Source organism: Paramormyrops kingsleyae, chromosome 3 (assembly GCF_048594095.1).
Source record: "Paramormyrops kingsleyae isolate MSU_618 chromosome 3, PKINGS_0.4, whole genome shotgun sequence".
NCBI classification, from domain to species: Eukaryota; Metazoa; Chordata; class Actinopteri; order Osteoglossiformes; family Mormyridae; genus Paramormyrops; species Paramormyrops kingsleyae.
Window position 1 is genome coordinate 102128 of NC_132799.1, and position 241263 is coordinate 343390.

A 241263-nucleotide genomic window follows, 5' to 3' on the forward strand; every position below is an offset into this window, starting at 1 on the left:
CTTCATCAATGAGAAGCAGGGAAGAGCCACGTTGGAGCTTGCAAAAAAATGTACATTTTACACAGGCACATACCATAAATTGAGAAATGAGTGAAGCTGAAAATTTTGCTGTGGCTTCTTAAATTCCAAAGTTGTGCATGTATAATAGTAATATAAAAAAAACAAATGTTAAACATTTCTTATTCAAAAAAAAAATAATGAACTGGGTAGGAAGCAAGAAAATGATAAACAATGCATTAGACCTATCACACACTACCGCCCTGAGGAAAGAGAAGAGGCAGTGCCAGCCACTTCTGATTGGGAACACCGAGGTGCAGAGAGTGGACAGCCACAAGGTCCTGGATATGTCCATCAGTGAGGATCGACACTGGTCACAGGACCCGACAGGACAAGACTGCACTAAAGATAAAGAAGTTTGGTGTGTTGCTGATAATCCTCAACAGCTTCTACAGGTGCACTGTGGAGAGCACATTAACCTGCTGCATAGCTGTGTCAGGACTCCAAACAAAAAAAAAACAACAAAACGAAATATTTAGGAGCCAAATGCTTTTTTAGGAGCCATAATCTCCATCACATGCCAAATGTGAAATGTTAAAAATACTTACATGGCACATTTTGTCTCCTGTCCACCTCAAACTGCCTTTTCTTTCTCCTATCTGAGCTAGCTGATCTGCCGACTGTTGTCTTCTGCAATCTTATACATAATAACATAATAAATTACACAGAAATATGCAGTATGTAATATGTAAGACAGTGAAGTGCACACACAAACACTGAAATATTAACTCAAATTCACAAAGAAATCTGGAAAACCAAGGTGTATTGCTTGCTTTTGTTGAATGATATTACAGCCGAAAAACTGAATATAAAGCTAATATTACTGCTGTGTTATAGTTAGGGTTTAAACCCGAACCCACTTTCGGGATACCTCTCTGGTATTCTCGCTTGATGATGTATGTGGGGACATGCGGATCTATACTGAAATATTCCAGAAAGTGGGTTCGAGTTTAAACCTTAACCTCAACACTACAGGAAAGTTAGCTTTATATGCGTTTTCCAGCAGTAATATCTTTCACTGTTTGTAATGTTTTTCTATGTTTGTCTGTGCACTTCACATTCAGTAGTCTGGCTGGCGGTGAATGGAAAAGGTGCAGTTATCAATAGTAACGGAAAAGTCCTTCCCACCTCTGCGAAAGTCCATTTCTTCCCAACCATTGATTACTTTCCCTCCGTGCCTCCACACATTCTGCAACAGGCTGCCACATAGCATGAAGGGCCTCCAATGCAACTATTTGACAAAACCCAACAAGGCTCTGGATCGATTCACACTTTAATAGCGTGATAATGTAAGAGGATAGGCAGACGTGGAATAAGAATGCACATAACTAAAAGCTGCCACTTTTCTTGCAGCTTAAGTTTTTATTTTCTCTTCCATTGTGAGAGGCAGTCGCCACTGGCAACTGAAATGAAAAAAAGTCACAAAATAAGAAAACTAATTCCATTGGCGACCAGTTTAGTCGCCATCTGGAGCCCCGTGTGTTCTTCCAGCTGTACTGGACAGGACAGTGTCCGCAGCGGGTTAGCCCAGAAAATCACATCTCCATTCCCTGCAGGACATCTGTTACAGGAGAATCCGCAGATGGGCCCAGCAGTGTCATCAGTGATCGCACCCACCCCACCCACCAAATCTTCTCTCTCATGAGGTCTGTCAGGAGGTACAGGAGTGTTAATACCAGAACATCCAGGCTCCGGAACAATCTGTGCCCCCAGGCAAACAGAAGGATCAACAACTGCCACCCTCTGCCAGCTGTGCCCCACCCCAGGCACTCCGACAATGGTCACCCAGTTCACTGCACTCTACACCTTTCATGCAGTTGCACATGCTTTTCACACTGGACTGATAATCACCAGCCACTTTACACTGCACATTCCCTACAGCATTCATATACAAATAAAAATATACATATTTGTACATAATTTGCATTGTTGGATACTTTTTGTTCTTATTTATGGTAGATATGTATATTATACATATATTATATGCTTGTCTACTGTGCTGCGGTCTTGTTTCTTTGTAGAATCTGGAAGAGTGAACAAACTAAGAACTAAATCGCATGAATCTTGAAAGTTCCTGCACTCTGGCAGTGCCGCTGTTGACAGATTGGACACAGCACTTTCACTGGCATGGTTACTGCATTTATTTCTGTAAGGATACACAGTCGGATACAGGTGTTAATTCAGGGCATTAAGGAGAGACGACAAATGGGAAATGAACAAGGAGCCACGCTTCATGCACACATAACAGAGGGTTACAGCTTAATGCTTGTAGATCAGGACCATTCAGCGGTCAAAGATCAGTAAATAATCACCAGACAGAATAATTAAAGAAAGAAATTATAATCAGCTTTTTGGTCAAGAAGGACAGGCAAGCAGGGGAGCTGGAGGGGGCGAATGCGGGCCGCCCCATCAGGTGGAGGACACCATCTTGGCTCGTAGGCGGGAGATCTTTAGAGGCAGGAGACCAGCCATCTCCTCGCTGAGCTCCAATTCCGTCTCCACGGCCTTACGGGCCTCGGGATTCTCCTCACAGTAGCGGACCACGAAGCTGTAGCACTCCAGCGAGCGGTTGAGGTTCTGGAGCTGCGTGGGGGCATCCGGCGAGATCAGACGGCTGTGCAGCCGGGCCAAACGGAACTTGGCCACCAGCCCAGGGCGGAGTACCTCCTCATCCAGCTTCTCCGGGAACTTGCCCTCGGGCGAGCGCACTGAGTCCAGGAACTTCTGGTAGTACTTGATGGACGCATTGCAGAGGTGGTTGAACTTCTTGATAGTGTGGGCATCCAGCTCATCTTGCTTGTTGGCAAGAGCCAGCTTGAGGTCCATCATCTCGTAGTAAGTGTCAGCCAGCTCGAACTGCAGCTGCCGGCAGATCAGCAGATAGTACTGGGCGTTCAGGTCCTTGCAGACAGGCTCCAGCATGTCCACCCGCCGCTTGTGCATCTTGCACTTGCGCTCCAGATCCTCCTCAAAGAAGGACAGAGCCTTGAAGAGCGCGCTGTGGTCCTGCAGCACCTCGATGTGGTCCGTCACGTGACCGTCCATCTGGAAGTAATCCTTGGCCTCGGCCACGTAAGCCTGGCCCACGAGGAAGATGGCGCGGGCCTCCTCAAAGTCAAGTGGGAAGGAGCAGCTCACCTTCTCCTCCAGGGCACAGATGGAGTCAAAGGTGTCGCTGGAGCTGAAGAGCACGGCGCTCTTCCTCCCGCGCTCCTCCTGCTCTTCCTCGCGCCGCCGCCCCCTCTTCAGCTCCTCCTGCCGCTCCACGTCCAGCTCGCCGATGTTGTCCTGACGGGCAGTTTGAAATGATGCTTTATTTACAGCTTTACACATATGAGCGTCATGGTTCTCACATATACCACCATGCTCTCCTCTGAGACATAAACACACTCATACAGGTGGGAGCTAAGCTTGGGAGTTTGAAGGCTCAGCCACTCATTCTGTGCCCCTTGAGCATTTCGGGGGGTTAAGAGGCTTGCATAGGGACCCAGCACAAATGCTGCTACTCTGCTGAGCAAGGGATCTGAACTGATGACTTTCTGATCACAGGCACAGTGGGCTAACTGATTTTTTTGCAATTAAAGAGCCCAAGCTTTGCAGCTCAGGCAGGACAAACGAACTGTGTACACGAGTACAACATTGTAGGAATTCGGGAAAAACTGGAATGAGATGTCCCAGTGGGAAAGGTCAAGGCACTCCGATTCACGCCTCTTGAAACAGCAGCTTACGGGCGTCAGTTTCGACTCCAGACGCGCCAAAGAATAAACAGTGTGAGTGCGCAGAGACCAACCAGCTGGCCGGCATCACACTGCTCGCGGAGCAATGGCCCGCTGCTGCCACCGCTCACCTCCAACAGCTTCTTCGCATCTTGCAGGAGGTTCAGGCAGTACTTGATCCAGCACCTGGCAATCTCTGCCCTCTTCTGCTGGAGTTGCTCCCTCTTCTCCCCCTCAACTTCACCTGGAACGCAAACCCTGGGATCATTTCCTCCTTAGCTGAGTGCTCACACGGAACACTAACACTGCTACGCTTCAGAAACAGTAAGCATCATGTCCTTTGAGTCCTTTCATCCCCAGGGGGAGACACTTACTTTCCTGAGCGGCTGCCTCCGATGGTAGCTCTCCAGCCTGGTTGGCAATGATGCTGGCCGCGGCAAGGCAGTGCCGGCCCTCCATGTAACAACACTGTCGAGGAAAGGAGGTGAGAGGCAGCGTTTTGTGGGGCCTTGGTGCATGGATCAAGGTGAGGTGTCTCACAAAAGGACAAAAAGCTCATGGGTCGCCTTAACCAAAGTGGTTTGAATAGAGCTGGCACTGGTCTTTAGCCACTGTGGCACCTGGTGTCTGGAATGTGATGCAGCACCAGACAGAGGCCAGCCACGTGACAGAGACATTACCTTGGTGATGTAGTATTGGGACAGGGTAGCGGCATTGATGGCCCACTCTAGGGGAACAAACTGGTCAAACTGGAGCTGCCGCTGCAGGGTGATGTGGCAGTACCGGGCTGCCTTCTCATACTCATCCAGATTCTTGTACACTTGTGCCAGGTAATAAAGAGTGTGAGTGTATGCCATTTCGAATCTGTTGGGAGAAAGGCCACTTAAAGGAGAAAATGGCAATGTCAACAGCGAGGGCATGAACAAGCAGCTGTGGGCGAGGTCACAGAGAACAGAGGCTCTGTCTGAAAGGGAGCAACCAGCAAGGCAGAGCCAAAGTGACGCCTTTCAGATGTTTGCAATCACACAAAGACCTACAAACACATGTTGGAATCTGCAGCAATAACGGCCAATTCCCCCCTTCAAAGGCGCAAAACAAACAAAATGATATTTCTGTTTATGTATTCAAACAGTCTGGTTGATATTATGAATATATTTATTTATTGCCTAAATATTCTGCACACTTATCAAAACTTTGCATCCCACACATATCTAATGAAAACCTGCTTGCTGAATTTTGGATGATGCAGTCACCTCAACAATTTAAACAATTTACTTTTATGATGCCAAAATGTAATTAATTTATATGACTGGTGTTTACCCTCTACTATTATGAATTTTACAGCTGGTGAGACTTCACTGAGATCTGTTGTAATATTATACATCTCTTTATGTCATATATCCATCATCCTGGTCAGGCACCTGGTGTTGGGGTATACATAGGGGTGCAGACCACAGACATGCATTAAACATGCACATAGACAGCCACACAATTCAGAGACTCCAATCATCCTAACTGCCTCTCTTTGGACTGAAGGAGAAAATCCATGTGGCCAAGTGCACATACACGCACACACGCACTGTTTGAATCCCAAAGCCTACATACATACACACACAACAGACTAAATACAAGTGTAGCCAATTATTTTCATACAACTGCCTACCTTTTGATCCTTTCTTGCGGAGTTATTTCATATTCTCCTTCCATAAAAAAATCTGTGAGGTCCGCTGGTGGCTGGCCGTCCTATAACAAAAAAAAAAGCAGGCGCTCTGCATTTGATTTAAAATTTCTTAAAAACAGAGAGCACCTTTATGAGCAGCCGCCCATTTACAGCAAACGGGTGAGTCGGTTATGATCGCCTCTTACCTCTTTCACATATCGGACGTAAATGGCCTCGGCGGTCTCCAGAAAGCCCTGCGCCTTATCGATCTCATCTCGGCCGGCCCACAATATCCCCAACTGATTCTTAAAAGGCAAACATTTCACATATGAATATGCATTATGATCACCGCTAAATAAATGCTATAGTTTTAAAATAATCAGTATTATGTCACGAAAACACTCGGCAATCATTTTTGACAAAGTGATTAAACAGCTGTAATCCGGAGTTACTTTTGTTGCAGATCTGTTTTAAGGACATATAAAGACACTTGCATTACCCTGACATGTATAAACACTGAGACATTCTCCCTGGATATGGCGCACTTGTCCAGCAGGTTCATACAGTTCATCAGATGCTCTTCTCCTGCTGACAGCTCCTCGGTCTCCACGTGGTTCACCCCCAGGTAGTACTCAACCACCCCGAGCCTGGCGAGTCTCATCCCGGCCGCTGAATCGCCCGGGTGGCCGCCCCCTCCCCGGTGCTCATCCCCTGGAGTCTCTCTCTGGAGATGCTCAGCCTCGCCGTCCTCGTCGTTTTCTCCACCGCCGAGGCTCTTCAGCGTGCAGTGTATCTCCCTCAGCAGCTCTCGGGCGTTATACTTGGACCTAAAGGGGTCGTTCTCCGGGTCTTTGCGGGACTCGACCTCAGACTGGTGTTGCGCACTACGAAATTTCTCGCAGACAGACCTCCATGCCGGGCCGCAGGAGGACGCCATTTTTGCTACGCATGCGCAGAGCGTACCCAGCAGCCTGCGCTGCTATTAACGGAGCTGCGCCTGACCGGAGATTGGCTCGTCACCGTACTGCATCAGTGATCCGGTCCGGTTGGTTCAGTGTTGTGTTGTAGAGCCATGAGATCTGCAAAGTGCATTCTTCCCTCCTCCTCCCTCTTTGTGTGCATGAAGAAGGGGGAAGAAAATAGTTTACAAGGGCTACTAGACGCAAATATCCAGCAGATGCATTAAGATTACTTTGTCCCAAAAAAAATGATTATTTGAAAGGGATCGCAAAGGGTCAGTTTAGGGTCACGGCTTTTCTAGAATTCCCAGTTAAATTATACAAGGAAATGTTTTGGAGAAGCAAGACCAGAATCTGGACTCTGGAGAATGTTAATCATATTTAATACTTTTCATGCAAAATTATCAGATGACAACAATAATAATATTAACAACAATAATAATATAGTTTATGAAGTTTTTCGTTTAGTTTATGTAATATTATAGAATAAAGGGGGCGAAATTACTAAACTTGTTTCAGAAACACAAAGGCTTCAGTCGCGGAGGCGGCGGAGGAGCACCCCCTACAATGGTATCGTTTTTTATATAATCTTATTAAACACGGTTAGCTGAGGCCCCCTCCTGATGGAGGCCCCTAGACAGGCCCGAGTAAAGCCCGTGCATTCAAGCGCCCCTGTCCACAACACAGATTCCGTCTGGAATGGCTTTACGGAGGACCTTAGCGTCTGCAGCAATTCAACGCAAATAGCGTATGACACCAGTCAGCGCATAGAGAGACTGATCCGCCGTAATCATAGATCAGACTAGAAAAATAACACGCTAACAAACGTTAAAAGAAATCGAATGTCTACAATAACACACTTCCTCCTACCCATTTATTTTCTGCCAGCTATTTTGCCCACTCCCAGGTAATTGCCCTATAGCAGTTTGCGCTGACTGCGCAGGTTACCATAACAACGCTCGGTCTCCCGTAATTCACCAAAACGAGCGCACTGAGCGAGCGCAGACACGCAAACCCGCACGCTGCGTTTAAAGGTAGGCGCATTGCATTGCTCAGTTCATTTAATTGTTATACAGGTCTCTCAGCTGTATTCGTTGTAGGATCGCAGGTTTATGTAATCTTTTTTTTTTTGTTAAACATTGCTGGGCTCCCTGTACTTTAGGGGACGTGCAGAGTAGGTGACTGTTGCTGCTTTTCCACCATTTTGGAGTCATGGCTGCGGCAAAAAGCGTCTCTTAAAATTGCACGAAGGACAACAAATTGCGATCAGACCCGTAGCCTCATCGATACAGTTTGTAGAATACAAACAAAAGAGTATAATATACACTATCGCAGACACCCACGAAATACACCTGATTAAGACACGTTACTAAAAGATAACAGGAATTAGGAACTGTTAAAAACTCGATACTTTTGGCCTTTAAATTATAGGGTGTCGATATATTCAACGACCCATTCAGTTACAGATTTTGACTAATATGCATAATTAAGTTAATTACACAACAAGAATTATTTTGGATATTCTAATCCGTTATGCTGTGAGGTTCTTTTATAATTTCCATTGATAGAAAATGATTTGCTGTTCGTACGAATGTTGTATTTTACTGGTCATCTACTTGGCTGACTCAGACCTAATTTGCACTATTTGATGTTTTCAAGAAAATAAGTTTTGTTGGAAGATGGAAAAGAGTGGACAGAATTGCAAGCCCCATGACCTGCCATGGCTGCTCATTGACTCGCTGTCCTGCCTGCTTTCTCACAGTTTCTCAATAAGTTGCATAAATATCTGGTCCAGCTGTCGAGGGATTCTGCCTCAAAATACAGATTAGCTGCTGTTTCACAATATAAACACCAGGAGAGGGAAGATCTCCTGTGTGTCTGTGTGGATGTGTGTGTATATATAGACTGCGGCTTGGTTTTTGTGCTACTTTATTTTATATACGATGAAATTACAGTAATAAAAAAATTAGAAATATGCAAACTGCTATTTCAAGCCACTCAATAATTAGGGGCTTCTCTCTTTTATAGATAATTAGTACGGGTCAAAACATGGCCCCGCCTAGAGAGAGGTTACGCAAACACAAGTTCACGGATGCTGAGCTGGACATCCTCGTGAAGGAGGTGACTCGGCACGAGGACACGTTGTTTGGCCTGCAGGGGAACCGACTGACCGCACGCGAGAAGTATAAGATCTGGTTTGGGATCACGGAGCAGGTGTGTGCTGCGTCCGGGCTCCAGCGGTCCATCGAGGACGTCAAGCGGCGCTGGCAGGACCTGCGGAGACGCACCAAGACCAGAGTGCTGGAGGCCCGGCGGCAGATGTGCCGGGATCGTCCGGCTTCCTCCCTTTGCCTGTCCTCTGTGGATAGGAGGGTATTCGATTCACGCAATGTCCATAGTGCGGTGAAACATGAGGAGCAGAACGCAGCTGTATGTCACCTCCCGGAAGGTAGGGGGCTCCACCAGTCTGCTCCACATATGGCTTTGGACGCTCAGATCAAACAGTACTTATGCTATCCTTTGTTGATTATTTAATGTCCTTTGTTATCCTGCCTTAAGTTACAGAAGTCTGTTTTAGAGGTTAACAGTCCCTCTATGCGCTTTCAGACTTTTTTCTTGACACAGGGGCAGAGTCTCTGGAGACGTGCCCACAGGTTGTAGAAAAGCCACTGGCCTCCGTGAAGGACCTCCCCGCTGAGGACCCCAGCTTTGCGGCTGTCCTGGAGGCGCCTGACACCCAACAGAATCAGCCATCTATCTCATGCCCCGAAGTAATGGTCAAAAATGAGGTTTACTGCCAGTATCCGTCTGAGGAAAGGGCGGAGGTCATGGAGGGAGGGGGATCGGCTACCCTCTGCAGTGAGCTGACGCCCTACCCTGGACTGAAAGTGCCCCAGAAGGGTGTGGGTGTGGCCTGTCACAGGAGGGCACCGCTGAGCCCCTTTGAGCAACAGCTGCTGCAGGCGCATCGCGAGCACACAGCAGCACTGCGCGAGGGCTTCCGCTTGCTGGCGAGGCAGAACCGGCTGCTATACCGTGAACTGTGCGAGACCAACAGGAACGTGGCATGTGTGGCGTCGCGAATCGCCGAACGGAGCGAGAGCGTCTGCGACGTGGCCGATGAACTCATGGGCGTCCACCATAAGATTAGCGAGAGCATCGACGCCACCAACTGCCTGCATGACCGTGTCGTCGAGCTCCTGGCTGCTCAGCAAGAGCGCCCCCTCGTCATTCTTCCCCGTCCCCAGACAGACAGCCGGCCGGGCCCCTCGGCTGTGGAAGAGGCCAGTCTTTAACATGCCCCGCTGTCTGGGCCGAATCCAGTTATGGAGAACCGTCAGTGACGTGATCCCGTAGAGACTGGTAACAAGGGAAAGGGATAGTCCAGCTGAGATTGGGAAAAGGCAATCGGTATTCTGTAATTTCTCATAAGTTGTTGTGTAGCTCAGTGGGTTACTATGCTGAGTGACTGTGATTGGAAGACCCTTGAGCAAGACCCTTAACCTCCAGTTGTTCCCAGGACTGTCTGATACAGACTTCTCAAAAACAAAGTATGTTGTTTTGGATACAAGTGTCTGCTGAATAATTAAACTATATAATGTGAATTTGTCATGTTAATCAGAGATGGATTTCTCATGTGATGTTGAATTTTTTTTTTAAAAGCATAAATATTTTTATATAGCTGGATGAAATTAATTTAGTACCTTAGGAATTACAGCCCCTTATAATTAGATTTTTTAAGAGGTGTAGCTTGCTGATGGCTGTTTACAAATCATATGTTGTTCTTTTTCTGAATGTGGTTAAATTATTTTTTGCACAGAAATGAGGTTTATCAATTTTACTGTAGTGGCCTGATCTGTGAACATTTTTCATTTTGTATACTAAAAATTGAATGTAAAATTGTAATAATATATCCAAGACAAAGTGATGCTATTTTGAACAAGGCTTTCAGCTGGCATCTGGCATCAAACCGCTAAGGTCGCTTCAGACTTGGCATAACGTCGCATTACCTTTTTTTACAAATTGTTGACAAACTATCAAAACTAATATTTTCATGATACAAGCAACACTGCCCATTTTATTGTCTCAGGGCCAACTGTACCTGGTCGACATCATCCAAGATTCCCGAGTCCTTGGGTATAAAGCTACCTGTGCATGCTGAGAGAAACACAATGCACTTTACACTGAAATGTTTAAGTAGAAAACTTCCATTGCTAAGATGACAGCATGAATGACAGAAGCCACGCTGCAAAGCCTCAGGACCCAAGTATGAGCTCTTGTTTTCTTGCCCACCGTACCTGAGCCAGGTATGACATGATTAGCCAGTTAAGCAGATGATCGGAGCTTATAATGTACATGCGACAGGTTGGATTGGAAGATACCACGAGTTTTATGCATGTTTAAAACTGCAAGAGGGATGCAGAGATATCAGCCCCACATTGCCAGATGGGATATTCTGTCCTATGCTGGATCTCCAATCGTTACTGGGGAGTTTGCCGCTGTATTGTGCTACTGTCAGTCTGGTCCAGTTGGTGTCTGTCTGTCAGCCAATCTCCCTGTATCAGCTCTGAATGGCCGTCCATTGCGCTTTGAAAACACCACCACATTTGTTAAAAAAACACAAAGCAGAGGACTAGCTCAGGGGTGGGCAAACTTTCTGGCCCAAGGGCTGCATTAAATTTTTTTGTGAAGGTGGGCCTCTTTCATTACAGATGGCCTAATATAAATTTAATCTCCAACATATGAGTACTTTTAATGTAACAAAAATGAAGAGGAAAATGGAGACAACAGTTATTAATTTATATGTATAAAGAATCTGAAAATGACACAGTGTGCAAGGCTCCCCGAATCATATTGCTTAAAGCACACTTTAGCGGATTTGTCTATGTCACTTAGTTTTAGAGTCATTTGTCCATTTATTCTACTGTTTGTGCTTTGAACAGCTGTTATAAATAAATATGTATTGCAAGATGATGCAAAACTCCATAAAGGCAGAGGGTTGAAAAATCCTACTGGTAACACTTTACTTGAGGGGGCACAAATACTTGGTAGTACCTCAGTTACTATTAAAGTACAAATCATTAACAAATATAGTAACTACTTAAGATAAAAAATGATTATTTAATGATGAACAAACATGAGATCAGTATTTCACTTGTGTTATTCATGACTTGTTACTTCAGTGGCTCCTTAGTGGTTCACAAAGATTTACAGAATTAACAGATTTAGCAAGAAATATAGTAACTGCTTGGAATAAATAATTCACAATTCATTAATCATAAATATAGATGAGATCTGTAATTGTAATGTGTTAATCACAGTATCTTACTAAGACTTCATTTGTGGTTAATTAACACATAAGTAATAGCATAATACTACATAATTTGTGCTTCGTCAAGTACAGTGTTACCATTATTTTTAAGCAGCTTAGGAGCCCTGTCCCCTTATAAGCTCCGACCAAAAGTACTGCTGGATCTCACAAAAGTTGATGAGGCAAAGCTCACCTAAAACTAGGTCTCTGCTAATGGCAGTGAAGTGGATCGCGTGGTGTACCCTGCGCCATCTAGTGGCCGAGATGCACATACACATATAAATATTATATTCATATTATTATGTGTCGCTTAAACGTCCTTCCGCACAGCGTCCAACTGGATTTATGTCCGAGGTCCCAAAAAGATGAGGAAAAACCCTGATTGGCTGACGGAACACAGAAGATGTAAGCGGCTACAGTGTACCATGTGTAGCTGGTGTATAATGGTACAGTACATGTCTAACTTATAATACCCATATTACTTGGTAGTGATTATAAATGTCTGTGTTACACATTTATATATTTACTTTGCAGTACTTTTAATCATTATTATTACTTTTGGGGTGCAAATGCAGTGTACTTAGTTTTATCACAGTGCATTATACAGTAGTATAGTGCCATATTAGTGTAAAGTGTCTTGGCTATTTAGGAAATACAGGTACAGTAATAGGTCCACTATACAGTATAGGATTGTAAACAGTATACGTGATGTTTGCATAGCATCGAAGTCTCTTAATGTCCTTTTGGCTGGAACGTAACCCAGATGTTAAGAGATGCATACCTGTACACACTGATCAGCCATAACATTAAAACTGCTGACAGGTGAAGTGAATAACACTGATTATTGCATTACAATGGCACCTGTCATGGGTAGCATCATATATTAGGCAGCAAGTGAACAGTCAGTTCTTGAAGTTTATGCGTCAGAAGCAGGAAAAATGGGCAAGTGTAAGGATTGGGTCAGAGCATCTCCAAAGCAGCAGGTCTTGTGGGGCGTTCCTGGTATGCAGTGGTCAGAACCTACCAAAAATGGTCCAAGGAAGGACAAACAGTGAACCGGCGAAGTGGTCTTGGGCGCATAATGCTGAATGATACACGTGTGGAGCTAGCCCGTCTGATCCGATCCCACAGGAGAGCTACTGTAGCACAAAATGCTGACAAAGTCCATGCTGCTTATGACAGAAAGGTGTCATCACACAGTGCATCACAGCTTGCTGAGTATGGGGCTGCGTAGCCACAGACTGGTCAGAGTGCCCATGCTGACCCCTGTCCACCTACAATGGGCATGTGAGCATCAGAACTGGGCCAATGAGCAACAGAAGAAGGTGGCCTGGTCTGATAAGTAACATTTTCTGTTATGTGAACAGTTAGGTGTGTGTACGTCATTTACCTGGGGAAAAGATCGCACCAGGATGCACTAATATTTTTTGGTTAATTTCTTGCTTAAAGGGCCAGTTAAAGCTGATGGGTTGGCCAAAGTGTGCTCTACCCTGGCCTAGCTGCAAATCGTCCTTGCGAATTCCAGGACAGACTTGCCCCCAGTTAAATGCAGGCATGTTGTCTGCATGCATGGTGCAGAGGCCTTCCCTCACGGTGCTTGTCCATGCCGGGGGGGGGCTGCATTTTGTCAGTTTTCTTTTCTGTTTCCTCAGAATGAACTCTGGCAGGGCGTCTGCTGACAAATGCTGTCAGATGAAAGCGTGGGCGTTATATTCTTGTTTTGAGAGGCGGAGGGGGCGGAGCCTTCTCCAAGTGTATGATATATCAGCTTATCTGGAAATTCTACTTCTCTCATAAGGAAGCAGATCAAAAGTGGATAACACCTCGGATGAGAAGACGGCTGTCCGTTAGTAGGTAAGTGAAGCTGTTGGACTGCCTTAGCGCTGGGGGGTATGGCTGTTTGGTAGATTGTTGCAGTGAGTTAGGATTTTAAAGCTGATGAAGGCAATGCCGGATTTACGGGGCGCTGTTCGGTCTCTTTAAGAGGTACCAGGTACCAGCTTAGGGGAGCATGTCAGTCTCCCTAACACCACAAAGGCAGTATTTCAGGATAAGAGGGGGGCAGACAAACGAAGGGAAGAGAGGAGGAGTGACATGTTCGCCTTTGTGAAGACAGGCGCTGGACATCGTGGCCAAGAGAGCAGGGACCTCCGGCAGTTTACGCTTATGCCTTGCTGGATGCTTCACATCTGCCCTGGCGTAAACAGACACGCTGAATAACCTGAGGCAGTCCCCTAGGGGGCGGCGACAGCACGGCGGCTTGTGGACACCTGTTCCCTACTGGGCCATCGGGCTCGGAGCCTCGGGACCAGATGCATCAGGGCCGGCTGAGACTGCGGCCATGGCTGGAAGAGCAGATCCGGTCGGGGAAGTACCCAGGCGTAACCTGGATCGATGAGGTATGAGGGTCGCATGCTGGTCGCTCAACTAACAAGAATGCAATGCCTGTCCTTAACATTTCCTTGAAAGAAATCTACGCTCATTGTGAGCTGGAAGGGCCCCATGTAGCCCAGCCCTCTGTGAGGAACCGATTAAGCAGCACATATCTGTATAGGCATCACCGTGCCCTCCGGATGGGAAACGTTGTTTTGCATGAAACAGAGAAGAGTAAAGTCACATTTCTGCTGCTGTCAGTGTTGAAAGGAGGTCATGCTTTATGAAGACGTGCCTCATAGCTTCAGCTTCACGGTAAATGCGGGTTTAAGGGGCAGAACGAGTTCAAAAGTTTTTCTCTGGTAAACATTCCTGCTTGTGTTGATAAGCAACATGCAGAGGTTACTTCAGATGACAGGTAAAACAGGGGAACACGCCGGCACAAGCAATGGGACAAAATACATCTTTTAAATTAGATCTTCTGCATTGAGTCCATCTGCAAAGATGCCAACCGTGTAAAATAGTCTGAGGGAGATGGCTTAGCAGATAACTGAAGCATGTGGCAGATCACGGATTTTCTGATTTTAAATATGTTTAAAACTTAAAATAGGGGCAGAACTTTGTTTGATTCTGTTCATTTAAGTGCACTCTCAAAAACATAGAATGTGATGTTAGTGTGTTCACATAAGATACAGAAGAATATATACAGAAAAATCATCCCTAGTAAAACATTGTGACACTCAGTTCATTACAACAGTCACACAAGATATATAGAAGTGCAACAGTATAAGTAGCAATATACTGTAAGGGAAGAAGAAATACTCATCCAACAAATGTTTTTGCAGTTATACAACATAGGCCTAAAAACTACATTTTAATTCTTTTGAAAATGAAGAATCTGTATATCTTCAACATACATATATTCATATGATTTTTTTTCAGATTGTCAAATGTCGTATGCAATTTCAAATAAATTACGCTAATACTATTATATGCTATATATTTTTTACTGCAACTTAAAATACTTTAATTCTGCTGTGTATAGCGCATTATTCAATTAAAATTTTAAAAATTAAATTCTGCATCTTATCAGTAGTTGAAGTAAATGTGTGCCAGTAGTAAAAGTGTTTACAAACATACTGTTTTCACCAAGCAAATAAAATGTATTTTTACCCTAAAAGATAGACAGAGCTCCCTGTCTCACAGCTGTAGTATAAAAGGCTGTTTCATTTTTAAAACCCTGCACCCCCATGACATCCACGGCGCGGCCCTGAGCCCTGCACCCCTCTCTTTCACCACAGACGGCCGGCGTCTTCCAGATCCCATGGAAACACGCCGCCCGACACGGCTGGAATATCGACAAGGACGCCACCTTATTCCGAAACTGGGCCATGCACACCGGTAAGGGGGGCAAGCCCGGACAGCGGCGGACAGAGAGCCGCATGCATGCACGCCTATCGCATAGCCGGCTGCCGTTGAAAGCCATCCGTCACACAGCAGGACATCTACCAGAATCAGCAGTTACGGACACTTGATCTTCTCGCCCTGTTTCAGTTATTAATATGAAAAAAAAAACACACTATACAGCATGTAGAAAATGGACTAGATTTTAGCAAGCTGGTAATGACACCACCCACTCTGCTTCCATGAGAACAGAAGTTACCAGAAAAGGAAATAATTATTAAACTAACTTTATAATACATGCAAATGTTTATATACAGTACTGTGCAAGTCTTCAGCAGTCACAGAAAATGAAGGTTAAATGATCTTCATGTTGGTGTAAAATTATGCTTTTAGGCCTGTCAAAGTGTGTTAGCTTGGGCATTTCAAAACTTCTGCTAAGTACACCTCAGATTCTGCAGCAACCACCTAAAGCAGCCGTGTATTTTTTGACTCGACCACTACCACACCTCGTATAGCTAATCAATATCTCACTGACTTTAAAACTGGTGGTCAAATTTAATTAATACATGTACTGATATGAATGCCGCTTTTTCTTCTAACCATCCAACTAGATATCAGTAACTTTTTGGAGAACAGATGAAATTCTTACTACTTATTGTGTTATTCTTAATTTGCATATGTTCTAATGCCGAATTGTGTTTTTTGTTTTGAGCAAAAGTGCACTTACTATCCAGACAAATAGTTTTAAACACACACACACACATTACCTATATCTTGTTGGGGGCTCTCCAGTCATTTTTATGGCAAAAATCCTAATTGTAATTATGACAACTTAACCCCTACGTACCCCAAACCTTAACCATAAGTAACCAAACAAAATTCAAGACTTTTGGCATTTCTATTTTTTGGATTGCAGTCACAGATTTTTATAAAATTGAGTTCTCCTTGTGGGGACTGAAAAAATGTCCCCATAATGTAATGTATACATGACACACAGACACACATACATATAAATTTTTCTGGGACAGTGTCAGCAGTATGAAATTGTACAACATATTTAGTAACTGTGCTCTTGCCAATGTTTAGGAACCAGCAGCAGGTGATTAATCTCAGCAAATACTTCAGGGTGACAGATACTTTGCAGTGACTCATTTTACAGTGGCAGAAATCACCAACCTTTCATCTGCTCCTTCCATCCGAGCGGGATTTCTCAAGAAAGCTGGATAACACCTTGTTGATCGTAATCTCCCCCTGCAGCAGCTCGCACTGTTTCCTCCGACGTCTTTGGTCCCTGCAAGTCCCTGGCTTCCCGTCACTCTCACACAGCCCATTACCCTCATGTCACCTTTTCTATTTACTTCTCTGAGGAATGTGACACCCGACACGGCCGCGATCTCCGCAGATCTCTGTGCTCGGGAATGGCTCTTGGGCTTTCCCACGGACAAGGAACCAGAAATAATTTTTTTGGGGTGCTTGGCAACCCTACTGATAGGTCCCCTTTGGTAAATTTATGTTCAAACCTGTAATTTTAGTAGCTTAGGCCTAAAAGTCCACACGCTTGCCACAGCGCCCTGGACGGTGTGCCTCCTTTACTCACCAGCTGCTTCCATTCGCCGTCCACAGGGAGGTACAAGCCCGGCATCGACAAACCCGATCCCAAGACCTGGAAAGCAAATTTCCGATGCGCCCTCAACTCCCTGCCAGATGTGAAAGAACTGCATGACAGGAGTATTAAGAAGGGCAATAACGCGTTCAGGGTCTACATGATGCTGCCCTCCGTTAAACCGGCTAAAAGGAGAAGAGGCAAGTGTTGCTCACCCACCCGTGTTCCATCCCCTGTACCCTGTCTCCTATGCCTCATTCTCTGTGCCCCGGTGTCCTGTCCCTGGTGCCCCATCCCCTGTGCCTTGTTTCCCATGCTCTGTCTCCTATGTCTCATTCTCTGTGCTCTGTGCCCCATCCCCTGTGCCCTGTCCCTGGTGCCCCATCCCCTGTGCCCTGTCTCCGGTGCCCCATCCCCTGTGCCCTGTCTCCGGTGCCCCATCCCCTGTGCCCTGTCTCCTATGCCTCATTCTCTGTGCCCCGGTGTCCTGTCCCTGGTGCCCCATCCCCTGAGCCTTGTTTCCCATGCTCTGTCTCCTATGTCTCATTCTCTGTGCTCTGTGCCCCATCCCCTGTGCCCTGTCCCTGGTGCCCCATCCCCTGTGCCCTGTCTCCTATGCCCTGCGCCCTGTCCCTGGTGCCCCATCCCCTGTGCCCTGTCTCCTATGCCCTGCGCCCTGTCCCTCGTGCCCCATCCCCTGTGCCTTGTTTCCTGTGTCCTGTCTCTTCTCCTATGCCCCATCCCCTGTACCCCCTCTCCTGTGCCCAATCCCCTGTGCCTCGCTCCCATTGCCCCATCCCCCATGCCCTGTGCCTGCTGGTCCAGTAGCTACAGACACTGGTTCACACGCATGCAGGAGGAAACCTGCACAGACAGCAAGAATAGAACAAGACAGAATCGCTATTGGGAAATTACATGGGACACTGCACCCCGTAAAATGACTAAAGCCAGGGAAAAATTATCCAAATATTTTTACTTAAAAACGATGCAAGACCAACACCAAAAGATGGGCACAAACAAGCCTCAGTCTCCGAGGATGAGGTTCAGGCTTCCACTTTGTGTGACCATACATGCAACTAAGTTAATAAAACATGCAGTCAATGTTAATTAATAATTGTGATGTGATTTCATTTCCTGATTGAACCTGGAGCCTTTTCCAGTTAATCGCAGCGCAGCACCTCATGCTCACTCAAACACACGTATCTGCGCAGAGAATTTGTATGTAACATAGAGCATTACAAAGGCCGCATTATTATTCCTGAAGACCTCAATGCAATTTCACTGTTTCATTACCAATTGGCTTGGCAAGCTATTAGTTTATATTACAATTACTAATTCACTTAATCACAGAAAATAAACTGGGCAATAATGTTTAGTTAACTAAAGTGACAATGACCTAGCAGTATTCAGTATCAGTCTTGATGCATAATTAGTGATACTTATTGGAATCTGATAGGCTGTCAATCATTGCCTGGCTTTTAATAGAAATCAGTGAAGTAACCAATGGGGAGTGTGTCTATGCTCTGGTAATCCCACCCACCATGACTCTCGCTTTCTGCTTCACAGAGATTAGGACGGGTGAGGAGATCCGTCTCAGTGTAAAGCTTAAGGAATCCATGTGTGCATGGGTGGCAAAAATCCATATGTGAACTAATTTCTGTCCTCTACTAGGACCAAGGGAGTCAGACACAGACTTCAGATATACGGCAGGAAGGTATTTCTCGTACCCCGACAGCATCCCGGCTGGTGCATGCACCCCACTGGAACACTATCCTGGTGAGTGGCCGAGTCTGGTATTATCCTGCAAGTCACGGCACTGTCTGAGGAGAGCGCCACGCTAGAAACATAACAAAGCCACAGACCATCAATGAAAGAACAAGTTTGGTTTTCTGAGCCAAGATAAACAAGATTATTATTAACCGTCAATCTTTCCCTTACCCTCTTTCAACTGGTTTCAGAAATGGAAAGTGGGTGGTGCTTCCAGCAGCATCTTTAAAAACCTGGTTTTCCCATCATAGACATGAAATAATTAGTGGAAGAGGGATCTGAGGGATAAGCTCAGAGGATATTACTGGTTTTCGGCATTTAAAGATTTATGCGAAACAGTTACTGTGGCACAAACATGAAATGAAAGAGCTGAGGGGTGGAATGGAAATCAGTTTTTAAAGCCAATTGTTTCTGTATTGCCTCATCAAATGCATGCTGAGGATCCACTAACAAAACGTGTTCTTTGTAGACACCTGCTGCAGGTACATGGATGATGAGGCGTACGTGCAGGAAGTACCGCAACCTAGAGATGGCCATGTTACCTCTGCTACACCAGAGAAAGCTCAGGACTACTATTTCACGCAGCCCCCATACTCCTCTGATCCAAATGGCAAGCGAGATCAAAAGACAAATGCTGTTTTTGGGGAGGGCGATGCTGCCTGTTGAGTAGGTTAATAAATGATGTATTTTAATTATTCCACAGGGAATGTGCATAGCCCTCCAGGAAATAACGAACATACACAAGCTGTAATGAAGGTGAGCTGATACTTCACCACTTTTAAAATACTTTTAACCTTTCATTGTTTCGAGACCAAACATTAATCACATCGTTCAGTCAACAGGGAATAACACCTCTGATATCTAAGAAGAGTAGTGAAATGCAGCAGCTGAAAGTCGTGATAGCCAAATGAAGTTTCATGAATCATTTGCTGTATTTTCAGACCCCACTAGAAAATGCTCTGTTCAGAAAAAGGACTTAAAGCTCCAAAGCAAACCAAGAGCACCATCTAGTGGGGTCAAAAAATACAGCAAATGGTTCATGGAGTTTCACTTGGCCATCACTAGCTGGAACTGAAGCTGTTTCTTTGTGATTTTCTAGATAGTGGAGCATCTGAAGAACACAGAGCAGTGGACTCAGTCTCACGAGAGCGGCTGGAGCTGGGGTGGCTTTTACTGTAAGTTCTCTGCGAGCTAACACCAAACTTCCTGACCTTTTTTAAAAAAATTCCTGTTGCCTGAATAACTTTTGCATTTCTACACCAGCAGGTGAAGGAATGGATCACTCTACATCTCTACAAACAAGCTACCACACCTACAGTGGGCAACAAAGACCCTTTTTCTCTTAACTTCAGGTGAGCCGATATCATGGGATTCAGAGAATCCGCGGGGACCTTGTAGGTGAACATGGACATGTCCTGCTATATTCGTCAGCCCAGATATCCTGCACCTTCCTCAACCCATTCTTCCTCCAGCTTCCTGCCTGCTTCCACCAGCAAGGCTTTCTGTCTCTCTGGGATGACAACTGCAGATTTCCTTAAGAGAGGGAAGAGATAATAGGCACTTTCATACCTTAGGAACTTTTTTTGGAAACCAGAACCTCTTTTCAGTACCTACGCCAGACCAGGTACTCCACAAACTACTGGGGAGGCGCTTACAGTGATAACTTGCTGATTAGTTGACCACAGGCACTGGCGCTAATTTGGAAATTATGCGGAACAATTATTTTTTACTTCAGTTACATTTAATGAACATTTTTTGCTTGAGTCTCCATATTCAACTAATAACCAGTACACTTGTCTAATATCGCCGGTGCTGGCGGTGAAACTTGCCGGCACTTATTAGCAAAATGTTACACTGTATTTTATCCTGTGCAACGGAAAGATCAATCTGCTGGCCAGATTTAATGAGTCATAAAGATGTTGCATGAATAAAATATAAATAAAAGGCTGTGCCCCATTTGATCACGATTGCTCCCCCCAATAACTGAACATGAACAAAAGAGCTCTCCGTTCTGGAGTGGCGGCTTAGTTTTGAATTGTTAAGTTTAACCTATGGGCTTTTCTTGTCTCCCATGCTTATTTAGCATTAAGGTCCCAGTTCCTGTTGTGTGCTGTGAAAGTGACACAGGAGCTGCAAAAGTTCCAGGTTGAAACAGCCCAGGAACTAGTAACCAGGGACCAGGTCCCAGAACTTCGGTGTGAAAGTGCCTATTGAATAAAGCTGAAATGTTCCATCCGAAAGCACAGTGGCTTGCCTGGCAAGCGTCTACAGATATTGCAAAGAAGTATTTTAACTGTCTTTTATATAGCTGAAATATTTAGCAATGAATTTGTACGGTAATTTTTTTTGGCTACTACAAAATATTTGCAATCTAACCTTTATTCAAATATAGCAGCTGTTTTTAATTCATGACTGTTTTTAATAAAAGTTATTTGTACTTTGGTTTTACAATATGACAAAAAAAGTGTCAAGTGTTTACATTAATGTGTAAGTGGCTTCAACATCACATCTAAACAAGCTGAAACTGCAGCTGAATTTCCCCTACAGCATACCTGAAGCAAAATACTCAGGAACCACATCACTATTAATACTTTTCAATCTACTGGGCAGCATGACAATTCAGAGGAATCACTGTAGTTTCTAGGAACAAAGGACACCCAGCAGAACAAGTTCTCAATGGGAGGACACAACTAGGGCTGCTAGATCCTTCGACCTCGGCTGGAGCCGCAAGACGCATCGCGTATCCAACGGGGGTCAGTAAGACAGGAGCCGCAAGACACATCGCGTATCCAACGGGGGTCAGTAAGACAGGAGCCGCAAGACGCATCGCGTATCCAAGGGGGGTCAGTAAGACAGGAGCCGCAAGACGCATCGCGTATCCAAGGGGGGTCAGTAAGACAGGAGCTGCAAGACGCATCGCGTATCCAAGGGGGGTCAGTAAGACAGGAGCCGCAAGACGCATCGCGTATCCAAGGGGGGGTCAGTAAGACAGGAGCCGCAAGACGCATCGCGTATCCAAGGGGGGGTCAGTAAGACAGGAGCCGCAAGACGCATCGCGTATCCAACGGGGGTCAGTAAGACAGGAGCCGCAAGACATCCGGCCACATTGCGGGTCCCACTGCTGCTTCGATGGCAAACAGGTTTTTCCAGAAGCAACGCGCAACAGCCCAGCATTTCATCAGCTCCCTTCCTGGCTGCCACGCTTCGCTGCATGTGTCGCTGGCAGCCGGTGCACTCTCATCTTCCTTCCAGTCATGGCATGCCCTGCAGGAGGCGTCCCCAGTCCAGTTCCCGCGTCCTCAATACACCGCAAGACCGCCCAGCCAACTGCCGCCACCACAATACAGTTGAGCATTGGGCATTGCCATGCCTGAGCAACCTCATAACCTATATGGTCCCACGACCTTCATCAGCTAACGGGTAAGGGCCAGAGATGCACTAACGCGGCAAGAGACAGACGTCGAAAGAACCACAACCAGAAGGTCTTAAGAAGCAGTTTTACTGAGACTCATCCACAGCATCGGACAAATAAAAGCTTTGAAATGCAGACTGACATGTATTTATGTTTCAGATGGAAGATCCCTCCTAAGGGAGTCAGAATTACTGAGGTGAGGGGGACAGGAATGTGACAGTCTGGGGGTGGAGTCCACAGTCTGGTCAAGGTCCAGGGCCCAGAGTCCAGGGGGTGGGGGGGAGAGTGAAGCTCAGAGGTTCAGCAGCAGGGAGTGATGGTCCATCAGTAATCAAAGGCCCTGTTGAAGCTTCTCTTCTCACCTCTTCCTCTTCCACTGTCGTCGTTACCCCTGGAGCGGTCACCATAGCCCCCACAGCCACCCCGGCCCCGGCCTCTGCGGCCGCCCCCTCCTCGGCCACTGCCACCGCGGCCGCCCCCTCCTCGGCCACTGCCACCGCGGCCGCCCCCCCCTCGGCCACTGCCACCGCGAGAGAAGTGTCTGCCACCTCCTGCAGAATTCCGGTCGGCTCCACCGATCCTCCGGCTCTCTTCCAGCTCCGGGAGCTCTGTGGCGACAGACAACTGCCACCGACGGCTATTCTGCCACACTTCCTGCAGATGGGTAAGGAATATGGGTATGGGTACCTGGAATGGAGGTCATCCATTTACAGCAAACAAACCGTGTTTAGCCATCAGCTACTGATATCATATTACCCAGAGAGAGAGAGACCCCTGGGGAAGAGAAGGCTACTAGGAGCGTCTACTGGTAAGAGGACCGCCCCCCACCCCCGGGCCTTCTAGGCTTCAGGGGGCCCCCGCCCCAAGGGCTGGCTGACAGAGCAGAAGCAGTCCAGGACCTGTGACCAGGTAACAGATATGGATGCGCAGGGCAGCGAAATTTAACTCCAAAACATGAGGCAGAGAAACGCACCTCGATGCTCTTGACTCGGTCAACCGGGACATCAAAGCAGACTCCCTAACAGAAAAAGGAAGGCAGAAGTTAGGATGGAGAAACATGCTTCTCACACTGCCCAACAAGACACTGAGACTTAGGGCAGGAAATAAACAGCAGTCACTCCACCTATAACCCTTCAAATGCAAGTAACCCAGAGCGGGCCCTGCCCAAGCCCAAATTGGCCCCACCCCCTGACCCACCATTTTGCCTTTGAGGAAGGTCATCCTCTGGATGTGGCTGTCGATCTCCTCTCCCAGTTGCTCCTTCAGGGTCTTCCAGGCATAGCTGATGCTGTGCATCTCCTGGGAGCACTTCAGCAGGATGGTGGTATAGCCCTGGGGAAGAAAGTGGGGGGGCACTCAGCGGAGGGCAGAGAAGGCAAGCTACAAGATTACTCTGCGTTTCTGCAGAAGTGTCCATGCAGCTGGCTCATACCGCATCGGAGTTCAGCAACGAGCGCTGCTCCAATGCGGTCGCCCCGGAGATGTGGGCCAGTGCGGCTGCCAGTGCCGGCACTGCCCCCCGCTCTGCAATCAGCTGCTCTGCCGCTGAGCGGAAGTACTCGATGGCCATGGAGGGCACGGCATCCAGGTACCTGCAGGGGGCACCATCACACATGAGAAGAACATGAGCCGTATTCAGCCTTGTTAGCGTGGCAAGGCACCAATGAAAGGACTGCGGTAGTGATCCCACCTTACTGCGTCCTTACTGGACGACTTGATGATGTCGTTGGCAGTGGGCACCCCAACGCGCTTGAACGTGATGCCCTGCGGGGAGGAGAGGGGGCAGAGGAAGGCCCAGATCAGAATGGAGCCACAGGAGCAGAACCCTGAATAGACCCCTAGGGGGCGTAAAGAGGAGGTCGTCGACATGCTCACTGCTTTGTGCTCCACGAAGCGTAGCTGCTCTTCCTCCTTGCGCTGGTATAGGCAGATGCAGACACCTGTCCGGCCTGCCCGGCCAGTCCGCCCCGAGCGGTGGATGTAGGACTCCACGTCCTTAAAGGGGGTCAACAGCTTTGGCTTAGTCTACAGAGAAGCCCCCAGAAGCAAACGCAGCCCAGAGGTCTTAGAGTGCCTTGCTTACCTTGGGGGGTGAGCACTGGATTACCAGGTCCACTTCGGGAATGTCGAGGCCCCGGGCTGCCACGTTAGTGGCCACCAGCACCTCAAAGGAGCCATTCCTGAAGCCTTTGAGCGTGATCTCTCTCTGCTTCTGGGGAATGTCTCCATGCAGGGACTGGGCACTCTGGAGATGGGGGGCATTTAGGGGGACACCTGGGTACAACTGGCTTATATCCCCGGTTCAACTAAGGAAGTCGGGGGGCAGGTTACCTGCTTCATGGATGTGTTCAGAGAGAGCTCTGTGGCCTCCTTCTTGGTCTCACAGAAGATGATGGTTCGGCCATGGCTGCCGCTGTAGACCTGGATGACGTCGCCGATCACCGCTGCCCGCTGAGACCAATGGCACGCTATTGCCAGGTGCTGATGGGGAGGGAGGGGGCAGGGCACCAATAATGAGCACTGCTTTATAAGGGTCACAGAATGCAAAAGAAAATGCTCGACGACAGAGGCACTAAAGGAGCTAACACGTTGATACGAGCAAAACTGGTTTGGTGTGAAATGCTCAGGGGACGGCGTGTGGATCAGAGGGCATCAGTCAAGTACGAGCTGCCTTGGGGCACTGTGTCTCATGCCTGCGAGAAGACACCAGCAAGCCATCAGCAGCTTGGGCAAGACACCGCCCACCCCCCCCGCAATGAGTTATATCTCTGCATCGTTATCAGCTGCCGCAGCCGGTTTGGCGGCACGTGCCTTGTGCGTTACAGCGGAGCACGACGGCATCCAAACTTCCATGGAAAGCTGCTGCGTTCCTCTGCCATGCGTCACGGCCTCCCTGGAAGCGACCCACCCCAACCCTGCCCCTCTCCCTCGATGGGGGGGAAGTTAAGATGATTTCAAGGGTCTATGGCTGACAGAGGCCCTTAAAATTTGGAACAGAGTTTGATTTGTCTGTGATGGGGGCTTGATATGACATGTTTTCATGGTGCTCCCCCCCCACCCACCTCCACAGTGGTGGCAGTCTTTGCAGTCCTCTTGCCGATCAGGTCCACATGCTCATACTCGGGACGCATGTACTTCTTGGCCACGTCGTAGACCCAGTGGGGGCAGGTGGCTGAAAACAGCAGCGTCTGCGGATTGGCCTGCGAGCCTGGGAGTGCAGGGGGAGACGGGGATGATGTAGTTAACGCTCACCACCAAAATTTCATACAACACCCAGGTTCAGCACATCAGCTCTGGAACGAGGTCGCACCTTTTTTGTAGGAGGCCGCCAGGATTTCCTCCACCTGCTCAGCAAAACCCATGTCCAGCATCTGATCCACCTCATCCAGAACCACGTGCTTCAGCTGGGTCAGGTCTAGCTTGCTGTTCTGGTATAGGTCTTTGATGCGGCCCGGAGTGCCCACCAGGATGTCAATGCCGTTGCGAATGCTCTCCACTGCCGGGGGGGCATGGTGAGGTCAAACCCAGAACATCTACCATATGCTACCATAAGTGAGGATAATGGAGGTCATGTGTATTCCACTCAACCAGTACAGGGTCAGAGTGAGCCTGAGCTCCATCCCAGGAAGGCAATGGCCACACAGTTTGGGCATCAACTATGCTGAGCACAAATGGTAACCCCCCCCAGGAATCAACAGTAACCCGACTCCTGGTCCCAGTGAGCATGTGGCAAACAGTCCACCCCCAAACACAGCTAAGGTGGGAATCAGATTCCTGGTCCCGGTGAACATGTCCCAGGGAGCATGGCGCACTCACTCTGAGGGTTATAGGAGCTGCCACCATAGAAACAGGAGACGGCAAGCTTCTTGGTCACATCCTTGAAATCCTTGGCGACCTGGATGGCGAGCTCTCTGGTGGGAGTGAGAACTAGGACCTGGCAGAGGGGGGGGGGGGGGGTGGGATGGACAAGGAAGTGAATGCCATGCCTCCGCCCAAGGCTGCGCTGACTTTGTGGGATGCTGGTGTACCTTGGGAGCTCTGCCGCGCTTTCGCTCCTCGGTGGCCGATGTCAGCCTCTCGATGAGTGGGATGGCGAAGGAGAAGGTCTTGCCAGTGCCAGTGCGTGCCTGGGCCACCACGTCCTTCCCGTCATACACGGAGTCGAAGGTCTTCACTTGAATGTCAAACAGGTAGGTCACACCACGGGCTGCAAGCAGAAGTCAAACCTATGGTGAAGCAGACAGCATGGTGGGCCCTTGTCTAGAAGCTAGTATGGCCAGTCGGACAGGAAAGCTACCTTGGAGCAGTCTAATGGTGTCTTTGGAAATCCTGAAGTTAGAGAAGGCCCCCTCTCTTTGTTCTGGACTTTCCTCCTTTAAGAAAATGACAATTAGGCCTTCTGCTTTGGGATTTTATCCTACCACACACACACAAAAAAAAAAAAAAACGGGCTCATATTACCATAGCCCCACCCGAATAAAATCTTCAAATCATTCCATCACAACCAACTTGGCACAATGGGCACCAGAGACATAAAAGAACCTTCTAGAGGCAGTTCAGTAGATATAGAACCACAAATGAAACCTCTGCAGAAAAGGATGTCCCCTTCAGACATGACTTGGTGTCTTGCTGCACTTTATATGCAAGTTATTGTCCTACTGAAGAACCTTAGCTCAAATTTACAATCCATGTAGCACTTGTGTTTACTGCAGGCTGGAAGGACGTTACAGTTAGATATTCATTGGGTAAAACCGTTCACTATGAATATGACTACCTCTAGAATCTGGTGTCAGATGTGGAACTGCGGCTCTGGGACTAACCGTCTCGGTATCACTGGTGCTCTGGTCACTCACGTGGATGGGAGAGGAGTCAGTCGGCGAACCTCCTGTTTCCTGGCTGCTAACTGGCGCGCCACCATTGGTCAGCGCATCCCGCTTCTTCTGAAAGACGGCAAAGGAGAACGATGTCAGGCCCAATGCTTGCCGAAACACCAGATTTCATCATGCTGCCATGGAACTGCACAGTGTACCCACCCCATGTAAAAAACAGAACATCAGTCAATGGAAGGAGAGCCAGCACAGCATAGCAGAGAGTAACAACTGGGTCACATAAGGTGAATGGGGAGTTTTGTTTGAAGAATGTGACAGGAGCTAGTCCACCAGGTTCAAGGACGCAAAGGAAAATTCCAGAGACAACAACACTCAGGTTCACCGATATGGACCAAAAATTATAGCTATACCTTTAGGCAGAACAATGATACACAATATATATCTTGTTTTTTTCCATGAAGTCGGCGAAGTGTTTTAAGTTAAAGCCAAATGTGAGACGTCAAACATTATTAAAATGCAGAGTGGTCAAAGTTACATGCAAATACAGTTTGCAAATACTCAGCCAAATAAAGCCAAAAACTGCATGGGTCAAATAAAATGCTATGATATTTTTACCCTTTGAGTAATCTAACATTTTTTTTTAATGAAATGAACCAAGTAACAATGTTCCCTCACCTGTTCCCTCCATCAGCATCCCCATAAGACAGAATGTTTTAATTTTACCTATAAATTCTGGAAATCTATGCAACAGAATTCGAAGCTCTCACGTTCTTTACAGGCAGAAAGGAATACTATAGGTCTCTATTAATCTTCACTTATACTATTTTAACTTACAATAACAGTATGGCTATATAAAGAGCACTGTCTCAACATTCTGTCTAAAATGGACATCAGGCACCCCTAAGTAGCGCTGACCTGTGGGGTCACCGTGGTCTCGACAGGTAGCTTCCCATTGGCGCCGTTCATGTCTGCCACCACGGCTGGCTCAGCCCCCTCTTTCCTCCTCTTCTTCTTCGGGACCAGCGGGTCTTGTTCAGCCGCTTCATCCGTTGGAAGACACTTCTTTTTCTTCATCTTTCCATTCTTAACCTTCATTTTCACAGAAAAAAAACTCAACTCCATGTCCTACAACTATGACAGCAGAAAATGCAGTGGGGGGGGGGGTGATATGAAGTTTTACTGTCGCTGTTCATTTTTAAAGTAACAATTCCCTAAATTTCGATGTTATGGAAGTCCACAGAGCACATGCATACAGGGCTTGAAACTCATTTCTCACAAAGGGGGAGAATAACCCTTGTGTGAAGCACGTTGGGGGGACATTAAAGATTTTAGGTGGAGATGGCAATTAAACTGTATAGATTCAATAGAATTACTGATGGCATTTTCAGTTGAATAATGACCATTGAAAGAGTAATTAAACCAAATACATTTCAGCAACACCATTTGCTCCATTCTAATTGCCCTAAAGACCATGACAAAACTTTGAATTCCATAATTTTCATTAGACTTCATTTAACTTTAAGGTTTCAAATGCCAGCACAAAGAGAATTTAGAAAAATGCCTACTAATGCAAACTAATGCAGATATATTCATTTCTTTGATCACTGGAATCCAGTTTAACAAATGTAAAGCTTAAGCACTGTTAAGAAACAGGTCTCAATGTACTAGAAGAGACATCACTCGATGCGATACTACTGCACTCCAAAAGGCCCTGCTAAAACACAGTAGGCAAGCGAGACGCCGCCATCTAACGGACAAGTCCGGTAAGGTCGAGCCGAACCATTGTCCTGCGAGGTCCGTCCCGAAGTCCACCAGTAAATCCCGGAGCCGTATCGGAATTACAAAGGGGTCTATATTAAGCCCCGAACCGGACAGCTGCTAGGATGCAGCCCACATACACCCCTTATCACAGTCTGTGCCCTTTAAACAAATGGTGCTGCAAAACACGTGCCACTAAAATGACCCCTTTTGCCTTCATTAACCGCCGCCGCTTGGCATGCTCGTCAAGTTTGATTGCATAAATGTAAAGTGAAAGAGACAGAACAGGAGGACACCTCAAATTTAAATTTAAATTACAATTTTCGACTCTAACAGAATGGTAAACTACACATCCAGCACGTGTAAGAACGTATTTGGGTCAATGCGATATCGCCATGATGAATTCTAATAGACATTTTGATCAAAATGCAATTTTTTATCACATACATGGTATTTAGAACACAAATTGCTTTTTTCCTCAACACAATATTTTGCCACGGACACGTATATCTGTGTACGAACAGGCTGACGATCCCAAGTCCCAGAACTGCGCAGCAGTCAGCTGTTTAGTGCCAAAACACAGACAGACGACAAGCGATAGGGGAAATACCTGAGCCAACCAGACCGCCGAAAATGGGGCTATTTGATCAGGATATATAAGACATCTGTACGGCCCGATGGCTAACCCTCAAAATAAGCCAACTAAGAAGTACTTTACAAAACATTTACAAAACTTTCTAGGTGGCCACATGGTGCGTGAACACGTGTACAGGGAAGTCCATCCGACTCCCGCTGGCTGTTTATTACGAGAGGCTGTAAAACAGCGCGACTCCCGGAGCGAAACACACGCCTTCCTACCTTCGGGGGTTTAATGTTCTCCATGACAGTCTCCGGTTCATCCTCCGTTTCCAGTATGATCTTAACTGGCATCGTGGTTCAAAGCAGCGTTCCGTCAGATGGTCCACGGACGCAAAAAGGACCGGAAACAGGCGCAGCATCGAATCATAATGGATTCTACGGAAAGCCAAGGGAGGCAAAAAGGGCCCATAGGCGTCAACAATTCACGCGAACTTTAAAAAGCCGTGACGATCATGTTTATTTCCAGTGTTTAGGCTAATCTCGTATTTAACTGTTCAGCTTTATTCGCCTCCTGTTAGCAAAGAGAAGGAAAAATATACAAATTCGCATATAATGTTCGCACGACTCTCCCTTGGATATCTCCAGTTAACTGTTTTGTTTAATCAGTGCTTTATGATATGCTACGACGCTACACATAGGGGTACACTTCAGCTTTATAGAAATACATATCTGCACAATGACACTAAAGGCATAAACTAAGTACATATACTTCGTTACTGTACTTAGGGTTGCCACATGTCCCGCTTTCCCACGATTGTTTTCTTTTTTGAGCAACTGTCTCGGAAAATTAATATTCTTTTCCGTTTTTTTGTGAAAATATACATCTAATTTAGAATTTCGTAGTTTAAGATTGGTTTATTGACAATACAACAATATACACAGTATACAGTGTATTGAAATGTCGTTCCACACAGGTCCCCCATGGTGCATTATAAAGATAAAAAATATACCAAAAAAATATAAAACAGAAATTTCACATAAATAAATCTAACTAATTTTTTAAGAATAGAAACTAGTTTTAACTAACTATCTATGTACAGTAAACAGGACAGAGACAGTACAAAGTGGTCATGTGCAATGCTTAGTTAAGCGTGCAGGTAGTATTTAAAATACCAGGTTCAATACAAGACGTAGAAAAACATGCCAATTATTTAAAATATAACCTCACTTTATTTCCTTCCGCCGCAGTTCTTTTTTCTTCCTGATCACGTTTATATGTCCAATCCTGTGTCCGTAAATGGTTTGAAACGGGTTAAACTCAGCGACAATTGGCCATGTCTATACTTTTATTCGATTGGTAGCAGAAATATGAAGCTTAATTGTTACCTAGCAACTGCGCGGATTGTCGGTCAGCCGCGTATGCACATCTGAGTCAAAGAAAAAGCGATTTACGTCGTGCAACTCAGAGGGGCGAAAAGAGAAAACTTTTCTGAATAGATGAGGCACAACCAAAGAGACTTGGGGGATATTGTACAAAGCAGAATTTCCCAGTTAGCTGGATAACTTAAGCCAAACGTGAAAACTCTCTGCGTCAGGACAAATATAGGTAAGAGGCAATAGGGAGTCCTACAAATATGATATTTTGTAAGTAGTGGTATTGTGTTTCTATTTATGATGGATAATAATAATAATAATAATAATAATAACAATAATAATAATAATAATTAATAATAATACTGAGGCATGTTACGGGAATGTACACGAACATTACAGAATTAAAGAAATGCTAGTGTATGTAGGGCTGTGCCATTCTGGGTAAAATATAAATCATGGGAATTTCTCTCACGATTCTAGAGCAATATTCTTTTATTACTTTATTATTATTATTATTATTTATTATTATGTATTTGGCCTACATATTGTCTTTATGAAGATGGAACAAAGAAAACGTGAAATTTCACGATAAATTAGTTAACCTACTGAAGTTGCCATCCAATTTTCAAACTTTATTAAGTTAGCAGCACCAGGAGCTACTGTTGAAAAAAATGATGATGTTTGCATTGGATGATCAGCCTTTGTCTGTAATGGAGGACGAGGGTTTGAATCGGCTCATTCATCATTCGTTATATAATATGGCACTTTGATCGATCTTTTATTTCCCTCTGAATAAAAAAGTAAAATCCATTCATTTGTGTCAGTTAACTCAAGAAGTTTCACCGCTTTTTCAGAATACAAAGAAAATATATGCTTATCCTCTTGCAACTGTTTATGCTCTACTGCAACTTAATGCTTCAAACCTGTTTTGAGTTCATTTAAAAGTATAGGTTGCTTTTTATAAGATTATTAAGAAAATTACATAATGACATAGGGACTCTGGGGGCTCTAGGCAAAAAGCTCCATGGCCCCCCCAATGCACACCATCCAACATGGTAAAATGTATCATTTATGACCATTATTATTATAGCATAAAGTCTAAATGAATATTATCAACAAAGAGAACTTAATAAACACAACTCTTTTATATTCACTTCATTGTGAAAATAGAATACACAAATAAAGCAGATTTGTCGATGCGATGTACTACGTAAACGGATCAACTCGGGGCCCCCAGGCAATTACCAGACTTTCCTGTCATGTCCCTAAGCCTCTAAACATACACATGTATTTCCGTTCTAGTACCAATATCATGCCCACTTTCTATTTATATATGCTAAACTGGCTGGTATGTTAGTTCTCTAATATTAGATGAGGGGCTTGTCAGCATGGAAGCGGCATGCGTCCCATGTCCAGAGGTAGTGTAAAAACAGAACGGAACAGCATCTGCTTAGCAGTGGGGAGCCGGGTCACATGACGCGCGGACGCCACCTCAGCTGACCGCCGCTGTCCCGGTAGAAGCGCACGTAGCCGCGGGGGCGTGCCGCCAGAACTTACTATAACGGGAACAGCGTGGCTGTCACGGGCAGGGGGTGTGACACGGTCCATAGTGATGTTGGTGTCATTTATACTGAAAACATTTTCACGTGATGCGTCAAGCTCCCATATGTCATCTCACTATCTTTCTGTGGTGTATCATGCAATATTCAATTACTACTAATCTTAGTGGCAAGGGCGTAAACTATACTATAACCATAATATACTATATAATTAACATTCGAATAATTATGAAATCGTGTTCATTAATTGATCAATGTATTTTATGGAAGTAAACATTTACTAAATATTAAAACTTAATAGTAATACATTTGAAAAGAGTTGCTGCGTATTAAGGATTAGCCTACACCTCTCACATCTACCAAAATCGAACAACATATATATTTTTTTTAATAATTACGTGCAAACCATCAACATCTGTAACTGCAAAAAGACCGAAGTAACTGAAATCCAAAAACTCTAACAATAAGCCTTAAATATTTTAATATGCACAATGTCAGTACCGGTCTACACAGCAAAATCACCAGTGTTATATCAACTCGCACAGTGTTAAATTCAACACTATTCCAGAGTTTATATAATTCTCACTGGTTTTGAGTTAAATCAACACTTTGCAAAGTGTTAACATTTTAACTACATTGTAGTGTTAAGATATAACACCCAGCAGTGTCAATTTCCACACTGTACAATGTTAACCATTTTCACTGGGAGTGTTATTTTATAACATTTATGGTGTTGTTTAGGAAACTTTTAAGTGTTCTCTTTAACACTGATTACAGTTAACTTTTTCACTATGGGTGTTATAAATAACACTATGGATGTTATGAACTAACATTTTCAAAAATTCATTTTCACACTGGATTGTGTATTATATTTCATTTTTGAGTGTTACTCTAACATTTACAGTTTAACATTTTTTTTTTTTATGACACAGCAGTGCTCTAATCTGGAATGTAGGGTCTTATACTACAACACATTGATCTGTAATTATGACTAATGTGTTATATTGAGTGCATGTTTTAGATCATCCTACCCGATGAAGGAAAGAAACAAAGATATACATCTTGCCATTTTAATATAGGTTATTTTCCAAGCACCATGGAACATTTGTACATTTACAAAGAAAATAATGGCACAATGTACAGTCCATCGCCACCACCATAAGCATTTTGTAGGTCAAAAGGCTTGTATATCTCAATAGAGTCAGGTTTAACAATATTTTTTTCATCAGTTTCAAACACTCTATAAGCATGGTAATGTTCACTGAAGTTTTCAACCACAAGTTTGTTAACTATGAAGAAGGTGACACTATTAACCAAAACTATTGTTTTTATCCGAGAAAATAAAGGCATCTCATGTTTAGACCCACAGCAAATGACCAATCCTGCTCTGTATTCAGTCCCATTAATATTGACCCAATTAGCAGTGAAGGTGTCTTCTGGAACAAAAGATGAACATTGGGTTATCATTGTACTATTTTCTTCATTGTCAACATTAAATAATTTCAAGGGTCCATATTCAACATGGTTTAAAAGACATGTCTCCCACTTGTATGCGATTGACGTTTGGTGTTTTTTGGCAAGTGACACAGTGATGTTCTTAAAGTTTTTAAGGGTGTCTTTAAATACTCTATGTTTAGCCTCACCTCTCATACTCCATACATGTAGTAATGGCCCAATTTTTCTGATGCAGGCTGGGTAGTGCAACATAAAGTGATGTTTAGGAATCATGTTCCTACCTGGATACAACTGTTTGAACAAGTCATGGTGTTCCATTATTAAATGCTTTAGATGCACAGTCATGCCAAATGTAACAGACGGAGAGAATATGATGTTAATGATTTGCAGTAAAAGCAAAAGTAAGGTCCAGTTCTGATTTCCTTCTGGCACAATGTCACCAAAAATTAAAGGAATGTTTCTTATAAGACAGAGAGTCTGAATGGAGTTGAGGCCTATACTATTGCCACTACTGTCCAAGTTCACCCTTGTTGGGCGATTTTTGCGCTCTATGTAGCCATAGTCAAAAGCATAAATCCGTGACAAAAGAGCAGGTTTTGGCAAAAAAAATTCTGACAGATATTCCAACAGCAAATTTAACTCATACTGTGCCACCCCTTCGAGAATGTCATGCATGATGTCCAACGAAAAATTTTGGCTAACATGAAAGAATTGTAGACTGTTCAGTGTTGAATTCTTTTTTAAACCATAAACATGCAGCTTTTGAGGATCAGATTGCAACTCACTGCAGTGCATTTCAAAAAGCTCTTTCCCTCGTAAGATTATCTTTGGATCATCCTCAGTATACACACTCTGAGAATCATCTTTTGCAATTAAACATAAGCGACAAAAGTAACGTCCACTGAAAGACTCTATAAAACCCAAAATTGCATGCATCCCCAAATTGTCCCCAGTTATCTGACATATTGTGCCATGGACCTTTTCAGATGAGAAAGGTAAATCAATGCCATGACATTCCAATAGTTTTATGTCATCAATCAGAGGCTGTAAAATAGGATCAAAGCCATATTTTTTCACATCTTCTGCATGAAACAATGCAACCAAATGGATGTTCATCAATGCAGTATTTAACTTTGGAGGCAGATTTCTGAGGACAAAGTAGATTGCACCAATTTTGTGAACACCACGTTTGGAACCTAGTGGATTTGCAGTCTCAAAGTCGTCGTAATAAAGTTGAATTTGCAAAGAGGTTTGATGTTTTGAAAACAATGGATGAGACTTGAAATAACTTCCATCACAGAAGTCTTCATATCTATCTGCTTTTGGTACACATGGTTTAGCAAGCAGCTCGCAAATATAAGAATTGCGACATATAAATTTGATTGTTTCCAAAATTGGAATGTACACAAAAGTATCTTTCACTGGTACCTGGTCATAAGTGCCTGTCTTTTTATTTAACCTTGTATCATAACGCATTCCTAAAGTCTTTTCTACTGGCTCCACAATTCCCCATTTTTCACTAAAATATGTCTTTCTTTTAGCTTCAGTATCAAAGCTCTCAACTGGGTTGTCAAAAGTCTCAAGACATTTTTCCAAAGTAGATCTAATAGGATTATCTACTGGCACAACGGACAGCACTTTATGCTTAAACTGACAGTGCAGTCCATCAGCAAATTCTTCCAAATCATAAACAAGTGATGACACAAAACTATTCGCCAAATCACTACCACTGAGTTTACCAACAATTGTAGTACAAATGGCTTTAGTTTTTTCTTCTATTCTTTGACCTGATCCATTGTTTTCAGAACACCCAGCCTGTATGACATTTGTTTCATCAACCTCTATATCTTTATCCTGTAAACTGTTAAAATCATCCTGAACTGACTCTGAGGTTTCTGCATCACCACTTTGACAACAATCTTCAGCATGAACACTATTTAAATGTTTTTTTAAACCAGCATATGTAGTGAACTGACGCCCACAACTTTCTTGAGAACAACCTAACTTAAATTTGGTGCTTGGATAAAAACTGTGGCCTAGTCGCAAATGACTGATCAAAGCCTGACTGTTGACATGCAGAGCTTGACAGATAAAACATTTATACATTGTTCTCATTCAAAATTTTTGCACGTAACTCACGAACACGTGGTGACTCATCTGTTGAGGTAGCATCAATGTTGAATATGGTAGTCTGCACAAAACTGTAGAGATGTACCAGTGATTCATCGTAAGATAAGTTGAGCACGTAGTGGGTTTTGAAAAGTTCGTCAAAAGCACTCAAGGAGCTGGTGGCTTGGCAGGGGATGAGTTGTTTGTCCACTGCGATGTAGAAGGTGTCGATCCTGCTCTGGGTTCGGCCAACAGCGAGAATATATGGTTGTTTACCATCTCCTTCTTTCAGGTGGTCATCAATGCTGCAGCATGACTAAAAACCAATGAAATAAAAATATATACTTTTCAGTAATGCTGGGTATAAACCACACATTTAGTTTGACATCATGGGCCTTAGTACATAGTTGTAAGTTAGTAGTAAGTCAAAAAGATTTCACATGGAGAGAAAAAACAAGTGCTAAAAGAGTGTCTTTAAGGATTTAAAAAACAAGGCAACGTTTACCTTGTGAAAGTGCACCATTTTATCTGTTGCATCACTTGGACTTATTTTGGCTCTCCTCTTTCGTCCAGCTGTGGGTGGCAAAAGATGAAGAAGCAGCAGCAGGGAAGCCATGTCACTGTCCCAGTCTGTTTAGGGTGGAATTTATAAGATGAATTACATTATGAAAAATTATAAATCAATATTAGTTACATCAAACAAGCATGCTCTTACCATTTTCATCATTCCCCGTGAGTTTCTCTGCAGCCTTTAGCAGACGGCAGAGGTCAGCTGACTGAGTCAGATGTTTTGCCTCTTTGATAACCTTTGGCTTGATTGATGTGTCCCACTTCTCAAGCAACTTGGAGGCTGTTTCAGCACCAAACAGCAGGATGAAGTCTTGATTGACCTGTTGATCATACACAAGCAAAGCCAGGGTTCAGCATTGATTTTGACCAATATAGAATATACCAGGAGACCGGAATGTCCAATGATCTCATATTTTACTGCTACCTTCTAAGTGAGAACAACATTTAAGTCACAAATATATAACTTACGAGTCCTTTGACATCCAAAAAGCGTGGAAATGTTTTGAAAACATCTGCAGTTCTTTGTGGGTCATGCAACAGGTCCTGGCGGTGTTGGAACGTCATTTTCATCTTCTGAAATACACTTGCTTCATCAGGAGAGTGAACCAGAAATGAAATGGCTTCCTTGCAGGCATCTCCGTCAAGTTGTTGAGGCAGTGTGGTTGGTGATCTCCGGCGCTTTGGCCCTTGTTCTTGAGGCACTGAGATTTCCTTGACTGGACGTTTGGTTGTAGACCTGGACATGGTCTTGAGGCGCCAGGCTAAATAACCAGTGCCCCTCACCCCATCGTAGAAATGCTCCTGTTATATTTAGGCAAAGAAAATAAACACCAAATTAGGGCTGAAATGATTAATCGAGTAATTCAATTAGTAAAAAGCTTCGATTTATTTTTTTTGCATCGAGGCTTCGTTTAATTTACTAGCCCGCAGTGCAGCGGAACTGTGCGCTGGACCGGCTGCCCGATTGGTTCCGCGCATGCGTGTAGTAGGTTAAGGTTGGGTTACAGGTCTGTGCATGCGCAGAATCGAGCAGCAACATGGCGGCTTTCGTAGCGCGCATGCGCGGAACCGATCAGGCAGCCGGACAATAAATTTTTTTTTTCAAAGCTCAAAACATTTGATTATTTAAGGCAGTGGTCCCCAACCTTTTTTGGGCCATGGACCGGTTTAATGCCAGAAAATATTTTCACGGACCGGTCTTTACTCATTTTTTACTCATTTTGATAGCTTTACGTATCACGTGACCGAGCAACGTATCACGTGACCGAGACAAGTGTGATGGATGTAACAGAGGGAATCCGGTCATTTTTTAAAAATAAAACATCATTCAGACTCAGATAATAAATAAAACAGAAAATATGTTCTTACAGCACATGCAGATGTTAGATGCAGATGCATTATCGATTGCTATTTCTCATCTTGAACAACATTGACTTAAAATACATCACAACTTAAAATGCAGTTTAATTACAATATATTAGTAGTCCCCATCAAATAGAAAATCTTACTTATGAACTTGAACCTTACAATTAGCTGAAACACTTACATAGCCCTTTGGAGAAAAGGGATCCTTCAATGCAGGAAAGAGAGTAATAATTCCAAGGGCGTACTTCTCCCTTTGCTGACGGGAGGGAATCCTGCTATAGAGAAGACAGCCGTCAATGTTGAATCAGTTTTACATTACACTATACGTTACAAGAATACAGAAATTGGCCCTTCATTACATTTCTTATACTATTATTCTTACCCATGTCTCTCAGTCATATCACTAGCCAATATGTTAACTAGCTGTCTCCGGGTGCGGTGTCTCAGTGATTTTTCTGCCTTGTATTCTTCCAGAATATCCTCTCCGCCAGGCTTCCTTTTCAGGGCATTTTCAACCTGCTCATATGAAAGGGGAAAAAAAGTTTTCAAGTTTTCGATTCTCTCTATTATGTAAAGAGAAAACACATACCAATACACCAATACATACCAATACATACCACACATACACATACCACATACCATGCCTTGCACATAAAAATTGCAGGGAAAAATGACAATTTTATATGGTGTCAACTCAAAACTACACAAAATATTTTCTACTCCCAACTCTACCTCTTTTGCAGCCTCAGACGCAGAACTGCCTTCTTTGCTGGATCTACTGCAGCCTGCAGGAATGTCCTGTTCCCTTAGGTCATTGTCATTTGATGAAAGTGATATAGTATCCGTGAGGGATGATACTGTATCCGAGGAAGATGGTGTTGAATGAGCTAAGGGAGAAAAATCTTTACAAAAGATCATTTTGTTAACTTTCATTACTGTTTTGGCCACATTCATGTTCAAACATTTTACACAAATATGACCCAACTCTGTCCATTGCATAAATAAAGGTCAATATCATTGGTATCAAGTAGCAAAAACTTGGATCTGCATTAACTGGGCTATACACTGACAATGTACATTTTTGTAACAAATGTATCTTCCTTACCTAGAATCCTTTCACATACTGTGAGACATAGGTCTGGATGGGCCTCCACTAACTCAAGAAAAATGTCTTCATCAACTGCTGTGTCAGTTTCATCAAAAATGTCCAATTGAGCATCATCAGGAAGTCCGAACTTGCTTTTGGCTGTAGAGAGATAGAATATAACCATAAAGTCACCTCAAACAGAGTAACTGAACAACAATCTTTTTTTTATTTATATATTTCAGGCAGGTATTTATTAAGAGCAGTATAATAATAATGCATAGTGGCTCAGTAACTCTGCACTTCCCCATCTTTAAAGAAAGTAGAATATATTAAATGACTCTGCAGCAACAATTACTGGAGCTGATACATGGACAACATATTATGCTCAACCTCTAAGGATATCTTACCTTCACTGATAAATTCTAAATAAGTGAAGCCTTCATGCAATTTGATATATTTCTTTACACTGAGGTACTTCACTTTTAGCAACATGTCCTGGTGAAGAAAATAGAAGGGGATGGTTAAGTGCTATATGTTCAAGAACAACATTTGAACTGCTGAACTTTGTGAACACAATGGTCTTTCTCCCCTTATTTGAGATCTTCATCCACAAAAAAACGACAATGGTGATTCCTCGTCACAAATATTTAATAAATATAGCATACAATGCGTTTAACCTAGTCTAATAGTGTACTGTTAACATGGTATCACGGTTACACGGTACTTCGTGGAAAATGATCCACCTTAAGTTGGCTATCATGTCAGCATGATAATCTATTTACAACCTTCTGTTGTACGCTTTGTAGATAAGTGCATTCTGACACATGAACATATCTGTCTATGTAGGCTGTATACTGTTAGCTTATTTTTCATTTGACATGCTAGTCTGTGTCAAGCTAAAGAATTTCACATTTCCCTTGCTACTTACGATTATTAACGTAAACGTTTAGCGTTTTGTGTGAATTCAGTGCTCCTTAAAGTATTCACATGCAATTCTTACCATTTTAACAGAATATGATCGTGACAAGAATGTCCCTTTAGGCTACGTGAATGGGCTAGCATTTTACCTCAAGAGCACCTTACAACTAGCTGCCAACAACTACCAGTAATTCAAACTCTAACGTCTATTTTTTTTTTCTACGAGAACACCCCTCCCTCTTTTCATGTAATAGGCAAACAATACAAGCTAGAATTTTTTCATATGGTATTCATGGTTAATCAGTTAAATATTTTCGCTGTAGGTTAAAATATTAACTATTGAAAGACGGTCAGTTTTACTATAGGCTAACGAATCCTGGCATTTACCAAACAGTACGCATTCCACATGGCAAAATGTTACACGCTTTCGGTAAATAACATTCTTATTAATAATTTAACATATTTCATAATTTGAAAAATTAATTAATTAATTAATTAATTAAATAGTCCTTTGTGTTTCTTACCTCAACTTAATAGATCTCGACACCAAACTTCTGGCGGGCTCTTCTTTCCCAAGAGCGCGAAAAAACCGGATGTAGAAATGAACTCCAAATGAGTGTTGGGAATTGACCCACTGAATTAACCCCAGCTACAGAGCTTTCTTATCACTGAAATTGTTAAAATAACTCACAAATCAACACTTGTTAATTCTAAATAGGTAACACCAGGAAAATTAACTCAAATCAACACTACCAATTTTGCTGTGTATATACCTACTTTCGATTATTAAAAAAATCTAGCCAGTTTTCATTCACATTCACAATCACGAAATGATTTTGCCCGTGATTTACATTGGAATGGAAAAGGAAAGGGAGGATGACTGGGATGAGTGTAACTTGACACGCCGGACACTGCCATGCTGTGACATCTATGGGATATCAACAAAGCATCACAGGACCCGTATTGGGGCCGGCCCCGGCCGTACATGGACCTGCACACTGCGACGTAGAAGCCGGGACTCCCTACAAAGCAGGGGGGTCGGAGTCACGTCCGACTCGTAGTGGCACCAGCGTGTGATTCACACTGCGCCCGTGAGCGCACGTACCGTTAGTTGGCCAGCGCTGCTCACAAGACCGGACTGTTACGCCCCCATGACACGTTATATTCTCTGTTATTTAAGACGCTACTTTCATCAGCAGGTACAGTTTGCTGGGACCTCTCACCAGTCGAGTCTCTACAAGATCAGCGTTTTTGCAAGTTCCTTCACAGTAACAGGTACACCTACAAGTGCTGCAGATGATACCGCGCTACTTATTGTAATGATACTTGATGGTATTTATGACTATTTACTCAAGGCAACTGGTCATAAGAATGTTATATTATTGCTTTAGTACAATCAGAAAATGTGTTTGATATGTGCACTGAGTCTATAGTGACTGTGGATAACAATCTTCTACATCATGTTATTTGCAGAAGATGGCTCACTCGTTTCAGTCCTTCACGCATGCCATGGCCCTACTGAAGAAACTGAATTCCCAGCGGGAGCTGGGTTGTTTCTGTGACTGTGTGATCCGACTACACCTCTATACGGGGAAACTTTATTTGGCTCATAGAAATATCCTAGCTGCTTCAAGTCCTGTCCTCGCATCCCTCCTGTCTGATCAGGGCACCCTGCTGGATTTACACTATCCAAGCCTCACACCTGAAACACTGACACTGCTGCTGGAATTCATCTACACAGGAAGCCTGCCCCCACCTGGTCTGGAGGACTCAGTCCACTCTGCTGCCACCTGTCTAGAAATGGAAGAATTACAGCAGGCTCTTACCTGTAGGCGAGCTGAGTCACCCAAGAATATGGAAACCGGTAAGAATCAGATTGAAATACCAGCATTTAATTGTACTATTTTGAATTTAGGTACCATCCATCCGCCCATCCAGTAATTACATATAATGCAACTTGTCTTTGTACTGCTGTCACAATAGAATAAAAGAGGATAAGCATACACAGCAGGTTTTTAGATTCTCTGAAACATACAGCTTCAGAGGGATTTCTTGTCCTTTAGGTGACATACAGGCTGCATTGGCTGATTCCCCATCAGCAGAGAGGAATGTGATGGATTTATGTACCTGTAAAGGGTCCAAGTGGCCTTTCACGTCAGCCCCACTGCGGGAGGGCGTTCCCGTCATACGTCATGTGGGCGTTGCGGAGAACAAAGAGGAGCGGCCTTTACGTCTCCAAGAGCAACGCTGCTGCACCAAGCCATACCTCATGTACGATAGTGCCAGAGGGTTTGGAGCAGACTGCATGCTGGAACTACATCCCGGTCGATCTTCAGTGCAGCGTGGTGAGCTGTCAGGTGCGTATGTGTGCAGTTCCAGTGCAAAAGTCAAGGAAAAATCGCAGCTCCTGCACTGGGCTGTGAAAGAGTGTGAAAAACCACCATTGCAGTGTACAGGGCAAACCGTCATCACCACCGTTCTGTGTTCGGAAATTGACTATGAGCATGGATTCCAAGCTGGTGGGTCTCCTGTTAGACATATTAAAAAAATTGAAGATTCTGCAGAGGTCAGTTCAGGGCAGGGCTGTATTCACCATGAAATGGGCGGCGATACAGATGGTTTGCAGTCTGATAAAATTTTCACAACTCATCAGAGTTTTGAGGACAGGAAATATAACCTCATTGGCTACAAGGAAGCTCTAGACTCTTGTCTGGAAACTTGCAGTGACAGGAACCAGATCTGTGTTGTACAATGTTCAAAGAAAAGCACCAGCAGTGATCCTGACGTGGCCAGCTCCTGCAGAGAAAACCAGGAAGGCTATCCAGAAATTCCACAGCTGAACTCATCTGGAGAGGGCACACTGGCCAGTAATTCCATGACATTAGGAATCGGTGAGAAAGGGAAGGAGAGGCTGCTTCAGCCACAGAAGCAGGAGCTGGCAGGTTATCGGGGCTGTGTGACCTACCACTGTCTGGAGAGAGGACAGGAGACCGATTCGGAAGATGAAGCGACTCGTGTGCATGGCGAAGCTTCCGCCACGAACAGCCCGGTGCCTGGCAGGCCGCCCACCATGGGAGCCGGCAGCTCTGATGAGGTTTTGGGGAACGCAGTGGGACCCGCCCAGCCGTACTGGTGTGGCATGTGTGAGCGTGCATTCAGCCAGCGTGGCTCTCTGAACCGGCACCTGCGCTCTCACCAGGGGGTACGGCCCTATCCCTGCCCCCGCTGCCCCATGACGTTCTCGCGGCAGTACCGTGTCCAGGAGCATCTGCGCGTGCACCAGAGGAGCTGCGAGCACCCCCACGGAGCGGATCCTTCCTGATCCGGTGATCCCAGTATCGGGGAATTCCCATGGCTCCGTGCTCACGGTGGCAAATCCTTTGCTGAGGCAGAAGCCTACCCCCACAGGGTCTACTGGCCTATGCGAGGCCTCAGTGCCAAGCTGCCATTTTTCTCTGTCTTCCAGGATACATTTTTATTTGTGAGAAATACAAAACAATATTCTATGATGCAGCTTGAGCACATTTCAGCTGGTCCAGCTGCCATGATGTTATCGCTGGGAGCGCAGCTGAAACAATCTCCATCTCCTGCTCCCATTTGAGCCACAGGGCCCCTAGCTCTCAGCGGTCAGCAGTTTTGTCTTATCAGGTGTCTCCTTTACTCTTAACAACACCAGTTTCTACACCTGATTAAGTATTTGGTATATGTTACTGAACAGTGATTACCTTAAAAAAAAAATTAAAAGAAATCCTCTTTTTTAATAGCATACACTACATTTAACACAAGGATAACAAAAATGCATGGTTATGGTTTGCTAGCAAATTTAGTATAACATAATACATTTCTTACAGATACATGTTTGCAGAAAGTCTCAAACAAGAAGAATCTTTTTATTCAACAGGAACAAGATTGAGATTTAATCCAAAGTACCTGTTGTTTTTATATATTTTGTATATCTGGTGATTGGTAAACTAAGATACGTTACAGGTTATGACTCCCACTACTAATTCAAAGATACAATATGACAGGGTCACATAAAATGGCAAAAATTAATTCTAGTTCCACATTTGACACTGAAAAATTAGTGCTAAATACCTGACAGCCAGTAATTGCACTTACAATAAGGTATACCTTTATATCTTAGGAGGAACCTGTGCTTCTGTTTTGAATGTTGCTTTTCAGTATATTTTTATTTAGTGCTATAACATTGCTATAACTGCACTTTACAGAGCGCTAGCTGTAGAATGTGAATCATTATAGTGCTGTTTTTTAATTAATTCACGTATACTAGGTTTTTTGCTTGCTGCCCAGACTTACGCTGATGGTCGATTGTACATTATGACAGTCGCCTAAAAGCAAAAGGAGACAGAGGGACAATTCAGTTTAAGCTCAAAAGACGTCACACATTGACGTGGCTTCGATCAGCCGTGCATTCTCTGCCAGCGTGAGCTGGGACAGCTGTAGGTAGAGATGGCACTGTGATGACAGTGACGGTTATGATGTCACCACACTGTACCTGTGTTTTGGTGGACCTCAGAGCGGCTCTGGAAAACGCCGTCATCACGATCAGGATCACGCCGCCCACAAAGCAGTGAAGGAGCCAGATACCCTCCATGCAGGACACCTGGTTCTGTGAGGGGGAGGGCAAACACTCTCAGCTCTGCAAGGCCACCTGGCCCCCAGGGCAAAAAGTCACTTTGGGCCCCCTGGTGCTTCAAGAACTTAATAAATAGCAAGTTGAGTGGGTAGATTGTATCTAGCTGGTTGGTTATCAGAACATGCTGCTTCAGCATCTCCTAAATAAGGACCATGTTTATTTAATATTTAGTGTAGTGGCTATCTGTGACCAACAGGGGGCGGCCAAACCTCAAGCAACCTATGCTGCAAAAATGAGCAGATGCACCAAACCCTCAGCTGAAAAATGTCACAGGATAGGAAGATGACGCACCCTGTGATACTGCAGCCACAATGTCTCGCTGTTCCTGGTGGGAGTTGGGCTCTCTGTGACATGCTCTGTCATGTGCTCTGTCGCATTGTATGACTCGTAGCTGTCCTCGTCGTAGTGGTCATAAAGGGAAAAGTACAGCAGACGGATCATGTAGTGTACGTAGTCCATAAAGGCCTTGATGGCACCAAGGGTGGAGATGATGCTGATGGCCATGCTTGCTGTTACCTGCAAGGCAGAGATTAGAATGGCTAACATGGTTTAATCCAAGCTCCTGGTTCAGACGAAACTTTTGGAAGATGGAGGTTTGGGACTGAGCTTATGATCACATCTTTTTTTATCTCATTTTAGTGTGACCTTGACAGTGCTGAGCTTCGGAAGTCATTCAGCTTCTACCAGAGCTCAGATCTTTAAAATTAGACATAATGATAATGATGCTGGTTTAAGGATGATGTGGTTTCTTTTAAAGGTTCAGTTATCCAGGAAAAAACCTTGATGGACATTGAACAACCCTACCTGAACACAAACAGTTTTCCAAAGACCACTTAATTTGAAATAAATACATGTTTAATATTCTATAGATTATATTTTTTAGGGATGGGAATTTCAGGCAGAATTATTATTCAAATTTTGTCAGTCAGTATTTGAATAATATTCGAATAACCCTTCCCCACCACACACAGAGAAACATGTATGGATCTAAGTATTTATTTCTATATAAAAAGAGATATTACATGTTGCTGCAAAAGGATAACAAAAAGTAGCTTGAATAAATTAAATTGACAGTGAAAGCAAAGTGCAGTAGAATATGATAACATTTAATAGCCTGAGCCTTGAGCTGATGTAGCAAATGGCAATTTCTTTATTTTTAACAACACAATCCTGACAATCCTTCTCTGGCTTATAGGCTCCTCCAGTCATTTATTTCCATACAAAATGGAACATCACTGCATTGCTGCAAAAGGACAAGCTAAAATATTAACAGTAGCCATGATATTTGAAATGTTCCAATAAAAATTATGATAATCATAAAACAAAAAAGGAGCTGAAAAATGTCCCCCCCCCAAAAAAAAATAATCCCAATAGAATGTGTTATTATCTACCAGTACAGTCTGTCTTTACTGGGAATGGCAAATCAGTAGTTCACATTCTGCTTCACCTGCTAAAAAGTCTCTACTAGTTCACTGACAATTCACTCATTAAAAAAAATTATAAATAACGAATTTCATAAAAACATTTTTAACAACAACCATGACAACCTAAATGTACATATAAAATTAAAAGCAGCAGCATAATCAGATTCTCTTACTCTTGTTGCTGCAGGTTGTACCAACAAACACAAAGCAGTGCTGACAAATCACTTGCTTAATGTCGTCTCTGTGGAACCCAAAACATTTCCATGCAGCGCAAAAGGAATGTCTTCTGGTGGTTAGTTATTGTTCGCTAGTTCCTCTCACTCATTTCTGTTAAATTTCTTAAAAATGCATCACACTATGAGTGATCAAGGATGAAATGATTATGATTGGTTCAGTTCTGTTTCAGTACCAAGGAAGGGTGACATTGTGGATTCAACCTATGACCACATCTTACTTTTAGCAGCAAGACCAATCTTTCTTTTTCTATAATTTTAGCTTGCTGGGGGGGGGGGGGGGGGGAGAGAGATGGGGGGGATGGTGAGTAGTCAGTTGCCCTTGTACGCCAAGAGATTTTTTTTTCTTCCTACATGTGAGTTTTTGGTTCCTATCCTCTGTTGTCATCTGGCTTTCTTTCTTTATTTCTCTTCCCTTTTCCCTGTTTTTGAATTTTCTGTATAAATGATGCAGAATGTATCACAACACACCCATGAAAATTGCCTCCATGCAGGACACCTGGTCCTGTGAGGGGGAGGGCAAACACTCTCAGCTCTGCAAGGCCACCGGGGCCCCAGGTCAGGGGAGCAGGGACTGCTTTGTTGTTTCTGGGGCCCAACTCTATAAGTCACTTCAGCCCCCCCCCCCGGTGTTTCAAGAACTAAATATATAGCTAGCAGGTTTAGTGAGAAGATTGTATCTAGCTAGCTGGTTAGCAATACATGTTGCTTCACCATCTCCTAAATAAGCACCAGGTTTTTTTTTATATTATTGTAGTGGCTATCTGTGACCAACAGGGGGCGGCCAATCCTCGAGCAGCCTATGCCGCAGCAATGAGTAAATGTGGCAAACTGTCAGCTGAGAAATATCACGTTACAACAGGAAGACGATGCACCGTGTCATACAGCAGCTACAATGTCTCACTGACTAGACTAGAGGCAGCTCTATTGTGAAAGGCGCTATATCACCACTGATCACCAAATTCTAAATATAAAAATAAATTGAACTGAATGAGTGTGCATGCAGCCAGTTAGCGCTGCATTGTTGTTTGTGCCACTGTCTTGTCTTGTTGCACTGTCCTGCACTGTTTACACACACATATGCTTTATGATGTCATTCTGTGTAGCTCTGTAGTCCTGTGTTGTCTTATGTAACACTATGGTCCTGGAGGAATGTTGTTTCATCTCACTGCGTACTATACCAAACATAGCCGAAATGACAATAAAAAGCCACTTGGCTTCAGCTTACACAAAAACAATGATTCATTCTCAAGTTTACCTCCAACCTTAAACTTAAGACAATGGATAAATCAAAACTAATTATACTGTGTTATGGCAGGGCATGACAAAGGAGGTACAATCCACGTAGTGGCTTTCATCAGAAGGGGTTTATTTATCAAAATAGAACAAAAAGGGAGAACCAGAAAATAAAATGATTCACAAGGTAAAAACAAAGTTGGTAAAATGGATACTAAGGCAGGGTGCAACACTAAGAACAACAAGGCAGGGAGGAACACAGGATAACCATCATGGCTACAACTAATAATCACAGAGTTAACACAGAGAAACAGCCACAATGAACCACTAAGAATCAGAGCAAGAGCAGGCACTTAAATACACTATTAACAGGACAGGTGACAACCATAACCAATCAACCAATCACTAAGGACTCGGGACAACATGGAACAGGTGGGCTATATTATGATTAACAGGCACTAGGAGACTAGGAGATCTTAACAAATACTGAGGGCTATCAACACTAGGAGAGAGAGGGAACACAAGTAAAACAGAACATAACTAAACAAGGCACGGGCAGGGTAACCATTAACAAGGATACTAAAGCAAAGACATACATTAACAACACCAGACAACAGGGGATAATATAAAACCAATATATTAAACAAAGTTAGACTGGCCTCAGGACAACCTCAACCTCATGACACAAGGAGCATCTGTCTCAGCCCACTGAGCCATACAATGGTTCAGGGACTGGGGAAACACACCAAGACAACAGCAAATGGCCCTGCTGGCCACACAGAGAGAAGGCGCATGGGACAGGTTCAGACGGGCGCTGATCCTGGCATACTGCCACTAAGTAGGATTTAAAATAGCTTACTTATTATCCCAATATATGTTTTTTTTCCATACTTGAATATTCAACAATGCTGTCTCATCCCTAATATTTTCATAATTTACTTGTGTTAGAATCTTGCTGTCAGACACGATCTGCAGAATTTAGTGTCCAGGTTAAAACTAAACTTACTCACAGACATGAGTGAGCAGTACAGTAATAAATCAGCACCAAGCTAGGCTAATTGATATGCTTCAGCATAAGAGTAATAAACCAACACCAAGCTAGGCTAATTGATATGCTTCAGCAGAAGAGTAATAAACCAACACCAAGCTAGCCTAATTGACATGCTTCAGCAGAAGAGTAATAAACCAACACCAAGCTAGGCTAATTGACATGCTTCAGCAGTACAGTAATAAACCAACACCAAGCTAGGTTAATTGACATGCTTCAGCAGAAGAGTAATAAACCAACACCAAGCTAGGCTAATTGACATGCTTCAGCAGTACAGTAATAAACCAACACCAAGCTAGGCTAATTGACATGCTTCAGCATAAGAGTAATAAACCAACACCAAGCTAGGCTAATTGATATGCTTCAGCAGAAGAGTAATAAACCAACACCAAGCTAGCCTAATTGACATGCTTCAGCAGAAGAGTAATAAACCAACACCAAGCTAGGCTAATTGACATGCTTCAGCAGTACAGTAATAAACCAACACCAAGCTAGGTTAATTGACATGCTTCAGCAGAAGAGTAATAAACCAACACCAACTAGGCTAATTGACATGCTTCAGCAGTACAGTAATAAACCAGCACCAAGCTAGCCTAATTGACATGCTTCAGCAGAAGAGTAATAAACCAACACCAAGCTAGCCTAATTGACATGCTTCAGCAGAAGAGTAATAAACCAACACCAACTAGGCTAATTGACATGCTTCAGCAGTACAGTAATAAACCAACACCAAGCTAGGCTAATTGACATGCTTCAGCAGAAGAGTAATAAACCAACACCAACTAGGCTAATTGACATGCTTCAGCAGTACAGTAATAAACCAACACCAAGCTAGCCTAATTGACATGCTTCAGCAGAAGAGTAATAAACCAGCACCAAGCTAGGCTAATTGACATGCTTCAGCAGTACAGTAATAAACCAACACCAAGCTAGGTTAATTGACATGCTTCAGCAGAAGAGTAATAAACCAACACCAACTAGGCTAATTGACATGCTTCAGCAGTACAGTAATAAACCAACACCAAGCTAGCCTAATTGACATGCTTCAGCAGAAGAGTAATAAACCAGCACCAAGCTAGGCTAATTGACATGCTTCAGCAGTACAGTAATAAACCAGCACCAAGCTAGGCTAATTGACATGCTTCAGCAGTACAGTAATAAACCAACACCAAGCTAGGTTAATTGACATGTTTCAGCAGTACAGTAATAAACCAGCACCAAGCTAGGTTACCGGTAGAAAAAGTGGCCTGGCTGTAGGATTTCTGATTCTCTCAGTGTCTTTATTAGGAAACGGGTGGAATATGAATGTATATCTTGTTGTTTTTATGACAAATACAATATTGAAAAATCCATGAAAAAACAAATACTTACCATTTTTTTGGACACTCTCTTTTCAGAAATGATGTAAATAATACCACAAATGCTGAACTGTGTGAAAATTTGGAGAGAGAATAACTTTCAGAGACAATTTGGATGATATCATGAATAATAATAGTCATTGTAATTATTGGAATTGTGATATCTCTCAAGCACAGATTTAAAAAAGTTACACACATAAAGTGAACCTTTCTGCCTTGACATCTAAAAAATCTGAGTGCTGGATCAGATATTCTTGAATAACCTTGATGCAAGTGAAGCATTAAACCTGCAGACATTTGCTAATTGAGAGAATGGACTGCTTAGCTAGCCTGACGTAGCTATCAGGCTGGATACGACACACCACACCAACCGACCAGGATCCCCAGCCAGAATGAGCTGTAGATGTTTGTGGAGTTCCTTGTGATATCACGCTTCATTGGAATCCCTGTTATGAACTGCGTGCCTCCCAGGAAGAGCATCACGACCTGTACAAAAGGAGGACAAGGGGCTGAATCACAGAGGTCATATGTAAGCAGGATCAGCATATCATGTCAAGATGGTGATGGAGTCATTCCCCACCAGTGTGGACTGGGGATCTTTTTGGGCGTTGGTCTTACCCCGATGCTCTTGGGATCCACCCTCATGAAGCGATGCAGGGGTTTGCTGAAGCCCACCACTTCTGTAGTGTCTCCTGCGGCTTCCCTTCTTGTGGCAGAGACTTGCAGCATATCCATCCTGTCCATCACTGGACACCAACACTTTTCTTGTAACCTTACTTTAGTGGGTAAAAGTTTAATGACCTTAATTGAGGTTAATTCTTTTTTTAACAGAAAAGATTCAATAGATCTCCTCAACAAATCAGGAAAGTGACTTTTACTGTCATAATTATAAAATTGCTAAATGATTCCAATGACTTTATGGAGAATGTTCCTGCTGCACTATTGTTTTTATGAACAGTACCACTCAAAAGATTGAACACACCTGCTTTTAATGCATTTGTCTCTATTTTAGCTGTTATTCATCTGATATTAGAAAGCCTCAAGGCAGTGAAGTAATACATATTAAGTATTGCAATGACCCAGAGAAGTGTTCAACATTTCCTTTTTTTCTTAATGACAGTTTTGCAGACTCTTGGCATTCTTTCAACAAGCTGTCATGAGCTGCTGGGACAAAGGACTCAAGGAGCAGGTGTGGTGGAGAAACAAAAGGGAGATTTACTGAATGCAGCAGACAATGAGACAGGTACGGAGGGGTCGACCACAGGAGACAACAAGGCGGGCGCAGGCAAGTTACAGGAGACAAGGTGGACACCGGCGGGATGTCAAGGGACAACAAGGCAAGCACTGGCTGGATGTCAGGGAACATGGAGGTGGGTGCTAAACAGTGCTGGACCAAGCAGGGCAAGGCTGGGACACCTGGAGGTGAGCAGGGCGAAGCCAGGACACCACGAGGCAAGTGGGTTGAAACTGGGACAAAAGGAGGTGAGCGGGATGAAGCCGGGACACCTGGATGCAGGTAGAATGAATCCAGGACACTTGGAGACAGGCAAGACAAAGCAATTCTCTCTGGGCTGGGAGCTGGGAGCATAGGCAAAGCGGCCTTCTCTTGGCTGGGAGCCTGAACTCAGGGAGCAAGCATGGTGGAGAAACAAAAGGGGGATTTATTGAACCGAACAAAACTGGAAACAAATGGGATCACAGCGGAAGGCACAGGCAACCAGATGATACCATGTTAATGACAGATCTGGGGAACACAGGACTGGGAGACATTTAAATACGTGACTAATGAGGGAGCAGACAGGCAACTGGGAGTGGTTAATATGAAGGCAGGAACAAGAGGTAAGACAAATGAGCACCTGGCTTGGCTCTAAGAAGCCATGCCAAGGAGGAGACAGAAGAGTCAGGAAGACATGGCAGGCAGGACGTGACAGTACCCTCCCAAGCATGCCCTTCAGGCACATAGGACCAAACAACAGGGTATAGGGCCAAGACACTGGACAAGGCAGGGAATAAAAGGACACACACCATCAAAACCTTGGACAGGAGGGTCAGGCAGACATGGCGAGCAGGACGTGACACCAGCTTGCAGGCATAGACACCTGAAATGCTTCTCCCACAATCCTGAAGGAGTTTCCTCAAGTTCAGCACACAAGTTGGCTACCATGGTCATTATCTTGTTGAAAAATTAATTATTTTCAGTAGGTGTGTCCAGACTTTTGACTGCTATTGTAATTGTAAATTTAGTTATAAAATACCTATGCAATTCTTAACTACCAGCAATTTGAAATGCACAAATGGTGAGAGAATAGCATGCACAGTGCCAGGAATTAGAAATATGTACAGTAACCCCTTCACATTTGCGAGGGTTAGGGGCGGAACATTGTGAAAATTCGCACTTCAACCTCAACCCAGGCTGTTAAACTGACCGATAACACAACAATAGGGCAACGCACTAAAGGATTAACCCCTTAGTGCACAGGTGTCAGACTCCAGTCCTGCAGGGCCAGAGCCCTGCACATTTTTTGGTTTCCCCTTGTTTAACACACCTGATTCAACGTCTTGTGCTAATTACCACACAGCTGTTGAACTGAATCATTTGTGGTGGAACAGGGAAAGAACTTAGCTACACAGGGCTGCGGCCCCGCACGACTGCAGTTTGACACCCCTGCCTTAGTGCGTTGCCTCAATGGCATGTAATATGGATAGAGTGTATTAATTAATAACTGTTAGAGAGAAAGTTATTCTGAAAAGCCAAGGGGTGTGCATTGTCCCCCAGAGTCCACTGATGAAAACACACTTCATGGGACATGGCTGTCTCAATTGGTTTCAGAGGACAATGCACACCCCTTGGCTATTTATAGCTCCATATTACATGCCATTGCTCCATTTCATACATATTGACAGTTAATTGATAACACATATTAATCCATAAATAAGTTGTAAAGTGTGATTTAGGCAGTGCACCGTGGGACAAAGCAAATGTACCGCAGCTGAATTAACCACTTAGTGCGTCGCCCCAGTGGCATACGTCACTCCCACATGGGCGGGACCAAGCACCTGCAGCTAATTCACGGCTATACGCCCCACTTCTTAAACCGTATCCACCGGTAACCCCGTGCAAAGTATTGTTGCCATTTTCTAATGTGCCATATCGAGCGTTTTCTCTTGTCTTCCCTACTCGCCCTATCTGCTGTGTCCTGCCTTGCTGTTTCGCCTGCTCTGCCTAACTGCCCCGTCCTGCCCTGCTTCCTCGTCGATCCTGTTCCTCCCTTCCCGTCGTCACCCCGTCTCGTCCTTCTGTGTAGGACTGATCTCCCCGGTGACCGACTCCTGCTTGCCTATCGACTATTATTCTGGATCGCCCGTTTGGACTTGTTTGCTCTCGGTTTATTGAATAAACCAGTTGGCTACTGCATTTCGGGGTCTGTCTCCTCCTTTCTCGCCTGGCATCACAGCATATAATATGCATACAACGTATTAATTAATAACTGTTAGGGAGAAAGTTATTCTGAAAAGCTGATGAAAACACACTTCATGGGACATGGCTGTCTCAATTGGTTTCAGACCTCTTAACCCTTTAGTGCGTTGCCTCAATGGCATGTAATATGGATATAGTGTATTAATTAATAACTGTTAGAGAGAAAGTTATTCTGAAAATGTAAGGGGTGTGCATTGTCCCCCAGGTTTCCCTGATCAATGCACACTTCGTAGGACATGGCTGTCCCATTTTGTTTTAGAGCTATTAACCCCTTAGTGTGTTGCCCCATTGCACTTTAAGTGGATGCAATATAATAATTAATAATTATTACAGACAAAAATAATCTGAAAATCCAAGGGGTGTGCATTGTTCCCTGTCGTCCACTGATAAAAGCACATTCCACTAGATGTGCCTGTCTTGTCTAGTTTTAAAGTTATTAACCCATTCATGCATTGTCCCATTGCACATTATACGGATACATTCGAACATTTAAAAATTAATAAAAAATTCGTAAGTAAAGCAATATGGGAAACAAAGTGGTTTGCAGCAGTCGCCATGAGCCCAAAATGCTAAACCACCATGTCATTACAGCTGACAGGACCTATTATATTAGCTATTAACACGATTTGGCACAAATCACGAAATGGTTTGAAGCGCAAAAAAAATCATGTGTACGCAAATAAATGCATCGTTGTCTGTGTACTGGGCATCACAATTCTGCCATTAAAACAAAGCCAGAAAACGGAATATCGAATATGAGGCTAACAACCGCGGTTTTCCACCTAGACCTTTCATATATTAAACAAACCATCTAAATTATACCCTTGTATGTACAAAATTACTGCTGTACGCATTAGGAGCTTTACGTTTTGGGTACATTATTAAGAATGCAAAATTACCGACAAAAAAGTTTAAAAGTTACTGCGACAGCTAACTGAGTGAGACAGATAGGCTATACGGCATACACAAGTCAAGACTTTTAAGTATTAAAGATATAGTATGTACTTACACACACTTGCACTAACAAATATTGAGTCAGTAATATTTATATATGATTTTATGTGTTCCGAATAATTTTCAGTATTATTTTGCTTACGCGTTGTCTTTGAGTTCCTGCGATCTTTCGGTAAGCTCCAAAAATATTCCCCTTTTAATTGTTCTCCTAGCCAGCTCGCGAATAACCGAAACCGCGAATGTCAAACTGAAGGGGTGAAGGGGGTACTGTACTTTTCCTTTGGAGAAACCTCGGATATAAATCAAATATAATTAATCAACAAAAATGTTCCCGTGGTGATTATATGACTATAGCATTATGTACCACGGAGGGTTGGAAAGCGCTGTAAGATCCCTAATCCCACCGAGTCACAACTGAAACATGCGCGTGCCCACTACAGCCATTCTGTCAATGCTCACGGGCGCAGCAGCAAAGTACATTAGCTGCCCAGAGTCGTTCGAGTTTCGTAATGAAAAGACAGAGTTAAACAGACGTCACTAATAAATCTGATAAATGAAAGCAGAGCCAAGGGTGAGGAGAAGAACTGGAGCCTTACATAAACATGACAGAACGTGACAGAAAGCAATGACTTTTGCGCACAAAAAATACTACTGTCACTGTAGCTCACGACTCCTTCCATTTTATAAATGCAGAAAGCCGTGAAAAACAGCGAGATATAACAAAACGGAACAGATACAGAGTCATCAAGGAGGTGTGAAAAAAGTGAATGACTACACTAAATGTACCAGGAGTCGGTGAAGTACACAGATAAACAAGCAATCACATACACAGTTGTTAAAGGGTGGAGGCTCACTGACCTGATTTAAGCCGAAAAAAGAGCAGAGTGTATTACACAACCGGGAGAGAAGAGATGGGGGGTGGGGAGGGGAGGGGGAGGGTCCACATCTGCAGCTAAAGTTCATAATGAATCCCATGTGGGACCTTGGTGGGGGTGGTGGGGGGGGGGGGGGTTGAGTCCACATCTGCAGCTAGAGTTTATGATGAATCCTATGCGGAACCAGGGGGAGTGAATGTCACCCATCTGGCCATCTCTATGAGGGCATCTTTGTTATGTCTCAGCACTGGCAGCACTGCCGAGGTCCCACAGCGTGTCCGAGACACAAGAGAGACGCAGCTCAGGGGACTGTGGGGAGAGCAGCTGAGCTGTGGAGTTTCTCTCCATGGACTGCAGCTCACCTTCATCCTAATCTCCTCTTCAACTGCAATGTTAAAATAATATGAGAGGATCTGAAGATCTTGGGGTCTGCCCTGCTGAAGTGAAGTGCCCCCAGTAGCCTCAACACGCCACACACCCGCCAGGATGCCGCCCTGCCTGGGTTTAACATGGCCAGTGATTGAGGTGCTGCTCACTGGAATGTGCATCTAATGCACAGTATATGCTCAATTCATGACTGGCTATTTGAACAAGCATGAGTAGAGTGATACTAGGCTGTGTTACTTTTCCCATGTCCCATCTACCTGTTCTTTTTAAGACCTTCACACACATATGTACAGCCTGAGAGCAAAGCATGGGGTCTGAGCAGAGGCTCAGCCATCGGTCTGGTGCCCTTGGACCATTTTGGGTGATTAAGGGCCTTGTTTAAGTCCAGCAATCATGGACACAAAAAATTCTTAATGCTATATATTATGGGATGTAAATGATCACTAATATACCTCTGCCACTTTGGAATTCTTTCAGTTTTTTGTTTCAATAAGCACTAAGAAACAAAGCCAATTAAGTGGGGGGTATCTGCAAGAATTCACCAAACCAGCAATTGTAACTATATACGATTTGTATTTCAAGACATATACTTTACAAATATAGCACGTTTAGGTTGCTGCAATGAGGCGAAGTTGGCTGCCCAGCAGGCTACAAATATGGTACAACAGCAAAGATATGCCTACATGCTAAAGTACGGTGTAGGTGTATAAATAGCAGGGACGAGTAAACATACACGGATAAATGCTAAGGGCTAAACAAAAAATAACAAGATGAGACATTGCACAACTGGATGACGACAGGGAAGCCGGAAGAGAGGGGGAGGGAAATGAAAAGAGGCAGCTGTATTTGGAGTAGGGGGCGGGGGGGAGCCCTGGGCCGGTCTGACCAGTAAGATGCCGTATTTCCTCATTATCCTGGCATTCCTTATGGTTGCTGGATGCTGGGAAGCCGCAGACTCCCACGAAGCAGAGTTGTGTTGAGGAACAGCACAGCTATTGTGGCACTTTCTGTTTTTTTCCCCCAGTTAAACTACATGAAAAAGCCAAATACACACAATCCTTAAAAAGTTAAGGAGAATCTTGGTCACTGCATGTAAATAAAAAAGATGGTGCTGTGCAATAATGATGCTGACTGGTAAATGAAAACTACCTAACAACGACTACCAGCAGGATTTTATATAAGAAGGGAATGGGGAAGTAGGACAAGGGTCTCTGCAGGTGAACGTGTAACCCTAAGAGCCCCTACGGCTGGAGACCAACCAACCAACCAACCAATCAATCAATCAATTCACCAACCAACCAACCAACCAACCAACCAACCAAAGTTTTAATTGACACCAACGCAGTTATACTAAATACAATGTATGTATCTGTGTTTATTATGTTTATTATAGACAAACACATACATAAAAAAAGTAACATGTCTTCCTTACATGTGGTCTGTTAGGTATTTTGTTAGTTTGCATGCATTAAATTTGATCCATAAATGCAAAGTAAATTCCAGGGGGGGGGGGGGGGGGGGGGGCAACATATTATACGGTGCTTTAAAAACCAGAAGTTACTTTTTAAAAGGTTATTAATACTATTTTAATATGCTGAGTTAACACTATACAGCTATGCTTTGTACAGGTAAACTTCAATCCAACCTTGATTTCTAGAAGTATTTTGTGTATATTTCAGTACAGCACATCTTATGGCATAATACTGTGTTTTTAAAGTATAACCTCAAGCTGATGCTGGACCGGACCAAGTTCCCTAGAACACCAGGAATCCATGGATCCCACATTACCGTACTGGAGCAGAAGTTCAGTTTCTCTGACCATTTTCTGGGACAAGGAGGTTTAACACCTAACTTCAGTATCAAAATATAACTTCTAAAGCTTAAATCAGGGAATCCATCCATCTGCACTGATTCTGTTTTTCACAGTTTTTCCAGCCGTCCAGACTTACGCTGATGGTCGATTGTACATTATGACAGTCGCCTAAAAGCAAAAGCAGACAGAGGGACAATTCAGTTTAAGCTCAAAAGACGTCACACATTGACGTGGCTTCGATCAGCCGTGCATTCTCTGCCAGCATGAGCTGGGACAGCTGTAGGTAGAGATGGCACTGTGATGACAGTGACGGTTATGATGTCACCACACTGTACCTGTGTTTTGGTGGACCTCAGAGCGGCTCTGGAAAACGCCGTCATCACGATCAGGATCACGCCGCCCACAAAGCAGTGAAGGAGCCAGATACCCTCCATGCCCGACACCTGGTTCTGTGAGGGGGAGGGCAAACACTCTCAGCTCTGCAAGGCCTAACTCTAACACTTACCTAACACCATCATGAATGTTATCCTGTTCAAAGATGTGTATCTTTGAGCCTGAAAATGGGCACCTTATGGAATGTACTCCAGATTTCATCAATGTTTGTCAGGTTGCTGTAATTGATGTCGTAATCATAGTAATAGATGTCTTCTCTATGTTGATTGATGAAAGTGGAGAGATTAATCATGAAAGCCAGTGCTCCAGTGATTAAAGAGGCGATGCTCAGGGCCAGGTTGGCAGTGACCTGATGGAAGAGGAAAGGGAGGCATGTGGTGTTGTTATAACTGAGAAATACCCATGTGTAAAAAAGGACAGTAGCAAGGTAGGCGAGTTATTAGGACTAATAAGGACAGAACTTCAAAGTCAGGATAGTAACCCAGAATATGTCCTCTCCAAAATGTGGATGTTACCCATAAATGTAACTATTTGTGCACCTGCTTTGTGCCATCTGATATTTATGTGCTTGAAAATGAAAGCTGTATGAAGTGACATTTTTGTGGATCCTTTTTGTCAGAAAAACCAACTACTGTAATACACTGTAATAATGTACAGTGGTACCTTAGTTCTCGAACTCATTAGAACTCGAATTTCTTAAAAGTCGAACCAACTAGTTAGAAAAAAAATTACCTAGAACTCGATCTGAATCTCAGATGTCAAACAGTGAATGGCGACCTAAGATAACTTGTACGCACGGGGAAATGAGTCACGCCACACGTCTCTTTTTAATTTTTCCATTATTTCTTATAAGTTCTGAACGGATTAATTTAGAGTTCTGAGGTACCACTGTATTCTGTACTAAACTCAGTGTTACAAATTTTCATCACTAATATGGTGTTATTACATAATGCATTGTTACAGTGCATTATGTAAAAACAGCACATTATGTAATAACTTTATAAAAAAATTTAATGTAATACATTTATAGCCTACATTATAATTTGATTTTGTAACATTAACCTATTATAATGATCATAATTATCATCATTGTAAGGAATCCACTCGTTTCAGCAAAACGGTGGTTTATTGAACAGTAAAAATAATATAATGCAATACAGTGTATAAATACACCGGATATTGAAATGCAGTTCAAATACAAATTAAGGGCAGTTCTTCACCCCCCTTTATACCCCAAAAGACCCTCCCCAACAAGGTGCCGTGTGTAGGTGTTGTGAGTGAATTTGCATATAAAGAGTGACCCCCTGGAGTGTGAGGATCCTGAGGCAGGGACGGGACAGGACAGGACGGTGACTTTCCCAACACCCTATCACCCTAGTGGTGCCGACTGGAGTCCCCGTTTGCTCCCTGACTTCCCTCATGATCATAACTTGCTAACACTGTCTGTATTCAAATGATCAACCAAGAACATTGGGGCATCTTTACTACTTTTCCTTATAATCATCATTGTCCAAAAAAGAGTATCAGCATGTTCTTGTGATCAATTTCAGGAAACGTCTGTGTCTCTGTGACAAAATAGCAGGCAAAAGTTTAAATAAAGAAAAAAATTAGTTGGTTGGATCACTTGTTAGTTTATGAATGAGGTTACAAACTACTTTAGTTACAAAGGGTTTTGAGAAACACTCATTAATCAACGATTTTAAGTACGAGATAACGGCAGAAAGCTTTTGGCAAATGCACCCCTAAAATTGTACCTAAATTATACATTAATAAAAAATTGTTACATTTCGTCGAGTTATTATATTATACAGTATATTGTTACACGGTGTTTGACAATGCATTCTGTGATAACATCGCATTTTATGATTAAAAGTTGTCGCATTTTGTGAAGTTATACACAATGTGTTGTTATTGTATAATGTGATGTTAATTTTGGAAAAATTAATGACCTGCCTGGACAGCGGCATCTACCAACCTGTCTGCCACCCGCTACAGACTAGAGACTAATCGCACCACTTTTTTTTACAGACTCTTGAAAAAGCACCTTAACAGCATCACATAGGCTAACAGAGTGAAAAACACCAAACCTTGGCTCATGACCAGAGATCATTGTTTTTTAGGAAATCAGTCCATGTTGCTGACGATTTACAGTCAGCTTACATGCACAGTTAAGTCGCGCTACAGTTAAAGCTCGACTAGGCCATTTATTCGGACTACAGTCCTTGTCCCAGTTTACATGCACAGTTCACATGCTCTGTTACTTTTCATGATCTGACACTTTGTGGCTGAGTTTCTGTTATTCCAAAATGCTTCAACTTTGCAATAATACCCTTTCCAGTTGACTGTGCAATATCAGGGAGGAAAGAAATTTGACTTGAATCCACTGAGCTCTTCAGAATTAATACATTAAAAAAACCAAAAAAACAACCAAAACTTCACCGACACCCCCCCCCCCCACATCTAGAGCAGGATAAAAAGGAAACTAAACAAACACTAAAAAAATGCAGCAGAAATTAACCAGACGCAATAAGCAATATGCTCCCCTTGATGTGAAGAAATCACCTGTTGCTGAAAATTGGGAAAAGAAAGGGGAGAGAAATCCAAGAGTAACAGTGACTGAGAAGAACAGGGGACAGTCACAACTTACACACCGGTAAAAAAGAAAGAGACCACAGAGGAGAACGTGTGGAAATACGTACCAAGAGCTTTGAGTGGGCACAATTTACAAAGGGGCCAAGGCGAAACACAGTCTTGGGGTATGCTATGTCCTGTGCACAAATCTAAATGGAATGTGTTGGTGATTAGGGTTTTTAGAAGCATGCTTGATGTTTTTAAAGATAGTGTGCCAGCACAGTGGAGTGGATAGAGAGAAATCCTCATGCCAGCATCACACAAAAACACATAGAATGCTGAAAGGGGTTTACTGGACTGGACAAGGAATCTGTACATTTATAAAGGGAATGAGCAGGCAAAGGAGTAGAGAAAAAATCTATCCTTCAATAGGAAAAAAGTACATCAGAAAAATAAGAAAACTGTGTGTTGCAGAAAGAAGAATCTCCATGGATCCAAACAATCTAACCGTGTCATGTTGGTAGAAAAATCCCAGGTCATTTTACTTGGGTGTGATGTTTTACTGTTTGGATGATCAAAAGCTGGATCTACAGCACAATTTAAATCTCCACTGGAAATGATTTGTTCACGTCTGGAATCTTAGAAATGAGCTTATGAACAATAGTAGTATCATTTTAGTTGGGTGCGTAGAAACAGATTAACACAACAGGAGTATGAAAAAGGCAACCCGAGACAATGACGTATTTTCTTTACATGTCCGAAACAATGCTTTTTTTAATGAATTAAAATAGCTGTTCCTCTCGCCTTTGTGTTAAATTGAGAATGGAAAACTTATCCATCCCACGACTTCCTGAATCTCACTTGATTTGCCATTTGTAGATACGTTTCCTGCAGAAACACTATATCTGTATTAATTTTCTTTAGGTGAGCGAATATACCCATTCAGTCCCTTTACGTTCCAAATGACGAAGTGCATAGCTGACCCCTCCCTTGTACTTTGTTAGACTGTTGTAATTCAGTATGATCCCCATATAGTTCCGACAGATGCTGCATACCCATATGTGGATCTAATCCCAAGAGTATCCAATACTCGTCCAAATGTCTAAAAAGGAAAGCATAAACAATCAAGAAAACAAATAAAACAACTGGCATCCCAAATCGCACAATAAACCGAACATATCCTTCTTAAATTTCTGTCAATGTGCAAAATGACAGAACATTTACAATGCAAGTTGCAAGTAGCAAACAAATGTTATCCAGTGGTCATGGCAAAGGACATGAGCAAAACATGTAAATTATGTACACATGCTAACCCACACTCTCTAACTGCTAAAATATACATATAAAATGTGTAAACTAAACTAAACAACTTCAATAAACAGTGATGCTAGGTCAGGCTGGGGGGCATGCATTGATGCAGCACGGTGCTGCACCCAGCACATGATGAAACACCTCAGGATCCTGGCTGGCGACCCCCCAGGCAGACACACGGTCCAGTCCCACCCTACAGAAATGGCCATCCACCTGTCACAGCCTGGTATTACGTGGGTGTCACCTTGGCCTGATCCAGGCACTTGAGTCCTCAGCAATGAGGACCCTGCAGGCCGGATCACCCTCAGGGAAACGCGCCACATGGCTGTAGTGCCGTAACTCACGATGCAGGAAACGTGCCTCATTTGGGACTCCTCTAGCAACCACTCGTTCAAGACAAAACCAGCAGTACCCAAGGATTCTCCAAAGAGACACGGTACCAAAGGAGTCCAGTCTTCACCTCAGCTCACTGTATAGTATCTATGTCTCACAGCCATACAGGACAAGGAGCACCAGGACACTAAAGATCTGGACCTTCATTCTCTTGCAAAGATATCGGGAGCGCCACACACCCCTTAATAGCAACCTCATGACCCCCATGCTCTCCCAGTCCGTCTGCTGACTTCAAAGCCAGAGTCACCAGAGACATGAATGTCACTGCCGAAGTAAGTGAACCTCACAACAAGGTCGACATTCTCCCTGCAGACAGACACACTATTGATGGCTGTGCCTAAGAAGTGATTAACACACTCAGGGCACTGCTAACTGAAAAGTTAGCTTCAATAACTGTTAATCTACTAACTCAAACATTTAATTTGATAATGCTAAACCGATAAACCACTAAAAAATTTAGCTCAAGCTAATGATAACTGCTAATTTTCATTATATGAATTTAGCTTTGGTTTGGTTTTTGGCTTTGAGACCCTTGAAAACATACCTAGAGAGCTGAAATTCTTACCTGTTTAGCAATTTATTTCCACAAGGAGTGACTACCTAGGAATAATTAGGACTTACTCAACTTGGGAACGTTGGATTCAACAGGGTAAATTTTCTTTCAATGACATATAATCACTTTTGTTGGAGGAGTCCTGGCTCAGGTTGACATTTTGCCCTCAATGAAGGCAAGTTGGGGACTACAAACATGGCGCCAGTTACCCAGAACTTAGGAAGGAGGGTCTTAACTTTGTATTAGTCTATAGCTCTGTCAATCAGAACCCAGAAAGTAAAGATAAATAACCAGGGGCCGAAGCAGGATTTCTTGTTTAGCTGGATAATGTGTCGTTTTTAAGGTAGTCTGGGCTAAATGTAAGTGAACTAAGATAAAGTCCATTTAAAGTAGAGTTCCTGAAATCCAACAAATTATGCGACTATGCAAGAAATCCAGCTTTGTGATATAAGCCTGTTTTCCAGTTAGTTCAAGGTATCCCAATTTAAATGAACTTCGTTCCCTTATATTTAGCCCAGAATACCTTAAGTACAACAAGTTATCGACCAATCACAACTTGCGTTTACACGTGGTCAGCCAACAGCGTGCCAGATAGACTGTTGCAGACGCCCACAACAGACAGGAAAAAATGTGTATGATTTTTACCACTATGCATTGTTACATTACCTGCAAAAATGTTAGCAGGACTAAATTTAGCAGAAACTAATATTTTTCAAAGTTAGCGGAAATGCTAAGCCACTAACAAAAAAGTTAGCTGCACTAATTAGCCATTAGCAGAACCCTGCCCACCACTGATCACATTTTATGTCATTTTGTTTGTTTTTATTTTGGGTAATGTTATCTTGAGAGGAATATTCTGATATGAGCCATAAGAGTCAATTATTGTTTAGAAAACATTTTCAGTGTGACATTTGCTTCTCCCATGGGCTCTGTGTGTACTCTTGTTTACTAATGATGGGTGAAATAAATCTTTTTTTTTTGGTGACATAGTTTATTTTATTCAGCCATCCTAAAAGATTTATTCTGATTCGTTAACCAACTCAGTGGCACTTCCTGTTTGCATAAAATAAATCTGAAACCCTTGTGTTTCAATATGTCAAAAATAGCCTATTATTTAGGCTAAATTGTACTAAGGAGTAAGCCTAATACCACTAATAAGTCATGTGAGAAAAATAATTTGTTAAATAAAGTATTTGTTATTCAATAGTCTAAGTCTCTCAACATTGTACCTTAGCTACTGATGTTTATTAAAAATGCAAACCTACCAAGTCATTACATAGAACGAGGCCAAAAGCTAACAAACCTTGGTTGAAATCATTTAAATTGCGAAAATGTTGCGTTACTAAAATCTAATTTGTAGCACATGGGAAGTCACTTTACATGTAGGCTATATACTACACCAGTAGATGGTGTATTTCAGTCATGACTGAGGTACCGTTCTTGTTCAGTAGCCTATCTGAGTCTCTCATTTGCCTACTCACTCAACAACTCATTCATTTCTTCAGGTCTCTTGTTCAGAACAAGAATGATAGTCCAGAAGGAATGGAGAGACTCTCTTGTTCATCAACTCATTCACGAACCCATCCATTCCTTCTGGCCTCTCATTCTCATTCTGGGGTGTGTTTCCCAAAAGCTGCTGCTAGCAACTTATATAGTTGGACCCATTCAGTTGCGTGGTAAAAATACATCATAAATATATAAACACATTGAATGATTTAAATGATATGTGTGCACACATACCAGTCATAGGTCAAAACATTGCTAAATTTGGATGACTTATAAACATCAGAAGTAGGACTAAATGCAGAGCAGTTTGCTTAGCTGAGTCAAGTGATCTGGCTGACTAAACAAGAGACTCTTGGGCTTCATCCCATTACTTTGGTGAGGAATGTTGACGTAGCATGCGAGGTGTGCAAGTATTGGTAAAGAGCTCAAGTGCCCGGGCATTTTTTGAAAACAATGGGACACACTTGATTTCTGATGAGGTGAACAAGAAACACACTAGAACTGTTATCATTTGTGTTTGTTGCATTTGGGGTTGTCTTTAACTGTAGCCTAGACTACAAAACCATTTGTTATACAACTTTTTACACTTAAATTGAAGGCAAGTCGAAGGCACTCTGATAGGCCATGAAAGTGCATACAAAAAAGTGAAGTATTGGTTACTACTCCATTTTGCTGAGCAGAGCACAAATTTTAATTTTACAGTGTGGTGTGGGAAAACTCATTTATATTCATGACAGAGGCACTACCTGATTAGCCAGTGAACCGCCTTAGACAGAATGCATGAGAAACCATGCTAATCGCTAACTATAGAGGAAACCATGCTAATCACAAACTACCAGAACCCATAAGTCAGAATACTATTAGCCTATGATAAGGAAAGCAAATGCTTAAAATTTACAGTCAAACTTCAAATGACTTAAGGAAATTCAGTTAAGGACTTCTTTGGGGTGATAAGTTGTCAGTAGCTGTTTCTGCAAGGTTGCAGACTGATCTGGATTCTGTAAAGAGTGCTGGGTGTGGAAACAGGTAGCACATGTCGATGGGAGCATGTTCACTAGCCAATCAGGTAGCACATTTAGGTGGGAGCACGTTCACTAGCCAATCAGGTAGCACATTTAGGTGGGAGCATGTTCACTAGCCAATCAGGTAGCACATTTAGGTGGGAGCATGTTCACTAGCCAATCAGGTAGCACATTTAGGTGGGAGCATGTTCACTAGCCAATCAGGTAGCACATGTCGATGGGAGCATGTTCACTAGCCAATCAGGTAGCACATGTCGATGGGAGCACGTTCACAAGCCAATCAGGTAGCACATTTAGGTGGAAGCACAATCACTAGCCAATCAGGCTGCACATTTAAATGAAGGCACATTCACTAGCCAATCAAGTATCACTTCTGTCATGAATATAAATGAGTATCCCAAACCACCCTGTAAAATGAAAATTTGAGAGCTGCACAGAACGGAAGTGCTTTTTACAGGTTCATGAAACATTAAAATTTACGTAACTATATACACATGTTGCTTCACATTTAAATTAAATGTTAGGTCAGTTTTGTAAGGGTACTTAATATGTTTATATGGTTTTGCAAAGACAGAGAAAACATCCATCCATCCATCCATTATCTATACCACTTTATCTATCTGGATAGTGAAAACATGTTTTTCCTTTATAACACGTGTGACCTAGTGGCCAGTCATTAAGTAACGCAGGCATATTTTAGTGGCCAGTCATTAAGTAACGCAGGCATATTTTAGTGGCCAGTCATTAAGTAACGCAGGCATATTTTAGTGGCCAGTCATTAAGTAACGCAGGCATATTTTAGTGGCCAGTCATTAAGTAACGCAGGCATATTTTAGTGGCCAGTCATTAAGTAACGCAGGCATATTTTAGTGGCCAGTCATTAAGTAACGCAGGCATATTTTAGTGGCCAGTCATTAAGTAACGCAGGCATATTTTAGTGGCCAGTCATTAAGTAACGCAGGCATATTTTAGTGGCCAGTCATTAAGTAACGCAGGCATATTTTAGTGGCCAGTCATTAAGTAACGCAGGCATATTTTAGTGGCCAGTCATTAAGTAACGCAGGCATATTTTAGTGGCCAGTCATTAAGTAACGCAGGCATATTTTAGTGGTCAGTCATTAAGTAACGCAGGCATATTTTAGTGGCCAGTCATTAAGTAACGCAGGCATATTTTAGTGGCCAGTCATTAAGTAACGCAGGCATATTTTAGTGGCCAGTCATTAAGTAACGCAGGCATATTTTCATAAGCCAGAAGGTGGAGACATGACACCTTCACACAACCTGCTGGCAGAGGCGCTGACTTGGCCGGCAGAGGATGAGAAAAAGGAGACACTTACCAGCTTTTTTGACGGGCTGCTCCCAGACAGGAAGTAAAGGATACCACAGATTACGAACTGTATTATGATTGCGAAAGAAATTGAAACACAAAATCAGAACTCTGTCTAGATTAGCTTAAAGTACAACCCCAAATCAGAAAAGCTGGGATGTATGTTAAACTTAAAAATGAAAACAACAATTTGCATGAATGAAAGTTACATTTATATAGCGCTTTTCAAGACACCACAGAACCAATGGGGAGCCAGTTCAACCGCCACCACTCCAAAGCCCCCATCTGGATGATGCGACGGCAGGTATTCTGCACCAGTACGCTCACCACACAGTAGCTACAGTGGTGAAGGGGCAGGAAAGTATTCACCATTTAGATATAGGGGCCAGATCTGATAGGGCCATAGTGGACGATTTTAGCCAGGACATCGGGGGACCACCATCTATTTCAAAAGATGCCCAGGGATCTTTTATGACCTCACAGAGTCAAGACCTCGGTTTTATGTCTTATCCAAAGGACAGCCCCATTTTTACAGCACAGTGTCCCCATCACTGGACTGGGACATTTGGATCCACACAGACCACAGGACGGCCTACCTAACCTGTTGGCCACAGCAACACCTCTTCCAGCAGCAACCCACTTTCCCAGTTGGTCTAGTGTAATTTTGGTTTAGTGTAACATGCAAACATCTTAAGCTGTGCAACAGTACAGGGTCTTTTTCATTGTATTTTGCATTTCAAAATGCACCACACATTGGGACAGGTCCGGACTACAGGCACGCCAGTCCAGCACCCGCACCCTCTTCTTCCACAGCCATGCCGTTATAATGTGTGCAGAATGTGATCTTGGTGAAATATACATGGAAGTCCCTGGATAAGATGTCATCATGAAGGCAGCATATGTTTCTCCAAAATCTCTTTGTACTTTTGAACATTAATGGTGCCATCACAGAAGTGTAAGCTGCCTTTGCCAAAGGCACTGACAGCCTCAGACCATGACAGGCCCTGACTTTTGGACTTGTTATTGATAACAGTCTGGATGGTCCTTTTCTTCTTTGATCCGGAGCACATGGCACCCATATCATCCAAAAAAAGACTTGAAACATGGATTTGTCTGACAACAATTCATGTTTCCACTGTGTGATGTTCCATCCCCGATAACTCTCAGACCAGAAAGGTCAACGGTGCTTCTGGATGCAGTTAACATACGGTCTCCTTTTGGCACAGTAAAGCTTAAACTGGTATCTGTGGATGTAATTACCTATTGTAATGCTTGATGAAGGTTTGCCGAAGTACTCCTGAGCCCACATGGATTTTTTTCATGGATTGTAGATGAATGACGTCTGAGGGATCGGAGGTCAAGGTTAATCAACTTAGGCTTGCACCTTTGTCCTTCACACACCAAAATTCCTCCAGATTCCCTAAATCTTTTAAAATATCTTTCAATTATTTTCTGATACATTTTTGCTCCTAAAGGACCAGCCCGTTCCTGGATGATGCTTTTGCTCCTAAAGGACCAGCCCGTTCCTGGATGATGCTTTTGCTTCTAAAGGACCAGCCCGTTCCTGGATGATGCTTTTGCTCCTAAAGGACCAGCCCGTTCCTGGATGATGCTTTTGCTCCTAAAGGACCAGCCCGTTCCTGGATGATGCTTTTGCTCCTAAAGGACCAGCCCGTTCCTGGATGATGCTTTTGCTCCTAAAGGACCAGCCCGTTCCTGGATGATGCTTTTGCTCCTAAAGGACCAGCCCGTTCCTGGATGATGCTTTTGCTCCTAAAGGACCAGCCCGTTCCTGGATGATGCTTTTGTACCATATGATTACAGTCTCCTGGTGACATCACCTGTTTATTATACATTTTATTATTATTTTATTATAATAATTATAATTATTTTACCTGTTTACTAGCCCTAAATTGCTGCTGTCTCAACTTTTTTGAAATGTGTTGCAGGCATGAGTGGCAGGAATGGATGGTACAGCTCCGTAAAAAAAAATTAAGAAACCACAGCAAAATTTTCAGTTTCACTCATTTCTCAATTATGTGCCTGTGTAAAATATAATTTTTTTTGGGAAACTCCACACTGGCTCTTCCCTGTTTCATTAATGAAGGGCTTCTTCTTTGCTTTATGGGAATTCAGTCCTTCGTCTACCACTATAATGTCTCCCATTCTTTTCGTAGGTCACTTCAAAAAAGTGAGGTCATCCTTATGAGGCACTGTTGGATAAGTTGAAAGTCATCTCTGCCATTAGAAAGTTCCTTCTGCCCTCCACCTGGCTGGTTTGTGGTTATTGGGAGTATCTCCTGCTTCACCTTCTTCTTGGTTATTGCTGTCTGTTAGGAGAATCAGGATTAAACCAGGAAAAAAAAAATTAAAATGCAGATTTAAAAAAATATAGTATATCCTCTTAATTTTTTTCCAGAGCTACACATGGGTTCTCCTCACTTCACAATGGTTCAACTTATAATATTTTGACTTAACGGAGGTGTGATAATGATGCACATTTAGTAGTCAACTTTGAATTTTGATCTGTTCCTGGTTTAGCCATATGTTGTACGATACTTTCTACTAATGCCAAGTGATGATTGCATCCACACAGCCATGTTTCCAGACTTTAGAGTGATCGAGAGTATATAAGCATCTAATGCAGTGTTTTACAATGTTACAATCTATTGTACTTTGCTGTTTTCTGTATTTCAGCAAATAAACTTGTATTAATGTATTTATTTATGTATTTCACTGGGCAGACGCTGGAGGCTCCTGCCAAGCTGCAGGGTCTACAGAAGTGCCCAGCTTGTGAATTCTGACCAAAGACTTGTTGTTGCTACTCTGAAGATTTAGGTTAGATCCAGTAGGCAATCACCTACTAGGAGAATAAGGCTGAACTTAGCCAGACTCCAAGATCAAGCTGTTGAGTTTGCTTGCAGTTTGGGTGAGGCACTTGGGTGTGACTGCCGACTCTAATGTGATGTGGGAAACCATCCTTGATAAGACCCTGAAGGTTGCCGAGGGTTGTGCTGGTGTTGCTGGTAATCCCAGAAGGAGGTGTTTCATCTCACAGGGCACCCTGGATATTATCGAGAAGAGGCACAGCATGCAAATTGGTGGCAACTCCAGTCTGTAGTGGGAACTCAGAAGGACAGCTGTGAGGGCTCTGAGGGCAGATAAGGAGGTGTTAGACGAATCTGTGAGCAGGTGACATATCATCTGTGGTCTAGTGACCCACGTCCTGCTGATAGAGGAATCAAAGCATTACCTACATCTGAATCTGCTCCTCGGAGACTTGCAGTCAGGGTGGATGATGGAACAGTCCTTACGGATGACACTGCAGTTGTGACCCGCTGGGCTGGCTACTTTGAGCAGTTGTTTAAAGCTGATCCTCCGGCTAGGATGTTGGACATCTGCGTCCGCGATTCTTGAGGCTGATCCTCCAATCAGTTGTGAACCACCCAATTTCACTGAGATTGCATGGGTTGTGAATCAGCTGGGGGTAGGGAAGGCTGCAAGGATCTGTGGTATTCGGGGTGAACTTCTCCAGGATGGTGGTAAGGCTGTCCTACTGGCACTGCAGGCAATCTCTGCTTCCATTTGGGAGTCAGGATCCCCCCAAAGCTTCTGAACGTCATGACTGGCCTGTACACATGTACAGTGAGTGCTGTGCAGAGTGGAGGGAGGACCACTGCGTTCTTCCCAGTTGATTTTGGGGTTCGCCAGGGGTGTGTTCTTGCTCCTACTCTGTTCAATGCTTGCATGGGCTGGGTGGTGAGCAGGGTTGTAGGGTCCAGCAGTTGTGGAGCATTTGGTGGTGAAGAAAGTTTTACTGATCCTGACTTTGCCAACGATGCTGTGATCTTCACAGAGTCAATACAGGCTCTGATCAGGGGTCTTGAGAGATGGAGCAAGGAGTCTGAGTGTCTGGGATTGCAAGTGTCCTGGATAAAAACCAAGATCCAGGTCTTTAATGACTTCTTAGGCACAGGCATCAGTAGTGTGTCTGTCTGTAGGGAGAATGTCGACCTCATCGAGAGATTCACTTACCTCGGCAGTGACATTCATGTCTCTGGTGACTCTTCTTATGAAGTCAGCAAACGGATTGGGAGAGCATGGGGGGGTCATGAGGTCACTGGAAAGGGGTGTGTGGCACTCCCGATATCATTGCAAGAGGATGAAGGTTGAGTCCTGGTGCTCTCTGTCTTGCTGTATGACTGTGAAACATGGAGACTATCCTGTTAGCTGAGATGAAGACTGTACTCCTTCGGTACTGTGTCTCTTCGGAGAATACTTGGGTACCGCTGGTTTGACTTTGTGTTGAATGAGTGGTTGCTCAGGGAGTCCTGAATGAGGCACATTACTTGCATTGTGAGGGAGCATCAGTTACGACACTACAGCCATGTGGCGCGTTTCCCTGACAGTGATCCGGCTCACAGGATCCTCGTTGCTGAGGATCTGAGGGGCTGGACCAGGCCAAAGGGACGTCCGTGTAACACCTGGTTACGGCAGATGGATGGCCATTTCCAGCGGGTGGGACTGGACCATGTGTCTGCCTGAGGGGTCGCTAGCTGGAATCCCAAGGAGTTTCGCCATGTGGTGGGTGCAGCAACGTGCTGCATCAGCGCATGCCGCCCAACCTGACCTGACATGTCGTATTCATATTTGACTTACGATATCTTCCACTTACGATGGCTTCATTAGAACGTAACCGCATCATAAGTCAAGGAGCACCTGTATTTACAGATGAAATAAAGCTGACCAGACACATATCTCATGTTCATATTGTCTACAAACCAATGCAAAAGAAATTTAGACATCTTGTGTTTTTTTGCATTCTCTACACTGTCCCAACTTTTTCTGATTAGGGGTTGTATAATCATATAAAAGGCACACAGTTGAAAGTAAGGGTGAAAAATGGCATGCATTTTCTGAAAGTTAACTTATTGAGTGTGAAAAATATAAAGGACCGGCTGGTTAAAACATTTACGTCACTGGGCTGGGTCAGGAACAAACAAGTCAACAGTAAGTGAAAGCCTGAGGGTGACATTGAGTTACAAAAGAACTGACATATACCGGTTTTAGACCAAACAATACAAGCTTATGTATGAGTGTACAACATTAACAGAAGTGTCTCTCACACTGTATAAAATAACGGACTACTACTACCATTATTATTATTATTATTATTTATAATAATAATAACAATAATAATAATAATAATAATGTAGACCAACTTAATCTGACACCAACCAATCAGATGACAGGGAGGAAGCTGTACATTTGCAGCATGCAGACAGATGTTTCTGCAGTGGGATGGGGGGGAGGGGCAGACTCGCTAGTGCATGCCAGACATGGGCATGTGGAATGGGTGAGAGCTGGCCACAGACCACAGTCCCGAGCCACAGCCCCCCGTACACCGCGTTGTTCCCCATGATGTCGAGCATCATTGGTATTCCAGTTATGAGTTGCGAGCCTCCCAGGATCATCATGGCAACCTGTAGTGAAACAGGACAGGTAGCCTCTTTAGCGCTGTGCAAATGCAGGCACCTTGTGGAGAGACATGCCATTGCGGATGCCCTCGCTGATTTACAGGTAATGTAAAAATTATTTGTAGCTGCATCTTATTTGTCAATATACAAGGCTGGTTTCTGTGTGTCTAACAGCCAGAAGGAGGGTTCCACTGAAAAGATCAGTTATAAGGCTGGTATGCAGTTTTTGAACAGCTCTCAAATGATACTTTTATGTGATTTTATGTGATTTCAGACCAGCACCAGAACACCTCTGATACTGTCATCAACTCCCAATACGGCCATAAAAATACAAAATGTATGAATCATTGATTAATAATCTTTATGAGAGTTATGTAACTGAAGAAGAAATTGCAGTGACTGGAATACTCCTGTAACAGGACTGGTATGGTACATTGAATGAACTGGATTGTCCACTTCTGTGGTGTCTCCTGTGGCTTTGCTCCCCACGGTGAAGACCGGCAGCGTGTCCATCCTGAAATATCAGGCAGCGTCGGCAGCGGATGGCTGCTGGTGAAAACAAGCACGTCCGTCTTGCTGGTGAAAACAAGCACGTCCGTCTTGCTGCCAAACATTTCTTCAAACTGAAAACCTGAACAGCTGCCTTATGTTCCACTGTCATACTTCAATGGCGAGCTTAGGATGTAAAATGCTCGCATGTCTGGATCTAACAACCCATAGAAGGTCAATCCAATTAAAAGGCAGAAGAATGAGTGATTGTACAATAGTCACATACACAGACACAGCCTCACACTGAATTCCCAGCTGCAGATCATCTGAATAACAAATACTTAAAGGAAAACAAAACTACTTACAAGGAAAACTAAACCAATAACAATTAGGAAACACCAAAACAATCATTCTAACTGGGGAGCTATGATTTACGGGCAGCTCGTAGTTGACTACAAGTCTTTACCAATGCCCTTGTTGATTTACGGACAGCTTGTAAAGTAGTTAGCAATGTAAAATGTGCATAATATTTTTAGCAGAGATAGCACAGTATAATTTTTTTCTAATCCTGATACTGAAATTTTGAGTATCTGCCGAAATCATACCTATCTGATATTTTTTTCCCTTTTATCAACCACTAAGCATTAAATGAGATAATATTTCAAATAAATATGGCAAACTATCTGCATTTAGTGTTCAAGTGGCATTTCTTGTGTACACTAAGAATAAGGAAATATAATAGTCATGTTGCTCTAACAAGAACTACGCTATAGGAAGAAATCCACGGTCAAAATGAATTACACAGATCTGATCTTTTTGTTTTATTCAGTAGCAACATCCATAGAAATATTTCTTAAAGTGCAAATTGTGCAATCTTTGGCTAAACGAAATATAACAAGGAAATCAATCATAAAAATTCATAGTATACCCGAACTAACCATTTCGACACATAATTCTCCAGTACAATCTATTTAGAGTTATAGCTATAAGGAGTTTTATTGTCATATCCACAGAAGATAAGCAGTTTCGCTGTACAATGAAATTCTGACTTTGCACATTCTCCTTTCACCACAGAAAAATGAATAAGAATATAAATTAACATAAATACGTAACAAAGTCTACAGGCAGCAGCAGTAATATAATATAAACTAGTAAGATGCTATACTAGTATATACATACTATATGATGGAGCACTGATAAACTTTTTAGTAGCAATTAACCAGGCGGTAGAAAGAATATAAATGAAGACATCTAGTCTGAATACATGTTCAGACTTAAGAAAGATCAGCACGGGCCTTACATACACTGCACATTGCAGCAGTGTAGGAAATTTAAAAAATATCTGGGGGCAACCTTTGCCCTCACTGTCTAAAAAATGGGGGCATTTAGAAAAATTTGGGGTCACTTTTTAAAAATAGTAATTAATGCATACAGTTTTTGTTTTTAATGCGAAATGATCCCAAATTAAAATGCAAAGAGTAATCACTGCCTTGTGACAACATGAGTAAATATAAAACATACTATTGCTGTTCCAAAGAGAAGCATGCGATTATCAGAATGTATACAGGATACCGTCTGTATGTGTACAGGATACCGTCTGTATGTATACAGGATACCGTCTGTATGTGTACAGGATACCGTCTGTATGTGTACAGGATACCGTCTGTATGTGAGAGGAAGCGGGACTCAGTTCTAACTATTTAGGCTTTCATTTAGCTCTTAATAGCCTGTGTGTATGTATTAGTTTATAGATGTGAAAACTTTATCACAGTCTTTCGAATGAATTAGTTTAAAAATATTTGGGAAAATAAACAGGCAGTGTTTTATAACTGTAACTGCAAACTGAACCGTTAAACAACCCTGTCAAATGCTTATTGAATGGTTTTGGTTATTCAGTACCAGGTGCCAGTATCCTCTTGTTATTCAGTACCAGGCACTGGTATTCCCCCTTCCATTCTTTACTGGGTGCTGGTACTCCCCTTGTTATTCAGTACCAGGTGCCAGTATCCTCTTGTTATTCAGTACCAGGCACTGGTATTCCCCCTTCCATTCTTTACTGGGTGCTGGTACTCCCCTTGTTATTCAGTACCAGGCACTGGTACTGCCCTTTTTATGTGGTACCAGATGCCGGTACTCCCCTTGATATTCAGTGCCGGTATTCCCCTTATTATGTGGTACCAGGTGCCTTTACTCCCTTTGCTTGTTCAGTTTAGCCTGTCTGGTGTATTTAGTCCGTGTCTAAGTCAGTATCCGCAGATCTGTCATTGCAATGTTAGTCGTCGTGCTTCCCCGGTCCTGCCTGTTCCCTAAATAAACCCCGTTTTGCTGTCATCCACAACTTCGCCTTCTTGTTTGCTGGCTCAAGCCCATCGTCGAGTAATACTAACACAGTTATGCCTTGAATGTTCATTTATATTTTTAGTAAGAACTTTTACATTTAAAAAACACTATCATTACAATTTTAATCAGGACAGTTTCACTGAAGGACAGTTTGACACTGTAGAGCTTCATAATTCCTTAATTTAATTTTGCAACACAAATATGTCTGGGTCAAAAAAAAGGTTATGAGTTGAGTGATTTAATATTATATTTATATATATTTATCTTTTTATGTTAAATTAATGGCCTAGGGGCAACACATGTGCACATTTTTTCTTTGAGCCATGTATTAACTGCAAAGTTTAACTGTCCCATTTTCACAATTTCACACTTGCGCAATGTGTTACAAGGTCTTGCGCAATGATGAAGAAGAATATTTACACAATTTGACCAGTGAATCGACAATATTGTAATGAAATACAAACACGACACCAGTTAGAAAATGGTGAAGAATAAGCAGTTTTCATAAAATTGTTCTAAAAATTAGCTGTAGCACCAGAACACCTCTGATGCTGTCATGAACTCCCATCATGGCCATAAAAATACAGAATGTATGAATCATCGATTAATAATCTTTATGAGAGTCATGTAACTGAAGAAGAAGTAACAGTGTCTGGAATACTCCTGTAACAGGACTGGTATGGTACAGAGAATGAACTGGACTGCCTTCCAGTCACTCGCCACTAGTGTGGACCGGACCAGGGGATCTTGTAGGGCGTCTGTCTTACCCCGATGCTCTTGGGATCTGCCCTCATTAAGCGGTGCAGGGGCTTGCTGAAGCCCACCACTTCTGTGGTGTCTCCTGTGGCTTCGCTCCCCGCGGTGAAGACCGGCAGCGTGTCCATCCTGAAACATCAGGCAGCGTCGGCAGCAGATGACTGCTGGTGAAAACAACTACATCCATCTTGCTTCAAACTTAAAACCTGAAAAACTGCCTTATATTTTACTGTCATACTTTAATGGCAAGCTTAGAATGTTTGTTAAATGCTTGCATGTCTGGATCTAACGACCCATAGAAAGGTCAATCCAATTAAAAGGCAGAAGAATGAGTGATTGTACAATAGTCACATACACAGACACACTGAAATGCCAGCTGCAGATCATCTGAATAACAAATACTTAAAGTAAAACAAAATTATATTCAAGAGAAATTAAACCTAAAACAACTAGGAAATACCAAAACAACTTAATTGAAAAAAACTAGATAAACACACAAAAATGCAGTGTTTAAAGGAGAAAAGCTGACAGACCTGGCTTTAGTGTAAAAGTGCTCCGTCGATTGTGATATTAGAGAGCCATGGGAGAGAGTAACATGGGGGTGGGAATGACGAGAGAGGGGTGTTTGTGGGAGGTGTGCAGAAATCCCAGAGCTCAGAATGAAAGCCACATGATGGGAGAAGGGGAGCTCAGAGTGGACGCTGCTGTGCAACCAGCGCTCACTCTAAATCACAATCTTTGTCTGTGTTCCCCTCCCCCATGAAGCGTGGGACGTGAGGGGGGAGGGGGGGGGTTGGGAAGCAGTGAAAAGAAAGCAATTTCAAGGGTAATCTGCAACCGGATGTCTGACCCTGTGTGGGGGGAGTAAAAGTGGGAAGTGAATTTTGTTTTTTTGTTTCAGTACAACTGCAGAAAGAAAATGGCTCTTTTAAATTAAACCTGAATTTCCTTTGGAGTTAAATGCAACAATGGCATGATTCAGTATGGTTGTTGTACACTATTCTCAGAATCCTCTGTATTTTCAGATACACCCACAGCCCATCAGTTACTTACAGTTTCTCATTTCCTGAAGAGTGTAAGGAGAACCACCCACCGATCCTTGTTATTCAGTACCAGGCACTGGTATTCCCCCTTCCATTCTTTACTGGGTGCTGGTACTCCCCTTGTTATTCAGTACCAGGTGCCAGTATCCTCTTGTTATTCAGTACCAGGCACTGGTATTCCCCCTTCCATTCTTTACTGGGTGCTGGTACTCCCCTTGTTATTCAGTACCAGGTGCCAGTATCCTCTTGTTATTCAGTACCAGGCACTGGTATTCCCCCTTCCATTCTTTACTGGGTGCTGGTACTCCCCTTGTTATTCAGTACCAGGTGCCAGTATCCTCTTGTTATTCAGTACCAGGCACTGGTATTCCCCCTTCCATTCTTTACTGGGTGCTGGTACTCCCCTTGTTATTCAGTACCAGGTGCCGGTATCCTCTTGTTATTCAGTACCAGGCACTGGTATTCCCCCTTCCATTCTTTACTGGGTGCCGGTACTCCCCTTGTTATTCAGTACCAGGTGTCAGTATCCTCTTGTTATTCAGTACCAGGTGCCGGTATCCTCTTGTTATTCAGTACCAGGTGCCGGTACTCCCCTTGTTATTCAGTACCAGGTGTCAGTATCCTCTTGTTATTCAGTACCAGGTGCCGGTACTCCCCTTGTTATTCAGTACCAGGTGTCAGTATCCTCTTGTTATTCAGTACCAGGTGCCGGTATCCTCTTGTTATTCAGTACCAGGTGCCGGTACTCCCCTTGTTATTCAGTACCAGGTGTCAGTATCCTCTTGTTATTCAGTACCAGGTGCCGGTATCCTCTTGTTATTCAGTACCAGGTGCCGGTACTCCCCTTGTTATTCAGTACCAGGTGTCAGTATCCTCTTGTTATTCAGTACCAGGTGCCGGTATCCTCTTGTTATTCAGTACCAGGTGCCGGTACTCCCCTTGTTATTCAGTACCAGGTGCCGGTATCCTCTTGTTATTCAGTACCAGGCACTGGTATTCCCCCTTCCATTCTTTACTGGGTGCTGGTACTCCCCTTGTTATTCAGTACCAGGTGCCAGTATCCTCTTGTTATTCAGTACCAGGCACTGGTATTCCCCCTTCCATTCTTTACTGGGTGCTGGTACTCCCCTTGTTATTCAGTACCAGGTGCCGGTACTCCCCTTGTTATTCAGTACCAGGTGTCAGTATCCTCTTGTTATTCAGTACCAGGTGCCGGTATCCTCTTGTTATTCAGTACCAGGCACTGGTATTCCCCCTTCCATTCTTTACTGGGTGCTGGTACTCCCCTTGTTATTCAGTACCAGGTGCCAGTATCCTCTTGTTATTCAGTACCAGGCACTGGTATTCCCCCTTCCATTCTTTACTGGGTGCTGGTACTCCCCTTGTTATTCAGTACCAGGTGCCAGTATCCTCTTGTTATTCAGTACCAGGCACTGGTATTCCCCCTTCCATTCTTTACTGGGTGCTGGTACTCCCCTTGTTATTCAGTACCAGGTGCCAGTATCCTCTTGTTATTCAGTACCAGGCACTGGTATTCCCCCTTCCATTCTTTACTGGGTGCTGGTACTCCCCTTGTTATTCAGTACCAGGTGTCAGTATCCTCTTGTTATTCAGTACCAGGCACTGGTATTCCCCCTTCCATTCTTTACTGGGTGCTGGTACTCCCCTTGTTATTCAGTACCAGGTGTCAGTATCCTCTTGTTATTCAGTACCAGGTGCCGGTATCCTCTTGTTATTCAGTACCAGGCACTGGTATTCCCCCTTCCATTCTTTACTGGGTGCTGGTACTCCCCTTGTTATTCAGTACCAGGTGCCAGTATCCTCTTGTTATTCAGTACCAGGCACTGGTATTCCCCCTTCCATTCTTTACTGGGTGCTGGTACTCCCCTTGTTATTCAGTACCAGGTGCCGGTACTCCCCTTGTTATTCAGTACCAGGTGCCAGTATCCTCTTGTTATTCAGTACCAGGCACTGGTATTCCCCCTTCCATTCTTTACTGGGTGCTGGTACTCCCCTTGTTATTCAGTACCAGGTGCCGGTACTCCCCTTGTTATTCAGTACCAGGTGCCAGTATCCTCTTGTTATTCAGTACCAGGTGCCGGTACTCCCCTTGTTATTCAGTACCAGGTGTCAGTATCCTCTTGTTATTCAGTACCAGGCACTGGTATTCCCCCTTCCATTCTTTACTGGGTGCTGGTACTCCCCTTGTTATTCAGTACCAGGTGCCGGTACTCCCCTTGTTATTCAGTACCAGGTGCCAGTATCCTCTTGTTATTCAGTACCAGGCACTGGTATTCCCCCTTCCATTCTTTACTGGGTGCTGGTACTCCCCTTGTTATTCAGTACCAGGTGCCGGTACTCCCCTTGTTATTCAGTACCAGGTGCCAGTATCCTCTTGTTATTCAGTACCAGGTGCCGGTACTCCCCTTGTTATTCAGTACCAGGTGTCAGTATCCTCTTGTTATTCAGTACCAGGCACTGGTATTCCCCCTTCCATTCTTTACTGGGTGCTGGTACTCCCCTTGTTATTCAGTACCAGGTGCCAGTATCCTCTTGTTATTCAGTACCAGGCACTGGTATTCCCCCTTCCATTCTTTACTGGGTGCTGGTACTCCCCTTGTTATTCAGTACCAGGTGTCAGTATCCTCTTGTTATTCAGTACCAGGTGCCAGTATCCTCTTGTTATTCAGTACCAGGTGCCGGTACTCCCCTTGTTATTCAGTACCAGGTGTCAGTATCCTCTTGTTATTCAGTACCAGGTGCTGGTATTCCCCCTTCCATTCTTTACTGGGTGCTGGTACTCCCCTTGTTATTCAGTACCAGGTGCCAGTATCCTCTTGTTATTCAGTACCAGGTGCCGGTACTCCCCTTGTTATTCAGTACCAGGTGTCAGTATCCTCTTGTTATTCAGTACCAGGTGCTGGTACTGCCCTTTTTATGTGGTACCAGATGCCGGTACTCCCCTTGATATTCAGTGCCGGTATTCCCCTTATTATGTGGTACCAGGTGCCTTTACTCCCTTTGTTGTTCAGAACCAGGTACCAATACTCCTTTTGTTATTCAGTACCAGCAGATATTGAGAGGTGCCATTACCCTGATGAAAATACAAAGAGGTGCTGAAACTGCATACAGGTAAGTACCAGTCCCCTTCAAACACTACCTAAGGTAGGGTTGTGAGCCGTGAAGATAAAAACTTCCTTAAGCTGAAGCTGTGCAGGACAAATGACCAGATCCATAAAAGCAGGCATGCTTGGCGAGGCGTGTCTTAACGAGCAAATATGGGGCCTGCAAACCCTCATGTGTCAAGAAGTCAAACAGTTTTTCTGCTTGGTCGCCCCTGCTAACTTTGAAGGCATCCCAGAAACAATCAATAATCCAAACAATCAGATATTTTATGGGTTCCACTGAAATAAAGGTTGAACATGAGAAATACCTTGGTGTGTATGTTGATGCTTCCGTGTCCCACTCTCGCCAGTGTCAGGAAGCAATAAAAAAGGCCAATAGAATGTTGGGTTACATCTCTAGGTGTGTGGAGTTTAAGTCAAGGGAGGTGATGTTACATTTATACAATTCCTTGGTAAGACCACACCTAGAATATTGTGTGCAGGTTTGGTCACCATAACTAAAAAAGGACATTGCTGCCTTGGAAAAGGTTCAACAAAGGAATGCAAGAGTGATTCCTGGTTTTAGAGGAATGTCTTATGATGAGAGGTTAGCTGAGCTCTATCTGTTCAGCCTTGAGCAAAGGAGATTAAGGGGGGACATGATCCAAGTATATAAGATTCTAACAGGTCTGGATGCTATTCAGCCAAATGGCTACTTCAATATTAGTTTAAATGCTAGAACTCGTGGCTATAAGTGGAAATTAACGGGAGAACATTTTAAACTGAATCTGAGAAAACAAGTCTTTACACAGCGTGTGGTTAGAGTATGGAGTAGTCTTCCTGATAACGTAGTGCAAGCTAAAACCCTGGGTTCCTCTAAAACTTAACAAGCTTGTTAAGAAAGCTGGCTCTGTCCTGGGCTGCACACTGGACACCATCGAGGAGGTGGCGGACAGAAGGATGATACTAAAACTGTCATCCATTATGGATAACCCCTCCCACCCCCTGCACCACACTGTGGAGGCTCTGAGCAGCTCCTTCAGCACAAGACTGTTACACCCTCAGTGCAAGAAGGAGCGCTTCCGTCGATCATTCCTCCCCACAGACTTTACAACACATCACTGCAGTGACCACATAATCAGTATATATATAATCCCTGTATATGTACATATGTGTGTAATATATGTATATCTGTGTGTGTGTGTGTGTGTATATATATATATATTTCAGCAGCTGTTATCCATATACCTAGCATTGTGTATATGTTTCTTTTTTTCTTACATTTTTACTTATATATTTTTACAGTTTTAGAATTTTTTTTTCTATTGTTTTTATTATCTGTATTGTTATTTTTTTGCTGATCCTATGGATCCTGTCCTTTTTTGTACTGTCTTTTTTCATTATTGCTGCTGTTTCTCAAAGAATTTCCCCATTGTGGGATTAATAAAGTCTAATCTAATCTAATCTAAATCAGAGCTAGATAAGATTTTCACAACTCTGAGCTATTAGTTAAGTTCTCCCTAAACAAGCTCAATGTGCCGAATGGCCTCCTCTCGTTTGTAAACTTCTTGTGTTCTTATGTTGAAATAATCAATCATTATAAATACACAGAATCTACTGCCTTCTTGTTTATGCCCTATGCCCTATGCCCTATCCCAGTGACACTGCTCACCTGTGAAGAATGAAGCTAGGTGCGTCACATGGAGACGTGCGATTATGTCAGGGGCAGGACACCTGGGCACCTCTTCCCATTTCTTCATGTTTTCCTTGCACAATCATCTTTTTTCTCTCAATCCTCCTGGCCATTCTTGTCAAACCTGTCTGTAATCCAACTCATCTCATTTTCTCCATCCCACCCCTATGTCACAGCCCATTGTGAGTCTTACATTCTGATTACAGGCTCACAGGCTTAGCCCACTGAGCCACACACTGCCACTGCACACACTGGTGTGTGCAGTGGTAATTATTGGTACGAGTCATACTGGTAATTATTGGTACGAGTCATGGGGCAGCACAGGGCACAGGGACAGGATGCCTGTCCATCACAGTGAACAAAGCAAGTGACACCCTGAATGGGATGCCATTCCACCACAAGGCACAATGCAAGGGAAACCTGGAAAGGGTGCCAGTCCATCTCAGGGCACAAGGCGGGTGACATCCTGGACAGGATGCCAGTCCATCTCAGGGCGCAGGACAGGGGGACACCCTGGACAGGATGCCAGTCCATCTCAGGGCACAAGGCGGGTGACATCCTGGACAGGATGCCAGTCCATCTCAGGGCACAAGGCGGGTGACATCCGGGACAGGATGCCAGTCCATCTCAGGGCACAAGGCGGGTGACATCCTGGACAGGATGCCAGTCCATCACAGGGCACAGGACAGGGGGACATCCTGGACAGGATGCCAGTCCATCTCAGGGCACAAGGCGGGTGACATCCTGGACAGGATGCCAGTCCATCTCAGGGCACAAGGCGGGTGACATCCGAGACAGGATGCCAGTCCATCTCAGGGCACAAGGCGGGTGATATCCAGGACAGGATGCCAGTCCATCTCAGGGCACAAGGCGGGTGACATCCGGGACAGGATGCCAGCCCGCCTTATACAAACCCACCCGCACCTTATGCTCTACTGATGCACACCTTCTATCCACCCCCTCTGCTCATCTCCGTTCCATGGGTGACAAGGCTTTCAGTGTGGCTGGCCCTAAACTCTGGAACACCCTCCCACTTGCACTACGTACATACACTTCACTTTCCATCTTCAAATCCATGCTCAAAACTCACCTCTTCACTCTGGCCTACTCAGACTACTCGACTTTTTGCGATTTTCTTTTATATTTATTTTATGTTCTTTTGGTTGATGTCAATCTGGCGCTGGTGTGTCTCAGTCAATGTGTCTTTTATATTTTATGTTTTGCTTTTACTGTAGTGTCCTTGGGTACTTTGAAAGGCGCTTCAAAAAATGTATTATTATTATTATTATCATCACAGGACACAGGGCTGAGGGACACCCTGGACAGGACACCAGTCCATCACAGGACACACACATACACACACTATGGGCAATTTAGAGATGTTTACCTTTATATGGGTGGGAACTGGTATAATATTGGGAGAACCTTCAAACTCCACATGATACACAAACAGTGCAGGGATGGGACTGAAATTAGACTTGTGATCCAAGGTTAACGAAAGTTAACCAAAGGTGAAAGTCAAATAAAGGTTTCTTATTTTCTGTTGTTTAAACTGTGCTAATAATAAAATGTCTTTGCAGGTTTTGTATTAACTTGCTAAGCACATACCTGCATGTTAGCCCTGGCTATGTTGCACAACAGAAAAACGGGTCGGGGGAGATAGTTACGATGAAAAAACATAACGAGGCAGCTTCTTTTATTTATTGTAATTCTTTTTATAACAGATGCCAGCTAGCTAGTTTACAACCAGATACCTTATGCTATTGAGATATTTAAATATAAATGAACTGACAAAATTTGACTGGCATCCTTTTGTTATTCAGTACCAGCAGATATTGAGAGGTGCCATTACCCTGATGAAAATACAAAGAGGTGCTGAAACTGCATACAGGTAAGTACCAGTCCCCTTCAAACACTACCTAAGGTAGGGTTGTGAGCCGTGAAGATAAAAACTTCCTTAAGCTGAAGCTGTGCAGGACAAATGACCAGATCCATAAAAGCAGGCATGCTTGGCGAGGCGTGTCTTAACGAGCAAATATGGGGCCTGCAAACCCTCATGTGTCAAGAAGTCAAACAGTTTTTCTGCTTGGTCGCCCCTGCTAACTTTGAAGGCATCCCAGAAACAATCAATAATCCAAACAATCAGATATTTTATGGGTTCCACTGAAATAAAGGTTGAACATGAGAAATACCTTGGTGTGTATGTTGATGCTTCCGTGTCCCACTCTCGCCAGTGTCAGGAAGCAATAAAAAAGGCCAATAGAATGTTGGGTTACATCTCTAGGTGTGTGGAGTTTAAGTCAAGGGAGGTGATGTTACATTTATACAATTCCTTGGTAAGACCACACCTAGAATATTGTGTGCAGGTTTGGTCACCATAACTAAAAAAGGACATTGCTGCCTTGGAAAAGGTTCAACAAAGGAATGCAAGAGTGATTCCTGGTTTTAGAGGAATGTCTTATGATGAGAGGTTAGCTGAGCTCTATCTGTTCAGCCTTGCGCAAAGGAGATTAAGGGGGGACATGATCCAAGTATATAAGATTCTAACAGGTCTGGATGCTATTCAGCCAAATGGCTACTTCAATATTAGTTTAAATGCTAGAACTCGTGGCTATAAGTGGAAATTAACGGGAGAACATTTTAAACTGAATCTGAGAAAACAAGTCTTTACACAGCGTGTGGTTAGAGTATGGAGTAGTCTTCCTGATAACGTAGTGCAAGCTAAAACCCTGGGTTCCTCTAAAACTTAACAAGCTTGTTAAGAAAGCTGGCTCTGTCCTGGGCTGCACACTGGACACCATCGAGGAGGTGGCGGACAGAAGGATGATACTAAAACTGTCATCCATTATGGATAACCCCTCCCACCCCCTGCACCACACTGTGGAGGCTCTGAGCAGCTCCTTCAGCACAAGACTGTTACACCCTCAGTGCAAGAAGGAGCGCTTCCGTCGATCATTCCTCCCCACAGACTTTACAACACATCACTGCAGTGACCACATAATCAGTATATATATAATCCCTGTATATGTACATATGTGTGTAATATATGTATATCTGTGTGTGTGTGTGTGTGTATATATATATATATTTCAGCAGCTGTTATCCATATACCTAGCATTGTGTATATGTTTCTTTTTTTCTTACATTTTTACTTATATATTTTTACAGTTTTAGAATTTTTTTTTCTATTGTTTTTATTATCTGTATTGTTATTTTTTTGCTGATCCTATGGATCCTGTCCTTTTTTGTACTGTCTTTTTTCATTATTGCTGCTGTTTCTCAAAGAATTTCCCCATTGTGGGATTAATAAAGTCTAATCTAATCTAATCTAAATCAGAGCTAGATAAGATTTTCACAACTCTGAGCTATTAGTTAAGTTCTCCCTAAACAAGCTCAATGTGCCGAATGGCCTCCTCTCGTTTGTAAACTTCTTGTGTTCTTATGTTGAAATAATCAATTATTATAAATACACAGAATCTACTGCCTTCTTGTTTATGCCCTATGCCCTATGCCCTATCCCAGTGACACTGCTCACCTGTGAAGAATGAAGCTAGGTGCGTCACATGGAGACGTGCGATTATGTCAGGGGCAGGACACCTGGGCACCTCTTCCCATTTCTTCATGTTTTCCTTGCACAATCATCTTTTTTCTCTCAATCCTCCTGGCCATTCTTGTCAAACCTGTCTGTAATCCAACTCATCTCATTTTCTCCCTCCCACCCCTATGTCACAGCCCATTGTGAGTCTTACATTCTGATTACAGGCTCACAGGCTTAGCCCACTGAGCCACACACTGCCACTGCACACACTGGTGTGTGCAGTGGTAATTATTGGTACGAGTCATACTGGTAATTATTGGTACGAGTCATGGGGCAGCACAGGGCACAGGGACAGGATGCCTGTCCATCACAGTGAACAAAGCAAGTGACACCCTGAATGGGATGCCATTCCACCACAAGGCACAATGCAAGGGAAACCTGGAAAGGGTGCCAGTCCATCTCAGGGCACAAGGCGGGTGACATCCTGGACAGGATGCCAGTCCATCTCAGGGCGCAGGACAGGGGGACACCCTGGACAGGATGCCAGTCCATCTCAGGGCACAAGGCGGGTGACATCCTGGACAGGATGCCAGTCCATCTCAGGGCACAAGGCGGGTGACATCCGGGACAGGATGCCAGTCCATCTCAGGGCACAAGGCGGGTGACATCCTGGACAGGATGCCAGTCCATCTCATGGCACAAGGCGGGTGACATCCTGGACAGGATGCCAGTCCATCACAGGGCACAGGACAGGGGGACATCCTGGACAGGATGCCAGTCCATCTCAGGGCACAAGGCGGGTGACATCCTGGACAGGATGCCAGTCCATCTCAGGGCACAAGGCGGGTGACATCCGGGACAGGATGCCAGTCCATCTCAGGGCACAAGGCGGGTGATATCCAGGACAGGATGCCAGTCCATCTCAGGGCACAAGGCGGGTGACATCCGGGACAGGATGCCAGCCCGCCTTATACAAACCCACCCGCACCTTATGCTCTACTGATGCACACCTTCTATCCACCCCCTCTGCTCATCTCCGTTCCATGGGTGACAAGGCTTTCAGTGTGGCTGGCCCTAAACTCTGGAACACCCTCCCACTTGCACTACGTACATACACTTCACTTTCCATCTTCAAATCCATGCTCAAAACTCACCTCTTCACTCTGGCCTACTCAGACTACTCGACTTTTTGCGATTTTCTTTTATATTTATTTTATGTTCTTTTGGTTGATGTCAATCTGGCGCTGGTGTGTCTCAGTCAATGTGTCTTTTATATTTTATGTTTTGCTTTTACTGTAGTGTCCTTGGGTACTTTGAAAGGCGCTTCAAAAAATGTATTATTATTATTATTATCATCACAGGACACAGGGCTGAGGGACACCCTGGACAGGACACCAGTCCATCACAGGACACACACATACACACACTATGGGCAATTTAGAGATGTTTACCTTTATATGGGTGGGAACTGGTATAATATTGGGAGAACCTTCAAACTCCACATGATACACAAACAGTGCAGGGATGGGACTGAAATTAGACTTGTGATCCAAGGTTAACGAAAGTTAACCAAAGGTGAAAGTCAAATAAAGGTTTCTTATTTTCTGTTGTTTAAACTGTGCTAATAATAAAATGTCTTTGCAGGTTTTGTATTAACTTGCTAAGCACATACCTGCATGTTAGCCCTGGCTATGTTGCACAACAGAAAAACGGGTCGGGGGAGATAGTTACGATGAAAAAACATAACGAGGCAGCTTCTTTTATTTATTGTAATTCTTTTTATAACAGATGCCAGCTAGCTAGTTTACAACCAGATACCTTATGCTATTGAGATATTTAAATATAAATGAACTGACAAAATTTGACTGGCATCCTTTTGTTATTCAGTACCAGCAGATATTGAGAGGTGCCATTACCCTGATGAAAATACAAAGAGGTGCTGAAACTGCATACAGGTAAGTACCAGTCCCCTTCAAACACTACCTAAGGTAGGGTTGTGAGCCGTGAAGATAAAAACTTCCTTAAGCTGAAGCTGTGCAGGACAAATGACCAGATCCATAAAAGCAGGCATGCTTGGCGAGGCGTGTCTTAACGAACAAATATGGGGCCTGCAAACCCTCATGTGTCAAGAAGTCAAACAGTTTTTCTGCTTGGTCGCCCCTGCTAACTTTGAAGGCATCCCAGAAACAATCAATAATCCAAACAATCAGATATTTTATGGGTTCCACTGAAATAAAGGTTGAACATGAGAAATACCTTGGTGTGTATGTTGATGCTTCCGTGTCCCACTCTCGCCAGTGTCAGGAAGCAATAAAAAAGGCCAATAGAATGTTGGGTTACATCTCTAGGTGTGTGGAGTTTAAGTCAAGGGAGGTGATGTTACATTTATACAATTCCTTGGTAAGACCACACCTAGAATATTGTGTGCAGGTTTGGTCACCATAACTAAAAAAGGACATTGCTGCCTTGGAAAAGGTTCAACAAAGGAATGCAAGAGTGATTCCTGGTTTTAGAGGAATGTCTTATGATGAGAGGTTAGCTGAGCTCAATCTGTTCAGCCTTGCGCAAAGGAGATTAAGGGGGGACATGATCCAAGTATATAAGATTCTAACAGGTCTGGATGCTATTCAGCCAAATGGCTACTTCAATATTAGTTTAAATGCTAGAACTCGTGGCTATAAGTGGAAATTAACGGGAGAACATTTTAAACTGAATCTGAGAAAACAAGTCTTTACACAGCGTGTGGTTAGAGTATGGAGTAGTCTTCCTGATAACGTAGTGCAAGCTAAAACCCTGGGTTCCTCTAAAACTTAACAAGCTTGTTAAGAAAGCTGGCTCTGTCCTGGGCTGCACACTGGACACCATCGAGGAGGTGGCGGACAGAAGGATGATACTAAAACTGTCATCCATTATGGATAACCCCTCCCACCCCCTGCACCACACTGTGGAGGCTCTGAGCAGCTCCTTCAGCACAAGACTGATTGTTGATGTCAATCTGGCGCTGGTGTGTCTCAGTCAATGTGTCTTTTATATTTTATGTTTTGCTTTTACTGTAGTGTCCTTGGGTACTTTGAAAGGCGCTTCAAAAAATGTATTATTATTATTATTATCATCACAGGACACAGGGCTGAGGGACACCCTGGACAGGACACCAGTCCATCACAGGACACACACATACACACACTATGGGCAATTTAGAGATGTTTACCTTTATATGGGTGGGAACTGGTATAATATTGGGAGAACCTTCAAACTCCACATGATACACAAACAGTGCAGGGATGGGACTGAAATTAGACTTGTGATCCAAGGTTAACGAAAGTTAACCAAAGGTGAAAGTAAAATAAAGGTTTCTTATTTTCTGTTGTTTAAACTGTGCTAATAATAAAATGTCTTTGCAGGTTTTGTATTAACTTGCTAAGCACATACCTGCATGTTAGCCCTGGCTATGTTGCACAACAGAAAAACGGGTCGGGGGAGATAGTTACGATGAAAAAACATAACGAGGCAGCTTCTTTTATTTATTGTAATTCTTTTTATAACAGATGCCAGCTAGCTAGTTTACAACCAGATACCTTATGCTATTGAGATATTTAAATATAAATGAACTGACAAAATTTGTTTTCTGCTGCTCTGGGGGAGGGACACTCAACAAAGTCTGGCCTAGAATTGTAAGAATACCAACGACCGGCCCTGCTTTTTTTACTTCAGCAGTTCCGTCAGTACTTCATAAATGGTTACAGAATTAACAGATATAGTAATACAAATAGTATTTGCGTGGGATAAAAGTTGTGCTACGTTATATTGAAGGTGTTTCCCAATGGTGCGGCCACGCCTGTATATAACAAGCATCAGTCTAATTCCAGCAGCTCAGACAAGCTGAAGCCATGAGGGACGGCAAGAGTGAGAAGGACAGAAGGCGCGAGCACAGGTAATGAGCATCAACTAAAGAAAACAATGCTGTTTAAAAATACGGATTTTACATAAATATAAATATGAAGAAATAAGAAGATAAAAATATAAGCATTATCTTTCAGGCTTAAAAGTTCACAAATACAACAATGTATTATATTTTCTAAATGATCACCATAGCCTACTTCAATCTGTCCTATTATATAAAATAAAAATATCAAAAATATATATATATATTTATATGTATTCTTTACTTTAGCCTCTGCTGCATTTTGACTGCATTTTGCACACCAGTTTCTCTTGTGGTCTCATTAAAATATCTGTAATTTGCTGGTCAATACCTATGATTCTTGGCTAACAGATTTATTTTTAAAGTATAAAAAAAGACGTATTACACAAAGAGACACGCTCATTGCAAACATTCAGAGCATTTATGCACCACTGCCTAACTAGTTCACCTGACAGGTAATATTTTGGTGAAAATATGTCATTTGAGATTTATGATCAAAAGTGAGATCTATGAGTCAGCATGAGTGTGTGACCGACAGGCAGGCTTGGGATAGCTGTCGGGTCGTTCCCACCGTTCAGGATGAGCAGAAACCCAGGAAACTTCTCAGCTTCATCCGCATCGTCATCTGCACCATCAACAGCTTCATGGTTTTTGCGCTGGGATTTCTAAGCAAGGTATAACATAGGTATAGTTTTTGTAACTAGTTATATAAATTGCCTGTTAGACACTGACGTTTTAACCAAACTGTCAGAAAATAGGGTACAGCCTTGGTACAGCATTGTACTCCAAGGTACAAATAACATTAATGTACTCCCAGCGATACAAAAATGTTCCTCAGAGTCTATTTCTGTAGCTTAAAAAGTACATTTAACCTACAGCCAGGGTACAATTGGCAGACCCTTGAGGGTATAGCCCCAGTGATAAGTAATTCTACCTACCCTAAAAGGTACAAACCAGTCATTTTTTTCTGACAGTACAGAGTGTTTCTGGTCCAGTTATGTAAATTTTGTATCCTGTCAAAATACAAATAAAATCTGCAATTTATTAGTAGGCACTGCATGGTGGAGGTTAAGGGAAATGTAAAAATCATATTTCACTGTGACTGCTAATATGCTTCTTGTCCTGTATTTACAGTCATCCCTTCTGCTGCTAATAACAGCCTCGAACAGAAACTCAAGAGCCGTCCCCAGCAAGCCCTATGCCCTGCTCTTTCTTGGCTGTTCGCTCATTGCTCCAAGTGTTTTTACCCTCATTAAAGCACTGTGGAAAATCACATTTAAAGACTCAAAGACACCCAAGAGGCTAACCCTTTTGTGGGTGAGTATAAACTCAAATTAAATAGCTAGGATATTTTTGCATGCTTACAGATTATTTTGGTAGGTTTGGGATTTCAGGATAATTAGGCCTAAATGTTTTTGGAGACATCTGCAGAAGAAACTCACAGATGATGCTCTTTTTGATTGGGTGCATTTTCCAGGTGATCTTCACAGAGTTCTTGGTGGCCTTCGGAACAGCATTACTCATCTTAATTGCCATGCCTGACTTTGATGTCCTCACCAACGTGGCCATACTGAACACCGTGGGCATCTTGTCCGCAGTGCTTCAAATGGTTGGCAACATCATCACCAAGGAGAGGACGAGATTCACTGTAACATCTCTCCTGGCTGTCGTCTTTATGATATGTGGCTATGTGCTGTTTATCATTGGATACCAGTTACAAACTAACCAAATGGGACTCTCGATCGGACTGGCTATAGTTGGAACTTTGTGCATTTCCTTGAACTGGTGGGAGAACTACAGCATGCTGTTTAAGATTGGTGTCTTGGAAAGGATCGCAGAGGACATCAGGAGATCCCGGAATATGATCTGCATCATTTCCAGTGTTGTTCGAATTGCCATCACAGCTGCTGTCCTTGGAGCTTATGTGAAGCTGTCGGCACAGGATTGGTCAAGTGTCCTGTCTCCTTTGGAGCAAAGCAAGCCCATCATACTGAGCTTGTTTGCCATCCAGGTTATTTCCACAGCCCTCTGCCACGGTCTTGCGGTAGCAGCCTGTAAAATGCATGAGGTTCGGCGCAGCTTTGTTGTACCCATGTGGTTCATTTCACCCATTGTCCTGATTACGTTCCCAATAATCTTTGTAGTTCACTGCGGTGCAAACTCAAGTAACAGCTACTGTTACCAGCTGGCAAACAGTCAAAACGTCACATTTTTCCAGCTGCTTGAGGATGTGGATTGGACAATCTGTGCCCGCGATCTCTCTCAGACACAGAACAGAATGAGTTTGGTCATAGTAGGGGGCTCCCTCTTCTGCTGGTGGATTGGACTTGTACTGTGCACTATTTACACTTATTTCATCAAGGTCTACCGGATTGAAAGATCCCGGGACCTGTTTGTGCGGCAAGGGTACGAGGCAGCCTTCATCGACCAGGGAATGCTGCTCAACACACGTTTTAAGATCCATTTTTCCAAAAAGGCTTCCAGGTAACTTTCATCAAGTAGCTTTAGTCTTTTCTACTGTCAATTGGACCAGCAGCCAATCAATCTGTTCTCCTGCAGTGACAGAAAGGAAACAGTGATGATCAACTTGTGTGCAACGATGTGGCATGAGACCTATGACGAAATGATGAAGATTATCATCTCCATGTTCAGGTAAGCAAACCTGTAGACCTGTTGTGTAAATGACCGGTGTGAGCATGCTTTCTCCTGCTTGATTTTACAAATAGAGTGCTCACAGAAAGTCTTGGGACGCTTGTTTAATTAAGTAAAAATTCTGCAAATATATTGGATTACATTCTTTGTTTACAAAAATATATATCACATTAGAAACAACCAGTAGTTTTAAGTAAAATATTCATTTCAAGTAGTAACAAATTGAAACCCAAATTATAGTTCTAAACAAGCTGTTCTGAATTTAAAAGTTCATTGACAAGCCATCTCAATGGATGCTTTTTAATTAGTAACACCTTTGCAATAACACAAAACACAAAGCATTTCTGTTTAATATCCCTTTGGGAGCCATTGACCACAATTAACAGCAAAATTGCAAGAACAGAACTTAATAAGTCACCAAAAAAAATTATAACACCTGATAAAAAGAAAATGTCTGTGCGGAAGATTTGTGCAGATAAACATTGCTTGTTGATGGAATTTTGTTATGAAACCAAAAAATCTGCAACAATTTTACAGAATTAAGCAAGCGTCCAAGGCTTTCTGTGGGCATTGTAAATTTATATAAATAAATTAGATTTTTATCATAGGAAACCAAAGCTTTCATGCTGTTATTGATAATCTTAAATATTCTTTTAAGATGCAGTTGGTAGAATGAACGTGCCATGTTCTTTTGAAGGATGGATAAATTTCGGCCAAGGAGAAACCATTTTAACGACGTCAGTTTCGACTTCCACATTTTCTTCGATGACTCCTTTTACACCATGGAAGGCAGTGGGGAGCGCCATGTGAACGAATACGTGGAGACCCTGGCGGAGGTCATCAACGAGGTCTACGTGTAAGCGCTCGCTTTTCGCCCTGAAGGCGGCAGACGCACCATCAGATACCCGAATCATCAGGAGCTGTAGATGACACTTGCCAGTTTAGCCCTGCCTGTGTGAAAGAAGTCACAGGATGTTCACTTCTCATATATTTATATGCACCAGGATATTCAGTGATGACAATCAATCCATCTTCAAGGAAATGGCTCAGCTTCCAGAACAGAAGGTCATACCAACGCCCTACGGAGGCCGTCTCCGCTACACACTTCCACATGGCAACATTTTAACCGCTCACCTGAAGGACAAGCAGCTCATCCGTCACCGGAAACGGTGGTCTCAGGTAAGCCTACAGAAGAAGTGCAGCCTTGTCGTGGATGGCCCGCAGCATCCTTGATGGGACATTCTTCGTGATGACAGATAGTTCTGTGGGACCAACGGGATGCAGTGCTTCTGCTTTCTGTAAGTCTTCTGTCAAGTTCATTCAGAGGTGTTTCCAAGATGAGACAAGCATAAAGAGTATTATGGTGTGAACCTGGGTGGCTTATGTTCTTCAATATTAGTGACCCACCATGGGTGTAACACAGACGTTTTGGCACTAGGCCTTCCACCAGTGTGAACAGCTGTTTATTTAGACAAACCGACGCAATTAACAAATAGGCTGTTAGGTAGCGCCCAATCAGTGCTTGTATAACAGCCACCCCACTGGTGCTAAAATATGGTATGTAACATAACTCAAAACCTAGGAAATAAGTAAAGTAATATAAAAAATATAATGTTCCATCTCAAAACATCAAACTAAATGTAAATTAGACAAAACCTTGAGTGACGTTAAGCTAACAAGTGCTCTTTGGCCTGTGGGAGCGCTGCTTATAACAGGTAATGAGGTCTGTCCACTAAAGCCAGTCACAGTCCGTCTCAGGGCATTGCTGAAGGTGGGCCTTTTTTCCAGGTCATGTATCTGTACTATTTGCTTGGCTGGAAACTCAACAGGAAGTATTGCCAAAGGCATCAGAATGGAGAAAACAAGAGCACCCTGGAGAAGAACTGGGCGGTAAGAAACATGAAAGAATGTCTGCAGTCATTTCCTTCACAGTTACAAATGGAATAATATTATGTACCTCTGTCATATTCCCAGAAAGAAAAGCAGAACACATGCATTTTGGCACTAGATGGCGATACTGACTTCCAGCCATCAGCAGTCATGCTGTTGGTCGACCGGATGAGATTGTATCCTGAAGTTGGTGCGGTCTGTGGAAGGATCCATCCAACAGGTGTAGGTAGGGTACACTAGAATTCAAGTCCTGGCCCTGAACCTAAGTCTATCTGCATGCCCTGTCCCAACTGAATATTATTGCTTCCCAATGGGCAGTATGTCTTTATATGCACTGTGATGTCCACTGAGCTGGTGCTGAGGGTGTTCCCCATTATTAGAAAACAATCCTGAACTATCAGGCAACTAAAAATGCATCTTTCTGCTGAAGAAACCATGCATGCGGTGGGCTTGCAGGGCTGTGATGTCAGCAAGGTTTATTGATGGCTGAAGACTCCCGAGCAGGTTAACACATACCTGTGCCAGGGAGGGAGCTTCAGGCGTAAGTGTTCATCATACCAAGCATGGTGACGGGCTATGTCTGCATCACACAGGCCCCATGGTCTGGTACCAGAAGTTCGAATACGCGGTGGGCCACTGGCTGCAGAAGTCAGCAGAGCACGTGTTTGGCTGCGTGCTGTGCAGTCCCGGCTGCTTCAGCCTGTTCCGTGCCGAGGCGCTCATGGACGACAACGTCATGAAGATGTACACCACCAAGCCCACAGACGCCATCCACTACGTGCAGTACGACCAGGGTACGGTCCATGGCATGCTGCCAGGTTGCTCTAATTGTAAATATAAAAGTGCAGGGTTAGCACTCTATGTGGGTTAGCATACTGTGAAGATTAGCATTCTATATGGGTTCGTATTCTGTGTGGCTTAGCGTTCTGTTTGGGTTAGCATTCTGTATCTTATGGAGAGCAAGGTGGGACAGGGGAAAAGATCATTTTCCCACAGGGATGAATAAAGTATCTTTATTCTCGATCAGCTTTGAACATGAAAACCAGCGAGCCCCTGGTAACCTGTATCTACCCACCTGTACAGGTGAGGACCGCTGGCTGTGCACACTGCTGCTCCAGCAGGGCTGGAGGGTGGAGTACAATGCCGCCTCAGATGCCTACACTAATGCTCCACAGGAGTTTAAGGAGTTCTACAACCAAAGGCGGCGCTGGGGGCCCTCCACCCTGGCTAATACGCTAGACCTCTTGAACACAGCGTCTGTAACAGTGCAGAAAAACAAATCGATATCCAAACCGTACATCCTCTATCAGATCATCAACACGGCAGCTTCTATTCTTGGCCCAGCTACCGTCTGCCTGATGATGGCAGGTGAGAGTTTTCCACACTTCAAGGGAAGAAATCAAAGTTGCTTTACTGCATGGTAGATGTTAACAGGTTTGCATGTCCATTATTATGCTTTCATTCACATATCTGACTTTTGCAGGTTGTTTCACATTTGTCTTCAAAATTAATGCGAACGTTGGCCTCTTGCTGGCGATTTTGCCACCAACCATTTACCTGATCCTGTGCTACAAGCTGAAAGCTGACACCCAGATCACCATCGCAGCCCTTATGAGCATCGGATATGCGCTCCTCATGATGGCGGCCATTTTGTCCATCATAGGTAATCGAAGGCCTGCAGTTTCAGGGATCAGCACAGGGGCGTGTATGATCTTTATAAAGAGAGAGACAACTATGGTATTGATATTTAAAGTAGATTAACCTTTTGCAAATCAGAGGTGTGATTCATTTTATCTGTAATTTACAATATCCAGAAAGAGCGGTGATTGATTTCTTCCTTAATATAGATTAGATTCGACAAACTTTATTGATTGCAGGGGGGATTCCTGGATATAGCCTCTACTTTCATAACAGTAGCATGAGGAGATTTTGGCCACCTGCTGACATCTTTTTGGACCCATCTAGGGAATCTGGTCATAAACTCGACCTTCATGACCCCCAGTGGCCTCTTCCTCATTGGGATCACGGTCATTTACTTCACCACCGCAGTGCTGCACCCCCAGGAGTTCCCCTTGATCATTTACGGGCTCCTCTACTTCATCTGCATCCCAAGTGGCTATGTCCTGCTCGCCATCTACTCCATGGTCAACTTGAACAATGTGTCCTGGGGCACACGGGAGACAGCCAGTGCCACCAAGCCTATGTCCGCCAGCACCCCAGTGGTGAAGTACAAGAGGAGCTGCAGGTGCTGCTGCTGGAATATCCGCTTCCAGGTGGACGAGGATGTGAAGGTGGTCGTAACTCCTGGAGATGTTCCGACCCCGATGATGACCCAGTTGGATGATAAGGATCAGCGGTCTTTTGACAACAGGTATAGATGGTCAGAGCACTCCTGGTTCTTCATGTCTCTTGTCATTTTGGGGGTGGTCCTTGAATTCATATTTAAGACACATTCAGATTGATGCCTGACTGCCGTCTTTGTATACATCAGTTGTGCTGGCAAAGCGTTTGGGGTTGGGACATAGTACAGGACATGCTGAGAGGTCCTGGAGAAGCTGGAGTGTGACTCACTCACCCTCTTTTTCCTTCATTTATCCCTTCTAGGGAGAAAGAGTCCTTGGAAATGTGTAAGTAACACTATACAGCCTATTTTATCACACGCTGTCTATATACCACAGGACACACCATATGGAGTAATGGTTTATCAATCTGTCATCTTTGCTCCCAGACACATAAAAAGTCCACAAAAATACAGCATTGAAGCCACAGTAGCAGGTGCCTTTCTATATACTTTCAGTGGCCACTTCCTGCAGTTTACCTGCTTTGACCCGGGTTGGAGCCCCTTTTCCCCCACAGAACAGGCTAAATTCTTCCAGATGCTGGTGTTTTCCTCCATGCCTGGCCACTGCGTTTGAGAACGTGATATTTAATCCCTCAGAAATGCCCCTGACTCAGTCTTTTTAGTTCATCAGCCCAACCTCTGTAAACCCTCGGCATTGTAAACTTACTGCATATAGGAGCGAGCTGTTGATGTAAGCGACACTCATACGGTGTACCTAATGAAGTGGCCACTGAGTGTGCATGTCAGTAAAGGTAACACTTTAAATGTTGTTTGCAGGTTGGATTTCACAACTGAAAGAGAAGTCATATGACATTAGCCTGAAAGAGGACACACTTGACGAGGTGTTTTGAAGCACTACCCTGGCCTCGTTATTGGCTCTTCAGAGAGTAAACCTGCTTAAGAAATGGGAATAAACACTCCTTTAAGTATGTTTGCCTTTTTACGTCATATACAGGAAGAAGCAGAGTTTTGGAGAGACCTCCAGGAGCGATACCTGAAGCCTCTTGATGAGGATAAAGCGAAGCAGAAGAAAATCAGCACAGACCTGAAGGATCTGCGGAATAAGGTCTTGCTCCAGAAGCTTCTGCTTCTTTATGTTGTGCTGAAATTTTCTTGGTAAAATTTAAAAATTTGTTTAATCAAAATGACCAAAGACAATTGCAACATTAAGAAAGGACCTTCTGGATTTAAATATCGTACTCAGAAGGAAAGGCATAGGAGAGTTTGATATTGGGGGAGACACAACTTAAAAATTATATATAAAGATCTGTTTATTGGGGGGGGGCAATGAAGCCAAATTAAATATTGGGGGGTACATGTTCCCCTAGCTTCCGGGATAGGCTCCGGACCCCCCGCGACCCAGTAGGATAAGCGGGTTGGAAAATGGATGGATGGATGGATGTTCCCCTATCCCCACTGGTTCCTGCGTCCTTATTTGGTGTGATTGATCTTTCTGGAACACGAGTTACTCACTGGCTCCCCATTAAGGAGATGAGTGGATCTCTTTCCTTCCTTCCTTCACAGGCGACCTTTGTTTACTTCATCTGCAACGCTCTCTGGTTGGCTGCCACCTTCTTCCTGCAGGAAATCGGCTCGGTCGTCAGCATAAAGCTCCCAAAAATCAACTCCACTGGGTTCCTTGTCCCTGACCAGTATATCTACATCGACCCAATTGGATTTATGTTTCTCCTCAGCTTCGCCTCATTGATTGTGATACAGTTCTTGGCGATGCTCTGGCACAGGTAATTCAACCAGAACTAGTTCAGTGTAGTGTAGTGTATTTTAGTATTATACAGTATAGAATAGTATAGTGTAGTGTAGTGTAACTTGCTGCAGTATAGCATAGCAGTATGGAATTATAAAGAACTATATTTCTATACAAATGTAAGTGTGGTCAGGGATGTCATGCAAAGTGTTAATAAATAATAGTGTTGCTGTATTTGCGCTCTCTGCTCTCGTGACGGTGAGTTTCTCCCTCAGAGTTGGCACACTGATCCATTACGTGGCTTACAATGAAACAGCATCCAAAGAGAGGAGAGCCTTCAAGAAGAGCATGCAGGATGCCAGCTTTGAGAAGGTACAGGACTCCAGCACATTTTCACTGGTCAGGGTCTGTGCTTCATCTGGGCCCATGATTAGGTAACCCATCTCAATACCTCCTTCAGAAGCCACTTCAAAGGGTTGTCAAGTTGTGCATCAAAGATGCCTTTCTGCACGGCACTGTCATAATGAGCTGTTATTCTTACACTGTTCCTGTTGGCTGTAATGAGTCTGGTCATTCTCCTCTGACCTCTCTCAGTAACAAGATGGTTTCAGACACCAATATGCCCCTGACTGCATCTTTTTAGTCTATCACACCTTCCTCTGTAAACTCTAAGCACTGTAGTGTGTGAAAATCCCAGGAGGGTGGCTGTTTCTGACATGTTCACAGAACCACCTTCACAGAACTCCACATCTGGCATCAACAATCACATTTCGTCCAAATTCACCCAGATTTGTTGTCTTAGCTGTTCAGTGACTGAACCTCCTAACCCTCTCTGAGTGATTCTGTATATAGGCAGTAGCTGCAGGAGCACATTCTTAGCCTGGCCACTGTATTTAAAGAAAAAGTATGAAAGAAATAAACCAAACAAGCCACCCATCTCCCAACTGCATATCCTTGGAAGGCTCTCACGGTCAATGAGCTGTAACTTGGATACATTAATTTTGACTTCACATGGATGTTTGCTGTTCCATGAAACATGCTGTACAGTAAACTTCCCATTCTCCTTTGCAGAACTTCCTGTAGCCCCTCGTCACTCTGGACAAGGTTCTGGTGAAGTCCAACCCATCACTGGAAAGCCTGCTTCGAATGATAATTAAGATTGTTGTTTTAAAATGTTTTTAAATAGCTGCTTTTCTTGGGTTGTGGATCCCATGTTTCTATATTTCCTTACAACTAGTCAGGCTGTTTTATAAGTTTCTGAACATTTTACAATTTTCTCAGCTTCCCTTATGAACCTGGTAAATTTGACTGATGTAAATGGGAATGGTGATGATCTAGTATACCTGTCTTTTGTGTTTTTCTTTCAAATAAAAATAAATGCATGAGCAAGCTCTGTGTTTATAGACGTTTAAGTGTCCATTCAACCACCTCCCTAGGCAAGTTTATTTATGCAGCACATCTCCAAACACAGAGGTCATTCACTGTGTAAAATTAGATCAAATAAAAGCAACCATTAAATGGAAATTTTTAAAAATGTGATGTATTTGCTCTTTGTTGTCCCAGTTAACAATGTAGCGGCAGCATTTTAGATGAGCTGGGGCTGTCGTGTTTTTTTGGAAGGTCATGCAGGACAGAGTTACAATAATCCAAGCAACTGGAGATAAAGGCATGAAAACTTATACAGAGAGTATACAGGCAGTTCCAGGAGGATGAAGGAATTGATACCATTGACTGGCCCCCATGCTCGCCTGACCTAAATCCAATAGAACACTTCTGGGACATTATGTTTCGGTCCATCCGACGCTGCCAGGTTGCACCTCAGACTGTCCAGGAGCACAGAGATGCCCTGGTCCAGATCTGGGAGGAGATCCCCCCCAGGACGCCATCCGTCGTCTCATTAGGAGGATGCCTTGATATTGTCAGGCATGCATACAAACAAATGGGGGCCGTACAAACGTACAGTATGAGTTTGAGTTGCTGCAATGAAATTTTGGCAAAATGGCCTAGCCTGCCACATCATTTTTTCACATTACTTTCCTTTCGTTCCTAACACATTACCCAGTCCATGCGAGTAAGCAGTTTGGTTGTCGAGGTGCGAATAGTCCCCCGCTTTTGTTTCATCCATTTGCACCGCTCAGCCACATCTACAATCCACTTCCACTTCCTAGAAAAAAAACCTTTTCCTTCGCTAAAGTCTTGGCTTACTTGGTTTCGGCACCAAAACTGTGGGAAAAAAGTGGATAACTTCTAATAATAACGACCAGAATGGATGTCGTTATAGATGCATTTATGGGGTATTTTTTGGAAGGGCAAGTAAATAGAGAAAAACATGAGGAATGCAGCAGGCCTTTCTTCCAATTACATACATGCAAAAAAGAACATGGAAGCAGCTGAGAGACAGAAAAAAATCCTTTTCATGGGTTGTTCCTTGCGTCAAAATAAAGGCATTTTCTGTCAATACTGTAAACGATGTATAATTTCTCTTTATAAAACAAATCTTGTTGCTTAATTAAACTATTGGCAGTACTCCCCATATTATTCAGTACCTGGTGCCGATACTCCCTTTGTAATTCAGAACCACATGCCAGTATTCCCTTTCTTATTCAGTACAAGATGCCAGAACTCTCCTTGTTATTGAGTACCAGGTGCTGCTACTCCCCTTATTATTCAATACCAGGTGCGGTACTCCCCTTATTATTCAATACCAGGTGCGGTACTCCATTTGTTATTCAGTACCAAGTGCTGGTACTCCCCTTGTTATTCAGTACCAAGTGCTGGTACTCCCCTTGTTATTCAGTACCAGGTGCCGGTACTCCCCTTGTTATTCAGTACCAGGTGTCAGCATCCTCTTGTTATTCAATACCAGGTGCTGGTATTCCCTTTGTTATTCAGTAAAAGATGCTGGAACTATTCTTGTTATTCAGAGCCAGGTGCCGGTACTCCCCTTGTTATTCAGTACCAGGTGTCAGCATCCTCTTGTTATTCAATACCAGGTGCTGGTATTCCCTTTGTTATTCAGTAAAAGATGCTGGAACTATTCTTGTTATTCAGTACCAGGTTCCAGTACTCCCCTTGTTATTTAATACCAGGTGCCGGTACTCCCCTTGATATTCAGTGCCAGTCATTCAGTGTCATAACGAGCAAATAAGGGGGCTGCAAACCCTCATGTGTCAAGAAGTCAAACAGTTTTTCTGCTTGGTTGCCCCTGCTACCTTTGAAGGCATCCCAGAAACAATCAATCAATAATCCAAACAATCAGATATTTTATCGGTTCCACTGAAATTAAGGTTGATCACGAGAAAGATCTCGGTGTGTTTGTTGATGCTTCCGTGTCCCACTCTCGCCAGTGTGAGGAAGCAATAAAAAAGGCCAATAGAATGTTGGGTTACATCTCTAGGTGTGTGGAGTTTAAGTCAAGGGAGGTGATGTTACATTTATACAATTCCTTGGTAAGACCACACCTAGAATATTGTGTGCAGGTTTGGTCACCATACCTTAAGAAGGACATTGCTGTCTTGGAAAAGGTTCAACATAGGACTACAAGAATGATTCCTGGTCTTAGAGGAATATCTTATGATGAGAGGTTAGCTGAGCTGAATCTGTTCAGCCTTGAGCAAAGGAGATTAAGGGGGGACATGATCCAAGTATATAAGATTCTAACGGGTCTGGATGCGATTCAGCCAAATGGCTACTTCAATATTAGTTTAAATGCTAGAACTCGTGGCTATAAGTGGAAATTAACGGGAGAACATTTTAAACTGAATCTGAGAAAACAAGTCTTTACACAGCGTGTGGTTAGAGTATGGAATAGTCTTCCTGATAATGTAGTGCAAGCTAAAACCCTGGGTTCCTCTAAATCAGAGCTAGATAAGATTTTCACAACTCTGAGCTATTAGTTAAGTTCTCCCTAAACAAGCTCAATGTGCCGAATGGCCTCCTCTCGTTTGTAAACTTCTTGTGTTCTTATGTTGAAATAATCAATTATTATAAATACACAGAATCTACTGCCTTCTTGTTTATGCCCTATGCCCTATGCCCTATCCCAGTGACACTGCTCACCTGTGAAGAATGAAGCTAGGTGCGTCACATGGAGACGTGCGATTATGTCAGGGGCAGGACACCTGGGCACCTCTTCCCATTTCTTCATGTTTTCCTTGCACAATCATCTTTTTTCTCTCAATCCTCCTGGCCATTCTTGTCAAACCTGTCTGTAATCCAACTCATCTCATTTTCTCCCTCCCATCCCTATGTCACAGCCCATTGTGAGTCTTACATTCATGTTTGTGGTTAATTAAAGTATAACATTATCAAACAAATAAGCACTTAGCTATTCTCTCATACATCGCCTGTGGTGCCATAATTTCGCTAACATAGCAATCTAACCAGGCAAGTTCAGAAGTGCAGGCTGTGAAATTGAAGCCCTCATCAAATTGTCAGCATTCCTTGATATCAAGTCAACCCGTTTTCCCAGTTATTGCCCATCTTTTGATAATATAAGCCACATATGTAACCAAAATTGAAATTAACTTCCATCATTGTCTAATGACTCCAAAGAATAATGTAAATCAGGGTCCCCGACTATTATCCCCCGAGGGCCCAATTCCATCAGCAACTTAAAGTGAAGGTCCACTGTGTTTGAAAAAAATACAAAGTCAATCTCAGTTGGTGGGGGATTCTCATGTGTTACATTTACATAATAAAGACAAGATCACAGCTGGAATGAGACTGATTACCTACAGTATAGATAATGTGACATTATTTTATTCATGGTTCACTCCATCTGTCTTCCATAATCATTGGTACAATACAAAGTCATGGGGCAGCACAGGGCATGGGACCCACTGGACAGGATACCAGTCCATCACAGGGCACAATGCAGAGGGCACCCTGAATAGGATGCCAGTCCATCACAGAGCACGAGGTTGGGGACACCGTGGATGCAATGCCAATCTATCACAGGGCAGAAGGCAAGGAACACCCTTAATGGTATGCCAGTCCATCACAGGGCATGAGGCTGGGTAACACCCAGGGTGGGATGCCATTCCATCACAGGACACACACATACACACACTATGGGCAATTTAGAGATGTTTACCTTTATATGGGTGGGAACTGGTATAATATTGGGAGAACCTTCAAACTCCACATGATACACAAACAGTGCAGGGGTGGGACTGAAATTAGTCTTATGATCCAAGGTTAACGAAAGTTAACCAAAGGTGAAAGTTAATAAAGGTTTCTTATTTTCTGTTGTTTAAACTGTGCTAATAATAAAATGTCTTTGCAGGTTTTGTATTAACTTGCTAAGCACATACCTGCATGTTAGCCCTGGCTATGGTGCACAAAAAAACGGGTCGGGGGAGATAGTTACGATGAAAAAACATAACGAGGCAGCTTCTTTATTTTGTTTATTTCAATTCTTGTAATACCAGAACCATCGACTTCAAAGCGACGGTATCCTGTGTAAAACGCCTGTCAAAAAGTCCTGCTTATGAAGGATTTAGTGTTTAATCACAATGTCCAGGGGCGCCGCTGCAAGTGCAGGCTTGTTAACATACAACAACACATCATACCTAGCAACATACCTGCCGACATATTGGGAGATATTGCCAAGCGGGAGGGGGATCGATTCTGACGATCATAAATGTCAATAGGGGAAGTCTGGGGAGGTTGTTGGGAGAAAAGGGTAATCGAGAATACAGTGGTAGGAGGAGTGGAAAATAGGGAGAAGTCCGGAGAAATGAGGATTGTTGACAGTTATGCAGCAGGACATAACAGCAGAAGATATTTCAGTATTGCAGAGACTTTTCGAGGAGCAGGTGTTTGAACGGGGTTCGCTTGGTGAATCTTGTGTAATCGTCGGTGATCGAAATGGGGCCCTCAGGACTTAAAGGTGGCCACTTTCAAATAGTTCTGGCAAAGGGGGCGGGTACTCAGGCACCCCCAATACCCCCTCCGCACGTTCCTGCATTTAACTACCCACCCATGCCCATAACAGTTCAAAGAAATCCACGAATGACAACTGTAATTATGTTTTAGTTTAATTATTTTAATTACCGTTACATATTCGATGTTTTTTTCTTTTTTTTTGGGGGGTGGGGGGTGGTGGTGTCCCTTTCTTCACCATTCATGCAAAGTTTTAAGACTCACAGATGCATTGTCTAATACTGACGAAAATTAACGGCAGTAACTTTAGCGTAACGTTGAGGGGTTCTCTTTCACAAGGAAACTTAAAGCAGCAACACCGCAATATATGGGGACTATCGATTCCCTACACACATGGGTCTTTCTTTTTCTATTGTACAAATAATTACGTTGAAACATGTCACACTAAAAAAAAAAAGAAAAACTGCCCTTCTTGAAGCATCTGTGGTGTTAATTTCGTGAAGGTGTTTCCCAACAGTGCGGCCATGCCTGTATATAACAAGCATCAGTCAAATTCCAGCAGCTCAGACAAGCTGAAGCCATGAGGGACGGCAAGAGTGAGAAGGACAGAAGGCGCGAGCACAGGTAATGATCATCAACTAAAGAAAACAATGCTGTTTAAAAATACGGATTTTACATAAATATAAATATGAAGAAATAAGAAGATAAAAATATAAGCATTATCTTTCAGGCTTAAAAGTTCACAAATACAACAATAAATTACATTTTCTAAATGATCACCATAGCCTACTTCAATCTGTCCTATTATATAAAATAAAAATATCAAAATATTTTTATTTATATGTATTCTTCACTTTAGCCTCTGCTGCATTTTGACTGCATTTTGCACACCAGTTTCTCTTGTGGTCTCATTAAAATATCTGTAATTTTCTGGTCAATACCTATGATTTTTGGCTAACAGATTTATTTTTAAAGTGTAATAAAAGATGTATTACACAAAGAGACACGTTCATTGCAAACATTCAGAGCATTTATGCACCACTGCCTAACTAGTTCACCTGACAGGTAATATTTTGGTGAAAATATGTCATTTGAGATTTATGATCAAAAGTGAGATCTATGAGTCAGCATGAGTGTGTGACCGACAGGCAGGCTTGGGATAGCTGTCGGGTCGTTCCCACCGTTCAGGATGAGCAGAAACCCAGGAAACTTCTCAGCTTCATCCGCATCGTCATCTGCACCATCAACAGCTTCATGATTTTTGCTCTGGGATTTCTAAGCAAGGTATAACATAGGTATAGTTCTTGTAACTCGTTATATAAATTGCCTGCTAGACACTGATGTTTTAACCAAACTGTCAGAAAATAGGGTACAGCCTTGGTACAGCATTGTACTCCAAGGTACAAATAACATTAATGTACTCCCAACGATACAAAAATGTTCCTCAGAGTCTATTTCTGTAGCTTAAAAAGTACATTTAACCTACAGCCAGGGTATAATTGGCAGACCCTTGAGGGTATAGTCCCAGTGACAAGTAATTCTACCTACCCTCAAAGGTACAAACCAGTCATTTTTTTCTGACAGTACAGAGTGTTTCTGGTCCAGTTATGTAAATTTTGTATCCTGTCAAAATACAAATAAAATCTGCAATTTATTAGTAGGCACTGCATGGTGGAGGTTAAGGGAAATGTAAAAATCATATTTCACTGTGACTGCTAATATGCTTCTTGTCCTGTATTTACAGTCATCCCTTCTGCTGCTAATAACAGCCTCAAACAGAAACTCAAGAGCTGTCCCCAGCAAGCCCTATGCCCTGCTCTTTCTTGGCTGTTCGCTCATTGCTCCAAGTGTTTTTACCCTCATTAAAGCACTGTGGAAAATCACATTTAAAGACTCAAAGACACCCAAGAGGCTAACCCTTTTGTGGGTGAGTATAAACTCAAATTAAATGGCTAGGATATTTTTGCATGCTTACAGATTATTTTGGTAGGTTTGGGATTTCAGGATAATTAGGCCTAAATGTTTTTGGAGACACCTGCAGAAGAAACTCACAGATGATGCTCTTTTTGATTGGGTGCATTTTCCAGGTGATCTTCACAGAGTTCTTGGTGGCCTTCGGAACAGCATTACTCATCTTAATTGCCATGCCTGACTTTGATGTCCTCACCAATGTGGCCATACTGAACACCGTGGGCATCTTGTCCGCAGTGCTTCAAATGGTTGGCAACATCATCACCAAGGAGAGGACGAGATTCACTGTAACATCTCTCCTGGCTGTCGTCTTTATGATATGTGGCTATGTGCTGTTTATCATTGGATACCAGTTACAAACTAACCAAATGGGACTCTCGATCGGACTGGCTATAGTTGGAACTTTCTGCATTTCCTTTAACTGGTGGGAGAACTACAGCATGCTGTTTAAGGGTGGCTTCTTGGAAAGGATCGCAGAGGACATCAGGAGATCCCGGAATATGATCTGCATCATTTCCAGTGTTGTTCGAATTGCCATCACAGCTGCTGTCCTTGGAGCTTATGTGAAGCTGTCGGCACAGGATTGGTCAAGTGTCCTGTCTCCCTTGGAGCAAAGCAAGCCCATCATACTGAGCTTGTTTGCCATCCAAGTTATTTCCACAGCCCTCTGCCACGGTCTTGCGGTAGCAGCCTGTAAAATGCATGAGGTTCGGCGCAGCTTTGTTGCACCCATGTGGTTCATTTCACCCATTGTCCTGATTACGTTCCCAATAATCTTTGTAGTTCACTGCGGTGCAAACTCAAGTAACAGCTTCTGTTACCAGCTGGAAAACGATCAAAACGTCACATTTTTCCAGCTGCTTGAGGATGCGGATTGGACAATCTGTGCCCGCAATATCTTTCAGAAGCAGAACCAAATGAGTTTGGTCATAGTAGGGGGCTCCCTCTTCTGCTGGTGGATTGGACTTGTACTGTGCACCATGTACACTTGTTTCATCAAGGTCTATCGAATTGAAAGATCCCGGGACCTGTTTGTGCGGCAAGGGTACGAGGCAGCCTTCATCGACCAGGGAATGCTGCTCAACACACGTTTTAAGATCCAGCTTTCCAAAAAGGCTTCCAGGTAACTTTCATCAAGTAGCTTTAGTCTTTTCTACTGTCAATTGGACCAGCAGCCAATCAATCTATTCTCCTCCAGCGACAGAAAGGAAACAGTGATGATCAACTTGTGTGCAACGATGTGGCATGAGACCTATGACGAAATGATGAAGATTATCATCTCCATGTTCAGGTAAGCAAACCTGTAGACCTGTTGTGTAAATGACCGGTGTGAGCATGCTTTCTCCTGCTTGATTTTACAAATAGAGTGCTCACAGAAAGTCTTGGGATGCTTGTTTAATTAAGTAAAAATACTGCAAATATACTGGATTACATTCTTTGTTTACAAAAATATATATCACATTAGAAACAACCAGTAGTTTTAAGTAAAATATTAATTTCAAGTAGTAACAAATTGAAACCCAAATTATAGTTCTAAACAAGCTGTTCTGGATTTAAAAGTTCATTGACAAGCCATCTCAATGGATGCTTTTTAATTAGTGACACCTTTGCAATAACACAAAACACCAAGCATTTCTGTTTAATATCCCTTTGGGAGCCATTGACCACAATTAACAGCAAAATTGCAAGAACAGAACTTAATAAGTCACCAAAAAAAATTATAACACTTGATAAAAAGAAAATGTCTGTGCGGAAGATTTGTGCAGATAAACATTGCTTGTTGGTGGAATTTTGTTATGAAACCAAAAAATCTGCAACAATTTTACAGATTTACAGAATTAAGCAAGCGTCCAAGGCTTTCTGTGGGCATTGTATATTTATATAAATAAATTAGATTTTTATCATAGGAAACCAAAGCTTTCATGCTGTTATTGATAATCTTAAATATTCTTTTAAGATGCAGTTGGTAGAATGAACGTGCCATGTTCTTTTGAAGGATGGATAAATTTCGGCCAAGGAGAAACCATTTTAACGACGTCAGTTTCGACTTCCACATTTTCTTCGATGACTCCTTTTACACCATGGAAGGCAGTGGGGAGCGCCATGTGAACGAATACGTGGAGACCCTGGCGGAGGTCATCAACGAGGTCTACGTGTAAGCGCTCGCTTTTCGCCCTGAAGGCGGCAGACGCACCATCAGATACCCGAATCATCAGGAGCTGTAGATGACACTTGCCAGTTTAGCCCTGCCTGTGTTAAAGAAGTCACAGGATGTTCACTTCTCATATATTTATATGCACCAGGATATTCAGTGATGACAATCAATCCATCTTCAAGGAAATGGCTCAGCTTCCAGAACAGAAGGTCATACTGACGCCCTACGGAGGCCGTCTCCGCTACACACTTCCACATGGCAACATCCTGACTGCTCACCTGAAGGACAAGCAGCTCATCCGTCACCGGAAACGGTGGTCTCAGGTAAGCCTACAGAAGAAGTGCAGCCTTGTCGTGGATGGCCCGCAGCATCCTTGATGGGACATTCTTTGTGATGACAGATAGTTCTGTGGGACCAACGGGATGCAGTGCTTCTGCTTTCTGTAAGTCTTCTGTCAAGTTCATTCAGAGGTGTTTCCAAGATGAGACAAGCATAAAGAGTAATATGGTGTGAACCTGGGTGGCTTATGTTCTTCAATATTAGTGACCCACCATGGGTGTAACACAGACGTTTTGGCACTAGGCCTTCCACCAGTGTGAACAGCTGTTTATTTAGACAAACCGACGCAATTAACAAATAGGCTGTTAGGCAGCACCCAATCAGTACTTGTATAACAGCCACCCCACTGGTGCTAAAATATGGTGTGTAACATAATTCAAAACCTAGGAAATAAGTAAACTAATATAAAAAATATAATGTTCCATCTCAAAACATCAAACTAAATATAAATTAGACAAAACCTTGAGTGACGTTAAGCTAACAAGTGCTCTTTGGCCTGTGGGAGCTCTGCTTATAACAGGTAATGAGGTCTGTCCACTAAAGCCACAGTCACAGTCCGTCTCAGGGCATTGCTGAAGGTGGGCCTTTTTTCCAGGTCATGTATCTGTACTATTTGCTTGGCTGGAAACTCAACAGGAAGTATTGCCAAAGGCATCAGAATGGAGAAAACAAGAGCACCCTGGAGAAGAACTGGGCGGTAAGAAACATGAAAGAACGTCTGCAGTCATTTCAACAACAACAACAACAACAACAAATTTATTTTTGTATAGCGCATTATCACAACATTACATCGTCTCAAAGCGCTTTACAGCATCCCCACCCAAAGCCCCCAGTGAGTAAGCCATAGGCGACAGTGGCAAGGAAAAACTCCCTAGAAGGAAGAAACCTTGGGAGGGACCAGACTCAAAGGGGGAGCCCATCCTCCAGGGGCCGGCAGGGAGAGTTAAATACAGTTAAATCTGAAACACAGATGGGGAGCAGGGGGGAGATGACAAGCCGGTGCCACCGCTCCCTCCAATCGCCAGGCAGCCAGAAGGCTGTAATTCAATTCAATTACAAATGGAATAATATTATGTACCTCTGTCATATTCCCAGAAAGAAAAGCAGAACACATGCATTTTGGCACTAGATGGCGATACTGACTTCCAGCCATCAGCAGTCATGCTGTTGGTCGACCGGATGAGATTGTATCCTGAAGTTGGTGCTGTCTGTGGAAGGATCCATCCAACAGGTGTAGGTAGGGTACACTAGAATTCAAGTCCTGGCCCTGAACCTAAGTCTATCTGCATGCCCTGTCCCAACTGAATATTATTGCTTCCCAATGGGCAGTATGTCTTTATATGCACTGTGATGTCCACTGAGCTGGTGCTGAGGGTGTTCCCCATTATTAGAAAACAATCCTGAACTATCAGGCAACTAAAAATGCATCTTTCTGCTGAAGAAACCATGCATGCGGTGGGCTTGCAGGGCTGTGATGTCAGTGAGGTTTATTGATGGCTGAAGACTCCCGAGCAGGTTAACACATACCTGTGCCAGGGAGGGAGCTTCAGGCGTAAGTGTTCATCATACCAAGCATGGTGACGGGCTATGTCTGCATCACACAGGCCCCATGGTCTGGTACCAGAAGTTCGAATACGCGGTGGGCCACTGGCTGCAGAAGTCAGCAGAGCACGTGTTTGGCTGCGTGCTGTGCAGTCCCGGCTGCTTCAGCCTGTTCCGTGCCGAGGCGCTCATGGACGACAACGTCATGAAGATGTACACCACCAAGCCCACAGAGGCCATCCACTACGTGCAATATGACCAGGGTACGGTCCATGGCATGCTGCTAGGTTGCTCTAATTGTAAATATAAAAATACTCACGGGAGCATGCATCCTCAGACAAAGTCCCCCCCCCACCTCACATTCATCTGCTTGATGGGGCACCACGGCTGGGTTAGCATTCTGTTCAGGTTAGCACTCTGTGTGGATTAGCATCCTATGCAGGTTAGCATTTTGTGAGGGTTAGCACTATGTGTGGGTTAGCACTATGTTTGGGTTAGCACTCTGTGTGGATTAGCATCATATGCAGGTTAGCATTTTGTGAGGGTTAGCACTATGTTTGGGTTAGCACTCTGTGTGGATTAGCATCCTATGCAGGTTAGCATTTTGTGAGGGTTAGCACTATGTGTGGGTTAGCACTATGTTTGGGTTAGCACTCTGTGTGGATTAGCATCCTATGCAGGTTAGCATTTTGTGAGGGTTAGCACTATGTTTGGGTTAGCACTCTGTGTGGATTAGCATCCTACGCAGGTTAGCATTTTGCGAGGGTTAGCACCATGTGTGGGTTAGCACTTTTTGGGTTAGCACTCTGTATGGGTTAGCATTTTGTGATTGTTAGCATTTTGTGATTAGCATCCTATGGAGGTTAGTATTCTCTGCGGGTTAACATTCTATGCAGGTTAGCACTCTGTGTGAATGAGCATTATATGCAGGTTAGCATTCTGTGGCTACCGCCCTCCCAAGGTTTCACCTGTATTTATTTCTGTGTGTCTCATGGAGAGCAAGCTGGGACAGGGGAAAAGATCATTTTCCCACAGGGATGAATAAAGTATCTTTATTCTCGATCAGCTTTGAACATGAAAACCAGCGAGCCCCTGGTAACCTGTATCTACCCACCTGTACAGGTGAGGACCGCTGGCTGTGCACACTGCTGCTCCAGCAGGGCTGGAGGGTGGAGTACAACGCCGCCTCAGATGCCTACACCAATGCTCCACAGGAGTTTAAGGAGTTCTACAACCAAAGGCGGCGCTGGGCGCCCTCCACCCTGGCTAATACGCTAGACCTCTTGAACACAGCGTCTGTAACAGTGCAGAAAAACAAATCGATATCCAAACCGTACATCCTCTATCAGATCATCAACACGGCAGCTTCTATTCTTGGCCCAGCTACCGTCTGCCTGATGATGGCAGGTGAGAGTTTTCCACACTTCAAGGGAAGAAATCAAAGTTGCTTTACTGCATGGTAGTTGGTAACAGGTTTGCATGTCCATTGTTATGCTTTCATTCACATATCTGACTTTTGCAGGTTGTTTCACATTTGTCTTCAAAATTAATGCGAACGTTGGCCTCTTGCTGGCGATTTTGCCAGCGGCCATTTACCTGATCCTGTGCTACAAGCTGAAAGCTGACACCCAGATCACCATCGCAGCCCTTATGAGCATCGTATACGCGTTCCTCATGACTGCGGCCATTTTGTCCATCATAGGTAATGAATAGGTTGATATTTCAAGTAGATTTACTTGTTGCCAATCAGAGGTGTGATTCATTTTATCTGTAATTTACAATATCCAGAAAGAGCGGTGATTGATTTCTTCCTTAATATAGATTAGATTCGACAAACTTTATTGATTGCAGGGGGGATTCCTGGATATAGCCTCTACTTTCATAACAGTAGCATGAGGAGATTTTGGCCACCTGCTGACATCTTTTTGGACCCATCTAGGGAATCTGGTCATAAACTCGACCTTCATGACCCCCAGTGGCCTCTTCCTCATTGGGATCACGGTCGTTTACTTCACCACCGCAGTGCTGCACCCCCAGGAGTTCCCCTTGATCATTTACGGGCTCCTCTACTTCATCTGCATCCCAAGTGGCTATGTCCTGCTCGCCATCTACTCCATGGTCAACTTGAACAATGTATCCTGGGGCACACGGGAGACAGCCAGTGCCACCAAGCCTATGTCCGCCAGCACCCCAGTGGTGAAGTACAAGAGGAGCTGCAGGTGCTGCTGCTGGAATATCCGCTTCCAGGTGGACGAGGATGTGAAGGTGGTTGTAACTCCTGGAGATGTTCCGACCCCGATGATGACCCAGTTGGATGATAAGGATCAGCGGTCTTTTGACAACAGGTATAGATGGTCAGAGCACTCCTGGTTCTTCATGTCTCTTGTCATTTTGGGGGTGGTCCTTGAATTCATATTTAAGACACATTCAGATTGATGCCTGACTGCCGTCTTTGTATACATCAGTTGTGCTGGCAAAGCGTTTGGGGTTGGGACATAGTACAGGAGATGCTGAGAGGTCCTGGAGAAGCTGGAAGGTGACTCACTCACCCTCTTTTTCCTTCATTTATCCCTTCTAGGGAGAAAGAGTCCTTGGAAATGTGTAAGTAACACTATACAGCCTATTTTATCACACGCTGTCTATATACCACAGGACACACCATATGGAGTAATGGTTTATCAATCTGTCATCTTTGCTCCCAGACACATAAAAAGTCCACAAAAATACAGCATTGAAGCCACAGTAGCAGGTGCCTTTCTATATACTTTCAGTGGCCACTTCCTGCAGTTTACCTGCTTTGACCCGGGTTGGAGCCCCTTTTCCCCCACAGAACAGGCTAAATTCTTCCAGATGCTGGTGTTTTCCTCCATGCCTGGCCATTGCGTTTGAGAACGTGATATTTAATCCCTCAGAAATGCCCCTGACTCAGTCTTTTTAGTTCATCAGCCCAACCTCTGTAAACCCTCGGCATTGTAAACTTACTGCATATAGGAGCGAGCTGTTGATGTAAGCGACACTCATACGGTGTACCTAATGAAGTGGCCACTGAGTGTGCATGTCAGTAAAGGTAACACTTTAAATGTTGTTTGCAGGTTGGATTTCACAACTGAAAGAGAAGTCATATGACATTAGCCTGAAAGAGGACACACTTGACGAGGTGTTTTGAAGCACTACCCTGGCCTCGTTATTGGCTCTTCAGAGAGTAAACCTGCTTAAGAAATGGGAATAAACACTCCTTTAAGTATGTTTGCCTTTTTACGTCATATACAGGAAGAAGCAGAGTTTTGGAGAGACCTCCAGGAGCGATACCTGAAGCCTCTTGATGAGGATAAAGCGAAGCAGAAGAAAATCAGCACAGACCTGAAGGATCTGCGGAATAAGGTCTTGCTCCAGAAGCTTCTGCTTCTTTATGTTGTGCTGAAATTTTCTTGGTTAAATTTTAAAAATTTGTTTAATCAAAATGACCAAAGACAATTACAACATTAAGAAAGGACCTCATGGATTTAAATATCGTACTCAGAAGGAAAGGCATAGGAGAGTTTGATATTGGGGGAGACACAACTTAAAAATTATATATAAAGATCTGTTTATTGGGGGGGGGGGCAATGAAGCCAAATTAAATATTGGGGGGGTACATGTTCCCCTAGCTTCCGGGATAGGCTCCGGACCCCCCGTGACCCAGTAGGATAAGCGGGTTGGAAAATGGATGGATGGATGGATGTTCCCCTATCCCCACTGGTTCCTGCGTCCTTATTTGGTGTGATTGATCTTTCTGGAACACGAGTTACTCACTGGCTCCCCATTAAGGAGATGAGTGGATCTCTTTCCTTCCTTCCTTCACAGGCGACCTTTGTTTACTTCATCTGCAACGCTCTCTGGTTGGCTGCCACCTTCTTCCTGCAGGAAATCGGCTCGGTCGTCAGCATAAAGCTCCCAAAAATCAACTCCACTGGATTCCTTGTCCCTGACCAGTATATCTACATCGACCCAATTGGATTTATGTTTCTCCTCAGCTTCGCCTCATTGATTGTGATACAGTTCTTGGCGATGCTCTGGCACAGGTAATTCAACCAGAACTAGTTCAGTGTAGTGTAGTATATTTTAGTATTATACAGTATAGAATAGTATAGTGTAGTGTAGTGTAACTTGCTGCAGTATAGCATAGCAGTATGGAATTATAAAGAACTATATTTCTATACAAATGTAAGTGTGGTCAGGGATGTCATGCAAAGTGTTAATAAATAATAGTGTTGCTGTATTTGCACTCTCTGCTCTCGTGACGGTGAGTTTCTCCCTCAGAGTTGGCACACTGATCCATTACGTGGCTTACAATGAAACAGCATCCAAAGAGAGGAGAGCCTTCAAGAAGAGCATGCAGGATGCCAGCTTTGAGAAGGTACAGGACTCCAGCACATTTTCACTGGTCAGGGTCTGTGCTTCATCTGGGCCCATGATTAGGTAACCCATCTCAATACCTCCTTCAGAAGCCACTTCAAAGGGTTGTCAAGTTGTGCATCAAAGATGCCTTTCTGCACGGCACTGTCATAATGAGCTGTTATTCTTACACTGTTCCTGTTGGCTGTAATGAGTCTGGTCATTCTCCTCTGACCTCTCTCAGTAACAAGATGGTTTCAGACACCAATATGCCCCTGACTGCATCTTTTTAGTCTATCACACCTTCCTCTGTAAACTCTAAGCACTGTAGTGTGTGAAAATCCCAGGAGGGTGGCTGTTTCTGACATGTTCACAGAACCACCTTCACAGAACTCCACATCTGGCATCAACAATCACATTTCGTCCAAATTCACCCAGATTTGTTGTCTTAGCTGTTCAGTGACTGAACCTCCCAACCCTCTCTGAGTGATTCTGTATATAGGCAGTAGCTGCAGGAGCACATTCTTAGCCTGGCCACTGTATTTAAAGAAAAAGTATGAAAGAAATAAACCAAACAAGCCACCCATCTCCCAACTGCATATCCTTGGAAGGCTCTCACGGTCAATGAGCTGTAACTTGGATACATTAATTTTGACTTCACATGGATGTTTGCTGTTCCATGAAACATGCTGTACAGTAAATTTCCCATTCTCCTTTGCAGAACTTCCTGTAGCCCCTCGTCACTCTGGACAAGGTTCTGGTGAAGTCCAACCCATCACTGGAAAGCCTGCTTCGAATGATAATTAAGATTGTTGTTTTAAAATGTTTTTAAATAGCTGCTTTTCTTGGGTTGTGGATCCCATGTTTCTATATTTCCTTACAACTAGTCAGGCTGTTTTATAAGTTTCTGAACATTTTACAATTTTCTCAGCTTCCCTCATGAACCTGGTAAATTTGACTGATGTAAATGGGAATGGTGATGAAACCTATTTATTTATTTACATTGAAAAGGTAAAAAATAAGTTAAACTATGTCAATAAAATTGTAACAATAAATGAACAACACAAACAATAAAATGTGCTTGCTTTACGCATGACTGTCTTTTGTCACATCCTGCATGTCTGACCCTCCTCTATCCTCCCTCATGTGGCCCTGATGCCTGATGTCTGTTGTTTGTCTTTGTGTCTAAGTCCATGTTTCTCTCGTCAGTCCCAACCTGGTCAGTGACTTTGAACCCTTGTGTTGCCTGTGCCCTTCCTTGCTCCACTCCTCCCGTTTTAATTCCTTGCGATCTTGTTTAATTCCGCTATATGTTCTGCATATTCAACGAGTTACTCATTTTTCAAGTCATGACAGAATGACTGGACTCATAGTGGCTCTGCATTTCCACTTGCACGCTTCCTCTGCAACCAGCCTCCTACCTCAGCCTGAGCCCTGGGCCACACACCTCACTGGGTCAACCTGCTGATAGATCTGCTCAGTGACAGTGAATTGGAGGAGCCCGATGAACTCGATGAACCACCACACCTGTGAGCTGAGGAATTTTTCTCCCTCCTGAACACCTAAAATACAAATTGATGTCACTAAAATAAAAGTAGGATAATAAAAAACATCCTTACAGTGTTAATCAAAGGCACTATGGAACAAAAATGCTTTGAGTCTTTTGGTTTTGGTGTGTTTCTAACCTCCTTAGTGAGTCCTTAGGGAATCGCTCAGTAGCAGAAAGTCATTTAGCCTTGCTGACTTTTCATTCTTGGCACTATTAGCTGACCAGCTCCTAATGATACTAGCGTCCTGTTAGGTTTATATCTAGTTAGATGGTCTGTGATGTAAACTGGGCTGAGATCACAGAGTGACTTAGAAACAAGCGACAGCACCTTGAAGTGGATTCTAAAGGCGACTGAAATGCAGTGTAAGGAGTGAAGGATTGGAGTACTGTGTTCACTCTGCTTTGTCCTAAGTAACAATCCAGCGGCAACATTTTGGAGGAGCTGGAGCTGTCTTGTGGATTATTTGGAAGGTCATACAGGACAGAGTTACAATAATCCAAGCAACTGGAGATAAAGGCATGAAAACTTTTTCATGGTCATGCTTGGACATTAGGCCTCTGATAAAACAATCACCTCAGTTTTCTCTTTGTTTAGTTGGAGGAAATTGTGCTGCATCCAGGAATGAACTTGCTCAAGGCACTGACACAGGGAATTAATGGTGCCAAAATCACTGGGTGACAGAGCCACGTATATCTGTGTGTCATCGGCATATCTATGGTAACCCATATTATTATTTTGCAGAATGTATCATACCCTAGGGTACATCTTTCTGGAACTCCATGGTTAATAGGTGTCCACTTCCATGTATGACTGCCAGTTTCAACATAATAACCTCTGCCCTCTAAGCCCGTCCTACACCAGCTGAAGACATTTCCAGTGAGACCCACCCAAGTCTCCAGGTTATCCAGAAGTATTTTGTGATCAATTGTGTCAAATGCTGCATTTAGATCTAACAAAACCAGGACTGACACTTTGCCTGAATCAGTGTTTAGCTGGATGCTTTGGTCCCCACAATGTAATATAAATCTAATCCACACACTCACACACACATGGGTAATTAATAGACAGCAGTTCATCCAACTACATGTCATCGGAGACTGGGAGGAAAGGCGTGTGAACACGAGGAGAATCCAAAAACTCCATGCGGGGCTGTAGTCACTAAGGAGTTACCTGACATTCCAATTGTTGTTGTAAGGCTGCATCATTAGACACGGTAAATGTGACTCTGCCTTACTGACAGTGAAAACCACTCCCTGCCATTGTGTCCATAATAATATGCTTGATGTAAGCAAGGGGTTTGCTTTATCAGGGTGTGTGCCGGGAACTTGCTGGCTTGATTGTGCCAGATAACATCCCCCCCCGCCGCTGTGCAGGGGAGGTGTGCCCCCACCCCTCAGCGAGGTCTATGTGACATGGCAGTATGAGCCATCGCACTGATTAAAACTGCATTGTGTCACACGGGTCTTCAGCGCACCTTGGCCATCTGACTAGTAAATCATGTGTAGGGGGGTCATATTATGGCACATACAGCTCTGAGCCCTGCCCAATCCCCAAAGAACCCTGCCCACTCCCCAAAAAAACCCTTTCCCGGTAAAATCTTTCATGTTGGGGACACACACACAGTTTCCTTTTCCCATCCTAGAATCAGCATCACCTCACTTACCATACGAGTAACAACCATTTCAAAGACAGGGTTCTGAAGACCATATGTAACATACTTGAATTCACCATAATGTCCCTCTTTTATAAGAATCATGAATCATGATATCAGTTTTTAGCAGATATTAAAATAGACATGCAGTCTCTGCTTTAGCTCCCTTTGTCACCATTTCGAAACACATACATTCCTGACCCCATTTAATAGTTTGAATGAATAAATTACTCATTAATTAGGGGGGCACCAGATGTGACAGGGATGGGGGGAGGGATGGTACTTGGGCCCTGTAGTAGATGATAACTACAAAAGCATCCCCACCCTTGCTTTTTATTTTAAAAAGGCTTGTTTTAGGATTTATTTCATCTCTGAAGAGTGATCCATTTTGCTTCTTCTGTTACAGTTAGTTTACCAGTTATGCCTGAGTCCTAGGGAACAGGCATCAATCAAAGGATTGCGTTCAAAGTTCGTTGCTTTATTGTTCATATTGTTGCAATAATCTGTCCTGTCAGCATAACTGCATATTTTATAAATGCCTACAAATAAGGTCATAAAACTGAGAGAATGTGATTTCCCAGAACGAGCCAAACCACGGTAATATACCAGCTAACTAAACACCACCACTTTCCCCATTATCTCCTTTGCTTTCCTTGGCACAGTGACAAAACATAAAAGTGTCCACACAGTAAACAAACAAAAAAATTGCAGGAAGAACAATGAAAAATGGCACCCTAACTTTCCAAAGAATTACCTAAGATGATTTCACCACCTTGGACACTAGGCTGTTTTCCACTGTTTTTTTATCCTGTACATATTGAAACAGTGCTTTTTCCTAAGCTACAAACTAATTGAAGTTCTGTGTTATAAATTCACTGGAGTAGGTTCAAAATCCATCTAATAATAATGCTATGTTGATTCAAGGTGAGTAGGGGGTCCTGTTCTAAACCAGGAAGTTACTTTGTTCATAACTCTGCCAGAATAAGCATGTAAATAGCAGCTCCACGCCAGCTTTGAAATGCTGAATATAGAGCTGGGCTCCAGAGTTCAAATGAGCAGGGAGCCGAAAGCGGTTGTTAAAGAATAACGTTTCACAGGTGATCCTTGTACAGCCAGGGCCAGTAAAAAGGGGCTGGACTCAAGTTCCACTGATAGAGACAAGAGGCTGAAATAAAGCTACTCGCTTCATCATCTTATCTGACTGCATCGGCCCTACGGACAGCAGGATCACCGTATGGAGGAAGAGCTGTGAGGTCCAGACATGGAGGAACTGAAGCACAGGGGCAAGAAACGAGAGCAGAGGCACAGGTGAGGCAGGGGCTGCTCCTCTTTGGGGGTGTCAGGGAGTCTGAGGCATTACTGACAATATGGGGCAGAGAGGCACACTGAGCACACGTCAAACTGGACCAAAATGCTGGATTTTGTCATTGGCCTGGTTTTATCCTGCCTGGCTTGGTTGGTTGTTCAGGCATTGGAGATGTTTATGCTGCATTCCATTTACCTTGGAGGTCAGAAGCCGGAGCTGGTAATGACATCACACATGATTTAACTGCATTCCAGTACAACAAGTGGGAAAGCCATATAGCAATACCAGGGATTTGTTTCAAAAAGCAGGAATTCTTGCTTAGCAGGCCCCTGTTCTACACAGGATCATTGTTAGCCATTGTCAGCAAAACCAGCTGATAACAACACATACAAACACCGTAGCAACATGTCCACAGATAGATAACTGTCAGAGGCATAATTCCGACATCAGGGGGTGTGCCAGGTGAAATTTCTGGCTAGGAACTCCCAGTTCAAAGGCAGGAACCCCGGCTGAGGTTCTGAGCACTGCATGGCAGGGTACTCATGGATGAAGCATTGTGAAGGAGACAGGCAGCATCAGCTATGACCTTTGCAATCTCACAGTCACAGGAAGAGATTTAAGAATGATTTTGCCAGTAAATCTTACCATCACATTAGATGAAACTACTAATACATGATAAAATTTCACTTTCTTGTTGTGTATTGTCAGCTTGTTTCATTGGTTTATGTTTACTGTAGGCATATGTGGGATTTCGTCCTTGCTGTGAACTCTATGCACACTAGGAAAGTGGAGATATTCTAAAAATCTGTGTATGTTCTATATACAGTGGTACCTCAGTTCTTGAACTCATTAGAACTCGAATTTCTTAAAAGTCGAACTAACCAGTTCGATAAAAAATTACCTAGGACTCGATCTGAATCTCAGAAGTGAAACCGTGAACGCCGACCTAAGATAACTTGTATGCGCAGGGAAATGAGTCACGCGGCAAGTCTCTCAGCGGAAACAAAGGGTAAAGCTTCAGTCTCAGCCTCTAATTCGCTGTGATAGCATCATGCATGTTTACACTAGCTGAATACATATATTTAGACAGTAAAAATACATTCAGACAATGGTAGACAGTAACTAATTATTATTATATAATAAAATACATTTAAAAATTAAGATTTCTTATAAATAATTTTGATATTAATAATAAACCATTAATACATTTAATTATAATGATATTGTCGTGCCGAGCGGGGACCGAAAGGCGCAGACGTCAGGGTATCGGGGAATACGGGGTTTAATTACAGGTAAGGCAGGCAAAACGCAGATGGACAATACAATGACCGGACTGGGGAAACAAACTGAAACGTGGACTAAATACAGAGGACTAATGACAACAACCAGAAACAGCTGATGACATGGGGATTCCACGCGGGGTTAACGAGGGGGCGTGACACACGGAAGGAGCGGACGATTGGGGCAGAACACATTGGTTTTTTTTTTTTCACTTACACATTTATTTTCTTATTTTACAAATTACTGTTTTGATAAATGTGCTTAGATGTGTTTAGTACAGTATATGCTCTTCTTGTTTTCTCCGGTTCATTTTGTGTTTAAATGCTAAAAAAAAACATATTTAGGTGTAATTTTTTGGGGCTGGGAACCAATTAATTAGTTTTCCATTATTCTTATATATTCTTATATCTTATTCTTATATATTCTTATGGGGAAAATTCGATCACAACTCAAACTTTTTAGGATTCGATCCGAAGTTCTGAACGGATTAAGTTCGAATTCTGAGGTACCACTGTATCCATTTATGATCTGAAGGCACGCTCGCCTGCTGCTGGTCTGTGAGTTACAGGAATCTTTCCTCGGCAGGGACACATGGGATCCCTTCCAGCTGAACCCTATCGGCTCAGAGAAGGAGAAGGAGAAGCGATGCTTCTCCCTGATCCAGTACCTGGTGGCCATCATCGTGGGCTTGCTGGTGCTGGTCAGCGCCATCTTGAGCAAGGTGGAGCTGCCGTGGGTTGCACCCACCTTTGCGTTTTCAGGATTCTCACATTAAGTGTCATCAGGCTACCGAGGAAGTGAAAGAGGAAATTTGCGGACAACCTCGAGGAGAAATTAATCTTAATTTGGCCAGATCACTTGGGTTTAGCCAAGCAATATAAATCTTCCTGTACAGACTGACGTGTATCATACTCAAACTCAGCCAGGGTCATTCTGTAAGGACAAGGCGTCAGACAGTACAGGGACTGCTAGAAGGAAACTGGCGTCTGTTTTTGTGCCAGAAGGTTACACATTATTATAGTGTCCAAAGTTCAGAGCGGGACAGGGACGTTGTCTAATTCCCCGCTCGCACGAGATAGAAATCATCCACGTTCTTTCGAGTTATGATGCATGTTTTCCTTCTACTTGGATATGGTTGAGCTGGGGGGGGGGGAGGGGGGGTATAGTCTGGGTATTCATGACACAATGAAAACCTGCAGAACTGGATGACTGGGAAACAAAGGGCTTTAAAGTAGTCCCCCTCATTATCAAACAAAACCACTTCTTGACTGGCAAAAGCAAAACCTTTTCATTAAACATCAAAGTAACTCTCAGTAGCTATGAGAAATATTTTCAGTCATGTAGCGTGAGTCTCAGCAATAACTGCAAAATATCTAAGTGTATACTCTAAGATGCAATATGTGAGTGACTCAGCTAAATTCTATACAAAGCAGTATATTACAAATTGACATATAAACTGGTCATATCACCTGGGGTTCTTCATCTGTACTTGTTCCCCAACTCCAGGGTTCCCTGCTGGTCCTTTGCATGCTGGCAAGTCCTAAATCCTTGGTAAAGAACAATGACCAGCAGTTCTACCTGCTCATGCTGGTGTTCTCCTTGGTAGTGCCAAATGTGCTGATGTTTCTCAAGTCGTTGTGGAAGTGCACATTCAAGAGCTTTGTAAACCCAAACAAGAAGACCATGGGAATCGTGAGTTAATTCCTGGTTCCTAATTCCTAACAGGTGAAATCTTTGGCCGTTATTAACCAAACTGTAAAACCTGAGGGAGAGATCCAGAATGCAGAGTGTCCTTTACTTATTGCTGATGTTATTACAAAGCAATGCCTGAGGTTCTGAATGGTTGAGACATTGTAAACAACTTAATACTGTTGTATATCTGATCCTCACTGCTCTATGTGTAATCCTTTGTAAATGTCGGTCTTTAGACCTGTGTTTGTATAATTACACAGACGAATGACAGACAAACCTAAGTGGTGACAGCACGTTCAATCTGTTTCACAGATCTGCCTGGTTGAGTGTCTGGTTTCCCTGGGAACATCGGTCCTCGTGATTATCGTGATGCCACAGTTTGATGCGCTCACCAACCTTTTCATCACCGGGGGTGTGTGCATCTTTTCTAGTGCTTTGCAGATCATTTTCCGCTTGCAAAAAGAAAGCTGGAAGATCCTCTTCCCCATCTGCTCTCTCATCCTCGTGCTGACCGGCTACGGACTTCTGGTGACCGATTTCCACGTGCGTGTGACCTCCTTCATTGAGCCGACAGATAACTATGCATATGTCGCCATTGCGATTGTTGCCTCGCTATTAGTCTCCCTCAACTGGTGGGAGAACCCCTTCCAGGCCAGCAGTAACATCCAGGAGATGCTCACTGAGTTGGAGGGCTTCCGTGACTTTGTCTTTGTGATCACCAGCATCTTGAGGGTGTTGGTGATCGGCATTGTCTACTCCATTTATTTTCAATTTTTTCAGAAGCCCCATATTGACTGGTCATACTTCTCTAACATCACCCAAGAGACGCTCAACCTGGGAATTGGGATTTTTTGCCTACAGGCATTCATGTCAGCAGCATGTCACTGGTTTGGGGTGGTGGCCTGTAAGATCCATGCCGTCCGCATGAGCTTCGCTCTTCCCGCATGCTTCACGGGACCCACAGTCCTCATTGTCGGCTTAGCCCTCTTCATCGCAGAGGCTCAAAACTTGGATGCAATGGCTATGGGCAACTTCACCACATTCTGCTTGACTCTGAGCAGAACCCAAATGAGGAATGCCACAGGTATTGTGCTGGCCGAGATCTCCAATAGTATCTGTAGAACCACCCTGAACAGCCACTACCGCTCATGGCCGTTCGCCATGCTGGTCACCGAGGGCATCTGCATGTGGTTGGGCCTCCTCACTGCCACGCACTACGTATGGAAGACCAAGGTGCAGAGGATAGAGAGGACCTCCCAGCTGTTTGTGCGGCGACTTTATGAATCTGCCTTTATAGACCAGTCGATGCTGCTCAACACCAGGATGAAGGTCGTCAGGGCGAGGAACCAAGAGAGGCCAGTAAAAGCCATATCCAGAACAGCATGTTGTCAGATGTTACTCAGTCACGTAGCTTTCTTCAGAGTCATAGATCTACAGCACACACTGATGTTCTGCATTAATTCACAGATTTGCAAGTGAAACTAAATTATTTTGATAAGCCATGAAAAAATTGTTTGACATTCTACAGACATAACCTCAAATATAACTATAAAAGGGAGAATAGAGGCCAAGTCCAACTTGTGTTTTCCTGTATCCTTTAACTTAATTGTTAATTTTGTTAGTAACCTCTTTGGAATGTAAGTTGACATCTAGTGCTTTGAAAAACAAAATGGTTTATTTGACTTGTTTTTATTCTACTGCAGCCGTGATGAACTCGAGAGCTGTGTCATCTACCTTTGTGCCACCATGTGGCATGAAACATACGACGAGATGCTGAAAATCCTCACGTCCATGTTTAGGTAAACTGTGAGCCACAACTACAACCCAAATGTGCTTTAGCCTAAGTACAGAAACAGATGTCTGACCATCAATCTTTTTAAACTTTAGGCTGGACCGCTACAGGGGCGACCCGAAGGAGCAGCACAAAGACGAGTTTGACTTCGAATGCCACATATTTGTAGATGATGCATTTCGACAAGATAAAGACACTGGAAAGAAATTTGTCAATGATTATGTGAATGACCTCGTTCAGGTGGTCATAGAGGTGTACAGGTAGATATATGACAAATCTGTGCTCATAATATATACCTAGGCCATCCTCTTCCGTGTGGACAAGCAGCAGCATTTATGTACACTGTCTATATTGCAGTCTAAAGCTTCCGGTTTTGTTTGTTTCCCAGGGTTTTCACAAACAAAGAGCCGGATGACGTGTCTATAATTGAGACACCCTATGGAGGGCGGCTGATGTTTGTCATGCCCGATGGAAACATGCTATACATACATCTGAAGGACAAGCTGCTAATTCGTAACAAAAAGAGATGGTCGCAGGTGAGTGACCCCCATCACTGCTGAACTGCTACAATGTCCCAATACTGCTCTTTTTGACATAAATAGACAAGTATACAGTAAAGAAGCATGTCAATGGAACTTTGTACTCTTTACACAGACATACATTAATTTTGATGTTTCAGATCATGTACATGTACTATTTACTGGGATGGAAGGGCTACATGGCCAAAAACCCTCAGAAAATAACGGTAGGTTTTCTCGTAAAATACAGCCATGGACTTCTCATTAAAATATGACAGTAAATATACATGGAAACTCAGCAAACCACCATCTTTTTTGGCTTATAGAGGCAGAATAATCCATGCCGAGCGTCTCTCGTTTCACTTGATGGTGAAAGTTTATTCTTGCCGACCTACGACAACGACAGTAAGAGAAAGTACATCTCTGATGACAACACGTACATCCTGGCCTTGGATGGGGACACCGACTTCCACCCCTCCGCTGTTATCCTGTTGGTTGATCGGCTCAGGATGTATGAGAATGTTGGTGCGGCCTGTGGAAGGATCCATCCCACAGGAATGGGTGAGAGAGCTCAGCGTCTGTGGGGCACTGATCCTACTCACACCTGCACCTGGCTGTTCATTGGAAGCTCAGCCTAGCTGCACTAACGCCGGGTTGACATACCTGTGGAGAATGAATGTCCAGGTTCAAGTATAAGCACTATAGGACCTGGAGCTAGACAAAAACTACACAACTATATAGCAACTACACCATAAATTCTAGCAAAGCAAGGAACATAAGTGCAACATAAGAACATCAGGGAACACAAAGAAGCATCAGACTGACATAAACTGATCCTCTCCTATGTAGATTTAGAAAGTACAGTTCTGATACTTTTTATTTTTAGTATATTACTTTGTTTTATCTATTTTATTTACATTGTTCATTTTATAATTTTTATCAAATTATTAAAATGTATCCTTTATATTACTTTTCTTTGTATTACATATTTCCTGGAGCACACTCCAGGAAGCATGTGGAAAAGGGTTTTACTGCTTGCGTTCAGTGTATGTTTATTTACATGTTATTTATTTGTATATATGACAAATAAAACCTGACAGCTGAACTAGAGGCTCCATTAGAGGCCTGTGAAATTGCAGCGTGCTGTGCAGCCTGACACTGTCTGTCACCGCAGGGCCCATGGTCTGGTACCAGAAGTTTGAATATGCTGTGGGCCACTGGCTTCAAAAAACTGCAGAACATGTATTTGGGTCAGTCCTGTGCAGCCCTGGATGTTTCAGCCTGTTCAGGGGCTCGGCCTTAATGGACGATAACATCCTAAAGAGATACACCACAAAGTCCAACAAGGCAGCTGAGTACGTCCAATATGATCAAGGTGACCACCTTCACTGTTGCCTATTTCCATGACTTTCCCCTTCCTGACTAATAAATGCAATTTTGTTGTGCAGTGGCTATATTTAGCCTAGGAAGCTGTTAAGGTTTACAAGCTGTTCATTTCTACAGCAGGAGAGTGTTTCAGAATCAGTACACTGGCAGAGGTGGAGAAATGAGGCTTTGCAAGGCATTTACCATGTACTGCGCCTGCCTTGGTTGACACAAAGAGAAGCATTACCATCTGTAGATGGAGTTTAGCTATCAGTATTTCATCCATCTGCTGTTGGCTGTTTTTAACAACGAGAAATATTTTAACAACAATAAATGATGGATGAATGATGGAGGAATGAGTATGTACTGTCCCTGATCATCGCCATTTCTCTACTGGGGAAGGTGACCGAGTAAGAATGGCTGACTATGATTATGAACATCAAAAGATCATTTTCCCACAGGGATGAATAAAGTATCTTTATTCTCGATCAGCTTTGAACATGAAAACCAGTGAGCCCCTGGTAACCAATGTCTACCCACCTGTCCAGGTGAGGACCGCTGGCTGTGCACACTGCTGCTCCAGCAGGGCTGGAGGGTGGAGTACAACGCCGCCTCAGATGCCTACACCAATGCTCCACAGGAGTTTAAGGAGTTCTACAACCAAAGGAGGCGCTGGGGGCCCTCCACCCTGGCCAACACACTGGATCTCCTGCACAGTGGCAAGGAGACAGCCAAACGGAACTCATCCATCTCCATGGTGTACATCATCTACCAGATCTTCACTGTGGGATCCTCCATCCTGGGGCCTGCCTCCGTCACCTTGATGATCGCTGGTATGTGCCTTTCATGATGTTTATAATGAATCCCTAGAAGATCGTATTGATCAGCATGTCTATAAGTCTTGTCCAAGACCTTTGAGGAATCAAGAAAGCTTCACATCTTCATCAAAGCATTCTTCATTCTCCCATACATAATAAAATATAATGGAAACACATACATAAAAGGCTCATAGTACAGTGTGATGATTGAATTAATCATTTAGCTTTATTACTTTATCTCTTATGTTCCTGGACAGCATTAAGCCTTGACAGGAGTCTATGGATAACTCACTATTACAGCATATATACAGTACCAGTCAAAAATCTGAGCACACCTACTGAAATTCATTTATTTTTCAACAAGATAACAACCCTAAGCATACCTTGAGGTTATGTAAAGTGCTGTGTCACATGATTTGGTCCTCACAATCCCTCAACCTAAACCCTGTAGAGCTGGTTTGGAATGAGTTGGATTGAAAAGTAAAAGCAAGGTAGACAGCTTGTGCCCAGAAGTTGTGAAAACTCCTTCAGGACTTAGGAGAAGCATTCTGGGTTGCTGCAATGCTGTTATCAAAGCAAAAGGGGGCTATTTTGAAGAGTCTCAAATTTGAGAAAATTTTGAGGTATTAAACACTTCTCTTGGTCATTGCAATATTTGATATATATTATTTCATTGCCGTGAGGCCTTCTAATATAAGGTAAAAAGCAGCTAAAATATAGACTAATACATTACATATAGGTGTGTCCAGACTTTTGACTGGTACAGTAACCAGATTAAGATGTCATACAATTGTCTACGCTCGATGTGTCCGACAATGCTTGCTGTGAGACCCCATGACGCTTGGCCTTTCCCATTTCAGGGGCCTTTCAGTTTGTCTTTAGGATGGATGGCAGCCTGGCCATCATTGTGGCTGTCATCCCTCCCGTCATCTACATGCTCATCTGCTTTGTATGCAACCCAAACCTCCAGATCTCCATTGCAGCCATCCTGAGTGTGCTCTATGCCTTCCTGATGACTGCCTCTTTCTTCTCCATCATAGGTATGGACTCTGAGTGCTAATATGACCCAGGTTCACACATGAGTCATTTATGTCAAGCAAGACGTTCATAAAAAATATTGTCAGTACAAGAATGCGATTGTAAATCTTGAGTATTTACAAGATAGTATCATATTTCCCCATCAAAAGGGAGATATTTGCACGAATATGTGTGTACAGATGGCTCACCATGAAGAGCTGGGTAATAAACAAATTTATAGCAGTATAAAAAACTATAAAGCAGTTTAATGATAGATCTAATTATGGCCCACAAGTTCTCCCCAGGGTGGCATGGTGGCGCAGTGGTTAGTACTGTTGCCTAACCCCTTGGGGATCTGGGTTTGAGTCCTTGCCTGGGTTCATGTGTGTGGAGTTTGCATGTTCTCCCTGTGTTGTCGTGGGGTTTCCCCCCCACAGTCCAAAAACATTCTGAGGCTGATTGGAGTTTCCAAATTGTCCATTGGTGTGAATAGTGTGTGAGAGTGTCCTGTGATGGGTTGGTGCCCCATTCTGGGTTGTTCCCTGCCTTGTGTCCTGTGATGGGCTGGTGCCCCATTCTGGGTTGTTCCCTGCCTTGTGTCCTGTGATGGGTTGGTGCCCCATTCTGGGTTGTTCCCTGCCTTGTGTCCTGTGATGGGTTGGTGCCCCATTCTGGGTTGTTCCCTGCCTTGTGTCCTGTGATGGGTTGGTGCCCCATTCTGGGTTGTTCCCTGCCTTGTGCCTGTAGCCTTTGAGATAGGCTCTGAACCCCACGTGATCCTGAATAGGTCAAGTGGTTACAGAAAATGGATGGAAGTTCTATCTACAGCTAAGAACACAATAATAAAATTTAGACACTATATAAATAGAGTTAAATTCAAGTCATGTTTGTTTCTGGTTGTGTTGTGCTTTTCTGAGATAGGAGTGATGTCTGACCATCATCATCCTCTCTGCATTAGGTGACATGATCATACAGGAGACCTTCATCACACCCACTGGAATCTTCTTGGTGTCCATGAGCATCCTGTACCTGGTGACTGCCATACTGCACCCTCAAGAGTTCAGCATGATCATCTACGGCTTAATGTACTTCATCTGCATCCCTAGTGGGTACCTCCTTCTCACCATCTACTCCCTGGTCAACATGCACATCGTGTCCTGGGGGACACGTGAGTCGACCCGGGAGAAGGAAGAGGGAAAAGCTGTGGGCGTCCTGTGCGACCGCAACTGCAAGCTCTGCTGCTGGGACCTCAAGATCCAGGTCACGCAGGAGACAGAGAACCTGATCCTGCAGCAAATCCAGAATGCCGTCGGCCCTAACGCACAAGGGCAGTCCACGAATGCCCAGGAACACAAGGAGAAAGTGCATGGACTGCTGCTACAAGCTATGGAAAGTCACCAGCAAATCACACCGGCTGAACACAGCCTCAGACGGAAGGCTACAGTCCTGCAGAAGAAACAACAGGACGAAGATGATGCCTCAGAGATAAGGTGGGGATTCAGACATCAAAGCAAAAAAAAAGCTGAAAATCTAAATATCAGTGTGTGTGATATTTGAACTAACAATACCAATATGTCAAAATTAATGTTATATAGTATGAAGGGATAGTGGAAACATATTACAGTATAGATATTAAAATTGCCCAAAGCAGTCAGTATGACCTTCACAAGACATCTTACTAAACATTATTCCCTGTGGAACTGTATTGGCATTAAAATAAATCACCCTTTAAATGTAATATTCTGCAATCACTTAGTAATGTCTACCTTATTTACAACAGTGAGAGTGATGACAGCATCAATGAAAAAATGGACAGAACTGAGTATGAAACATCTTTTGATAATGATGATGATGATGAAGAGGAACTGAAGGTTGTTCCTGAGAGTGGTGAGTGTAACAAACGCTAAATTTCCAATGTAGATTCTACAACTATTTCTTAACAAAAATGCCTGTGTTCATTGACCGTTTCCTCTTCCTCAAGAATGGGTCAATCCTGTCAAGACGGAATTCCTGAAGAAGCTGACATATGCCAACATGAAGAGAAACCTACAGGAGCAGATCCGCTACACCCTGCGGAACAAGGACCAGGATGACGTGTGTGAGGAGCTTGTGCTGATGCTGACAGACGTGGTAAATGGGGAACTGAGAGACAAGGTCGGTCCCGAGGACGTGCTGTGTGACAGCCAGCTGGAGGAGCTGCAGTATGCCCTCAACGAGGCGGCCAGGAGGATCCTGAAAACCAACCGGGCCGAGAGGCTGGAGAGAAGGGTCAAACGGGCCATCGAGAAGACCCTGATTGCCCCCCAGGTGGACAAGCTCAATGAGGTGAGGCCCTGAATCCCTCATGGCTCCCCAGATCTCCTCCGACGGCCGAGCTAACAGTTTATCTCCTTCTGTGTTTTGGCAGGATGAAACTGACTTTTGGGACAAACTTATAGACCGATACCTGAAACCTATAGCTGACACCAAAGCACATACAGAAGAAGTGACCCGGGAACTGAAATCCCTACGAAACAAGGTAGGGGGCGCTGTGGTCAGTCCACGCAGGGAGCTTTGCACAATGCCTGAATAGATCTGAAGGAGAAGGTGCACGTTGTTCACCCTGAATGGTACTGTACTTGCAGGCCGTGTTCCTTTACTTCATCCTGAATGTCCTTTGGGTCGTCGCCACCTTCTTCCTCCAAACCATTGGCGACACCATCAGCATCCATATCCCCAAGTACTACCCAAACGGCACCATGTCTGGTGAGAACATGAAGGTGGAGCCACTCAGCCTCATGTTCCTGCTCAGTTTTGCCGTCCTGCTGCTGGTGCAGTTCCTGGCCATGCTCTATCACAGGTACATTTACATTTACATTTACATCATTTGGCAGACGCCCTTAGCCAGAGCGACTTACATAAGTGCTTTAAGACTCCACAATGAATTTTTCCCGATACTAGCTCAATAAAAAACCAAGGCTATGAATACCATCGATCTAATACTCTGTTGGAAAAGTGCTTTTTTTTTTTTTTTTTTTTTTTTTTAAAGTAATGCAAGTATAATGCCAGAAGTGCTAATTCAGTACCACCTCCGGACCTGGGCTCAAAAGGGCAAATGACATCTCTGCTCCCAAAATGTCCACCCACCATTTTGGAGACAAAATACACAAGGTCAAGCTGAAGGCTAAACAGCTATATTATTTATTTCATATTTGTTGCCTGTACCTTATCTTTCCTGCAGGATCTACACTCTCATCCATGTGTTGTCCTACATCAGCACAGAAAAAGACTACAAACCAGCCAATGATGTGAGTGACCTGGAATATACATACCTGTAAATCACGTTAGGCCACCACCGCTGAATCCAGGCAGCGATACATCAAATCACCCCGTTTGTTTTTCCTTTATTCACACAGGATGATGAAGATTGTGTTACCTATGAAAACCCCACCACCAACGGCCTGGTCATCACCAGCGACGACTTATGAGACTCCTGACGACATGTTACTAAAAATATTTATCGTAGTTTCTTTTTTCTGCTATTTTGACGAAGAACAAAAAAAAAAATAAAAAATATTCCAGTAACCAGTAATGCTGAAACATGGTTTTAAACTGTCGAATACTTGTTAGCATGTATTAGTCAACCAGGTAGGGACTTACTTTAAAAATGTATGTAATGTATGATGATAAGCACTTTGTATAAATTATTTAAACACTGTATCAGATAAGCGCATGGAAGATGGATGCATGAAAATGTGCTGTTTACTTTCAATAAATTCAGTAAATATTTGCATTTCATATAAATGCTTTCTTAAGTACAAAGAAGTAATTTTTATAAAGATATGTGTTCCAATAGGTGGAGGATTGACAGTTGCTTCAATGCATTTAGGGGTGTGGTCCTGGTCAAGCCAATCTCCTGAACTCCAAACTGAATGTCAGAATGGGAAAGAAAGGTGATTTAAGCAATTTTGAGCGTGGCATGGTTGTTGGTGCCAGACGGGCCGGTCTGAGTATTTCACAATCTGCTCAGTTACTGGGATTGAAATGAACCCCCTTAGTGCCAATTGGGCATCGTTTAAATGCCACGGACTACCTGAGCATTTTTTCTGACCATGTCCATCCCTTTATGACCACCATGTACCCATCCTCTGATGGCTACTTCCAGCAGGATAATGCACCATGTCACAAAGCTCAAATCATTTCAAATTGGTTTCTTGAACATGACAATGAGTTCACTGTACTAAAATGGCCTCCACAGTCACCAGATCTCAACCCAATAGAGCATCTTTGGGATGTGGTGCTTCGTGCCCTGGATGTGCATCCCACAAATCTCCATCAACTGCAAGATGCTATCCTATCAATATGGGCCAATATTTCTAAAGAATGCTTTCAGCACCTTGTTGAATCAATGCCACGTAGAATTAAGGCAGTTCTGAAGGCGAAAGGGGGTCAAACACCGTATTAGTATGGTGTTCCTAATAATCCTTTAGGTGAGTGTATATATATATATCAAATATTGAAACATCCTCTTGGGCACTGAATTGAATGAGCACTTGGGCACTGTATTGAAGAGAATCTAGGTAAAGTGCTCACTCTCCACACGCATGTAAAATGCACAGTGGTCACTTCCTTAGGTTTACCTGCCTTGTACTGGGTAGCAGTTCCTTTTGCATATAGAACAGCCTGGATTCTTCAAAGCACAGATTCATGGAACTAGGAAGTGGTCTTATGCAGTTTGGGCCATATGCTGTGTTTATACTTGCGACCTTTAAGCTGGCTGTAACGAGTCTGGCCATTTGCTCTCCGGCCCTCCACCCTCTCTGGTGCTTTCAGACAACGAAATGCCCCTGACCAGATGTTTTTTGTCCATCACACCATCCTCTGTAAGCTCTAGGCACTGTAGTATGTGAAAATCCCAGAAGCGTGGCTGTTTCTGACATGTTGGAACCTCCACATCTTGCACCAACAATAACAGCAGATCAGTAGTTCTGCCCATTTTTTGTTGAACAGTAACTTAGCCTCGTGACCCTGTCTGTGTACTGCATGAGCGTTCATTTCAAAATAAGAATACAGGGTTTCTGCAGGTTTTCTAAGAGTAAATTTAAGACTTTTTTAAGACCTTTTTAAGACCAAATAAAGAAAATTTAAGGAAAAAAAAAAATATCGTAGGGAAATTCATACGAATATATTATAATCATAAGAATTATGATATTATATTATAATCATAAGAATCATAAGAATATACGTATTCTTCGGCCTTCCAATCGCACTACATGTCTAAATAGCGCGCTTTAGAAGAAAGGGTTCATCTGCGCATGCTTGTCAAGTTCTTCTTCGGGTTACTGACAGATGAAGCAGCACATAACGCCATCTACCGTTCAATGAATATTGAGCGATCTAAGCCATGTAGCACAGAAATTACGCTTTCGCTTCTCTTTAAAATCAAAACACACGAGGAAACAATCCCTCACAAAAATTAATGCCATGATCATATGAATTTAAGACTTGCTGGTCTGATTTAAGACCTTTTCAAGGCCTTAATTCACGGAAAAGTGATTTAAGACTTTTTAAGACTTTAAGACCCGCGGAAACCCTGGAATAATACATTTTATAATCCACAGATGAATACTCAAACATACCCAAATATAAACACAGATCACAGATTCAGTAACAACCTTTAATGGATGCCCATAATTAGACACACTCAGAGTCCTCACCCATTTGGTACCTTTGTAACAGAAACACTTTCCAAGTTTGTACAGATTTCATCCACGAGGCCATGTTCAAAGGTGCTATCAAACACACATAAATGCCTCATCTTCATTCTGCAGCCATTCATCCATCTGAAGAAAGCATGCCTAAATACACTAGGCACTCTTCTTCTCCATTCTGAAAAGGAAGAGCAAAACCATTCATAAAGAACATAAACCTATAAAAGACACCTGAGACACCAAGGTAGGACAACACTGGGAAAAAAGCTGGTTTTTCCAATGCTAGTCAAATAAAACGGATCCTAGTATCACACCAACAGAGCCAGCAGCAATGTCACTCCTACAGAGCAAAGATTAGAACATTTGCTGCCAAATCCGTATCAGAAACATTGACTATTTTACCTAGCAGACAGCTATAAAACCAATCCTGCAGGTATCTATAAACAAAGCAAGACTTTCCAGTAACGGAGACTGACAAGGAAGTTGGCAGAGAATATGTGCATGGGTGCACGTAACTGGTACAGAAGTACACATTCACCTTTAAGAACAAAACATGCGACAACAGATTGTTTGTAAAAGCACAAATGCGTAATTATTTTATGTGCATTTGCGCTGCTATGAAAACAAAATATATTTTAATCTTTATATGCTAACTACAGGGATTAAAATGCAAGGTATTTTCTTGTCATAGCAGCACAAACGCAAATAAAATAAGTACGAATTGCGCTTTTACAAACAATTGATTGTCGCACGTATTGTTCTTAAAGGTTAATGCATACTTGCGTACCAATTATGTGCACCCCTGAATATGTGGACCTTCTTCAACCGGCAGGTACAGTGGACTAATGATGCCTGCAATATCAATCAACAGGTATACAGCTCTGGAAGAAATTAAGAGACCACTCCAGAGTTTTATGGAGTTAAATCATGGTTTAATCCTGGTTGTGCTGGCAGAAGGCTACACTGAGAGGCAAGTTGCTTCCAGGCTCACAATTTGTAAGACAACAGTACACAAGAAAAATGTGAAGCAGGACACACTGGGAGCAAACAAAAACCAGCCAGATAGAGAGGAGAAGCGCCTTTCTAATGCCAGAGATGGCCATCAATGTAGTGGACAGTGCCTCATGAAATTGGAAGACAGTGGTGGAGCTTATAACGAACAAACAATTTGGTCCCCAGGGCCGCTTTTAGCTGTAGTTTTGTTTGGCTATAACAGACATGCAGGCTCTGCCTACAAGGTGCGTGGCGTGCCGGTGATATCCAGCACAGATATGGAGTCGGGATTATTAATAGTCACGCATCTGGTCAGGTAAAGCTGGATTACCTGAAGTCCTGTAGTTGTGTTCTAGGCATACAGCAACTCCGGATAATAACGGACTGTTTTGCCAGGTCCCTTGAAGTCTGTTATAAGTGGATTTTACTGTATGTGAATTTAGCATTTCACACCCACTGAGTGGCAAAGAAATTGAGTGGCAGTATTAGCGTTCAGCTTGAATGCCACTAAAAACACATTGAAATGGGAAAGAGCTGTCATGCAACTGATTGTACAAATCGATTTAACAAGAAATAGGAGCTATCTTTTTATAGACTGCCGAAAACTAAATAAGTAAGTATTGCATGTGGATCAGTTACATACAGTGCCGATACCAATCCCATAAAAAGCACAGAAAGCATGATAATCAAATCAGCTTCAGTTATCAGAAACATTAATAGGCCCACATTTTTTTTTCTTAGCCATGGAATTGTGACATTTATCCTGTGCTAACTACAACAGACCGACCTGAAACTCCCATAATGCATCATCTGAGGAAGCTGCCCCATCTGGATAACCCTATCAGTGCCAGGACGAGCTGGTTGACTGCATACTGGCTCCCCCTAAAGACCAAACAGGCTTCCGAAAATCATTCAGAACTGCTGAATAACTTCTACTGGGCATGAACTGTGGACTCAACTCTTCACTGTATAATAGCCAAACAAAATGGGTCACTGGTCTACCCAGCTCAGCAGGAGGAAGTCAAAGCATTGTGGGCTTGACATACAGTCCTGAACATCTTTCTGGGTGAGTGCAGAGGTTAAAAACCCAACAGAAAGCTGCAGGTGAAGCTGCAGAGCTCACGAAACATAAAACGCAACGCCAGTTTAGGTGAGCTCTTTCACTGTGACAAACTGGCCCAGCCAGTATCCAGTGCAGTGGGAGTGCAGCGGGGCTATCCTGAGGGGGCCCCCACATGAACAGTGAGCCGATTACAGGCCCCAGGGTCAACCTACTTGTATTTGATGAGCCGGCTGCCCTGGATCAGCTGCGCCGCCTCGTTGGTTAGGTGACAGGCGAACAGGAGCCAGTTCCTTGGCTGAACCTTGTAAGCAAATCGCATGAAGAGGAGGGAGTAGCAGGTAAGGGCTGGGGAGACAGAAATCAGGCTGGGGTCAGGCTGAAGGGGTGTCAGAAGCTGGAGAGAAGCAGGGAGGCGTCACTGCTACAGCTCACAGCAACAGCCTTAAAACGTTCTCAAGGGTCCCGTGCGACCCCAGGGACACACTCACACACAGGAGGGGACCCTCTGCCTCTTACCGAAGGTCATCCGGCCACTGATGATCTCAGGGCTCTTCTTCATATCACTAATCGCTGCTATAGGAAGACCCCAGTTTGCCACCGGACCCCAGAAGTGCTGAAATGAAACACAAACTCAGAGTTGATCTAACATGCAGTCAAGGAACCATTTAAAATAATCCCAGAGGATTCTTACAGAAAGGATCGGGGCAGCGTATTAATCTGAGATTACAGCTCCAGTGGGAAAATGTGTACACAGTAGTGATAAAATAATATTTACAATAAAAAACAATATGTGACTCTTACCGTGCTTTTGTTGGAAGTTTTTCCCAACAGGTACATTTAGATCACAGAAAGAGCAGCATCCAACAGGCAAAAAAACAAAGGTTATAAGCATATTTTTGCAATCACCAGCAGTGCTATAATTTTGTAATCACAAGCAACTCTTTTGCAATGATGGGAGCAAAATGTAAGCAGTGAATTTATGGTTACTTATAGCGAACAGTTTAAGCTCCTTATGCATTAAAGGTAACCACGGAGGGGAGTTTGCGTGTTGGATTTTTAAATGTATAAATTACGAATACGGTGTTAATTTTGTCACTTAACAGCCGGAAGCGCCGGGCCTCTGGTCCGTCAGCATTACGGCTCTGATTCGGTTCACAAAATAAACGCTGCAAAATTCACATACATTACATAAAACGCGCACGCATTTCATTTTATATACTGGATATTTAATAGCCATTTCGCACCTCGTTATAATGTGTAGAGAGGAACCAAACATCCCTGGTAATTCATTAAACACTTTAAATACAAAGTAGCATCATATTCTTTATTATTGTTATTACTATTGATATTATTCAATGAGGATGCCGGCAAAGAGGATCATGCAGCGGAGCTTGGGACCGACAAACCGCCGAAGGTCGGCACTGTCATCTTGAGTTTCACGCGAGTCGCGGATGACACTTTATTATTAACATCATTATGCACAACAAAGCTAAGGATTTACCAACCATAAGCGCCCAAGATGCACGTACCTCATCAAGTACTCCCTGAACTCCTTGCTTTTTAGCTGGTCTACAGCTTTACGAACCAAAGTGCCCGCCATCGAGTCTACCGTGAAGGTTAAACAGCAGCAATCGCGTACCAAATAGGGAAAACGCCACTTGTGTCCGCTAGCCTAGCCAAGCCAAGCTAGGTCGTTTAGGTAAGGCGACTGACGACAGCATCCTACGTCAGGGTTTTACGACACTGTCACAAAGTCACAGGCCACGTTACGTCGGCGGCTGACAGCTGGAGATATTTGTAAAATTTAATGAAAACGTTTTCTTTTACGTTAATACGTGGATACAGTCGATTATTTAAGATGACTGAATGATTATAGTACATTACACAATTCACTTTTGTTTTAATGTAATGCGATGTATAATGCGGTGTATTTTGAAATAGCTTATAACTGGGTCATGACACACCAGCAATCCGACTAAATGCAGACTGCTTTGTAACATGTGGAACCTGTCAATTATGCTCGGTCTGATGTTTTTTCTTAATAGCCAGTCAAGCTGGAGCCATTTTTAATTGCTTTTGAAATGCCTTTGACCAGTATTAGACAGAAATATGGCACATTTATTTCGGGGCCTGTAACTTCCCCTTATATTAGCGATTAATGTGGGAATCACACATCTTTCAACAGCTATCTTATTATATAATAATTAGAGATGGCAATTTCGGCACCCAGGATCGATCCGTTCCGAAGACGTCCGAAACTTCCGGTCTCGATACGGCGCTTACGAAATGTTTCGAAACATCAGTCACATGACCGCCGTGTCATTTTTCACGGCGAGAGAAAAAACCTATAAAAAGCCCTGGAAAAAAATTGGTGCGTGTTGCGTGTTTGTGGCCTTGGTTTGAGCGAGTACTTTGGCGATTATTATTATTTGAAATCCAATTGTATTAGTGAAACAGGTTAGCAGTTAGTGTGATTTAGGCATAAGTATAGTGAGGGACATATAGTTGTAGGTGCAATATCAAGGTTTTGCTTAGATTCAGTTAGAAACATAAATCAAAAAGCTAGAGTACGCATAAACACATAGATTATATATACATATATTAACACTGCTAACATAGACAAAGACTGTCTGAAACTGAGCTTTGGCTCTGTTCTATTCTATACAAATTAATTAAAACTAAACCATTCCTATAACCTGCTCAACATACACAAATACCTAGATGTATTCTAACCTCAGTAGATAATTACTGTACTATGCACACTCAATACTCGGATGGTATGTAAATACAGAAATTATGTTTTAACAATACACAACCATGGGAACAAATAATCTGTAAATGATATAAGACCCAATTTAGGTTTTGATTGACTGTATTGACTGGGGGAAATTCTGGTGCATACAAACATGCAGATAATGCCAGACAAGGTACAAAGACTGTATACACATGGTGCGAGCAAAGTAAACATACTGCAGCAGATTTAAAAGTACATATATAGTACACAAATGGATGTAAAATCTTGAGGGGCAGAATGTGAGACTAAACGTGAATATTTAAAGTTAATTATGTGCTGTTAGAACACAAAGCACCGGATTGTATTATAACAAGAGAGGATGCTTCCTGACGTACTGTATTATGGCTATGGATGGGGAGTGTAACGTCTGGAGAAAGTGTGATGTCGGTCACCAGTTGTCTGACGGCTTCGGGCAGCGATAATCCCCCGTAGCATTTTTAGCACAGCATGGTGGAATGAGCCGGTGGCTAAATTTTATGCTCCATTATCAAAGCCACGGAAGTGGACGTGCAGACTTAATTGTTCATAATATTGCTAACATCCTCTTCTCTGTTTCTGGTATTAGTGCAAGAGAGGTTTCGTGACCATACACAAGAGACATTAATAATCTAGCGTTTTTATGATTCGTACTATAGTTGAATTACGGTTGGCAAAAAGTTATCACACGCTAATTGCAGATATAGGATACCTATGACAGAATATAAAAATAATCAAAAAGAAATTACATTGTATTATGCACATTTTTGACAGTTCGAGCTTCGTGGCATTCGAAACTTGCAGCAATATGTTTTTATTCTGCCGTATTTGCTATATAGCTGCAGTTCCGATTTTTGGCAAGAGGCTGTGCAGAACTAGTTTCGAAACTTTTCGAACCGTTTCGAAACATTGTTTCGAAATTGTTTTGATGATTCGAAATTGCCATCTCTAATAATAATTATACGATGGGCTCAGATGCATTATATTGCTACATGGATATATGATATATTCTCTGACTTGTATACGGGTAACAGTTTAAAACGTCATATACCAGCAAAGTGTTTAAAAATTAATCTACCAATCTTTATCCCTCGTGGTGAACCACCGTCACAAATGACCTTCTATCTACTTTTCTTAATGGATTGAAGGCGGTCTCCTTCAACAGTACATACAATCTCTGTTTGCCTTGGCATATTATTAACATGAAAATCACAGGCAATGTTTTGATATATCAAAACATTAATTCCGGTTAAATTCGCTGATCCTGTAGCGAACTCCTTATCCAGTCTCTGAATAATAAAGTAATTTTTCCCTAATAACATTTGCTGAAAATTATGCGTTACATTATATTTCCATTCATTGCTTTCATACTAAAACTGACATCTAACATTTGTTGTTTCTCTCAGAAGGTCTCAGCCTCAAATTGTCTTTTCTGGAATTTTGGGAAGTAGCTTTTTCCCCCCTAAAATATCTAGTTTACTTTTACAAATCCAACGGGGAAATCTCCTATACCTCATGTCTAAAACCCCAACCACAATCCCCGTATTCCAGTTAATATGGCCTTTTTAATTATTTCAAAAACCTGCAGCCGCTGGCATGCCTTGTTTGCCAATTGAATAATTAATTATAATAACCATGCATGGATTGTCATTAGGTTCTGATGCCTGCTTCAGATAACGATCGAACAATTGGTCGTTTCTGATCTGTGAATTTACTAGCAAATATGTCTGTTATTTTCAAAATTTAAATGAATATATATATATATAACCTCCATATGGTAACTACATATACAAATTATATTAATCTGTTGCTTTTCACACTAGGTGGTCACGTTGATGTTTATTTTCTATGTATTTTATGTTGTGCACTCAGAAGGTTGCAAACATTTTAATTAAAGCAGGGGCTCCCCTAATCAGATAACCATATAATTACACTCTCCATTACGCCTGTTAGAGCTGTCAGGTCCACGCAATCCACCATATGTTATTGTTTCCAAACAATCGCTAACAAATGGCGCCACAGTCCTTATTGCAGGCGATCCACACCGCTACTGAAATGTGATAAGTACAAAGTGTCTCGTGGCGTAGCGTAACACGTGTGTGGACACAAGTTCTGCAGTTTTATTCACTTATTTATTTATAAACGCATTTGGCATGCCAAACCAGTACAAAGCAGATTCAACATTTACAGGCCGACAACCACGTAAAGTTTCTTTTTACGAATGGCAGTGCGTAACGCCGGGATGATGGGGGAGCGTTGCCATAGCTTCGCATCGACATGGGAACTGCGAGTGTTCAGTGGAAGGGCGCTGTCTTGTCAGGATATGTTGCTCTGCAGTGGTTTGCAGACTCCCAGATGCAGGTCGCGGCCAGCGTGCGGAGAGGTACATGACACCTACGGTGGCACCCACGAAAATGCCAGTGCTGCTCCGAGGAGCCCCCTGCTGGAGGTGGTCTGTTGTGACAGCTCGAGGACAGACTAGGTCTTCTGCATTCGAAAAATAGAAAAATCTCTGCTCTGATTTTCACAGTGCTGTGTTGTATCTGAGCTCCTATTAATGTCAGACTTATTAATTTTTTATATAAAATTGTGGAGTTTGTGAGACTCGGTGAAAAGGAACCATGTTTCTTACACCACTACATAGATGCAGATCCATTAAAACTACAGGATGACAAACGTAACTAAATAATACAGCAAAAGATTGACTCATATGAGCTGTGTGCAGCAGACATTGCTTCATCCTTTTTAGGAGGAACAGACATTGTTTTCAAGCTCCTTATTGGGAGGAATAGACATCATTTTGGACATCCTTATTGCAAGTGCATTATATAAAGCTTGACAGACTTCAAGTGGAAACTTTTAAGGCTTTAGCACACCTCAACCCATGTGACTCCATTGACTTCTGTCAACAATTAACCAGTAATGTTTTATCATTTAGAATGCATCACAGTATCTGGGACCAACGTGGCGATCCTTAAACTGGCAAATTGACGGGACAGTACTGCAGAGGTGAAAAAGTCTGGCGCTGCTTAGTGTCCCAGATAACCTAATCTCATGCACAAATCCTTGGACAAACACAATAATAAGAGTAGGACTGCACAGTCGTCAAACATGAGCCGTCTCTAAGGACTGAGATGTACGAAAGAAATTCCCGTCAGAGAAGAGAAACAGTGAAAGATCACAGCAGATGCGCAGCTTGTCACAGGCATTTGGGTTGCTGGTTTTCAGTTGGTTTTCACCACGGTCCTGTTGCCTCATTTAAAAAATACAATTTATTTTAATAAATAAGATCAATACAAAAGTGTTTCCTGAAACTACTCCTGGATAGACAGCTTTGGAAGTAAATGCTTTTTGAACTGAAACTCAATATCCTCTGTAATAATCACAATTTTTTTCTGAAATATTTCTCTGAAACATTACAAATCTATGTGCATTAGTTCATATACTTACATGCACAAAATGGTGTATTTATCTATATTGCCACATCTTTTAGCATTTTCTCATTTAATTCCTTTATTTGTTTTCTGTTCCCCCCCCCCCCCCAACCTGTTGGGTTTGAAGGGTTGGTTTAGATCAGTCAATGGAGGTGGAAGGTCACTTTCTTTAAAAAAAAAATCACACACACAGCACCCCTTGACATTCCACAGGCTTACTGAATCATTCGTGTCATACTGAAAACAGTTTCAGGTCTCTGTGTGTAAATTATGGGGCAATTAGATTTACAATTAAATGGACCCATGGTGAATTCCTTTTTCAAAAGGACACATTCTCCTTTGTAAAAAGAAAAACAGTTTTTTTAAATGTCAATATCTTTACTGACAGGGGAGAGAACAAACTTGATGCATTGACATCTCCGCCCCTGTGGCCAAGGTGACAGGATATGCTGTCAGGGCATGTGCAGTGAAACTGAAAAACAGGCGACATCACCCTTAAAGTGCACTTCATCAAAACCAAAGAACGCGTATATACACTGTACATCCATAAAGACTATCTGCTTACAAACATGCAAGGGCCTGCCTTCCTAATCAGACAAACTAGACCGTGCCACTTACCACCCTAGATATTTCTGCCTTAAAGTAACTGCAAGAGAAGAATTTGGAAACTCTTCCATTCCTAATGCAGACTTTTCCAGATCGCTCCCTGACACTGACTTCCTGTGCTTAACACGTTTTGCAAAATGTCTGCGTTTATTTCAGTAGTTAATGCAGTAACTGTACACTATACTCTATACGTCACTGCTTCTCAAGCTGATGCTCAGGGACCCCAGACGGTTCATGTTTTTGTGAAAGATGGGATGTAGGAACAATGTAGAACAACAGGGAGTCCCACAGGGCCAGGATGAGAAGCACTGCTATATAATATTACTTTGATTAGCTTTAATGAAAAAGGACTTTGATTTGTTGTCATAAGCAGCATATACCGCAGGTTATATCAGAAGGGACTGTAGAATCCTAAGGCTCCTTAGAACCATATAAATGAGACGTGCTGTGGCTTTACCTGCAACACACACAGCACACGCGTGTTCCTCAGACAGTCTCCTCTGCACCCGGTTTAACGACAATAACTACGCATTCCAGTGTTGCTGGTCAAACCCTCATTACTCCACTAGGGGGCCACACAGATATATTACTTTTAGTAAATGCTACAAATTCTTCAGTGTGACTGGGAATGGGGGCTGTTCTTACAGTTTTTGGTGAGAAATGTCCCTCAGAAGCTTGGGTAGGATGCTGTGCTCTGCACCCCGACCCACAAAGGATCCTTCACTTTATTATGTGTTTTTTGTGAGTTTCTTGTCTATCTTGAACGCAGCAGAAGACACTGAATGGGCCCCAGACTCACGAGCCCTGACGTCCAGAGTGATGGCGAGTTGAGGGCAGGGCTACAAGCGTGTTGACGTGAGCCTCTTCATGCCTCTCCTCTGGGCCAGACTGGAGGACAGCACGGGTTCCAGCTTGGGGGCCTGTGGCGTACGGTTCAAGGCCAGGTAGGTGGCAGCCATCGCTCCCTGGGAAACAGCAGGCATTAGCAGCAAAAGCATTTACACAGAATGACCAGTGGGGACACTCACCTCTTACAGGTATATTTGCAGTAACTGTCACTAGGTGGCGACAGTAAGTAATGGACAAGAGGAAGTGCTTGTGCAGCGAAAACTCGATCAGCGCAGTGACACAGCACATCAGGTGATTTATCTGCATTAACTAGAGCATTAAGCATTTATATGTCCCTGAAGGATTAGCATTTTAGCCAAAGCTGATCTGTCTGCTGATTGTTGCATTTATTTTTAGATTATAATAAGTTACTTGCCCAATACTTTTTATCCAGAATAATTTCCACTATTATACAGATGGATGTTTTCCTTAAACACTACAGGCTAAGCACTCTGAGTTACAGCAAGCCCACATTCCTAACCACTAAGCTGTGGGACACAGATTGTGCTGACGGCCTGTGGCAGCCACCTCACCTTAACAAGCTGCGCGTCCTGTCTGGTGAGCTGACTCTGGGACAGCTGCTCTCGGTTCACCACCCAGGGGTGTCTCAGCACCTGGGGGGCCGTCAGCCGCTGGTGGGGGTCCACGTGGAGCATCCGGGACACGATGTCCTGGGGAGAGAGGCGGCTGCTGTGTGCACTTTGCATGTTCATGTTCTCGACATGGGTGCGGGGGGTTCCAGCATGTGTCCCAGTTTCCTCCCACCACCCAAAGATTTGCCGTTTTGTGGGCAGAGTGTGCGGTTGTGTCTGCGTGTTCTGTGATGTGTCCACAGCGCCCCCTGCTGCCTGGGATGGGCTCTGGGGCATTCGACAGCTGCACAAATGAACCACTCTATCATAGTTTTTATTTAGCTGCCCTTCTCAAAGAAGAGGAACAAGTGCATGACATCTATGCTCTTTTCTATTTCTATTTAGTGTAGATAACAGATCATAACAGTGGACCAGGGGTTCTTAGCCGTTTTGAGAGTCCAGCGCTTTTCGGGGCATTAAATTATTTTAGGCTGATATGTGCATCAAGCTATGTTTCTTGTCAACAGTATACTGAAGTTTCTCATTTTCTTTTCATTTAAATTTTATAGGACGATAAGTCAGCATATTGTTTACAGCCCTAGACTCCTACCTTATTATGGCAAAGAAAAAGCGTGCCAACTTTTATGTGAACGCATAGTCTGTCCAGTAGGTGGTACTATAGTGCCAAAGTGCTAGCTTGCTAATGACTTCCTCAGTGTTTCGTGACTCTTTCTTAAGATTCTCGTGACCACCCTGGAATGACATCATGACCCCCAAAGAGCTCCCAACACCCAGGTTAATACCTCCTGCAGTAGATAACATGCATTTTTGAACCAATGCTGGTCTTGATTCATCTTCAAGTTAAATCTCCTCATCTGTTACTTACATTTATATACAATTTCTCAAATTGATGTATTGATTTCAGAACTGTAGTTCATATTGTGGTTCACCAATGTCTTGTACGTAAGGTCTCATATACATATTTTAAACTACTTAGGGCTCTAGCAGTAAAAAATTATCATTCAGAGAATGAAGATAAAATACACAGTCAATTTATGCGTATAAACATCTGGTGCCAATTTGCAGTGTGATTAGGACAGTACGCTGTTTCTGCCCAATGACATTTCACTGTGAGTGGGCTCACAAAGAGTTACCTTAGCTGCGTCTGACACCGTGTCCCAGTTGCCACCCGAAAGGGCGTACTTCCCGCTGCCAATGCGTGCCAGGATCTCCTCAGGGGTGTCGTCTGGCCCGTTGGCGAATGGGGTGAAGCTGTCAGAAGGGGTTAGTTAGAACTGTCAGATCGTGTCCGAACCTCTGCATGCATGAGATGTCGCTGATTTAAAGCGATGTCGCTGATTTAACTTGACATTCCCTGACCTCCAGAAAGCGCACATATAGCTCACTGATATTAACTTCTTTGTAGTTGCAACCCCTGTTAATCTAACCCAAACCAAATCAGTTCATTACCAGGTTCCAGGTGACCTCAGCAGTCGCCGGAAGACTTTGGTGAGTGAGGATTGGGTAGTGTGTCCAGTTTCTTGTTACATGACCTATAATTCTGAGCCATTGCACCCCTGCCATCATGGCCATATTAATGACATATGATTGACATTGTAATCTACACTGTTGTTTCATTGGGCTCCTGTAATAATGTCATACGCAAACATCACTCCCAGGTCAGTGTGCTGATTCAAAATCAAAGTATACATGTTTTTTTCGAAAAGGTTCCACCAACGGTTCCTGCTAGCCTCTTTTAGCCACAAAAGATTTGTTTTGCTTCAAACCTTGATTACAGAGGGATTGAAACCACAAGCAGCCCCCCTGCATGACTGCTGCATGGGTTGCAGTTAGACTGTATTGACCCCAACCTGGGTCTGGCTTACCCTGTAATTTCTCCTCCACGGGCCTCAATATTATGCCCTTTTTTTAGCCCGTTTTCTGATACCTGTCCCAAGCCAAGACCACCTCTAGTTTAGGAATGGTGTTCCAGGGCAAATGAGAATGAAGCTAACTAAACAGTGAACTCTGTATGAGTAAACAGGTCATCGTCTAGGACAAAGGCTATGAACGTAAGCAAGCGATTCGCAAAGAAGGCTGCTGCAGTGCATCGTGGCAGAAATAAATCACAATTAAGACTCACCACAGACTCAGTCTGGTCTGTCTGGGCGTTCAGGGTTAGCCATGTCCGGAGAGTAACACCAGCATCACAGCACAGCACTTAGATGATGGACAGTGTTTGTCCACCAGCTGTCTAGACTCTACTTCTGAGTATCATCTCGCAGAAAACAAATGTGGTACAGACTGACGTAGCTCCTGTAACCACTACCAAATATGACTTATCTGCAGACAGGTCATAGAATAATAGACCCGTAAACATCACAGAGAACAACATAATCACTTAGCAGAGGGCTGTAGTGTGTGAGCCTGTTTTGTGGTGCAGTAAGCTGTAGTCAGATGGTAATAATAATAATAATAATAGTTTACATTTATGTAGCACCTTTCACAATCTCAAGGTCGCCTTACAGGAGGGAGAAAAAAAAAGCAGTGCTCAGGAAGAGACAGTAGAGAAATGTACATGGAAGAGAAATGTCTTTAGTTCAGGTTTGGAGGAAGAAAAGGAAGAGCAAAATACAGTTACAGGTGTTTCCAGCGAAGGCCTATGTGATGACTCACCCGGCCAGCATGGTGTACAGCAGTATGCCCAGGCTCCATATGTCACAGGCCGCATCATATCCCTGCCTCTTCAGAACCTGCGGCAGAGGAGATGTACTGTGGGAAAGGCGGCATGGCTCTGGCCGTGCAGGGATGGAGCTGTGTGGGATTTGACCCAACCAACAAGAACCGTGAACCGATAAGCAGAAAGATGATAATCCTACAGGGTACAGGTTTTTGGGCGTGTACTGACACAGTCCCATATCAAGAAGAAGGGGAAACAGCCATAATGGGGGGGAAAGTTACATAAACCAGCATAACGCCCCCCCCCCCGGATGGAGAGACGGCTACCCTGCTCTCATTCTTATATAATCTTTCATCTAGAAACCTTGATGTATCTTAAGAGTTCACTAAAGTACCCCAAACTGTCAAAGTGTGAAGGAACGAGGGAACAATACAGCCAAAGCCAGTGAAAACGTAAACGAACGGCTTTTGTGAATAGGTTACGCTTCCGTTTGGCTTCTTTCCACTTTCAGAATGATTATTTGCGAGGCTGTCGTTACAAGCATCTTCGTTTGTATGTATCCTCTGACTTCAAAAGGTGCCTTGTGTTTGCTTAACTCATCTACAAAACCACATAATTCAGACAGAGCACAGAGCAGGCGGGCAAACCCAAACCATGACATTAAGCTACAGAATGAGCCGTGGAAGGAGCGTTAAAAAGTATACATGGCATTTCTAGCATTTATAGCTATTTGCTGACTTGTCCACAGCAGAAATTCTGAGATGCCTTCGCACCTCTGGGGCTACGAAGTTGGCGGTGTAGCAAGGTGTCATCAGAAGCCCGTTCTCGGCCCGCAGCTGCTTAGCGAAGCCGAAGTCGCTGATTCGGATGGACTCAGGGTCTCCAATCTCATCCACGTAGAGGATGTTGCTGGGCTTTAAATCTCGATGGACGACCTTCAGGGTCACAAACAACGTATAAAAGATGAGGCCTGGCTTCCAGAAGGTGCCCCTGTGCTTCCCAGCTCCTTGTGCACGCGCGTACCCCCTGCGAGTGGAGGTACTCCACCGTCTTCGTGATGGTGCAGAGGACGGCACTGGCTTCTCGCTCTGAGAAGCACTTCTGGCGGAGGATCCGGTCCAGTAGCTCGCCACCCCTCATCAGCTCCATCACCAGGTACACATACTTGCCGTCGTCATACACCTGAGCCACCAAAGAGGTGCAGAGGTGCACAGTTATGAATGTGCTTTCATTCAAAGACCCCCAAACCCTGCTCGCCTCGCAGTTGGCTATCCGTCCAGCATCTTACGCACATCTTTCAGCGTGATGATGTTAGGATGCTGCCCGTATCTCAGCAGGATCTCGATCTCCTCTGATGGATCTTTCTTGGCACGGTCAATAATCTGCAAGAAGGTCAAGCCCATCAATGGTCCGGGGTTTCCCAGCAGACCCTGGGTTCTCATGAATTAGCACGAACTTCTCCAGACAATTAGCCATAGGAATGATTTCAGGCCAATTAAAAATGTAGTTTTTGCATTTTTTTCAGTGGCTTTGTGAGCTTAACAGTGGAACAGAAACTTCTACTTTATAATTACAAGCTGATAGTCACTTCTCAGAAAAGACATACTTTCACGGCATACTCGACACTGGTGATTTTATGGATGCAGCGTTTGCAGACGGAGTACGCCCCAACACCAACGTCCTCCTTTATCTCATAACCGTCTGTGAAATGGATGTTGTTTCCATGTAATTGCTGCAAAGAAAAAAAATGGAAAGAAGTTAAAATAAACTATTCGACAAAGAGAAAGCAAGGGCCATTAGAAACAACAGCTGTTTGAATAGCTAATTCAGTTTCAGTTTAATGTGGTGATTTTCTTGTTTGGACAACAGAGACTTAGAAATCCTCAGATCCGAGGATGACGATTCGCCTCAGAGCAGCCTGACTATAAACATTCGGTTTTGCTGTATCCTCTGATATTCTGCACATTATGTAAAATGCTGTTGCATATAACTGTACGATATTGTACAATATAGAGGAAAAGGACAAGTAAGTTGCATAGTGACAGCCTGGCTCCCGCTTCGGCCTCAGGGGGATGGCGTTGGGTGACAGCACTGCTGCTTAATCGATGCCCATTACCATTTACGGTTGGCGTCACCCCGATTTGCATGAAGCCGTGCTCTGGGTCAGGCATGCTGGGGCCAATCAGCTTAGGAGGTGGTGCCTACCTGCACTATTGGGTTGACAGTGTTGACACCCTGCTCAGTCTGCGAGGGCTCCTGGCTCACGTTGGAAGCAACAAAGCTGAATCCACGGAAGAGCTGGTGCGCGTTGGCGCTGGGGGGCACGCCCGGTGAGTCTGCGACATGAGAGCGGAAACTTAGCATGCTGCCATCTGGTGGCTGCTGTGAGGAACAGCAGCACTCTTCCACTCCATGACTGTGAGGCTCTTATCAGAGAGTTGTCTGTGCAGCATTAATCCTGACCCGTTTGCTCAGGCATGCCTCTCATGCTGGGCAAATGTTCTGGGAACGTCACTCAGGTCACTGCTGTCTGTTTGATCACACTCAGGCACATGTCCCAGCCATACATTGGTGCTTAGTAAACATGCGGAATTAAACGCTGAGCACACAGAGGAGAGTGGGTCCTACAGAAATAGCTACTACTTGACATTAGCTTTATGGTTAAAATCACCATTAATAAAAAATGACAAGCAGGGATTGACAGGAGAGCAGAATCCCAGCTCCCTGGACATCACTCCCTTACATGCCTGTGAGGCTCCCAACCTCGCTGCTTCCTCTCGCACCCAGACCGCCGGGAACCTGACTCGCATTAAAATGCACCAAATGGAGGATTGGTATGAATAAGCCATTTCTGTACACGGAGCAGGGTGATTTGTGCATGTGGTTTGACGTTAGCGGCGCCCAGCTGCAGACGGGGGGGTGAAGGACCTGAGGGACAGACGGCAGCATCAGCTGCATTGACAGCATCACATTACTGCCAATGAGCTGCCAACTTCATGTTGTTTTAAATAGACAAGCCATTAATAACCAGGTGCTGTAATCGCGCACAAATGCTACACTAACCATGTGTGTGATGCCCGCACAAAGGACACCCACCTTTTCATAAAACACTCCCCGTACCAGCTTTCTGTATAAATATATTCATGACTCCACAATTAAATCATTTTACAACTCCCAGAAGCAGCAGATTTAAATACATGGAAAAAAAGAGTCGAGAACAAAAAAAAGACTGAAATGAAAAAAGGCAAACGGACATATTAATACATGGATCCAGAACCTGTGGTGCAGTTTTGAGATTAACTGTTAATCCTGAATGAAATTATGTCTAAGGACAAATATGGCATTAAATGACATAAAACTGCAGCTTATATAATATGATTGCACTTTGAAAACCCCTTAGTGTTTCTCAGATCTTTACTACTTAGTTTTTATAAATGAAATCTTGTACACACTACCATTTAATTCCTGAGCACAGCCATTCCTTTTGAATCTGTCCCTAAAGGCCATGTCCCAGTTTAGAAATGTAAGCAAGCGAACCGCTGTTCTTTGTGAACTAGGGATGAGAACGCACCTCAGTCTCTGAACCAGCGTGAGTGGGAGGTGCCACAGTGGCGGGGCGGGTCTTACCCGTAGGCGTGCGGGAAGTGAACTCGGGGTCGAAGTGGAAGGTGTCCTCTGGCCGTCCCACCGCTGGCTTGAAAGGAGGCTTCACTTCCTTCCTGTACAGTTTCTGCCCCGATAAATACAACCTCACATTCCTGCCCAATGTGCATAAAGAACACTTACTGGACATCTGTGTATCTAACAGAATCTAAATTAAATGCTTAATATTAAAACATTTTTTCTTACATTTCTATACTTGTATATCTAAAATGCATGTGAAATCCCTGCCTGTCGGGTGGCTGGCAGTTAGGCCACGCCCTCTGTGCCGCATCGAAGGGGGGCTCCACTCCATACTCACATTCCAGTCAATTGAGGTGAAGAATGGGTGCCTCTTAATCTCCTCCACACCGTCAGATCCCGCTCCTTTCGGGAAATCACACGCACATGGTGGGCGGAGCTGACCTGCCGAGGGTTATTATAACCCCGCCCACACACAGAAACAGGCACACAGACACAAACACACGAATGCAGACACATGCAGACACACACACACACGCAGACACACACACAGACACATACAGTATGCAAACACACACGCGGACACACAGACACACACACACACGCAGACACACACACAGACACATATGCAAACACACACAGACACAGACAGACACGGACACACACACATACATGCAGACACACAGACACACAAACACACATGCAAACAGACACACACACACACACACATACAGACACACACAGACACACACAGACACATACACACGCAGGCACACACACAGACACATGCAGACAGACACATACAGACACACACACACACACACACACACTGCATCTACTGAAAACACTGCTTAACCACTGTCTCCCTGTCATTTCCAACATATCCACTTTCATCCCTGTACTACCTTAATCACTTCATTTAATTTAGAAATACAGTAACATTTACAACAGATGTTAACACCCATTTTCACAGAGCAGGAATAGCATGTGTGAAATTATCCGGCCTGAGTGATGTCACGTGGGCTACTCACCGAGCCTGTTGCTGGGATTTCTTTTGAAAAGGGCCCGTAGCAAACTTTGTACTTCTGGGCTTAAAAATTGAGGCATTCCAAGTTTAGCTCTGAAACAAAAATGACAAATAATATGTATTAATGCACAACCCTGGCGAGGGTGAGTGTATTACAGTTATTACGGTATGCCCCCTGCCGCTTCTTTGCTTTCCCACCCACTCACTTCAGGATGAGCGCCATCGTCTCCTTGCGGTCTTTCCCTTGGAAAGGCAGCGACCCCGTCAGCATTTCGAACTGAAACAGAGAGATGCCATTTGTCAGACGTGGAATAGGGATGCCACCCCCACCCCCCGGCTTTATCACGCAGGACACCCAAAGAAAGTCAGCAGGAAAACCAACCAACCAGCATAAATCATTTCCCACAGGGCCCCTTACGTAAGGCATTTAATTGATGTGTGAACAGTACCAGGCATATCAGACTCAAAACAGAGCCCGGGACTCCCATAGTGTCCACGTACTGCTTCCACCCTCTGCTCTCAGCGCATCATGCTCATCTTGGCTGGACTGAAAAGCCCCCCCGCGCCCCCCCCGGCAGTGCTGGGGTGTGACAGGACAGCACGCCTCGCTGACTCTCGATGGAAGCTCTGCTTCCCATCCCAGTGACATTAGGTGACTTTCTGAATCTGCAAGCTCATGTCTCCCGAGCCTGGCTTAATTGCCCAGAAAACACCCGTATCCATGGTGACCAATACAAACCATTGAGACCCTTAAAACCTCATCCGGATGGATATTAGCCATAACCACTCAGCTAATTATCTTAGCAGGGTGAGCAGCCGCTAAGCTATCTATCTCTAGCGGGGTGAGCAGCCGCTAAGTTATCTATCTGAGCAGCGTAAGCAGCCGCTAAGCTATCTATCTGAGCAGGGTGAGCAGCCGCTAAGCTATCTATCTGAGTGGAATGAGCAGCCACTACCCCTATCTATCTGAGCGGAATGAGCAGCCGCTAACCCTATCTATCTGAGCAGGGTGAGCAGCCGCTAAACTATCTATCAGAGCGGAGTGAGCAGCCGCTCAGCTATCTATCTTTAGCGAGGTGAGCAGTCGCTAAGCTATCTATCTGAGCAGGGTGAGCAGCCGCTAAACTATCTATCAGAGCGGAGTGAGCAGTCGCTAAGCTATCTATCTTTAGCAGGGTGAGCAGCCGCTAAGCTATCTATCTCTAGCGGGGTGAGCAGCCGCTAAGCTATCTATCTTTAGCGGGGTGAGCAGCCGTTAAGCTATCTATCTCTAGTGGGGTGAGCAGCCGCTAAGCTATCTATCTTTAGCAGGGTGAGCAGCCGCTAAGCTATCTATCTCTAGCGGGGTGAGCAGCCGCTAAGCTATCTATCTGAGCAGCGTGAGCAGCCGCTAAGCTATCTATCTCTAGCGGGGTGAGCAGCCGTTAAGCTATCTATCTCTAGCGGGGTGAGCAGCCGTTAAGCTATGTGAGCAGGGTGAGCAGCCGGCCTGTACCATGAGAACCCCGAAGGACCACCAGTCTGCGCTTTGCGTGTGGCCCCTCCTGTTCACCACTTCAGGGGCCATGTACTCGATGGTTCCACAGAAGGAGTAGGCCCGCTTGTCGTGGTCGATTGCCTCTTTGCTCAGGCCAAAATCTGAAAGGGAGGAGGCACACGGTGAGAGGGGACCCCCACCCCCATGGCAGATGGGGGCAGATCTTCTTAGACTCACCGGTTATTTTGATGTGGCCTTCCTCGTCCAGGAGGATGCTGTGAAGGACACAATGGAATCAGATGGCATGTGTGTAATTAGGACAGTCAGGCCATAACCCTGTACTGGCTGACTGACTGCTAGGTGGATGGATGAGAATAAACTATGGTGTTCTTTTTTCACTCCTCAACTGGCTCATGGGAATTTTCATCTGAAAATCTGGGGGGTGGGACATCTCACCAAAATCTTTCACCTGGGGGGCATTTCATGAACATCCTTCATCTGAGGGGGGGGACTATCTCACCCCCATCCTTCATTGGGGGGGGGGGGCTATCTTGCCCACACCCTTCATCTGTAGGGGCTCTCTTGCCTATATCCTTCATCGGGGGAGGGTTGATCTCGCCCACATCCTTTATATGGGGGGGGCTACCTCACCCACATCCATCTCATCCAGATCACAGCAATGGCCTTTACCTCAATTTAATTTACAAATGGTAATACTCTTCCATGAACACTCATAGGGGCATCAAACCAAAAGGGCAGTCCTGGGCCAGGGTAGCAGAAAGTGTGTGGTGGTTGGGGCTCACTTCTCCGGCTTGAGGTCCCGGTAGATGATGCCCAAGCTGTGGAGGTGGTCCAGCGCTAGGGCCAGCTCAGCCAGGTAGAACTTCACGTCCTCCTCCGTGAACATTACCTAGCAAGGGACAGAACAGCTGATGTATCATTATGATGTGACAAGGAAGAGCTTTAAATTCAGGTCAGCTCATGTTGGGCAAGATCTAGGGAGCTCCTCCAAAGAGGATGTAGACTGAATCCACCTCAGCAGATCAGTGAAGAATGGCTGTGGGCTGTTCCAGTGGCTTTCCGGAGAGGTGCTGTACAGAAACACCTGGAACACTGTGCTTTCGGGAATCACAGCTGCTCTGCGTGTCACGTGGGTTTAACACGCGGTGCATTAAGATGAGTGGATTTATGGCGTGAGTAACGATTCATTATCCTGGGAGAAGCAGCATGCAATCTCAGCAGCAGTGCAGGTCTCTCCAGCATGGCACCCCGGCAAACGGTAATGGCCATCGCACACAGGTTCTCCGAGGCCTCAGACATTCCTTAACATCCTCACGATAGTCTAACAAGTTGTTCTAAATATTCATATTATTCACGGCCTAGCATGTGCAACGTGGCCTCCTAGGATGGAGAGAAGGTATTATCGAGCACAGAGATGGGAAATAATGGTCAAGTAAGATAAATAAGAATACAATGCTAAATGCTAATGGACTAATCCATTCTTAGGGCATAGCGTAAATCCCTGAAGTCATCCATTTTACTGTCTTGCATAATTAATTCATAAACATAGTATAAATTCATTACATATAACAGTACAATGGATGGCTAGTTTCAGTAACTTTGTAAATGACTCGCTGTATTATGGGGGTAACCTAGAGCAGGCTGAACTATGAGGTGACAAGTGCATCATGGCGTAGGTGACTAGATTAGTACAAGGAGATGCAAGCATTGTCATCTGTGACGCGGGATTCACTATTGAAGATGCAGGCATCGGCAGCAGAGACACAGGCATCGCAAAGTGGAGACACGGACATTCCAGCGGAGACAAGGACATCGCCATCGGAAACACGGGCACTGCTATTGGAGATGAGGACATCGCCATCAGAGATGATCACCATTGGAGACATGGCCATTGCCATAGGAGATGAGGACATCGCCATCAGAGATGATCGCCATTGGAGACACTGGCATTGCCATCAGAGATGGGGATATCGCCATTGGAGACATGGGTATTGCCATAGGAGATGAGGACATCGTCATCGGAGATGGGGATATCGCCATTGGAGACATGGGTATTGCCATAGGAGATGAGGACATCGCCATCAGAGATGATCACCATTGGAGACATGGGCATTGCCATAGGAGATGAGGACATCGCCATCAGAGATGATCACCATTGGAGACATGGGCATTGCCATAGGAGATGAGGACATCGCCATCAGAGATGATCACCATTGGAGACATGGGCATTGCCATAGGAGATGAGGACATCGCCATCAGAGATGATCACCATTGGAGACACTGGCATTGCCATCAGAGATGAGGACATTGCCATCAAGGACACGGCATTGCCATCGGAGACACGGGCATTGCCATAGGAGATGATGACATTGCCATCGGAGACACGGGCATTGCCATCGGAGATGATGACATCGCCATCGGAGACACGGGCATTGCCATCGGAGATGAGGACTTTGGCAACGGAGACACGGACATTGCCATTGGAGATGATGACATTGCCATCGGAGACACGGGCATTGCCATCGGAGATGATGACATTGCCATCGGAGACACGGGCATTGCCATCAGAGATGAGGACTTTGGCAACGGAGACACGGACATTGCCATTGGAGATGATGACATTGCCATCGGAGACACGGGCATTGCCATCGGAGATGATGACATTGCCATTGGAGACACGGGCATTGCCATCGGAGACACGGGCATTGCCATCGGAGACACGGGCATTGCCATCGGAGATGATGACATTGCCATCGGAGACACGGGCATTGCCATCGGAGACACGGGCATTGCCATCGGAGATGATGACATTGCCATCGGAGACACGGGCATTGCCATCGGAGACACGGGCATTGCCATTGGAGATGATGACATTGCCATCGGAGACACGGGCATTGCCATCGGAGATGATGACATTGCCATCGGAGACACGGGCATTGCCATCGGAGATGATGACATTGCCATCGGAGACACGGGCATTGCCATCGGAGACACGGGCATTGCCATTGGAGATGATGACATTGCCATCGGAGATGATGACATTGCCATCGGAGACACGGGCATTGCCATCGGAGATGATGACATTGCCATCGGAGACACGGGCATTGCCATCGGAGACACGGGCATTGCCATTGGAGATGATGACATTGCCATCGGAGACACGGGCATTGCCATCGGAGATGATGACATTGCCATCGGAGACACGGGCATTGCCATCGGAGATGATGACATTGCCATCGGAGACACGGGCATTGCCATCGGAGACACGGGCATTGCCATTGGAGATGATGACATTGCCATCGGAGATGATGACATTGCCATCGGAGACACGGGCATTGCCATCGGAGATGATGACATTGCCATCGGAGACACGGGCATTGCCATCGGAGACACGGGCATTGCCATTGGAGATGATGACATTGCCATCAGAGACACGGGCATTGACATAGGAGATGATGACATTGCCATCGGAGACACGGGCATTGCCATCGGAGATGATGACATTGCCATCGGAGACACGGGCATTGCCATCGGAGACACGGGCATTGCCATCGGAGATGATGACATTGCCATCAGAGACACGGGCATTGCCATCAAAGATGATGACATCGCCATTGGATATGATCATCGTTGGAGACACTGGCATTGCCATCAAAGATGATGACATCGCCATTGGATATGATCATCATTGGAGACACTGGCATTGTCATCGGAGACACGGGCATTGCCATCAGAGATGACGACATCACCATCAGAGATGATCGCCACAGGCATTGCCATCTGAGACATGGCTATAGTCAGCAAAGACGTTGGCATCTCCATCAGAGAAAAGAATATTGCCATCAGAGATGAGGACGTCACCATGAGAGACACAGCATTTTTTAAAATCTCTGAATGTAATGGTCATAACTAATATCAGCCCCTTTTAGCCACCAATATAGAACAAGCCTTGCCCCCACACCCCAGATGCAGCCCACAGACCAGCAGGGGGCACTAATCTGAGAAGTGGGTATTGAGTGCTGCTTACAGAGCAGCTGGGGCCTCAGTCTTTGCCTGTAGCTGAAACGGGGTGGTTCCTGACCCCGAAGTCCCGTCACACTCAGCTGGGGCTCAATGATTTTTATGACAGCAAAACACTACCCAGCAACACAGACACAAGACTGAGAGATACTGTTCTGCTGTCTGGTGCTACTGTTAGAAGATTTAGCAAACACGAATATTCAGAGCAGAGTTATTAAATTAGTCCACTTCCATCTTTATTAGAAATTCAAATCTGATCAAGGGTTGAGGGCTCCTGGGTTCTGCTGTTTTCTGTTGACAGATACGCTAATGAAGGCTGATGAATTTAATTATGGCCTTGCTTTAATGGCTAGCGTAATCATGCTGAAGGTGGAATCGTGGTTGAGAGCTTTGCAAACGCAAGTGGACCTGTTTGTTACCCACCCGCAGCAGGAACAGATCGCAAACACGGAGACACTAACCTCCTTGGAGAGCCGTGTGAAGAGATCTCCCCCCCGCAAGAAGTCCAGGATGAGATAGAGCTTCCCTTCTGTCTGAAAGGCTGGGAGACAGGGAAGCAATAGGACCTCTCGTTATGACAATGGATCTGTGAGCGCATGGTGGGAATGGCAGGATTTATCATCTAAGCAGTGCTGCGACTCGTCTCAGACTGGCACAGAAGTGTGACGGATTCACTGAGGCCCCCCAAAAACTCCCCACCAGCTGACCTCTTCATATGTCCCTGTCTACTCGCTACTGCCCACAGTGGTGGTGCCTCCCAGACCTCCCAGAACCTCCAGATCACCCAATCCTCCCCCCCAGTACTTACAACAGACCAAGTATGCAGAGCCCTGAGGAGAATCAACCCCCGCAAAGCAACAGGACCAGACAACATTCCTGGACGGGCCCTTAAAGCATGTGTTAATGAGCTGGCTGATGTTCTCACCTCCATTTTTAATCTTTCCCTCAGCCAGAGCACCGTTCCCACATGCTTCAAGACAACAACCATTGTCCCCCTCCCCAAGAAAAGCCCAGCCACTTGCCTAAATGACTATAGACCAGTTGCACTCACTCCTATCATTGCAAAATGTTTTGAGAGAGTGGTGCTGGCCTACATCCAGAGCAACATCCCAGACACTCTGGACCCTCTGCAGTATGCCTACCAGCCTAATAGGTCCATATCAGACGCTATCGCTGCTGTCCTTCATTACTTCCTCTCCCACCTGGAAAACAAAGACTCCTACATTAGGGTACTTTTTGTTGATTACAGCTCTGCCTTTAACACAGTCATACCCCACAAACTCACCCACAAACTGACCACGCTCGGCCTGCACCCCACCCTCTGTGACTGGCTACAGGACTTTTTGACTGGCAGACCTCAATCTGTCAGGATTGGCAACAGGACTTCAGCCAGCATTATTACAAACACTGGCGTCCCGCAGGGCTGTGTCCTCAGCCCCATCCTCTACACCCTGTTCACCCACGACTGTGTCGCCACCAGTAAGGACAACATCATCCTGAAGTTCGCGGATGACACTGCAGTGATCGGTCGCATCACTGGAGGGGACAAAACGGCTTACAGGAGAGAGGTGGCTGGCCTGGTATCATGGTGTGAGGACAATAACCTCACCCTCAACACTGACAAAACAAAGGAAATGATAGTGGACATGGGGAAGACGAGGAGCCCCCGCCTGCCACTGTTTATCCGGGAGCTTGAAGTGGAGAGGGTGAGCAGCTTTAAATACCTGGGCATCTACATCTGTGAGGACCTCACCTGGACACTGAACACCACACAGCTGGTCAAGAAAGCTCAACAGCGGCTGTATTTCCTGAGGAGGCTGAGGAAGTTTGGCATGTCACGCAAGATCCTCAGCAATTTCTACAGCTGCATTGTGGAGAGCACGCTGACCAGCTGTATCACCGCATGGTATGGCAGCACAACTGCTATGGACCGCAAACGCCTGCAGAGAGTGATAACAACTGCGGAGAAGATCATTAGGACTCCACTGCCCTCTTTGCAGAGCATTTACCATCGCAGAGCACTGAGGAGAGCTGCCTCCATCCTCAAAGACCCGACACACCCCCAACACGGACTGTTCACACTCCTGCCCTCGGGACGAAGGTGTGTGAAATCTAGAACATCCCGGCTAAACAACTCTTTCTTCCCCACTACAATCAGACTCCTAAATAGACGACCTACCTCATTTACATAACAGATCACTTTGCATATCATGACCTACCTCATTTGCACAACAGGTCACTTTGCACTTTAAGCTCTTTCTGTACATATGATAATAAACGCTTTGAATCTTGAATCTTGAATCTACCTCCCCTCAAACCAGGCGCCCCCTGCTGGCCACATGAAACGAAAGCAGCTTCCAGCTCCTAAGCTCTTCAGAATTGCTGCAATACTCCAGTGCAGTCACTGGAGACAAAAAGAGGTGCTGGCAAACTGGCTGAGGTTACGGCAGAGATGAGGGGGGGTGGGATTGGGATGCACTATGAGACCCACAATGGGCGGGATCATCATATGCTGCCAGTCACGGCCTCAGCGGCTTCCCGTTTGCTTACATGGAGACATGAGTAAGCAGGAGGAGGCTGATCGGTGGGTCTCACCGTAGTGGAGTTTTACTATGAATGGATGGTTCACTTCAGCCAGAATGTCTCTCTCCATCTTTGATCGCACTCTGTCTCGCACTGAAAAGGCAAAGGGAAGTCAGAAGAAGATCACAACTGGAAGTAATGAAATAGGGTTACATGGAGACATGACACTCCAGAAAAACATGAACACCAAAGAGAAGTTATTGGACAGAAAATCATGTAACCAAGTGGAGCTGCATACAAACAAAGAGTGAAATAAGATTTGTGAAGTCCCACAGAAAATTAGCCCCCCCATCTCTGTACAGGCAGAGCAGTTATGACAGATGGAAAGGTAAACAAAATTTCCATTCAGGGGCAATGAACTTTCTCCCAGGATACTTTTAAAGGAGCTGGACAAGCCCATAACCAAATTGTGCCTGTTTACCAAATTGTGGGTGTAAATAAATGTCCGAATTGTACCGAAAAGCTGGTGTCCTGACAAATATTTTGCCTGTAATCTAAAGTGCACAACTTGAATTGTGTTCTAGTTTGTTCTTGGGAAGCAAGCTAGCAAGACCAGTCTTGCCAAGACCACAACTACGATCTTTGCGTTCTTGGTATTGAGAAACACCTATGGTCCTGACATCACCAAGCTCTTCTGGGGCCTGTTTCATGAAGCAGGATTTCTTGCTTAGCCGAATAACTTGTCAGATTTAAGGTAGTCAACAACAAATTACCTGGTGCCAGCAAGTTATCTAGCTGAGCAAGAAATCTGGCTTTGTGAAACAGGCCCCTGAGTTTTGCTTGGTGCTCCATCCTTCTATGTGACAAAGAAGGAAAATACCCTCTTTGCAGGACTCAGCTTTAAAGCCACCCCCCACACTTCCAAATGAGAAGTGGGGACACGTGAGCAGCCTCCATTGGTCCCCCTGTGGTTGGGTCCTGGCACAGACACACCCCTGTTACCTAACAGGCATGTTTGAGCAGCAACCAGCCTCAGTAACCTGTGCCGTGCTGATGTCGGCTACTAGAAACCCTGCATCATCCCCAGGTGACTTCAGCACATGGTAACCATGGTTACATCTCATGTGTGGGAGGTTGGAATCAAAGGTTGTATAGCTAGTGTTCGTGAAGAAATATAGCCATTATTAATATTATCTGTACAGCACAACACAGCCTAGACAGTTATTACGGGTCAAAAAAATGCATCTCGCATTTGTTTCACAGGTCCTGGAGTATCTGGGAAAATGTAAGGATGTTGTGAAATCCACACTCTTAATTACAGTGCTGGACTCTTCACTAAAATGAGACAATGCCTCTGGTTTGGTGCAGCACACGTGATGCAGGCTAGATATCACATTAGAGAGTGCTGATGGGCACTGAGATGACAGAACAGCCCATGGCAGAACTCACTGGACTGTTATGGAACTACTGACTTCCCACTGGGTGATGCACAGATAGTCTCTGCCCACTCTGAAGCATGTGATTCCCTGTCGAACGTTATTGCCCAAATATGCCATGTAAGAGAGGAGTCGTGTCACAGTGAAGAAGCAGCCCCACAGCAGCCATGTTTGGGAGCCTCCACAGGAAGGTGGGAGGAATAGGGAACCAATCACTGGTTTTGCTGGTTCTAACCTTTCAGGGTGGCCTTCTTTAATACCTTCATGGCGTAGAGCTGACCCTTGTCTGAGCCTTTCACTTTTCTCACCAGGAACACCTAGTGTGAGATGCAGAGAGATAAAAATATCAAGGTATGCCGATGCTCTTCACAGCTGCTGAGAGTGGGAACGCAGCCCTGCGTATGTTTACACAGTGATATAATGTTTTTAATAGTGCTTGCAAACATTATAAAAAAGAATGCTGCTACACGTAGCTGCATCTATCAGCAAGAAGGGCAGATCATTCTGATACTTAACCTTTTTGTAAAGAAACGTGCAAAACACGAAACCTATTAATTCATATTAAGTGCAGCGAAAATGCATTTGTGTTCCCATTACAAACATAGTAGTACTATGGAAAATTAAAATACGATAGAATGAAAGATTATAGAGGATTCTGGCGGAGCACACTGGTTCGCCCGCTTTCGCTAATCTGATTAGTTTAATCTTCAAGATGAACGCTTCATCCCCTCGGGCTCCAGTGACTGGGTCACTGAAGGCTCCAGAAAGATGGGGAGGCTGACCTACCTTCCCGTACGAGCCCTGGCCCAGCACCTTGAGCAGCTCAAACTGGGACGGGTCCGCTTTCTCAAAGCCCTCTTTGACGTGATGACTGATGTCGATTTCCTTGACGATGCTTTCATCCTGCAGGGAGCAGGAAGGACAGCAGGTGGCGTCACTTAAACTTCGATGAGACCCAACAGATGACATACCAGAGCAGACACCGAACGCCACACACATGTGGGGGCAGCCAACTGACCAGCTGACATGGTGGTCTGTGGTGGCGTGTGGTCTGTATGGACTGTGGGAACCGGCTTGGGCGAAGGTCATGTGACCTCCTCCCCATGCTTAAACAGCACACTGCTTTCAGGGATGCGGGTATCTCAAAGTCACCCTGTGTCATCGTGATGCCACCAGCGGTCTTAAGCTAGTGAGATGTGGGCCTGGGTGGCCCGATGCGTCCTGCGCGTGTGAGGGCAGAGTGCTGATATCCAGTGAGTGGTTTCCCTGTGAATCAGCATGATTCACTTTATAAAACAACATAATGCAGTCATGTGACGCCTGGAGCGACCTTAATCAGGACAAAGTGAAAAGCGGAGCTGTGCTGACAGCTTGTTCATAATAGAGACTAAATCAGCATCTCACTGCACGGCTGCGTAACAGGTGCCAGTATATACTGCACTGATTTCAAGCTGTGCCGGACGATTCTTCAAATATGTTTCATTTAATAAGTCCTTCGGTGACATAAACAGTCTTAGCTTGCCATCTGCGAGGTCCAGGCTGCGGGTCCCCGTCAGTGGTGAGTCATACTCACACCTGCTTAGTGCTGTAAAAAGTTACTTCTGCACGCAGATGGTCGCAATTAGTCACAGTTAATGAGACTGATTAAAGTTTCAAAACGTGCACATTTAAGCACGGCCACATAGCACATTATTGCAGCTCTGCCGGAGTGGGACATTTTACCTTCATTTACCTCAAAGCAACCTGTTACTTAAGCTGCTAACAAGTGTCCCTTATTACTGTACTACAATAAAATATATATGTATATTTACTGGCCCACGCGCTTTTATTCTTGTCTATCCTTCCTATGGTGTTGGGGTCGGCACCGACCCCTTTTTAAGTTTAAAATACATAAAAGCACCACATAGATTTCTGTACTGCATCAAGGCTTTTTGACTTTGTCAGGAATCTCTATTTAAACAAGATAAATTAAAACAAAATCAAGGCAAGGCATGCCCATACATGTAAGGCAAGATAAGACCAGTTCAGTTTATTTAATCTCAGTTTATTTATTTAAACTCTCGAGGTTTATTTTACCATTATTTTTTAATTGAAAACGAGAGGTATGCTGTCAAAAGAAAGGTCCAGAAAGCCACACCAAAAATATTAAAACCAATCTTTTCATGGACAAGGAAGCCTAACAAGGTAACCAAGAGGAAAGAAACAAATTGGATGATAAATAATTGTTTTGAGGGTATTTTATAGCTGATTTAAGACAGTCATGTGAGATGCGTAAGAGAAAGCTAATACAGGCCAAAGGCTATTTTCAGCACAAAGGTAATCATACTTCAGCAGACAGTGTTACCTGACTTAAGTGCTCACCTTATTTAGGATACTTTGCAAAGGTAACATAATCATTATGAAGATACCCTCCAGTTTTGTGAAATTACAGGTTGTGATGGCTACAGCAGTATGTACTGTTCCTCGGTACAAAACACTTACAGCAGCATGTTCAGAAAGCTCTGCATTTGGATTAAACTTACTGAAGGGCTCTCATAAAATGATCTTGCATTCAGAGTTGTAATTTTCCTGCTAATAATAATAAGAATATTTCTTTAGTGCCCTTTAAAGGCAGCATTTTGTAAACTGGTGAGAGATGATCTTTTGGTGGGCCTGCCGGTAAGTTCCCTGGGTGTGGGACTTGGGTGTGAGCCCCGGCATGGTGCTGGGCTGTGCACTATGAATAAGGGCCTTCCTGCACATGCGGCCCCAGCTTATATTTTTGGTGGGTATATAAAGTCTCCACTACAACCGAAAGGAACCAGAAAGCTGCGGATCCGCTGTCACCATTTCGGTAAATGAGAGGGAAGAAGCACATGTCTGACAACAGCCGCGATGCGCCTATTAAACCACATTACAGCAGCTTTTAATCTGCAGCAGGACATTCTTCATTATTCCTTAAATAAGTCATGGTGAAGTATTTCACTTTATCAGATTTCTTTGTCATGCTGACTCAAGGCGCTACGGCAAACCTGCTATTTGCAGCTGACTCAGTGCTTCTGGATCAGTATGATTCTGCCAGCACGACTTTAACTGTTAGTAGCTATTTATAAGCAAAACATTTTAAAAGACGTCTTTACAGCAATGGGTCTGACGTCTTTACAGCAATGGGCCACACGCCTTTACGGCAATGGGCCAGACGTCTTTACGGCAATGGGCCAGACGTCTTTACGGCAATGGGCCAGACGTCTTTACGGCAATGGGCCTGATGTCTTTATAGCAATGGGCCTGGTGTCTTTACAGCAATGGGCCTGGTGTCTTTACAGCAATGGGCTTGGTGTCTTTACAGCAATGGGCTTGGTGTCTTTACAGCAATGGGCCTGGTGTCTTTACAGCAATGGGACAGATGTCTTTACAGCAATGGGCCAGACGTCTTTACGGCAATGGGCCTGATGTCTTTATAGAAATGGGCCTGATGTCTTTATAGCAATGGGCCTGGTGTCTTTACGGAAATGGGCCTGGTGTCTTTACAGCAATGGGCCAGACGTCTTTACAGCAATGGGCCTGATGTCTTTACAGCAATGGGCCTGATGTCTTTACAGCAATGGGCCAGACGTCTTTACAGCAATGGGCCTGGTGTCTTTACAGCAATGGGCCAGACGTCTTTACAGCAATGGGCCTGATGTCTTTACAGCAATGGGCCTGGTGTCTTTACGGAAATGGGCCAGACATCTTTACAGCAATGGGCCAGACGTCTTTACAGCAATGGGCCTGGTGTCTTTACAGCAATGGGCCTGGTGTCTTTACGGAAATGGGCCAGACATCTTTACAGCAATGGGCCAGACGTCTTTACAGCAATGGGCCTGGTGTCTTTACAGCAATGGGCCAGACGTCTTTACAGCAATGGGCCTGATGTCTTTACAGCAATGGGCCTGGTGTCTTTACAGCAATGGGCCAGATGTCTTTACAGCAATGGGCCTGATGTCTTTACAGTAATGGGACAGATGTCTTTACAGCAATGGGCCTGATGTCTTTACAGTAATGGGACAGATGTCTTTACAGCAATGGGCCTGGTGTCTTTACAGCAATGGGCCTGGTGTCTTTACAGCAATGGGCCTGGTGTCTTTACAGCAATGGGCCTGGTGTCTTTACAGCAATGGGACAGATGTCTTTACAGCAATGGGCTTGGTGTCTTTACAGCAATGGGCTTGGTGTCTTTACAGCAATGGGCCTGATGTCTTTACAGCAATGGGCCTGGTGTCTTTACAGCAATGGGCCTGGTGTCTTTACAGCAATGGGCTTGGTGTCTTTACAGCAATGGGCCTGATGTCTTTACAGTAATGGGACAGATGTCTTTACAGCAATGGGCCTGGTGTCTTTACAGCAATGGGCCTGATGTCTTTCCAGTAATGGGACAGATGTCTTTACAGCAATGGGCTTGGTGTCTTTACAGCAATGGGCCTGGTGTCTTTACAGCAATGGGCCTGGTGTCTTTACAGCAATGGGCCAGACGTCTTTACAGCAATGGGCCTGGTGTCTTTACAGCAATGGGCCTGGTGTCTTTACAGCAATGGGCCTGGTGTCTTTACAGCAATGGGCTTGGTGTCTTTACAGCAATGGGCTTGGTGTCTTTACAGCAATGGGCCAGACGTCTTTACAGCAATGGGCTTGGTGTCTTTACAGCAATGGGCCAGATGTCTTTACAGCAATGGGCCAGACGTCTTTACAGCAATGGGCCAGATGTCTTTACAGCAATGGGCCTGGTGTCTTTACAGCAATGGGCCAGACGTCTTTACAGCAATGGGCCTGGTGTCTTTACAGCAATGGGCCTGGTGTCTTTACAGCAATGGGCTTGGTGGCTTTACAGCAATGGGCTTGGTGTCTTTACAGCAATGGGCCAGACGTCTTTACAGCAATGGGCCTGGTGTCTTTACAGCAATGGGCCTGGTGTCTTTACAGCAATGGGCCTGGTGTCTTTACAGCAATGGGCCTGGTGTCTTTACAGCAATGGGCCAGACGTCTTTACAGTAATGGGACTGATGTCTTTACAGCAATGGGCCAGACGTCTTTACAGCAATGGGCTTGGTGTCTTTACAGCAATGGGCCAGATGTCTTTACAGCAATGGGCCAGACGTCTTTACAGCAATGGGCCTGGTGTCTTTACAGCAATGGGCCAGATGTCTTTACAGCAATGGGCCTACGTGCTTTCTGTATATATTTTCTTAATTTTTTTGACCCATGAATTTTTAAACTTTAAATTTGATTTTTCTTCATACAAATGTTGTAAATATGTTTCTGTATGGGGTGCTAAAACGGGACCTTTCACTGTGCACCTGTGGGAATTAATACTGAAATGTGTTACAGCAATTTACTGCCATGTAAGGGTGTCAGTATAGTGGTACATAATATGTGATAATGGTACAAAGTCAGTGGTTTTTTCAGAGAAGAACAGGTCAGCAATGTTGATTCAAACTGTCTTTGATCATAAAGACAAATTAAAAATGATTAAGCATCTGCTGTCAGCGCTGACCGAGCCCGGCATACAGACCACAATGGATGCAGAATAAATTTTTTTAATAATGTATACCACATTCACTAATCCGCTGGTGCTACCCTGAATAATAATGCGGATTCCTGCACAAATATCTACATCTTTTCTTCATTCATTTATCCCTGCAAATATGTCCACTTTCTGGAGCCCGCAGCACCGTTACATAAGCCCGAAGGGATGTAGCCAGCATGCAGAGACCCCAAGCTGTCACTAAATGTTATTCTCACATTTTGCAAACGAATTAACATGGGGAGAGCAGGGGGCAGGGTGTGTTTGCAGACACAACGATGAGAAACCATTCGGTCCTTCTCTGTATTCTGCTTATCAGGCGTACAAAAAATACACTGTACATAAAGTTTGAGCAATGTGGTGGAGTGCAGTGTGGTGGAGTGCAGTGTGGTGGAGTGCAGTGTGGTGGAGTGGCGCCACTGCTCTCACGGACGCCCACTCCTGCCAGATGACACTCCTGTCTGCTGGGCACCACGCGTCGCATGAAGCCACGTCCGGCATTACAGCCCTGAAACATTGTGTAACTTGGAGGTTTAACCACGTCGCTGCTGGTATGTACCCAGGAAACGGAACTGTCCACTACCATTTCCTGTAATAACACGTGTTATCACTGAGTGGAGATACTGTGTAGTCCTGGCCAGTCTGCCCCCTCTTCCCCCCAACGATGCAGGTGACCGCATGGGTCCCGCCCACCAGGTGCCACATGTGGACAATGTCGCGTTTCCCCTCATTACGTTTTCGGTGATCTGGGTCACCAGCTGTCGAGGGTGGGCAGCTTCCACTGAAACAGGCAGCGTTGCATAATTTTACAATTCATCAAAATAACGGCCTTAAACAGAAACACAGTCCACTGCCAGTTGGCTAATGCATATATATATCCAAGGGTTTGACTCCATCTGCACACTGTCGCTGCCAAGCTGTCTCGTCTGTTTTATTCACCTTTCCCACGGACTGAATTCACTGCATATGTCTGATGCCTACTGCCCAGCAACACCAAACTCATGGCATAGTGACGGACAGGTGGGATTGCTGCTCACACACTGGCGGGCTCAATGCCAGGGTGTGGCACCGCGTCACCCTAAAGGTATGGAGGCCTAACTGAGACGTGAAAATGTCTGAAACTCCATCCCAGCATGTCCTGCCCAATGAAACTCTGCCCATTACATGCACCACCCAGTGATACTCCATCTTTTTCATGCTCAGCCCCATGAATATTCCACCCACAACATGACCCATCCAATACTGCTCCACCCCCAATGAGCCCACCCAATGATGTCCAACCCCACAACATGTTCCTCCCAATGAGGCTCCATCCTTATAATGCCATGCCCAATGAAGCTCCGCCCACAACGTGACCCATCCAATACTCCTCCACACCCAAATAAGCCCACCCAATGATGTCCAACCCCCCAACATGTTCCTCCCAATGAGGCTCCATCCTTATAATGCCATGCCCAATGAAGCTCCGCCCACAACGTGACCCATCCAATACTCCTCCACACCCAAATAAGCCCACCCAATGATGTCCAACCCCACAACATGTTCCTCCCAATGAGGCTCCATCCTTATAATGCCATGCCCAATGAAGCTCCGCCCACAACGTGACCCATCCAATACTGCTCCACCCCCAATGAGCCCACCCAATGATGTCCAACCCCACAACATGTTCCTCCCAATGAGGCTCCATCCTTATAATGCCATGCCCAATGAAGCTCCGCCCACAACGTGACCCATCCAATACTCCTCCACACCCAAATAAGCCCACCCAATGATGTCCAACCCGCCAACATGTTCCTCCCAATGATGCTTCATCCTTATAATGCCATGCCCAATGAAGCTCCGCCCACAACGTGACCCATCCAATACTCCTCCACACCCAAATAAGCCCACCCAATGATGACAGACCCCCAACATGTTCCTCCCAATGATGCTCCGCCCACAATATAACCCAGTATGACTATACTGCTCCACTACCAGACTGCCCTGGCAGAAGAGGCTCCACTTCCAAACGGTTCCAATATGGAGTCTTGGTGAGAAAGGGCGGTGCAGGCAGCTCCTTTCTGGCTGACTCTGGCACCTCATAGGCCACTTCTGTCCTTGTCCTTCTTCACTCCTGTAGTCTTGGGCTCCACCATCATTCTCTGTCTGCACTGCAATACTACCCATAGATTCCTGTCTCTCATGATTATATTCTGATAACCGCTTGGAGAGTGACAGACCGTCCCTCTCTGTTTATTTAAAGGTTTCTCAGCCTAAACCACTTTGCACGCAGTTATTTTCGTAACCCAGTTTTAAAATGAAACCTGCTTGACATTTTCCCTTGAAAAGCCTGACTGCTCACTGTCTGTTAATGTGTGGGGCCACTTTCTGACCTGTGGCAGCCGAACACCACTGTTTCATCTCCAGAGAATCGATCCATATTCATGCTCACAGCTTCCCAGTGTTCCTGTCACACTGCCGGCTCCCCGGCGGCTCAGCATTCCCCCTCTCTCCCTTGGGAAAATACTCGGACTGGAGGTGTGCAGCCTGAGACAGTATGTTGAGGCATTGAGGAACAGGGCAGCTTCTGAGGGCTCATCAAAGGACTGGTACCAAAAGCAGAGCGTAGTCTTCAAGGAGTGAAGCTCATACACAGACAGGCCTAGATACCAGTATACCTTAATATCTAATCTTCTGCGGAATGGGGCTCTGTCAGTCCCACTGGGGTAATCTTTTATTGTCAGCTTCTTCACACATAAACATGATGGCCAAGCCAAAAGCCAAACGGACTCAGCTTGTGTCCTGCGGCTGGGTCCATGTGCTTCCCCTTGCATGCCCCTGTACAGTACTTTCACACCAGAGTATTTACTGAGGCGCCAGTCAGCTCCACCCACTGGATGTTTCCCTCCAGTGCCGTCCTCAGCCTCTTCTGCCGTCAGTCTCATAGCAGCCATTATCGCATGACTTTAGCCCCACCCTGCTCACTGCACGCTGGTGTCTGTCAGACTGACCCTGCATCTTTCTACCCACCATCTATTACCACTCATCCAGGACAGGAAGCCTCTCCCGGGGATGTGGTGGATGTGGGGGATGCCCTGGATGGGATGCCAGCCACTATATATTTGTTAAGCAGCAAGTCCCAATGTTTAGCTACATAAATATGAGCCAGATGTTCAGAAATGAAATGCATTTAATTTTAACTTGCATTGCTACTGTTCACAGTGAAGAAGCTGACACTTTTTATAACAGAGCTAACTGCTAACCTAAGCATCAGACTGAGTTTATATCTCTATTTCTTGACCTGTTAACAATTTGCTTCAAATCTGTTAATGGCTCAAATAAATTTAATAACAACACGATTACTACCTGATTGCTGGTGCTCACAGGACATGTTTTTTTTTAAGAATTACTTTTGGTTCCTATTTTGTGTATCTTTCTTGATGCTGACACACCTTTCAGCATGCAGTGGCCAGAGGAAAGACCGGCGTGCACCGTGTGGCTATGAGCTCTAACAGGAGCACCTCGTCTTGCACCATGTGGCTATGAGCTCTAACAGGAGCACCTCGTCTTGCACCGTGTGGCTATGCGCTCTAATAGGAGCACCTCGTCTTTCACTTGGATAGTCACCTCCCTACAATAAAACCAATGAAAGAGACAGAAAAGTGCCTCATATATTGTTGTGGATCCTATAATGTGCTGGAAATTGAGCTCACATCCCTTGACTTTGTCACGTTTTCTAAGTCACTAGTGGTGATTCCGTTAGGCTAGCAAAATGCCGGATTATGAAATGTGATTTCCAGAATGGCGGCGGTTTCCATTAAACGTCAGACATTAATGTCCCCTGGAATGGGAGACAAGCATTCGACTCTCCAGAGTCAGTTTAGGGGATTCAGTAACAAGCATAGATGTGGCTCCGGCTTATTGCTATAGCTGGATATCAAAATTCGGTTAGTGCTGATGTGGCTTCTACCACTGTAATAACTATCACACAATCTACCAAGATGCTAAATGAATAACATCAGCCAAAAAGTTCCCATGTATGATTAAGTCCACTTTCCGTTTCCTGTTGGGTGTCAAAAGGCTTTGGAAAGGGGTTTTCTGACTGTTGAATACGGGATGGCTGTGGATGTTTCGGTTGAGGGGGCAGGGATAGGCGATAAACTGAGAAGTGTCTGTTCTGTTTGTGTTGGCGGGAGACTTCAGTCTGAGTGCTGGGGTTTTTGCATTTTGGTTGTTCGAGTTAGAGAGCAAAAGCTCTGCAGTGCAAAAGCAGAGATTTGGGTACGGATGACAGGAACGTGTCCATTTCGATATTGTGAGAGATTTGGGTACGGATGACAGGGACGTGTCCATTTCGATGTTGTGAGAGATTTGGGTACGGATGACAGGGACGTGTCCATTTCGATGTTGTGAGAGATTTGGGTACGGATGACAGGGACGTGTCCATTTCGATGTTGTGAGAGATTTGGGTACGGATGACAGGGACGTGTCCATTTCCATGTTGTGAGAGATTTGGGTACGGATGACAGGGACGTGTCCATTTCCATGTTGTGAGAGATTTGGGTACGGATGACAGGGACGTGTCCATTTCCATGTTGTGAGAGATTTGGGTACGGATGACAGGGACGTGTCCATTTCGATGTTGTGAGAGATTTGGGTACGGATGACAGGGACGTGTCCATTTCGATGTTGTGAGAGATTTGGGTACGGATGACAGGGACGTGTCCATTTCGATGTTGTGAGAGATTTGGGTACGGATGACAGGGACGTGTCCATTTCCATGTTGTGAGAGATTTGGGTACGGATGACAGGGACGTGTCCATTTCCATGTTGTGAGAGATTTGGGTACGGATGACAGGGACGTGTCCATTTCCATGTTGTGAGAGATTTGGGTACGGATGACAGGGACGTGTCCATTTCCATGTTGTGAGAGATTTGGGTACGGATGACAGGGACGTGTCCATTTCCATGTTGTGAGAGATTTGGGTACGGATGACAGGGACGTGTCCATTTCCATGTTGTGAGAGATTTGGGTACGGATGACAGGGACGTGTCCATTTCCATGTTGTGAGAGATTTGGGTACGGATGACAGGGACGTGTCCATTTCCATGTTGTGAGAATTTAGGGGTGCGGGGGGCTCGAGGCTGATTTGGCCCCTACCAATGCTGAAACCAAACCTACGGCCTGCTGTACTGCAAAGGAAAATCGGCCCATATCATCATCAGCTCACTGTGTCCCATCGATCTGTTCACTGTAATGAAGCCCAGGCATTTTCCTCCACTTGCTCTCTGATTGTGCTGTGGTTTGGATAATCTACATACAATCATTAACATGGTCATGGGCCTGTTTTTTTGTCGTTTAACCATCATACCATATAATAAATAAATAAAATATCTGATGCCCTCAAAAATCATTTTAAAAAATCAAGGAGGTTGCTGGGGTGGGTGATCCCGGCCTGCCCTCTTTGGCGACCCCTGCACCCCCCAACACCCATGAGAAAACAAAAGAACGACAATGATGAAGCAGGCGGACCACTATGAAGCAAACGCAGCTATGTGAGGATGCAGCACAGGAAACCGACTGTGTAGAGAAACACCCAGCCTGGGGCTCCAGTCATTACACAGTCAAGTGGGAGCAGGCAGAAAGTCAATATGGGAATACAGGGGAAAGAAATCAATAACAGCAGACGTTTCATGGGAGACGGTGCCTTAACATGCTCTTATGAGGGGGATGTCTACCGCTGGCTCGGACCCCACTGGTCAATGCTCAGCACCCGTTTATTTCATACATTTTACCACTGTAGTTCTAATGTGCTGGACAAACTATAGCTATTTGATAATGGAATCTTTATACCGTTTGGGCATTTTTAATCATTGTAAATATCACAAAACAGCGTTCTTCAAAATGGATTTTATGTTTATCGTTTCTAGTTACTCAGTTACTTCTGTGGTTACAACGTGAGTAATATTACCGTAAAATGTCAGATATAGATAATGAACATGTTACAAAAATCTACTAAAACCGTTTTGTAAACCACCGCAAAGACTACTATTTGTTCTGGAGCCACCACATCGGTTATCTGTTAACTCCTTACCTCTTTTGGTTTTAATGATTGTTTTTCTCGGTACAGCGACACCACTCCCCTACTGAGGTAACTTAAAACCGTCAATTAGGCTGTAATTTTTCTCCATCGAAAAGCTGCGTTTGATGACAGCAGATTCACTGGCTTATGAAGGAATGGTGGCTGTGCAATTGCCTTGTTTCGGTGATTAATCGCAAAGCACAGTGTCGGTATTTTAAATTAAATTTCACACAACAAGCAAATTGTGCTTAAAATCATTATGCTCTCTGCCGTCCGGTGCGGGGTTAGGGTGTGCAGGGACAGACTTGATGGAAGCCCTGCATGACTGACATGCTCGTTTGCTTACAGGCCCGTACATAAATGTCCGAGTCCGTAGGCGACGCATCACAAATCAGCGCCTGTGAAATTTCCAGTGTCGGAAATGTACCTCTGGATAATATGTACGCTACCTAATTAAAATGCTTTTTAAAATTAAGGAAACTAACTGCCAAACAAGTGCTTAATGTCATACGAAGACCCTACTTTTGAAATAGTTAAAGAACCTCAAGATGGTTTGGGTTTATTACTATTAAATATACCTGTATCTGAACATCTCCACGTGTATGCAATACGCAGCGAGGTGACCGGCAAGGGTCCGGACGGGATCCGGGATCGTAACCCTATAGGCATTCGTCTATGATGGACTGGTCCTTTATTAAGGCCTATATAATCTGTAGCCTTCTCCTTTGATTGTCACATTTTAATTCATGAAGTACACAAGTACGCTGATACATACACTATGTTAAACAAAACAATCATTTAACCCAGGCCACTTCTGCAGTAAGGGGTTTTTCTTTAACAGAAAGTCCATTGCTGAAATAAATTAGTTTTCTTTAAAAAATTAGGTTACACGTGTTTGTGCTTGTTATTTGAATTTATCTTAGCGTCGCTTGGTTCTTAGAGCTCATTAAATCTTATACAATAGATTGATCAATAAAGAGTGTTTTTACATCGTGATTTATATTCAGTTAGATAGATTGAAATGTTTGCACTAGGTTCAGGATCAATATGACGATGTTGAAGAAAATGTAAGAAATTTACCAAACTGAGCTATTCCCAAGACTGAACCTAAATTAAACAACCCTTTTTAATTACAGTAACCTAATTAACCAACGAATAACGTTACACTGTAATTACCGCTTGATTAAATAAATAATGCGTGTTGATAAACACATTGGATGGACAGATATACAGCCTATCAGTGGATCGGTGCCTTACTTTTGGTCCCCTCCCCATACGGGCTCGTTTATTTATCGGTACCGCGGTTCAGGGCGACCCCACCATGGACAGCCTCACACCTGCATGCGGCGAGCCGAGCCTCGGCAGAAACCCACCTCCAACCTGCAGAGACTGGAGCTCTTGGACCTGGACTTCTTCTGCAGATAGACGGAGAAGAAGCGGCGCACAGTGAATTTGCGCATGTTTGCGTCCATCTCGGTGCCCCGGCACGGTGCCGGACCTCTGCTCTTCTTCCCAGATAATCCACAAAACAGCAGAACAATGGGGACTGACTGTCGCTTCCTCGGTACCTTCCGCTATGCCATGACGACGCGAGATGCAGATTTTCAGGTGGTTTTAATTTAGATTTTTTAATCGCGGATCGTGATTTGAAACGAAGGGGCCATTTAAACGTCTGCCGCCGCCGGCGGGCAGTCTGTCCCCGTCTCTTATTCAGCTGCAGTGCGATTGCTTCCCCTCCGCTTCACAACGTTTATGAGTGTCCTCCCCGCCCGAGCAGACGGAGCTCTGACTCTAAGCACCGGCGGCCCGTGGGGAGGCGAGGACGATGGAAAGCTCCCACCCCCGGCTCCAGTCCACACGCGTTAATATTTCCCCCCCCCCATCTGAACGCCTCCCCGCACCTGGGAATGGTTGACGCTACACAGTGTCCTGCCAGAAGGGCCATCAAAGCAAGATATGGGCTGGGTGGGACTCTGGGCAATAGCTTTGTGTATTATGTGCTCCTGATATAGGTATATATTCCTCCTACTGGATTGCCTTTTTATACCAGCATATTAACTCATGGTGTCTCAAAGCGCAACAATTTACACACACAGGTCTCTACAGTAAAACTACCCATCCAGGTCCTGCTTATTTAAAATTCATACCAAGGACTTCCTTGATTTAATGCCGTGATATTTGCTATATTAGTATCGTATAAGTAGTGAATCCCTGAAGACAAATCCAAAAGTTTTAACTTGCAAACCGTGTAGATTGCTTAAACCTTTGATCCCATAAATATTTGCCATTTTCTCCCAGGTGAACTGTAGGTGTGGGGTGTGAATTAGCAGCTGGGAGGAGCAGCCCTGTCACATCCTTTGCAAAAAAATTGTTGGCTTGGGAACAATTTCCTGCAGTGAAAGTGTTCTTCAAAATTGGATAAGGACATAAAACCCCTTTGATTTATTAGTTGCGGTGGAAAACATTTCTAAAAGAATAACTGGTTATATCTAGTGACTAGGTTATAAATGCTTGTGTGTAACACTGGAGGCTGTACTGGAAGTACTGGTCCTGCCACTCGTGTAACACGGCACCTGTTCTGGGGCTCATGGCACGGGGGCTCACTGGCACGCTGCTGTGATTAGTCACCCTGATGGCACCACATTGATGGGCAGGCTTTCATCGGCATAACACGAGACTTTTACTTAAATTAAAGTTGATAACATGCTAAACAGAGGTCCGTCCTGTTATCAAATGGGACAGATGAGGTGAAGCGGCCTCCGATTGGGGTCTCACACACACACAGCAGACATATCCACACAAGACGTCACATGTGTTTGAGGGCTTCACTTTAACATCTCGTGCCAAAACTTTTTGTTATGGACTCGGGGCGTGGTGTATGCGGGAAAAAAAAGGTGACAATCCATTTACGGCTCCAAGAGGCAACAGGGGTTTAATAAACAAAAACAGAACACAGAGAGAAATCACAAAATAAAAGGGACCACGAGGCATCCGAACCATAGCTGTCAAGTTTTGGATTTGAAAATAAGGGAAATGTTCCGGCACCCACCGCGAGCCACCCCACCACCCCAACCAAGCTCCAGTATCCCTTACATTCTAAGACAGGTGTACAAGAAATTTAAAATAACCACTTGTCATTTACATTTTATTTTCATTAACCATTTTCTTTTAATTTCTCATGTTCACTCATGTGGCTCTGTGGCATTCACTAATGGCTTATTATACAGATTTGTTGCAGACTTTGTATCCTTGTTGAAGTCGTCACCGAAGGTGAAAGTAACGTTGTTTTTGGCACACAGTATTGCCATTTTAACCTCCGCATTTATGACCTGGTTAATGTTGTAAATGACCTGCAGACTACTGCAGGTGGCAGTTCTCGCGAGGCTACTGACAGTTCAGTTTGGAGGGGCAGAGGAATTTTTTAAAATGATATTATAATACGGGAGATTTACGGGAAAATACTAATACGGGAGGATGGCGGGAAAGAGGGGTAAAATACGGTAGTTTCCCGGCCAAAACGGGAGACTTGACAGCTATAATCCGAACCAAAGAGGGAAAAACACTACAAACAGAACTATGACAAAAACTGCAACGGAACCCAGGCAGAGCAGCACAGAGTAACATTAACAATAACTAACCAACAAAAAGAACAAAGGCAGGCACTTAAATACACTGATCACAGTGACTAACAAGGGGCAGGTGTGGCTACACAATACTAGGGGCAACAAGGAGCAGGTGAGGACAATCAAATCAAACTGATCATTAAGGGCACAGGGCAACAAGGCACTAGTGGGGTAGTACAATTAACAGGCAGCAAAGGTCAATTAACAGATAGGGAAAAAGGACCAAACACTAATGGAAACAAAACTAGGGCAACCGAATGAACAGGAAACAACGAGGAAGACAATGAACATTAATTAGCTGAGACTGGCCTCCAGTCAGCCTCGAACCCACAACCACAAAAGAGGAACCCTGGTGTGATGCACATCTCCATCCCTCTATCCAGGGGCGTTGCTAGAGATTTTGGGCCCCATGAAAGCATATCATATTAGGCCCCCCAGTCCAAACCAATCCAGCTATTTTCCTAATTTTTTAGGGCCCCTGTCACTCAGGGGCCCTTGGAATCGTCCTAGCTTTCCTCCCCCTTACGGCGCCCCTGCCTCTATCCCTGAGGCGATGCAATCGTGAATTGTGTCTGGTGCACACTTTTTCAAGTGTGAACTTTTATGCTGGTGCACCGATGTGAATGGGTGAATCCTACCATCACTAGTTTTTATAAATTAAGCAGATGACCTTTGACTCCATGTGAGTCTTTCCCCAAACTCTCAGCTCCCACAACGTAGAGCACTGTGCATCGCTAACGGCGAGCACTTTGTCCTGCCCCCGGGCCGTCACACTACCCCGCCTTTTTTTGGGATCTGAGCGTGAACAGACAGTACTGGCCATTTTGAAACATGCACCTTTGCAGAGATACATAACCCAATAACAGCGTGTATGCATCCAGTCCCCTGGCTTTATCAAGCGTATTTACGGCCTGCAGAGAGCAGAGGTACGTCTAGGGCAGTGTTTTCCTAACACGGTCCTCGGGGACACGCAGACAGTCTATGTTTATTCTCCCTGGAGCTGGGAGGGAGCAAAAATGTAGATGTTCAAGACCCATGCAAACCGCCTCATTGTCCCCATTACAGTCCAACCCGAAACCGTCTTTCTGCAATCCATAATGTGTGCTTTCCATAGTGTCTGCTTTTCTGCCTCTAACAGGCCATAGTGAGGCAAAGCAGGGGCTCGCCTAATACGAAGGGCCTGAGCTGTCTTTCGCTCAGGGCGATGGCCCCCTGCTTGATCAGAGATGGTCGAGGTTGTGCTTTAGTCAGTAATGAGGGCTGGTTCCCTGTTTGGGCTAGAAAGAGGCCTCATGCCCATTCTGTTTACTGCTTATTTATTAAAAATGCAGCTAAATTTTGGACTGATCATCTCTTTGTGACGTCTGACTCAGTTGCTATAGACATATTATTGACCATTATTCATGCTTATAAAATGCAGCACTCCAGCACTGCAGAATGGTATAGCCGATCAGCTGGACTGTTTTAATCAACCATATATGACCAGATGGGTGTTTTAATTGCATATTATCAGAGATATGATATTTTATAGATGTGGGGTTTATATCAGTATTCATGAAAGTGATTTTATTTAATTGTAAGGCTGTCAGGGATCCGGGCGGCTCGGGAACGGGGCATAGTGCAGGCACAAAAAGGGTGGACGACCCAGTAGCGGCTCCAGGAACATAAAAGAGGTTTATTAAATTAAACAGAAAACACTACAAACACAATGAAACCAAAATGACCATGAGGGGTCAAAAAACCAAAGGGAATAAACTAACACTACAAATCACAAATAAACAAACTGGGCAGGTAAACATACGACAGCTCTAACTTAGCTTAGACAAGCAACAACACACAGAAAACAATGAACCACTGGTGAACTAAACAGAAGCAGGAACTAAAATACTAAAGGGGTAACGAGACTAACACAGGACAGGTGAGACTAATTAACAAAGACCAGGGAAACAGGGCACAGGTGAAACTAATAACTCAAAGGAACTAAAAACAGGGAAACTAAGAACTAACCAAGGAAACATAAACCAACACTAGGGACTTAAACAGGTAAAGACACAAGCAGGAGCACAAGGAACAAAACCAAATACAAAATCAGACACAAGAACTAAAGAAACTCAAATGAAACACTAGGGAGCAAAATACAAAAACAGGAGGTGGGATTCAAACACAGGACAGAAGGGGTTCACAGACAACCACATGCTCAACACATTGAGCCACATGACCAGACAGGTAACAGGGAAGAACAAAGACTAACATAAAGAATGGGATGACCAGCAACACCTGCTGGTCAAACGGGGAAGGGACACGGTAGGACCACAGCAGGGGCTGACCCTGACAAAGGCTGGAGCCCAGTTTAGCCAACAGCCTTGGTTGATTAGAATGAGCAGTTTTAGTCAGGCTGGTTAGTCAGACTGGTTAGTCAGGTCGGTTAGTCATCCTCCAAGCTGACAGGCATCAGAGTGGTTTGTCCGGACTCCTTGTTTTATGAGAATATTGATCCCCATTCAGTCACATGCATAATGAGGCTCGTGAAAGTGTAACACGTTTCGGACAAAATGAGTCACCCTTTGAAAATCAATCTTTCACCCAGTTTCCTCTCAGGGTTAAAGTTCATTTCAGACACCTCTTTAATCGGCGAGTCTTCTCCAGAGGTGCTTTTGGATTTTGACGAGGAAAAGCACATTTTTCTTTATGTGCAGATTCCAGAATCTCCCTTCAAACATGTCCCTCTTCTGAGACAGCCGTTGCATGCTAATTGTAAATATCATTAATATAACAGACTATATTTTAATGGCATTCTTCTGTATTTGTTGTTTTTTTATTTCTTAGCAGATTCATTATTAGTATTTTGTTGGGTCCTGTTGTATGAACACATGTTCACTGATGTAACGTACATCATAACAGCAAAACTGAGAGACTGAATCATGGTGATAGAGGTCCTTTGACAAACTAGCAGGGAATACAGTGCCATTTTTGTTCACATAAGGAATTAATTTCTCACACAATACATCACAGCCAAGTTCTCAATGGCCGTTGATATGTGTAGAGCCTGACCAGGATGGGGAAATACTCATAAAAATTATATGCCCATTTTTAAGTGAATCCCTATTGTAAAATACCTTATAAATCTGGAACTGAACTGAAAAGTTAGATCTTTTTAGGACATCCAATAACTATATCCATGCCAACTTTTATTTACAGAAGACAGTGGGTATTAAAATATCCTCATTTGTTTAATGAAAACTTCTTTGTGAATGGTATATTAATCTTTTGTTATTCATGGACATAAACATAGATTATTTCCATCTCCTTGCTAGCCAACTGCTCAGCCTGTAATATTGTTTTTCCAAGACACAAAATAAGTTTCACATGTTAAATTAGTATCCAAAAAGGTAGGAGAGGGTCCTGTTAATCACTGACTGGATTGAGCCAATCTTAACTCATAAAGTAAAAAGATGAAAGTGGATTAATAAGTCATTCAGGTTGGTTTACATTGTCAGTGACTAACTGATATCCATTCTCCATTGGTTTCAAAGTTACATTTTACTTATTACTACATAAAACACAGAAAAAGGACTTAACATTATGAAAATGTTGCTACTTCCAAAGTACTACGCTATTCACTGAACTGAACCAACATTCTGATATGGAAAAGCCATCTTCAAACACAAAATACATAATATTCACCCTCAGGATGAACAGCATCCTGATGGTGTAACCTGTGTGGTGAACAGCATCCTGATGGTGTAACCTGTGTGGTGAACAGCATCCTGATGGTATAACCTGTGTGGTGAACACCATCCTGATAATATGACTTGTGCAGTGAACAGCATCTTAATGCCATAACCTGTACAGTGAACAGCATCCTGATGGCATAACCTGTACAGTGAACGGCACCCTGATGATGTAACCTGTGTGGTGAACAGCATCGTGATAATATGACCTGTGCAGTGAACAGCATCCTGATGGTATAACCTGTGTGGTGAACACCATCCTGATAATATGACCTGTGCAGTGAACAGCATCCTGATGGCATAATCTGTACGGTGAACGGCATCCTGATGGTGTAACCTGTGCAGTGAACGGCGTCCTGACGACGTGACCTGCAGTGTTAACACTGCCCTTGGTGGCAAATACTGAAGTAAGAGTTTGAGTCTTCTGCCAGAGACTGTGTTTACTAGTTAAATTTCTGTGAACGAGTAATGAGAGAGGAATATGACTGGGCATACAGGAGACTCATCAGTCATCGGTACAGAAGTAATCTGTGGCCTGCCTGTTTTCCTAATGAAATACTTGCTATTTGTTTTTAAGCTTAATGAGAAACCCTCACTGCTGCTCCCATCCCCCCCACATACACAAGCACGCACAGCACGCACACACCAGTGACAGATTGCTAACAAAGGTCTCAGTTTGAGGAGTGATCTGCAGGCTGTTATATTAATGCCCTGACTTGCTCTAACCCAAACTTTGGAGTAGGTCATCCAAATAACTTTCTGTTCATGGATCGGCGTATTCATGTAATAATCCTTCAGAAAGTTTCAGAGAAGATAAATATGTTTGTGTGTGAAACACTAATCCTGGTGTTGTTCTTTAGATACTGTACCAGCCATTTATTGCTTTTTGGTTTTTCAAACATTTTTTTTTTGGAAGAGACATTTTTAGCTGTAAACCCCTGCTCACAGATTTTCTTTCTTCCTGTGACTCATCAGCTTTCTGGGGCCTCAAAAGGCATCCCTAACAAGCTTTAATAAAAACATTCACAGAAAGAAGAAGATCCCCCACTGAAGGCACCACAGTGCTGAGCAGACGCTTTTTCAGGAAATCCCAAGCCAGCTCGAGGCCCTTAATCTGCTCGTATCCACTTGTATTTTTGTAGCGACAGACAGCCCGGTGACAAGGCCAGAAGGGTGGGATTATGCTGTTAAAGACGGAAGCTTGAATCCATCTCATGGAAAATCTCCAGCAAGTGCGCTTATGTTGTTGATGCCATGCTGAGTGCGTTTGTCGGAAATGAGGATGTTAATTTTCAGTGTCTTTAATTGTCCATAAATCATTATCAAGTCTGTGTGTCTGCAAATGATAAGCTTCAAAAAAGAAAATATATATATCTGACATGGAGTGACATCTTTCACATCTGATTTATTCTGAAATGGCCATAATTTTTATATTAAAAAAAAAATACTTAGGCGAAATGGCAGACCAGGACCTCGCAGACACGGTCCCCTGCACAGCCACGCTGCCACTGACGCCGTCTGCGTGACTGACGCAGAGAGAAGCGCCGACCGCAGCTTCTGACAAGCGACCAGGACCTCGCAGACAGGGTCCCCTGCACAGCCACGCTGCCACTGACGCCGTCTGCGTGACTGACGCAGAGAGAAGCGCCGACCGCAGCTTCTGACAAGCGACCAGGGCCTCGCAGACAGGGTCCCCTGCACAGCCACGCTGCCACTGATGCCGTCTGCGTGACTGACGCAGAGAGAAGCGCCGACCGCAGCTTCTGACAAGCGAGCAGGACCTCGCAGACAGGGTCCCCTGCACAGCCACGCTGCCACTGACGCCGTCTGCGTGACTGAGGCAGAGAGAAGCGCTGACCGCAGCTTCTGACAAGCGACCAGGACCTCGCAGACAGGGTCCCCTGCACAGCCACGCTGCCACTGACGCCGTCTGCGTGACTGACGCAGAGAGAAGCGCTGACCGCAGCTTCTGACAAGCGACCACAGACCTCGCAGACAGGGTCCCCTGCACAGCCACGCTGCCACTGATGCCGTCTGCGTGACTGACGCAGAGAGAAGCGCCGACCGCAGCTTCTGACAAGCGACCAGGACCTCGCAGACAGGGTCCCCTGCACAGCCACGCTGCCACTGACGCCGTCTGCGTGACTGAGGCAGAGAGAAGCGCTGACCGCAGCTTCTGACAAGCGACCAGGACCTTTCATATCAATCCACAGCCAGCTGACTCAGTTCCCAAGCCGTCATGCTATTCTGCTGTATACAAGAGCAGAAATCCATCTATGGTGACATTTAAGGCCTGAGCCTTGAATGCTGGGCCTGTTAGTGAAACCACTTCCTCATTTGCAAAGATCAGTGGTATTTTATCTGCAATGTCCAGAAACATGGTGAAAATCGGAGCGCCTTCCTCTTTGGTCGGTAAGAGAGCAGCATGGCAGGATGCCCTGCGGTTATGGCGGCCTAGATAGCAGTGGGGCCTCTGTGACGCCTCCTGACACAAGCTTGCCGCACCGGAAAAGTGCTGACTGGCGAGAATTAAGTTACCGGAAAGGGGCCAATATCATGTTGCGTTCTTGCTGCCAGCTGGGAATTTAAACGACGGTGTGAAGTCTGTGCCTTACGGAGAAGGCCGCCGTGATGACGAGGGAATGTCAGGACCAACAATGGACCATCCTACACCCAACACAGCGAGACATACTTCACAGCAAGGAATCTGCTACATTTGTTATTGTCTTTTTTAAAACCTTTATTCATGTTTTAGAATGTTCTAACACTCCCCTGAATCTCTGAGGTGAGATGAAGCCTCGCAGAGTCTTGTTCTCACGGGTCCCTTTTGTTTTCTCTGAGGAAAGCCCATTAGGTTTGCCCTCGCTCTGAGGATGATTATGGGATTGAGGGTTAAACAGGCAGACACACACACACATACACAAACACACTCACGGAGAACCAGCGGTGGGGGGGGGGGTCACCCTAACCTGGCCACGTTCCTCAGAGGGCGACTCCATGCTTCCCTCTCTGCTCGCGGTCAGGGGGGTGTTATTAGTGTCTAAATAAAGGCACAAGGTCCTTCAGGATTGCAGGAAGGCTGCCGGTACTGACCCGTTATCTGTGGTACCTGCTCACAGCCCCCCCCACCCTCAACCTCACCTTTAAAAATGGGTTAACAATTCCCAGGGCCCTGATGAACATCACACACGGCACACAGAGCATTCGGGGGGTGGGGGGCACATCCTGCCAGAAACCCCCCCCATCAGTCGCAGAAACCTCATTATGGTCAGTGCAGGCCTTCTGACTGGTGTGGGAGAACACTCTGCTTCACCATATGCACTGCCCCCCCTGCGGCACTCTTGTAATTGTGACTTGATAGTGACACTGTGAGTCCGGATGTCACCTGTTATATGACATTTGTGACCAAACACGCTCCAAAAGCACTGCAGCTATCTTTCTGGAAGGTTCCTCCATGATTAAAATGGGTCCTGAAGCTGAAGTGCTCTCTGATGTGACCTCAGGGCACCAACAGAGATCAAGGCGACAGGGTGAGAGCGTACCTACAGCACGCTGAACGTGTTTGCTAAAGCGCACTCTGCATTTGTGTGTTTTGGCTGGGGGAGCGGGGGGGTGAGGTGTTGTCTCCGTCATTTGGAAGTCAATCTGGTCTTTTCCAGCCGACAGCCTCAGAGACACGGGAAAATATGTGTCCAGCAGAGCAAAAGGAGCCGCTGTGGACACCACCCCAGCTCAGCGTGACTTCAGCTCATCAGCCAATGGGAGGCAGGACTGGCAGGGGAGAAGACCGAGGGCAGCCATCCACCCATCGCTTATCCCCTTTATGGCTGGGGAGGGGGCAACGGGGCACCAGGATATGAGCTGGTATGTTGTAACTTAACACCCAGAATGACTTTGAATAAGGTGACTTTGTTACAGACCTGGTGCCAAAAACAAATGTTACAAGCGCAGGCCGTGCAGATAAGCTTTTGTCCGTAAATACTGATTAGAGTGTGAGAGTGTTTTCCCAGACTCAAGGCGTAACACTCTCACTGCTCCAGTGCAATCTTCCTTTCAGGGGGAACAATTTCAGTCCGAGATGGTGAGCAGCTAAGGCAGTGACCTTATCTGTTCTTGCCACATCACACGATGGCGGTGTACCTCACCTAAGCGCAGACTGCAGAGACGTCTCAGGAGTCTCCGAGAGGAACTGCTCAGGGGAAGCTACTCACATCTTACAGACCTCGTCGTCGCTTGTAAACCACTCAGCGCTGTGCACAGCGAGAATAAGATTATGACAACTCAGGGCTTGTTGGTTTTGCTCCTGGCAGGAAGTGAATATTACAGGGCAACATGTTCTGTGAAGAGGAAATGATTCAGAGCCTTCATGGTGTTAAGGCATGTGTTAAGGCTATAGGAGGAAACGGCAATGGAATAGACCATTTTTGATAAACCAAGTAAAAAAAAAAGGCATATAATGTGGATATCGACAGAATGAGCAAACTTCTGTTTAAAGATGCTGCCATCTAGTGGCAAATCCAACCCAATGCAGGTTCTGGTTAAAGCCAAAGAAACAGGAAACTATGGGAGAAACAGAGAGGGGAATCCATGTTTGTCATCCTCATGTATGCATTTTATTACTGTACAGAAGCACCTGTATCTGAATCCATTGCCTAAGATAACTGGGAACAAAAGCACCGAAAGTAAGCTCATCAAGTCAAATACGGAGCCTCAGAAATCAGCAGCCACTCCACTGGGAACATGACTGCATAGGAAATAGCACCTTAAGCCCCTGCTACTGGCCATCAAAGCCGCCCACTTCTCTGCAATTCCCTGAGAGGAACGTCCCCTAATTCCATGGATCCCCAAGCCCCACCCAAGCCCACCACCCATTTCATTACACCATCACACAATCTAATTAAACTAATCAACCAATTGACCTCAGTCTAAAAGCACTTAAGTGAAATCATATGGACTGTTGGGGAAATATCACAAACATGTGGAAAGGATGATACCCCGCAGGGGGCAGGGTTTGGTCACCACAGAGACACCTATCAGTATTTTTTACCCTCCACCCTCGCCAAGCACCTGAGAGATTAAAACACGATTGAAAAGCACTTCCCTTTACTCTGTAAGAACAGCTGATTGGTCGGTGATTAGTCATTGCTTTGTGGTAGGTACCCACCCCCCATCTGCTTTGCACTTTTATAAGGGGGGTACACCACAGGCATCGAGCTGTTGCAGACGGCGAATCCCCCCCACTCGTCCAGCTCGTAGGCCAGCACGTCGTTCAGGCCACCCCACGCATCTGCCTCGTGCTCCTCACAGTCCGTCAGCTGGAACGCCCGGTTGAAGCAGATCTCAATCTGGCCCAGGGCCTGCTCAATCTGCCCCTGCAGAACGACACCATGGTGATAAACATTGTAAAGATAGCGGCATGCAGACCGCACATTGGAAGTTTCTGAAATGCCTGCATGTAGACCACACGTGGGACTTTCTGAGACCTAAGAACTTGTATGCACGGGGAAATGAGTCACGCGGTATGTCTCTTTACGGAAACAAAGGGTAACGCTTCAGTCTCAGCCACCATTTTGACCGGGCTGGGGAAACAAACTGAAACGCGGACTAAATACAGAGGACTAATGACAACAACCAGAAACAGCTGATCACACGGGGATTCCACACGGTGTTAACGAGGGGGCGTGGCACACGGAAGGAGCGGACGATTGGGGCGGGACAGGGGTAGTGTTAGGGTATATTCTTTATTGTTTTGGAAGCCATTAAGAACAAAATGCTCTTCTTATTTTATCTTGTTCATTTTGTGTTTAAATGTTTAAAAAAAAAAAAAAAACATTCAGGTGTAATTATTTTGGGGCCAGGAACCAATCATTATTTCTTATGGAGAAAATTCGATCAGAACTCTAACTTCTTAGGATTCGAACCAGAGTTCTGAACAGATTAACTTCAAGTTCTGAAGTACCACTGCATTTAAGTAGCCTATTGGTTGTATCAACATCTACTAAATAAAGGTAGGGATGCATTTAAAAATACGAGAAAATAAAATGTGAAAATTGTGCATACTTTAAATAAAGTGCTTAACTTTAGCCGTAAAACCCTAATACAGTTGTGTCTGGCATATGTTTTGGTGTTCATGGATTTAAGTATTGGTTTTCTATAATCCCACACCGGTAATAAAGTGAAAGTCTCGTTTTAATATAAATACATACAAACTTATCACTTTAATCACTGTTAGAGTAGGATATAGACGGTCTTATTATTTCGAAAAGATATAAAACGTGACGAGTTTCTCTCATATTCGTTTTATATTTGTTGGAGTAACAACGCAAACGGAATGACAGGCCGTTTCAGGTGAAAAAAAGTCCATTTTACTTTTTATTTCAAATAAAACGCAGGGTTGCCAACTTCGGTCAGCTGGCTGGAGTGAGATTTTCAGTTCGAGTTGTCTGCACGCACGTAACTGTTCTTACTGTACCTTGTAGTCTGCTTCTGTATTTAACAGTGTAAATACACTTTGGATGTAGCTAATTTTACGTTTATAATGATGCAATATAGATTTGCTGTAAGATTTCCTGCGTGAGTCTGAAAGTGTGAGTGTCATGCCAGATGCTTGAGGTTTGGCAACCCTGAAAACATACAATTTTTGTTTCACCTGAGTTGATTTATAAAACAAATAACATTACTTTATACATCTGTTAAAAAGCGGAAACTTCAACGAACATGAAATCATCAATAAACTACTAATTTTAGTATTTCTATTTTAATATGCAGGCCTGGTGGCATTATAGCCTATGAACTTTGAAGTGATTTTATTTTTGCACTAATGGCACCACTGATTTTACAGTACTATTTCTGGGTAAATAAACATAAGTTTGTGTTTCAAATAGGAGTGAAATCTGTGTCTTTGTGTACTGCACAGTCAGACCTTAATACCATCCCTTAACATTGGTTTCATTTCATCTTGATGAACATAATGACTTTCTGACATCAAAGGGACACTTTAAACATTACACTTTACACTTCTAATTTTAGTCGACTAAATCAACTGTAGTTTTAGTCGACTGTAATCTTATGATATTTAGTCAACTAAAACTAGACTAAAGTTAAAATAATTTAGATGACTAAATTATGACTGAAACTAAATTACATTTTAGCCAAAAGACTATGGCTAAAACTAAATAAAAGTTTGATGTCAAAATTAACACTGCACACACGCACGCAGGCAGGCACACACGCACGCAGGCAGACACACACGCAGGCACACACGCAGGCAGACAAAGAACTCACATTAAGATGAGTGCACTGAATCTTTGGCTTTGCACTGTAGACACTGACGATCACCCCCTCGATCTTCTCCAGCTAAAGCAGGAAGAAAACAAAAAAGTATTCAGAGCAGGGGCCGAGGCCCAACAGAACCGGGTTATGGATATGGGTCCGATGGGCATGTGGACATGCCACAACCACACCCCTAACCCTTCCTACGAAAGTCAAAGATGGAAAACTATTCCTTGAACTACCAAAAACTACCATGAAAGCAGAAGGGGGATAAAGCCATGACAGGAGGTCAGAGAGGAAGTCAGAGAGGAAGTCAGAGAGGAAGTGCAGGGCACAGTCAAGAGTGAGGTGAAGATCATGGTCAAGACCCTCTTGTCAAGCAACAACTCGAGAGACATTTTAATGCAAAGGCGTTTCCGGTGGTCCGCCATTGGTCAAGTAATGGTTCACTCACAGAGTAGGGATTCTCTCCCGGCACGATCCCGGCTCGTGTCAAAACCCTGAAAGTCAGATTAGTCCAAGTCGTTACTTAGCTTCTGCTGCGCCTCAGGATTATCAGAAACAAGCACTTGCCAAATCATTACAGAGCCTGTTTATGTTGGGGAAACAGCCGACATAACCCGACAGACATGGGCGGATTGCGGGGGATTTGCTGGGGGGGGGGGCTGGGATGCGCGGGGACACCCACCCACTGAGGTCCATCTTGTGGTAGAGCTCCAGGGCTTTGCTGAAGTACTTGTGCTCGCTGTTCATGGCCTCCTCCTTGGCAGCACAGGTCCCATGTTTCATCCACTCGTGTTTCCTGAAAGTACAGAGCACATAGCATGCAATTTACTGGGGGGGGGGGTTTAATGTCCTCTATCCGTCACGGTGCTGGGAGCCCGCGCACACAGAGTCACATGGGTCCTGTTGTCACAAGCAGGGTCACCGCTGGAAAGCAAAATACACACAGAAGGAGTGAGTCAGCCTGCACCATTCCAACTCCCCTCCTAATCTGGGGTTTTGTAAGATTAATGCTAGGGGGGGGCAGCCTAATTGGATTTCTCACTGCCCGGTTATTCCGATGTGGCATCATAACCTTTCATGAAGGTGTGGGTGCAGGCCAGCGTTGCCCTCTCTGCTGTACCGCAAAGTGAGCACCGTTAACTTCCCAAATCGGCGTCACAGAACATACCAGAAGGAGGCAGAGGGGCCGGAACTCAGAAGGTCAGGCCACCATTTCCTCATCTCTGGCAACAAATCCTGACAAAAAGCCAGGAAAATAATGCTGATTATTTAATTAATATGTGGCTGACAATAATATACAAGTTTCTTTGTGGAAATATGGTCTCAAGTTTCTGCTTTAAGGAAAGGCACCCTTGAGATGCAAAGTGGGTTACCATGGATACAACAATGAGTACTCGCCATTTTATTTAAAGGGGAGCGGTACCTGTATTTGACTTGCATTGAAGTGCCAAGATGAATTACACAGGTTTCCTTTATTTGTCCTGAAAAAAAGACACCAACATTAAATCATAAGAGCAGAAGTAGTTTCACATAACAGACTGATATTGTTGCTATCAGAACTCTAAGATTCCATATGTGAAAAACATTTGCTTGAGTACTGCAATGGAAAGAAGCAGCCTCATCACAAGGTAATCTGCAGTACAATCCCAGATACAAGCAATAATCGCGGACACAGCGGCACTCGCGGACACACCAAAGTCCGTGAATGGTCCAGTAGGTCAAGTTGGTTTCACAAGACTCCATCTGAGAAAAATGAGATGACCACATGGTCACACATCCAACCCACAGCCCACCAGGCATGAGCAAAACCTACTGGACCTAATTATGAATTCTACGGATCAGACTGCAAAGTCAGTCATTGCCAATGCATCGTTAATGTCTACTCATCTGAATATTCTGTACTCTAGTAACTACTCATGATTTAGTTTATGCAGTCCTTTGGAGTAACAAGTCATTAGACATTGGACAATTTCTGAGATGGGTTTAAGTTTTGCTCAATTTGTGTTGAACTGCTGGAAACGACAAATCACTTTACTTACAGCACAAAATGTCTGAGGCCACTGGTGAGTCAGAATCAACTTGTCCCATTCATGTCTGTATGTATACAAAAACAGTAAGGCCAACAACCGCGATTAAACACCCTGCAACAAAATGTCTGCATTTAACATAAGAGCAAATGACAGACATAACCGTTAAAACAGTTCTTAAAAAGCACTTATGTTGAGAAACATGTTGTCACTTACGCCTCGATCTTGTACGAAGAAACGAGCAGACCGAGGCTTAAGCAAAGCACGGCGGTGATACACGAGTAGCCCATCATCAAAGTGAAAGGGGAACCTGTGTGTGAGACAGGGGAAAAGGCTGACCCTAGGTAATATTTACTGCCACATGACCGGCAGAACACGCGCATTATGTTCATGATACTTAATTAGTTCAGACAGCGTCCATGAAGCTATAGAGCATGCGATCACCATCAACTGACATGATTGCGTCCGGAGATCACTCTAGTAAAGCTATATCACCGACCACCGTATATCATACGGCCAAGCTTAAAAACTGTAGTTTGCTTGGCGCAACATTAACCAGCGAGTGATCGGCATGTTGTTTTCGCTTGATCTTAGAAACTGAGTATAATGGGATCTTTTTGGGAAGTTTACGGGCGGATGAAATTGCATAACCTATACACGAAGTTGCAAGCAGAATAAGCGTACACAGTGCTACAGTAACACAATAATTAAAAACATTTAAATCATTTCAATTTCAATTTCAGGACTGTCAAGAACTGTTGTTGAAGAGCAGGTCCTTTAAAAGGTAAGGACTCTTGCTCTTCATTAAACTCGTATGGCTTCACAATTGACATTTTGTCCCAAGGAACATACACGGTGCCCTCGGAGTTACCTCGATTTATCTCACTTTTTCTTCACTCGGTGACAGCCTCCGGAGAGACGCCTTCACTGCCGGAACGCTCGCGCAAATAGAGCATTACGGCACAAACTCCCACCTACCTCCCAGTTCTCCCTAAGAGACCGCGTCAATGCGCAAGCGCACACCGAGTCACGTGTTTGCTCGCTCCCGATGCGGCTCTGTGTGCGAGCTGCGCGTGACCACCTATAGCAATGTAAAAAAAATGCTTTTTGATGTCAACGAGTGCGGCGCAGAATGAACGACCTGGAGTTAGTTAAATATGAGAACATTATGGCCGGGGATAACACGAGAATGTAGTGTATTAGAGTGCAGTGCCAGTGGCTTGTCCTTGAACTTATTTTTTTTCTTTATTCACATAAGAAATGAGTATGCATTGTATCACCACCGCAAGGCAGCGTTATCAGGTTTTGACTGTACAGATTTGTTATTGGGCATTGAGCTTTGATAAAAAGAAATTAAATAAATAAATAGAAATGCATAAACTTACTTTATTCAGTGTTTCTTATTTAGCATTAATCAAAATGCTACACACGTAGTCTGTACTGGCATTTACAATGATGCATTTCAGGACACAAAAGCACAGTCAAGAGAGATTTCTGTTGAAATTCAATTTAGTTTATTTTTACATAGCATCTTTCACAAAAGAGTTCCCCCAAAGTGCTTTACTTTGGTATGTTGTGACACATTGCAACATCATTAAGACTGAGTAATTCAAAAACAGGGAAAAGGGGAAGAGAAAGAAAGATGACAGCAGAGTATGCTTCCCCCCCCCCCCCCCCCCCCCGGCATACTAACATTATTGAAATAGAAAGAGTGGGCTTGCTTATTAAAAGCAAGGTGTAAACTGTGCTCAAGGTCAAAGCCAAAGTCCATCAATAAGTCAGTTCTCCACTTTGAAAATCTCAAGTCAAATCAGAAGTTTACTGTTTGTTATCAATCACATAGCATCTATCTTGAAGCTCTTCAGCAGTCAGTGGTACCTGTCATCCATGAATGCGCATACAGGATCAGATTCCTTTGTGCTGATTGGATAGGGGCACTCTCCAAAGCACAGGGCCACACCTGTCAGCTCTGGCCTGTGAGTCTACTGTAAGTTTTGAGAAGATCAGCTTCCAGACTCTTTCTAAAGACTTAAGATGATGTTAAAAATAGCGGCTGGCAAATATTCAGCTTTGGGGGGAAGGGGGTTGGGGTTGATGCCTTACGAAACTTAACAGCATTGGGGGATGCTGAGTTGTGAAGTACCAAGGAACCAAGAACATTCTTTTAGAAGCTTTCTAAGATGACATTCCTTCCAGTAAAGTGTGCCAGTTACATTGCCTGCACCTTTGTGGCAGTTATCATTGATCCGGTTAAAGGTCTGCTGCCCCAGTAATCTTCATGTGAGTGGTCCGAGTCATGCTCTTCTTAGCCAGTGTTCTGCTTTTCTTTCACCTTGTATCTTCCAACGCCTTCCACAACTTCCTCAAACGCTCTGTTCCAAGGCTCCACAAAGCGGGGATGGATGCTGAGATAGAGCTAGAAAACACTAATTGTTCAGTTTTATGGTTGGGGAAAGTCAGTGTCTCCTGGTCCTTTGAAGATCGTTTTGCTGAAAGGTAGAACTGAAGCAGAAACTTGAGGTAAATGCTATATATAGTCTGATGTCTTTCCATAAATGGGTGGTCAGTGAGCTGGCATTCTGTATGGGTAATATTTTTATATTCATCAGCAGATCCTCCTTGGTGTGGCTAAGCTGGTCTTTCTCTGCTTCGTGCTTGTTTATTCTCCTGGGGTAAGTCTTTATTAGCTGTTTCTTCTCTAGTAGGTTAATGATACCCCGTCTAAAAAAGCAGGACCATTTTTGAGAAATGCCATGTGGGACCGGCGGTGCGCTGGTAATAGGAATGATTGGACAGGCGATGCCATTAATGATTACAGTGGTCTTTGCCTGTTGCACTATGTTGAGCTGAGTTCTGCAAAACAGTTTGTTGCATTGCCTTTTGAAGGAAATGAAGGATTGTAGTGGGGAAAACAGATTCAATAACGTGTTTTAAAAGGCATAGTTTTATTATATTTAATTGTATATTTAAAAAATAAAAAATATTATGGCATTAAAACAAATGTGTAGGTCTCGGGTATTTAGTTAGATTCTTATTGAATTAAGATAGTGACAGGTGTAAAATGTTTACAATCTGCTGTTTCCTATGTATTCTGTATATTCAGTGTTATTTCTAATAATAATGAGTTAAAATGTTTACTTATACATTGTTGTCTTAATTTGTTTTATTTATTGCAAAACATTTAATGTAATAATTCTTTGAGGAAATTAGTTATTGCGTAAAATGACTTGCTGACCAATCTTTGCTATTTAGGCGACTTAAAAAACTTTAAAAAAAGGAAAATCAAAACATAGGATCTTTTATATTTTACTGTGTGTCTGTCTTACCTGTTAAAAATACATCAGAATTATGTTGCTCTTAGAAGATTCTGCAAACTACGCAAAAACCATGAAGCAGACTTGCTCTTTATTGCAGAAGAAATGCAAGTGAAAATGTTATCAAACCAGTTAAAAACTGGAAATGGTCTAAAACTTAAATTGTTTTAATGCAACTCACTGACCTTTAGGCATTGCAAAGTTGTTATAAACAATTGTCAATAAATTTGATTTAAATAACCATGGGCGACACCTAGTGGTTGGAGGGCTGAATGATGATTTAAAAAAAAAATGTTTTAACATTATATTCTCGGTCTCTTGGTTACGTGGGCTGCTGCTCTTTGGTGTAGGAGATAAGTCATAAAATCTCACCATCGTTGACTTTGAGAATAAGATCTCCTGTATGCTATTATTTCCTTGAAACCAAACTGCTTAAATTAATAGCCCATTTACTAATATATATATATATATATATATATTTTTTTTTTTCCCCACAGGTTCTGAAATCAGTCATGGCGTCTAAGGTCTTGCCATTTTACCAGCGGAAGCACAAGCATTTTGGACAAGATTATCGGATCTCTCAGTCTAAATATGTAGTCCAGGAATACTCCACTTCTTCAGCCAGGTAATGATTGCAACTGTGCAACATTCTGCCATCATTTGTTAGAAAATATATACTTTAGTTATATAGCACAGAACCACTATTATTTGTGACTAAACCACTAAATCAACTATTTTGTTTAGAAGAATGGGTTATTTTACCAACAGATTAACTAAAGTTGTAACCAGACATCATACAACGAGATTTTTTTCCAAACTTGCTATAACACTAGAGAAATTTCCCTATTAAAAGAAAATTAATAAAGAGATAAATGAAATAGGCCTTGTGTCTGTTCGGGATCTGCAACCCAGAGTAGGATAAGGGATTACAGAAAATGAACAGATGGATGGAAGGATGGATGGATGAAATACTACATATGTGCAGTTTATTAAAACATTAATACATGAATAAACTCAGCCAGAATTAATATGAATCATTCAGCTCTTACCGGGGATCCTTTTAGTTGTATATTTCCCAAAGCAAGAAATAATGCTCTGAAATGAACTAATAATATTCAGGGTTATTTTCAGAAGTAAATTGTAAAATCCCAGTTTAAGGACATTTTACTTGAAAAAAGTGGGGCAGGAGACAGGCAATCGATGTAGCCGTTCAATAAAAATCTGCGGCAGAAATAATTATTCAAGCCAAATTTTCAGATGTGACTGGATGTCATATTTCTTGTTGCGCATTATTGAAGCAGCATTTCCACTGTCTGTCACAGCGACCTGCTGTTTATGATGATTAATGTGGGGTGACGCACCGGTGAAGGATACACTCGGTTGGCTCATGGTTAACAACATTTATCACCAGGCTATTCATTAAATTGGGTGTAAAAAATGACAGTGGATGTGGGAAATGAGGTTTTATATAAGGGATGCAACCAGTAGCCTTACGATTAATCCTGCAGCTTCTGATAAGAAGGAGGAAGAAATTCATGGTGGGAAACCCAACAGCCATCCTCACTTTTGTAATGTGTAGTTAGATCATTAAAATCAGACAGACATATGTTACGGTTAGATAATCTCAGGCGTGAGTTCCTGTAGGGTCTAAGGAAATGCCAACAGGCTCATAATTTCAGTTTACTCCTTAATTAATTTTGCTCCTTCAAATCATCGATATATATTGAGTGGTACCAAACATGATTAAGTCCATACAACAAACTCCATATGTGAGGAATATATGCGTTCTTCTGCAAATGTGTTTGCATTAAACCTAAGCATGCCTCTCCCATAGTAGTTTATCAAGGCAGTCTGGGGCACATCCCAGAACTATCACCTTGTGTTTAAAATGTGTGGCAGGTGGGTCCTGTTCTCACATTTCCTGCATTTTCTGCAGGGCAGGACAGGTGCTAGATGAGAAGGAAGTGTCTGACTACAAGTACCAGGTGGACAGGAGGGTCCATCAAGTGGTAGGAACCCAGCTCGCATGAATGAGTATGAGAGGAAGATGACTGCCGATCGTGTGCTGCTTCACCAGTGAAGTGCGCTGCATGCTGAGCTGCGATGACGTAACGTGTATTATTAACCTGGAATGGGAAGCCATTCTACAGTACTTCTCATTATTTTGTCTCATCACCACTGTGTCCTGGAGGACTTTGCTACCCACCATTCATTGTCTGTGGTCCTGTGACTCCCAGCAATTGGCCTCACTGTTGCCCCTGCAGGTGGAGAAGAAGATGTCGTCTACAGTGAAGTACATCCGCGAGGAGTCGATGATCCGTGGTCCCAAGTTTGAGGCAAGGCTGCGGTCCCACACCGTCTGGGAGAACACGCCGGTCAGGCTGTACTGCATGGTGATTGGGTACCCCACGCCCAGTCTGAGATGGTAACGTATACACTGTGTATATACGTTTATGTATACTTAGTGCCATGATGTTTGCTGTCTCCATATGGGTGAAAGCATTTCCACCCCGTGTAGATCTGTAGGTAATGTGGTGGCTAACGATGTGGGCTCTCTTCCTGGGGCTCCCTGGCCCCGTCCATGGGTGGGGCCATCAGGCGGTGGCTTTATGAGGTTAATGAGGGTTGGTGCCCAGAAATCCGCCGTCACGTTTGTAATTCATAGACCATTTTGGAGTTGAGCATTTGAGTCATGGTCACTGTCATCACTAAAATGATAATCGCCGCTTAGCGGGTTGCCGTCTCCTATCACAAACGAGGAGGAGCACCAAGTTCCTACAGGATCATAAATGAGGCCTAGGGCCCTACTTTTCTTAAGCAGCAGAAACGGCAAATGCAGACATGCGTGACTTCTCCCTTTTATGGTTTGCAGGTTCAAGGATGGGATCCTCATGAACACTGCGGGAATGCCGGGAAAGTACAAGGTGGATGGTAGCTACGGCATGCACAGCCTGGAGATCTTCAGGTAGCCCTCTGAGTCACACAGGAGCTGCTGTTCCTGACAAAGGACATGCCAATCATGTGCTCATACATCCCTCACATGGCCCACATGTGACGAAAGCAGGGGGTGCCCCTTTCTGATAAGCATAGGTCCCATTTCATGTTAAGCTGCATGCACGGGTGCAGAGAGCAAGAACTCACTCTAGGCTGATAAAGTCCCTCTAGAATGCACTAAGGAAGGTAGCACTCTTTCGCCTCCTGCAGGCAGGTTATTTCCTGCATTAATGCTAGTGAATTTAGATGTGTCTAGCTTCGCTATGCGCACCACCATCCGTGAAAGGTAACGCCTTGGGTGGCACCTCAAGTGCCTTCCTAATTTAGTTCAGTGTCGGCCCTTGGCTCTCACCCACCTCCCCCTTCTCTCCTCAACTCAGCTGTTCATGCCTAAGTGCTGAGGTCAGTGTCATGCGACACCCCAACTCTCCCCTAAAGATGGAGAACTTCTTGTGTTGTCAGCAGTCCCAGTGAAAAAGCTGCTCTGAACGTTTACATTTTATGTATTTAGCAGATGTTTTTATCCAAAGCGACATACATTTTTTGGATAAGCAGGATCAGACCGTCCTGGGGCCGTTAAGTGATCCAACAGCCAAGTCACGCTCCAATCCTGGCATTTGAACCAGCAATCTTCCAATCATAGGCATGGTATCCTAGTCCACTGAGCCTCACAGCGTCCAGTGTCTCCTGAGACTGGTGCACTCTGAGGGAAGGGGGCGTATGCAGGCGACTAGAGACGGCCCGCTCTAAAATGTCATGCCCTGAGATCGTGCGACCCCCCCACCCCCCCGCCCCACCACTATTCTCACCCTCTGCTCTCATTACAGCTTTAGATTCCCACTGTATTTCTCCTGGACTGCTAAGTGCGTGACCCCCCTTCTCAGGCGTAATGCCGCGCCCCTCGGGAACCCTGGGAATGTGCCTTTGGGACATTCAAGTCCCCTTTGAAAGTCACAGGGCCCGTCGAAGGGCACAGGGCTCACCAAAGGTCTCAGGGCCCGTCGAAGGGCACTTCCTTCATTATGCTGCCTCATTGGCAAGTAGCTGTAGTACTTTGTTGATTTTTTCTTCGTCCTATGTTAGCTTTCTGTACGCATCTCTTATGTTAGACGGGTCGGTGCCGACTCGTGTCTTAAATCAGCCATCAAATACCCTCAAAACAATTATTTATCATCCAGTTTGTTTCTTACCTCTTGGTTACCTTGTTAGGCCTCCTTATCCATGAAAAGATTGGTTTCACTATTTTTGGTGTGGATTTCTGGACCTCTCATTCGACAGCGTACCTCTCATTTTCAATAAAAATAATCCTCAATTGAATTAAATAAATAAACTGAATTGGTCTTATCTTGCCTTACATGTCTGGGCATGCCTTGCCTAGTGAGTTTTTTTGTTAAATAAATTTTGTTTAAATAGAGGTTCCTAATGCAGTACACAAATCTATGTAGTGCTTTTATGCATTTTAAACTTAAAAAGGGGTCGGAGCCGTCCCCAACACCAGAGCTGTTATAATCTTTACCAGAGCATTTCTAATTTAGTGATTTTTTTTTTTTGCTTTTATTTTGTTTAAATAGAGGTTTCTGACAAAGTCAAAAAGCCTTGATGCAGTACACAAATTTATGTGGTGCTTTTATGTATTTTAAACTTAAAAACAGGTCGGTGCCAATCCTAACATCATAGGAAGGTTAAAGGCATCACTTGTGACGTGATGTTGCTGAGGTCTTTAAATGTTCAGTGGAAAACAAAAAATGTATTTGTCTGTGTATGGAACAACTGGAATGTGAGACATTGCAAAGTTTGTTCATTGTATCTAAACATAACTTTTGTCATTCCCTGAAAATGGCCCAGCATTGATAAAGGAAGGGGCTTTGTCCCTGCAGCTCAGGACCAGTGAAAATATCATGTAAAACGTAGTCCTTACTTGAGTAAATGGAAGATCCGTGATTGTAGCACTCCTGTAGGGCACTGATTCACATCCACAATTCCTTTAAATGTAAACGAACACTTTCTTCATCCCAGTCTAGCCCTGTTTGCTCTGTCAGCCTTGTCAGGGCTTATGATAGACCCCTGACCTTCTCCTAACAACCTTCTAAGCTTCAACATGCCACCCAAAGCTGTCCGGAGGTTTAATGCCTCTGAACTGGTCCCTGACGCGGCATCATCACTTTCACCAAAAAGGTTCTTACCCTGACCTTTCAGAAATTAAGTTCTGCATACTGGGAGGGATTCCGCTGCCTTTCTGCTGTGCCAAAAACAGCCTAAAAAGCAGCCAAGTGTGTCTGCATCATTATCAACACCATCCCAGCCTCCATAGCCCTGCTCGAACTAATATCAGCCTCACCTGTACCATCCATGCTTCAGCGAATGTTCATAACAAACCGTGTTCTTCCATCAGCTGTAACCCTGAGGACACGGCCCAGTATACTGCTGTGGCAACCAACACGCATGGCCAAGCCTCATCTCAGGCCTCGCTGATTGTCAAAAGTAAGTGGGATTGCTATGAAGTATCTCAGGTAGTTCAGTGGAACATCCGCGTACATTCTGAGGACAGACTGAAAAACAGATGCCGAAACATTTTATGATCTTTGTTGCAGCTGTTGCTTACGGTCATGCACAGGGGTCATGGTCATGGTGGGTCTTGCAGAGATGCTGATTTGACCACATTAGGCAATGCCGTTTGACCTTTCATTGATAATATCATGCCACATCTGATCTGTTAGCCAGATAAACCAAGGCATCCTACATTGGCGTGTGCCCTCAGGGTGGAGGGCACCGAATTGCTGAGTGTCTCTTTGCGTTCTGACAGGGTTCAGGGCAGAAGATGAGTCATGTGCCTACGCCTGGCTTCCCTACCAGTGTACGTGGCTGCAGTAAGACCAGAACAAGCTGCTCATGCTCCAACGTCGCTGTCACTAAACCGTAGTGACACTGCTGCATGTACAGCACCATTTGGCTATTTGGTTATTATGATCATGCAATCTTATGGGAACTCGTGGTGAATGGGATTGTTTTTCCCAGTCTCCATGCTGCCAGAGATCCAGTACACCCAGATTGACATCACTTTCTTGGAGACATTTGACGTGAAGTTCAAGACTGAGGGGGAGAGCCTGTCTCTGTCCTGCAAGATGATCATCAGCCCGAACCTGGCTAACCTGCAGCCCCAAGCTTTGTGGTTCAGAGACGGTGGGTGAAGATCATCTCCTGGGGTGGTGGCCGGGAGATGTTGTGGGGCAGGATGATGATCAGGGGGATAGAGCTGCTGCTGGAACATGACTCTGTACTAAGTTAGTAGTGTTGCCCCCGGGGGTGTGTGGTGGGAAGAGCAGGATTAAAAAAAGCAGATTTCTGCCATCAGGTCAAAAATGATAAGATGAGAAAGTCTATCAGCAGAACTTGGACATTTGATTTAATTTTATCTCATGGTGACATATTTCTGAAAGCAGCTAAGCCAAGGTGCTTCTAAATCTCTTTATTTCTTTTCTTAATATGATTATTATGTGATACAAACGTCGGACTCCTAAGAGAGTTGGACTGGTTACTTTATTCTTTTATTAAATGAGTGTTATACCCAAATCAGGTCATATTCAAAACTTAATTAATGAAATGAATTAGTGGAAAGAGCAGGTTAGGAGTTACCTACAGGAGGCTCTATGATTAGTCACACAGGCCCTGACTTACATCCAGGTCCTCAGATCCCAGCCCCCAGCAGCGTGCTGGTGGTGGTTCTGCATTGCTCTGTCTGGGAACTCATCCTGTCAGGTTCCTCGTTTTTGTGTAATGGGACCTTCTTTCATTTTAAGCAAGCATTGGATTTGCAATCGAGGGCCATATTTAAAGAGCCCTGTTCTAGGGGTTGAGGATTCGGAATGTTGTTGGGTCAATCCCCAAGGTAACAGGATACAGGAAAATAACAGGCTTTTAATGGAGTAAAAGCTATATTTGAGGATGCAAACCGGAACTGAATGAGGCCCTGGGGGTTGACACACTCGTCTTTTCTATTCCAGATCAGCTGCTGAAGGAGTCTAAGTGGGCAAAAATGGAGGCGGGGGGCGGCGTGGCCAGGCTGACCCTGCCTGAGCTGTACAAGGATGATGAGGGCCTGTACACCTTACGCATGGTGACCAAAGGGGGCACTTCTGAGCACAGTGCCTACGTCTTTGTGGAAGGTAGAGCACAGAGGGCAGGGGCAGGGGATTGTTGTACCGTTGCAAGATATATATTTGATTAGCTTGAAATTTGATCTTTACATTTATACTTGCATGTGGTGTACAAATGAGGGAGAAAGTACATTACAAGCAAGCTCAGGGAAAACAAGGCAGGACTGGATGGACAAGCTAGCTGAGGTGTTCAGGGAGAAGATGATAGGACTGTGGCTGGACGAGCTAGCTGAGGTGTTCAGGGAAAACAAGGCCGGACTGGATGGACAAGCTAGCTGAGGTGTTCAGGGAGAAGATGGCAGGACTGTGGCTGGACGAGCTAGCTGAGGTGTTCAGGGAGAAGATGACAGGACTGTGGCTTGACGAGCTAGCTGAGATGTTCAGGGAGAAGATGGCAGGACTGTGGCTGGACGAGCTAGCTCAGGTGTTCAGGGAGAACAAGGCAGGACTGGATGGACAAGCTAGCTGAGGTGTTCAGGGAGAAAATGACAGGACTGTGGCTGGACGAGTTAGCTGAGGTGTTCAGGGAGAAGATGGCAGGACTGTGGCTGGACGAGCTAGCTGAGGTGTTCAGGGAGAACAAGGCAGGACTGGATGGACAAGCTAGCTGAGGTGTTCAGGGAGAAGATGATAGGACTGTGGCTGGACAAGCTAGCTGAGGTGTTCAGGGAGAAGATGGCAGGACTGTGGCTGGACGAGCTAGCTGAGGTGTTCAGGGAGAAGATGACAGGACTGTGGCTGGACGAGTTAGCTGAGGTGTTCAGGGAGAAGATGGCAGGACTGTGGCTGAACGAGCTAGCTGAGGTGTTCAGGGAGAAGATGGCAGGACTGTGGCTGGATGAGCTAGCTGAGGTGTTCAGGGAGAAGATGACAGGACTGTGGCTGGACGAGCTAGCTGAGGTGTTCAGGGAGAAGACGACTGGACTGTGGCTGGACGAGCTAGCTGAGGTGTTCAGGGAGAAGATGGCAGGACTGTGGCTGGACGAGCTAGCTCAGGTGTTCAGGGAGAAAATGGCAAGACTGTGGCTGGACGAGTTAGCTGAGGTGCTCAGGGAGAAGATGGCAGGACTGTGGCTGGACGAGCTAGCTGAGGTGCTCAGGGAGAAGATGGCAGGACTGTGGCTGGACGAGCTAGCTGAGGTGTTCAGGGAGAAGATGGCAGGATTGGCTGGATGAGCTAGCTGAGGTGTTCAGGGAGAAAATGGCAGGACTGTGGCTGGATGAGCTAGCTGAGGTGTTCAGGGAGAACAAGGCAGGACTGGATGGACAAGCTAGCTGAGGTGTTCAGGGAGAAGATGACAGGACTGTGGCTGGACGAGCTAGCTGAGGTGTTCAGGGAGAAGATGACAGGACTGTGGCTGGACGAGCTAGCTGAGATGTTCAGGGAGAAGATGGCAGGACTGTGGCTGGACGAGCTAGCTGAGGTGTTCAGGGAGATGATGACAGGACTGTGGCTGGACGAGTTAGCTGAGGTGTTCAGGGAGAAGATGGCAGGACTGTGGCTGGACGAGCTAGCTGAGGTGTTCAGGGAGAAGATGGCAGGACTGTGGCTGGACGAGCTAGCTGAGGTGTTCAGGGAGAAGATGGCAGGACTGTGGCTGGACGAGCTAGCTGAGGTGTTCAGGGAGAAGATGACAGGACTGTGGCTGGACGAGCTAGCTGAGGTGTTCAGGGAGAAGATGACAGGACTGTGGCTGGACGAGCTAGCTGAGATGTTCAGGGAGAAGATGGCAGGACTGTGGCTGGACGAGCTAGCTGAGATGTTCAGGGAGAAGATGGCAGGACTGTGGCTGGACGAGCTAGCTCAGGTGTTCAGGGAGAACAAGGCAGGACTGAATGGACAAGCTAGCTGAGGTGTTCAGGGAGAAGATGACAGGACTGTGGCTGGACGAGTTAGCTGAGGTGATCAGGGAGAAGATGGCAGGACTGTGGCTGGACGAGCTAGCTGAGGTGTTCAGGGAGAACAAGGCAGGACTGGATGGACAAGCTAGCTGAGGTGTTCAGGGAGAAGATGATAGGACTGTGGCTGGACGAGCTAGCTGAGGTGTTCAGGGAGAAGATGGCAGGACTGTGGCTGAACGAGCTAGCTGAGATGTTCAGGGAGAAGATGGCAGGACTGTGGCTGGACGAGCTAGCTGAGGTGTTCAGGGAGATGATGACAGGACTGTGGCTGGACGAGTTAGCTGAGGTGTTCAGGGAGAAGATGGCAGGACTGTGGCTGGACGAGCTAGCTGAGGTGTTCAGGGAGAAGATGGCAGGACTGTGGCTGGACGAGCTAGCTGAGGTGTTCAGGGAGAAGATGGCAGGACTGTGGCTGGACGAGCTAGCTGAGGTGTTCAGGGAGAAGATGACAGGACTGTGGCTGGACGAGCTAGCTGAGGTGTTCAGGGAGAAGATGACAGGACTGTGGCTGGACGAGCTAGCTGAGATGTTCAGGGAGAAGATGGCAGGACTGTGGCTGGACGAGCTAGCTGAGATGTTCAGGGAGAAGATGGCAGGACTGTGGCTGGACGAGCTAGCTCAGGTGTTCAGGGAGAACAAGGCAGGACTGAATGGACAAGCTAGCTGAGGTGTTCAGGGAGAAGATGACAGGACTGTGGCTGGACGAGTTAGCTGAGGTGATCAGGGAGAAGATGGCAGGACTGTGGTTGGACGAGCTAGCTGAGGTGTTCAGGGAGAACAAGGCAGGACTGGATGGACAAGCTAGCTGAGGTGTTCAGGGAGAAGATGATAGGACTGTGGCTGGACGAGCTAGCTGAGGTGTTCAGGGAGAAGATGGCAGGACTGTGGCTGAACGAGCTAGCTGAGGTGTTCAGGGAGAAGATGGCAGGACTGTGGCTGGATGAGCTAGCTGAGGTGTTCAGGGAGAAGATGGCAGGATTGTGGCTGGACGAGCTAGCTGAGGTGTTCAGGGAGAAGGCGACAGGACTGTGGCTGGACGAGCTAGCTGAGGTGTTCAGGGAAAAGATGGCAGGACTGTGGCTGGACGAGCTAGCTCAGGTGTTCAGGGAGAAAATGGCAAGACTGTGGCTGGACGAGTTAGCTGAGGTGCTCAGGGAGAAGATGGCAGGACTGTGGCTGGACGAGCTAGCTGAGGTGCTCAGGGAGAAGATGGCAGGACTGTGGCTGGACGAGCTAGCTGAGGTGTTCAGGGAGAAGATGGCAGGATTGGCTGGATGATCTAGCTGAGGTGTTCAGGGAGAAAATGGCAGGACTGTGGCTGGATGAGCTAGCTGATGTGCTTGAGTTCCTTGTGCTCGTCTTGCAGATGCGGCTCCTCCAGTAGCCAAGGCTCCCGGTGCCCCAATGGAAATAAAGATCCACGACGCCAACAGGGACTACGTCATTGTGTCCTGGAAGCCCCCCAACACTACCACTGAGGGCCCCATTATCGGATACTTTGTGGACAGGTCATATCTGCCGCTGTTCTCCATCACAAAGGCTTTTTGAAATAACCCAAGAGTTGTCTTCCAACCCAAACAAATCATTCCATTGTAAATGCCAGCCCAACTAATTCTGGAAGAGATCACAGAGAAATGTCAAAGGTCACCTTTTCACATTGTTTAGCAGGTGGGACAGTTTTGTAAAACGATATGTAGCCCAGGCTTGTTTTCTGCTGGAAATGAAATTCTTTCCCCCACAGTTCTAGGCTTGTCTGTGCTAACTGTTTGGAAAGAAAATGTTCGCTGACCCAAAAGCGCAGTGTCTATGTGTAGAGGGAACACAACCTACTTTCTAGCAGAGCATGTCCTGTGTCTAAAGCTCGGTCTCCTGTCGCTTCTGGGTCAGCAGATGTGAAGTCGGAATGGAAAACTGGATCCAGTGCAACGACTCGCCTGTTAAGATCTGTAAATACCCAGTGCCAGGTCTCTTCGAGGGCCACTCATACCAGTTCCGGGTGCGGGCCGTCAACTCCCACGGCATCAGCCGACCCTCCAAGGTGTCTGACGCAGTTGCTGCTCTCGACCCAACCGAGTTTGAAAGACTTCAAGGTATCATTCACTTATCACACTATGTGTGACAAATACTCTAAGGGTTTTAATGAATTTATATGGACCAGCCAGGCCTATTTAGTTATATTTTCTAAATAATAATAATAATATATACTTCCCTCAAGCCTCCCAATTCCAGTAACCAGTAAACCCTGGTCCTGGAGATCTAACACCCTGCAGAGCTTGGGTGCAGCCCTAATTTAACTAGAGGCAGCTTAGCTTCAACGTAGCTGCTGAGATGGTACTTAAGGGCCTGATTATCTGTATCAGGTGTGTTAAGTGAGGGCTGCGCCTAAGATCTCCAGGGTGCTACATCTTTAGGAGCGGGGTTGGGCAGCCCTGGTCTGGAACGTATCCCAGAGGCTATGGGCACAGGGCAGGGGACAACGCAGGATGGGGTGCCAACCCATCACAGGGCACACTCACACGGCATTCACTCACACAGGCATACCTATGGGCAGTTATAGTCTGGACCATTAGTGGACCTTGTAGCTTGTATAATGAATGACTGGGAGTGAAAGTGAGAGCTATATACTGTATCTCAGTCTTGACAGAAAGTGCTGCTGAGTGTTACAGGAAGTGCTACTGAATGTTACAGGAAGTGTTACAGAGTGCTGTGTGTCTCAATCCTGACTGAAAATGTTAAAGGAAGTGTTACCAAGTACTGTATATCTCAATCCTGACTGGACGTTTTACTGAAAGTTACGGGAAGTATAACTGAAAGCTATCTCAATCCAGACAGGAAGTGTAACTGAGTGTTACAGGAAGTGTAACTGAATATTATATACCTCAGCCCTGACAGTCTGCCATACTGTTTTGTGTAACAACAGCTATGAAGCTGGGTGGGAAACTTCAAGTTGTCACCTGTCAGCCAGAAGAGGAAGGTAGGGGATGCCTGTCACTTTCCATTCTAACATATAATTACATTTGTATTAATGTTATATTTAGAATATGAGCATTTTGAAACATTAATTATAGGAATGAAATGAGTGACATGGCCTGTGTGTCACGCTTTGGGATGCACCTTCTGTATAGAGAACAGTGTTGTGTTTTTCACGAGCTCCTCCTCTCTTTGAGTGTTTCTTCACGTACGTTTATGCTAAAGTGTCATCTATACATGTGCCCATGGGACTTTCCCTTTAAATGGCGAGAAGTCGTTATACATTTGGTAATTAGGCTTTATCTGCAAGGACCCCACTGGCTTTTGATAAGACCCTCACAGATTTGGTCACACCATCTGCAGCACATTCTCTCATTCAGGGCCGTTGTCAGCGTCCACTCCCTGTCCCCCCCTTCCCTTTCCCCCCTCTCTCCCTCCCTCCTTCCTGCTCTCTCCCCATCTCTTTCTTTCTCCCTTTCTCTCTCCCTCTCAATCTTTCCCTCCGTCACTCCTCTAGGAGAGGGAAAGCCGCCTGGGAGCCCCTCCCAGGTCCATGTCTCTGAGACGGACCGCACGTATGTCGTGCTGAGTTGGCAGCCACCCAGCTACCGAGGAAAGTCTCCCATGTGGTACTACATTGAGAAGGTTTGCCACCGCTCCGCTGCAGTGGATGTTCACACCCGGGACCCTGACCCCACCATCCTGTGACTGACCCCCCCACCCCCCGCAGTGCCTGGCGGGCAGCGGCTCCTGGCAGCGCGTGAACACGCAGGTCCCTGTGCGGTCCCCGCGCTACGCTGTGTTCGACCTGGCCGAGGGGAAGGAGTACCAGTTCCGCGTGTTGTCGGCCAATGTGCACGGCGCCAGCGAGCCGTCCGAGCCCACCAGGCCCATCAAGACCCAGCAGCTGCGTGGTACAGAACCGTACTGACCCCAAACACCAGCAAACACCCATTCTCACAGGACCGTACTGACCCCAAACACCAGCAAACACCCATTCTCACAGGACCGTTCTAAGCCCAAACACCAGCAAACACCCATTCTCACAGGACCGTACTGACGCCAAACACCAGCAAACACCCATTCTCACAGGACCGTACTGACCCCAAACACCAGCAAACACCCATTCTCACAGGACCGTACTAAGCCCAAACACCAGCAAACACCCATTCTCACAGGACCGTACTGACCCCAAACACCAGCAAACACCCATTCTCACAGGACCGTACTGACCCCAAACACCAGCAAACACCCATTCTCACAGGACCGTACTAAGCCCAAACACCAGCAAACACCCATTCTCACAGGACCGTACTGACCCCAAACACCAGCAAACACCCATTCTCACAGGACCGTACTGACCCCAAACACCAGCAAACACCCATTCTCACAGGACCGTACTGACCCCAAACACCAGCAAACACCCATTCTCACAGGACCGTACTGACCCCAAACACCAGCAAACACCCATTCTCACAGGACCGTACTGACCCCAAACACCAGCAAACACCCATTCTCACAGGACCGTACTGACCTCAAACACCAGCAAACACCCATTCTCACAGGACCGTACTGACCCCAAACACCAGCAAACACCCATTCTCACAGGACCGTACTGACCCCAAACACCAGCAAACACCCATTCTCACAGGACCGTACTGACCCCAAACACCAGCAAACACCCATTCTCACAGGACCTTACTGACCCCAAACACCAGCAAACACCCATTCTCACAGGACCGTACTGACCTCAAACACCAGCAAACACCCATTCTCACAGGACCGTACTGACCCCAAACACCAGCAAACATCCATTCTCACAGGACCGTACTGACCCCAAACACCAGCAAACACCCATTCTCACAGGACCGTACTGACCCCAAACACCAGCAAACACCCATTCTCACAGGACCTTACTGACCCCAAACACCAGCAAACACCCATTCTCACAGGACCACACCACTTCACTTTGTGAAATTCTTTACTTGTTTTTTTGCCTATTTTAAAAGCATATGGAGTTCCTCTGAGTGGCCGGGCATTAGACGTGGTGAATTCCTCATATGGTGCCACCTCAGGCCCCGATGGGTGGCCTGCTGTCTTAGATAAGACCCCTCCCCATGCCAGCAAGGTCCAGGCCACGCCAGGTGTAAACATTCCTACCCCATGTACCATGATGGCACATCTGTTCTGGACATACAGCAGCAGAGCAGCTTGCATGGACACTTCAGTGCTTACTAGCAAAAGCATATCCCTCCTAACAGATCTGATCCAAAATATCTGCCGTCCTCTTAGTGGGAGTTTAATGTCCCTAGAGGGAGGACAGTGCTTTCCCTGTGTACATTCGCACAGTTTTGTGTAAAGGTGTCATAGAGATGGATGAAGAGATTCATTGCATTCAGCTGCACTGTCTTGCTGTCACACCTGTATAATTACAAATTGTTTCTCTCTCCCTGAGAGACCCGAGTAACGTGTCTGAGTGGTACATTGGTGAGCCGTGCGTATGTGTCATAGCCTGAGGCTTTTCCTACTGAGCGTCAACCAAGAACATCACCAAGTCCACGCACTTCATTAGCAGGCTTTGCAGTTGTATCTCCTTGTTAACCCTCTGGAGTTGGCGACCCCGCCGGCGGGATCTGACAGGAATTTTGCCAAACCGTTTAAATAACTTTTTGTCATATACACATTTAACAAACACCCTCATAAACATTGGATGGTCTACTTTTCAAATATATCTATATAGGAAGAACCTAAATGTATTCCTCCTCTGAACGTCAGTGCTCCACTTTGCGCTTCGCCTCCTCCAGGTGTTCCATCGGCTCCCGGACAGGTGGTGGCCACTCGTGATACCAAGACGTCAGTTCTGGTGCAGTGGGCCCCACCCAAAGAGCCCAACAACCTCATTGGCTACTATATCGACTCCTGCGTGAAAGGCTCCAAGGACTGGATCTCCAGTAACCACAAGCCAAACAAGGACACCCGGTAGGGCGTCAGAGTGGGCAGGACTATACTCCACTGATAGCATGCAGCAAACCCCACCCACTGTGTGCTTGTTCAGGCTCATCCCTAAAGTAAACAGGAAACACTCCCAGGCTATCTGCAGGTGTCCAGCTTGGGTTTCTGTTCACTATGGCTTTTTCGCCCTGTGTCAGGTTTGTGGTCTACGGCCTGAAGACCGGAGAGACGTATGTCTTCCGAGTGCAAGCCATCAACGAGCTGGGACTCAGTGAGGAGTCCCAGGAGTCGTCGCCGCTCTCTGTCCAAGCCGCTCTCTGTAAGTGCTATTGGCCAGAACCCTCCGGAATCACGTACCTGCATTCTCTGTGAGCTCAGAACGTGTGGCTCTGACTTCGGACAGCTTGCAAACACAGACCAAGTTAAGGTTAAACATTTACTATGAATGCTTCACTGAAAATCAACATCGACTAGTGACTATACAACATGTCATGCAGCAGGTCTGCCTATGTCACACGGTCATGCATAATAAAGACATTATTATGTGATATAACACCGGCCGACATTTAAAAATGTTTTGTTAAGTGATTTAAGTGCATGTTTCAGAATATGGTTTCCAATTTGCCGCCACACGTCTGGTTTTGTCACAATTTACAATTAAAGTTCAACATAAATTATGGCAAATGTTACATTAAAAAAACAGTTCATCATGTCTTTGCTGGTCACTTAGCAGCATGAGACTGTTTCCGGTATGATTGTCTTTTGTATGAAGCATCAGGATTTTGTCTGTACATACTCCAAGAATAATCAGCCATCATATTTACATTCCAACGTCCTTGGTATCTTTGCTCCATTTCACTAATATCTTGGTGAAATCTTTCACCTTGTTCCTCACTATACTCACCCAAATTTTCAGGAAAGTAATCAAAGTGCGAGTCTAGGAAATGCAACTCATTCTACATCCAAGATCTTGAAAAATTATATCATATCCTTGATGTGAACCTCATAGTCAGATGACCTCTTGTTTCTGAGAAATCCATCAACGACTTCACGGAATTCTTCCCAGACTTGCCTCTCCACTGTCACCATTTTGGCTGCAAATACACTGTCCTTCAGCAATCTTCTTATCTGTGGTCCGTCTTCCAGTACTGAGTGACAGTACTGGAAAGCGGACCACAGTTCTGCATACAAAGGTCGGCGTCAGTGGACCCGCAGCAGCATACCTGTAAGTTTACATAACTGCAAGCTGCCTGTAAATCCCGCTGACTAGTTTGTACAAAAAATTAGTCTATGACAGGTTACTGGTGATTTAATATGACTGGTATCAAAATGACATTATTAGGTGTACAATGCATTGTAAATGAAAAAAAGTTAAGTCGAAACCACAGAAAAACCAGACGTGCTGGAGCAAAACTAAATATGCTAAAAATGTTTGTGTATGAAGTATGAAGGGTTTTTCATGTTTGAAAAATGTCATTCACCAAATTTGATGTCGTTAATGTTGGTACATGTAATGTTGTGAGTTTTTTCCCACAATGGCCGATAGCCGTGACAGTGGGGCATGTATGTATGTGTAAGGCGATGCTGTCAGATGGTGCTGAAACCTCCCCCCCCCACAGCCAAGCCTTCCGCCCCCTATGACATCGCGCTGCTCTACTGCGATGGTGCCGCCATGACGCTGAGCTGGAGGCGTCCCCGACAGTCCGGGGGCGCTGTCGTCACCGACTACTACTTGGACAAGCGTGAGGTGCCTCAGGAGCGCTGGAGAGAGGTGAACACCAGCCCTGTCCACAAGAGGCTGCTGCAGGTAGACCACTCCACCAAGCGGCTGGCTGCAATGCCCGTCATTCCATCCCCATGTAATACACACTCGGTTCTCCCGACGGCGGCAGGTCACGGGACTGAACAGCGGCTCCCGCTATGAGTTCAGAGTCTACGGTGCCAGCTTGGTAGGGCTGGGGGTACCGTCTGAGACCAGCAAGGCATTCCTGTGCCAAGCTTGGACCTTCCCGGAGCCAGGTGGGAAGGGAGGGGAACATATGAAATTTACTGTAAAGTGGCAATAGTTACAGACAAGAAACAGGGATGTACGTCAGACCATTTCACTCGCATACAAACAGACACAGACTGACAGACAGACACAGGATGCCACAGTAGCTCATACCCAGATTTCAACAGTAAATTTGAACTTGCTATTGCGTAATCCAGTGTAGTGTGTGATTGTGTGTATGTGGCTGACATCCCTGCCTGGGAACGCCCCACCCCCATGACCCTGGCCAGGATGTAAGGTTTGATGATAGATAGATAGATAGATAGATATGTGTATCACAGTCCTCAGTTATGGGGGCAGTGCCAGTTTGTGTGTCACAGTCCCATTTACAAATGGCAGGCCCCCCATATGACGTGACCAGCTGCGAGGTGAGGAATGACTCGCTGGTGGTCGAGTGGAAGCCGCCGGTTTACATCGGCAAGAGTGAGGTCACTGGTTACATCGTAGAGAAGTCTCTGAAGGGCTCGGAGGAGTGGAGCTCGGTGATGGGTGACATGGCCGTAAAGCACTGCTTCCTGAAGGTGAGCGGCGGGGAGGGCCCCTCATGTAACCCTGTGTGTGAGTGGAGGGGAGGGCGCCGTGTTTGACTGTGTGTGAGCGGAGGGGAGGGCGCCGTGTTTGACTGTGTGTGAGCGGAGGGGAGGGCGCCGTGTTTGACTGTGTGTGAGCGGAGGGGAGGGCGCCGTGTTTGACTGTGTGTGAGCGGAGGGGAGGGCGCCGTGTTTGACTGTGTGTGAGCGGAGGGGAGGGCGCCGTGTTTGACTGTGTGTGAGCGGAGGGGAGGGCGCCGTGTTTGACTGTGTGTGAGCGGAGGGGAGGGCGCCGTGTTTGACTGTGTGTGAGCGGAGGGGAGGGCGCCGTGTTTGACTGTGTGTGAGCGGAGGGGAGGGCGCCGTGTTTGACTGTGTGTGAGCGGAGGGGAGGGCGCCGTGTTTGACTGTGTGTGAGCGGAGGGGAGGGCGCCGTGTTTCACTGTGTGTGAGCGGAGGGGCGGGCGCCGTGTTTGACTGTGTGTGAGCGGTGGGGAGGGCGCCGTGTTTGACTGTGTGTGAGCGGAGGGGAGGGCGCCGTGTTTGACTGTGTGTGAGCGGAGGGGAGGGCGCCGTGTTTCACTGTGTGTGAGCGGAGGGGAGGGCGCCGTGTTTCACTGTGTGTGAGCGGAGGGGAGGGCCCCTCATGTAGCCCTGTGTGTGAGTGGAGGGGAGGGCGCCGTGTTTCACTGTGTTTGAGCGGAGGGGAGGGCGCCGTGTTTCACTGTGTTTGAGCGGAGGGGAGGGCGCCGTGTTTGACTGTGTGTGAGCAGTGGGGAGGGCGCCGTGTTTGACTGTGTGTGAGCGGAGGGGAGGGAGCCGTGTTTGACTGTGTGTGAGCGGAGGGGAGGGCGCCGTGTTTGACTGTGTGTGAGCGGAGGGGAGGGCGCCGTGTTTGACTGTGTGTGAGCGGAGGGGAGGGCGCCGTGTTTGACTGTGTGTGAGCGGAGGGGAGGGCGCCGTGTTTGACTGTGTGTGAGCGGAGGGGAGGGCGCCGTGTTTGACTGTGTGTGAGCGGAGGGGAGGGCGCCGTGTTTGACTGTGTGTGAGCGGAGGGGAGGGCGCCGTGTTTCACTGTGTGTGAGCGGAGGGGAGGGCGCCGTGTTTGACTGTGTGTGAGCGGAGGGGAGGGCGCCGTGATTGACTGTGTGTGAGCGGTGGGGAGGGCGCCGTGTTTGACTGTGTGTGAGCGGAGGGGAGGGCGCCGTGATTGACTGTGTGTGAGCGGAGGGGAGGGCGCCGTGTTTCACTGTGTGTGAACGGAGGGGAGGGCGCCGTGTTTCACTGTGTGTGAGCGGAGGGGAGGGCGCCGTGTTTGACTGTGTGTGAGCGGTGGGGAGGGCGCCGTGTTTCACTGTGTTTGAGCGGAGGGGAGGGCGCCGTGTTTGACTGTGTGTGAGTGGTGGGGAGTGCGCCGTGTTTGACTGTGTGTGAGCGGAGGGGAGGGCGCCGTGTTTCACTGTGTTTGAGCGGAGGGGAGGGCGCCGTGTTTGACTGTGTGTGAGCGGTGGGGAGTGCGCCGTGTTTGACTGTGTGTGAGCGGAGGGGAGGGCGCCGTGTTTCACTGTGTTTGAGCGGAGGGGAGGGCGCCGTGTTTGACTCTGCGTGTGAGCGCAGGCACCTTCCGCCTCTTTACCCTGTGCGATCCTCAGGTCACCGGTCTGGAGGAGGGCCAGACCTACATCTTCAGAGTGCGTTCCCAGAACACGGATGGCACTGGGCAAGCGTCCTGCATCTCAGATCCTGTCATCGCCAAGTCGCTGCCAGGTATCGCCGCTAACAGTATCAGAAACACACGTCATGCATGAAAACCACATAGTAGATTCATACCCCTGAAACCTACATGTTCACTCATCCCTGGAGGGTGAGGGAACAGTAGCCCCAACATGCACAAACAGGACCTCCACCCATTGGTTGTACTGTATGAATGAGTCAGAGCATTTTTTTTGGAATAAGGGGTCGAAGATCAAAAACACAGCTGAGAAATATAAGAAGCAGGATGTGTTATGACAGATTCACCAGGCTACTGGAATCATGTGCTGATGAAAGGCTGACTATAGGGTGTGTGTGTGTGTGTGTGTGGTGGGGGGGCTTAAGGAGTGGCTGGGAGGGGGGCAGCCTGTGGTTGGATGAGATAAGAAACTGTGGGAAGGAAGTGGGAAGGCTGGAAATTAGAAATTTACTTATCCAGAATGAGAAAAAAAGGAACAAGCAGCTGGTTGCCAGGAGAGGGCAGTACGGAGTCACAGGGGGAAGCTGTAGCTGATCTTGAAAGATTTAAAGGGCAGGGAGCAGCATGACCTGGGCTCAGCAAAGTGCCTTCTGAATAACCTGCTACTGCTGTCTCTGAATGCCAAGGCACCAAGGAGATCGAGTGCGGCGTGGACAAGGAGACAGGGGACATCTACATGATGTTCGAGAGCTGCGAGGTGTCCGAGGTGTCGAAGTTTATGTGGAAGAAGTCCTACAAAGAAATAACTGACTTCTCCAAAGGCATTGTGATCAAAACGGAGGGCAAGCAGTAAGTAATTAAGTGACTGTGGACCCAGCGGAAGGCGCTCACACTTCCTACTTACACATATATCCTCAGGTCCAAGCTCATACTGAAAAACCCCGACTTGGAGGATACTGGTGTCTTCTCTGTGGCCGTTACACACACCGACGGCATTTCTGCCGGCTATGAGATCTCCAAACAAGGTAGTATTTCTGCTGCTTCCTGTATTGACATTCCTCAGGCTGTTTTCTCCTGCCTTTCTGTTCATTTGTTCCTTTTGTTTTACAGAAATGGAGAAGATGCTGGCCCAGAGCCATGAGATCAGGAATCCCAGTGAGCATCCATTAAGTCCATTGCTCGGGAGGATCTCGGAGGATTAGCTCGCAGGCCCTAGTCAGCCCTTAAATGAAACAGCGAGTATTTCACACGATGTGCGGCGGGCGATTGTGCGAGGCAGCATGCGCATCTCGCAGCTTAGCCCCTGGTCTTCCTCGAATGCGCATGCTGCCTTTTTAGCAAGATCCTGAATTACTGCAGTGCCTCTGCCTTTCTGGGGCCTGCTGGTGTCCCTGCTGGTGTCCCTGCTGGGGTCAGTGGGTACTTAGCACAGTGACAGCCTTGGCATGGAGTCGGGCAGCGTGTTTGGGAGGAGGCGCGTGTTTGGGAGGAGGCACGTCAGCTCCCTTGTCTGGATATGGGTCTGCAGGCTGAAGCTCCTCCTGTCTGTCTCCAGTCATCCCCATGAAGACCGAGCTGGCCTACAAGATCCTGGAGAGGGGCCGCGTCCGCTTCTGGGTCCAGGCCGAGAGGATCTCCTCTGCTGTCACTTACAAGTTCTTCATTAACAACATGGAGGTGGTGAAAAGCGAGGCAAGTGGCGGGGTGGCTGCCAGACCCGGATCGCTGCCCCCAGGCCATGCGTGATGATTGATGTGCATTTCAATGGTTTACTGATGGAATGGGCTTGCTGGAGGGGGGTGGGGTTCTCTAGAAAGCCAGCCTGATCTATAGGCCTTCCACCACACCCTGCTATCTACCCAGGGGTGAGCAGAGTGATTTTAGTTTTTGATGCTTCACAGCAATACAAGATGAGTCATGATGTTTCAACTGGCGTTGTGGAGATGGTGCTGGACCATTTCACCGCAGAAAGCGAGGGCACCTATGCCATCCAGATGCAGGATGGCAAGGCCAAGGGGCAGTCCTCACTGGTGCTCATCGGAGATGGTGAGGACCCCCAGCTGACGGACTGTTACGCCCCCCCCCCCACCTGACATGCTTTGACGTGGCCCCTTTGTCTCCTGGCAGCTTTCAAGGCGGCGCTGGCAGAGGCTGAATTCCAGAGGAAGGAGTTCATCCGTGTGAAAGAAGGTGCTGATTCCGAAACACCCGCCCAGAATCACACGCCTCGGGATGTTCCATGTCGAATTTATATTGGGTATTAAAGAAGCATGCTAATATATTTAGGCCCTTTAAATATAAAGGAATGAATGAGATTTATGCTACAGTTGCCTGATTTATGTCCTTGTTATGTGCATATGGTGCCCTTTATGGAGAATTCAGTCTGCTGATATATCTGTAGCAAAATGCTGCTGTTTAGCTGATGTGACATCATCAGCAAATGCCAGCGAGCATCATCCCGGATGCTGCCCTCCCTCCAGGTCCCCACTTCATGGAGTTCCTGTCTGTGCAAGTTGGGGACGACTGTTCAGTCACCCTCATCTGTAAGGTACGGCATCGTAAGACACACGTGCTTAGCTTCAGAGGTGGAAATTTCAGGTCCAGAAAGTACAAATCCAGACCGTGATTTAGTTTCAACCAACCAGTTGAGCATAAAGAGTCACAGTCACAGAGTACTCCACTAGTTGGTTGAAATAAAATCCTGGTCTGGATTCGTACTTTCTGGACCTGAAATTTCCACCTCTGCTTAGCTTAGGTTTGCCTGCTACTGCACTCAGGAGCCTCAGGAAGTGCCTGCGCTTTATTCTGCAGGTGGCCAACTTGAAGAAAGAGTCTGTATTCCACTGGTTTAAGAGTGATGAGGAGATTGTGCCTGGAATCCCTGCGGATCTGACTTCTGGCCTGTGCAAGTTGCCCCTCCCTCAGGTAACCGTCTATTAACTGATAGGGCTTTTAATTTGAAGCTCCTTTCTGTTATTGGCTGCCCTGTCATGGCTGTCACACGTTAAACACGCTGGACGTTTTTATGAAAGAAAGACACAGAGGACCATGACAGTTGTAACCTTGTTGGACCCCAGGAGTTTGGGCTCGGTGATATTTTGGGGCTTTAGATGGCACAAGGTTACGGTCTTCTGCTCAAAACTGAACGTTTACAATAAAGCAGGCACATTCCCAGGGGCCACGAAAAATCCAGCCAGGCCAAAAAGCCAGTCAGGCTGTGAGTAAGGAATGTGGGAGCAGAGAGTGTGTAGCCACCAGTCAAACGGAGCAGAAGGCAGCCCTGGAGGAGCGGTAAACAAATAGCAGTGGGCCGCTGATCTATACCAGCCTGTCGGCGAGGGTATCCTGTTCAGCTTGACAAACAACATGTCCAGCATGGGCAGCCTGCCTGGGCCACCTCACCTTGTGGAGGGGGAGAGAGACTTTGTGGGCAGCCCCCAGACATCCATATAACTGATATAACTCAGCGAGACTTTTTCACATGAAGTGCTAGCAACAGTCAGTCTGATATTTTATCAAACATTATGAAGTGAAGTTAGGTATTAGCTTTAGGCTAATATATAGCTACCCATATGACCTAAAAGATGGCAGCAAATGTTCTTCAGAATCATGGCCACTCTTTCCTCACACTTTACTTCTTCTTGACTGTCTGAAGTTCTCCAAGAAAGACCAGGGTGTCTACAAAGCCACAATCAGCGACAACAGAGGGAAAGATGTGTCTCAGATCGAAATTGCCGGCCAAGGTATTTATCCCTTTGTCCCCCAGCCAAGTACAAGGCTAAGTGCTATGAAAACGCAAGGCTAACCCTGTTCTTCTCTGTGACTTCCCCTTGTAGTGTTTGAGGACATCATCAAAGACCTGACCCGCATTGCTGGTATGTCTTGTGTTTCCCATTTAAAAAACATTGGCGATTACGTCTAATGGTTGATTTTGAGATAAAGATTATTGCTATGGATGGAGTCAGTGGCTAGATCTCGCAGGTTAGTGAGGTTTTCCCATCTTCCTGAAACAGCAGTGCTGTTGACCCCATTAGTGACATTTCTGTCAGAGACGTTCCTGGCTTCTTCATTCTGTTTGCAGACTTGTTATCAGTTAAAGCCATTCCTCATGGACGAATGCGTGGCTGAATATTTGTGTCTTGTCTCAGGTGTGGGGGAACTGGGGGGTGATTCTGACATATCAGAAGGTGAAATACACTATATGGACAAAAGTATTGGGACACCTCTTAGTCATTGAATTCAGGTGTGTCATTCAGACCCATTGCCACAGGTGTATAAAATCAAGCCCCTAGCCATGCAGTCATATTTACGAACATGTGTGAAAATGAGTTGCTCTGAAGGTAAGGTAAGGGGCATGTGCTGATTACAGCATGTTGCTGCATATACCACATGATGAACCACCTGTTCATAGATGATGGTGTAAATTGCTATTTTCTGTCTTTCTCTTTACCCCCAGCACGCCCGTCCTGATCCCAGGCTCCACCCTGATTCCCGCTCACTGTCACCCACATCAGAATTAACCTCTTTCCTTGCTGAAAACAGCCTTTAACGTTTTTCCTGTCTTTGCCAACCCCATCTCCTCCCCTCCGCTGTGAACGGGAAACCCCAACTGAACCCTAATCCAATCTTTAACCCCAATCCTAATAAACATATTACTGCACGCCCCTTCCCTGTGTCACATGGTTATCTTTGTCTTCTATCCCTCAGACCATTTTCTCACAGTCCTTTCACTTTGGGCACATACACAGGAATACACATCAGATAGACAGACACTTTTCGTCCTTGCTTAACCGGCCTGAAATGCTCCCTGAAGGGTGGCAGTGTTTCAATCTCACGGACTAACAGTTACTGTAAACACCTCACATTGTAACACCGATTGTCACCTGACCACAGCGCGCCTCAGAATCTGCGTCCCAGCAGTGGCCTTAACTCTCGGGACTGCAGGTTTTAAGGCGACCCTCTCTCTCCCTCGCAGGGTCCTCGGCTGGCGACCTCGCCATTCAGTGCACTGCAGAGGGCATCCGCCTGCAGTGTCACATGAAGTACTACACAGAGGAGATGAAAATCCAGTGGTCCCACAAGTATGCAGACATTCCGTCGTTGTAATGAGACGCAACCCCTCTACATGTTTGCGGGAATCTGTCCTGGGCATGACCGAGCTTTGCGTGTAAACGTAGTTTAAGACAATGCTTAAAATCACTACTGCCTTGGCATGACGCATAAAATGATTCTGAGGAAAAAAGTGCAGAATGGATGCTATTCCTGCCTGCCTTTTTTTACACCCCAGTCTAACGTTCTCACCGTCTCACAGTTTACTTAATGTTGTGCCCCAAGGCACTTTAGCCAGTGAGGAGAATACCTACATCAGAAGAAGATGCTCCCTGCAGGACAGGATAGTTTCTGGGAAAAAGAGTAATAACTTAATCCAAGGCAGTTTTGGGGGAGGCTCCTGGAGATGGTTGAGACCAACATCTTCAAATTATTCAGCATTGTTTGGGGCTTTCCACAAGATAATTATTTGATGAATTACCCGGGATTGGGAAAGCCTAAATGACACATGAAGTCTTAAGGTTGCATATTTGCTGCCTGTGAAATCTGGAGGACATGAAAAACAACTTTTAGTGTTTCCTGATTACACCTCTTTATGAAACATTCAGCTCCATCCATGCGTCTCCTAGTCACTTATCCAATACAGGGATGTAGGAACCATGGAGATTGGTGCAGAGGACAACCGTGGCAGGATGCCTTTCCATTAAAGGGCACAAAAACATATACATACATGCACACACACTACGGGCAATTTAAGGACACCAACTGACCTGACTGCATGTCTTAAGACCACCAAGGAAGCCAGAGAACAGAGAGGAAACACTCATGAGACACGGAGGAGATGTGAAGTACACACTCACAGAGCAGGGGTGTTCACTCAACTCACTAACTCATTAAGTATCATCCTGCTTTAATGCAGACGGGAATACATAATTTAACACATAATTTCCCATCTGCTCTAATTAACAAATGGAGAAAAAGTGGATCTCTTTCCTTCAAAGTAGGCAATAAGCTAAATGTCTCCGAAGAAGCTGGTGTCCATCGCCGCATCACTCTGCCTTTCACCCCAAGCCCCCAACGTCCCCAAAGCGCTGCTCTTTTTGCATCCCCGCCGGTCACATAGGGAGAGCAGAATCTCGGCCTCCGGGAGGCTTCGGGTTGGTGGCACTCCAGACATGGCCAGCTTGGAGATTGTGGAGCCTACTGAGAAGGACAAGGGAAAGTATACCATAGCGATTGTGGATGTGGAGAAGACCTACACCCGCACCCTGGAACTTTCTGGAAAAGGCAGGTGCCGTTTTTTTCTCCCCATGTCATGGGAGATTACGAATCCTCTGTATGGAAGTTTGGGCTGTGGAAAACACGCCACACATCATGCATTCATTAGAGCATTAATTAAGCATTGATTAGGACTCAATTTATGTGTGACAGACATACACAAATACCACACTGGAGTTTCCCGTTGATGTCATTAATTGTGCATTTAGAGGGAAATGAGGAATAGATTTGAATTATTGGTTAAGCACATTTACATAGTCATCATTAAAATATGTTTACTTGTTTGACAATGTTGGAAATTATTATTGAAGCCATTATGCAAAGCAGAACTACCACGATGCTATATTTGAACATTATATTCTTATTTCAGCATATGTTTGCTGATGTTAATATTTAGGCATCTTATCTCTGTTGACTGGGCAGTGATGTGTTTGCTGTGATTATAGTACAGCAGTTACTCACCAGATGACATAAGGACCCATTTATAAAGACTCAGGTTAAGGAAGACCACATGACTTCACCCAGGAACTCCGTTAATTAGGGATTTGGCTGTTATGACAGTTGTAGTTCAGGGACGCGAGTGCTGTCATGTTCACAGTGGTGGCTGGGGGTTATGTGCAGGAAATGATTAAGTCAACACTGTCCTTGTGTGCCATTCTCTTCAGCAGTGGTAGCTGAAAGCAGGAAAAGGTCAGCTATACAGCAGTACACAAAAATGTAGGTGTCTCCTTCAAGCCTCACAAGTGCTTGATCTCTGACTGGACTCTGGTTCACAGTTCGAAACTGATCTCTGATTGGGCTCAGTTTTAGGCTAGTCTCTCACTTGGGCTTGCCGTTTGAGGCTGGTCTCTGACTTGGGCTTGCTATTCGAGGACAAGGGGCTGGTCTTTCACGAGGGTTTGCCTTTTGAGGCTGGTTTCTGAGTTGGGTTTGCCATTTAAGGACAAGTAGCTGGTCTTTGACTCGGGTTCACTGTTTCCACGAAATAGCAAAGCAAACGATAGGAAGGTTTTGAGCAGAAGTGGAATTAAAGAGGCACTAACAAATAACATTCCAATGTGCCTGTCTTTAGAATCACGAGCTACAGAGGCAGCTCTGTGCTCCTCCTGATTTTGTTTTTTACATTTACTATAGTAATTGTGGTATATTTTTGCAGCAAATATATAAGATGGTTTATTCGTAATCTGCATGTCTTTTCATTGCAGCTTATGATAACGCCTATGCAGAGTTCCAGAGGCTCAAGTAAGGCAATCATCGCTGTAATCCTTCTCATTCATTACTCTCAATTCTATCCATTCGTTGCTGTGGGACCTGGGGTAATTTTAAACAGCCTTGGAAAAAAATAAATATATGATTTTGAGCTCCTTCTAAAATGCATAACATGCACATGGAACGTGAGAGTGGGGAACACAGCTTCTCCATTGAGCAAACGGCTGGTAATAATCACGCCATTTCATCCTTGTCTTGCAGGGCCGAGGCATTTGCTGAGAAGAGTAAGTACGGCTGGGCAGGCGGGAGGTGAGCCGGGGATGCTTGGAACCACAAGGGGCATTAACTTCTGATATTTAACCGCATCGTATTTAAACCCCCAGACCGTGGAAAGGTGGTCGGCGGCCTGCCTGATGTTGTTACGATTATGGAGAAGAAGGTGAGCTGCCGATTGCTAATGTGCTAAAGTCAATCTAAGGAAGTCTGTTAGCCAGAAGAATATGGCATGTATAAAGTACAAGAGACCAGGTACGTACGCTGTTTTCTTGAAACAGTGGACTGTTTAAAGGCCCAGGATTTTGAGAGCAGTTATGGTGTAGTAAAAATATAAAATATATATAAATATAGTCATCCATTTTCATTCCTTTCTTCAGTGACTGAGAATGAGACTTTGGATGTGTTGTTGACCCAAACTGAAAAATCACGCTATTTGTCTGGCTTACTTGTTGAGCTATGGGCACTGTAATGCTGTAATGGCCACTTGGGGGCACTTTAGTGCCAGCTGAAGGTTTCCCATGCTGGTGTCTTTAGGTTGTATTCATACTCCACTTAGGTCTGAAGGGAGAAAGGCCTTCCCTGTTCCTGAGGTTTCAGCGCTCGTTGTTGGCTGGTTTGTCCATCCATCCATCTATTAGCTTCCGCTTATCCGAGGTCGGGTCGCTGGGGCAGCAGTCTCAGTAGGAAAACCCAGACTTCCCTCTCCCCGGCCACTTCTTCCAGCTCCTCTGGGGGAATCCCGAGGCATTCCCAGGCCAGCCGAGACACATAGTCCCTCCAGCGTTCCTGGGTCCTCCCCGGGGCCTCCTCCCAGTGGGACATGCCCGGAACACCTCACCAGGGAGGCGTCCAGGAGGCATCCTAAGCAGATGCCCGAGCCACCTCATCTGGCTCCTCTCAATGCGGAAGAGCAGCGGCTCTACTCTGAGTCCCTCCCGAATGACCGAGCTCCTCACCCTATCTCTAAGGGAGAGCCCAGCCACCCTGCGGAGAAACTCATTTCGGCCACTTGCACTCGCGATCTCGTTCTTTCGGTCACTACCCACAGCTCGTGACCATAGGTGAGGGTAGGAACGTAGATCGACTGGTAAATCGAGAGCTTTGCCTTTTGGCTCAGCTCCTTCTTCACCACGACAGAACGATGCAGCGCCCGCATCACTGCTGACGCCGCACCGATCCGCCTGTCGATCTCCCGTTCCATGGCTTGGATTTGTCTGGATTTAATTTGCCTTTGCCCACTACTGGGAGGAGCTGAAAACTCAGAGAACCCCCCCCCCCCACCACCACTTGAAACATTGCAGTGCCTCTGAGATCTCTGGATGGGACAATTTGAAACTCTGGGGAAGAGATTTTGAGAAGTGCAGCTCGTAGAGCATCAAGTCAAAAACAATGCATCACACAAATACACAAATCTCTGCACACAAGACAAATGCCACAGTTTTTAATTGATCACAGTGCTCCAAATATGCACGTTTATCTTTATTAAAAGGCAGATTTATCGCACTGATGCTTCCTTGTAAAAACTTTTCAACAATTTGCCCTAAGTTGAGCTGTTTCTGATCTCCATTTGTTGATGTCTTTAAGACCCTGAGTCTCACCTGCACTGTGTGTGGAGACCCCAAGCCCCAGGTCAGCTGGTACAGGAATGACCAGGAAGTCGAACCTGATGACCACTTTGTGGTTGCCCTGGACTCGGGCAAATTCGCCAGCCTTACCATCAAAGGCGTGTCTCTGGAGGACTCGGGCAAGTACACACTGGATGTACACAACAAGTACGGCGGGGAGCAGGTGGACATCACCGTCAGCGTCTATAAGCATGGCGACAAAGTGCCCGACGTCAAGCCCACCATGTCCCCCAAGCGAATTGTGCTCAACAAGATTGAGATCCCAGCCCCTGCCCCTGCCCCAGCCTCCGCCCCGGCGGCCAAGACCGCTGCCCCCTCCAGACCGGCGGGCCGCGGAGTCACCCCCTCCAAGAGAAAGTAAACAACACGCCATGGAGTTGCTGATGTCAGGTAGACATGGTGGCTTCCCAACGACAATTTTACAGTACGACTTATGAAAGGAAAGGGGAAGGTATTGGGGGAGGTATTCCTGCCATCTCTCACCACAGCGACGGTGGGGGGGAGGAGGGGGCTACAGAAAATGGAGCTATATTTAGTAACGCCGGAAGTGCATCCTTGCAAGGCGAGACTGCAACTGCGAGAGCATTTGCCATTGGGGGGTTTCCTAGCACTAATGAACCTGGCTGCCTCCCCCCCAGGATACTCGCATGAAAAATGACCAGCTTTGATGTTCTGTGAATTAAATCTGTCTTAAAAACCGGCACTTTCAATTAGCTCGGCGGAGCCTTGAGGGCGAATAAACAAGCTTCTTCCCACTCCAGCGTACTGAGCCCGGCTCAGTTCAGCCGTCACCCCCTGCAGGTCATGTCCCCTCATCCCGTTTGGCGTGTAGCCCTGTCTCCTTTATGGGTGTTAATAAATGAATGAGAAGCCACTTTACATGTGTCATCCTTTAGGGGTTCTGTGTGTGCCTTGGGGGGGGGGGGGGGGGGGGCAGGGGAGGGGTCAGCCCATTTCAAGTTACTCTGACCACACCAATCTCATCTAGACAGGCACAGACCCACCTCATGGGTTAATTCTCCGCTCTTTCACAATGTCATTCACTGCTTAATTGGTGCCGGAGGCCCCGCCCCAGGTCGCTGGGACACTTCAATACAGTGCGCACCCCACAATCGAGCCGCACAAGCCAAAGCGAAGGCCCAAGGCTTTTATAAACAAAGAAGCAGATGGAAGGCAGAAGCCAAATGAGGCTGGAAACTGACCACTCATGCAGCCAGCGCCCTCTCAGTCCCCGGCTACATAACAGCCTTCAGTAACTGCCACCCTATATGTGAATTATCTTGGAAAGATAGAAGAATGAGTTGTTTATTTATTTATTTACATTTTGTTAAAGGAAATAAAATTAATCAATTTATACATATTTAATGCGAGAAAATGATTTGTTTATGTTCCATGGTCTCCATGGCAACTCGCGCCAGCCTGCGGCATGTCCCTGTCATCCTGGCGCCATGTTCCGGCATAGCTCTGAGCGCTTTCGCAAAGCCGGGTGCTTACAGTGACTCATTTTAACAAAAAAGATAAACGCAGCCACCTTGCATCTCAAAAACAGCCCAATTATTCTCGTGTGGGAAAAAGCTCCAAAACGGACCTGCAGTTTTGGTTTGATTATCCTAACCCGGCCATGGTGATTCTCATTCCTGGTCTCTTCATCTCTTCGTTTGCATACTAATGAGCATTACTATTTTTAAGAGGTGCTGATGAACAAAAGCATCTCTGTGCTTCTGCAGAAGCCCCCCCGCCTGAACCCCCAGCCCCTGTTAAGATTTCTCTGCTGTCTCAAAGGATTTCACACAGATACCTGACAGACACCCAACCAGTCGATATTCTCTAAAACCAACCGAAGTCCGAACAAAACCCTGAATTTAGTGCGACTCCCTGGGAACAGGGTGGACAAGAATGATCCAGAACAAACCTGCTGTGTTTTCATGGCCCATGCCTTCACTTCCAACATGGGCGTTTCTTCATTTGGCCACATGGTGGCACTCTTCCTTCATCCAGAAGTCCAACTGCACCCCTGCAGTGGCCGGGGTTACTACTCAAAGACATCGAGTCATGTGCTTCACATTTAGGAATCATTTCCTGTGGAATGGTGAAACAGAGAACTACTTCTTGTGTATTAAGTACCCCTCCCACCACCAAAAAAAACAACAATTGAATGACAAAAGGGAATTAAAGAAATTTATCTCACAAACACTGAAATCAAAAGGTAAACATTTGTCCCATGCACTTAATTAGGGAAAAAGTATTGTGTTACCCTGTAAATAATCTGGAAGGATCCAAATGGCATCATACTCTGATGCTAGAGCACCTTGAGAACGGTCTCTCATATGCCCATTCGGCATTTTCTGACAGATCTGTATAGGATTTTTTTTATTAGTTTTGGATTCAGTTTGATTTATAAGGAAAAGACGGTTTTAGTGAGAATAATACGCACAAATGTGCGATGACTTTTTGGTGCTAATTCTGCTGCCGTTGTTATCGTCAGACAGAGCGGGGATGATCTCAGATAAAACAAGAGGGAGCTGATAACCCAACAACTGAAAATACAGCACAATGCAGATGAAATAATGACATATGTTGTAAACACAATGCTGGGGAAATCTTCACACGGGAAAGATACATTTTGATTTGCAGACTTCGCTCTCCACCTTGAGTTACTTACTGAGCTCTGACCTGGAGCACGAACCATCTGTAGATCTTTTTATACATGTCATGACCTGTTATGGACTCCAGTCCTCACTGTTCAGTGGTCGATAAGCAGATTTAAGGAATCCTCAGAGATTCCCTCAAATTTTGGCCTGATGATGTCTGAGTTGACTCTCGATTGAGCTTCGAAGGTGCAAAAAGACCGCTGATCTGTCCTCAGCAAGGACAGGTTTCCATTAAAAGTGAGAAGAATGGTAATTTCAGGGGAATTAGGAACAAGATCTGGCTCGAAAATAAGCCATTTAGTTTATGTTAAATCTGAACATTAAGGCTGGCACTTTAATGGAGGAAAACACTCTTCCAAGACAGATGTAAGTTTTATGTCATGGGAACAAGGGAACACACAACTCTGTATGGCACAGAGAACCCTTATCTAGCTCCTTTATAAGTGCTGTTTTTGTTACATATGCAAATTAATTTGAGAACTTTAACTAAAAACACCAACATTCTGCATAAATGGCAGATTAAATACATTTACTTTAGGCTTCAGTGTATCATCTAGCAATGTCAAAGACCATTTTTGGAAACATGTTGTTTCATAAAGTCCATCTAATGTTAGTTAGCAGTACAGATCTTCATTGAGACGCACGCCGCATACCATCATAAAATGTACACATTTCTTTGGTGAGTTCACTTCACAATCGTAAAGTGCATTTGCTGAACTGCCAATAAGCAAGTTGTCAAAGTGAAACAGGAGATAAAGTTCTGTTATTTTTTCGTGTGGTCTTGGTGCCAATAAATATTGCAGAGGGCATGATCTTGTGTTCAAACAAACAGATCCTAGTCAAACGGTCAGTGAACTTTCTGTCAAAGAATCTCTTTGAAGATCAGCCATCAGCTAAGGAAGCTGGACGCATTATGGCCAGACTGGTACGATAATGGATTTATATGGAGAGTATAAGTTAATGAATCATTTGGTAACTGATGATGGCGAGTTCCCAGTCCCTTAGACCTGTCCTAAATGTACAATTATTTCTGTCAAAATAAAGATGACTTGTTGTGTTATTGGGAAATGAAGTGGACTTTGAAGGGCAGTCCAAATGTTTGATTGTTTCCCAGGAACATTTGGATCAGCAAATCCATTATCCAGGTGATGGTCACGCTTCTATCCGTCTGTCACCTCTGTGAGGCTCCCAAGCCCCCATGAAGCATACACATATGAGGGAGAGGTATTTCTATGGGGGAAGGGTCTTTAATTTGGACTGTCAGTGACCCCCAGCAGTGTCACTAATATACTGTATTTGTATATGCACATAAACGCATGCTCAGGGTCACATGACCTTTCCCCCAGTGTATGACTGCAATATCATTTACATCTCCACTGCATGGCAATAATTGTTGACAAGCAGTTAAATACTTAGCCTTTACTTAATTGATTTTCAGGTCAAACCATAAAATGCAAAACATAAAATTAGAGTGTGCTCTCACAATGCAGTTGCTCTCATGAGAGGAAGCATACCTAGTCTGCGGAACAGAGTGTAGTTTGCAGGATAGCGTGTAGGCTGGGGGCAGTGCATAGTCTTTGGGATAATCTGTTTTCTGCAAGACAGTCTATAGTCTGCAGGATAGTGTGATTTCTAAGAGACAGCTTATAGTCTGCAGGATGGTATGTGGTGTACAGGACACTGTAGTCTGTGGGATAGTGTGTAGTGTACAGGACATTGTGTAGTCTGTGGGATAGTGTGTAGTGTACAAGACACTGTGTAGTCTGTGGGATGGTGTGTAGTGTACAGGACACTGTGTAGTCTGCGGGATGGTGTGTAGTGTACAGGACACTGTGTAGTCTGTGGGATGGTGTGTAGTGTACAGGACACTGTGTAGTCTGTGGGATAGTGCGTAGTGTACAGGACACTGTAGTCTGTGGGATGGTGTGTAGTGTACAGGGCACTGTGTAGTCTGCGGGATGGTGTGTAGTGTACAGGACACTGTAGTCTGTGGGATGGTGTGTAGTGTACAGGGCACTGTGTAGTCTGTGGGATGGTGCGTAGTGTACAGGACACTGTAGTCTGTGGGATGGTGTGTAGTGTACAGGGCACTGTGTAGTCTGTGGGATAGTGCGTAGTGTACAGGACACTGTAGTATGTGGGATGGTGTGTAGTGTACAGGGCACTGTGTAGTCTGCGGGATGGTGTGTAGTGTACAGGACACTGTGTAGTCTGTGGGATAGTGCGTAGTGTACAGGACACTGTAGTATGTGGGATGGTGTGTAGTGTACAGGGCACTGTGTAGTCTGTGGGATAGTGCGTAGTGTACAGGGCACTGTGTAGTCTGTGGGATAGTGCGTAGTGTACAGGACACTGTAGTATGTGGGATGGTGTGTAGTGTACAGGGCACTGTGTAGTCTGTGGGATAGTGCGTAGTGTACAGGACACTGTAGTATGTGGGATGGTGTGTAGTGTACAGGGCACTGTGTAGTCTGCGGGATGGTGTGTAGTGTACAGGACACTGTGTAGTCTGTGGGATAGTGCGTAGTGTACAGGACACTAGTATGTGGGATGGTGTGTAGTGTACAGGGCACTGTGTAGTCTGTGGGATAGTGCGTAGTGTACAGGACACTGTAGTCTGTGGGATGGTGTGTAGTGTACAGGGCACTGTGTAGTCTGTGGGATGGTGCGTAGTGTACAGGACACTGTGTAGTCTGTGGGATGGTGCGTAGTGTACAGGACACTGTAGTCTGTGGGATGGTGTGTAGTGTACAGGGCACTGTGTAGTCTGCGGGATGGTGTGTAGTGTACAGGACACTGTGTAGTCTGTGGGATAGTGCGTAGTGTACAGGACACTGTAGTCTGTGGGATGGTGTGTAGTGTACAGGGCACTGTGTAGTCTGCGGGATGGTGTGTAGTGTACAGGATACTGTGTAGTCTGTGGGATAGTGCGTAGTGTACAGGACACTGTAGTCTGTGGGATGGTGTGTAGTGTACAGGACACTGTAGTCTGCGGGATGGTGTGTAGTGTACAGGACACTGTAGTCTGTGGAATAGTGTGTAGTGTACAGGACACTGTGTAGTCTGAGGGATGGTGTGTAGTGTACAGGACACTGTGTAGTCTGAGGGATGGTGTGTAGTGTACAGGACACTGTGTAGTCTGTGGGATGGTGTGTAGTGTACAGGACACTGTGTAGTCTGTGGGATAGTGTGTAGTGTACAGGACACTGTAGTCTGTGGGATAGTGTGTAGTGTACAGGACACTGTAGTCTGTGGAATAGTGTGTAGTGTAAAGGACACTGTAGTCTGCGGGATGGTGTGTAGTGTACAGGACACTGTAGTCTGCAGAACAGCACAGCAGATGTCCTAGGTAGGACCACAGGATTGGCCAGAGTGACCAAACCAGGCAGGGAGATGAGTATCAGAAAGCTGGCATAGACATACTGGGATGTTCTGCATTCAGCCAACCCCCGTTTGCTGTTTCTATGGTGATAATGACCTGAGATAATTGATATTACAGAATATCAGGTCTGTTAAATGGCTACAGGGAAATAGAACAACGAACAAATGACATAAAAAAGGTAGAATCAGAGAATGAGAGGCTAGAACTCCCACATTAAGGAAAATCCATGGGTCGTGACGAATGATGATGTGGAAGAGGACAGGCTAGGAGTCACTGTGATCCATCCATGACAGATGGTGGGGAACCGTCTTCTGTGTGGGAAGCCAGTGAGCTCTCAACTCTTAGTCATGACAGACCAATGAGAAGGCGACCTGAATGACGAGGAACTATGTGCTGGCCAATCAGCAGGGCTTATCTTACATCAGGTGTATCACGCATGAGTTGTCACAAACACTTAATTATGTCATCGAGGGTGGGACAGACAAGCAAAGTGAGATTAGTTCACCAAACGTGACATTTTAGGATTTAGCAACATCGAGTGGAGACAGAGTATTTGTGGACACATATGAACTACTGGACATCAAGGTCAGGCCCACATTTCCACTCAGTAATTGTGAGATCTAGCCCCTCCCGCCACCCTCAAGGTTAAAGTGCAGCATCTCAGGAGGCTCATGCTTTAAATGTTTACTTCGTTTTTATGGAGAGACCACAGTAAGCTGTGTGTTAATCAGCCCTGTCAGCGATGTGACTGCTGCAGCAATAATTACACACAGACCGTCATGATTAATCACACAATCAACGCAATAGGAAGGTTTTATTTTTTTTAAAGTGACTGGCAAAAAGACAGAGGGAGTGAGAGAGAGAGAGAGAGAGAGGATTGGAGCACTCAGAGAGGGTGCTGACCAGGGTGCACTGGGGGCACTCTCTGCATATCACTCTGTTTCCCAAAAATGGATGGGGGGCGGGGGGGCTGGTACGAGATGCATTTCTAAAAGTCCATTTCTGCCCAGAAACACAAATAGCAGAATCATGTCCAAATTGATATTGCCCCCAGACCTTTCCAGCAGGAAATGGGGTCCCCACAACACCACTTCGGGGCGTGTACTGTCTGAGAGAGGCAGAGAAGGTGAGGGAAGGGGCACTCTGTGATGGTCAGATTCAGTCACATGACTGAGTATTCCCTGTCATGTCATTGTTCCCAGAAAACAAGTCGCCGGATATGCACAGTCTATAATGACCTCTGTCCTTTCATCCATCCATCCATGTATGCATCCACCTTGCCTTAATCATATGGCGGAAGTGGCAGATTTATGTTTTTCAGGATCACCTTGTATTTCCCAGGATCAGATGTTGACCTTCTCAAGGTGACCATGTCTGGGGGCTGGAGTGATCCGTCCATATAATGAGCAAGTACAACATGCCTGTGAATGGAACATCCCATAAAAAGGGGGCTATAATGTCTCCATAGTGCTTTCAGCACCCTGAGGAAACACTCAACACCTTGCATCCCATAATTTACTGGCCATATGGTCACCATGGTAAGAATTACTCCCCTGAGCTGCTAGATGTTCGGTCTGAAAATATGATTTTTGTGTTTGGTTAATTTTGGCTCATGTCATTATGTGTGAATGTTCGTACCCTGAAGATCTGCGTGTAATTACCACAATGCTCTTGCATTTCAAAAAAGCATGCCATGTACCTGCAGTGGGGCAGTTCGCAGAGTTTCTGTTGCACACCACGACAAATTTGCTACCCTTCATCTGACTGGAGTGGTATGTTCCAGGTGGATCCATGCCTTAATGCTGTTCAAGATGACGTGCGTTAGGGGCTGCTGCGTAGGTGCTTTTGGGATGTAGATCTATCATAAGCACAGCCAAAGAAACTTCACGCTGATGTTTACAATTCTAGACTGACGGCAGGATTCCTCTAACTTTCTTCTGTAAGGTTCCGGAATCCAAAATGCAAAGTAATGCAGTTTATATCCCATCTGTCAAGTTCAATCGCCATATGAATTTTTTTCCATGGAAACTCTGCATTTGTATTCATGTATTCCTCCTTTTCTCTTCACTGACATAACAAATATATTTGGTTTAATTCCAGCATGTAGGTTTGACTTGTAAAACTGAAGATCAGTGCATTCGCAACTGAGGCAACTGTGAGAGGAAGCTCACAACCCGATTAGTATCATTGACTGCCACAGGAGCTTGCCTCAGTTTTTCTGTATAACCTCAAGCAGAAAAAAATCAGTGTTTAAACAGTTAAAGGCTGAACCACCCGAGTGATAGCCAGTGAGAATGTAAGTTAGCTTGTTTAGCATTGGCATTTAGCTGTTGGCCTGTTCTGCTCAAATTCCATGATTTTTATCTCCTTTTTGGGCTTTGTGTCTCCACCATCCCGAGGTTTTGGCAGCGCAGAGTCTTAAACAAAAAAGAGCCCCAGGAATTGGCACTGTGAACCACTTTATTTTCCAGTTCCCATCCTGGATGCCACCCCCCCAAAGTGCCTAAAGGCTGGACCTCTTCGGACTCCATCCCCAGCTATGGGCTTGGTTCTGCATAAAGCCCATTATGACACTTTTCCTCAGGTCCTGTGCCCTGGCTGCCTGACCGAGATCAACCCTGCCCCCCCTGTACCCTACTTGTATGCAAATTCTGGACTGGCAAACAGACACCACTTCTTTTGCTCCTCATGCCTTTTGCCTTCTGCCAGCCATTAATACTCATTTTGTCACTGTGTCCTTCCGCTTAGGGCCTGCAAGTCACCATGGACATGTGTATGAGCTTGTAACATGTAGTCAGAGCTCTGTCCCCATGCCTTCCACCTCATGAGTAAAGTATGTTTTGAGTGGTTAGGTAAATATGGCCCCTGTACTATCATCTGTATACCAGTCATGCTGCTTGGTGTGGTGTGTGGCGAGTGTACAATTGACATCTGTTACAAAGGGGAGCAGGTTACTCTCAAGGGAGATACCACCCCCAGTGGTACAGCAGCATGCCACTGTGCCAGAAGGCCACTACTCACCATGGGAAAGTGGGCACCATGCATTGACATGAGGCTCTCTAGCACGACAGCTTGGGAATTCCAAGGAACAAAACTGGAGATGCAGAAAGGAACAGATTCAGGCTTGTATGAGTTCTAGGGTACATCCAGGGCCTGCCTGGATTAAGAAAGGAAGAACATTCACTGAAAATCCCTGGTGGAGATGACAGGATGCCGTGGACAGAGCGAATATAGTCTGTGGCTGTGGTTGGACCAAAGGTACAGTACCTCCAGTTGCCCCTGAGATCCTGTGGGGCTTTAGCCAGCTCTTGCTGCCTGCTCTGCCACAGAGAGCAGGAACTTGAGCCTGCATCCTAGTTGGTAAATTGTGTGCAGAAGGGGTGGCTCTCAGACCAGACATATCATCTGTATATTGGATAGCATATGTTGATGGGAATGGGGGCTGGCTGTTCAATGAGCAATTCTTACCCAGCCACATCTGTCTGGTATGGAGAGCCGACTGGTCGGTGAGCGATTCTAACCCAGCCACATCTGTCTGGAAGGTCAGTTAGCTGGTTAAAATGTGGTTTTTACACAACAACCTCTGTTTGGACAGTGGTGTACTGTAGGGCTGCCCCCAAATAGTCGACTAAACGTTAGTCGATATGAAGAGGGCTTGGTCGAATACATTTTCATTAGTCGGTTAGTCGCAAAAAAATTCACGTGAAATTAGGCAATCAGGGGCTGCACAGTCAGTGTATGACATCAAAGCAACGAGAGATCAACGCGATCTCGTGCCTCGCGGTATACCAAAGCGCACTTGTGGGAGAGGTGTCTGGCTGATGCTAATAATTATATCAGGAAAAAAGTCCAAAGTGTGGGATTATTAATTTTGAAAATTAATATAATTTTTATATTGTTCAAAAGGAAAATTAACAATTTAATAAATGCACATGGCACATCGCACAACGCCAGAACTTAGAATAAAAAAGAAGACAAACAAATTAACAGCCTAAGTATTTGATTAAATTGTTTAGAACAACTATATTTAAGACAAAATGTGGAACAAATAATTTAAAGAACACTAATACAAATCAAAAATATCAGAGCTAAGCCGCAAACTGCCATTAAGACGACGGATGAGTCTTGACCTGAAACAACAAATTGCAAACATCAGACTAATTTTTCTAACAGAATAAAAAACAACTTGTGGAGTACGCATCTTCTCGTTCGTGTTGGTCAAAGAATGACAAGCTCTTAAAACGTGGGTCTAGACAGCAGCTTGTATATAAATGCTGGTCGCGATATTTTCCGTCAGTTGCCATCTCGTGTCAATTTCTTTTGCTAGTTCTGTCTTCTAAACTAACTAAATTTTAGTTTATTTTATTCAAAACTGTTTTTTGTTTGTTTGTTTGTTTGACATGTAACTGTTACAGTTTGTATTTTTGATAATAAATTATTAAAATGCACAGGCAGTCTGATTGCTGTTTTTATGTTTTATAATTAGCCTATAACATTCCGGCCACTGATTTTTGTATCCGTAAGCGCTGTATACTTTAAACGCTTTACTATTCTGTTTTAAGCGCTTTTCATTTTGAACGCGCTAATATCATGCTTTAGCATTTTCTGTCATATGGAAGTGTTAAACTTCAACTTGGAATGTACCTTTCCTTGTATATACGCAAGTTATTATATTAATATCATAAATGAACGATTATTCGACTAATCGCTAAAATGCAGGAGTGTTAGTCGACTAGGAATATCTTTAGTCGGGGGCAGCCCTAGTGTACTGAAACCCTGAGTAACACTGTGTGGTAGCGTGGTGTAACATGTCGTAACATTATGTAATATAACATAATGTGACATTTCATGTCACAATGTAACATGTCATAAAATGATGACTCAATGTATCGTGTTGTAATGTTCTGTGTCGTAATGTGATGTAATATAATGTAATGTGATGTAAAATGATGTAACGTGATGTAATGTGATGTAACGTGATGTAATGTGATGTAATGTGATGCAGTGTTTCTAACAAGCACCCGCCACCTCCTCTGCTGCATTAACCCCTCGATTGTGATTATGCTCACCCACTACAAATTGGAGGCATCTCCACATTTGGTTTTCTGCATTAGCACAACAAAAACTGTCACCCTCTCCATCAATAGCCACCTTTTCATCGTGGAGTGATTTGTATGCCTCTATGATCCTAAGAGCTTTGCTGTCCAGGGCAGGTGCCGCTGCTAGGGTCTACTAAGGCAAATTGGTCCTAGGTGAATGAGCAGACAATACAATTCAGAAAAACCCCCATGATGAATAATTTTATAGATTTATGGATTTGCCCATGGGGAGAGGCACTAGGCAGGGCTGGCTCTAGTCCTCCAGTTCGGTGGCAGTGTGGTGGAGTTCATCCCAGTGAACGAGAGGGTCGCCATTCTTCAACTATAACTTGGGGGATGGGCTCCGAATGCTGTCTGTGTCTGTGAACACCAGTTCAGAGTATCTGGCCAGCTTGGTGAATTGGATGGTGGGGGAAGATGCCAGATACACCTGGTAGATCCAAATGCATAGGCTGGCTGGATTACATTCTCTTGGAGGGGAATGAGTTGCTGTCTGAAGCAGAGGAGTTTAAAGTATCTCGGGGTCTTGTTCATGAGTGTGGGAAGAAGGGAGCAGGAGATCGACAGATGAATCGGTGTGGCGTCAGCAGTAATGTTGTACTGTTCTGTTGTGATAAAAAGGGAGCTGAGCTGGAAGGCAAAGCTTTCAATTTACCAGTCAATCTACGTTCCAACCTTCACCTATTGTCATGAGCTCTGGGTAGTGACCGAAAGAATGAGATCGCAAATACAAGCTGCAGAAAGGAGTTTCCTCAGCAGGGTGTCTCAGCCTTAGAGAGGGTGAGGAGCTCAGACATTCGGGAGGGGCTCAGACATTCGGGAGGGGCTCAGACATTCGGGAGGTGCTCAGACATTCGGGAGGTGCTCAGACATTCGGGAGGGGCTCAGACATTCGAGAAAGAGTAGAGCTGCTGCTACTCCGCATCGGAACACTGTCTTGGCTACTAACTGTGGTGCAGTTTGGTTAAATCATTCAGCTATTAGTTGCATTATTGAATTTTAAATATTTATGTATCCAGAATATGACATCTAATACAACTTGTAAAATAGGGTTTGATGTAAACCACTAAAAGAAACAAAACTGAAAAGGCAAATATTATCTTGAACAGACCCCATTTTGAACTCTGTTACTGTTTATGTCATTTAGGATTAGGTCATTTAGTTTTTATGATTTTGTTTTTTTTATCAGTAAATTATCAACCTACTTGACGTGACCAAGAAGCCTTGAGAAAATGTTGCCTTTCAATTTTTTTTACAACCTTTAATCCAGTGATTTTTGGCTTAAGGGTGACAAATGTTTCCACTGTTACTTGAAGGCTTGAACCATTGGTGAACCAATCTGCTTGCATCTCTCAGCATCCTCCCATCCGCTCTGTTAATGACGAGAGCCAGCTGTGCATGCGGAGATTGGGATAGAAATACAGGGAGTGTGTCGATGCATGCCAATGGAGCCCTCGGGGAACACGCAAAATGTTTTAAAGCCAGAAGTTTTGCACTTACAGTAAATGATCGTGTTTCAAGCTATCACTCTTAGAGCTGAATAATGAGATCTCTCTTCTGTGGCGTCCACGTAGACAATGCTCTCTGTCACGGGAGTTTGAACTTACAGTTTTAGTTTTTTGGCCTTCCCTTGGCAAAAGGGGTCATTTTCACAGGCAGGGGGTGCACCTCATTTCAGGCGAGACCCTCTTTCGCACGGGCTCTCATCCCAATGACAGTGCTGACCAAACCTGTCACGGCTCCTCACCAAGCGGTGGGTCGTCTCAGTTTGAGGGGAAGGATTTCACAGGTGGACAGGGTGTGCTAAAAAAGGCCGTGTGACCGGTGCTTAGATCGGCCCCACCTCCCTTCCCGGGGCCATGAAAGAAGCCCCTCCATTACTCAACGTGTGGTGAGAGGCTTAGCCCGTAAAGAGAGTAATGGCATAGTCAGACAACAGACTGCGGATGTGTGAAAACAGGGAGACATGCATTGGGGGCAGGGTTGTGTGGATTAACTGACTCCCCCCTCCCCAAAACACACACACTATGCAAGCACACAGGGGTAGGTTTGCTGCTTTTGGGGCACCACTGAAAAAGTTACTTTGTGCTCTTCCCTCAGGTGTTTCAAAAATAAAAATAAATACCTAGCAAGTAAAGTCAGAATATGGTAGCTAGCTAGTTGGTTAGCAGAACAAGCTGCTTCAGCAAATCCTAAATAAGGACCACCTTTTGGTAATAAGTAGTGTGGTGACTTTGTGGCCAACAGGGGGCCCCACACAGCCCAGCCATGAGTGATGACCACAGTCAACAATTTCTATGACTGGATCTGACATGATAACATTGAGACGTTTTCCTCAGAATGGCACATGGCAGGTTTTTGAGTATTTGGGAGGTTTTACTTCTAGGTCAACTGATGTCTCACTGGCTATTAAGGCTGGAGTCAGGCCAAGTGGTACCCGGAAGGGGCTGGCAGTCTGCATCCCAAAAACCAGTAAACAAGATGCCAAACAGCCAGACTAGTGCCAAATAACGAACACAGGCACAGATTCCCTTTGACTCGTCAAACCAAAAAGGACGCAAATTCATTGGTGAGACTTCCAAAGTAGTGCTGTGTATCGATTTAAAGAGCAGCATGGAGAATGTCTTTAGAACCATGTGTGGGGAAAACAGCATCTCCGTGTGAAGGAGGGCCTGGCCACATGGCGATCAGACACTTGCTGAAGTCCTTCGGTAAGATCACTTCTGCCTGCCAGATCTTTCACTGGAATCAGCTTTGGCTGTGAGGAGGTGGACCTGAGTCAATGGGAGAATCCAGTCTGGCTGGTTAAAGCACAAATAAACAGCTGACACAGACTGTTTCAATGAGGCACATGGAGTCGTTCTTTCCGAGTCACAGCTTGCATTATTTATACCAGACAAGGGCATTGCTCCTGCTTTGCATTTTACTTTAAAGCACTGATACCTGTTGCTGGGTGAAAAAAACCTGTTGGGATGTTTCCACTTATATGTGCATCTCTCCCCAGGAATGGGCCCAAACTAGGTCAGGAAAAATGTTTAAAAAGAGAAAAAATGGGACAGAAAGTGAGGGGATAGTGATGCAGTAAGGGTGCACTTTGGATTCTCTCATCTGAGAAAACCAGGCATACCTTTCGTCCAGGGATTTCCACTGAAGTGAAACTTGGCTCTTTTTATCTCGGAGAACACGGCTCTTCACTGCGCTCCGAGCAGAGACTCGCCTTCATCTGCCTCGATACTGCTGAGGGACTTTCCCAAGGTTATGCCTGAACTGCACCCCACCCATATTGCAGCATAGTGCAGGCTTAACGAGCTGCGCTAACAGTAAATGTCAATGCCCCCCCCCCCCACCAAAACCATCCCTACCTGCCAGACCCACCATGCCCAAGAGTTGGGCCCCCTCCCTCGCAATCACTTCCCCTACTTGCCAGACCCCGCCTGCCTGTTAGCTGGGCTACAAATGAACATGCAAAGGTCAAAGGTCAGTATCCTGGTTATGGTAGAGCGCAAGGTCACATTGGACACCAAGCATCTGGCGTGCAGCGAAAGAAGTCTAATAGAGTGTTGAAGACTATTTGTATCCATTATTATTATTATTATTATTATTAATAATAATAATAGCAGGGGGCAGCTAATTCAGGACCCGGGGAGCAGTGCTTGGGGGTGGTACCTTGCTCAGGGTACCTCAGTGGTGCCTTGTTGGTCGGGAATTCAAACCTGCAATCTTTCAATTACAAGTGCGCTTCCCTAACCATCAAGCCACCACTGCCACCCAGCAGCGGTGTTCTTCCAAGGCTTGAAGGTAAGAGGTCCATCCGGCGTTTAATCCTCCAAAAACAGAAACTATTTTTCAATTTTTATATAAATGACAGAACTGTGTCGCATCTGTGATTGGCTGAACCCAGGGGCATCTGCACTGTCGTTTTCAATCAGCCTCATACTACCCCCCTTGTGAGAACTCTGGGATGGGGGGGTAGATATGCACTTCATCAATAACATGACATGAAAAGCATGAACAACCAGGGTGGCGACTTCCACAGGCCACCTCAAAGCCCTTTAATTCTCCATAATACTTTTATGCGATTTCATTGCTGAGGAGTGTGTCCATATTTGACTTTTTTTCAGTGTCATTATATGTGTGATTTTTTTTTTGGGTCACTCCTGCCAGTGAGAGCAGAAGAACAGAGGTGGTGCTGTGGGCGGAGCCTCTGCCTTGGCCCTTGATCTCTCAAGTTTGGTCTGCCGCACCACAGCCTCTGGCCAGGTGCTCAGCCTCCATGTTCAAGATTCAAAATTCGTCATTAATTTGTCAAATGCACAGTTACACAGGTGTGCTCGCAATAAAACACAGATCTGGTTACTCAGACTGTGAGACAGAAAACAGCAAGTTGGGAAAAAAACACTAATAAATGATGGGGGGGGGGAGAAATGTATAATAAAGGTTAAGTAAGACTGTGTACTATATGTGCAGAAGTGATATGTAAGGGGCAGCAAGATGGATACAATAGGTAATAAGACCATATATACAGAAATGACAGTGTTTAAATGCAAATATAACAGCAGATGAATATACTGTAGACCAGGGGTCTCCAACTCCGGTCCTGGAGAGCTACTATCCAGTAGGTTTTCTGTCCCACTTGGCTTCTGATGAGCCACACCTGGCCCTGGTATTTAGGTGTGGCTCATCAGAAGCCAGGTAGGATTGAAAAACGACTGGATAGTAGCTCTCCAGGACTGGAGTTGGAGACCCCTGCTGTAGACAATGTAAGACATGAATTTTGTCATGTTGCAGGAGATGCAGCACGTTGGCACACACAGCCAATGAATTTGTCATGTTGCAGGAGATGCAGCACGTTGGCACACACAGCTAATGCATTGTGCAGTGTTGCAGTGTGTTTGCACACACAGACAATGCACTTTATCATACTGCACGAGATGCAGCACATTGGTACACTTACCTAATGCATTATGACATGTTGCAGGAATACAATACATTAGCACACACAGCTAATCATGTTATTGGAGCAGCAGCATGTTGGCACACACAACGAATGCCCTTTGTCACGTTGCACTAGATGCAGTACGTTGGCACATACAGCTAATACACTGTCATATTATCGGAGATGCAGCGCATTGCCACACACAAATAATGCATTTTGTCATGTTGCATGAGGTGCAGCACATAGGCACACACAGCTAACATGCTAATTTGTGTGCAGCCCCCTCCTGCCTACATTAGAAGTCACACAGTTGCTGGGTGGCATTTACAAGCACAGGTGTGCTCTCTCACTAAGGGAACTCTGACTCTGCCCTGTATCATCAGAGAGGCCCATTGGTGCAGGGAGATGGACACCAGCTGACCGATCGCATAAGCCGACCCACACTTAGTCGAGCTGCTGCCGATGCGTCTCACCCCCTCAACCCCCCCCCCCCAATACCTATATACCTGACCACATGACACCCATGAGAGTTATGCTCCTTTATTCCATTACTCCCTGGGGGGAGTCCTGCACCCTTTTTATAGCACATATTGCTGTCCTCCCCGTTATTTGACATTTCCTCATCGTGTAACGGAATGCAGGTGAAAAGCAGTGCGACGTGAGCTTGGAAAATGCATTAACCTACGGATCAGGGAGGTTTTCTCTGTGCTGTCGTCTTGGTGATGAATTTGACACTGACAGTGACAGCTGGGCCTGTACTGTGGTGTGTGGGAGATGCCAGCTTCCTGCTGAGCCCGCCGTGCTGCGTCGCCGCCCCGGTAACTGCCACCAACATTGATTTCATTGTCTTCCACACTGGCGCAGAGTCAGTGAAACCTATTTCTAATTTCCGGCAAGTATTGTTAATATTCCTATGGGTTAGCGGTTAATATTCGGTCAAACAGCCAGGGGCCCCCTCTCGCTGCACCACTCCTCTCCCGTGTCATGGCTGTCTGCCTCGGTGCCTCCTGTGTCCGTGAAGCACTGACTACATGCCCGGGTACATACTGAGACGGAACCTCGTTTACAGCGCTGTGCATTTTAGCCATTACCGCCCGCACCATCACTACGCCCACGGACACACCATCCACGCAATTCTAATGAAATGGAGGGTAAAATGTGCAGTTTGTTTTCTCTGGAGGTCTCAGGTTTCCGGGAAGGCTGACCTTCAGCGGGGTAGCATGGCACAAACTCTGCCACGTTTCCACATTTGATCAGAGCAGTTTCTCAAGGCTTCGCTCATGTTTATGCACTGCTGTGGAGGGAGTCTCCAGGGTGACTGCCCCCCCCCACCGCATCCGCCCACCCACAGCCAATCACTATCACTGCATGCAGCAGCTGGACTGATATCAGAGTGACAAAGGTCAAGGCTTAGAAGTGACCGTAGGTACAGGAGCAATGCAGCCCATCAGAAGGAGGCACGAGCGAGACCCGAAACAGTGAAAGGCAACTGCCCTTCCCATGCACCATTCACTGGCACGTGCATCATCTCACTGAGAGGTTACAAAATAAACACATTTACTTACATTTATATTACTATATATATTTTTTTTTTCTCCAGTAGTTTAAAAGTAATCCATCTCCTTAAAGGGTTTTATGGAGACACTTTGTACACTGTAAGTGTGAGTGTTTCCCCAAACATCCAATGCCATTGCTGATTTCCCGGTTGGCTCGACTAGCTTTTGCGGTGCATTTGCCTGAGAGCTGGGTCACACAAGGATGTTTTTAAAGCAGGAATTACTTTGTCTCTCTCACCTCATTATTCATGTTGCAGATCAATAAAATCTGTTGACTTTTGATATACAGTCATTCCTAAATCAGCAAATTATTAATAAATTATTATTAATATTATTAAGGTTTCCGGTTTATTAATAATAAATTATTAATAATCGCATTATTCTTTTCTCTACGATTTATTTCAAAAGAAAACACATTTACCACATTTATGTTTCCACTGAGGCCTAGCGATATTGCACTCTTGGACAGGGGAGAGCAGGTGTACAAATTAATTCATTAAAAAGAAAGACGGCATCATTATTACAAATTAGTGGGATCTCTGGGGCATCATGAAGATGGAGCTTTCCTGTGAGTCGCCCCGTGTGCCGGCGACGCCTGCTGGCATTAGCTCCCTCTGTGGGGGGGCTCGGGGGGGATCTCAGACGACAGTCCTAGTGCCTGTCTGCTCTCACCGCCTATTGGACAGATGATTCCAGGCTGCAGCCCAATAGCCTTCAGACGGCTTGTGTGTAAATGGCAGTCGTGACCCCAAAGAAGCCAGTCTGCTCCCTTCATTGCTGTAGCCTGACAATGGAAAAAGAATCCACCATGTATCAGCCGGCAAACTTGCTTTAACACACAGCTTCCCTTCCGGACCCACCATGTTCCTGTTTAACATGGCCAGGCTTTCCGGTCCTGAGCAGTTGCATTATATGAGTCTGGTTTTTATTGCAGAACACAGCAGGATTTCAGAAATGATCCTGGTTAAGTGACCGGCCCTCCTGAGAAGGTGGGACCACCCCCCCTAATGTCACATGACTCATGAATATATGTTCCGTCCTGTAACAGTGTGGTTCTCTGATAACTGGCAGATGGCTAAAGTAAAACTATAAAAACCAGTAAACTAGCCATCTGACTGGGAGAACAGTGTCACTGTTGTGTTCCTTAGTCACAGCTAAGGTCCTCAAATGATGTCTTAATGGAGGAACCAATGTTAAACATTTTGTATTGCGTGAACTTGCCAAGATGAAGGATGAGAAGCCAGCCAGCAAAAGCTGATCATTTGATCCCGCAAGAGATTCTTGACAGAGAAGAACGATTCCATGCTTTTATTTTATCTCAAAGAAAGGCTGTATTCCAGGCCTGGGAGTCAGTGAACCAGCTCTGCTGGGCAGTGCGGGAACTTCGGGAGGAGCCATGGAAGAAGAGACAGAAAAAAAAAACTTGGACATTCACTGCTGTAGCTGCCTGCCTGGGCTTCTTGCCCGTGTGAGTCCACTGGCAGCCCAGCCGGGCTTCCTAACCCTAACCCGTGTGCGTCCACTGGCAGCCCAGCCGGGCTTCCTAACCCTAACCCGTGTGCGTCCACTGGCAGGCCAGTCGGGCTTCCTAACCCTAACTCGTGTGCGTCCACTGGCAGCCCAGTCGGGCTTCCTAACCCTAACCCGTGTGCGTCCACTGGCAGCCCAGTCGGGCTTCCTAACCCTAACCCGCGTGCGTCCACTGGCAGCCCAGCCGGGCTTCCTAACCCTAACCCGTGTGCGTCCACTGGCAGGCCAGTCGGGCTTCCTAACCCTAACCCGCGTGCGTCCACTGGCAGCCCAGTCGGGCTTCCAAACCCTAACCCGCGTGCGTCCACTGGCAGCCAAGCCGGGCTTCCTAACCCTAACCCGTGTGCGTCCACTGGCAGCCCAGCCGGGCTTCCTAACCCTAACCCGTGTGCGTCCACTGGCAGGCCAGTCGGGCTTCCTAACCCTAACCCGTGTGCGTCCACTGGCAGCCCAGTCGGGCTTCCTAACCCTAACCCGTGTGCGTCCACTGGCAGCCCAGCCGGGCTTCCTAACCCTAACCCGTGTGCGTCCACTGGCAGGCCAGTCGGGCTTCCTAACCCTAACCCGTGTGCGTCCACTGGCAGCCCAGCCGGGCTTCCTAACCCTAACCCGTGTGCGTCCACTGGCAGGCCAGTCGGGCTTCCTAACCCTAACCCGTGTGCGTCCACTGGCAGCCCAGTCGGGCTTCCTAACCCTAACCCGTGTGCCTCCACTGGCAGGCCAGTCGGGCTTCCTAACCCTAACCCGTGTGCGTCCACTGGCAGCCCAGTCGGGCTTCCTAACCCTAACCCGTGTGCGTCCACTGGCAGCCCAGTCGGGCTTCCTAACCTTAACCCGCGTGCGTCCACTGGCAGCCCAGTCGGGCTTCCAAACCCTAACCCGCGTGCGTCCACTGGCAGCCCAGTCGGGCTTCCTAACCCTAACCCGCGTGCGTCCACTGGCAGCCCAGTCGGGCTTCCAAACCCTAACCCGCGTGCGTCCACTGGCAGCCAAGCCGGGCTTCCTAACCCTAACCCGTGTGCGTCCACTGGCAGCCCAGTCGGGCTTCCTAACCCTAACCCGTGTGCGTCCACTGGCAGCCCAGCCGGGCTTCCTAACCCTAACCTGTGTGCGTCCACTGGCAGACCAGCCGGGCTTCCTAACCCTAACCTGTGTGCGTCCACTGGCAGACCAGCCGGGCTTCCTAACCCTCTCATCAGGAAGGCTGTCCTGGCTGTTAGCAACCCTGAAATGTTTCCCTATATGTTCCCTTAACACGTCTGCCTAGTTATCCGGAACATTCAGCCCCCGTTCTTCCCCAGGCGCAGGTACGTGTGCTGCAGTAGTCAGCTATCAGAAAAAATCTGGCTGGAAAGATTGGAAAGGGTGCAGTATGGGGTTTGTGAAACATTTTTAACTGCATTTCTGAACTGTACAGCTCAGAAAGGACAGCCACTCCTCAGGGACAGCAGCATTGGCTGTTAATGGGGTTTATAGCTGCAAATCTCCTTAATGCATATGTGCGTTGGTACTTCCCGATAAAGGGATCCCTGACTGTCACTGCCAACCTCCCCCCACGCCATGCTAATGAACGGCGTCACCATTTTGTGGGACAGAATCCCTCAAAGTGCAGTTACAGGCTGCACAGCGCCCCCCACAGTCTGCTCTGTGAGTGGAGTACAATGCCACAACTCCCATCAGCTTAGGGACATAATCAAAGGAAGCTGGGATTTCCTCTGATCACAAAGAAATGAACGCAAACGAGTTTGAAGTCACTGATGGAAATGTGGGAATTTGCTCGTGCGCGGTGAGTTGGAGTCCACGTCCCTGACGGGCAGTGGCTTTGATCTCCTCCTGAATATCTTCCTGCGCAAGCTTTAGCAGAGACGTGCATCCCAAATGCTCACCATCGGACAAACCCAGAGCGCCTGCAAGAATCTCCTAAAGCAGACACTCATTTTTTCAGCACAACGGGAACACAACAATGTTTTAGGGCAGCGGTGGCCAATCTTACCCGCAAAGGGCTGGTGTGTGTGCAGGTTTTTGGGGTAACCTTTAGGTCAGCTGCTCAAACCCAGGTGTGAGGACTCCTGTTTAGAGGAATCAGTCCTCTAAATTAGTAATCTAATTAGGGAGTTGCGGCGAAAAACTGCACACACAACCCTTTCTGGATAAGATTTCCCACCCCTGTTTTAGGGTGAGTTGTCCATAGTGGGAGTTTCTTGCTGTCTATTTGACATAATAATTAGCCAAAGCGAGTACTCACTGAGTATTTACTGAGTATTCACTGAGTATTCACTAGCGGTGATGTACAGGACGCTACAAGGCAGCCACAGTGTATGTCCCAGCCATGTGGTTTCTTAGACCGAATTAAAGGCCAGAGGGGTTAGGGACAGGTGGGGCTGCCCTGGTCTGCAGGCAGTCTGGCGGGGGCCCACAGCCACCTTCCCCGGTCCCTCGTTC

The 241263-nt window shown here is 44.9% G+C and overlaps 15 protein-coding genes and 1 long non-coding RNA gene across 33 annotated transcripts; 7 read left to right on the top strand and 9 right to left on the bottom strand.

Moving 5' to 3' along the window:
• Positions 1–2180: 2180 nt before the first annotated feature.
• On the bottom strand, positions 2181–6454 carry kifbp (kinesin family binding protein). Its single transcript, XM_023829079.2, has 7 exons — positions 5933–6454; positions 5640–5738; positions 5437–5516; positions 4454–4637; positions 4148–4241; positions 3905–4017; positions 2181–3345 (listed from the first exon to the last, which is right to left on the bottom strand). Exons 1-7 carry the CDS (start codon positions 6368–6370, stop codon positions 2467–2469), a joined length of 1887 nt encoding a protein of 628 aa, XP_023684847.1. The 5' UTR covers positions 6371–6454; the 3' UTR covers positions 2181–2466.
• Positions 6455–7123: 669 nt separating this feature from the next.
• LOC111852811 (uncharacterized) lies at positions 7124–10001 on the top strand. Of its 2 annotated transcripts, none has more exons than XM_023829081.2 (3): positions 7124–7426; positions 8421–8841; positions 9018–10001. In XM_023829081.2, the coding sequence occupies exons 2-3, from the start codon at positions 8442–8444 to the stop codon at positions 9686–9688; spliced, it is 1071 nt and encodes a 356-aa protein (XP_023684849.1). In that variant the 5' UTR covers positions 7124–7426; positions 8421–8441; the 3' UTR covers positions 9689–10001. The 2 variants fall into 2 exon arrangements, with proteins under 2 accessions (XP_023684849.1, XP_023684848.1); XM_023829080.2 differs by having other exon boundaries at positions 7125–7426; positions 9000–10001.
• A 1482-nt stretch (positions 10002–11483) lies between these two features.
• On the top strand, positions 11484–21302 carry irf1a (interferon regulatory factor 1a). 3 transcript variants are annotated; one of them, XM_023829082.2, is made up of 10 exons: positions 11484–12149; positions 13502–13557; positions 13934–14102; positions 15378–15477; positions 17104–17283; positions 18755–18859; positions 19320–19460; positions 19554–19606; positions 19950–20025; positions 20117–21302. In XM_023829082.2, the coding sequence occupies exons 1-10, from the start codon at positions 12069–12071 to the stop codon at positions 20194–20196; spliced, it is 1041 nt and encodes a 346-aa protein (XP_023684850.1). In that variant the 5' UTR covers positions 11484–12068; the 3' UTR covers positions 20197–21302. The 3 variants fall into 3 exon arrangements, with proteins under 3 accessions (XP_023684850.1, XP_023684851.1, XP_023684852.1); XM_023829083.2 differs by having other exon boundaries at positions 11484–13557; positions 13816–14102; positions 20114–21292; XM_023829084.2 differs by having other exon boundaries at positions 11484–13557; positions 13942–14102; positions 20114–21292.
• Positions 21303–22333: 1031 nt separating this feature from the next.
• On the bottom strand, positions 22334–29863 carry ddx21 (DEAD (Asp-Glu-Ala-Asp) box helicase 21). 4 transcript variants are annotated; one of them, XM_023829078.2, is made up of 16 exons: positions 29708–29863; positions 28007–28180; positions 27116–27199; positions 26560–26635; positions 26291–26469; positions 26079–26196; positions 25573–25758; positions 25325–25470; positions 24594–24743; positions 24346–24507; positions 24138–24257; positions 23953–24026; positions 23695–23854; positions 23460–23594; positions 23236–23280; positions 22334–22916 (listed from the first exon to the last, which is right to left on the bottom strand). In XM_023829078.2, the coding sequence occupies exons 1-16, from the start codon at positions 29777–29779 to the stop codon at positions 22587–22589; spliced, it is 2211 nt and encodes a 736-aa protein (XP_023684846.1). In that variant the 5' UTR covers positions 29780–29863; the 3' UTR covers positions 22334–22586. The 4 variants fall into 4 exon arrangements, with proteins under 4 accessions (XP_023684846.1, XP_023684844.1, XP_023684845.1 ...); XM_023829076.2 differs by having other exon boundaries at positions 27083–27199; XM_023829077.2 differs by having other exon boundaries at positions 27116–27202.
• Positions 29864–30946: 1083 nt separating this feature from the next.
• Positions 30947–43518, top strand: LOC111852829 (uncharacterized). Of its 2 annotated transcripts, XM_023829124.2 has the most exons (4): positions 30947–31034; positions 41062–41140; positions 41339–41729; positions 41929–43518. In XM_023829124.2, the coding sequence occupies exons 3-4, from the start codon at positions 41342–41344 to the stop codon at positions 43185–43187; spliced, it is 1647 nt and encodes a 548-aa protein (XP_023684892.1). In that variant the 5' UTR covers positions 30947–31034; positions 41062–41140; positions 41339–41341; the 3' UTR covers positions 43188–43518. The 2 variants fall into 2 exon arrangements, with proteins under 2 accessions (XP_023684892.1, XP_023684891.1); XM_023829123.2 differs by lacking the exon at positions 30947–31034 and having other exon boundaries at positions 40920–41140.
• On the bottom strand, positions 33418–40607 carry LOC140588149 (uncharacterized). Of its 3 annotated transcripts, none has more exons than XM_072709323.1 (10): positions 40390–40607; positions 39355–39442; positions 38966–39106; positions 38593–38762; positions 38243–38376; positions 38042–38135; positions 36964–37296; positions 36641–36815; positions 36431–36555; positions 33418–36241 (listed from the first exon to the last, which is right to left on the bottom strand). In XM_072709323.1, exons 2-10 carry the CDS (start codon positions 39437–39439, stop codon positions 35915–35917), a joined length of 1584 nt encoding a protein of 527 aa, XP_072565424.1. In that variant the 5' UTR covers positions 39440–39442; positions 40390–40607; the 3' UTR covers positions 33418–35914. The 3 variants fall into 3 exon arrangements, with proteins under 3 accessions (XP_072565424.1, XP_072565423.1, XP_072565422.1); XM_072709322.1 differs by lacking the exon at positions 40390–40607 and adding an exon at positions 39948–40379 and having other exon boundaries at positions 38042–38132; XM_072709321.1 differs by lacking the exon at positions 40390–40607 and adding an exon at positions 39948–40378.
• Positions 43519–43603: 85 nt separating the features above from the next.
• On the bottom strand, positions 43604–55190 carry LOC111852830 (uncharacterized). 4 transcript variants are annotated; one of them, XM_072709326.1, is made up of 7 exons: positions 55112–55190; positions 50440–50597; positions 50197–50307; positions 49835–49891; positions 44814–45038; positions 44382–44495; positions 43604–44214 (listed from the first exon to the last, which is right to left on the bottom strand). In XM_072709326.1, the coding sequence occupies exons 2-7, from the start codon at positions 50563–50565 to the stop codon at positions 44179–44181; spliced, it is 669 nt and encodes a 222-aa protein (XP_072565427.1). In that variant the 5' UTR covers positions 50566–50597; positions 55112–55190; the 3' UTR covers positions 43604–44178. The 4 variants fall into 4 exon arrangements, with proteins under 4 accessions (XP_072565427.1, XP_072565428.1, XP_072565426.1 ...); XM_072709327.1 differs by lacking the exon at positions 55112–55190 and adding an exon at positions 54618–55035; XM_072709325.1 differs by lacking the exon at positions 55112–55190 and adding an exon at positions 54396–54604.
• Positions 55191–56860: 1670 nt separating this feature from the next.
• On the bottom strand, positions 56861–76181 carry LOC111852831 (uncharacterized). The gene is made up of 7 exons (XM_072709328.1): positions 76000–76181; positions 75478–75595; positions 71780–71887; positions 66415–66471; positions 57897–58070; positions 57664–57777; positions 56861–57496 (listed from the first exon to the last, which is right to left on the bottom strand). The coding sequence occupies exons 2-7, from the start codon at positions 75592–75594 to the stop codon at positions 57461–57463; spliced, it is 606 nt and encodes a 201-aa protein (XP_072565429.1). The 5' UTR covers position 75595; positions 76000–76181; the 3' UTR covers positions 56861–57460.
• On the bottom strand, positions 66600–71630 carry LOC140588150 (uncharacterized). The gene is made up of 2 exons (XR_011989435.1): positions 70440–71630; positions 66600–70333 (listed from the first exon to the last, which is right to left on the bottom strand). It is a non-coding gene; the product is annotated as an uncharacterized lncRNA (long non-coding RNA).
• A 12550-nt stretch (positions 76182–88731) lies between the features above and the next one.
• LOC111852837 (chitin synthase chs-2-like) lies at positions 88732–98694 on the top strand. The gene is made up of 19 exons (XM_072710409.1): positions 88732–88775; positions 89305–89440; positions 89901–90083; positions 90244–91250; positions 91326–91418; positions 92116–92274; positions 92423–92597; positions 93207–93308; positions 93393–93534; positions 93902–94102; positions 94392–94676; positions 94792–94971; positions 95274–95679; positions 95913–95935; positions 96427–96491; positions 96605–96715; positions 97174–97391; positions 97630–97726; positions 98426–98694. Exons 1-19 carry the CDS (start codon positions 88732–88734, stop codon positions 98435–98437), a joined length of 3639 nt encoding a protein of 1212 aa, XP_072566510.1. The 3' UTR covers positions 98438–98694.
• A 5126-nt stretch (positions 98695–103820) lies between these two features.
• LOC140588424 (chitin synthase chs-2-like) lies at positions 103821–114587 on the top strand. The gene is made up of 19 exons (XM_072710410.1): positions 103821–103864; positions 104389–104524; positions 104985–105167; positions 105328–106334; positions 106410–106502; positions 107208–107366; positions 107515–107689; positions 108301–108402; positions 108801–108942; positions 109310–109510; positions 110370–110654; positions 110770–110949; positions 111187–111592; positions 111826–111848; positions 112340–112404; positions 112518–112628; positions 113091–113308; positions 113547–113643; positions 114343–114587. The coding sequence occupies exons 1-19, from the start codon at positions 103821–103823 to the stop codon at positions 114352–114354; spliced, it is 3639 nt and encodes a 1212-aa protein (XP_072566511.1). The 3' UTR covers positions 114355–114587.
• A 3334-nt stretch (positions 114588–117921) lies between these two features.
• On the top strand, positions 117922–130356 carry chs1 (chitin synthase 1). 2 transcript variants are annotated; one of them, XM_023829052.2, is made up of 20 exons: positions 117923–118130; positions 119995–120130; positions 120916–121101; positions 121414–121644; positions 121882–122456; positions 122805–122900; positions 122989–123153; positions 123282–123429; positions 123573–123638; positions 123738–123972; positions 124586–124786; positions 125325–125609; positions 126455–126634; positions 127570–128101; positions 128392–128498; positions 128593–128936; positions 129019–129129; positions 129236–129450; positions 129832–129898; positions 130007–130356. In XM_023829052.2, exons 1-20 carry the CDS (start codon positions 118084–118086, stop codon positions 130076–130078), a joined length of 3999 nt encoding a protein of 1332 aa, XP_023684820.2. In that variant the 5' UTR covers positions 117923–118083; the 3' UTR covers positions 130079–130356. The 2 variants fall into 2 exon arrangements, with proteins under 2 accessions (XP_023684819.2, XP_023684820.2); XM_023829051.2 differs by having other exon boundaries at positions 117922–118130; positions 121414–122456.
• Positions 130357–132253: 1897 nt separating this feature from the next.
• On the bottom strand, positions 132254–135815 carry mpc1 (mitochondrial pyruvate carrier 1). Its single transcript, XM_023829050.2, has 4 exons — positions 135159–135815; positions 134874–134970; positions 134570–134702; positions 132254–132479 (listed from the first exon to the last, which is right to left on the bottom strand). Exons 1-4 carry the CDS (start codon positions 135192–135194, stop codon positions 132458–132460), a joined length of 288 nt encoding a protein of 95 aa, XP_023684818.2. The 5' UTR covers positions 135195–135815; the 3' UTR covers positions 132254–132457.
• A 3430-nt stretch (positions 135816–139245) lies between these two features.
• rps6ka2 (ribosomal protein S6 kinase, polypeptide 2) lies at positions 139246–172879 on the bottom strand. Its single transcript, XM_023829130.2, has 21 exons — positions 172407–172879; positions 160219–160335; positions 159668–159749; positions 158069–158149; positions 155935–156014; positions 152236–152342; positions 151670–151707; positions 151451–151593; positions 150162–150232; positions 149960–150048; positions 149269–149333; positions 148935–149037; positions 147513–147643; positions 146914–147039; positions 146600–146689; positions 146331–146489; positions 146081–146242; positions 145304–145380; positions 143782–143899; positions 142589–142726; positions 139246–142132 (listed from the first exon to the last, which is right to left on the bottom strand). The coding sequence occupies exons 1-21, from the start codon at positions 172503–172505 to the stop codon at positions 142007–142009; spliced, it is 2202 nt and encodes a 733-aa protein (XP_023684898.1). The 5' UTR covers positions 172506–172879; the 3' UTR covers positions 139246–142006.
• A 10098-nt stretch (positions 172880–182977) lies between these two features.
• Positions 182978–188714, bottom strand: rnaset2 (ribonuclease T2). Of its 2 annotated transcripts, none has more exons than XM_023829114.1 (10): positions 188564–188714; positions 187909–188002; positions 187705–187759; positions 187359–187408; positions 187089–187146; positions 186834–186901; positions 186348–186461; positions 186114–186159; positions 185672–185743; positions 182978–183759 (listed from the first exon to the last, which is right to left on the bottom strand). In XM_023829114.1, exons 2-10 carry the CDS (start codon positions 187983–187985, stop codon positions 183523–183525), a joined length of 777 nt encoding a protein of 258 aa, XP_023684882.1. In that variant the 5' UTR covers positions 187986–188002; positions 188564–188714; the 3' UTR covers positions 182978–183522. The 2 variants fall into 2 exon arrangements, with proteins under 2 accessions (XP_023684882.1, XP_072565432.1); XM_072709331.1 differs by having other exon boundaries at positions 188579–188703.
• A 1587-nt stretch (positions 188715–190301) lies between these two features.
• Positions 190302–220541, top strand: myom2b (myomesin 2b). 4 transcript variants are annotated; one of them, XM_023829111.2, is made up of 36 exons: positions 190302–190364; positions 191504–191631; positions 192943–193015; positions 193271–193431; positions 193879–193971; positions 196393–196481; positions 196804–196854; positions 197016–197180; positions 198002–198163; positions 201423–201564; positions 201947–202146; positions 202977–203030; positions 203544–203671; positions 203757–203940; positions 205831–206005; positions 206176–206297; positions 207598–207785; positions 207871–207997; positions 208368–208549; positions 210211–210325; positions 210917–211079; positions 211149–211255; positions 211341–211385; positions 211786–211922; positions 212132–212276; positions 212358–212420; positions 212711–212778; positions 213042–213155; positions 213886–213973; positions 214067–214105; positions 215206–215311; positions 216403–216566; positions 217763–217799; positions 218028–218050; positions 218150–218205; positions 219627–220541. In XM_023829111.2, exons 2-36 carry the CDS (start codon positions 191519–191521, stop codon positions 220026–220028), a joined length of 4281 nt encoding a protein of 1426 aa, XP_023684879.1. In that variant the 5' UTR covers positions 190302–190364; positions 191504–191518; the 3' UTR covers positions 220029–220541. The 4 variants fall into 4 exon arrangements, with proteins under 4 accessions (XP_023684879.1, XP_023684878.1, XP_023684880.1 ...); XM_023829110.2 differs by lacking the exon at positions 190302–190364 and adding an exon at positions 190380–190467; XM_023829112.2 differs by lacking the exons at positions 190302–190364; positions 215206–215311; positions 216403–216566; ... (2 more) ...; positions 218150–218205; positions 219627–220541 and adding exons at positions 190381–190467; positions 214379–214473; positions 214687–214895.
• Positions 220542–241263: the final 20722 nt, after the last annotated feature.

What these genes read in the sequence shown, in the direction of transcription:
- kifbp (XM_023829079.2), bottom strand. Translation starts at nt 6,370, where the DNA reads ATGGCGTCCTCCTGCGGCCCGGCATGGAGGTCTGTCTGCGAGAAATTT. An exon ending in CCCAATACTACATCACCAAG is followed by an intron (nt 4,242 to 4,453) that starts GTAATGTCTCTG and finishes TTTCCTCGACAG; the next exon opens with TGTTGTTACATGGAGGGCCG. An exon ending in GGAGGCAGCCGCTCAGGAAA is followed by an intron (nt 4,018 to 4,147) that starts GTAAGTGTCTCC and finishes TTTGCGTTCCAG; the next exon opens with GTGAAGTTGAGGGGGAGAAG.
- LOC111852811 (XM_023829080.2), top strand. Translation starts at nt 8,442, where the DNA reads ATGGCCCCGCCTAGAGAGAGGTTACGCAAACACAAGTTCACGGATGCT. An exon ending in TGTATGTCACCTCCCGGAAG is followed by an intron (nt 8,842 to 8,999) that starts GTAGGGGGCTCC and finishes ATGCGCTTTCAG; the next exon opens with ACTTTTTTCTTGACACAGGG.
- irf1a (XM_023829082.2), top strand. Translation starts at nt 12,069, where the DNA reads ATGAGGAAAAACCCTGATTGGCTGACGGAACACAGAAGATGTAAGCGG. An exon ending in TGTGTAGCTGGTGTATAATG is followed by an intron (nt 12,150 to 13,501) that starts GTACAGTACATG and finishes TTCTCTCATAAG; the next exon opens with GAAGCAGATCAAAAGTGGAT. An exon ending in AGACGGCTGTCCGTTAGTAG is followed by an intron (nt 13,558 to 13,933) that starts GTAAGTGAAGCT and finishes AACCTGAGGCAG; the next exon opens with TCCCCTAGGGGGCGGCGACA.
- ddx21 (XM_023829075.2), bottom strand. Translation starts at nt 29,779, where the DNA reads ATGCCAGTTAAGATCATACTGGAAACGGAGGATGAACCGGAGACTGTC. An exon ending in GGCGGCCTCCTACAAAAAAG is followed by an intron (nt 25,471 to 25,572) that starts GTGCGACCTCGT and finishes CTGCACTCCCAG; the next exon opens with GCTCGCAGGCCAATCCGCAG. An exon ending in GCTTCGTGGAGCACAAAGCA is followed by an intron (nt 24,027 to 24,137) that starts GTGAGCATGTCG and finishes TCCTCCCCGCAG; the next exon opens with GGCATCACGTTCAAGCGCGT.
- LOC140588149 (XM_072709321.1), bottom strand. An exon ending in TTTAGAATTTATCAGTGAAG is followed by an intron (nt 39,107 to 39,354) that starts GTAAGATATCCT and finishes ATCTCTCTACAG; the next exon opens with CCAAAAGCAAGTTCGGACTT. An exon ending in GATATGACTGAGAGACATGG is followed by an intron (nt 38,136 to 38,242) that starts GTAAGAATAATA and finishes TCTTCTCTATAG; the next exon opens with CAGGATTCCCTCCCGTCAGC.
- LOC111852829 (XM_023829124.2), top strand. Translation starts at nt 41,342, where the DNA reads ATGGCTCACTCGTTTCAGTCCTTCACGCATGCCATGGCCCTACTGAAG. An exon ending in ACCCAAGAATATGGAAACCG is followed by an intron (nt 41,730 to 41,928) that starts GTAAGAATCAGA and finishes CTTGTCCTTTAG; the next exon opens with GTGACATACAGGCTGCATTG.
- LOC111852830 (XM_072709324.1), bottom strand. Translation starts at nt 51,991, where the DNA reads ATGACCATGGTAGCCAACTTGTGTGCTGAACTTGAGGAAACTCCTTCA. An exon ending in AGAGAGTGTCCAAAAAAATG is followed by an intron (nt 44,914 to 49,834) that starts GTAAGTATTTGT and finishes CGACGAGGACAG; the next exon opens with CTACGAGTCATACAATGCGA. An exon ending in TGTGGCTGCAGTATCACAGG is followed by an intron (nt 44,496 to 44,813) that starts GTGCGTCATCTT and finishes TCCCCCTCACAG; the next exon opens with AACCAGGTGTCCTGCATGGA.
- LOC111852831 (XM_072709328.1), bottom strand. Translation starts at nt 75,594, where the DNA reads ATGGACACGCTGCCGGTCTTCACCGCGGGGAGCGAAGCCACAGGAGAC. An exon ending in CAGATCCCAAGAGCATCGGG is followed by an intron (nt 71,888 to 75,477) that starts GTAAGACAGACG and finishes GTTTCACTACAG; the next exon opens with GTTGCCATGATGATCCTGGG. An exon ending in TGAGGTCCACCAAAACACAG is followed by an intron (nt 57,497 to 57,663) that starts GTACAGTGTGGT and finishes TTTTGCTTTTAG; the next exon opens with GCGACTGTCATAATGTACAA.
- LOC111852837 (XM_072710409.1), top strand. Translation starts at nt 88,732, where the DNA reads ATGAGGGACGGCAAGAGTGAGAAGGACAGAAGGCGCGAGCACAG. An exon ending in GGCCATTTTGTCCATCATAG is followed by an intron (nt 94,972 to 95,273) that starts GTAATCGAAGGC and finishes GGACCCATCTAG; the next exon opens with GGAATCTGGTCATAAACTCG. An exon ending in TTGGCGATGCTCTGGCACAG is followed by an intron (nt 97,392 to 97,629) that starts GTAATTCAACCA and finishes TTTCTCCCTCAG; the next exon opens with AGTTGGCACACTGATCCATT.
- LOC140588424 (XM_072710410.1), top strand. Translation starts at nt 103,821, where the DNA reads ATGAGGGACGGCAAGAGTGAGAAGGACAGAAGGCGCGAGCACAG. An exon ending in CTTTCCAAAAAGGCTTCCAG is followed by an intron (nt 106,335 to 106,409) that starts GTAACTTTCATC and finishes ATTCTCCTCCAG; the next exon opens with CGACAGAAAGGAAACAGTGA. An exon ending in ACCGGAAACGGTGGTCTCAG is followed by an intron (nt 107,690 to 108,300) that starts GTAAGCCTACAG and finishes CCTTTTTTCCAG; the next exon opens with GTCATGTATCTGTACTATTT.
- chs1 (XM_023829051.2), top strand. Translation starts at nt 118,084, where the DNA reads ATGGAGGAACTGAAGCACAGGGGCAAGAAACGAGAGCAGAGGCACAG. An exon ending in CGTCACCTTGATGATCGCTG is followed by an intron (nt 125,610 to 126,454) that starts GTATGTGCCTTT and finishes TTCCCATTTCAG; the next exon opens with GGGCCTTTCAGTTTGTCTTT. An exon ending in TGAAATCCCTACGAAACAAG is followed by an intron (nt 129,130 to 129,235) that starts GTAGGGGGCGCT and finishes CTGTACTTGCAG; the next exon opens with GCCGTGTTCCTTTACTTCAT.
- mpc1 (XM_023829050.2), bottom strand. Translation starts at nt 135,194, where the DNA reads ATGTACCTGTTGGGAAAAACTTCCAACAAAAGCACG. An exon ending in AAACTTCCAACAAAAGCACG is followed by an intron (nt 134,971 to 135,158) that starts GTAAGAGTCACA and finishes GTTTCATTTCAG; the next exon opens with CACTTCTGGGGTCCGGTGGC. An exon ending in AGCCGGCTCATCAAATACAA is followed by an intron (nt 132,480 to 134,569) that starts GTAGGTTGACCC and finishes CTTCCTTTTCAG; the next exon opens with AATGGAGAAGAAGAGTGCCT.
- rps6ka2 (XM_023829130.2), bottom strand. Translation starts at nt 172,505, where the DNA reads ATGGACGCAAACATGCGCAAATTCACTGTGCGCCGCTTCTTCTCCGTC. An exon ending in ACGATGGCGCTCATCCTGAA is followed by an intron (nt 150,049 to 150,161) that starts GTGAGTGGGTGG and finishes TTTTTGTTTCAG; the next exon opens with AGCTAAACTTGGAATGCCTC. An exon ending in CACTTCCCGCACGCCTACGG is followed by an intron (nt 147,644 to 148,934) that starts GTAAGACCCGCC and finishes CTCATGTCGCAG; the next exon opens with ACTCACCGGGCGTGCCCCCC.
- rnaset2 (XM_023829114.1), bottom strand. Translation starts at nt 187,985, where the DNA reads ATGATGGGCTACTCGTGTATCACCGCCGTGCTTTGCTTAAGCCTCGGT. An exon ending in TCTTCGTACAAGATCGAGGC is followed by an intron (nt 187,760 to 187,908) that starts GTAAGTGACAAC and finishes GTATACATACAG; the next exon opens with ACATGAATGGGACAAGTTGA. An exon ending in CACAAGATGGACCTCAGTGG is followed by an intron (nt 186,160 to 186,347) that starts GTGGGTGTCCCC and finishes TCTGACTTTCAG; the next exon opens with GGTTTTGACACGAGCCGGGA.
- myom2b (XM_023829110.2), top strand. Translation starts at nt 190,441, where the DNA reads ATGCCATGTGGGACCGGCGGTGCGCTG. An exon ending in ATCGGATACTTTGTGGACAG is followed by an intron (nt 201,565 to 201,946) that starts GTCATATCTGCC and finishes CTGGGTCAGCAG; the next exon opens with ATGTGAAGTCGGAATGGAAA. An exon ending in TTGGACCTTCCCGGAGCCAG is followed by an intron (nt 207,998 to 208,367) that starts GTGGGAAGGGAG and finishes TACAAATGGCAG; the next exon opens with GCCCCCCATATGACGTGACC.